The 253878-nt window shown below is 37.1% G+C and overlaps 1 protein-coding gene across 3 annotated transcripts; it reads right to left on the reverse strand.

The window, feature by feature from the left end:
- Positions 1–18220: 18220 nt before the first annotated feature.
- fgf13.S (fibroblast growth factor 13 S homeolog) lies at positions 18221–204788 on the reverse strand. Of its 3 annotated transcripts, XM_018233136.2 has the most exons (8): positions 204565–204788; positions 192787–192836; positions 192283–192468; positions 93252–93419; positions 52750–52860; positions 50124–50227; positions 23706–23904; positions 18221–18709 (listed from the first exon to the last, which is right to left on the reverse strand). In XM_018233136.2, exons 3-8 carry the CDS (start codon positions 192329–192331, stop codon positions 18573–18575), a joined length of 768 nt encoding a protein of 255 aa, XP_018088625.1. In that variant the 5' UTR covers positions 192332–192468; positions 192787–192836; positions 204565–204788; the 3' UTR covers positions 18221–18572. The 3 variants fall into 3 exon arrangements, with proteins under 3 accessions (XP_018088625.1, XP_018088627.1, XP_041431084.1); XM_018233138.2 differs by lacking the exons at positions 93252–93419; positions 204565–204788 and having other exon boundaries at positions 192787–193107; XM_041575150.1 differs by lacking the exons at positions 93252–93419; positions 192283–192468; positions 192787–192836; positions 204565–204788 and adding an exon at positions 54422–55418.
- Positions 204789–253878: the final 49090 nt, after the last annotated feature.

Raw genomic sequence — 253878 nt, forward strand, 5'->3', positions numbered from 1 at the left:
AGAGTCTGAAACAAGGGCTATGTTCTAAGATCAATTATATTGGAAAATTGTTTTTATTTTATGTAAAACTTTGCACTGGTGTGTTTTCTAGGAAATCTTTATTGTATCACTGCCAGAATTTCCCTTAAACAGTGCAATACCCGCCCAAAAAAAATAAAAGAAAAAAATGACACTGACTAAAAGAAGGCTTTTTTTTTCCCACTCGGCCCCTGTTGCTAGGGAAACCACTTTCCTTGTCTAAACGTGTTAAGATCTAACTCATTTGAATTGTGGCTTTCCATCATGTGAGCAGCCCCTTACTTACAGCACGAAACTAATACACGTGCTAAGAAAAATAATAAGAAAGTGGGGTTTTATCTATTATTGCATTTTTCTGTTACTGTTTGCACTACGCAACAAAGATGATATATATACAGTTATAAAGAATAAAACAAATACACAATGAATTGAGACAACTTATTGTGTATTTGTTTTATTCTTTATAACTGTATATATATCATCTTTGTTGCATAAGGATGTGGTACAGTTTTGTCCTAAGAGCTCAATAATTAGTAATAAAAGGAATTCAAATGTTTCCAGTTTGGATTCAGATTGAGTTGGTAAACGCTACATGGTGAGGGTTATTTATTACATATTGGTCATTTAACAGATTTTCTAAATTGTTGCTTGAGTTCTACAATGAAATCACTCAAGGGATCTCAACCCCAGTCTTTGTATAAAATATCTAGAGCCAACACCCTTGAAAATTATCCAGTACTGCATTTATTGATCTGTATGCCAGTTATCCAGCCAGTGATCTGGCTTAAAATCTTGTATTTTAGGCTTACCTTTTAGATATCATTGAAATTCACAAAAATGGTGATATTGAGACAAAATAAAAGTGGGATTTCCTGCCATACTGACAAAAATCTGCACTTCTGTGAATTTGTCTTTTAAAGGAGAAGGAAAGGCATTTTACACTTGGGGGTGCCAAAAGTTAGGCACCCCTAAGTGATTATATTTACTTACCTGACACCCCGGCCCTGGCCCAGGGTTATTCCAGTGAGTACCATGGAGAGATCCTTTTCCTTCTTCTTCATTTTCCAAATTTGCCAGGGCAGATGCATGTGCTGAAGAATGAAATAACTAACTTTTTCATTGAAGCTCAGCTGTTAACTCTACTGCATATGCTCAGCTGCAAGAAGACCAAAGAAGCTGGAAGAGGATTACTCCGTGGTGCTCATTGGAATAACCCTGGGCCAGTGCAGTTTTCTGCTGATAGGAGCACCGGCCCGGGGCATCAGGTAAGTAAATATAATCACTTGGGGGGTGCCTAATTTTTGGCACCCCCAAGTGTAAATTGCCTTTGCCTTTAAACAGACAGTTTAAGCAAAAATGATAAAATAATGCAAATGTGAGGTAAAAACACCAGTTTTAACACCACTTTTTCTCCAAAAAAAATGCTATCTCCCCATAGTGTCAGCCTCATCTTCTACTATTAAGTTCCTTTAAAAGTAGAAATGTATGTCAAGGGAAAAAATTGGTTTAAATCATGTTTTATCTATTAAAAATAACAGTAAATCAGAGCTGCAGAGACATGCTTTGCACTGTGTGTCTAGACTGAAATTAAGGCTGGGCGTGTCTTTTCATTCTCCCACAGGAAATGGTCACAACAACGAGCGCCAAGCAGAACTTGCAGTTGCAACAGCAGCAAAGTCCTGCCCCATCTTCCTGTTTTCCACCCTATCAAACTGTGGTTAGGAGATCTGCAAGTTTCCTTAACTGATATAAAGTAAGTAGAGAGACTGAGAGTTAATCAGGCTGGAAGGGGAGAGAGAGAGAGAGAGAGAGAGAGAGAGAGAGAGACAGAGAGACAGAGAGAGAGAGAGAGTAGGACTCAGGATCAGAGCAGAGAGACAATGTAGGATTTAGTCAGGGTGGGAACAGAAATACATGGGGGAGGGACTTGGGCTGCTATTGCAGAGTTCTACGTTCTAATTATCTAGCGAGTTCTAATTATCTAGCGGGTACACTCAAGCAATTTTATTAATTCAATTTAACTCATTATATTACAATCAAGGGTACAGTTTTTAAATTAATTAATTCATTCATTTTTTTTTTATTGATAGTACTATTTAAGCACTGACTAATGAATTTCTGTACACCAACTCACTAATTACGAATCAACTCCATAATAATTGTGTTCACAAGTTACTAATTTTTTATATTGTATTCAAGAAAGTGGGGGGGGGTTTACCACTTTTTTCTCATAATAAATTAACTAATAGCAGTAAATTATACCTCCCTCTCTCTTAAAGGTGAATTTTCTATAATAATAGGTCTGTCTCTTTTTCTTGTTTTATCACCAGGTTATGCTAATGAGGAAGTGCCGTGGGCTCTCCCAACTCACCAGACAAGGGGAGGTGAGGTGCAAGAGATTTTATTTTTAATGGAGAAACGTTATCTAAAATGTATACTACAATCTGCACTAACTTCAAAATTGTAACCTATAAATTATATTACAAAAATCAGAGTGTATGTTCCTATCTCTCTGGATGCAAGATTTATGTCCAAAGCAAGTAAAAGTGTAACATCGGAACAGTGTAAAGCCTTCAGATCAACATCTGGCCTTGCTTAGACCCTCAGGATATTAACAAGGATTAATGTTGAGCCCCTAATAATACAGGGTATTGAAATACAAAGTATCAAATAATAGGTAATCCGTGAAGAAAGCTTCTTATGATTCTGAGGGAAATCTTCCCAATATTTAAAGGACTAGGAAAGTCTAAAATAGAATAAGGCTAGAAATGCTGTATTTTGTATACTAAACATAAGCATGAACTTACTGCACCACAAAGACTAATCAAACAAATGATTTATGCTTTCAAAGTTGGCCACTGTCCTCTTGTAGCTTTGTTTAAAATCTTTGCCTGACCCTGCACATGCTCAGTGTGGTCTGGGCTGCTTAGGGATCATCATAAACAAAGCTGCTGGAATTCTGCATGGCTGGTAAGTAAGGCAAGGGCTCCCACTGCTGTTCATAAGTATGATTGTTTCCCTGCTCAGCAGTTAGGGACCGCCTGACAATTCCTATCCACAGCAGTAAATGAAGGGAGAATTTCACTGCATACAGTCAGGTTTCTTATAAAAACGGTACACATTTTTTAATTAACGTATATTGGAGATAGGTTTCTTTTTCATTAAAGAAAGTAAAAATGGGATTTTATTTTTTTGCCTTTCCTTGTCCTTTTTTTATTTGGTGAATTTGACGCAGTTTCACAAATTTTCTGCAAAACAAAAGGGGTCAGATTCTCCCAATACTATTTATAAAGAGCTGTACAATCTTACAATATATAAAAGGACAAACAGGAATGACAAGTAACATAATATAGGGAATAAAGTACCCCCTATAGTAAAATATAAGTATATTATAAGTTTCCAAGGCGTTTCATGACCATATAAAAACACGAGGCCGAAGGCCAAGTGTTTTTATACAGGTCATGGAACTCCGAGGTAACTTCTAATATCCTCATATTTTGCAACTGGGGGTACTTTATTTATTATAATACACAAATTTCAGTGAGTCGTGTGACAGAAATGACATCAGAACTCACCGTTTATAAGGATATAATTTACAAGATATTCATGGCTTTTGTGTATTATAAACATATATACACAGAGCTTAAGTGACATGTGGTAAGAGAGACAGTAAGAAGGAAGTCCCACCTTGTAGAGCTTACAGTTTAAGTATAATAATATATATATATCATACTGTACACACATATAATATATAACAAAATAGTAACACCATCTTCATTGGAAGATAAATGACAGCCAGTTCCAGTTATAGCTGTTATCTGCCAGCAAAGCAGTTTATAGCCAAGTTGAAAAAATTGGTTTCTGTGAGCCTCACTGTCTGATCCTGTCCAATGTCAACCAGTTGTTCCAATACATCCCCTAACAGCTTTAGGTTTAAATTGAATAATTACAGTAGGCATCGATAGTAATAGGTATACAGCATGAGTAATGCATAGAGTCAGTAGGAATTGAACTAGAACGTGTATCTCCACAGTAGAGGGAAATAGGTTGTGATGTTGTGAAGGAAGATTCTATTAATGCCTTTAAGAGGGACTTGCGGGATTTCACGGACAAGCATAATATCCAAGGCTATAGTGATATATATATATAATAATTTGGAGGAGTTGATTTTTTTTCCACTCGGATAAGCTATGTAATTGTTTAGCAAAATCAATTTCCAACATAAGTAATTTTCATTTTGGATTTATTAAGAGGCATTGGGTGTACTTTATAAACAGGTGAAGACTAATAAAAGAGCAAAAGCTGGTATATGCATGGGTAAAGATGAAAATAATGTAGTGAAAGTATAAAAACGCATATTTAAGCATTGTGGAGCTAGGAGAAGCAGAAAAGTCATGTTTAAGCTCTAAGTCTGTGGCATTTTGAAATCTCATGATTTGTTAATACTTTTAATTTTTTTACAGTCACAAAAAAATCTGCTTTTGTTTAGAAATGTAACAGTTGGAAACCAGAAGACGGTCCAATTAGTATTCTTTATACAGAATGGTAACTCCTCTTACATAACTGAAATATATTTTGTGCACTCGTTCAATGCAAGAGCAATTCTGAACAGTTTCTCATCATGGTTGTAGAAGTACGCAGCCTAGAAAATGACAAGATATAGCTCTCTCATTCACTAATGAACATTTGGATTCAGGATGGAATTACTGTACGTGACAACTGTAGGAACATCAGGATTCTGCAAAGCTCTAGCTAATAGACATAAGGAAGAAATGCCTGATGAAGTCAACCTTATATCTTAAATGGTCAAAAAGTATTTCAGGGAAGAATGATTAAACACTTGGGGACAGATTTATCAAGGGTCAAAGTGAAAATTCAAATTCTGAATTTAAAAATTTGAATTTTCAAGTTTATTTTAGTGTAATTTGACTGAATTGCTGTTTTTAGCTTATGGGAGGATGTCCTGGAATCATGTTGGGTTGTTTGGAGACATCCTGAAAATCTATTTTATTCTATTTTTTTGTGAAAAAAAACTCAAATCCGATTCGAATTCAATTAAATTTTTTTGAAAAATTTTGATTGGTCGGTTTTTTTTGAATGTCGAGTTCATTGGAGTTTATGGGAATTTTTACAAACTCCCATGAACTAGAAATTGAACCACATTTTTTATATATGCCTGATGTTTGCTAAAATAACACTCTCAATCACATATTTCCATGTAAATAAGTAAAAAGTTATAGGATTTATTATTTGCAATTATTGTAATAAAGTTACTTTAAAGGGATACTATCATGGGAAAATATGTTTTTTTCAAAATGCATCAGTTAATAGTGTTGCTCCAGCAGACTTTTGCATTGAAACCCGTTTTTCAAAAGAGCAAAAGGATTTTTTATATTTAATTTTGAAATCTGACATATTGAAGGTGCCCCCAGTCATGTGACTTGTGCTCTGATAAACTTCAGTCACACTTTACTGGTGCACTGCAAGTTGGAGTCATATTGGCCAGTCTCTCTCTCTCCCTCCCCTCCCCCCTCAGCAGCCCATCAGCAGAACAATGGGAATGTAACCAGATAACAGCTCCCTGGAAGATGTAAGAACAGTGCTCAGTAGTAAAAAATCTATGTCCCACTGTGACTCCTCCTTACATTGACTAGGAGAAACAATAGCCTGCCAGAAAGCAGTTCCATAGAGCAGCACTGGCTCTTTCTGAAAGCACTTGACCAGGCAAAATGACCTAATATAGCTCATTAACCCCAATATTACAACTAATAAAATACACTTGTTGGGTTAGGAATTAAATTTTACATGGTAGAGTGAATTATTATTTAAATCAGATCCATTCAACAAGAAGGGGGAGACAAATCAACAATAACAGATAGGAGTAAAGGCAGGATAACAGGAAACAAAAATAATGTGCATTGCTCAGTAGGGATCTACTGCCTCAGTTCAATTATATGGGTATGAAATCCGTTATCCAGAAAGCTCAGAATTATGGAAAGTCCATCACCCATAGACTTCATTGATATCCATTAGTGATGGGCGAATTTATTCGCCAGGCGCGAATTCGCAGCAAATTTGCACGATTCGCCGCCAGCGAATAAATTCGCGAAGCGCCCGTGAAAATTTTTTTTTTGGAAAAAACGGACGCCAGCGCCGTTTCGCGAAATTCGCAAATTTTTCGGCAAAACGGCACAAATTTGCCCATCACTAATATCCATATAATTCATGCTTTTAAAAGTGATTTATAAATCTCTGTAATAATAAAACAATATTTTGTACTTTATCCAAACAAAGATGTACTTACAACTTATTGGAAGCAAAACCAGCCAGCCTATTGGGGTTATTTAAGGTTTACGTTATTTTCTAGTAGACTTGAGGTATGAAGATGTAAATTACGGAAAGATCCCTTATCCGGAAAACCCCAGGTTGCAAAAATGCTGGTTAACAGGTCCCATGCCTGTACTAACTGGTCAACAGACTTCAATATTAAAAATGATTAAAAATTTGAAACATACAGTACATTGACATACATAAATGTATTTGGAAGTTGAGATTTAAAAAATCCTGCATAGCCTGCTATGATCCAGCTGTAGACTTAAGGGGCTCTTTCAACCTCATCTCATATGCCCTGTGGCTGGATCATTAGTAGGGATGGCAAATTTTCGCCTTGTTTTGCCGCGGAAATGACCCCATAGACTTGTAAGGTGTTGTGCGTCAAAAAAAAAGACGCATGTCAAAAAGATTTTGTCGCAAGGCAAAAACTTTTTGACGCCCATAGACTTTAATGGGCAGCGCCGAATTTTTGGCAAAACGAAAAGCGTCAAATTTGCCCATCCCTAATCATTAGCCTTTCTGCTGAGACCAAACCTTCTGAGTTCCTGTCCTGAGTTCCTGATTTGTCAAATTCACTTTCAAAATTCATTTCAAAATATCCCAATTCCCTGGACGAAAAATCTGCCCTCAATTTTCAATAAATATTCAATACCTAAAAGAATAAATTAATGCATGTGTACTAATTCTTGTCATTATTTGTGATGGCCCACAGAATGATCAGTACTAGTGTACAAATTCATGTTCAGCAATTTTAGCCACTTCAACTATGTAATTTCCATCCATTCACAGTTTTAGGGGAAAAAAAAACTCTTCAAAGCCAAGTATTGTACAAACGTATTAAGATCAAGTGATGTTTGAAAGAGAAATCACTGTCTGGTACAAAGTTCAAACCTTTAAAGGAGTTTTTATGCATAAGTCAAAGTACAGGAAGAAATATTAATCACATTATCACATCCCATTTCCCTTGGTCTTGATACTTCTCCCTCTGCTGCTTTGCTCCAATCGATTCCTTCTATGAATTTTTCCATTTTTCCGTTCTGGTACATCTCTGATCTCTATCTTAAAGGAGCACTTTTCTCGTCATCACTGGTAATTCACTTTATTCCTCTTAATATCACTATGTAATATGTGAAGATAAATTCTGCAAATTCCTATCCGACAAACTAAATCTCTATTTATTAGTTCTTAGACTTTGCCAAGTATGAACATTATCATTATCAAAGTCCACTTTTTGCTGCATTAAAACATTTAAGACCAAACTATTTACATGAGGTTTTTGAAAATCATAAGCAGCAAAAGGCAGTTACTTTTTAACCGGATACTGTCTTATATCATATATTGCATTTTTGCTAATTGTAAAGTGAAAATATCAGGACAAGGACAGTCTAATATAGTTTTTAAACTGCAAAGTCACTGCAGCTGTATGACACTAGAGGAAGGCTACCATAAGTTCTAGGCTTAACATGCACTGCGCAATATATTGGTGCTCTAAAAATACATGTAATTAATAATAATAATTATAATAATGTAATGTTCTGCTAAGCATGATACTTAAAGGGCACCTGTTGGGTAAAAATGTTATCCCCAACCAAAGGTGCGGGCTAATAGAGCCCACATTCTGGTGGGGTATAAAAGTTGTTGTTTTTTTTAAAAGAAATGCCCCCCGCCAGCACTACACTGCCCGTACTGGGAGCTCCCAGTGCAAGCAGCCATGTTGAGTCACTCGCATGTGCATAACGTGCATGTGAAGTCATGTACATGCGCATAATGAGCAATTCGTAGCACATTTTCATTATCCGCATGTGAGTGACCGGAAATGGCTTCTCGCACCGGGAGCTCCCTCCCAGTGCGGGTAGCATATCGCTGGCTACTGTTATCCCCAACCGGAATGTGGGCTCTATTAGTTCCCACTTTTGGTTGAAGATAACATTTTTACCAAACAGGTGCCCTTTAAATGCAATGGGCACTTGTAATGCCCCATTGTACACTAGGGCTCAATAACAATCAGACACAATTCCCCGTTTTTATTGGTTGCAATGGGTTACTGCCCATGGGCAAATGTGCCCAGTGTTGATAAATGACCCCCATTGTGTCCAATTAACCCTCGATATTCGACCATTAGTAAATGTGCCCCTATGTGTTACATGCCCATAAATATATATATATCATCCTTGAAAAAGGTCCAAATGTGGACCGAAACGTCGGTTTGATACCATGACAATAAAAAGTATTACATTTTAAAAGGGAGTGCTGGTCTACTGATAATTGATATACATACAATTACCGTGCACCCCGCCATTAGCAACAGCCTTGGAGTGCGGATACTCATTTGGAAAGAGTATATATATATATATATTTATACTGTATATAAACAGAGTGTTTTCCTGAAACGCTTCATTAGGCACAGATGATTATCAATATACTGTGTATGACATAATAAATCAAAATCTTGCTAAACAGAAGCACAAAAATAGTTACAAATATCACATTATGAACCAGACAGCCTTTGTTGCAAAGTGACGCTGTTATTATTCTGACACCATGTTGTTAAAGGAGAAATCTGACAGTACCAATGTTCCATGCAAACAGCATTTCATTATTTCTGGCCTGTGGATTACACTTGTCAACTGGAGCTTTACAGGAAAAGCATATTGTCACCAAACGGGCTTAGACTTGAGAAATAATAGTGAATATTTTATTTTTTTCTATACTGAATATCAAGACAAATATACTGTAGATCAGAGAAGGTAAAATACATCAGTGCCATTTTGTAAAAGCAAATGTATTGAAGTGTCTTCTTTTGACCATAACATTTACCTTATGTTATTTAAATTTAGTTTAACGGAAATCATTATTATGTCTTACCTATATTTAGTATAACAACAGTACTGTTTTACAGGGATGTGCTACATTTTGCTGTGAAAATAACACTCATACCCCTATATGTAATATAAGGCACTAAGTTTGCCCAGGAGCAGTAACCAATAGCAACCAATGAGATGTTTGCTTTTAAACAGGTGACCAGTAAATATTACCTGCTGATTGGTTGCTATAGGTTACTGTAATTGGGCAAACTTAGTGCCTTTTATTACATAACCCTAATAGACTCTAACTAGTAGTAAAAAAAATGTTGCATGGTTTGAAAAATTTCTTGTGAAAAAACACTCATTAACTTCAATGTGTCTGGCCTGTAGCAATATGATATATTACAACTGGCCACTAGAGGTCTCACTGTTTTAACTTATGCAAGAACTAGCAGGATATACTTGTTGGTAGTTTCAGACCGTGTGGTCAGCAGCTAATGGTCTCTCTTGGGATCAGTTAATAAAGTCTGTGCTACGTGATCCTGAGTGTGTACCTCCTTGATGTAAGTCTCCCTACATAACATGGCCAATTCTTCACAGTTTCACGAATTTTCGGTGAAGCGCAACGGGTTAGATTTGCCATCGATACTGTTTTTCAAAGTTATAGCAGTGATAATTAAACATATACATTACAACAACTTAGATGATATATATTAAGCACTCAGGGGCGGATTTATCAACGGTCGAATTTCGAAGTAATCGAAGTTTTTGTGAACTCCCATAACTTCAAATTCTAGTTAAAATTAGACATTTATCAAAAAATCTACGTTTTTGTTTTTTTGGCCGAATAGGTCAGTTTTTTTGATTGAAGTAACAGTGTATTCGATCCAATTTGATTCAAACTTTTTCCAAAAAAGAACTTTGATTTTTCACTTCGACCTTTGATAAATCTGCCCCTTATTTCCATCACAAGCATTTGTTATCTGCAAATTCAGGAACACTGAGCATCTTTTAAGACAGTGATCCCCAATCAGTGTAGCCAACATATTGCTCAACAACCCCTTGGGTGTTGTGCTCAGTGACCTCAAAGCAGGTGCTTATTTTTTGAATTCCAGGCTTGAAGGCAAGTTTTAGTTGCATAAAAACCATGTGTACTGCCAAACAGAACCTCCTGTAGGCTAAAAGTCCACATAGGGGCTACCAATAGCCAATCACAGCCCTTATTTGGCACCCCAGAAATCTTTTTCATGCTGCTCTCCAACTCTTTTTATATTTGAATGTGGCTTGTTGATAATAAAGGCTATCCGTGAACCAAACGGAATTATTCATAAATGTAATTGTTATTGAGAGCAGTAACCGACTGGCTGTTTGTATTCTCTGAACACCTGGTTAGGACTTGTGAAACATGAAGAAGAACCCAACTCATTAACAGAACTGAAAAAAACCCAAATACATATTTTAAAGAGAAACTAAGAGAAACTAAAACATGAATACTTATTTTAAATACATTTACAAATAACTTTAAAACCACTAAACATTTTTATATAATGTATTCTGGATAGTTGCCTAGAATTGTACATTAGTACATAAAATGTCAACGAAAGCCCTCTCCCCTTGGTTTTTACAGATGTTAATGCAATATATTGTAATAATAAGTTGCCAAGGTTTCCTTGGTTCAAAGTTCAAAGGCCAAATACGATGTCAAAGGCACAGAACTCCTTGGTGACTCATTGGTAATTCATGTTTAGTAGGTGGTATATTATCCTATATATTAAATAATCTCTGGTGCATTAAACCAGGAATGTTGCTCTGACAGTCAGCCATGTAAGTATCTATAACAAAGATCAAAGTTGACAGTGATCATGTACAGTATTAGCCCCTTGACCTTTGCTTTCCCACTTCTGTTTCTTTTTTTTTTAATCCAGAATTGCTTTTCCTTCAGTACCTTATTCGCTCAAAGGCCTTTGATCCTACAAATTTGTAAGATCCTGGCTGGAGTTTAACCAGTGACTCTATATGAGCAAACAGCTCAGGTCCTCGTTCACTGCTATTGCTATCCATGTAATTGCAAGTAAGGCATGGCTTGTTTCACCTGTTGCTAATCTGGTCACGGCTGAACTCCACAATCGATTCTTGTCAGATCGCTGCACTGCGACAAAATGTAGGCGACAAGTCGGAAGATAATGGGAGTGATAGAAAAATAGCAGGTATAAACTACACGACTATCCGAAACTGTTGGGTGTGAACGCCGCACCTTCATCCGACAGTCGTGTTGTGTGTAGTTTGTATCTATCACTCCCATTATATTCCGTGCCTGCTGCTTGTCACCTGCATTTTGTTTCATGGCAATGGATCCAACAAGAATTGTTTGTGGAGTTCAGCCTTAAGATATTAGTCTGGCTATTTAACCCCCTGCATTGGACTGACTCATTGCCCAACATAGTTCTATTCTATTCTGCTGAATCATTGCCTGTACCAACCTTTGCCTGATTACTGACTACTCTCCCAGATTCTGATTCTGTTAGTAAATGACCCGGGTCTGTTCCATGACTACACCTACACTTTCCCATTCCTCCTGACACACATTACAGTTCCGTTGCATGCCCAGAACCCTCACCTTGGTTCTCTCATTTTAAGACCTGGTGACATCTGAGTAGCAAAGTGCTCTTCCCAAAATGAAAGGTGGCTGGAAGCCATAACCAGAGCCTTTGTGTTTGTTCTGGGTTTTGGGATACCGAACATGACAGAATTGTTACTGGGTTAAGTATTGTCTAATGTCCATTGTAGGGATGGTGTCATAAGCACTGCTAATTGCTCTGTGGCGTGGGCTTGGGGATACAAGATGGAGCAACAATGGCCATGACATTATCCTATCATGACCCTTCTGCCTGGGTCTCTGGTGCAGAGATATCAACAGACTGACATACATATAGGGGCACATTTACTTAGCTTGAGTGAAGGATTCGAATGCAAAAAACTTCGAATTTTTAAGTGTTTTTTTGGCTACTACGACTTCGAATTCGTCGAATTCGATAGTCGAAGTACTGTCTCTTTAAAAAAAACTTCGACCCCCTACTTCGCCACCTAAAACCTACCGAGGTGCAATGTTAGCCTATGGGGAAGGTCCCCATAGGCTTTCTAACAAATTTCTGGTCGTAGAAAAATCGTTCGATCGATGGATTAAAATTGAACGATTAAATCCTTCGAATCAAACTATTTGAAGGATTTAATCGTTAGATCAAACTAATTTACTAATTGCGGTAAATCCTTGACTTTGATATTTGAAGTCGAAGGATTTAACTTCGACATTCGAATATCAAGGGTTAATTAACGCTCGATATTCGACCCTATGTAAATCTGCCCCATAATGTATTTGTGCTGTGGGTTGGCACCAAAATTCAAAGTAAAACCATGTCAAAGACATGGGTTCAATGTCTAATTAGTTATAATATATATATTATATTTATACAGTATATGTATAAATAATTGTATTATTATTCTATAGGGAAGGAGACAGATAAGAAACAAGGGAACAAGGAATGCCAAAGAAACTTGAGTTTTGGATTGGAGCAAACTTTTTGAAACAAGTCTTACAAGAGCTGCTTTGGGTTCTGACCTTCTGTGAATGTACAGTATGTTAATGAAACATAATCAATATAAATCAATTAAGTCAGAAGAGCAGTACAGCATGATTTTTTTTAAGCAGAAAGGCCAAAAGGTGAATATTTTTTATAAATGGCATTGTAGGCACAATGAATGACAATTATTCAATAGACTGTCAGTAAGCTAATAAACGTAAGTATAACAAAGCTGAGAGCTGAGAGATCACTCACTTGACCCCCATTTCTTTGTATGCAGAAGACTGAAAGCTCTTGCACACAGGGCCCTCATTACCTAATGTAGCAATCTGTTGGTAAATGGTGTACCCTTTTGTACACAGCTGCAAAAAATGTAGGTGGCTTATACTGTAAATAAATGTTATTATAATAATATAACATTTGCACAATCACTGATATCTGTAGGATTATGCTTATATCAAAATTGGGATGATATGATATTGGTTGGGTTGTGCTATTGCCCTTTCTATTTTTCCTAAGCCATTCAGACGGGTATCATAAAAGTGGGTGTCACCATTAACTAAAATTTAAAATCCTTACTTTGTAGAGGTCTTCTGTCTGGCTGCACCATAACAGTGGAACTTACAAGTTGCCTCTCAACTATGTTTGCTGCTTTTATAAGCAAGTGTGTTGGATTCAGCTGCTGTTTAACTAAAGTTCCCAGAAAGCCTCAATGTAATGTTTTTACAGGGATACTCTCATGGGAAAACATGTCAGTTAATAGCGCTGCTCCAGCAGAATTCTGCACTGATTCCTCAAAAGAGCAAACAGATTTTTTTATATTCAATTTTGAAATCTGACATGGGGCTAGACATATTGTCAGTTTCCCAGCTGCCCCAGTCATGTGACTTGTGCCTGCACTTTAGTATGTAATTACTTTCAAACAGGCTGTTATTTCTCCTACTTAATGTAACTGAATCAGTCTTAGTGGGACTTGTCTTTTACTATTGAGTGCTGTTCTTAGATCTTCCAGGGAGCTGTTATCTTGTGTTAGGGAGCTGCTATCTGGTTACCTTTCCATTGTCCTGTTGTTAGGCTGCTGGGGAGGGGGAGGTGGGTGATATCACTCCAACTTGCAGTACAGCAGTAAAGAGTGACTGAAGTTTGTCAAAGCACAAGTCACATGACTGGGGGCAGCTGGGAAACTGACAATATGTCTAGCCCCATGTCAGATTTCAAAATTGAATATAACAAAATCTGTTTGCTCTTTTGAAAAATGGATTTTAGTGCAGAATTCTGCTGGAGCAGCACTATTAACTGATGTGTTTTGAAAAAAATATGTTTTCCCATGACAGTATCCCTTTAATAATAAATATCACTTCCTTAAGTGGGTTTACTGAAGTGATACATGAGTGTCCCTTTGAAGGGCACCTGTTACAATAAAATATTTTCCTAACCAAAGGTGTGGGCTAATGCACCTGGGATGTAAAAATATCCAAGCCACTTATACCCTTAATGGGACTGCACTAGGCAAATCCATTATGGAAAAGGACCTTGGAGTCTTGTAGATGATAAACTTGGCTGTAACAATCAATGCTAGTCAGCAGCATCAAGGGCAAATAAGGTCTTGAGCTGTATTAAAAGGGGCATTGATTCAAGGGAGGAGGGGGTCATTCTTCCACTGTATAGAGCACTTGTAAGGCCCCTCTACAATATGCCGTACAGTTTTGGTCTCCATCATTCAAAAGGTATGGAAAATCTTAGCTATAAGGAAAGACTGGCCAAATTGGGGATGTTCACGCTGGAGAAAAGACGCTTAAGGGGTGAAATGATAACTATGCATAAATATATAAGGGGATCATATAATAATCTCTCTAATGATTTATTTACCAGTAGGTCTTTCCAGCTGACACAGGGTCACCCATTCCGATTAGAAGAAAAGAGGTTCCACCTAAATATTCGGAAGGGGTTTTGTTACAGTGAGAGCTGTGAAGATGTGGAATTCTCTCCCTGAATCAGTTGTACAGGCTGATACATTAGATAGCTTTAAGAAGGGGTTAGATGGCTTTTTAGCAAGTGAGGGAATACAGGGTTATGGGAGATAGCTCATAGTACAAGTTGATCCAGGGACTAGTCCGATTGCCATTTTGGAGTCAGGAAGGAATTTTTTCCCCCTCTGAGGCAAATTGGAAAGGCTTCAGATGCCTTCCTCTGGATAAACTGGCAGTTAGGCAGGTTAAAAAAGTTAAAAGGTTGAACTTGATGGATGTGTGTCTTTTTTCAACCTAACTTACTATGTTACTATGTAGAGTCTGCTATGTAGGGGGCAACCGTAGTTTTTTTTTTTTTTTAATTGCCCCCCGCAAGCGATAAGACACCCACACTGGGAGGGAGCTCCCAGTCTGAGCAGCAATGTTGAAGCACATGCATGTGCATAATGGACAACGAAAATTTTAAAAAAAAGAAAGAAAACTGCCGTTACCCCCAACCTGGGTGCAGGCTCTATTAGACCACACATTTGGTCTGGGAAAATATTTTAGGGCAACAGGTACCCTTTAAGATGGTATTATGCTCGGCACTCTCAGCGATTGTAGTTTAATAACAGTGTGATCTTCTTTGTAAAGCCAGCATGACTGGTCAACTGTAAGGGATGAAAAATTCAGTCTCAGCTTTAAAGGGGAAGGAAACCCAGTCGGACAAAAACCCTCCCCCCCTCCCGTGCGTTGCCCACCCTCCCTCCTCCCCCCTGGCCTACCCGTCCCGCTGGGCAAATGCCCCTAACTTGTTACTTACCCTTCTGCGCAGGTCCAGTCCAGGGAGTTCACAGACGACATCTTCTTCCACGAGATCTTCTTCCTGCTTTGAACGCCGTTTTGGCGCATGCGCAGTAGGAGCGTTTCGCCAGTACGGATCTACTGAGCATGCGCCAAAAGTCACGAAGTACTTTGGCGCACGCGCAGTAGATCGTAACGGCGAAATGCTCCTACTGCGCATGCGCTGGTCAAAGCATGAAGAAGATCGCGTGGAAGAAGATGTCGTCTGTGAACTCCCTGGACTGGACCTGCGCAGAAGGGTAAGTAACAAGTTAGGGGCATTTGCCCAGTGGGACGGGTAGGCCAGGGGGGAGGAGGGAGGGTGGGCAACACACGGGAGGGGGGGAGGGTTTTTGCGCCGACTGGGTTTCCTTCCCCTTTAAGGCAGGTAAACCTTTCTTGGAGTAGCTGTACCAGCACAATGCAGTGCATATGCGTCTGTACTTCCATCCAGAGATTCCAGATTGTAATTAGGGGCGCACAAAGGTTATTATTAGCAATTGTGTTCCCCTATAACAATGTTACGGTTTCACGGACAACAAAGAAAAAACGAATACAGTTGAAGGAAACATTTTATTTTACAAGTGCACAATCTGCTTCAACGTAAACAGGGTCTTAGTTTCAATTAAAAAAATGAAAGAAAAAGAAAAACGGAGGAGGAAAAGAAACATCTGGATCTGAAGTAAATCAAATTCAGAACAAATTCTCGCGACTTAACAAGTAAACAGTAAAAATGCATAGCCTGCTTATATTCCAGAATACTGAATAGCGTTTGGGTGGTGAGACAAAAGAACAAAAAGAATATAATAGTTTAAAAAATACACATTAAATATAAATTGCTTCTTCAGTGCATTTGGTGTTTACAACAAAGGATGAACATTTTGCACAATACATGAAAATCCTTACCCTTATTACTGTATGTTCTGTATATTTCAGAGGAGCGGAATCCAACATTGATTAATGCACAAAACCAAAACATATCATGCATGTCTAATCCCATTCTCCTGCTTCCTCCCATGCAATAGAGATGATGAACTAAATGGCAAAATCTAACTTAACATTGAGGGCTTTATTTATCAAAGTCTGATTTTTTCTCATTATTTTAATCCAAAAGGTCAGACCAAACTAGAATCCACTTTTGGACCTTATTTATTAATAAAATATCACGATTTAATAGAATACGGGACAAACACGAAAAAGTTGAGTAACAATCCAAATAGTTTTTTCTAGGATTTTTGCCTGAAAAGGCCAAAATACTCGGATTTTTTTTTATCAAAGGCCAAATTTTTTTGATAATTTTACTTTATTTTTTAATAAAAAAAAATCATGATATAATCGGATCGGGGGGTTGAATTGTACAATTTTTTCTGAGTTTTTTTTCCAGAATGGTTTGATTTTTTCTGCCTTTTTCCTGAAAAGCCCACATTTTTCAGATTTTTTTCCTGAAAAGGCCGAAATAGTCGGCTTTTCTGACTAATTCCAGTGTAGACCACAGAAACTTCCAAATAGGAAAGAGTCCTCTCCCATTGACTTATATGCAACCTCGGTAGGTCTGAGATGCCGGATTTTTGGATTCTGACTATTTATAGCCACGAGGTATAATAAATCTCTAAATATTATGGGTTTTTTTCCACCAAAAATTCAGATTTTATAGTAAAACAAATTTGAATTTATCGAGTTTTTGGCCCTTGGACTTTAATAAATAACCCCCTGAGCATTTCATTGGCAGGCGTGGTTACCGTGTCTTGTCTTTGCCTGCCCCTTTCTATATCTCCAGTTTTATCTCCATTTCTACTATACATACGCCATACACTGAAAAACTTTTACAAATAAGACATTTCTTATAAAAATGTTCATCTTAATTTCACCGCTTTTTATTTATTTATTTTTTCTTAGAAAATAAGCCACACAACATTTATGTAACATACACAAAAAAATGGAAATGGATGTATGAGGACAAGAGCATCTGTAAATGTATATTCCATTGTTTTGGATTTGACAATACGATTCTTTGCCTATGGACAGTGATCCCCAACCAGTAGCTCGTGAGCAACATGTTGTTCTCCAACCCCTTGGATGTTGCTCTCAGTGGCCTCAAAGCAGGAGCTTATTTTTGAATTCCAGACTTGGAGGCAAGTTTTGGCTGCATAAAAAACAGATGCACTGCCAAACAGAGCCTCAATGTAGGTTGACAATCCACATTGGGGCTACCCAATGGCCAATCACAGCACTTATTTGGCACCACAAGAACATTTTTCATGCTAATGTTGCGCCTCAACTCCTTTTACTTCTGAATGTTGCTCATGGGTTCAACTGGTTGGGGATCCCTGAGTTAGGGTTTTGCACTATACTGTGAACCAGGACACTCCATATAGAATTGATGGGTTTTTTTTAATGATATATGTCAGTATGGTTGAAATCACAGAATCACTGTTTACTTGAGCATTGCACCTCAGTTTAGACCTGATTTTGATATTAGGACCCAGCTTTAAAGACCTCAGAGAGTTCAAAAAGCTGCATCTGATGAAAATCAAAGTGTTCCAAGTTTTCTAAAACTAATAATATATATATATATATATATATATATATGTAAAACTTCTAGCCAAGAGAACAACAGGTTTTACAATGTATAGGTTCCCCCTTATAAAACATATAAGCAGCAACATTTTCTTTGAAGAGCAAAGGTGGTCTTTTATTCTTGGTTGGAAAGCATTTTGTATTTCTTTAAATCAGCTGTGAGTTCTGTGAAATGTTTCTCTCTTCGTTCTCCTCAAACCATAGGTGATATAAACCGAGAGCAGGGTATGTCCTCTTCGTGACTTATTCCACGTTATGTTTTGCAGTTTTGCCTTCTGAGATGCAAAGAGCACATTCTAATGGGATCCAGTGGAGATCTAACAGCTTAAATGTGAGTGACCTGTGCAAGTTCAGTTCTGTCCTGAATAACTGGGTACTTGAATGAAGGGCTCCTTGTAACAATTCAACAGCATCCAGAGGTAAGTTTCCATTACTGTATATAACGCAGCACCTCACTTGCCTGTAGCTGGCTACGTAGAGTCATTTTGACTCATAGATTTACCCCCATTTAATGCTCCTGAAACACTTCTGCTTTTTGTTGGAGTTCCGCTACCGGATCTGGAGAATTCTGTGAGATCATGAAGTGAAGGTTCTTTGTACATGGCCACTGGGAAAAAAAAATAGAAACAAGTAAATACATTAGACACCTGCCTAATATATAATCTATAAAGTGATATCGTTTTTATATCCTGAAAGTGTAAGCAACCCACTATCATGGACATACTTTATAAATAGGGGAAGGGAGCTGTTGCATAATTTAGGATTTAAGGGAAACTCGGTGTCCTTTCATGTGTATTATAGTAACTGCTGCTTTATTAATAAGTGATTTGTTTTATATAGAGTTTTGCCATATTTGGTATAAAATTAACATTGCAGTTTTATAAGTCCCTGGGTGACGAGTGTAATAGCACCACTAGGGAAGTACATACTGGAGGCCTAACGTAGTCTTTAATATTAATAATTAGCCTTTATTTAAAAAAAACAACTTATTGCTAAGTGCTATAGATATATTATATATAATTTCCAAATATGAAAATGGTGCTGTGGTATAACATGGTCCCTTTGACTCTTAAACAGTAGCTCTATAGCCACAGAAAGACACGTGAACAACAAAAATCAGTTTCCATGGGTGATTAACCATAAGGGAGGAACTTCACGGGCAATTTCAGTGCAATCCGACTTGCTGCGCAAAAACGTAGGTGTCAAGTCGGATGCAATGGAAATAAGGTAAGCAACAGGAACGTCGGATGGTGGCACAGCTTTCATCAGACACGACTGTCGGATGCAGACGCTACACGCTGCGACTTCATCCGATAATTTCCATCTCTTATCTTATTTATATCATATCCGTCTGGACGCCTGCGTTTTTTCGCAGCGCGTCGGATTGCACCGAAATCGCCCGTGGAGTTCCTCCCTAAGGATCAGTGAGACTAATTACCTGCAACTAGATTCTCCTGGAGAGAACTGAACCACGCATCGTAAAGTAACTCAGTCCTCAAAAGCTGAAAACAGTCAAAATGTCTGAATTCTTGTTCTTAGTAAAAGTATTGTATCCAATTTCTAATGCCCCCGACAGGGCTGATCCTATCAAATGTGGGGCCCAATTGGGACCATGTTGGCGGGGAGAGTGGACTGGGCCAATTAGTTTGGGGCAGGCTGGGCCGATTCAGCTTGGGAGCAGGTTTGGTTGGATTGGGGGCAGGCAGGGCCTATCAAGGTTGGAGGAAAGCTGGGCCTATGAGAGTTGGGGGCAGGCTAGACCTATGGAGTTGGGGGATAGGCTGGCTTATCAGAGTTGGGGGTGGGCTGGACCTATGGATTTGGGGATGGGCTGGACTCTCAAAGTTGGGGGCAGGCCAGGCAGCAGCATGTGCTGAGGGAAATATTATCTTTGCTGCCCTGTGGTGCGGGGCCCCCAGAGGTGCGGGGCCCTATTGGGCCCAATTGGTCCAATAGGCCTAAGGCTGGCCCTGCGCCTGAACCCCTACAAACTTCACAGGTGCAAATCAAATGCTTTTCTGAATCACATGCTCAAGTGACTTCAGGGAATAGATTTACTTATTTCAGAACAATATAGTTGCAAGAAAACCAGAAACATTGCTGGAGGGTATAAGATTAGCAAATAGAGATAGGAGTTGGGCATAGTAGGCAATGCATGATCACTAATTCCATTTCATTATCTATATGTCTTCCATTATTTAATTACTAAACACACAGCCCACCTACAATTTTTGGTACACGGGGTCCCTCATTTTTTTTTAATGTATTTGTAATAATGTCATATATGGAATATACACAAGCCTCCAATTGCAAGGGGTGTCTAACAGAATATTCAGCTCAATAAACTGTGTGGTTTCTGTGAGTAGAATAATCCATAACATGTAGGGGGGTTATTTATCTAAGTCTGAGTTTATCTTAATATTTTCTGGAAAAAAAACTACGGCCAAATCCGCACAGGTTTTATTGCCTTATTTTTTCCGAAAATGTTGTTTGTGGTAATAAACCCGAAAAAATATCGAAAATACGAATCGTACAAAACTGCAACTTTTTTGGATTTGACACCCGAAAACTACAACATCTTTTTTTCTGAAAACTACAAAATAATTTTTTCTGAAATCTTCGGGTTATTGCACGAAACTCAGTGTAGATCAAAAGATCTTCTCCCCTTGACTTATATGCAACCTCGACAGGTCTGGCATTCAGACTTTTTCCATCCTCGGGGTATAATAAATCCCGAAAATTTTGGGGGTTTTTTTCCACCAAAAATTTGGATTTTATACTAAAAAAAACACAAATTGTTCAGGTTTTTGGCATTCAGAGTTTAGTAAATAACCACATAAATGTAACTAGGAAACTAGGTGACAATTCCAAACTAAAATCTGTACATATACAGTCAAAACAAAAAGAAATCATTCCTGTTTTTGGCAGTTATATCTGGCACATATTTATTCTGCTGTTACACACACAGCTAGTAATGGGTGAAATGGGTAAATTTGGCTTGCGCTAATCCGCTCCAAATTTCTGCGTTTTGTCAAAAGTTTTTGGACGCGAGTCCGAAAAGTCACTCACGTCAACACTCTTCGGACCCCTATTGACTTACGCCGGCATCAAAATTGATGCTGCCGTCAATGTTCGAGTTTCCTGATTTTTCTGCGGATATTTCACCATTTCGTGGGAAATTCACAAATTTTCCCGCGAATCGAAGTGAAAGAAATACACCCATCACACAGCCCATGCAATTTAAACTCTGTTCCAACATGTGAGATTTCATATAGATATGAGAGGATTTCAGAAAAGGTTCTTTCTCTTTGAAGTCATTTAGATAAGAAACAAAGTTCCAGGTACAGAAAGAGTAAAGTGATTTGAATACCATAAAATAGACCATGATTTATTGCCCAGATTAATTCTAAGACTATACAGGTTCAGTTCTCTATCTGTGTACTAATTTCAGAGCACAGTATTTCAGAACTTTTCCAAAAAAGTGAAGGTTTGGTTTCAAAAACTCCAAAAAACTCCAAAGGGAACAACAGACGGATGCCCATCAGTTCAGTGCATGTGAGGATAGAAGAGAAGCCAACACCACAAACTGTAATGAAAACAACTGCACAGTTGAACTGGAAAGTCTAATAGTAGTTGAACAGAAGCTGCATAAAAAAAATCATGTTTTTTTAATAACAGAAAAGCTTATGTGGAGACGGCTGCTGGGAAGAGGGTTTCCAGTTCCTCCATTCTGCTAATGCCAGCTCTGCTGGGGAAAATCAGTGCAACCAACTGGAAAGTTTACAGATAAGGGAAAGAAAGGCGGCAGGGGTTTCTAGGAAAGGTAGGGCCATTGCTTCAACCAAAATGCTGAACAAGGCTGTTAGGTTAAAGAAGCCAAACTGAGTTTTTGGACTGTGTTTGACCCTTCAGTTGAAACTTGATATAAATATAGTACAGCAGAAGTATTCACAAAGAATTGTTTTAAAGGTTCTAGTAAAGCTGGGGACACTGAGAAGTCATAGGGTGTTAAAGTGGGAAAGCACATTCACTGGCACACAAGGGACAGACAAGTCATTGCAAACGTTATTGTGGAAATGCAACGTTTCATGGTAAAACCCCTTGTTAAACAAAGGGTTTTTACCCCCGAAACGTTGGAATGGCTTGTCCCTGCTTGCCTTGTGTGCCAGTGAATTTTATTTCCATTAAGTATTGTTTGGTTACTAATCCCTCTATTACTCTTTATCACTTTGTTTTCCTACTGACTGGGATAAATACATTTAACCAGTCAGTATTTATAGTTAAAGCAACAATATAAAATATGCAGCATTACTAATAAACATCAGACGAATAACAATAGATTAATGGCACTGAACAAAGATATGGATTTAAGTGCATGTGTAAGTTTGCTGGGGCAGCACTATTAACTGATGTGTTTTTGAAAAAACATGTTTTTCCATGACAGTATCCCTTTAAACAATGAATTAGAGCTACTGTAACTGTCTTTCAATTAACTGTCCGTCAAACTCTGACTACAACTCCTTCCTGAAGAGGCAACGAAAAGCTGAGGGGGAGATACTAAGGATTATCTTGGTTATTTCAGAATGAATATAGAATTTTTTAAATTTACTCCATTTATAAAGTATTGTATTTCCATTAGATAAATGCACATTAAGGAGTTATTTATTAAAGTCCATTTTTTACTGATTGGCGTTTTAAAGGGGAAAACACATTTTTTTCTGAGGAAAAAAACATTTTTTTTGTGATATATATAGGCTGCTAAAAGTCAGAATAAAAAAGTACTACATCTCAAAACTTCCAAGGTCATGGAAATCAATTGCAGACGTCCTGTCAACAAATAGAAGATATCATGATCTGTGCTGGGTTTCGTATAATAAGACAAATAATTTGTGTTTTTCAGGTGATAATCTGTGTCAAATCTGAAAAATGTTTTCACAATTTTATAGATCGAATTTTTGTGAGTTTCGGCGCAAGTGCAGTTGTCGTGAAACCCAACCACGCCTTTAATATATCATTTTAATATATAATTTAATAATTTTAGGTCACTTATGAAGATAAAGAGGTGGAGTAAGTTATCTGGAAACCAGAAAGCCCCAAATTACAGGAAGGCCATCTCCCATAGACTCAATTTTAATCAAATAATTCTAATTTTTAAAAATGATTCTGTTTTCTCTGTAATAATAAAACAATACCTTGCACTTGGTCCCAGCTAAGAGATAATTGATTTTTAATGAAGAAGAAAAAAATCCTATTGGGTTTAAATGATTTTAATACACTTAAAGACCCCTTATACAGAAAACCCCAGGTCCTGAACATTCTGGATAACAGGTCCCATACCTGTATAAATCATCTGTTGGTTGAGTATTCATTATTACAGTTTAGTCAAAATGTTTTTTTTGCATTAGGAAAGTGCAGTGTAATTCTAAATAACTGCATTTACAAATAGCTTTTAAACCATTCATAAAGATACAGTACTAGAAAGTTGCTTAGAATAAAAAAAATACAAAGAAAAAAGCAAAAAACAATGTTGGGGAGGAGATCCCCCTTTAAAATACATGAATTGATATTTGAAAACCTTTCCAAAAATATATTATTCTCCTTACCTTTTAATGGTTTTGGTAGGAAATGGGCAGCTGGCTTATTTTTCTTTACATGATTGCCCTTCATAATTTCTCCCTCCTTGTTGAGACCCAAAAACCAGCTTCTTCCAGAATGTTGTTGTCTGTAGATCATTGAAGAATATGTCACGTAGTAGTTTTCAAATACCGACTCTTTGAATTTGCATTCAGGCGTGAAATGCTCCTGTTGAGAAATGATATGTTCATTATTAAACAACAATTTCTCCTTTCCCTATAAATGGACTGTTTGTTATTATTTCAGCTTTACATAAACAAAAATCAGATCAGTTTATCTTCAAATGTAGATCCATAGATGGGCTTCCATTTAAAATACTACTCACATACAAGGCAGCCAAGAACGAGATGTTGGATGATTCATCAGCATACCAGGGAAACATGAGGAGCAGAAAGATTGTTTGGAGAGTGGGGCTATGGCCTGAAGCTGCTCATAACATCATACACATACATTGTATTTATAGGGCCAAAATATTTGCACTCAGGTAGGGCTATTTATAACCAAACAAGAGGAATTGATTGACAGCTTACTCCCTTTCTGAAAAGTAGGCGTGATAACAGCTTCTGTCATGATAGCTGGGAGAAACATACAGTACATATATAGTGCTGGATTTAAAGGACCTGTAAACTGCCTCCACAAAAATGTAATCAGTGCACAGACTTTTTGAAATCTTCAGATAACTGCCACTCTGGTTGTTAAAAGGTTAACAGTAAGGCTGCTGCATCTCCTAAATCACTCGGAAATCCTTCTTCTCTGCTAACCCACTCGGCCCCCTACCTCCGGAATCTGCTTTGGCTGTTGACTTATGAGCATGCTCAGTTCTTTTCAGTTTAGATCACTAAACACACCCTCCAGCCTAACAGCCAATGAGGAGATAGCATTGCTGCTTCCCATAGAAACTCTGCTCTAGCTGTCTGTCCTATTTTATTCTCCTAACCACCTCTACTGAGCTCAGGTTTACCATTACAGTGCTTTTTATCAAAGTATGTTGTGTCTGTGTAATTCTGCATTGCATGAACTTTACAGCATACAGTACATGTCCTGTTTGTACATGTCAATGTTACTGATGTGTCAGGGGGAAAATAGTCGCTAGGTGAAAGCTGTTATTGGTTTTAGGAAAATGTGGCAAATGGAGGAGGTACATGCAGAACAAATGATGAGTTTAAATGTGTTTTTCTAATTGCACGTTTTTTTCTGTTCCGAACGGAACCCTATATTCTATTGGTAGCTGAACATGCATCAAGCAAATGCAGCATGCTGCGTCTAAAAAAAAATGCACTGAAACACAAATGGAGTTCATGAGAACGCTCATGAATACAGCCAGGCAGAAAATAATGAAATCAATTAGCAAATGCATTTATTTGCACTCAAACCTGCATTTAAATAAGCATTAAACTCAGAAAAAACATCCACGTGTAATAGCTCTAATTTTACCATCCCCCCTTAACTAGAGTGTTGTACTACCTGTAGAAAATGAGATCGTATTCACTTGATTTTTCATAGGCCTATTTATATGAATTTGAGGTTTCGTCTTTTTTTCTTTCAATCAAAACAAACTCAGAAACTCTAAGGTGTGCTTCTTTGTTAAAAAACTAGAAACTCAAAAATAAAAAAGTGAAAAAAAACTCTAATTGCAGTAAAAACTTGCATTAGAAATTCAGTAAGAAATAGTAGTAAGATATTAGTGTTGTAATGTTACTATACAACAAATAACCTTTTTATACCACATATATCTTTACACCTTTTCTAGAAAAAAATACCAGCTGTCCTATATATGTTGTATTCTTCCCTATTTATAAAAATAGGGAAGAATCATCATTTCTACTGGCCAGAAAACTCTACAGATAACTAAAGTGCAATGATTTCTATTTGATATTTATCTGAGCACAATCAGAAATTGCTGAAATGGATATTACATGTATTTGTTGTGTATGTTGTACTTCTTCACTGAAACCAAGTCAAAAAAGTATTCCCTCAGAGAACATTGTTGATAGTGAAAACTGAAACATATAAAACCTTCTGTCTTCATAAAACGGTAACCATTACAGTCAGTAGAAAGGCTACTGGGCAAAATTATGATATCCCCAGAGGAGCCAGCAGTCAAAACTATGGTGGTGGAAATTGAGACGGAAAACCCTTTTGAATATTTATTCGTTGTGGTTTGTGACAACAAGAAGCTCAGAAGAGAGTTCTGTTTAAATCACAGTTATACAAGTGCCCTAATCATGCTACGCAAACCTTTAATCAGACTTTGCTTAAGCATATGCTTTTTATTTCCCTTGGCAGGAAATACTTTACTCTGTGCAGCAAAAGAAATGGAGAAACAACTCTAGACTGCTGTGACTGTTTCCCGATCCTTGTTAAAAGCTGCAGGAGAATAATTAGACATAAATACAACCTTTAACCATGGTTTGCATTAGTAATTCTTTGGTACCATATTCCTCTTTAGCAATGATTCAGTTGTTTCTGCTATGATTAGTATAAGAGGTTTCTGTTTTTATCTTTGGTTGATTTATTATGTTTTGTATTTATTTTGTATTCAGATATTCTAAAAGCCTTCTTTTTGTAAAAAGCTTTCATTACCCTATAATTCAACCAGAAAGAAATCTTTAAAATGTGTGTTCTATGTTTTATAAAGCTCATATACATATTACAAGCAATTTAAAATGCCATATTTTAATGGCTGGAAAGTGAATACTAGTGATGGGCGAATTTGCGCCGTTTCGCTTCACTGAAAAAATCGTGAATTTCCCGCGAAATTCGCTAAACGGCAAAAAATTCGCTGATTCGTTGATTTGTCCCCCACCCTGACCCCTGTTGGGGATGCTGGGATGTCGTTCACAATAGTTGTCCAGCCATGCGTTGACTTGTTAAAGCTGAATGAACACATGAAAACTGTTATATGCATTAAAAACCTGAGATTCTAAAAAGATTATAATCCTACTTTAACATGATAATTTAACTGACATTTCTCCTATTCTCAATTTAATTCCATGTCCTTAGATCTAAAGACAGGCTAATAAAATGGCTTTCTTTTTGCCAGTGGGATTTTGGTCAAATGAGAAGACTGAGACATACAGAGTGCACCACACTAGGGACTTAGACTAGTTCTATCATACAGCAATACCTACTTAAAGCACAAAGAAAGGTTACAAATACTGTAAGTAAGCTTTATCAGAAAGATCTATATAAATACATCAGAAAACCCTCAAAGTAATGCTGCTCTGTCAAAAGAAACACTACATTTCTTTCCTTCTATTGTGTAAACATGAGCTTCTGTATCAGACTTCCTTTTTACCTCCAGGGCTAGGGCTTGATCATGCCCAGTTTGCTCCTCTCTTCCTCCTCCCCTCCCTCATGTAATCTGAGCCCAGAGCTATGAGTGAGCAGGGACAGACTCAGGTAGGAAGTGATGCCACACCAAGCTAATATGGCAGCTGCTATCCTAAACAAACAGAGAGCTTCTAGAACTATTTCCTCAAGTATTGTAAAGCATGCTACAGAATAAATATAGTGTTATAGCTTGCACTACTGTGGCTAATCTACTGTACTGACAATTAACTGCTTCAGTAGCTTTCATTCTCCTTTAAGGTTATACTGGCTAATGGAATAGAAAGACTAGTGAACTAGAAAATAAAAGACTTTAACTTGTTCAAACATATATAATTCACCCTTAAGCAAAAGCAAATATCCATGAAGCTCTGATCTATTGTGCTGACAATTCTTTAATAATATATATATAGAATACTGCTGATATTATAATCTAGTATTTGGGGTATGTTAATTGCTTTAGGACCATATTCTTGCTCAATAAACCATATCCATGATGCAGTTTCTTAGGCATATATATATATATATATATATATATATATATATATATATATATATATATATAGATAGATAGATATATATATATATATATATATATAGAAAGATAGATAGATAGATAGATAGATATATATATATATATATATATATATATATATATAGATATAGATATATATAGATATATATATATAGATATATATATCATATAAAATTGCCAACCCTGTTCCTTATTCATTTTTAAATTATAATTTTAGACATCAAGGTTTACAATGCCTACTCATTGGAAGGATTTCTTTAGCTGAAATTATGTACAAAATCCAGGGCTAATATATAATAGGTATATTGATGATCAGCCATTGTTAGAATATATTAATAACAATATTAATTTATAATACTGTACAACTACTCAATGTGAATATAAAACTAAATAAAGTATCATGCAATAAGTATCATAAAGTATCATAAAATAATAGACACAGTATCAATAAATATATACTTTTCAATAAATACACACTAATATAAAATATAAAAAACATAGTTATGGCTATTACAGGCTATGCCCTTGCCCCTCTACTGCTGTGGATATAAATATGGATGCTGCTTAGAAAATACGGGGGGTGACAGGTCTAATAATAGATCAGTTCGTATTAATGCCAATACCTTGTAATAAGATGAATTATGAAAATGGAGATTTATGAATCCAGATGGAATTGATTAATCAATAAAGTCAATAAAGTCAAGTCCAAGCGAATATAATGAATGGCAGATCATCTCTAGATTTGTCAAGAAAGTTTATTCTGTAAAATGACATGAGCGTGGTAGATGAAAACCCATGCACTGATGGAGTAAGAATCTGCCTAAGCAGTGTAAAATCATCAACAAAGATGAATTACATTTTTGAATAGGCAAAAACCATATTTTATTTTTGTTGATTTTTATTTATCCATGATTCTGTCAGAAATGAAAGTAAGAGTGAGCTAACAGCTCCGGAAGGCTAATTAAATGTCCTGGCTTCACAATTCTGCTCTGATAAAACAAACAAAGGGATGGACTGTCAAGGTTTGATTCACTTAGCTGAACATTTGAAGTCCTTGGGCTAAGAACTTTTTGGCATTTCTGTCATCTCGCTATACAACAAAAAGGAAGTGCAGATACCCGCTAGCTTGAAAATATGGATAATTGTATTTATTGATAAATGTGGTCTGTGGATTTTTTTCAACGGCAAAAAGTACAACAATTGCATATTATTTTTAGTATTGTTTATATGGATTTTACTGGCAATGACTTACCTTAAGCTTAAATGCAATGGCAATGAACCCTAAATACTAATGGCAAGTAGCATGTTATTCACACACACACAAACATGCATCTGAAAAATGTTCAAGTAGGTTGTGACATAGCAAAAGTAGGACTAGTTTGAGGTAAATGGTGCCCTGTGCAAAATATATACTGACTGTACTTTATACAAATTGCATGTGATGTTTCCAGGTGTGGAAACCTTCCCCTTTAATTACTGTTCTTCTAAGAACCCTGACATACTTTTCCTGTCATCCTGTCAAAATTCTGACATTCTTACAAAAGTGTATTTAAATTATCATTATTTATGTTTGTTTCAAAAGATAGAATAATAATCATTACCAAATAGCATCTTTCACGGTTCTTAATTACTCCATGTATTTACTTCCATTTATTTTTCTTAAGGTTTATTTAATTCTTATGTGGGTATAAACATTTGTGAATAGAAGCAGCATCACATTTTTGTATTTGCTGTTTTCCAACACATTAAGGGGCAGATTTATCAAAAGTCGAGGTGAATTTTCGAATGAAAAAAAAATTGAATTTCGAGCAACTAGGGGTTAGTCCAAATTTGAATCGAATTTGAAAAAAATCCAAAAATCTAAATTTATCATGTACTGTCTGTTTAAAAATTCGACTTTGACCATTCGCCATCTAAAACCTGCCGAATTGCTGTTTTAGCCTATGGGGGACCTCCTAGAAACTGTTCTGAGTCAAGTGGTGGACTTTGAAAAATCTAAGTTTTTTTGGGGAAAAACTGCTAATCAAATTCAATTGAATGCGATATATTCCTATTTGACCAAAAAAAACCTTTCACTAAATTTCAGTTGGTCTTTTGAATTCGAATTTCGAAGTTTTTTCAATTCATATTATATCCTCTGTTGTTTATGGTTGAAGACATGGATGCACAATTCTGACAGCCATTAAAATTAGGCATGTTTTGCTATTGATGAATTTTATGACATTGTCTATTAGCGTATATTTGCATAATGCTGTTTGTTCCATGCAGGATGTTGCTGCTTGTGCATTTGAGTAAAAAATAACAAAAGCTAGATGTTAAAAATCCTCTTTAATGGAGATGGATTTGGGGCGGGGTTATGGATACCAGACTGTGCAACTATATGCACAGGCCCGGATTTACAAACTTGCCGCCCCCAGGCCGGCTCTACTCATCGCCCCCGCTCCCCTGCCGGTGCCGTCCCCTTCGCTTCCCCTGTCCAGCACTGTTACCTCCACTTCCAGTTTCCCCCTGTCCAGCGATGTTCCCTTGCCTTCCAGGGCCTTCCGCTTTCTGTGCGTGTGCATGCGCGTAGCTTAACACTCGGGAACAGCACTGTGCCGTCCCCTTCGCTTCCCCCTGTCCAGCACTGTTGCCTCCACTTCTGCTTCCCCCTGTCCAGCGATGTCCCTCCCCTTCCAGGTGGCGTCCTCTTCCCCCTCAGTGTGTGCGCGCGCATATCTTAACACTTGGGAACAGCACTGGAGACTGACGTGAGTCTCTAGTGCAAGTTACTGAAGCGGCTGGGCCGCCCTTGAAATTGCGCCGCCCTAGGCCCGGGCCTATGTGGCCTTGCCTCAAATCTGGGCCTGTATATGCAGTGTGAAAAAGAAACAAAATTTAATATACAGATAGCTGAGAAACTTTTTTTCCCATAGCAAAGTAAAAGAGGCTTTTTGTTGGTTATGGTTCCACCCCATCTCAGTATATTAATTAGGATGACTTCCAGGTTGGCAGCTATTTCACAGAATTGTCTGTAATGGTACCAAGTGTTTTTGACAATGTAATTGCGCTACATTTTAATTTTGAAAATTGAATTGTTTAATCACAGAACCAATTAACACATGGAGGAGATCTGTAAATATTTTCATAAAAATGCCATTTATGAAATCAGCTAAGATTAGAAATGACAGATGTGACCCCCTTATTAAACAAATAAGCAGAATGTTACCTTGAGGCATTTTTACTTAGCAAATCATTAGTTACAGTCACATCTTAATGTTAGGACTCTGATTATTAAAACAGTGTTCAGATACCTTAATTTTGCATCTTTCTTGTTATTTACAAATTTCCTTTCACTATACAGTATATACATATGTAACAGTATATTGGAGAGCAATAAGCACCAACTTTAGCAACTGATTTTAATTTCTGTTCATAAAAGGAAATGCATTACAATAGATGTAGCAGGCACTTCAATAGGAATATTCCAAACCAGGCTTGTAAAATCAAAAGGTATTTCTATTGAAGCACAGACATAGGCTCTCTGCAATTTATTGCACCATACTGTACATTAAATATACCAAAGAATGTATTAATTTAAAAAAGTATTGTTTATAGTTGTAAAATTATTACAAAGAAAAAGCAAAACTGGTAAACAATAAGAATTGCTTATTTAGAGAGGACTCTTTTATTGAATACATGAAAATACTTCGAAATTCCAATTTTTTTTCATTCGAATTCTCCACTCGAGCTTAGTAAATCTGCCCCTAAGTGAAAATTAAATTGTTTTACTTACTTTAGGTAAAATAATGTCTCACAATAAACTTACAGAAGAATCCTGTGCCCCAAAAATATGTGACTTTTTACCTCATGTCACATACTACTACCCAGGATATAACTCATTCATGGGTGAATATCCATAGAATAAATATCACTTTCAATGTTTCTCAGCAAAAAACAAAAAAAAACAAAACTGAAAACATACGGAGAAGAAGGGCAATAGCCAAAAGCCTGGTGACGTTTATTTAATGCTTAGAATGCAGAGCAGATTCTCATTTGCAGGTGTGCCATATTTCTCCAATATTCATGGGAACACTGCTTCTTCCATCACAAAAAGGTTTAAAGAACATACAGTATTTACTAAACCAGTGAACCTTAAGCAAATCGAGACATTCTGCATATCTGCATATGGTAAATGTCTGTGTTTGGTATATGGATTTAGGGACAAACAGTTAAAATAACAAAACCATTTGGGCTCCCTATTATTATTTTTATTTTGTAAAAATGCAACTATATATAACTTACATATATTTCTCACATACTTTCAACATATTCTCACATATTTTTCAAAATCTGACTTGAGAAAGGTCTGCGTGCAGAATGAAAACGTCTGACGACACACATTGGTGTGATGTAATAAATCATGTACGGACATTTGTCCTTTTAATTACATTACCCCAAGAGAAATAAAGAAGCACTCTTGTATCTTTGGAGTTGTGTCTATCCCATGCAATGCTTTTTATCACTGAGAATTGGCAGGAAGGAGCTATTGTGCCCTATATAGAAAACCATAGGGAAGGCACATTACTTGTGGTTGTGGAGATATAGTGTAAGAGACCAATAAATTATCCATCCAAGCTTTTTTTCCATTTTGTAAACAACAAACCACTGCAGGAATCTTAAAAGCCTTGGGAGTGGGGGTGGGTGATCTTAAGCAGTTGGTGATGGAATGTTTTAGAATAAGTTTCTGAAATAATTAGGCATCTTTTTCCAGGGGATATCTGAAAATGAGGGAATTAAAATTCACACCGTGGATGAATGCCAGTGGTAGTCACAGTAATTCAGTAAGCATCTCACATTGATGGGTGTTATGGTTACATAGTGTAGCTACTGCACACAAGACACATACAGCTCTGGGCACATATACTAGAAATAAGCAGTATCAAAGCAATCTACCATGACTAACTTTCTTACATAATTCTTCTTTCTCCACATATTTCATAACACAAGTGGGTGAGACCTAAAGATATTTCTCTAATACATTTTAATGCAATTTATTTCTAATTTCTGTGGGTTAGCATCTAAACAGAATAGGATAGATTACAGCAATCAGTCCTGTAAATCCATGAAAAGTCTTATTAATAACAAGTAGGGAATTCATTTATTGAACTGAAAATAACAGGAGAGAAGTTTAAGAAGAATCTTTGCAACATACAGTATTTACAGCCTAGTTAATTAATTCTCTGTGTTACATTTCAGCATTCAACAGACTGGAAAGCTCAGCTACAGTACAGGCAGATTTATCAAGGGTCGAATTTAGAATAAAAAAACCTCAAAATTCGAAGGAAAAATGCCAACCGAAATTTACTAAAAAAATCCAAGTTTCTTTTTCCGGGTGAATAGGCTGTTTTCGTTCGAATTCGAAACGTAAGAACCGAAGTAACATTGTATTCGATGTTTTTTTTCTAAAAACAATTTTGATTTTTCAAAGTCCACTAATTGACTCCAAATAGGTTCTAGGAGGTTCCCCCATAGGCTAAAACAGCAATTCGGCAGGTTTTAGATGGTGAATGGTCGAAGTCGATGATACATGATAAATTTCGAATTTGGACTATTCCCTAGTGGAAGTACACAAAAAATAGCTTGAATTTAAAAAAAAAATGAAATTCGAATTTTCACTTCGACCCTTGATAAATATATATTCATTTAATAATATTTTGTTATTAAACATTTAATACAAAGAGGGTTTTTTGCTGTTTACAACTTCAAGACAAATTTATTTATAAATATATATATTTTTTAATGTTATGAAGCCGATAAATATATTTTTACCTGTTGCGTTAGTTTAGAATAAATCTATTTCCAGTCTGAGCAGCAGCATGGTAATAGGGCAAATGGAGGGTTATAAACTATCTAACACTATTAAATTACCTATACTGGATACCCACCCATTGATAAATCCATTAAACCAGAATGTACAGAACCTTTTATACATTACCATTAAAGGACACTATCCCAATAGTGTGATTTGGGTTGGTCTGAAGATCATTGGGCCCTATGGTTAAAATGGCCCTGTAGACAGATATTAATTTAGAAAAAAAGATATTTGAAATGGCGTGTTATGTTTCTTGTGGCAAATAAGTTGAATCGCTTTGTGAATGTGGAGTCTGAACATAGTTTTGAGAAGTCAGCTTCTTTTTCTCTGTATATTGCATTAGTTCTTATTTCTAACTAATGCTGCAGTAAATAACTGTTAAAGAGTTTTATTTCAAAATATAATCTATATAGTTCTTTTTTGGCAACTTTCTGCCTATGGTTATCTAGGACTTCTTAATTACAATCCTTGGAGGGAAAGCAAATATATTATAATGAAACTGATTCTAAAGTCTTCTAACAGCCTCACAAAATGTACACATAAATATAAAATATAAGGCCTTAATCTCACAAAACAATGGATGGCTTTACATAAACCCAGAATATAACAATATGTTTCCCCATCAATATTAGATTTGCTCACTCATAGACTTGGAGTATCATGTTAAATAGTTACTTATACCCTTTGGATAGAAAGGATTTGAAAAAAAAAAGTTTTGAGGGATTTGTAGAATAATTTTTTCAGCCTCAACATTTTACTATGTTACCAACATATTATTGCTGCTAGTAAAGAAAGAAATCATCGGAGCAGATACTTGAGCGTGCGTCACTTGTACGCAGCGTTACTGATTAATGACTGTTCTGCCTGACAATATGCTAGTGGCAAGATGCAGACAAATTTATAGCTGAATTGAATCTATGAACAAACACTTACTGCATGCTGAATACCCAATGCTCATTATTTTCCTCTTACACTTTCTCCTAGTCAAGAGCAGACTGAAGACTTCAGATCAAACCTCCTGTCCATTCAAGACTCTCATTTTATTCATTGCGATGTACTGTGTCTTTTGCAATATTTTTGAGAAGTGAAAGTATACATTCTGTGCTGCAGGTTTTCTTCTAGCATTTAATTTTTAATGTAATATCATTTAATGGTGCTAAACTTGAGTGCAGAATAAGTAATATATAACAACTCTTTTTTTAATGTCCCTATTTGTTCAAACATGTGTATAATAGGCACTTTGGGTGGGATGTGACCTCAAGCTTATCTTGTTTTGTCCATGAGTAACTAGGCAAGGCTAGAACCAGCCAGAATCAATCAGCACATTTGAGTATTTACAATTAAAATGGTCTACTTTATGTAAAACTTCCACTAGCTTGTAACAGCAACAGCATGCATAAATATACCTCTCCCTGTACAGGTTTGCTCATGAATTCAACTTATTTCCTCCACGCACAAAACAGTTAAGCATTGACTATCCAGAAACTGTATTTCTCTTCTGAAGCTTAAAGAGTAATTACATTTTAGAAAATCCAATAAATCAAAGATTTTACATAAAAAAATAATTATAAAATGAATTAAAAAATGGAAGATGAAAAACGAATGGAAAAGTTGATAAGAATGGAACAGTTCAACGACAAACTAGAAGTTAACGTAGGGTAGAACACCACAAGCATTTTTCGTTGGATCGATGCCCGGCGACAAAACACACGTGACAAGGCGTCAAGATTCTAATTGGACTGAATGAAAAGTCGCAGATAAAAACTAAATTACATCTGACGCGACACGACTATCGGATGTGGATGCAGAAAGCAGCGTCTTCATCTGACAGTCGGACTGTGTAGTTGTTACCTCTGACTTTTCATTCAGTCCAAGTATATCTTGACGCGTGGTACTCCATCCAACTTGTCGCGTGCGTTTTGTCACCGGGCGACGATCCGACGAGAAAAAGGCTCATGGAGTTCTACATTTAAAGGTAAGCTACCACTATATATATATACGCCATCGTCCAGCTCTTTTTTGTTCCTGAAGACGGCTCCAGCGGTTTGAGCCGAAACGTTGAATAAAAGGTTTTCTATTTTTGTATAAAGACCTGTTGGTGCGGTTTTTCTCTCTTGCCTATATATAATAATATATATATATATATATATATATATATATATATATATATATATATATATATATATATATATATATATATATACATAGATCTATAGTAACTAAATCATCCAAGCCATTCTTAAAGGCATTAACAGAATGAGCTATCACAACATCAACCAGCAGTGCATTCCACAACCTCACTGTCCTCACTGTGAAGAACCCCCTACATTGCTTCAAATGAAAGTTCTTTTCTTCTAGTCTGAAGGGGTGGCCTCTGGTACGGTGATCCACTTTATGGGTAAAAAGGTCCCCTGCCATTTGTCTATAATGTCCTCTAATGTACTTGTAAAGTGTAATCATGTCCCCTCGCAAGCGCCTTTTTTTCAGAGATAACAACCCCAACCTTGACAGTCTACCTTCATAATTTAAGTCTTCCATCCCTCTAACCAAATTGGTTGCACGTCTCTGCACTCTCTCCAGCTCATTTATATCCCTCTTATGGACTGGAGCCCAAAACTGCACTGCATACTGTAGATGAGGCCTTGCCAGGGACTTATAAAGAGGAATAATTAATAGTGATGTGCGAATCTGTCCCGTTACGCTTCGCAAAACAGCAAAAAAACGCAAAATGTCGAAAAATTTGCAAAACGCATTGAAGTCAATGGGCGTCAAAATAATTTTGAAGTGTGACAATTTTTAATATTCGCATGCAGCAAAACGTAGAAGTTTGCCGCAATCCATGGCTGCCGAAAAAATTCACCAATCACTAATAATCATGTTTTCATCCTTTGAGTTTATGCCTTTTTTATTCCAGACAGAATTTTATTTTCTTTAGTGGCCACAGAATGACACTGTCCAGAATTAGACAACTTGTTATCTACAAAAAACCCTAGATCCTTCTTAGTGAAGGAAACTCCCAAAACACTGCCATTTAGTGTATAACTTGCATTTATATCATTTTTGCCAAAGTGCATTTATCAACATTGAACATCATTTTCCAGTTTGCTGTCCAGTTTTCCAACTTAGTCAAATCACATGGCAAAGTGGCAGCATCCTGCACAATTTTGTATCATTAAAAATAGAAACAGTACTTTCAATGCCCACCTCCAGGTCATTAATAAACAAGTTGAAAAGCAAAGGACCAAGTACAGAGCCCTGCGGTACTTCAGTAACAACACTGGTCCAATTAGAAAATGTTCCATTTACCACCACTCTTTGTAGTCTATCTTTTAGCCAGTTCTCTATCCAGGTACAAATACTATGTTCCAGGTCAACATTCCTTAATTTAACAAGTAATCTTCTGTGTGGCTTCAAATGCTTTAGCAAATTCTAAGTAAATCACATCCACTGCTATCCCAGAATCAAGGTCCCTGCTCACCTTCTCATAAAAAGAAATTAAGTCTGGCAAGATCTATTACGCATTAAAACCATGCTGGCACAAACTCACAGTATTATGATTTGCTATGAAGTCCAGTATCTTTAATTTAATTTTAATAACCCTTCAAAAATCTTTCCTACCACTGATGTCAGACTAACTGGCCTATAGTTTTGAGGCTGAGCACAGGATCTCTTTTTGAATAGCGGCACCACATTAGCAATCGACAGTCTCTCTGCACTATGACAGACCTCAATATATCTTGAAAAATGAAGTAAAGAGGTTTGGCAATCACAGAGCTAAGCTCGCTAAGTACCCTGGGATAAATACCATCCGGCCCCAGACCTTTGTTTATCTTAACATGTTCTAGTCTCTTTTGAATTTCCTCATGTGTGAACTATGTATTATTAGTTGTTTTACTAGAATGAGGACTATTAAGAAGGAAACCTTCATTAACTGGTTTCTCGTTTGTGTCGACAGACGAAAAAAAACAGTTCAGAATCTCAGTTTTTTTCTGTTCTCATCAACCAGCTAACCTCCTCTGATATTTAGGGGCCGATTCACTAACTTTGAGTGAAGGATTCGAAGTTAAAAAACTTAGAATTTCCTAGTTTTTTTTGGGCTACTTCGACCATCGAATGGACTACTTCGACCTTCGACTATCGAAAGATTCGATGTAAAAATCGTTCGACTTTTCGACCATTCGATAGTCGAAGTACTGTCTCTTTAAAAAAAACTTCGACCCCCTAGTTCGCCATCTAAAAGCTACCGAAGTCAATGTTAGCCTATGGGGAAGGTCCCCATAGGCTTGGCTAACTTTTTTTGATGGAAGGATATTCCTTTGAATCGTTCGATTCGAAGGATTTAATCGTTCGATCGAAGTAATTATCCTTCGATCGTTCGATCGAACTATCTGCGCTAAATCCTTCGACTTCGATATTTGAAGTCGAAGGATTTTAGTTCCTAGTCAAATATCGAGAGTTAATTAACCCTCGATATTTGACCCTTAGTGAATCGGCCCCTAAGGGTCCCACCCCTTCCTGCTTAATTTTGGATTCTTTTTACTGCAATACCCTTTTCCATATTGATTTAAGCTTGTCTGTTTTGCATGATTTATTAGCCTCCTTGTACCTTCTAAATGTTTCCCAGCTAACTTGAAAGCCTTAAAAGCAAATCTTTTCTTACCCACCTCAACAACAACACTTGTATTGACCAAAAAGGTTTTGCTTTGCTACAACATACAAAAACATAGTGTTCCTGAGCGTCACAGACACTTTCCAAGATTGTGAATGTTGATCCCCTGTGACAGGTTTGAAATCCTGGATCATTGCTGCTATTGAGAAGCTGAAACTGGTGCAATAAGGTCATTATATACAATATGGCATTTTTAGCCATATTCATTTTTAGGGTTTAGTTCTTCTTTAACTTGTACAGTACTTTCAAATGTAGAAAAATATGTATCTTGTACACCTTATGTTAGCAAATGGACATACTTTTTAAAATGTTTGTTTTGCTGTGTTAACATAAGCTTTGTTACAATATTTAGCAAATAATATAAATATAAATAAAATAAAAGATGTGTCCTGCTAAAGAACTAATGTGCAGTGTGTGAGCAAACAGGTGAAGGAAGAAAAGATTGTATTCAAATTATCATTTTGAGCTATTTTATAATCCTAGCATCACATAAACTGACACAAATTAGGCTGAATGCTTGAACTCTTCAGGGCATGGAGCTGAATTTTCAGGCTTGGCTGGACTGTTTTGAGGGCTCAACAGAGGAAAATGATACAATTACACAAATTGGATGCAGTTCTCATCCTTTGCAATCATCTTTTATAGAAGAATAGAAATATAATGTATCCAGAGGGTTCATGCTTGCATTATTAAAATCTTTAAAAAATATATGGTAGCATTCTCCAAGTAAGATGGAAATATTTTATTCTATTTCACACATATCATTCTGCAGTCTCCAAAGTCAATGTTGCAAATCCCTGGCTCTCAAGGGAAAGGGACTCAGTATTTTCAGATGCCCTTGTGAGCACAGATGTGTCAGTCAACTTGGCAGATGCTCTAAGTCAGCTAATAGGGCTCAGTCTTAATGGCCATTAACTGTTGCTTGGTGATTGTTCCCATTTAAGGGTTTTTTTTTTAATAATAAGGGTGAACATTATATGAATCAAATAGTTTCACTATATAATGCCAATAAACCAAAAAATGTCCCACCTTAGCTTTCTGCTTCTGAACGGCATATCTTTTGACAAACACAAATGGATAGTGGGAACTCAAAGATCTGAGTACATGATTAAGTGCCCTGTTGGACATGAAACATGTAAGACTGTAGAGATGATCATATCAATAAATGTTTTACTTTTTGACTTTTTGTGATTTTTGTGGATCTTTTCAGTGCCCATTAGCCACTTATGCTGCGTTTGCCGTATTTCCGCTTCCCTTATCTGAGGCTGGAACACTTGAACCACTATTTTGGATAGGTCTGTTATGTACTTTTGATCGCATGACCATGTTTTGGTGCTATTCTCTCTTTTACTGTTTGCCCTCTTTATAGTATCACCCACTTTTGAGTTAAAACACCCACTTTCATTTTATTTTTATTCTATGTAATAGTTGGTGCTATATAACATTTTAAGCCTATAAAGGTATGGGACCTGTTATCCAGAATGCTCGGGACCTGGTGTTTTCAGATAACATTGTCTACTAGACAATCATGTAAACATTAAATAAACCAAATAGGCTGGTTTTGCTTCCAATAAGGATTTCTTTGGATCAAGTAACTGTATTTATCATTACAGAGAAAAAGAAAATTATTTTTAAAAAATTAGGATTATTAAAATAAAATGGAGTCTATGGGGTATATTTATCAAACAGTGAAGTTAATAGTGAAGTTCCGCCACTAGAGTGAAAATACATAGTCAAGATATATTTAGATTTTTTAAAAAATATTCTATCATAAGGTAAATATTTTACAAACAACAGTTTCTAAAACTTGCATTTTGCTTATTATGTTTTTTTACAATATACATGTGGCTAAATTTAAAATCAAAGACTATTTATAAATGCCCTTTGCTGTAAAACATATTTAGTGGCTTGCTGAGCACATCCCCACCCAGGAGGAGCTTCATAAATTGGCTTATGGACTGGAGATGTAAAGAGATCCCTGCATTTATCTGCAGTTATGTGTTTTTGATCATTTTATGCTGACATCAATAGTTTCCATAAGTGTCAAACCTACTAAACATTAAGGGGCTGATTGACTATGGGTCGAATATCGAAGGTTAATTAACCCTCGATATTCGACTAGGAATTGCAATCCTTCGACTTCGAATATCGAAGTCGAAGGATTTAGCGCAGATAGTTAGATCGAACGATGGAAGGATAATTCCTTTGATCGAACAATAAAATCCTTTGAATCGAACGATTCGAAGGATTTTAATCCAACGATCGAAGGAATATCCTTCGATCAAAAAAAGTTAGGCAAGCCTATGGGGACCTTCCCCATAGGCTAACATTGACTTCGGTAGCATTTATCTGCCGAACTAGGGGGTCGAAGTTTTTTTTAAAGAGACAGTACTTCGACTATCGAATGGTCGAATAGTCGAACGATTTTTAGGTTGAATCGTAGTCGTAGTCGAAGGTCGAAGTAGCCCATTCGAAGTAGCCCAAAAAATCTTCGAAATTCAAAGTTTTTTTACTTCGAATCCTTCACTCGAATTTAGTGAATCAGCCCCTAAATGTGATGTACTGATGTATTCATACACACACTTTGCACACATATACAGATAGATTGATGCATTTGCATGCTTTACCCATAAATCCCATGTGTTCAATAAATGTATATTACTGTTTTTTAATAAAGGTAATGAGATAACTATGTGAGGCATTTTGCACCATGGGCTTTTGAGATATAAGGATTCCGCTATCAGCTGCTTGAGAATAGAACTTATTTAAATCCCTTTGGTGTTGTCAGCTATTGTACTTCATTTCTAGAAAAAGTAAAATACATTACTGATCAAAAGTAGAATGTTTAATAGTGACGGCACTTTTCTAAACAAGTATTATAAGAGCCAACATTATGCTGAATTCTGTATTTGGAAAACATTGATGACTTGATGGTCTGGGTGCTCAGGGAAAGCTGAGTGGGTGGAAGCTGTTTCATGAGTATTCCCAAATCACCAGTCTAAAATCTGTTGAACTGCTGGAGCACAAAATACCTCTGGGACTTAAATCTCTTTTATGAGTATCTGGCTGTCTTAGTTAATGTTTCCTATAACCAGATGGCAAAGTATATGTGATATGCAAAATAAATCTTTTAATATTGTACTATTTTCATTTCTTCTAGTTCTCACAATCTTGGTTGAAAGAGATCTGCCCACTATAACCTTGCTTCAATGAACCCTACAGTCAGAAGCAGCAGTGCAAAAAGTAGCATTAATTTAAGAATAACGTAAAAAATGAATGGACATTTGAAATTAATGTGTATCGGTTTGTTTAATTTTCTTAGGCAAAATTGTAGTTTTGGATGTACAAAATGTGTACTTGTGTAATTATCTACAGTCTCAGTCCTGACTTGAACAAATGCACAATTCTGGTTTAAGAAGATGCACATTAAGGGGATTATTTATCAAAATTCGAATTTATTTCACGATTCAAAGGATTTTACTTTGATCAAAAAAAGCTTAGAAAAGTGATGGGGAAGGTCCCCATAGGCTAACATTGTACCCCGGTAGGTTTAAACTGCCGAAGTATGTCGTTTTTTTAAAGAGACAGTACTTCGACTATCGAATGGTCGAATAGTCGAACAATTTTTATTTCGAATCGCTTGAGTCGAAGTCGAAGGTCGTAGTAGCCTATTCGATGGTCGAAGTACCCAAAAGAAAAAAAAAGTTTTTTTCATTCGAATCCTTCACTTGAGCTTAGTACTGTAAATATGCCCCTAAATGTTGGGTTATTTGATTATAATGGAGTCTATTGGAGACTGTTTTTCCATAATTCTGAGCTTTCTGGATAATGGGTTTCCGGATAATGGGTCCCATACCTGTACTACATCCAAATTCGCCTTGGTAAACAAATTGCATTTTTGACTTTGGCAATGATTCATTGTGTAAGCAGTATTCCAAACAAGTATGCCAGCGCTGAGTGACTGTATGTCAGATACTGTATGCTATAAATGGGTAATGTGCAGAGAGTGAGAGAGGCCATCATCTATAATTAATGCTTTTGGAGGAAAGGAGATGGCTACACCGGGCTGGCTCTCGGCATCAAAGAAACCTAAAAACTATGGAGCTATTAAAAAGCTTTATCTTTGAGAGTTTGAGCTATAGCTATATCAGTCAGCAAATTTTGAAGGCACTGGGGAAATGTGAATGTTTAGCCTAGTGGAATTTAAAATCTGTTTAATCTTCTAACAAGTAAAGTACTACTGTATATACAGTACATTTCAATATGTAATATATTTGGCATATATTGAATTTGTTAAATGCTGCTCTGCTTAAAGGAATAGTTCAGTGTAAAAATAAAAACTGGATAAATAGACAGGATGTGCAAAATAAAAAAATGTCAAAATTATTTTGACAAGCGTCAATTTTGACGCCCGCGACAAATTTTATACGCCCGCCTATTTTGTCCCAATGCATTAAAGTCAATGGGCGTCCGAATAATTTTGATGCACAATTTTATGCACAAATTTTTTTGACATGGCGGGTTTTTCACCGGGGAATTTTCGCCACAGGTTTTCAAATTTATTCGCCAGCACCGAAACATTGAAATCTAGCGCGAATTTACACCTGCCGAATTTATTCGCCCATCATTATTTATAACCCTTAAATACTAAAGCTTATTATGCGAGAAGTAAATGTTTAAAGGATAAATAAACCCTTTTTTAATCTCTGAAATCACTCTTTACAGCCCCCAAAAAACATACCTTCCTCCCTATATTCAGTTTTATTTCAGTTTTATTTTCTTACAAGCACCTCAACCACAGCATTTTTTAAATACTTGTCTATTGTGAAGTCCCAACCCCTTTTGCTTTCTGATTTCAGAGATTAAAAAATGACCTGCAGTTGAGGTGCTTGTAATAGAGAAAATAAATAAAACTAAATGCAAGGAGAAAAGTATGTTATTCTATGGGCTGTTTAGAGTAAATGTAGGGAATTTTAAAATAAATAACGTACTTATTCATTTTAAATAGCTTATTTATCCCTCCTCTCCCAGTGATTTAGACTTTACTTCTCCTTTAAAATGTTTCATTGGAAAATATTTCCATAAATAAACCCCTATTCTATATAGAACCATTGCTGAAATCATGTATCCCAAATTCTTAGAAATAGAGATGCACAAATAAGGTAAGAAGACTTCAACATGGGGAGGCCCATTTATCATAGGTCGAATTTCAAATTCATGAGAATACTTTTAGTATGTTATGGAATGACCAATTTGATTCAACTCTTCAATTGGCCTTCATTATTTATTATTTAGCATTTAATTATTTGCATTCTTCTTCTTCTGACTCTTTCCAGTTTTCAAATGAGGTTACTGACCCCATCTAAAAACAAATGATCTGTAAACCTACAAGTGTATTGTTATTGCTACATTTTATTACTCATCTATCTATTTTGGCCCCATCCTATTCATATTCCAGTCTCTTATTCAAATCGCTGCATGTTGCCTAGCAGCCAGATTGCTGAAATTGTAAACTAGAGATCTGCTGAACATAAAGCTAAATAATGCAAAAAACACAAATAATAAAAAAAATTATCTCAGAATATCATTCTATACATCATACTAAAATGTAATTCAAAGATGAACACCCACTTTAAATGCTCTAAAAATGGTGCAGAGTAGGGATGGGCGAATTTTTTCGCCTCGTTTCGCCGAAAAAATGACGCCCATAGACTCGTATGGCAGCGTGCGTCAAAAAAAAAAGTCGCGCGTCAAAACAGTTTCGCCGCGCGACAAATTTTTTTTTTGACGGGTCAAATTCGCCCATCCCTGGTGCAGAGTAAATTGGTACTCTGGAATACCCATAAACAGTATGTTGGTTACCAAAATCAGTACATAACATTTTTAGATAGAAGTCTTGCAAAACATTTTATTCCTTAAGGGTCTGGAAAGGGTTGGAAGCTGAGGCCTGCTAAACAGGAGTTGCTGTCCCACAGGCCATCCTTCTGAAAAGAAAAGTGTCTTCCCTCCACCATCTTCAAAACAAGAAATAAATGAAAAACTGGAAGCTGGAGGGGGCTTTGCAGGGGGGGCCCAGTTCAATGCTGAACCTACACAAACTAAGGGGCGAATTTCGAGTTCATGGGAGTTATTTAAAACTCCCATAAACTCCCATGAACTTGAAATTCAACCAATCAGAATTTATTATAAAATTTGAATTTTTCAAACTCGGGTGAATAGAATCGACCCAAAATTTTAATTGAATTCAAATTGAATTCAAATCAAATTCGATTCAAGTTTTTCTCCGAAAGGCTGCAAACAACTCCAAATTGATCCCAGGACATCTTCCATAGGCTAAAACAGCAATTCGGCAGGTTTTAATTGGCGAATAGTCGAATTTGAGTTCTTAAAGGGCCAGTGTAGGATAAATCTCAAAAATTCTAAAAAAAACTCAAAAATTCTAATTTTCACTTCGACCCTTGATAAATCTGCCCCTAAAACGAATGCATCATCAAGGCCCTAAAGGCACAAAATACTTAAGGATCCCTATACTTACCACCCAGTAGTTGAGTATAAGGACTGCACCTGCTGTCTCATGCTATTATATCTCTTTGCATTTAGCATCTGCACCTAGTTATTGTACAGCCTTATAAGTCTATACTACAGCTTTACAACTTTTTATTCTACAGAGTTTGTAGCAGAAAATATTGAGATAAATAACCCCCTTAATGTGAAGACGACAAATCGAAGGTCACAGAGAAATTGATACTTTCGCTGTAGCATATTTGCACTTGGCTGTTGTCTGAAACATACAGTATTTAGTGCTACCCTATGCAACCTGCATATTTTAAAATAGAAATGTCATAGCTACAGTATAATTCCAAGCTATATTGACTACTTAAAACATTTTCCACATTTTTCTAAGTTTTTGATGTGCTTGTTAGGTAAATCGTTTATTAGGTAGCTCCATCAACCCAACATTTTTGCAAAAAAAAACAACGCAATTCTTCTACCTGCAGCTGTCTGAACAAGTTTATCACTGAACGGATGTTATGATCTATTGCCCAAGTTTAAATTCACTCAGTGATAATAAATGACGCACCTGACCCATCCTGAAAACAATTTATTAGGTAATTGTTGGTTTGGCTGCAGTAGGAAGGGAAATCTTGGGTCCAATCACCTGTTAAGAATTATTGGTTGCTATATGTTACTGCTCCTGGGCAAACGTAGTGCATTTTATTACATATCGGGGTTTGTTGTGCACTGTAACTTGTAGAAATTAGAGATAAGCATTTTTCAGCATGTGTTTTGGATTACAATGGCGCACTGAAAAAATTCAGCTCTCCCTCATCTATCGAAGGATCTCTCCAGGCACCATGTTTGGAAGAAACATGGCAGACTTTTTTATGTTGTATGAAAAACATAGAAAGCTTGCATAGTAAGCTTCTCTAACAAGGTATACAAGATCAATAACAAGATATAAATATATGCATATGCTATTGCCTCAACCGCAATCTAATTTCGCCATTTACTTGCATTACTGCAAAATGTACCGTTTTGCAGTTTCCATGGTTCCACAAATTTTCAGTGAAGCAAAATGGGCCAGTTGCACACATCACTAGTGAAAATATTATTAATAAAAATACAACTACTGTGTTTAATCAAATTTTAACCTATAAAAAAAGTTTTCCTTTGATAAATGCCTACTTAAGGCAAATTATTGCCACTCCTGGTTTCATCCTGTAGTGAATTGAACCTTTTTGTGAAAATATCAGTTTGTACAAATGTAACCCTAACTTATATATATAAGTAATCCTTACTGGAGGCAAAACAAGCAAATTGGTTATATTTAATGTTTAAATTATTTTTTAGTAGGCTTAAAGGATGGTGACCCCAGGTCCCAAGCATTCTGGATATCAGGTCCCATACCTGTACAAAAAATAGAATTTTGTTGGAGGGATAGAATACACTTTGAGGCAATTTCATACATCTAAATATCTTCTAAAAAACTATTAATGGATTGCTATAATCTTATATATACCGTATATATGCGAGTATAAGCCGTCCCGAGTATAAGCCGAGGTACCTAATTTTACCTCCAAAAACTGGGAAAGCTTATTGACTCGAGTATAAGCCTAGGGTGAGAAATGCAGCAGCTTCTGGTAAGTTTCAATCAAAAAATTGAGGGTTTCTGCTCCCACTGGAGGTGCCGGCGTCTCGTTTATGGATGCCGGCGACCACTCTTGGACGCCAGCGAATATTGTTGGCGACTATTCTTAGGCGCCGGCGACCGTTTTTGCGCTTGACCCGAGTATAAGCCGAGGTAGAGTTTTTCAGCATATTTTGGGGGCTGAAAAACTCGGCTTATACTCGAGTATATACGGTAGGTGTATGTAGAAAGGGATTGAAATACAATATATTTCCAGTTCAGAGATACTAATCCATTACCATTTGGGAAGTAACAGTTGCCACAAAATCGTGAAGAAGCAATTCATTATTAATGTTCTATTCTTTATGTCTGTCGTTTTCTCTGAATCAAAATAATAGAATTGCTCTTTAGAACAGCCGACATAAATCACATTGCTATAGCTAAATCAGGACGGAGGACCTTGTAATAAACTGTCATATGCTGTGGAACACTCACAGCACAGCTATCGATTTAGCCAGCATCCTTCAAAACGCTGGGCAGGTATTGCTCCAAGATTACTGGGAATGGGTGTGCTGCTATTTCTGATGAGTGGCAACAAAAGATTAGCAGAATATAATCAGCACAGCAAACCTGGACAGAAAATGAAACCCCTAAGGAAAAAGTAGCCAATAAATCAGATTCCTAATTACCCAATTTATATTCTAACTATAATGATTATAGCATGCACAAATAGTGCAGATATGTATCTCTGCTAGAATGGTCAGGCTACCTCTCTCTTCCATTCTTTATGCCTGGATATGTCACTGATTGCTTTCTTGGATTCGTCTGAGCTGAAATCAAATCATATTCAAGCACTCTTAGCCTCTAATTTACAATAATATTAGTTTCCATCAGGGCAGAATAAGGCAAGGCTATTTAATGCAATTCTGCTTGAGTAAGCTGCCAGCATAATGTCAGTGTTTTAGGATCAGCCTTTATAAACTGGTTATACATGCCATACTACTACCTTATATCTATATGCTAGTTGTCATACCCTTACCCCTACAACTATAGGTCCTGCACTCAAGACTCAACTAAAATTCTTAAAATCATAGGTCATGTTTAAAAAAAATAGAGTTGTACATAAATATGTGTAATGTTAACTTCAGCCTAGTAAGTAGCCTAGTGTTAACCTTTCCTATTGTGCAGAATGAATAATGAAGGCAAATATCTGATTGGGTAGCTATGACTTACCAACCACCATCTTGTTTTATAATGCAGTTTTAAACTGATCAAAAGATCATGTTACAATAGGTCTAACTAAAACCGTTATCCAAGAGAACAAAATTGGCATTATTTCCTAAAGATACGCAGTGAGATAATATTGGTAAACTTTGGCAGTCTGTTTAGTCAAGATATTTTTCGAAGGCAAACATGCAGTTAAGAGAAAACATATTCACAACGACAGATTTGGAGTAAGAAGTATAAGGAGTAAATTTATTAAAAATCCTTATGGATAGATCATTTCCAATTGATCCATAATTATTTGAGGCTTCATTAATGACAATAACAATTTAACAGTTGAACCAGAACAATTCTCAATTAATCTAATTTAGGTCTAGTCCCTATTGAAACATGTCTACAATTCATATGCAGCTGATATCAATCAATGTTAATGGTAATCAAACGAACAGCGACAAAAAAATCTAGAAACGTTGCCCATAACCTACTACGGATGCATTAGAGCAGATCAGTTGTTCTTTTGGGGGTCTGAGATACTAAATCCCTAAAAGCTACAGACAATGACAAGTAATGGTTTTGATTGGCTAGGAACCCTGTAAGATTTTCCATTTAATCTAGGATATATTAGATACTAAAATTTTTCTCTGGTTAAACCACACCTTTTAAGATAAAGGAGGTGCAACAATATATCAGATGCTCTTCCCTGGGAGTCCTCTACAATACATTTTAGAAAGTAGTTGTGGATAACAATTCAATTGCCAAATAAAGAGGATGTGGTTAGAGAACACAGAGTAAAACTACTGCAAAAATGTGGCTTCTCAGGATACAAGCAATTCACTCAAAAAATTAGAATAAGAATTTTAATATGTCTATCGTGTTTTTCAACAGAGACAAATCTGGTAAAAGAGGGAGGAAAATTATTGAATCTATAAATTAATAACATGGCAGATATTCTTCTGTTTTGGGGTTTTATTTTTCATTTGTTTTATTTTCCTTTGTATATGCAGGTGTAGGACCAACTTTGCAGAACGCTTGGGACCTGAGGTTTTCCAGATAAGGGTACTTTCAGTATTTTAGATCTCCATGGCTTAAGTTAATTAAATTATTCAATTATTTATTTAAGCCCAGTAGGATTGTTTTGCCTCCAATAAGGATTTGTTATTTCTTAGTTGGGCTCTAGTAAAATGTACTGTTTAATTATTAGAGAAAAAATAAGGCATTTTTTAAAATGTGAAATGTTTGATTAAAAGTTAGAGTATGGGAGATGGGCTACCCATAATTCAGAACTTTCTGGATAACAGGCTTCCGGATAATGGATCCCATACCTGTTTACATACTTTTATTTCTTTAATTGAATGCATCCTTTTCAGTTACACCATTATCCATTTATATCCAATTTGTGGTTCTATTTTTAATTCAGTTTATGTTTCTAAAAATGATCTTTCATCATAGAGGTCACTTCGCCTGATTATATTCTTTCCAATAGTGCTATTGTGTGTATTTAATAAACATAATTCTAATATGCTAATTCTAATAATGCTTTTAATACACACTCTCATAAGCTAGATTTGTTTTAGTAACGTGTGGTGGGTGTTTCCCTTCTGTGTGTTGCAATGGTTTGGCCATAGCTGTGCAAGCAAGTGATTCATGACGTGCAAGTAACATAGGTGCAACACACACATGGGGGCACATTTACTAAAGGGCAAAGTGACTAATGCTGATGATGATTCGCCAGCGTGACGTCATTTCGGCGATTTACTAATGGGTGCAGGCGTCACTTGGCTAGCGAAGGAGATAGGCGCTAGCGCTGCTTCGCACTCGAACGCCAGATGAATTTTCGCTGTGGCGAATGGATGTAACTAAGATGCGGATTTTACTGAATGTTACCTCTTTCGCCAGACTTGCCTTCGCCAGCTCAGACCAGGTGAAGTGCAATGGAGTGCATAGGACTTCCTCAATTTTTAGTGGAATCATTTTCCAAAAAACCACTGGCGTCTTTTCCTTTTTTCAGAGTGATAGCCTGCAAAAGTGCTTAAAATTTTTTTGGGGTAACTGGGTTCCCCCATACATTTTCTAACATATGGAACACAAACTATGCAGTGGGCTCATGTGTAGGGCATTATAACAACTCTATTTTCTTTATTTTCCCTGGACTTGTGTAATGTAATGTATTTGCTGCAACATATATGTCCATTAAACGTTATAATTTCCTGCCGTATGCAAATTAGCCTGAGCGAAGACCTCTAACGAAGTTGTGCTAGGCATAATTGAACGCTAGCACATCTTCGAATTGATTGCCAATGTAACACTAGCAAAAATTCGCCAGCGTTCGGGGCCCTGGACGCAAGTTTGCATTTTAGTAAAATAGCATTGTCTGAGCAAATTTTCGCAAGGTTAGTTAGTTTCCCCAATGGAGTCTGAAAATATCACAGAAGGCAGTTTTTAATGCCATAGTACTTTGCACCTTGCACCTAATACAGCAAAGCAAGCTCAACCAACAGTGTAGTGCAAGGCACAGGGTTAGAAGACGGTATACACAAGTAATTCTGTGAATAGAGTTTTAATGGATGCCCCTAAGTCTGTACTTTGAACTTCACCTTTGGATCCTCAATAAGCCCTAATGTAGTTACAAGAAAAAACAAGTACTTACTGATGTGTACAAATATCCTTCACTGTTCATGGCCAAGTATAGTTTCGTTTGAACACCTTGAATAGCCACCACTCGTAAACCAACTGGTATAAGGTTGAACATAGCTAAAGAAAAGGAAAAAAACTAGTTACAGTAAGAACATTGCAACAATCCCACAAATCCTCCTTCTATCGGCAAATTATTTACAAGGATTATAGATGGCATAGAAATATACAGTACTGGTGCATCTACAATAATGAATTATTTAATTAATTAATTTAACACTCTCCAACCATACATTAAACTCACTAGATAATGTACATTTTGTAAAAACTAAAGATATTCTTAAATCCAGACAAGCATTTGTACAGCATTATGCTGTTATTTTCAAATGTTTATGGTCTGCCAGCTATTGCTTACAAGATGCTGGAGGGTTATATTATGAAAGCTCAATGATGCTTTTCTTTTCTACATACGCCTTTTGGCCCCCAATGGTCTATTTACTCCAGGGGTCCGTTTACTTAACCTCTGCTTACTTCACCACATTCTCTAGTAAAGGTGCCTTGATGTTCCCTGCAAGTAGCAGCAAGTTGGAAGGATAATGTAGGGGCACAAATGGGTTTTGTGAAGAGCATCAGTGCAGGCTCAGTTTTGCATCCAAACTAGTACTCTTCCAAACTAGTGCTCTTCCAAACTAGTACTCTTCCAAACTAGTGCTCTTCCAAACTAGTGCTCTTCCATACATTTAAATGTACTGCAGGATTATATAGTATTGCTAGTAATATAATTTTAGATGCACAGTGGATCCTCATGACCTAAGTTAGAAAATAGAGACTGCGGCTGACTGAACTGAAACCAGTAGCAATGACATAACAAATTCTAATATCGCTAGTAGGGTAGAGTGGAGGCCCTCCCATTGGGGCTGTAGAAAGTGTTAGAAGTTGTTTAGCACAGTTTGACTGTATTTCACTTTGCTACAGCAAAGTTGTATCTGTAACACTGATTATGAATTTTGCACCATTAAGGGGGGAGTGGAAGCCTAAAACCTATATGCTAGGGGTCTAATCAATGAAATATGCTTGCAAGTAAGAAACTGAAATGCATTTCAAATGGAGAGAAGCTCCTATGGGTTAAAAAGTGTAATTATTCATGACTCTTGATGAATGTTTCTAGAATTGTTGTTGTAACTACTGAGCACATGCTTTCTGGTCTCTGGTTGTTGAAAGTGGTTACTGTGCTAACAATTAGAAAGGAATTTGTTTGCATTGCTAAAAGGATGTATATACTTTTGTTGCATACCACAAACTGTTCTACAAAGAGTGAAGGGAAACTGTTCATTTTGTATAAATGGTGATTTATTTATATTATTCCTACAGAGGAAAAGTGCTACTTGTTAAGCTAAATGTACAGGTAGCTCGGGCTAAATCAGTGTGTGTTTGTGTCGCTCCTTTGTGTGTTCCCTGCTCTGATACTGCAGTGCAAACACACATTTGCTTACACACATATGAAGTGCTATGCTTAGTACAGCAGGGAATGGCTTCCCCAGTGACTACTCAAAAGAGACTATTGCTTGGAGTTGGAGATAGCACCTTGATGGATGCAGCCACTTCAGAGCTTTGTAACACGTTTTGACCACAATTACTTTAATAAAACCCCGTCCCACATTGATGGATTATCTCCTTTGCTACTCCATGAGAGACTAATAGGCAATTATCTCTAAAACGAGAACATAGTACTTTTGCTGAGAGTGGTATTACAGAGAAAAAAAGTCTATGGAGTTGCAATTTCATTAGAAACATCTTCACTTCCAAAAAGACATGTAAACAGTGGACACTATGGGGTTTTTTTTTTATCAAAGTCCAAATTTATCCCAGTATTTTCTGAAAAAAGCTCCGACCAAATCTGCACAGGGTTTTTGAGCTTTTTTATTAATACACTTTCCTGAAAAAATGTTTGTGGGAAAAAATCATGAAAAATCCAATTTTCACGTTTTTTTTTTTCATCCAATTTTCACAATTTTTTTCAGGTTTTTCACCCAAAAACCCCAAAAACTTTGGGGTATTGCACGAAACCCAGCGCACATTAAAAAATCATTGGGACTTCTCCCATTGACTTACATGCAACCTCGACAGGTCTGAGATGTGGAATTTTCTGATTCTGACTTTTTCATCCTTTGGGTTTAATAAATTGCTAACAATTTGTGATTATTTTAAAAGTCCGATTATATATATATATATATATATATATATATATATATATATATATATATATATATATATATATATATAAAAATCACTAACTTTTCGTGATTTTTGCATTCGTAGTTTAGTAAATAACCCCCTATGTGTGGGTGAAGACATGCTCTTTGATATATTGCAATATAATCAAGTGTACATCTGTGGATCTCCATGGAAATAACTTTTGATTTGTTAGCTAACAATGTCCTCCGCTTGCCTTCATGATCTCTACCATTTAGCCCACAACACAGACTGTTTGTTATGAATTTATGGCTTAAATATTGATAATTTGTTCTGATTTCATACCCCTGAAGCTGGTACAGATATCTGCAGAGGTGGTCAAGAAAACAGACACCAAGACCAACAAATACACTGATCTCCCATAATTGAGAAGCTTGAGCACTACTTACTGGCACTGCTTTCCTCCTCCTTTGCTCCATCGATTGTGCCATCTGGTTGCAACTGCAAGTGGTACCCTTGCCTGCTGTAGAGTTTAGTTACTATTCCTTTGAGTTGAGGTTCTGCAAGGAAACAGATAACAGATACATACATGAGACCTTTCTTATTTCTTGTCCTTTTGTGATTCAAATGCATTCCAAAACATGGAAAGTAAGATTTTTTTTCATTAATTATGACTTATCTTCATATTTGTGTCAACACAAAAATCATATACATGCATGTCATATTAATAGGGAAATGAAAGCCAAATGAACATTGGTTAAAGCACATGGCTGGTTTATCATTGGTCACATTCAGTTGGCCAGTGCAGTTTAAGTTACACAGATCTTAACGCTCAAGCCGCTAACTTTTTAAGGAGCTATGCCTTCTCCAAGTCCTCCCTGATATAGCAGGTGGTTACCCAAAGCAACACATACATATAGAGCAACTGGAAATTCAGTACACTATATGGCATTACACTGTTACTTTGCCGTGATCAAAGGGAAGGGGGGAGGTAGAGGGTTGAAGTAATTTGAAGGTGCAAATTGAATTATTTATGTGTTCTTTATGTCAAACAGTACAACATACCTACCAAAACCAATAATCATTTATGATCAGGGGTTAGTTCCCCATTACAACTGAATTTGTGGTGGCCACCACTAAATGCAACTTAAAAAAAAATCAAAAAGGTAATATACCAATTTGAAAAAATATTTTTGCACTGAAATTCAAGGGACTTTTCTTTTGGGGATGCCAAACTGCTGGCTTATTTAAACATTTAGAGAACCTCATGGTTGTGAAACTGAAAGCTACTGAGATAAAAGCTCTCCGTGTAACATACACAGAATATCTCTGCTTTACAAACCCTTCAATATGTAACCTGGCCATGGCACACGTCCAGAGTTTACTACAGTACACTACAGTACTATATGTGTGTGTGTAAAAATCATTAAACCAAAATTGTTACTTTCACTTAGATATCCCAATAATTCAATATGTTAATTATTAACCCCTATGCTGTTTAGTCAAGTCCCTAAGAAAAAGAAGTTTTCATACATGGCATTATCAAATAAAATAAATTAATTAAATTTTATATATATTTTATATATATCAAGATAAATATGGGTCTTTATGGAAGAGATATGGAAGACGGACACAAGGGACTTTACTGTACATGAAAAAGGTCTGTATGCATGTACTGTATATAGACTATATGAATGAGACTTTTTATTCCCATATAAAAATGTATTTTCTTTCTGCAACATGCATCAAGGCAGTCACTGCATACAGTATATGTATTATTGACCGACACAAATTGCAGGGCATCTGCTATAAAACATGTCTTTTTTTCATGTATATGCAGTAAAATGTTCTAAGTTATGTCATGATTATATTTCTCCATTTCTGTTTCTCAATTTCTTAACATCCCCGTCCATATGAGCCAGCAGATAATTTATTGATGCACAGTTTCAGACAAGTCTCCACACATTTCTCAGTAACATTCTCTCAGGTATTAAGGTAAGCATGCTGGGAATTATTAATCAGCTATTGGTATAACACTATTCTTGGACAAGAGACATGATAAAATATGACATGATCAATGAATCGCACAGACAACAAATGACTATAAATACACCATCGAACCTGGTCGTCTTCGCCTTCTCTTCTTTGAGCCAAATAGTTTGACCCGAGAAAAGAGGTTGAGTTTGTTTTTCTCGCAGTTTCCTTTGCTCTTGCTGGGGCTGCTTACGCATTTGCATGCATTGGATTTTTCCCTTTCCCGGGCTTGTCTCTTCTGCCTAATCAGAGAGCTGGCAATGGCCGCAGCCATGGCTACTGTTTTATTTTCCAAAAAAAAAATCCAAGTGAGCTTGTCAGTTAATATTCTGTAGGTTCAGGTATTTAGATTTAATCACAACTTTCCCTTCTGGTTGGAAAGAAGCGGACATGCAGGCAACCAGTATTGTTCTGTTGTCAGTAGAAGTAAATCATGAATCCCTCTTGAGTAATCCCAATTGCCTTATAGTAAGGTGGATTGCTACAGTCACATCCAAGTCACTTCTTGTCTTCATAAATATTTAAAACTTTTCCCATTCCTGCCTTCGTGCTTACCCGTCAAGATGCCTTTATATTGACTAATACACTGGTCCTTTCTTCTTCCAATTAATAGCTGCTCCAAGTCTTAAAGGAAAAACACAGAACACCTTTGCAGTATGGATTTAACCTCAGTAAAATAATGCAGTGTTTTTTTCCTCTTGTAAGCCCTCATCACTGATACAGCTCACGTCTGGCTTTCTCAAGTGATGCATCTTAGTTTTCTTAGCCACGCTGCTTGCATTTGATAGAAAATTCCCCCTTTCAGGATTCCAAGAAAATAGTGTGCAATGCAGTAAGCGAGGCAGTCTTCCCAGACACTTGTAACTGTGTGTGTGTGAGAGAGAAATGCAGATGGCTTGATCCCCTCCTTTTCCAATGAGAAACAGAAAAAGCTCTGACCAGTCTGCTATTGTGTGTCATCTGAAAACATCTGGTTACTTTTAGAGAGAGAGCAACAAAAGCGTTTGCAGATCAGTCCTTTCAATTGTTGATTGGAGCCTTCTATGGATTTATATTGCAGCCATTCTTATCTATGCAGAGGTTTGGCATAGCAGGTCCGGATGAGCTGCGTGTTGATAAAGGGAACTTGCTCTGAAGAGCCATCTCCCGGAGAGAGAAAGGTAGTTTGAATTAATTACTCAATCACTCTTTCCTTGCCAGGACAACATAAAGAGAGGCAGATAACTTTGGCATGTGATCTGATCCATAACTGCCAATTTGGATACATTTTCACATTCTAGAAATTTAATCTCAGTTGGCCTTTGCCTTTTCTATAACCAATCATTTAGAGGCAGAGTTGGCACAGGTTAGTGATGGGCGAATCTGACCCATTTTGCTTCGCCAAAAATTTGTGAAACTGTGAAAGTTTGCCAAAATGCATTGAAGTCACTTGCACGTCCCTCTATACTTTCTTATATATATATATATATATATATATATATATATATATATATATATATATATATATATATATATATATATATATATATATATCAGTACTTTGTACTTGAACCTAACTAAGATATAATGAATCCTTATTGGAGGTAAAAAAAAAAATCCTATTGAGTTTCTTTAATGCTAAAATGATTTTCTTAGTTGACCATTATGGAGATCCAAATTATAGAAAGACCAAAAAAGAGAGAACCCCAGGTCCCAAGCATTCTGGATTCCATTTTCCATTCCTGCATATGTTTAACCTCCTGAAACTTCTGTATTCTGTAAAGAGCAATCACTTAGGAAATAGGTGATTAAACTGTTTGTCAAAAATATTTCATGCCTTAATAATACACAGTAAAAATATTTTCCATTCCTCCACTATACCCAGTTTTCTAAATGGACATCTGCATTTTATTATATGTCATTTGCATTCGATGTTCACTCTTTAAAAAACTCAAAAGTCCAAACTATTCCCGAATTAAATATCTTTGAAGGCAAAAGGGAAAAAGACTAAAAGACAGTAGGGGCAGTAGGGATAGGCAAATTTTTTCGCCTTGTTTTGCAGTGGAAATGACGCCCATAGACTTTTATGGTGTCTTAAGTCAAAAATATTTTGCCGCACATCAGAACATTTTTGACGCCCATAGACTTTAATGTGCGTCGGCGACATTTCGGCAAAATTAAATGGTTCCATCCCTAACTGGGGTAGATTTATCAAAAATCAAATGTGATTTTTTTTTTCATGTTTCAAATTTTTTTGCACCCAAACTCACACATTTGAGTTATATTTTTCGAAACTCAAACATTTGAGTTAATAAGCAAGTTAATAAAAATTAGTTTTATCCCCAAACTTGATCAATTTAAGTTTTCGAAACATAAATTTGATCAGTTTGAGTTTTTTTGGGACATGAACTCTATAATTAAAGTTTATTCCCTGTCATTTTTCATTCAAGTTTTTGATGTTTGTATTTTTCCATAAACACGCATACATTAGAAATTCGAGTTTATCCGAGGAAGAACCCTCACACAACTCACAAATTTGATTCTTGATAAATATGCCCCTAAAAGCATTATATCCCCCATTCTTCTACATACAACTGCAGTACTGTGGGCCCCCTATTATTTCAAGGTCCAGGGCAATTTATACTATTTGTACACCTCTGATCTGTTACCAGTTAATTTGTTTGCCTCTATAGACCTATATAGTCATATTTTCAAGCAACTTCACAGCAGTTTGAGGCATTGTTCCAGCTATATCATTGTTTGGACACAGCACTGGGTATATAATCATTTTGGGTGAAACTGAACATATTATTAATCAGCGTATATGGTGATGATGAATCCAATGAGCGGCTTGGGCTACATGAGTACACATTGAAAGGAAGCTGAGCAATTCTGGAGCCCTGCAAATGAATTAATTGTACAGGGAAGAAACACGTGCCAGTGCAAAAAGAGCATTTAAGAGTTTGTCAACCATTTCTATGGCAGCTCAGTAACACGGGCAAAGCTATTTGGAGTTTCAAAGCAATTGCGACCACCTCCCAACACTGTTTGGACCAAATGAGCTAAAGGAAGAGGCAGCCACGCTGCTATCATAAGTCAAATATTACAGTGAAAATAACCTGCATGCAGATGGGTATGATGGGATGTATCATAGATTCCGTCTCAGATAAGTATGTGAACATTTCATTGGCTTTACAGATGTCAGGTTTGACATAGTCTACGTTGATTTCTATCAAGTAAAAGGGACATGTTTCACCAAACTGTCTTTTTCTTACCTGTATATTCATTTTAATTCTATCAGCCCTGTCAGAAAATATTACATTGTATATATGTTCTGGCATGCTCTGTCAAATAAGAGAAAGTTGCAAGATTTGCAGGAACAGTATATCAAGCTATGTGTCAGTGACATGATGAACAGGAGGATCCAACACTGGAGACCACAACACACGAAGACATAAACGTCACTACAACAATGTCCAACACACATCATTTTGGAGTTGTGATCTAAAATGTAGGATTATACTGTATAGGAAATAATTTAATGATGTAATATAATAGTACAGGCATGGGATCCGTTATCCGGAATACCGTTATCCAGAAAGTTCAGAATTATGGTAAGCTTGTTACCCATAGACTCCATTATAATAAAATAATCTAAATTTTTAAAAATGATTTCCTTTTTCTCTGAAATAATAAAACAGTAGCTTGTACTTGAGCTTTGAGAGCTCAGTGTATAAACCCCTTGGGGCCTGGCTCACTCTCATTTGTGTAAGAAGCTAATGAAAACATTATAACATAATGTAATGTAATTAGGGATGCACCAAACCCACTATTTTGGATTAGGCCGAACCCCCGAATCCTTTGTCGAAAGATTTGGCCGAATACAGAACCGAATCCTAATTTACATATGCAAATTAGGGGTGGGAAGGGGAAAACATTTTTTACTTCCTTGTTTTGAGACAAAAAGTAACGTGGTTTCCCTTCCTGCCACTAATTTGCATATGCGAATTAGGATTCGGATTCATTTCGGCCGGACAGAAGGATTCGGCCGAATCCTGCTGAAAAAGGCTGAATCCTGGCCAAATCCTGAACCAAATTCGGTGCATTCCTAAATGTAATAGTACAGGTATGGGATCCGTTATGCGGAATACCGTTATCCAGAAAGTTCCGAATTATGGTAAGCTGTTACCCATAGACTCCATTATAATCAAATAATACTTTGTCTCTGAAATAATAAAACAGTAACTTGTACTTCATCCAAACTAAGATATAGTTAATCCTTATTGGAAGCAAAACCAACCTATTGGGTTTATTTAATGTTTACATGATTTTCTAGTAGACCTAAGGTATGAAGATCCAAATTATGAAAAGCCCCGTTATCCGGAAAGCCCCAGGTCCTGACCATTCTGGATAATAGGTCCCATACCTCTATATATATTTCTTGATACACTGTATATAATATAAGCAGTCAACCAGGGTAAAGGTAGACCTACAAGACTGGAGCAATTAAAAATAAAAACAGGCTAGTCTTTTAAAGAACGCTTGAACAATCGACTGAAAAATATTAAGTAAGGACAAAACTCTTCTTATAGGTCACTGGGAGAGAATGCAGTGGTTCTCAATGAGCGGAATGTAATTGGTATCCATACTGGAAACTCTTGCTTTGCTCCTTATTTGGTAATTGTCTGTGCTTAATAAATCAATCGGGATGTCTGTCTTTCTGACATACAAGTTTCATTTTCTACACATTTCCTTCTTCTGCAGCTGGAGCACAGACCGATCGGTATCCTGATTAGTTTAATAGGATCTTTTAAAATAAGGGGTTCCTTTTTACGCAATAAGTTATTAATGTATGTATGAGTGGAGCTAGTATGCATCACCTTAAATATGTAAAGGGCTTTATTACTGAACAATTATGGACTATGGAAACAATTGATGCTAGGGTAAGGGTTTCATTGCTGAATAAACCATAATTGCCTACTAGAAAGAAACATACTTCTAGGTTTCAAGATAATTTGATCACTGGTTAGGCATTCCAACTGACTCTCCAAGAACCTGAATCATCAGGCATGGTGCAAGTGCAGGACAAGAGGCACAGGCATAGGGAAAGGTAATAATAAAATAACTATTCTGAGGGGCTCAAAAATAAAAGTTGACAGTGGTCACTGTCCAGTATATGTCAAATGAGCAAGTGAGCTTGGCATGATATATTGGGGTAATCAATTTTTTTCATTGCTCTTCAATATACTGTAGCTGTTGTTTTCAATAATATAACTTTAATAGGAATGCCCTTTGTACATTTCCATGGTCGGTGTTTGTTTCTGACTTTACAGGTAGCATTAAACCTGCTCAGAGCTACATTTATGGAAGACACTTTCTTGGAAATGGCATGTTGGATTACTTGGAAACAAACATTCAGCAGCACTATTCTGTTCCATTCAGCTTTATCACTTGGCCCTAGAGGCTAATAATACTCTTAAAATGAATTTTACATATTTTTCTGAATAGAATATAGCAATTTCTTAAAGGGATACTGTCATGGGAAAAACATTTTTTTTTCAAAATGAATCAGTTAATAGTGCTGCTCCAGCAGAATTCTGCACTGAAATCCATTTCTCAAAAGAGCAAACTGATTTTTTTATATTCAATTTTGAAATCTGACATGGGGCTAGACATTTTGTCAATTTCCCAGCTGCCCCAAGGCATGTGACTTGTGCTCTGATAAACTTCAATCACTCTTTACTGCTGTACTGCAAATTGGAGTGATATCACCCCCTCCCTTTTCCCCCCCAGCAGCCAAACAAAAGAACAATGGGAAGGTAACCAGATAACAGCTCCCTAACACAAGATAACAGCTGCCTGGTAGATCTAAGAACAACACTCAATAGTAAAAACCCATGTCCCACTGAGACACATTCAGTTACATTGAGAAGGAAAAACAGCAGCCTGCCAGAAAGCATTTCTCTCCTAAAGTGCAGGCACAAGTCACATGACCAGGGGCAGCTGGGAAACTGACAATATGTCTAGCCCCATGTCAGATTTCAAAATTGAATATAAAAAAATCTGTTTGCTCTTTTGAGAAATAGATTTCAGTGCCGAATTCTGCTGGAGCAGCACTATTAACTTATGCGTTTTGAAAAAAACATGTTTTCCAATGACAGGATCCCTTTAACTGGTTAATACCACAAACTGCCCAACATTATTCACTTGTCAAGCAGGTGTCCTCGTTTCATGACATGGCTGCTTTGCCATACTCACAGTATTGACACGATTGATTATTTTCTAGGAGAGCGCAGTTTGCTTAACACAGTGTCCCAGCAATGTCTTATCGATAAATAACTGGATGGCGTAAGAAAAAAAAAAAGCAGAGGAAGAAGCCTGACGTTTTGCAAAGATAAGAAAGAAGTGGCATGTGTGGGCACTCTAGTCTTTATTACTGGGACCCATGCAAATGTCAGTTCTCTAAATCCCCATAACATTAAAGAGATACTGACACCAGAAATTAAACCTTTTTTACATCTATCATAACAATGTCTTTGCATGCTCTCTATAATTTTGCCATAAAAGTATTTGCAGATGCTTTTACATTGCGCATCTGATCCTCCATATGAAGGGGCTGCCATATTTGTGCAGCTGTAGTCCGATAGCATTAGAAACTCTGACATGTTGAGAAGGGACAGTCAGGTTGGCAAAACAGGTTTAGAAACTTCAAGTAGAAATTACTTACAAAAACAGATCTATCAGTGAAAAATGATCAACATGACCTATAGGTAACTTTTAATGTACATTGATAATTTGAAGTATAATTTGAAGTATAATGGGACCCGTTATCCAGATAACAGATCTTTATGTAATGTGGATCTACATACCTTAAGTCTGCAAGAAAATCTTGTAAACATTAAATAAACCCAAGAAGCTGGTCTGGCTTCTAATAAGGATTAATTATATCTTAGTTTTGGTCAAGTACAAAGTATTGTTTTATTATTACAGAGAAAAAGGAATTCATTTTTATAAATTTGAATTATTTGATTATAATGGAGTCTATAGGAGATGGCCATTCGGAGCTTTCTGGATAACAGGTTTCTGGATACCGGATCCCATAACTGTATTTTCAAACTCCAAATAATGCTTAGATTAGATTCAGTATGATCAACTAGGAAAGCAAATCCATGCTTTAAATAGATGAGTATCAATCAATATCATTGCTGATCAGATTAAATGGAAATGACAGTCACTTATATCTTACTGTGTGGAATCTCAAATTCTACAGGAAGCCCATAAGATTCCCAGTCTGATCCTTAATAAATATACCCTTATATTTAACTTAAAGGAAAACGATATCCCCTGAACAATGTAGGTCTCTATAAAAATATAGTGAATATAACAGCTCATGTGAAAAACCCTGTTTCATGTAAATAAAACTTTATCATAATAATATAATTTTCTAGTAGTATGTGCCATTGGGTAATCATAAATAGGAAATTGCCATTTTAAAAAATAAGGACCACCCCTTGGGATCCAAGGATTCACGGTGCACACAAACAAACCATACATGTTAGGTCACATGAGCCAATTAACAGACAGAGTTGTGTCTTTTGCTTCCACACTTCTTCCTGTTACAGTTAGAGTTGTAATATTTCTGGTCAGGTGATCTCTGAGGCAGCACACAGACCATCACAAAATGGTGGCTCAAGGCAAGAGATGTCAAGGGCAATATTTACTTGAACATATATTCCAGTTTGGTAAGATTCTTTAATATGCCACATAGGGGTCCGTTTACTAAAGTGCGGTAAATCTGACTTTAAGTTTCCGCATGTTATCGCTGAGAATATTTTTACGCCAGAATATTCGCAGCGACTAAGTTTACTAAACAGCGATGCGCTCAGAAGTCATTGCGATCACTTGCGGTAACTACGTTAAGGAACCAGCTTACGTTAGCGGTAATTTTAGCGAGTTGCGAATTTTCTGGCGAAAAATTACGTTTTTGCGAATATTTATGCTATAAAATAGTCTTGTTTTATGGCGGTTATTATGGCAATTTTTACTGTGACATTTATGGCCAGAAATGCATCTTCAAAACTTATAAACTTTATTGACTGATGATTATACCATACAACAACATCACCAGAGTAATACCAATCAAACATGTCTGCATCATATAAACTCTTCTGCCAATAGAATCATAGGAAATGATACCAGTCAATCTCTTTGCTTCATAGAAATGCACAGTTTAATGTAGCCAATCCCAATGAAACCAAAAAGTGTAGAGGCTGACGAATCCTTGGACTGTGATGCCACTGCCAATAATACGACTCTGAGCTGAAACTGCTGCTGTTGCACCAGATAGAAGCAGAAGCCAAAACATCCTGTCAGCAATAGCTACAGATCTCTCTCCTGTCAGCAAAGAATGATGGGTAAAAAAAAACATTATTATGGGATATTTCCTGCCCCTTGAGAATTTTCTGGCAGAAAAAATACTTTTACGCCACTTCATATGTGGCGGTAAAAGTTTGCGAATATTCTGGCGTTAATTTTGTCTTTAGCACATTTCGCTGTTTAGTAAACCATGCGTTAATGTGTACGTAGCGTTATTTTCAGCAAATGCGATAACTGGCGAACAATTATTCTTGCGCAAGAAAATTCGCAAATTTATATTTACCGCAGGTTAGTAAACTGGCGATAACATATTTGGCGAAAATTCTGTCTATATATTGTGCGAATATTTTTAACGCACTTTAGTAAACGGACCCCTTAATTTGATATAAACTATCTATTGTTCAAGTATTCATTTTGGGGGTATAGTTTTACTTTAACCATCAAAGCAACCCCATATATATTCCTCTGAGGAGATGATGTACCTGGTGCACAGAATAAGAACACAGGCCTGGAACAAAAGGCTCTAGCAGCAGGATTTAGTTAGTATGTAGGTGTTTAAAGAAGAGTGGATTCACGAGTCAAGTCCGGACAGTGCTATTCATTAGCAGAGTGAGAATGTCAGCGAGACAGTGCCAGTCATTTTCTTCAATGCAGATTTCAACTGTCATTTTTACCTTCATCTAAAACACAGCTCTGTGTGATAAACGAGTAAATAATGCAAGTAGCTGAAAGAGCAAAATAACGGAAGGCTTTCTACAAAAACACTATTTGTAGCCTCTGATTTCATTCTGTATGGATAATGCACTTTCAAACACTTTCCCTTTACAAGCTAAGTCCAAATACTGTTGTTTTGTTTTAGATAAATTTGCATGAAAGCTCCTCTGAGAGCCGAAAATTTAGGAATTCCTTTAGTCTGCATTTCATCGGTCCTGGGAGCATTAGCCGAATTTTTTAATGCACTAAACTTACCTGGGCAGTTGTGTTTTGTGCAATGGTTTTAGAATGGTAACTATCCAATAAATTCAAGTCACCAGTAACAGCCAGAGGAGTCAGATATTCAGTGCACAGTAATTGCATTTTTAGCAAGGCAGAAGTCAGGGAGCAGTTATCTTCCCATTGTTCTGCTAATAGGCTACTGGGAGAAGAGAGGGGGGTGATATCCCCAAGTGCAGGAGTAAAAACTGAAGTTTATCAGAGCACAAGACACATGCCTGGGGACACATAGGAAACTAACAGCATGTCAAGATTTCAAAATTAAATATTACTCTTTTGAAAAATATTTACTCTTTTGAAAAATGGATTTCAGTGCAGAATTCTGCTGGAGCAGCACTATTAACTGATACATTTTGTAGAAAGCATACAGTATTTTCCTACCCTCTCATTATTATCTAAATAATAATAATAATAATAATAATAATAATAATACTGGAGCCACAAGCATGTGTTATGCTCCATTCCAATGTAAGTAGTCTGCCTGACCTATGCTGCCTGGGCCTGCCCTACTCTGTATCCTGTAGGGTTTGTCATGGGGGTTCTTAGCATTGTTCTTGTTGGAAATTGTTGTTAGGGGCCCCTAAGGTGTTTAATCATGTGCTGGGGGTGCTGTGTTATCCAGAGGGGAGGAAGCGGCATGGATTTAAGGGTATGTTTATGGTATATTTAAGGGTATGAGTGATGAGTGATATCCCTGCAGTGTTCTCAAAACATTTGGGTTTTTTGTGTATTACCACCATTAATGTGGACATGGCCTTAAACATTCTTGTGATTACATGGGTGTGGTTTAAAAGGGGGAGTGGTCAATACTGGCTTCCATTATCGGCCACCACGTGGCCAGAAAAATTCCGGCCTTCAGTAACACCGAAGTTGGACAGCACTGCCCTATAGGAGTCCAACACAAGCTCCATATGTTAAAAGCAAGGGGTATATTTATCAAAAAGTGAAATAAGAGATCGCCACAGTCCTCTAGAGTGAAATTCCGCCACTCTCCATTCATTTCTATGGGATTTTTAAAAGTGTATTTATCAATGGGTGAAAGTGAAAGTTTATCCTTTGATAACTGCGCCTTTCAAAATCCCATAGAAATGAATGGAGAGTGGCGAAATTTCACTCTAGAGGTTTGTGGCGATATCTAACTTCATTTTTTTACGGGGTTTCCTTCTCCTTTAATGCCCCTCCACATCCCATAAATAAGCAAATAAGAAACAGGTACCTTATATTGAGGGAAGGTAGAACATTTTGTACACGCAGATATAATGTGATTGTTCTGTTCTCATTAGCCACAGACCAATATACCTATAAATCCAATATTTTGTAAGAAATACAGTGTAGCAAGAAGTACCGGTTATTGTGCTAAAGCACAGCTTTTGCAATATTCAGTGAAGTTGTGAGAGCAGTGGCACCTAGTGGACAGTATAGAAAATGCAACATGTTATTCTCAGCCTCTTAGCCCCAATATGTTAATCTTAGTTTGGCTCAAGTACAAGGTACGGTTTTATTACTACTGAGAAAAAAGAAATCATTTTTTAAAAATTTGGAGTATTTGGATTATTGTATATAAATGGCTTTCTGGGTTTCTGGATAATGGATCCTAAACCTGTAATATAATATATAGCATGCCTTGGTTGGCAGAGTGATCCATTTACTCTTATTACACAATTGTTACTTATACCCATAAATGTGTTTACATTTGGCCTTGTTTCTGCAATACATAATGCATTCCGTCTAATCGCTTTTAGCCTCCAATCAAAACCAAATGTATTCATTATGACCCTTTCTACCCTGGCAAATGTATTTCAAATGAATTCTCCATATACTGTATACATGTGGATTCCTGCCTACCCTTAGAACAGGTTAAATGTATAAATTATTGTAAATTTTTGTTTAAAATCTCCCCAGTATGCAGCATTAAAACATTTATGAACCACTTATAATGTAAATATATAGTCTTGTATATATGAATGATCATGTGTTATAATTAGAATCTAATTAGAATCTAGTCTATAATGTAATATAATCTTAATTAACAAGCCTACTATCAATTTAAAGTGGACCTGTCACCCAGACACAAAAATCTGTATAATAAAAGTCCTTTTTAAATGAAACATCAAAATCCAATTTCTATTTTCCATTAAAGCATTCATAGCTGTTGTAAACTCATTTAAAAATCTCAGCTGTCAATCAAATATTGTCTGCGCCTCTATGCCTTTTTCTGAGAAAAAAACTCGAATCGAGTTTGTTAAAATTTGAGTTTTCGGGTCGATTCCATTAATCCGAGTTTAAAAAATTAGATTTTTTTTTTTTAATACATTTCGATTGGTCAAATTTATGGGAGTTTAGGGTTTTTTTTTAAAAAAAACTCACATAAATTCGAAAGTCGACCTTTGATAAATGTGCCTCTAATTGTTGTTTCTTAGTTCAGTAGTCAGGGTGGTTTTATTTCAGTGCACTTTAACATGGAGATCAGTTAGAGAGACATTTCATTTCAAAGGAAAATCTAAAGTCTCTTGTGCTACATTATTCATTGTCTTTTCAGAAAATTGCCCTTTTGGAAGGCTGCCTTCAGCGCCACCTTTGTAAGACAAGCGATGCAGAGCAGAAGCTCTCATTAAATGAAAGGTATTAAGTGGATGAAAGCCAGGTGATAACTTTATTAGCCAATATCACTTGTTATACCACTTATAAAGAGAAGATGAAAGTAGATTTGAAAGCTGGCAGTCCATACTCACAGTACTCAGTGGCAATCAATGTTTCAGTTACTTCCTGCTCTATTCAATATTGGCAAAGCATTTAATAGGGCATTATACAGACCATAAAAACGTTTGTATTGCTCTTCTTGTTTAGTAAAAAGAGAATAGTCCTCTGATTAAAGACTAATTTGTTCAAAGGATATTGTTTAGTGAACTCCAGTAAGTAGTGAAGCCACTGGGGGCGTTATCACATCACTATGTTTCTTGTTTTCTTGTCAAACCAACCAAGACAGAGGGACAGTATTACTAAAGAGCTAAGTGAACGCTGGTGGCGATTCGCCAGAGTTACCGTTTTTAGGCACTTTGCTGATTTACTAATGGGTGCAGGCTTAACTTCGCAAGCGAAAGAGACAGACGCTAGCGCTCATTCAAACTCTATTGCCAGGCGAATTTTTGCTCTGGCGAATGGACGTTACTCCGCAAATTCACTAAGATGCAGAGTACCAGGAGAAGTACATTGTAGTGCATAGATCCTCAATATTTTAGTGGAAAAAGTTTCTAAGTCCCAAAAAACGTTGGCATCTTTTGCTTTTTCAGAGTGATAACCTGCAAAAGTGCTTAACCAGCTTCCCCCCTACATTTTCTAACATATGGCACATAAACTATACAGTGGGCTCATGTGTAGGGCAATATAACAACTCTATTTTCTTTATTAAGGTTCCCTGGACTTGTGTAATGTAATGTATTTGTTGCAACATATACGTCCATTAAACGTTATAATTTCCCGCTGTATGCAAATGAGCCTGAGCGAAGACCTCTAACGAAGTTACGCTAGGCATAATTGAACACTAGCGCATCTTCGCTTTCATTTCCGACGTTACGCTAGGGAAAAATTTGCCAGCATTGGGCACCCTGGACGCAACTTCACATTTTAGTAAAATAGCGTTGTCTGAGCAAATTTTCGCCTGGTGAAGTGTAGCGATGGGTGCGAAGCCGTCGCTGGCGAATTTTCGCAGGTTAGTAAATTTCCCCCATAGTCTTCATACTGAATAACATGCAGACAAATAATGTCATCTATGCAGGAAAATTAATGGATTTTACTAAAAAATTATTAAAATGTACATAGTATCGATTCTGCTTTAAAAAGCATCACACCTATTAATTGCAGAGCATTAAGGTACATAAGGATTATTTACAGGACACTGTATGTCCTTTCAGTATAAAAGAAGGATGTGTTCAGAATAAAGGAAGAAAAGAAAACTCTAGTTAAAAAATGGTCATAATAAATAACTGAGATCACCTGTTCTGCCTCTGTGAAAGGAAAGATACAGTTAAAGGAAAACTATACCCCCAAAATGAACACTTAACCAACAGATATTTTACATCATATTAAGTGGCATATTAAAGAATCTTACCAAACTGGTCTATATATTTAATTAAATATTGCCCTTTTACATCTCTTGCCTTGAGCCACCATTTCGTGATGGTCTGTGTGCTGCCTCAGAGATCACCTGACCAGAAATACTACAACTCTAACTGTAACAGGAAGAAGTGTGGAAGCAAAAGACACAACTCTGTCTGTTAATTGGCTCATGTGACCTAACAAGTATGTTTTGTTGGTATGTTTGTGTGCACAGTGAATCATACGATCCCAGGGGGCGGCCCTTATTTTTTAAAATGGCAATTTTCTATTTAGGATTACCCAATGGCACATACTACTAGAAACGTATATTATTATGAAAATGGTTTATTTACATGAAGCAGGGTTTTATATATGAGCTGTTTTATGCAATATCTTTTTATAGAGACCTACATTGTTTGGGGTGTATAGTTTTCCTTAAAGACACCACGCCATGATCTATTTTCGGTTTAAGGCTGATGTAGAGGGATATATTGTTCAGAGATCCATACTGCTGCTTTTTCTACATTTCCCTGCTGGCAATATCATATTTGTGCCATGCACACTGAAGGCAGTTACAGTGGTTAGAACCCATGTCAATCAAAAGTACTCAACTTGAAAAATGAAGGGCTAAACCCTGTTTGCACTCTTTCAGGGGAATGTAATAAAACTATTCAGAAAAACTATTCGCAATGCGAAAAGTTATGCCTTAGCGCAAACATTTTTTTGCTTTGCGCGGATTTAATATAGCTTTTGCGAACCCACAAACTGTTTAGCGTCTGCTTCCAACAGTGGAAGACCGTTTGCGAATTTAATAATTTGTGCCAATGCGCAGTCAATGCAATAAAACTTCTTACTGAAAAAGTCGTTATGTTTGCTCCAAAAAGTCGGTAATGGAGAAAATATCCATAATGCGAAAAGTTATGCCTTTGTGCGAACAAATTTGCCTTTGCGCGAATTTAATATAGCTTTTGCGAACCCGGAAACTGTTTAGCAACCACTTCCGACAGTGGAAGAAGGTTTACGAATTTTATAGTTTGCGACAGTGCGCAGTGTATTTAATAAAACTTCTTACTGGAAAAGTTATGTTGGCTCCAAAAGATTACGACACCTCCAAGCTCTTCTTAAAAGTGGACAATGCGCAATTAAAATTCGCAGTGCAATAACAGTTTAAAGAAGAATATTACGTTGTCGAAATGCAAATTTTTATTCTTATTTGTACAAACTGTTTTGCTCTTTACTACTTTTATTACATTCCCCAGACACCTTCAAGCACTTCTTAAGAGTGCGCAATTAAAATTTGCAATGTTAAGGAACAATATTACATTGCGAGATATGGATTTTTATTCTTAATGGTGCGAATTGTTTTTGCATTTTTTAATTCTTTTATTTCCCCGATAGGAGCCTTTTTAAGTTATTGGCAGTCTAAAAGTTGCATTATTGCTGCTCTCCTATCCCTTTATCTTCAGTGCTGTACCAATATAGATACAAAATCTTGCATTATTGAGCTTAACAGGTTAAAAAATAATGCTGAGGAAGTAAGTTGCCTGTACGATTTTTTATCAGCATCTCTGCCGAACATAATCAGTTGTCCTATACGCTTAAGTATCAGGTACCTGTAACAAACAAGTATATTTTGAGTCTAAAAGAATACACCTGCTTGATCATAGCGCGAGAAAGAAAACATCAAGAATGATGTATTGCCATTAACTTGGACCGTTGCTTTACTCCACCTGCTTTTAAAGATGCTGATGTTCACTATATAAACACAGAGTGAAATAATAGGTCTTCTTGTTATTATACTACAGTCCATTTTCCGACCGCATACGGTATATAAGTCAGTATTTCTATTTAATGTTGCATATTATATGAAAATATTAAAATAAACATGTAAACCCTCAGCAGATCAGTCTTGCTATATTACATGTCTCAATACAAATGTTTCAGTAAATGCATCACCACAGTCTCCTCATTGGGGGGGACAATATATTTTTCCCGTAAAGGTGGCCAGTATTATACAATGAGATTAGTTCATCTAGAAAGGAGGATAAACCAAGCCAGTCTTCATTTTAGGGCGTTCGTTCACAAACCTGTTAAATGTTTACACTGTAATGTTCATAAACTGTGACAAAAAGCAACACACTAAAATATATAAATAGAGTGCACAGATATTCCACTGCGACTTATTTCTGTTTGTATCCATATGTACCCCTTCAGCAGAAATCAGCTCAAAATCCATCTAGAATTAACAGTGAAAACGTGTTTCTTCTCTTTAGTTATAAGAGTGTATTCTGTTGTATTCGGTAACACAAATCCAAGGAAACAAGGAATATCTAAATGAGTTTACTCATCCCCAAAGCACATCGTTGGCATTTATTCCTATAAAATACATAAGCAATGATTTTGTGCTTTGTTTCTAAAGTGCTGATTAAAAGCAATGTCTTACCTGAATATGACTTTCTTAAGCCCAAAGCCATCTTTCTTTTCAGAGGAAGCTCCCAGACACAACTGCACTCGTTTGCAGCAGGCAGATAGACAGGGAAAGTTTAAGGCATATTTAAAGTATTCTCTAAGGTACTGGCCAGAACCATCAAGCTCACAGTAGTGGTAAACAGAGATCATTAATGGGCATTAATGACAGACCATTATGACTTTCAGAGATCATTAATGATTCATCACGTAGCTGAATTGTTCTGGCAATAGCTAACAATTTCTTGGATCTGAATGTCGCCCCGTCCTTTTATTCAGAGCTAAACACATTAGTTTTTAGCACAGAATTTATTCTCTGGCTTCTAGAATTACGAAAAAAGGGCTTGTAACCGGACACCGGCACACATCAGCTCTCCCAGTGTGATGGCCTTGTTTGCTGCTCCATTCGGCTGCATTTTACTGATACAGTAGAAACAGAAGGAGGCTGGGAAATGCATGGAACATTATTTTATGTGTTTTTCCGTTTTTACTATTTTGTAGGGTTCAATTATTTAGAACCATTAAAAACCACAAGCAGAGGAAGCATTTAAAATAACACATTTTTTTTAGAGGAGACAAATGTTTTCAGCGATACTTTATTTATATTATGCTTTTCCATTTGAAAATGCTAATTGATCATGACAGGGGACTGGGCTTCCTCTTACAGGAAAATACTTCACCATTTCCAGCCTTACTGATAACTTTGTCAGTTCACAGAATAACAACTGTGATGGGGAAGTGGAATATGTAAGACATTAGTGATGACCCAATCAGTCCAATTTAGCTTTGGCAAAATATATGTGTAACTGTGGAAAAATTTGCTAACGGAGACAATTTGTGAAACGCATTAAAGGGGTGGTTCACCTTTAAAGGGATACTGTCATGGGAAAAAAAATTTTTTTTCAAGATAAATCAGTTAATAGTGCTGCTCCAGCAGAATTCTGCACTGAAATCCATTTCTTAAAAGAGCAAACAGATTTTTTTTATATTCAATTTTGAAATCTGACATGGGGCTAGACATATTGTCAATTCCTCAGCTGCCCCAAGTCATGTGACTTGTGCTCTGATAAACTTCAATCACTCTTTACTGCTGTACTGCAAGTTGGAGTGATATCAACCCCCCCTCCCTTTTCCCCCCCAGCAGCCAAACAAAAGAACAATGGGAAGGTAACCAGATAGCAGCTCCCTAACACACGATAACAGCTGCCTGGTAGATCTAAGAACAACACTCAATAGTAAAAACCCATGTCCCACTGAGACACATTCAGTTACATTTAGAAGGAAAAACAGCAGCCTGCCAGAAAGCATTTCTCTCCTAAGGGTAGGGACACACTGGGCGATTTGGGGAGATTTAGTCGCCTGGCGACTAATCGCCGCGACTTTCCACGACCAATCTTCCCCGAATGCCTCCCCTCACTCTGCGCCTGGATAAAATGAAAAATCGCCTGCGCTAATCACACGCGGCGATTTGTTTTCCGAAGTCGCCCGAAGTTTCCTCGTGAGGCAACTTCGGGCGATTTCGGAAAACGAATCGCCATGTGTGATTAGCGCCGGCGACTTTTCATTTTATCCAGGCGCAGAGTGAGGGGAGGCATTCGGGGAGAAAAGTCGCTGCGATTAGTCGCCAGGCGACTAAATCTCCCCAAATTTGCCCAGTGTGTCCCTACCCTAAAGTGCAGGCACAAGTCACATGACCAGGGGCAGCTGGGAAATTGACAAAATGTCTAGCCCCATGTTTTCAAAATTTCTGATTTCAAAATTTAATATAAAAAAATCTGTTGACTCTTTTGAGAAATGGATTTCAGTGCAGAATTCTGCTGAAGTAGCACTGTTAACTAAACATGTTTTCCGATGACCAGGATCCCTTTAAGTTAACTTTTGGAATGTTATAGTATTGCCAATTCTAAGCAACTTTTTAATTGGTCTTCATTGTTTATTTTTTATAGTTTTTGAATTATTTCTTCTTTTTCTGGCAAGTTATGAAGAAACAGGGAATATTAGGGGTTTCTGTGTTATGTGGGCCTTTTTATCAAATTGTGGTGTCGAAGCCGGAGTTCCCCTTTAAGGATTACAAGAAAGTAGAAATTTCCAGTTTACCTTCATGAATTATATGCTATTCCTGAGTATTTCCTTAAATGACATAGAAACGTTAATACATTGGGGGGGGTTCCAATATTTTAGGCACCCTATTCATTTGCTAAATGTTTTCCCTGGCCCAGTGCTCGTGTTCAGCAAAAACTGGACCTGTTCAGGGATCTTTTAGTAACATTCACCAAAGTGCCCTTGCAGCAGTATAGATTTTCATTGTAGGAAACTCAACTGAGTACATACCAAAATACTGCAATGGAGCCTTGGGAAATACAACCAAACTAGCAGTGTGGCTCTTAGTGTGAAGGATTTCCAGACTGGTGCAATTTTTACTTTAAAAAACGATGCAAATGTAATAGCCATGGGCGTAACTACAGAGGAAGCAGACCCATGAGTAGGGTTGCCACCTTTATGTCTGGCTGAGACCGGGTGGGGGGCGGGTCCGTGACGTCAGTGGGCGTCTGTGATGTCAATGGGTGGACCCGTGATGTCAGTGGGTGGGGCTATGACATCAGTGGGTGGACCCATGACGTCAGTGGGCGGGCTATGACGCGGCGATCCGCGATTGGCTGATCGTCGTGTCAATCAAGGGAATCCCCTCCAGTTTTCCTTATTTGAAAAACCGGGCAGGAAGTATAGACCCGGGCAGGGGGGCCCGGCAGTGCTGCATTTTTGAAAGAGCTGGGCCCCCCATACGAGTGCCTGAGCCATGCGGCCATTTCGCAATTTGCCAAAAAGCCGAACAGCCGAAGCCGAAGTCCCGAAGCGGCAAAAAGACCCAGAGTCACGAAAACAGACAAAATTACAGTCCTGAAGTGGCGAAAAGACCCGAAGTCACGAAAACAGCCGAAATTAAAGTCCTGAAGCGGCAAAAAGCCCCGAAGTCACGAAAGGAGGCGAAGTTGAAGTCCTGAAGCTGTGAGTTCAATTCTACTGGCCACCAATGTTTTTTTGGGGCCCCAATTTTTTTTAACTTGTAAGGGGCCCCTGCCACCAATGTTTTTTTTTTTTTTTTTAAATTTTAAAAAATAAAATAAAATTTTTATTTGGTGCCCCAATTTTTTTTAACTTGTAAGGGGGCCCCTGCCACCAATGTTTTTTTTTTTTTTAAATTTAAAAAAAAAAATGTAAATTTTTTTGGGGGGCCCCAATTTTTTTTAACTTATAAATAGCTTTTTAGCTTTTTATAACTTGTGTGGGGGGGGTTTACTTTTTTAGCTCTGATGTCTGTGTGGTTTTTTAACTGTGATGTGGAGTGGGCAGGATCCAAAAATGTTGTTGTACGGGGCCCCATGATTTCTAATAGCGGCCCTGAATGCAGGCATAGTGTAAAAATTGTATCTAATACTTCAGGAAGGTGGGCCTTTACATAGAGCACAAGGAAGTGATGGAAAGCCAATGAGCCCTGAAGTTTGAAGCACTACATTAAATAAGATTTTTTTTAACAAATAATGCAAACCTGTTGAATTGGGAAATCAACTGATTGAGGTAAAGGAATTCCTTGCTGTTTTTGCCTGCCACAAAAAAAAGCATTATGGTTGTTGTCAGCCCATGTGAATGCATTTGTGTAGTGTATGTTTCCTCCCTCATTACATAAGCATCATGATTTATAAGTGCATGAATCATTCTGCCTGCATGGTTTTCCAATATAAAACCAGTAAAACTGGGGAGAATTCCCCTAGATTGATGGGACTAATAGCAAATCACGATCATTACGTCATCACCCCTTCCAGTGATGTCATCACCCGCCCTGCAACATTATCACCCCACCCCTGATGTCCCAGCCACTCCCCTATAATGCTGTCCATGATTGTATACTAGGAGGGAACCAGATTCAAGCCTTTATCTTTATATAACACCAGGCCATACAAAGATCTGCTTGTTTGGTGAAGCTACTGAACTTTTTTCTTATTTGATGACTAGGTTTGCCACCTTGCCAGTATTTTATTTACCCGACTAATAAACAAATTAAAACCAGTAAAACCAGGTTAATTGCTCTAGATTAATGGGGCAAATTACCGATCGTTACGTCATCACCCTTTCCAGTGATGTCATCACCTGCCCTGCAACATTATCATCCTACCCCTGATGTCACAGCCACTCCCCTACTTAAAGGGGTTGTTCATCTTTTAATAAACTTCTAGTACACTGTAGAGAGTGATATTCTGAGACAATTTGCAATTGGTTTTAATTTTTTATTATCTGTGGTTTTTGAGTTATTTAGCTTTTTCTCCTGCAGCTCTCCAGTTTGCGTTTTCAGCAATCCAGTTATCAGGGTCCTTATTACCCTAGCAACTAAGCATTGATTTAAATAAGAGACTGGAATATGAATAGGAGAGGCCCTGAATAGAAGAGCAAGTGATAAAAAGTAGCAATTACAATACATCTGCAGCCTTTACAGAGCATTTATTTTTAGATGGGGGTCAGTGACCCACATTTGAAAGTGGGAACGAGTCAGAACAAATAATTAAAAAACTATAAAAAATAAATAATGAAGACCAATTGAAAAGTTGCTTAAAATGAGCCATTCTATAACATACTAAAAGTTAACTTAAAGGTGAACCACCCCTTTAATGCTAATGTTAATAGTTGGGAAGAGAGATAAAAGTAAAAGGAGGAAGGCTAGAGTTTGTTAGAAAAGGTGGCAACCCTATTGATCACCCTAGACTGAGGAGGGCAAAGTTTGGGTGCAAGAACCCAGCTTGATGCCAATGTCTGTCAAGGTATGGAAATCAGCATCAATCTATATAATAAGTAGGTACTACCACTTTACATTCAGCACCGTATTCAGGTCCATTGCTGCGCTAGGTACCGGACATGTAAGTGTGACATAATCAGATGTGAACTGGCAGATAGGTAGTTAATTAAAAAAAAAAAAAAAAAAAAAAGGTTGAACTCGATGGACATGTGTCTTTTTTCAACATTACTTACTATGTTACTATGTTACTATGTTACATCATGACACATTGCACGTGGGTGTGACGTCACTTCCGTTGTGTCCAACTTCTAACCACTACCCCCCCCCCCCACACCTCTGCTGCCGGATTTCATAGGAAATTTTTTTTTAGGCAACCGAAAGCCACCCCTTAAAGCTGCCACCCTAGGCACAGGCCTTTGAGTACCTATATGGTAAATATATTATTAATTGCAAGGATATGTGCATGTGTGCCATGCAGTTTACTCTACATTTGCTGAAACAAGAAACATACTGCCTTGGCCTTGATTCTTTATTATATATCGACAACAATGGTATGCAGTGGGTGAAAATCTTGTTAAAGTAGCAGCACAGAAGTGATTATAGGATTCACATTAAAGTACAAGGGCTCATGCCTTCCTTTACATTTTTTTCTTTTTTGTACTGCATGAATCTCACTTGTATTTTCTATATACAATTCATATTATACAGTAAAATAAAGCCACTGCACTATACACAATCGCAGTACACACTCTGTGACAAATTACATGTATTACTGCAAAAGCCCTTCTTACATTGTACTCTGTTGCCATCTACTGGACACAATCAACAGTGTTCCATGTCTACTGAATAAAACAGAACCACAATTAACTTGCTCGACATTTGCTGCAGGACAACGTGGCAACTTTAATAGTGAAATGTGAATATTTACACTGTTATAAAAGCCCCTTCATAGTCCAGAAAGCACAATCAATTTAACAATTAACATTCTCCTGGCCCACATATAATGTGCTTAAATACACACAAGGATTTTCAATAGATTTATTAATGTAAAGTAACCCAGTGACTTATAAAACCTGTCTCATGTTATTTTAGGTTAACACTTATTTTATTTATACAGGTATGGGATCTGGTATCTGGAAACCATTTTTTATGTGCTGGGAAGGCCCTTTTATCGACTATTTTTATCAAATAATTTACATTTTCCCTGTAAAAATTAAACAGTAGCTTGTATGTAGATATAATTAATCCATAATGGAAGCAAAACAATCCTCTTGAGTTTAATATTTAAATTACGTTTTAGTAGACTTTTAAGGAACGGAGATCCAAATAACAGAAAGATCCCTTATCCCCAGGTCCCAAGCATTCTGAATAACAGGTCCTACACCTGTATTTTAATGCTAAAACTCTGTAAAAGGTTGACTTTTTTGATTCTTAAAAAGATGTATGGCTCTGAATCATTAGGCTGTATCTGTGCTATAAAACCAGTGGTTCTGCGTGCATAGTTGGCCACATGGACATAAAGGAGTGATTTGCATGTCTCCGCACACAATACCTTAATTATTTTATTATAATATATTATAATTATATATATATTAATATATTATTTATTAATATGGTATTAAGGCGGTGCTGTGTGTATAGCATATAAACAAGTTAATACTTCTGTTTTCAGAAGGTGATGAAACATTGTCATCCAGTCTCTACAACTGCAGTGCCCTCTAGTGGCGCATATATAAAATGTCACTGCACAAATCTACATTAAAAACACAACTAGAGGTATGGGACCTGTTATCCAAATTGTTGAAACCTGGTGCTTTCTGGATAATGGATCTTTCCATAATTTGGATCTTCATACCTTAAGTCTACTAGAAAATGATGTAAACGTTAAATAAACCCAATAGGCTGGTTTTGCGTCCAATAAGGATTAAGTATATTTTAGATTGGGTCAAGTACAACGTACTGTTTTATTATTACCATTTTTAAAAATTTGGATTATTTGGATAAAATGGTGTCTATGGGAGACAACCTTTCTGTAATTTGGAGCTTTCTGGATAACGGGTTTCTGGATAACAGATCCCATTCCTGTACAGGTATGGGACCTGTTATCCAGAATGCTCAGGACCTGGCGTTTTCCGGATAACGGATCTTTCCGTAATTTTGGTCTTCATGCCTTAAGTCTACTAGAAATTCATTTAAACATTAAATAAACCAAATAGGCTGGTTTTGCTTCCAATAAGGATTAATATATCTTAGTTGGGATCAAGTACAAGCTACTGTTTTATTATTACAGAGAAACAGGAAATCATTTTTAAAAATTTGGATTATTTGGATAAAATGGAGTCTATGGGTGACAGCCATTCCGTAATTCGGAGCTTTCTGGATATCGGGTTTCCGGATAAGGGATCCTATACCTGTATATGAATTCAGTGGTGTAAGTATTTCAATGGAAAGGGAATCAGCAACATTTAGTTAGTTGCATTTGTATAAAAGAAAAGAGAGAGTGCTAGTTCCCAATATTTTACCTACACTGATTCAAATAAGTCCTTTAAAAATCAAAGTTTCTGGTTGAAAGTTATAAAAGCAGTGCTGTTGGTAAGAATGAAGGAAACCCTTCTAATACTGCAAATGAAATACCATGCTATATTTGGTTAAAGTGCAGGGGATTTACAGAAGATTATCACAAGTGATGGGCGAATTTCTTGCGTTTCGGTTCGCCGAAAAATTTGGGCATTTCCCATGAAATTGCGAAGTGAAGTGCGAATTTCGGTTTCGATTATGGGCGCCTAGAATTGTCACCGGCATCAGAATTGTCACCGGCGTCAAATAATATATTTTGACACCATTGAATTTTTGCCGGCCAATTTTTGCGGCAATTTCGCAAATGTATTCGCCGGCGGCAAAACGCAGAAATTCGCCGCAAATTTGCGTCTGGCAAATGTATTCGCCCATCACTAATTATCACACTCTATTTATAAAACTCCCTTTCTGCAACTATGTAGAAGAGACATATCCCTGCTCAAAGATAAAGACAAACTGATTTTCTGGTGCTGCCCCAGCACATACTGTGCCTGCACTATCCTCTGATATAAGAACCCTGTGCTTAAGAGTCAGTTTTGTTTGTAGGTAGATATAAAAGTTTGGTCCAACCTGTGGCACTTTAATTACAGCAGAGTTGCAATAACAAGCATTCTCTGACTCACACTTGAAAAGATGGAAATGATCAAAAGAAGAAGGCAAATGAAAAAAACTAAAAATATGAAGACTAATTGAAAAGTAGCTTAGAAGTAGCCATTCGATAACATGCTAAAAGTTAACTTAAAGGAGAATTCAACCCTTAACTAAAAAAAAACTTACCCCCTACCCTATACCCCCTCCATCCTCTCCTCCCGCCTAGCTGCCCCCCCCCTCTCCTGCCCTAACAGATAATAGTATCCTATCATCTTGGCTTGGAAGGGGTTTGGCAAACGTATGATTAGCAGGAGCGTAGCAAGAGTTAAACTCTACCTTGGAATGTTTGCTAACTAAGACAAATGCCAATGGAACTAAGAACATTATTTATGTGAAAGTGGCACGTCTGATCCTTACAGGAAATATCAGGTACCGTCAATAATAGTGGCCTAATGAGTTCACCGTATGACTTGCATGTTGCAGCCAAGTCTTTTTGTAGTAACAGATGAAGTTACATCAGCTGCCTTTCCATCTTATTCAGTTGATTGTGGACGAACCACAAGTGAAATTTCAATGTTGCTGAGAAAACCTAGTTTGTGTGCTAGAGAAAAGCACCAGGCTCCCTGGGTCCTGTGACACAGAACCCTACACAGTGTCTTTCAGAACTGCATCACCCAGTACCCTCTGCCAGTCTTTATCTGTAATAATCCATGTAAAACTTTAAGGGCCGCCCCCTGGGATCATATGATTCACGGTGCACATAAACCAACCGAACTTGTTAGGTCACATGAGCCAATTAACAGACAGAGTTCTGTCTTTTGCTTTCACAATTCTTTCTGTTACTGTTAGAGTTGCATTATTTCTGGTCAGGTGATCTCTGATGCAGCTTGAAATGGTGGTTTAGAGATGTAAAAGGGCAATACTTACTTAAATATATATTCCAGTTTGGTAAGATACTTTAATATGCCACTTAATATGATATAATATGATATCTGTTGCTTAAAGGACATGTAAATCCATTCTACAAAAACAGCCTCTTTGAAATCTTTAGATAACTGCCACTCAGGTTATTAAAAGGTTAACAGTAAGGCTGCAGCATTCCCTTAATCACTTAGAAATCCTTCTACTCCTCTAACCCACTCTGCCCTCTCCCTCAGGAATTTGCTTTTGCTGTTGACTTATGAGCATGCTCAGTTCTTCTCAGCTCAGATTACTAAACACACCCTCCAGTGTAACAGCCAATGACTAGATTGCATTGCTGGTTCCCATAGAAATGCTGCTCTGGCTGTCTGATCCTATTTTTTTTCTCGTAAGCTCAGCCTAACCATAACAGTGTTCAACCCCAGCAGAACTTGGTGTGACATCACTTTCTGACTGAGTGTCTACCTGCTCGCTCATAGCTCTGGTCTTAGATTATAGCAGGGAGAAGAGGAGGGGGGGAGGAGCAAACTGAGCATGCTCTTGCCCGGGGCAAGGAGGTTTAAGCTGAAACTAGGAAGTCTGATACAGAAGCCCATGAGTACACAACAGAAGGAAAGAATGTGGTGTTTTTTTTGACAGAGGACTCAGAGCAGCATTACTTTGAGGGTTTACTAGAATAGTTATATAGACCAGGGGTGTCCAACCTTTTGGCTTCCCTGGGCCACACTGGAAAAAGAAAAATTGTCTGGGGCCACACATGAAATACACAATCACTTTTGATTTGTAAAAGTAAAGAAAATACACAGAAAAGAACTACAATACCAATTAGATAACCCAATGGAGCTATAAACTAGATAATGGGACACCTGGATAATAAATAGACTTATTATTATTCCTAACTTGGCAATGGGCAGAGTCCCCCCAACTCCATAGGTCACCGAATTATTACAACCTGGAATAGTAAGCCTGTTCCTAACAAGACAACAGACTGAGGTGGTTAATGTGTCTGGAGAGCACAAAGGGTTATTTCATTTCTTGTTTTCTCCTATTTCCATATCTTTATTTCTTAATTTCTTTCTTTTTTTCCCCTTCTCTTCCTTCACTGGCACCCTCCCCCCCCCCAGATTGGATGGAAGTCTATCAAAAATAATTAAGTCCCACAAACCTGCTCAACACCACTGCCCCCCCCCCCACTTGTTGGTTTGCTCACCGAAGTAGTGGAGGAGCCCGGCAGATCTAATGTTAAGTTTTGCAGCAGCTTAGGAGAATACACTGCCCCAACTCAGTGAAGTGCTCAGCGCAAGCAGCCAGACACCGCACTGATTTTGTTCCACAGCTGCTCCCTCCACCAATGCGCCTCTCTCTCTCTCTGATTCTCCCGCATGTGAAGAACGAGAGTCAGACATATGTGCACAACCAGAGCTCAGCAGTAACAACAAGCTGAATTGCCAATGCCAGGCACCAAGTAGTGGCAGCCTGCAGGCGTATTAGGTCCGGGGGGGGGGCATATCCTTTGCGACGGGAACCAAGCATTTCAAACTGGGCCGCATTCATATCCATCCTGGGCCGCATTCATATCCATCCTGGACCGCGTGCAGCCCTTGGGCCGCAGGTTGGACACCCTTGATATAGACCTTTCTGCTAAAGCTTACTTAATATTAGCCTTTCCTTCTCCTTTAAATATTCATTTTGGGGGTAAAGTTTTCCTTTAATCATGTGAAAATGTTAATGGTTTCTTGGTTACCATGTGCTAAGATAAACAGCTGCGCAGAAAGGACCTAACAGCTGTCAAATGTGAATCGTAGTTTTCACTTCTAGATATTAACACGCTGATCCCCCCATGGCTGATACATTTACAGTGGAAGGTTTTGAATTCCTTGAATTGCATTTGGAAGTGTCTGAACCAAGAAATACAGTAAAAACAATACACACAATAAAATGACTAGGAAGCATGGCAGGTTGCTTATTTCCTAAAGAATATTCTCATGTTGTCATGTGTAAAATGCTCAGTAGCCTGGAAATACACTTCAGACTCTTCACAGAGTAGTGAAAGTCAGGTTGGTCCCATACAGGGCATGAGGGCAATGCTGCCCCCCACTCGCCCGCTGACCTTTCCTGAGCAGGGGTCTGGGGAGAGGCCGCAACACTAGTGCGGAGACCACAATTGCTCTCTCTCACACTAGTAAAGCACTAGTAAAACCATAAATTTGTCTCTTAAAGGTATCAGGAGAGGCTTTTTTTTTGCATTGGAGCAGTGCCACTGGTCCCTAGGGATTAAAGATTCCTCCACTTCCGGTGCTCAGTGAAGAGTTAGGTCTGAAATTTCAGGCTGCTGCAGTTCTGCAAACACAGCAATTACAATATGGTTCCATTCTGCTACTGCAGAAGTACATATAATTGTCCTGCAGAGAAATTATCACCAGGAAATGAAAATGCCCTTTGGGTATATATATATATATATATATATATATATATATATATATATATATATATATATATATATATATATATATATATATATATATATATATATATAACATGCTCCCTTTGGCTGCATGTTTCAAAATTCTGCATTATTTCTATAAATCACAAAGAATTTGTGTTTGGGGTTGCCAACTTTTCAAAGGAAATTTACCAGCCAGCAGGGGGCAGTGACAATGGGGGACGGTCCATGACATCAGATGGGAGTGACAATGGTGAAAGTGGATGGAGCCATCACGGTAGCCTCCAGGAGAATCGGGAAAGAAAAAAAGGAAGCCAGAGGGTACGTTTCAATAGATTCTGGGCAGATCGGGAGCAGGCATGGGGCTGAACATTAGTGTATTACGAATTTAGCAGCTACTACATTGTCGGTATATTTGTAATACTGGCTAAGCTGGTAAAATAAATATCCACGTGGTAACCCTATTTGTGTTGAAAATACCTGTAGGGCTTTAAGAGGGTGAGGGCCAGCAGTTTATAAATATGAATTATCCTAGACTTTATTAAACACATTAGAACAATAGAGCTGATAACAAACATGCTGCAATAAAACAGGAATATAGCTTCAAAGGGGACAGGATAGGAACAGTGTCATAGGTGAAATGATTTGACTTTTTGGTCTCATTGTTGGAGCTAGGGATTTTTAAGAGATGACCACTTTTATTTTCTCCTGAAATGTGAAAATATCAGATCTGAGCCCCACATACAGATGGGCACACACTTATCCATTAATCTAGGGCAGAAAAAAAGTGATCTATTGAATTAGTTCAATGTACCTTGAGTTAGAATTCTCCAGGGAAGCCTCACAGGCACAATTGCCTTTCAGAAGAGATTTATTGATAACATTGGAAATAATGGTGAGGATACGATTCTCTTGGGAATGTCGCACAGTGCACATAATATCCAATTAAGGTGCAGAAAATCTATGTATCCGTCTGAACTAAAAATAGCACAAGACAATATCAGGAATACAAAGGTGGGCTTGCAATAAGCGTAGTTAGGTTTTGTAGCATTACTCATGCAGGAAGGACCCGGAAGGTGGAAATATATCTGATAAAGTTAAAGACATGGATCAATTCAGCCATTATGAGATCTATTTTCTATAGATCAGAGGGAATTTTTTTTTTTTTAAAGGGGACCCGTCACCCACAAAAATTGTTCATAATCCTATTTTATCCCATCAGTCAAGTAAAATGAACTTTAATTGCACAATATAAAATATTTGAATCTTGTTTCCTTCAGTCTGGGAATTCATAATTATAACAAGCAGACAGGAGCCATTCTGTGGACACTGTTATTAAGACAAGCCTTGTATCATCTCAGAATCTTGTTTGTGCACCAGAATAGGGGACCCGATGTCCATCCCCATGTACTGGCTACACAATTAAATGGTGAAGAGAACGAGGGAATGTGGGGAGAGTAGCAATTTCTAGGAAGTGCTGAATGGAGAGCCCAGGGCATAGAGGAGGGGCAGACAATATTTGATTGACAGCTGAGATGTTTAAATGAGTTTACAACAGCTATGAATGCTTTAATAAAAAATAGAAATTGGATTTTATGTTTAATTGGAAAAGGACTTTTATTATACAGCTTTTTGTGTCTGGGTGACAGGTCCACTTTAAAAAAGCTCGAGTGAAGCAAAAAATGCCATAAATGTTCATTTCTACAAATCCACAACACAGAATGCTTTCATTCTCTTTATATGAGGGATTGAGCCAGGAGCCCGGTATCATTACATGGAACAAGCGTGACATCACTCAAGATGGCGTTTCACAACTCGGCAACATTGATCTGCTGCTCAAACACTGAACTCAGCACAAAGGATCTGACACTGATTAAACTGAACACTCTACTTAGCTCCAATTTTCTCTCACTCACCCCCTTTCACACATATTTCACCTGGTACAATAATGCTGAGCTTCAAAAGACATAATGGGAAAACGTACAGATAAGCAAAATAGAAATAACTCTTATCTTCTGTATTGTCCAACTATGTACAAAAACACAGTACCCAGGAAAAATACCAAGTTTCATGGTTACAGATTAGAAATTCTTTATTTATGAAACAGCAGAGAGTAATCTTTGCAAATCCCTGATGTATTATGAGAAATATTTTTTTATAGAGGACCAGACATTAATGGGAGGTCAACATGAAATGCTCCCCCTTTCCTGTTGGAACTTTTTTATGTTCCATGACCAACACATTGATGCCATCATCTTGCATTCCCCTTTACTGAGGCACTTTGCCTAGGAGACCTCCCTTACTTTATTAACATTACTAAAAAGATCACAAATATCCCTTTCTGCCCCCCCCCCCCACTGGCTATACTGATCTAATCAGTTCTCTAAACAGCATTTTAAAACATATTCACTATTTTATAAAAGGGTATATATATTTAAACCGCTCACATATTTACTTTTAAATTTGTACCTGATCAAATAATATTATTATTGTTATGGGTTACTATACTGGTGCAAAATGGCCTGGCATTATGAAACAAGCCCCATCAGGCCTAATTTCTGAAGAAAAGCTTGCAGTGTTTCAGTAGTGATTGGACACATTCCCTGATGATGCTGTAGATACTTTTAGAATAGAGTAGACAACTTTTCAGGATAAGAAAGACATCCTAATGTATTGCTATTTAATGAAACCTTGGAGGGATATTGATCCAGGGACAGGATCGTTTTGCCATTTTTCCTTTAGACAAGCAGGCATTCACTGAAGCCAAACTAGAAACGTCTTCAGCTATTGTTTCCTCTGCCTTTATCGGGACAAACAATCGAATAATAATTTAGTTTCATCAAATAACATCCAAAAGGAACAGACACCTGAACTAAGTAGGCTATACCTCTAGAGGCACTGCTAAGTGCCAGTAATTTATTTACTACATTAGAGCTCCTTTTAAGCTAGAGTATTATGGCAGTAATAACAGCTTTTTTTCTAGTAGTTACAGGATTCCAAACTTGTAGAAGCCTATGTGTTATTGGTACAACTCCCGCAACTCATGTCTGGAATTAGAGATGAATGAGAAGGCCCCTGGTAATGCAGGAACATTGGGCCCCTATCAAAGTGTCCAGCCAAAAGCCTTCCAGTTCTCCCCAACATCTTGTGTAAAGATGAAAATATCAATTGGTATATAAAATAATATAAGCGTGTTGTCTCTCAGCCAATAAATCCTTTTTTTGTTTACCCTAAAACTATTTTTCCCAGGACCCACTGACAACCAGAATCTCTTATTTTTCATTCTAGGGTAGGACTCCATGAGCGATTTTGTCGTGATCCGACGTGTTGCGACAAAACGCATGTGACTTGTTGCATGCAACAAAAATAAGGTAAGAGATAGTATTGTCGCATGGTGTGGCAGCGTTGATCCGACATGATCCGACGCAACACAACTGTCAGATGCAGATGCTGCGTGCTGAGTCTGTTTCCAACAGTCGTGTCGCATCGGATCAACGCTGCGACACCATATCTATCTCTTGCCTTATTTTTGTTCAAAATCGCTCGTGAAGTCCTACCCTTAAGGTCACGTCTTTCACTCACTTTCTGGGTACCTCTCTTGTGTAACTGCCAACACGACCCCTAACAACATCAAACTGCAAATCTTTTCCTATCAAGACACAGAGCAAACCAGTTCAGCCATTGCAGGCAAAGATGAAAACTTGAGCAAACTTTTATATTTTTATTTCCTGAATCAATCCCAGTAATTGTATTTCGCTAATGAGAAACAGAAACAAATAAGGCTTTATTCCCCTGTCCCACTATGAAGTGTGCTTGTTTTTCATGCGTCCACACTCTTAAAAGGATGTAGGAACACAGCAGTATGACCTCCATTTATTTTTAAACATAAGATAACCTTGATTTGTAGGACATTGTCTGTATTTTCTCCCAAATACTTGTATGTATGAATGTGATGACAATTAGACATACGAGATATTATGTTGGCAACATCAAAGGGTGATAATATTGCCTGGCCTTCCTCTACATTCATGCAGCAAGTGTGGAGCAGTAAGTGTGTAAGGTTCACAGTGACAGGCACAATGGACTTTAAACCGGCCCATAGAATGTTACTTTCTGTACTTGCAAACAGCACAAAGAATTATGGACTTTGAATGAATTTTCCAGAATGTGCCATTTCTACACCTGCAACCTCATACTCCCCCAAACTGCATTTAGTGGGAACCTTTTATTAAAAAACAATTACAATGGCTGTAGACCCAAAAAAGAAATCATGCAATACACATAATACTATAAAAGCCTATATGATGGCCCTGGAGAAACACAGCAATGCACACAATCAATGCAAATCATTTGCTAAAGGCCTGTTTGGCTATGTATTATATTTTGCTCTCTGAACAGATTCCACAAGGTTCATAATATCCATCTGATTTGTGCTGCCAGGCCTTGCTGCCACACAATAAAAATAATAGTAATAATAGTAGTATCCTACGCGTAGCAACTTTTAAGCCTTTTTCAAATGGGGATCACTGACTCGGGCAGCCGAAAACTATTGATATGTAAGGCTACAGTTCTATTATTATTATTACGTTTTATTCATTATCTTTCTATTCAGTCCCTCTCCTATTAATATTCCAGTCTCTCATTCATACAACTGGCTGGTTGCTAGGGTAAACAAGGCCCTATTAAATAGATAGCTGCTGAAATTGCAAACTGGAGAGCTGCTGAACATAAAGCTAAATCACTGAAAAACCACAAAAGATGCAAACCAGTTACAAATAGCCTCAGAATATCAACATCTACATCATACTAAAAGTCAATTAAAAGGGGAACAACCCCTTTAGGAGGTTATAAGGGGGTTATAATGTCTGACTGAGTGGACTCATAATATCATGATGGGCGAATGCATGATAGATGCAAATAAACATAATAAACAATGCTAAACAACCCGCAACTACTATAGATACGTTTACATATACATATTTCCTGGAACAAAACTCAGGACCATTAACTAGGTAACTACCAACAAATCACCTTAATCTAGATCTTCATTCCTTGCTTGGAAATAGAAATCAATTTCCTAATCAATATTTGGCTGATTTATGATGACTTGGCCATGACAGAGGAAAGCTGCGCAATGTGCAAAAAATGCACTTGGCTGATTAAAACTGAATGAGTGTGGAAAGCGGTGGTGCTTTAAATAATATCTAGCATGTCTGCCCCTTTCATCTACTTCATAACAGCATCAACAAGCCATAAAGTCTAATCCATAAATAAAGTCAGAGTTGTACCTGTGATTACCAGCACTATGGGACAGATTTATTGATTATTAAACAATGTAATCCTACAAAAATTCCAGCAGTTTGATATTTTCCCCATTTATCAACATTTCATGACTGTCAGGAAAAAAGAACAAATGAACACATAAAAAAATACATTTGTCAGTTAAGGATTATAAATGTTACAATTCGTCATCTTTCTTCTCTGTGGAGTGTTTAAACAGCAGCCCTGAGCTCCAACACCCCACTGAAACATTAATCCCTGAAAATTAAAAGGACCTAGTCTAATTATTGTTCATTATTAAATCTGAAGTGCCCAATATATTTTTAAAAAATAGATAGGGGATTGATAATCTGCCCCGGAGCATTCAAGCACTGTACACATTTCACCATTAAAAAGTGTTATACTTGCCCTTATATCCTCAAGCAAAATAAAAGAATGAGCTGATATGTGAGAAGTTTTTCTGAAGCGCAAAAAAAAGAAAACAATAACTTGTTAGAAAGAGGAAGAAAAATCACCATCTTTGAAGGTTTCCAAGTACATTTTTCAATTTTGATATGAAAAAGTGAGACTCTGACTTTATGTTTTCACTGCTGGCAATACCAACCTGAACGCCTTTTATGCGATGTTTTATTACATTCTTAAAAATTTGATAACAGACAAAATACATTTCTAGTTTTAAAAATGATTACAGTAGAGTGGGACTGTGCCCAAAGAAAGTTTTTGGCTCAACGTATATTTATATATATATATGAGGTATACCTATTGTTTCTTTTCTGATTATCTTTTCCTTAAGGGCAATCTAAAATATCGCTTTCATAAGCAATTCAGTTTATGAAATATGTTTTTGCCCATGTTCTCAGGGCTCTTTCTACTAACCTATTTTATTTCTTAGCAAATAAATCTCTCATTGAACTCTGACTTCCTCTTCCTATAAGGCTGTAAAATTGTAGAACAAGTAGAAGTTGTGTCTGCGGAGATATCTATGGATGTCATAAGGTGACACCTCTTAGGACATCACTAGGCTCCAGGGGAGCCTTGTATGTCATAACACTTTGTGCTACTTCCCTCCATCCTTACATAACTTATAGTACAGGTATGAGAACTATTATCCAGAATGCTAAGGACCTGGGGTTTTCCCCGTATAATGGTCTTTGTGTAACTTGGATCTCCATACCTTCAGTCTACTAAAAAATCCTTTGCTGTTTTTCAATTTCTGCCATTGCTCCACAGCAGCTTGTTTATATGAACTATAGTAGTGGTTCTGGAGCAAACAGATCAGTTTTACCAGTGCAGGGAAACATTACATGATATTTTCATTACTTTAAAGCACTTTCATTTTTTGGCGTTACTGTTCCTTTAAACATTAAGTAAACCCAATAGGTTTGCTCTGTCTCCAATAAGGATGTATTATATCTTAGTCTGGATCAAGTACAAGGTACTGTTTTATTACTACTACAGAGACAAAGGAAATTATTTTTAAAAATGTAAATTATTTGATTAAAATAGAGTCTATGAGAGATGGTTTTACCCCTAATTTGGAGCATTCTGGATAATGGGTTTCCAGATAATGGATTCCCTACCTGTAGCACTAATGAGTTTTTTAAGTCATAACTATGTGTTTTGTGTTCACGACTGACAGGTAACACAAGTAATTTGGGATGTAAACTAGAACTGGTTATCCAGCAAACCTTAAAGGGATCCTGTCATCGGAAAATAAGTGTTTTTAAAAATGCACCAGTTAATAGTGCTACTCCAGCAGAATTCTGCACTGAAATCCATTTCTCAAAAGAGCAAACAGATTTTTTTATATTCAATTTTGAAATCTGACATGGGGCTAGACATTTTGTCAATTTCCCAGCTGCCCCTGGTCATGTGACTTGTGCCTGCACTTTAGGAGAGAAATGCTTTCTGGCAGGCTGCTGTTTTTTCTTCTCAATGTAAATGAATGTGTCTCAGTGAGACATGGGATTTTACTATTGAGTGTTGTTCTTAGATCTACCAGGCAGCTGTTATCTTGTGTTAGGGAGCTGTTATCTGGTTACCTTCCCATTGTTCTTTTGTTTGGCTGCTGGGGGGGAAAAGGGAGGGGGTGATATCACTTCAATTTGCAGTAATGCAGTAAAGAGTGATTGAAGTTTATCAGAGCACAAGTCACATGACTTGGGGCAGCTGGGAAATTGACAATATGTCTAGCCCCATGTCAGATTTCAAAACTGAATACAAAAAAATCTGTTTGCTCTTTTGAGAAATGGATTTCAGTGCAGAATTCTGCTGGAGCAGCACTATTAACTGATTCATTTTGAGAAAAAAATTTTTCCCATGACAGTATCCCTTTAAATCAGAAGCAATTACAAATATGATTTTTGGTTGTAATTTTTAACATGAGCTAGGAGTTAAAAATAATACACTTATAAGCCAGAAATCCACTTTATTTGATTTAATAATATTGTTGCTATGGATGGGTGAATTTGACCGTTTCGTCAAAAATTCACCGCTGGCGAAATGTTGCCGACACCTATTAAAGTCTATGGGCATCAAAAAAATTGTCGCGTGGCAAATTTTTTTTGATGCATGTCTTTTTTTTTTGTCACACGACGCCATACAAATCTATGGGCGTCAATTCCAAAATATTTTGTAACATATTACAAGCTGCTGCCTTATTTATAACTTATAACAAAGCAAGCTGCCTTGGAAGCATTCAATTTCACTGTAAAAGAAACTAGAACATAGATATTGTTCTATAACAGATATTTTCTTATGTAAAAATAAAATATTACTTCTATTTCCTATAATGTTAGGATTACCTATGATTTAATTTGACATTTAGCTGAACTTCCAACAAGCACAAATATTGGGATTCAAGTGGCTTGAAAATCTAGTTTGAAATGTGTTTATGAAGAGTGAATGCAGTTTCTATAGTGATCAAATGCAATTGCACAAATTTTAGTCATTTAATCCTACTGCAGAAAAGCAACTGTAAGGTAATACATCTTTAAACAAATGTTACTGTTGCAATAACAGAAATAACTGGGGTTACATGTGTTAGTTGTCGTCAGTGTAAGTGTGCAAGAAGACAAGGGCTAGATATGGCCTGTGAGAAGAGAGTGTGTGATTGGCCCTCAGTATGTCAGGCATCAGTCACACTATCAGCAGATTTGAAGGCAGAACACAATCAAAATATTTTTATTAAAGTGGATGCATTAACTAGTGCATTGTAAATACCCCTAGGTACCCAGTTTTATAGTTCCATACTGTAAGTCTCATATTCTGAGAATTTAATATAGGTATGGAAATGGCAAATTGTTTTAAGATTCTTTGGAGGTGTGTGTTTCAGTTTATTTTTGGATCTTACTGATCCAAAATATCCATTTGAACATTTGTTTATTCTTACAAACCAGGTTCCAACCAACTTATCCATCATGCTTTTTTTTTCTTTAAGTGATATAGATGAGAAGAGGAGCAGATTGCCATCCTCATAGAGGATTTTTTTTAATCAGAATAAAAGTTTAATTTTGCTCATTTACGCTTGTTTATTTAACACGGCCTAAAGTGCTACAATATTTTGTTGGAGGATGCTGTATATTTTACTTTAGTATCAGCCAGGAATAACGTTATGCAGATACAGCTCCTGCACTACGATCTAAAAAATAGGGATGCACAAAATCCAGGATTCGGTTCGGGATTTGGCCTTTTTCAGCAGGATTCGTATTCAGACGAATCCTTCTGCCCGGCCAAACCGAATTGCATATGCAAATTAGGGGCAGGGAGGGAAATCGGATGACGTTTTGTCACAAAACAAGGAAGAAAAAAATGTTTTCCCCTTCCCACCCCTAATTTGCAAATGCAAATTAGGATTCGGATACAGTTTGTTATTTGGCCAAGTCTTTCGTGAAGGATTCAGCCGAATTCAAAATAATGTATTCGGTGCATCCCTAATAAAAACCAAAGCTAAACGTTCTGCACTAAAGGATAATTAAACCTTTAAAACAAGAATTTAAAATTAATGAGGGTGATATTCTAAGTACTTTTGTCATTTACATTCATTATGTATTTATTTTTCATTCCAAGATATTAAGGGATACAGGTACTGTTAATATGAATGAATTTTGTGCCAACAGCGCCACCAACTAGTCATTTTCCCACCAGTCTGACCACCAAGTAGTCAAGAAAATTGTCAGGAGAAAGAAAGAGGCTGCTCTGATGTTCTTCTGCTTAGGAAAAATTTGAGAAAGGTTTCTAATTTTTTTCCTAACCAGAAGAACATCAGAGCAGCCTCTTTCTTTCTCCTGACAATTTTCTTGACTACTTGGTGGTCAGACTGGTGGGAAACTGACCAGCAGGTGGCGCTGTTGGCACAAAAGTCATTCTTATTAACAGTACAGATTTCCCTTAATATCTTGGAATGAAAAAAGAATAAATAATGAATGTAAATGACAAAAGTGCTTATAATAGCACCCTCATCAATTTTACATTTACTTAATTTAAAGGTTTACTTATCCTTTAACTATCCATTCCCACCCCTTCTTCTCACTACACTCCACATTACAGATATCTGTTGGAATGTAACAATTACTTCTACAATAACAAATGATATATATTTGCTACTTTGTTGCTATTTTTCTGTTAAATAGTTACAAGTAGTGCTTTCTGATTAAGTGCTACATTGAGACATAATTCTAACTATGCACTGTGAAGGTTTTCTACACATGAAACAATGTTGTGTCATATTTTGTTTAAATCGGTTCACTCCAGGGACGTGTGATAATGTCATTTTAGCACCTTTCCCCGCTACTACATAGATACATATACAAATTGTTTCACCTTAAGTCCTGAGAGTGTGGATTCCTTCTCTGCTGTAGATCTATGGATTTATCCCTATCCCAGTGGCATGAGTGCCTGCATTGTGAACTCTAAAAATATATATGGGGATGCGTGTGTGTGTGTGAACAGACACAATAAACAATAGTATTATTTACAATAAAGAAAAGTGTGGGCTTAAGAAGCCTTGCAAACTCTGTTAATGTATGCTAAAGCAGTAATCTTGCAGTCTTTCAATTTTATGAACAGACAAAGTGGTTTTACATTCTCTTAACTCAAGTCAGATATTGATTTTTCACTGCAGTAATTATTGCCAATTAATATAAGTTGAGACAAGACTGCTCTGACATTCCACCTCATAACTGCAACTGCCCTAATGAATCAATTTATGACCAAGAAAGAATCCATTTAACAAGACGATTCAGAATAACTTTACTATTTATAATGTGATATAAGGTGAAAATGCCTAGTAAGTGTGATTATAAGAAAATCCCTCCAATTTAAAAAATAAAACTAAAATGCATTCAGATATTTTGTAGAGATAAAACCCAATATTATACACAAAATGTATATTTGTATACTTTGCTAATTAATTCGAACCTTCCAGTGCCTGGAGAGAAAAAAAAACACTCCTTTATGATGCACTATAGTTCCGCATGCATTTTATTCATGTCCATTCTAGCTGAGCGTGCATAACAAACACATTCATATTTCAATTCTCTGAAGTTAGCGCAGATCAGTTAATATCGTAGCGAGTGCAGAAGCTTTATGATGGAGGGTAGAATCATTCCTTTCTTTAAGTGCCATTCCTCAAAAATGTGCATTATTTTGAATATTGGGAGACAGAAACATGAGGATAAATGCTGTTTAAGAGTAGCAAGCAACTTTAGCAGCCAAAAGGGGCAGTGTAATGATGCAAACGGAATAAAGAAAAATATTTTATTTGGAAAAAGCAAAGTCAGATTTTGTTTGTTTTTAATTTTTTCCGTTCAGTACTTTAACATGCTTGTTATCATATACCAGGGTGGGGAGATTGCAGCCCTGTTGGTGCTGAACTAGAGATTCCAACTTCCTTAGATACTGACTATGAAAGTCAGGGTGCAACTTAGCCACTGTGTAGCCTGGGAAGTTGCAGTGGGACCTATGTGGAGCCAAGGGAGGGGGAATTACCCTATTTTGGAACTATTAAGGGTGAAACAAAATTCTTGTGCCAGAACTATCTAATGTCAAGTTTTGCCCCAGGGATGATGGGAGTAGTATAAGACCTACTCTGGATTATGAGGGATGCAATTAAAAGGGAAGAGGAAGATGGAATCTGTAGTTTTGCCAGAGGACAGCAATGTATGTACTTGTAGCGGCAGATTATGTTAGTTCTATTTCAGCAGCAGCTGAAGGATTGCAGGTTCTCCACCCTTTGTTACTGAGTCCCTTGATAGGTTGTTTAAAACATTACAGGCAAGCAGGGGATATGGTATGAAGCGCATTGCGTTCCCCATGTCGTTCTCCAAACAGGCCGGGAACAAACAGCACGAAATAGGGACACGGACATTAAAAAGGAAACGAACAAAACATGGATTCCATGGTGCACAAACCTTCCGGCTCTGTGTGTTCTTTAAGGTGCACTTGCTTCAGAGGGCAGCAGAAGATTTCGTGACATTTAGTACGAAAAGGGGACTCTTTTTTCGTTAAATCCGCTGACTGGATGGAATCTTGCCGTAACATAATGTACTCCTGTGTGCCAGGGGGTGCGTCATCCAGAACTGCGGTTACCATATAACAAAATGAACTGGAGTTAGAGCTGTATACTAGAATCTAATGATTTCTTATAAACACGTGCTATTGTTATTAAGCATATAGATCCGGGTAAATTGCCCAGAACTCATATCTCGGTGAGTTACTCCTGGAGGATTAAAAAACACAAACCGGACTGTATAAAACACTTTACTATTACCGGCAAATATTGTTAAATGAGAGATTTTCGAAGCAAATCACATAAAACAGTCGCTCATTACAAGCGAGCTCAAACTCTTAGTGCAAAGGGATTATTATATTTCATTATACTGTGTCGTATTATCAATGCTAAAGGGCAGAAAAAGATTGAGATATCAATTATTTTCAAGTAAAAAAAGTTGGATTTTCTTCATACAAAGACTTGGCAGACATAAACATGCATTGAAACAAGAAACAAAGCAAAAATAACAATACTATGAAGCAAAGAAAATACATAACCAACATAAAGGTATATTGACCTGCTGCAGTCTAAATACGAATATGCCCACAGTTTGTACATATCCAATATACCAATAACTAATTATGGTAATTCACTGCAAATGTATTTTGGTTCTTTATCCCAGTACAGAAAACAGGCTGAATAAACTGTCTGTCATTAAGATCTACAATATGAGGGGTATATTTATCAAAGAGTGAATTCAGAGACTACCACAGTCCTCTAGAGTGAAATTCTGCTACTCTCCATTCATTTCTATGGGATTTTTAAAATAGTATTTATCAATGGGTGAAAGTTCATCCATTTAAAATACGCCTTTCAAAATCCCATGGAAATGAATGAAAAGTGACAAAATTTCACTCTAGCAGACTGTGGCGATTTCTTACTTCACTCTTTGATAAATATACCCTTAAGTCGTTGTATCATGGGAAATGATTACACTTTAACCTAGGGATGCACCGAATCCACTATTTTGGATTTGGCCGAACCCCCGAATCCTTTGCGAAAGATTCGGCCAAATACCGAACCGAATCCTAATTTGCATATGCAAATTTGGGGTGGGAAGGGGAAACACATTTTACTTCCTTGTTTAGTGACAATAAGTCACTCAATTAGGATTCGGTTCGGCCAGGCAGAAGGATTCCAAATCCTGCTGAAAAAGCCAGAATCCTGGCTGAATCCCGAACCGAATCCTGGATTCGGTGCATCCATACTTTAACCATATCTATAAGAGCTATCAATGTTTTTCTATCTCCATGAAAGGATTATATGCAGTTGTAGTTCTTATGAGTAAATATATCTGGAGTGTCCATCCTGCAGCCCTCCAGCTGTTTTTAAGACTGTTGTGGGTTGGCCACCACTAATTCATAGAATGTTCCCCTCCACTTGCAGGTAGTTCTGTCCCCTCTCCCTCATAAAAAAGATAGTCTAGACCACTACAGGAACCTGGCTCAGATGTAGTCATTCATGCTAATCATGTGAAATGCTTCCTAGAGCCTCATAAATGGGTTGAACTTACTAGACCTGCAACTATTTTAGTCCGAAGAAATGTAAGTAAATCCCAGCCATGTTTACTTGAAGGTGACGTTACAGAGGCATAAACATGTACCACATATATCTTTATGGGATAATGTTCTTTTACCAACATTTAGAACGGACAATACATACAAACAAGGAACCACAAAACGAAAAGATGATGATTTAATGACTCAGTTCTTGAATAGAATAGCGGTCATTATTAAAGGGTACCAAAAAAATCCAGAAACCTTTAGAATATTTTGTGGGGATTTTCCTCTACAAATTAATGAAAAATATCAAACCTTCCATCACTGGGCTAGCCCTGTGAACCACAGTAAACCCCACATCAGGGCTGCACCCTCCAGTTTTGCAAAATAACTCTCCACAGAGGATGTTTGGGGGATTAGAGATCTTCCAAAAGAAACATTGTAAATTACTTGTCTAGTTCATGCTTTGACTGTATGTGCACATGTTTGTTATCACTTGCCTTGATGGAACAAATTATTTGAATTCACCATTATTTAAATCTTACCAATAATAGTGTGCTAAATTCTGGTTAAAGAACTACATGAGACATTTTGTTTACAGTAATCAAATATAAAATCCCAAGCATCTCAATAATATTAAGTCAACAAAAACTTGCACAGTGGATGTGAACAATATAAAAGTACACACAGAAATACAACAATTATATATACATTATCATATTTTATAAATATTATATATATTCTATTATACATCAGCATAAGATTGGTATTGATGTATACTGCTGAGGTATTTGTCCATGATGGAATCCCACTGTGCCCTCTTTAAATGATACACAGAGCAATTAAATACTATCTGAAATATTTACACCCCATGTAATGATACAGTATATTAGCAATGGCTGTCACAAATGAGTATTTATTTTCATCCACAGAGTATACAAGAGTTTGGGGTTTTGGCTGGAAAACATGGGTGTCCGTTTTTCTCATTGTTCTATATACATATATCTATATATATTTTACATCATTTTTCATCTTCATGCAACAGCAATTGTAATGCACATCTGTAAATGAGTATCTTTAAAATAAAAATTCAGCAAAGCAATAAACATATATCTTGGTTGAACTGAGGTAAAATTAATTTCAAAATAATCTACACAGTCATGACAATTTTTCAATTATTTTTCACAATTTTATTGAATTTCTTTTTTCAAGAGCAAAAGTTCATTCTGCCAGTTACTTCTCCTTAACTAATATGAACAAAATCAACAACAACAACAAAGTTTTTCATTTATATATATGACTGTTACTACTGGATTTATAATACTGTTTATTGGATCTATTTTATTATATACTATTAGTATATGAGCTAATGCACACATCTTTGTACATATATATAATAATTCGTTGTGCCTTTGAGGGCATTGTTAATAAAATTTGTTTGTTCCTGCTAAGACCTGTGAGTGCAACTTCTACTTAAAGATATTACTTTAATATTTTGTGGTCGGAACCCAGCGCTGGATTCGCGGGACGGGCGCCCCTAGGCCGTGCGCTCCGCAAAAGCACCATCATGCGAGCGCCGAAGCACTGGGGAGCACAGGCGGCTGGGCAGCATGCCGCCCCCAAAAATGTGCCGCCTGTCGGCACCCAGGCAGAATATGCTGAACTATCGTGAGTGCCGTTAAGCTGTCTTCTTTTTATATATATATATATAAAACTATAAAACTAGTGGTGTTCCTATGCTTTTAAAATTGGGCGTTTGTTTTGGGAATATCTCTCCTTTAAAAGCCTGATTGCTGGCTGGGGAGGACTTAGCCCTCAGTGAAAAAACAGCGTTCAACGGACATTGATTACAGGTAATGCTAAAATGCACATAAAATATAAAACAAGTTAGGGACCGCCATTCGGGGTTTACCTTGACGTGGTATGGTGGCTTATCAATTTTATGATCATAACTTTGTAACAAAATAACCCCTATTTGGGTACATATGCAATAGCATTTATTATACTTATATATATACTTTAAAGCCTTTAGAGTGCTCCCACAACCCCCCTGTTTTGATATATATATATATATATATATATATATATATATATATATATATATATATATATATATATATATATATATATATATATATATATATAGTCCACAAGGTAGCCAGCACTCTCGATAAATTTGTTTGAATTGCCTGGGTACCGTATCAATAATTTCAATTTAAATCCACAAAGACAGATCCGCACTCTCAGGTATTATGAATAGCGATGGGCGAATCTCTCCCATTTCACCGGAAAATTAGCGAATTTCCCCGCATAATTCGTGAAACAGCGAAAAATTCGCAAAAAAAACGATGAAATGGAAAGTTCGCAAAAAATTTGTGAAATTCGGAAGTTTTCACGCAAAATCTAGCAATTCAAACCTTTTCAAACGAAAAAATCATGCATTTCGAACATTTTCCAGGAAAAGTCGTGAAAAGCGGAAATTGCTGCAGGCGAATTTTTAACGGAGAATTTTCAAGAGAGATTTGCAAATTTATTCACTGGCAAATTTGTGCCTGTCGAATTTATTTATTATTTAAATGCAATACTTTGCAGATATATATATATATAAACTTAAAGGGATTCTGTCATGATTTTTATGATGTAGTTTTTATTTGTAAATTACACTGTTTAAACTGCAAATAACTCACTCTACAATATAAAATGTAATTCCTGAACCAGCAAGTGTATTTTTTTAGTTGTAATATTGGTGTGTAGGCAGCCATCTTAGGTCATTTTGCCTGGTCATGTGCTTTCAGAAAGAGCCAGCACTTTAGGATGGAACTGGTTTCTGGCAGGCTGTTGTTTCTCCTACTCAATGTAACTGAATGTATTGCAGTGGGACCTGGATTTTACTATTAAATGCTGTTCTTAGATCTACCAGGCAGCTGTTATCTTGTGTTAGGGAGCTGCTATCTGGTTACCTTACTGTTGTTCTGTTGTTAGGCTACTGGGGGGGGGGATGATATCACTCCAACTTGCAGTACAGAGTGACTGAAGTTTATCAGAGCATAAGTCACATGTCTGGGGGCAGCTGGGAAACTGACAATATATCAAGCCCCATGTCAGATTTCAAAATTAAATGTAAACAAATCTGTGTGCTCTTTTGAGAAACAGATTTTGTTGCAGAATTCTGCTGGATGTGTTTTGAGAAAAAAAAATTCCCATGACAGTAACTTTTAAGGTACGTAAATCCAAACTACAGAAAGATCCATTATCCGGAAAACCCCAAGTCCTGAACATTCTGGATAACAGGTCCCATATCTGTATCTAAAAGAGAGCAATCTATGGCACCTCACCTCTTACTAAACAAGAACAGAATGGAATGGCTGTGCCCTCTGGTTGTTGCCTGGGACTGTTATTTCAACATAACCTGAAACGCTTTGAAGAACAGGTTTAATGTTATTGGCAAAACTAACAGACACAAGTGATGGTGGAGTGAAAAAATATACAGTATTATAGAGGCATAAAAGAACAGCCACAGAAGCACTGGGTTCTTGTTATATTCCTCATTGTCTTTCTACTTCCAAAGCATAGAGGGCACCAACACATCATTTATTCTAAATGTCAAGGTATCATTTTACATAATACTGCTGATAATTTATGGAGGCTTCAGTATGACCAGCTACACAGAGTACAGACTGCCCCTACCTATTCCTTCACTTCATTACTTAAGAATAGTTCCCCATTGTCGCAAAAGCTTATTTGTTTTGTGTCAGGTCTATTTCAGTGCTCTATTATATTTTTTTTACAGGACTGTGTGTGACACTCACAAAACTGTACAAAAATGTTTTTTAGTTTGTTTTAATGCTGAATTAAAAATACATGTGAAATGTGTTCCAGACTTTCTATTTATAGAAATTTATATTTGTCTGTTATGTGTCTATTTGAAAAGACAATGACAGGTACAGGAAAAAATCACTTGCACAAATAGGGTCAATTATTTATTTATTTATTTTTTGTTTAAATATTTTATTTGGTTTTCACAAATAAAATCAACATGACAACAAATATTATGCAGATGAAGAAAATATGTTACATTTGATACGATGGCATGTTATTATCAAAAATGTATACCCATCAAAAAAATGAACAAGAACAAAAGAGAATTAACTAAGCCAGTGGATGTAAATGAAATAAAATAAAGAAAGGAAAAGCCCATTCATCCTCTGGAATGTCGGATAGATGTTCTTACATTTGAAGAAACCGCATTATTTGATCACCAGTTTTGGAGTTACAGATTTCAAAATAAGGAGACCAAATCAGCCTAAAAGAATCTCTGGAGTTACCACCTTTAGTTTTAGCTATTAAGGCCTCTTGCCAACTAAGCTGGTTCATATAAGATATGGTGTCCGATAATGAGGGGAAGGGTCAATTATTATACAAGTGCAATGTGCAATTTTGTTTACAATTTTAGGCAATGGTCACGATTGTGCTCAATTTGTAACAGGAGGGAGGCAAATACTTTGGTGCTAGATCGTCTTTGACAGCAAATAGCTTTAATGAGTGCCATCAATCGGCACAAAGACTGCGTACATTTCTGTCTAGCCACAGCTGTAACCTATGTCATAAATTATCCCCAAAGACTAGAGAACACTACTAACAGAGCAGAGAACACTAAGGGGCCGATTCACTAACTTAGAGTGAAAAGTAAAAAAACTTCGAATTTCGAAGTGTTTTTTGGGCTACTACGACCTTCGACTACGACTTTGAATCGAAGGATTTGAACTTAAAATCGTTCGACTATTCGACCATTCGATAGTCGAAGTACTGTCTCTTTAAGAAAAAACTTCGACCCCCTAGTTCGCCATCTAAAATCTAAGGATATTCCTTCAATTGTTGGATTTAAATCCTTCGAAGGATTTTATCGTTCGATCGAAGGAATAATCCTTCGATCATTCGATCGCACTATTTGCGCTAAAATCCTTCGACTTCGATATTCGAAGTTGAAGGATTTTAATTCCCAGTCGAATATCGAGGGTTAATTAACCCTCGATATTCGACCCTTTGTGAATCGGCCCCCAAGCAAAGAAATGGTCACATAATGGAACATTCCCTTAGGTAAGTATATAGTACCACTGTAACATTTGTGTCTGCATTAGCACATTAAAGGGGAACTATGAAAATGTAATATAAGCTTCAGCATACTGAAATAAGAAACTTTCTAAATACAATCATTTAAATATTCTGTACTGTTTCTGAAATAATCAAGTTTATCTTCACTATCTCTCTTTCAGCATCTGTTTCTCTTCATTCTCGCTTCATGCAGCAGTTGGGTGTGCTCTGGCACAAGGGATGCCTGTATTTACCACCAGCCACAAGCACTGGTCTCTCTTTGCACATTACACCTATTTACTAAACTCAGAATTCAAAAATCACGAAGAATTCTGGATTTTTTTTTTATAAATCGGACTTTTAAAAAATCACTAATTTTTCGGAATTTATTAAACCCCGAGGATGGAAAAGTTTGAAAATCCGGCATCTCAGACCTGTCGAGGTTGCATATAAGTCAATGGGAGATGTCCTAATGATATTTTGATGTGCGCTGGGTTTTGTGCAATACCCCGGCGTTTTCAGAGGTTTTGGGTGAAAAATCCGAAAAAATTTTGAAAATCAGATTTTTTACCGCAAATCAAATTTTCGGGAAACTGTAATAATAAATAAGCGTAAAAAACCCAAGCGGAGTTTGCAGCAGAAAATATTGAGATAAATTCAGACTTTGATAAATAACCCCCTTAAAGTAACTTACATAGTGGCAAGTAGCACAAATATGAACAACAGAAAGTAGATGTAGCGGGAGCAACCCATCTCCTCTAAATGCTTTCCCTCCAGCAATAATATAAGTCACTGGTGGGAAAACATACAACTCGCTTCAGCTTTCACAAGTCACCCAAAGTTGCCTTGAAATGAAACTTTGGCCAACTTCAGAAAGCAGAAGTGACTCACATCTTTTCCCACAGGCAAGTCACTTTACTGCCGGTGGGAAAGCATTCAAAGGAGATTAGTCACCCACACTACAGGAGATAAATCGAGGAGTGACTAATCTCTTCATCTATTAGTGGCCTTATATGACAGATACAACTTGCACTAGTCCTTGTGCCTCCAGCATAGGACACAATATGCACAGTTAAGGGGAAAGTCAACCCCAAAATAAAACATTGTCTAATAAAAAAAAAACATAATTCTAAGCAACTTTCCAATATATATATATATATATATATATATATATATATATATATATTTATTAAAAATGTTCAGTCCTTTTAAAGTTATTTGTAAAAACAATTGCTATTAAAAGCAGCATTTGCTTAACTTCTGGTTGCTACTTTCTAAACAATGTTGCAAACGTCTGTGTTCCCCAGCAAAGACAGGTCTGCTAATTGTCTGCCTTGTCTTACATTGTTTTAAAAGTCTGAGCCATCAGGGCAGAGAAGGGAAAGACAAATGTTGTTTCCAATAGAAATACAGGTGAGAATAACTTAAAAACCGTAGAAAATTTGAATTGAATGTATATTGCAAAGTTGCTTAAAATTATATTAGGCATAACATTATTTTTTGGGTTGACATTCTAGTTAAGCTGGTATTCTGGAAAGAATTGTGCAGTTTCAGTAAAAACCTTTACCCTTTTCAATTTACGCCATGCACATCCTTTTTAAATACGCCCTTATTTTTTAAATTAGCATATTTCTATAATGCATGCTTCAGCAACAGTACTCCAAAATGTAAAATCTAAACTTTGCCTGATTCATATCTATTATTATTATTCCTACAGTCAGTAGCGATCCTGCCCAATTTGCCGCCCGAGGCGGCCTTAGTTTTTGCTGCCCCCTGCCTCCCCACGGCGCTTACCTTCAGCGCCGGACGGGGTTAGGGGGATCCACGTCGATAGTGCAGTGATCGCGATTGCGCTCTCTGCAATAGAAGAGCCGAATTTCCAAGTTGAAAACCAGAAATTCGGCTCTTAATTACCAGGAGCACCATTTTTGCCGCCCCTGGCAACCAGGCCTACAATAACTATACCCCATCTGTGTTTAAGCTTTATTTAGATGTGGTCTAAATATTATTAAATCACTTGCCACTTATGCAATTATCTATAGCAAGGATGTAAGTCCCAATGATGTAAATCACAGTATCCATAAGGATGATGGGAGTTGTTGTCCACAGCACAATCCAATACAGTGGCCTATCTGCTTCATCAAATTTCTTCCAAAATTCTTTCTGCATTTATTTCACTTGATAAAGCACCTCAAACGTCTAATAGATAATGTTGTAACTCCCTTTTGTATTTGCAATGCACCTAATAGAATGATGTAAAGTTACATTTAACTCTCTCTGTAAATAAGTTTGCTGTGAAGTTGTGTTATCACACTGAAGGAGCACAAACCAATAAAATCAACAGTAGAAGGACCAATTGGTAATTTTTTTGGGGTACTCGATAGTTTCTTCACTGCCAGGTGCATAAACACAATGTAAGAATCCAGATAATCCTAAGGAAGAGTTTAAAAACTAGGGGGGGCAGAGCATAAATAGCAGAAGAGATGCCTCTTGAGTCAAATATTTGGAAACCCTAATCTAGAAAGCACTGAAATGGTTTTAAAGATTTTTTCTCTATAGTAATTAAACAGTGATTTGTACGTGATGGTAACTAAGATGGTACGGTAAGATTCCATACCTTTAATCACAATATAAAAGGAAAAAAATGTTCATGGCTCTTCGGGTGCAGAACTATAACGGCATAATGGCATTTTTTTGTGTAAATATTATAGAAATCACATTGAAAAGTTGAATTAATCCTATTTGCTTCTTGCATTTTACCTCCAGCAATGCTACTCATTTTTAAACCATTCATTGGGACACACTTAAAAAAAAAAACCTTAATTTCAGCCTTTCAAAACATTTGCCTCCTGTTGTCCCATTTGTCACTGTACTCCATTTGCTCTGCTGGTTTCAGAAATAAATCTGTTTTGCTGTGGCATGAGAAAATTAAGTCACTAGCAGGTTTTTGGGTTGTAATATGGGGGCTGAATATACCTAACCTGCCTGTTAGAGCAATGGTCAGTGTGAAAATAACCATCTTTATACACTAATTTCAGATGTTCTGAAAATATTGTTGTACTGAATCCTGAACAGATTTACACCATTATTCAGTATGTGTCAGTAGGTGGGGGAAGCAACTAGTTAAATGCCCATGTCTCTTAAATTCAACAAAAAAACGAGCTGTTTTCAGCACTGGAAAGACTGAAATATACTGCAATGCAGTATACAGAAGAATACTTATTTGAAAGCAGAGCATAGTAGTACTTCTATAAAAGATGAGATAATCAGCTATTCATGTTTTAAAACAATATTTCCCTCTTATGCGATTTCATATCAATGTTAAAGCATTCATATGAATTATTTGATAATTGTTAAGTTAAGAGATGATTTTATCACATGAGAAGCAGGGATAAAATGTGAGCTATTTTCAGGCAACCCTCCAGGTTTATTTACCAATACAGGTATGGGACCTGTTATCCAGAATGTTTGGACCTGAGGTTTTCCGGATAACGGATCTTTCTGTAATTAGGATCTTCATACCTTAAGTCTACTAGAAAAGTATATAAACATTACATAAACCCTATAAGATGGTTTTGCATCCAATAAGGATTAATTATATCTTATTTTTGGATCAAGTACAAAGTACTGTTTTATTAATACAGAGAAAAAGGAAAAATATGGATTATTTGATTATAATGTCTATGGGAGAAAGCCCTTCTGTAATTCGGAGCTTTATGGATAACAGGTTTCCGGATAATGGATCCCATACCTGTATTTATCCCCAGGATATCATGTACTGTTGCAATCAGTCATTGCCGTTGCAGTCCCTACATTCACTTGACCTTCGTGACACGGCCATGTCCTGGTTCTCTTCTTATCTCACTATTCATTCCTTCAGTGTCTCCTACAATGGATTAGCATTTCTCCTCTTCCTCTTTCTGTTGGGGTTCCTCAAGGCTCTGTCCTGGGCCCCTTATTATTCTCCCTCTATACTTCCTCCCTCTGCAAACTAATCAACTTGTATGGTTTCCACTACCACCTCTATGCTGATGACACTCAGATCTATCTCTGTTCTCCTGATCTCAACTCAGAACTGTCTGTCTGCTATCTCTACCTGGGTGTCGCAACGCTTCCTTAAATTAAACCTCTCTTAAACGGAAATGGTTCTCTTCCCTCCTACTAACACCAGTAACATTCCGGAAGTATCCATCATAGCTAACAATTCCACTATCACCTCCTCTCCCCAGGCCCGGTGCCTTGGGGTTATCCTAGATTTTGCTCTGTCCTTCACTCCTCATATCAATTCACTTATTAAATCATGTCACTTCCACCTAAGGAACATATCCAAAATACGATCATTTATCACCCAAGATGCTGCCAAAATTCTTATTCACTCTCTCGTCATATCACGTCTAGACTACTGTAACTCTCTTTTAATTGGCCTTCCCCTCCAGAGACTGTCATCTTTCCAGTCCATAATGAACCCACCGCTTACTACTCTCCTCTACTGACCTGCTCCTCAACTATTCTCTCATTACCTCCTCACATGCTCACATTCAAGACTATGCAAGGGCTGCACCACTTCTCTGGAATTCTTTCCCACGGTCTGTCCGACTTTCTCCCAAACTTTCTGCTTTCAAAAGATCTTTTAAAACGCACTTCTTTAGAGAAGCCTACCCTCACTCTGCTTAACTACCAAATGCAATACCACATACAGTACTACATCTCTCACTCACTTAATTCTGATTCTGCCCACTCCCACACCTTGTGTTTTATCCCCTTGCCTTTAGATTGTAAGCTCCTTTGCACAGGGCCTTCCTCACCTTTGTACCAGTATTGGTTGGGATGTATGTAACTCCATATGTTCTATGTATGTAATTAATGTGATTTAGTTATATAAACACATCTACTTTACATTGCTGCAAAATATGCTGCTGCTATATAAATAAATGTTAATAATAATTAATAATAATAATCAGACACAAAAATAGACTTGTTACACCACTCAGCAGACAATAAGAGCATAGGGTCTAAGAAGGCAGTTTGGTAGCACATGCTTCCCCAGAACTTGGCCCATGGAGGATACAGTGCCCTAATCCATCTGCTCAACTGATGAACAATAACAGCACAGATTACAATGAGTAGATTATAGCACCCTAAATAAATAGCAACCATCACACAGTCTATATTTTTTCATTGATATAAAAGCTGAGTATTAAGTGTACAGATTATAGAGTATTTCTTAAATTGCTTTTACTTTGTCTATATTTTTTGCTCTTATCTTTCTTTCACTGTATCCATATCAACCATTCTTGCGGAGAATTACTCCTCTTATGTATCTCGCTAGAGTATAACTGCACATGGCATAGCTGGGAAGAAATACTGTATGTATCTTCTGCAATCTAAAAACATGTAACAAAACCATATGTTGTGGTGAAAATATGGAGCACCTTTACACTGCTCTGGAATTTTTTGGAAAACACCAGCAAAGCAAAATGTAATTTTTTTCTTTTGTGAACAACAACCCTCCTGCATCATTTCACTCATCCCCGACAATACCGAAGAGCAAAAGATGAATTCCTTTTCTGTATTGTCAACATTTGTGCATGTGTGTGTTATCATACTTTTATCAGGATTTATGTAAGTACTGATGAGGCATGAAAAAATACATTACGCCCTTTTATGTCATCCTCACCATGACCTGCTAAATCATGTACTGTATGTATGTATGAAAACTGCAGCAAAATGCTAAAAACTGTGAATGTGAATTTTATTTGCCTGGTCTCTATTCTACCTAAAGGCAGTGTTAGAAAACATGAAAAGCAAATGATTTTAACACTGATTTACACTACTTCATACATGACGGCCAGATATTTACTAGAGTAAATAATATGCCACATTCTTTGTTAATGCTGTATTCCATTCATTAGATACACTATGGGGCACATTTACTTAGCTCGAGTGAAGGATTAGAATACAAAATACTTTGAATTTCGAAGTATTTTGTTGGCTACTTTGACCATCCAATTGGCTACTTCGACCTTCGACTGCGACTTCGAATTGAACGATTCGAACTAAAAATCGTTTGACTATTCGACCATTCGATAGTCGAAGTACTGTTTCTTTAAAAAAAACTTCGACCACCTACTTCGCCACCTAAAACCTACCGAGCACCAATGTTAGCCTATGGGGAAGGTCCCCATAGGCTTTCCTAGCTTTTTATGATCAAAGGAAAATCGTTCGATCGATGGATTAAAATCCTTCAAATAGTTCGATTCGAAGGATTTAATCGTTCGATCGAACGATTTTTCTTTTGACCGTACGAATGAAGGAAATGCAGTAAATCCTTCGACATCGATATTCGAAGTCGAAGGATTTTACTTCGATGGTCGAATATCGAGGGTTAATTAACCCTGGCTATTCGACCAATAGTAAATGTGCCCCTAAGCATATGATTGAAATGTTCTCCAACTACCACCTAATAATAAATAAGAGATAAGATAAGATCATTTTGGCAAATGTATGTTCTTGTTAAATTGAAAATAATATTGAAGCAGAGAGGCAGGTGATAAAGGTAATCCATTAAGCATTCTTATTGGGTACCGGTTTTACCCTTCTGCAAATGAAATAACTAGATTGGTGTCTTTCTACAGGGTTGTAATTGTGAACACATGAATCAAGCTTTGTACTTGAGATATGTCCAGCTCCTATTTGGTCTTAATCCCTGTATGAGCTGCGTCACACCTAAAAAGATATTCATGCATTCAGAGCATTAAGAAACTACAAGTTACTAGCGACTTATTTCTAATTATTTTTTTTTTCTTACCCAAATTATTCTCTTGTGTTTTATTCTTAAAGTCTGCATATAACAAATGTAACCATTTATGGGCACATATTCGTGCTTCAGGTATTAAACCCAGCTTCATATCACAGCACACTGTATAAAAAGCACAGCTGAAACTACTTGGGGAAAACATACCAACCTCGTAATAAAATAAATTGGTTTTGAAAATGAAATTTAGATGGGGCGAGAAGGGGAAATTTAAAAGTGTAATACAATATGACCCAGTGAAGTGATTGCACATTTGGAATGTCTTTTTCATTCAAACTCAAATTCCAATGATATATAATATTTTGCCATTCTAAGAAAATAAAACACAGCAATAAAACTGTAGCTAAACTAAGCCAAGAGATTTTATCCAGTATGAACTTTAATCTGGTCATTAAAGATGAGAGTATAGCTGATTGTGATTGAGAGATAGAGATACTATTTTACAAACATAGTCAGGACAGTTTTCTTTTTCAGAGATGCCATAAAGTTTGGGTTAGGTAACTTTAGGAGAAGCCATATCGTAGCCTTATCAAATAGCTCTGCATGTAAGTTACATGACATTTCTTCTAGACCATTTTGCCATCAGCCTGTAACAAATAATTACTGATTCCAGTTAGAGGAGATTTTAAGATAAACCCTCTCTAGGGGAAGGATGTGAGTTAAGCATCACATATCAAAACACAACAATAAATAGACTACATGGCAACATTTGCCCTAGGTCTAGCAACCTAAAACAAATAATTAGAGGTTAGCTTTCAAACAGATCAGTGAATCGTAGCTACTGAGTGGTTGCCATGGATTATTAGAAATACAGGAAACTTTGCAGCTGTTGTGACAAATACAGCGTACCTTCCTTATTTTATGGTCACCCATTCACTTGGCATCATGTTCCAAGAAAAGGAAAATATATTCATATTTGAATATGTAAATTAGATATCGGAAACAGTTTGATATTTAGCCAAATCTAGACGGAGGATTATTTGGTTGAATTTAAAAATTATAGATTTGGTGCATACAGTACGTACTCCAGGTGATAATTAACCTTCCTTATATTTATGGAGTGTAAAAATGCTGTATATGTTGCAAAGATGGTTTAATGGATAGAAATGAAGTTAAATGTAAAATAATATAATATTGCAATTAACACAAAGCAGTACAAAAAGCATTAGCTCTCCAGAGCAGAGACTGTTACTTTAGAATGCAAATTTGTAATATTCCAGTATGCTGAAGTAGGCAAGAGATGAGGACAGTATGGGAAGCAGAAGCTAAGAAATTAAAGACATGCAACAGGTAGGGTTATTGGATACAGAAGGGGATAGTGTTTGAGGTGATAGGAATAAATGATCTCGGTTAGTGATGGGCGAATAAATTCGCCTGGCACGAATTTGCGTCGAATTTCAGCATTTCGCCGCCAGCGAATAAATTTGCGAATCTCCCGTGAAAATTAGCCGGCATAAATATTCAGTTTTTCATGATTATTCAGTGAAAACCTTAAAATTTCACAATTTTTGAGTGAAATCCTTCAAATTTCATGATTTTTGAGTGGAATCCTAATTTCACGATTTTTGAGTGAAATGTCCGATTTTCAAGATTTCTTTTGTGAAAACCTTCAAATTTCACGATTTTTAAATGAAATCCCTCAAATTTCCCGATTTTTGAGTGGAATCCTAATTTCACGTTTTTTGAGTGAAAACTTCCAATTTGCACGATTTCTTCGTGAAAACTTTCTGATTTTCGCCGTTTCGTGAATTTTTTGGCGAAACAGGAGAAATTCGCCCATCACTAATCCCGGTGGCACTAGGAAAAAAGTTGTCAAGCAAAAACTTAGCTTGAAATTTTCTGAAAATTTCGTTGTTCACAATCCATCACATGGTCTCTTCAAACATGGATGCTGAAATATTTGGCTTGATTCACTTACAGAATGCAGTCAGCACAAAATGATGTTCATTTGCTTGCCGACCACGTTGAGCGCAGTGAACTATGATAATACATGCATTCATCTTCACAAAATTGCCCAGACACTATTTGCTTTGGGAATTGCTTCATACAGAATAGGAGTCACTTACAGCTTTGTTGATGCGAAAAAACTCATTGCAAATAAACACTCTCCAGAGCATCATTTCAGCACATGCCTTGCTGTTATATTGTATACGCTTAACAAAAGACTCGTACAAAGTAACAGCTACTTCTCTTACATGTACCTGGTAACTCTTTATAACCACATATTTTTAGAAGAGAAAAGATAATAGTTGATTGACACGGTTGTATTTTTCTAATGGGATTGATTTTTGTTCTATATATTACAGTACAGATCCAAGAGGTGGCATTCAGCCCTAGTGCTTTCAGTATCACCACATCCAGTTTTGTACAGAAAATTCGATTTTATTACAGGGGATTTATACAGTAGCATAACTACCATACATCAAATCCTGCAGCTGCAGAGGGGGGTCCAGACTGTAGGATCTGCTGTATGACAGTCCTAAATCTTCTCTTGTAACTTGGGCACCCATTGAAAACAAGCATTTGGGTGACCAAGGGGTATATTTATCAAAGAGTAAAGTTAGAGATCACCACAGTACTCTAGAGTAAAATTCCACCACTCTCCATTCATTTCTATGGGGTTTTTAAAAGTGTATTTATCAGTGGGTGAAAGTGAAAGTTCACCTTTTGATAAATATGGATTTAATTCTACTGGACTGTGGTGATCTCTAACTTCACTCTTTGATAAATATACCCTTTAAGTTGCAGGGAGCAGTGGCTGCAAGAACATTTTTTTTGGGGGGGGGACCTGGTGCCTTCATGTTATGCCACTGGATGCACTTTTAGTATAATATAGATAGTTGTATTATAAAGTAATTTACAATTGACCTTTATTTGATGTGAATCGTGTATAACCTCTATGAAGTTCTGAACAATATTTTGGAACTATATAAATATAGGATAGTTATGTCTTTTCATGGTGTGTTTTTCAAATGTCTATTCTTTAGCTCTTCAGATGGAATTAGGGGTCATTTAGTTATTAGGGTCCCACTGATTCAAGAATGAAAGGTAATTAATTAAAAAACTAACAATGACAACAACAAACTAAGACTGGATGTCAAGCCTCAAGACCCAGGCAACCACATAGATCTTTCCACTTCAAGAGTAAGAACAGAAAATTAAATCTAAATTAAAACAAACAGAGTTTGCAAAGTGTCTCAGAATTTCAATGTCTTCATAACACGCAACCACTAACTTTCCCTTTAATAAAGTGTAAGCTGATCACTATTATTTAAGAAAAGAAGTAATGTTATGTGGGGATACTTTACACTAGTAGAACAATTTGTCTATAGAAATGGAGACACAAACCAGAAGAAATGAATATAGGTCGGTCAAACTTAAAGGGGACCTGTCGCCCTAAGAAATAATTCCAAATGATTTTTTATCATGTTAGTTGAGCAAAATAAAACTTACCCACATTACTGGGCACATTTACTTAGCTCAAGTGAAGGATTCGAAGTAAAAAAAACTTTGAATTTCGAAGGTTTTTTTTGGGTACTTCGACCATCGAATAGGCTACTTCGACCTTCGACTACGACTTCGAATCGAACGATTCGAACTAAAAATCGTTTGACTATTCGACCATTCGATAGTCGAAGTACTGTCTCTTTAAAAAAAACTTTGACTACCTACTTCGGCACTTTAAACCTACCGAGCATCAATGTAAGCCTATGGGGACCTTCCCCATAAGCTTTCTAAGCTTTTTTTGATCGAAGGAAAATCCTTCGATCGATGGATTAAAGTCCTTCGAATTTTTCCTTCGATCGTTCGATCGAAGTACTTGCGGTAAATCCTTCGAAGGATTTTACTTCGATGGTCGAATATCAAGGGTTAATTAACCCTAGATATTCAACCCTTAGTAAATGTGCCCCTACATTTATTATTTAAATTTTGTTTCCTTCAGTCTTGGAATTACACAATCACGAAGGCAGGAGCCATTTTGTGGACACTGTTATTAAAGGAAAACTATACCCCCCAAACAATGTAGGTCACTATAAAACAGCTCATGTGTAAAACCCTGCTTCATGTAAATGAACCATTATCATAATAATATACTTTTTTAGTAGTATGTGCCATTGGGTAACCTTAAATAGAAAATTGCCATTTTAAAAAATAAGGGCCGCCCCCTGAGATTGTACGATTCACTGTGCACACATACAAACCACATGTAAGGTCACATGAGCCAATTAACAGACAGAGTTCTGCCTTTTGCTTCCTCACTTCTTCCTGTTACAGTTAGGGGCTGATTCACTAAGGGTCGAATATCGAGGGTTAATTAACCCTCGATATTCGACTAGGAACTAAAATCCTTCGACTTTGAATATCGAAGTCGAAGGATTTAGCGCAGATAGTACGATCGAACGATCGAAGGATTATTCCTTTGATCGAACGATTAAATCCTTCGAATCGAACGATTCGAAGGATTTTAATCAAACGATCGAAGGAATATCCTTCGATCAAAAAAAGTTAGCCAAGCCTATGGGGACCTTCCCCATAGGCTAACATTGACTTCGGTAGCTTTTAGATGGCGAACTAGGGGGTCGAAGTTTTTTTTAAAGAGACAGTACTTCGACTATCGAATGGTCGAATATTCAAATGATTTTTAGTTCGAATCCTTCGATTCGAAGTCGTAGTCGTAGTCGAAGGTCGAAGGTGCCCATTCGATGGTCGAAGTAGCCCAAAAAATACTTCGAAATTCGAAGTTTTTTTTACTTCGAATCCTTCACTCAAAGTTAGTAAATCGGCCCCTTATTGGTGTAGTATTTCTGGTCAGGTTATCTCTGAGGCAGCACAGTCACGAAATGGTGGTTCAAGGCAAGAGATGTAGAAGGGCAATATTTATGTAAATATATATTCCAGTTTGGTAAGATTCTTTAATATGTCATTCAATTTGATATAAACTATCTGTTGCTTAAGTATTCATTTTGGGGGTATAGTTTTCCTTTAAGACAAGTTGCATATCACCCCAGAATCTTGTGTATGTGCCCGAATGGGGTGCCTAATGCCCATACACATTGGCCTACACAATTATAGAGTGTGAGGAGGGAGGGAGAATGTGGGGAGAGCAGTGACATCTAGGAAGTGCTGAATGGAAAGTGAAAGTAATTGACTGCCCCACGCGGGGCAGGTAATATTTGATTGACAGCTTAGATATTTAAACTCCTTTATAAAATGTATGGATGCTTTAATGAAAAAAACATTTTGGGTACCATGTTTCATTTGCAAATTACTTTTGTTCTACAGCTTTTTATGTGTAGGTGACAGGTCCACTTTAACTAATAAAAAAAATCTCTGATTGTACCAATAACAATAGAACAGGCTATAGCCCTTGTCACTGAGGGATAGCTGGACCCCATCCTCAGTGGAAAAAAGGCATGTCATTCATGAATGACCAACTATATATGCCAGCATCTTACTAAAAGCTTAACAATCCAACTTGTATCATACAGTTAACAAAATAAAGCTTTGTGATATTTTCCTAAAGTGGCCACTCATGATGGGCACCCCAAACACGCCCTTTCAACACTACCCTAACATTAATAATGATAAAGCAAGAGGAACACTCACTGGCCAGCAATAAACTTAAAAAAAAATCACTGCCAGAAATGTTCTAATCGCAATTCCTGCTGTAAGTAACTATTGACAACATTCAATGATCCATGGATTTCTGTAAATACAATTATAATGTTGTAGACACATGAGCTATGATTACCTTTTTCTACTTACTGTGAAAGGGAACATTAAAGGAGAAGGAAAGCTACGGAGGCATTTTATTGCCAATAGATTAGCTGCAGTAGTGCAAGCTAGAATGCTATATTTATTTTGAAGAATATTTTACCATACCTGAGTAAAAAGCTATAGAAGCTCTCTATTTATTTAGGATAGCAGCTGCAGTATTAGCTTGGTGTGACATCACTTCCTGCCTGAGTCTCTGTTCACTTATAGCTCTGGGCTCAGATTACAGCATAGAAGGAAGAGGAGCAAACTGAGCATGCTCATGCTCAGGGCAAGGAGGTTTAAGCTGAAGGCAGGAAGTCTGATACAGAAGCCCATGTGTACACAATAGAAGGAAAGAAATGCTGTGTTTATTTTGACAGGGGACTCAGAGCAGCATTACTTTGAGGGTTTACTTGTATATTTAGGTGGACCTTTCTAATAAGGCTTACTTAGTTAAATTGAACCTTTCCTTCTCCTTTAACATACTGTACATACTGCATTACACAGCATACACTAATATCAAAGTCAAATGATTTTTATGTTACTGTGAAATGAGATTGTGGAATGCGCTACGGGTTGCACCGGATATCCCACTGTTATCCCTCCTGGCACTGACATTTGCCAACATATTTGTATTTGAATACTAGGGTAGGACAGCAGTTCTAAAAACAGAAGTTGCTGAAAGATTTGTGGACAGAATAGGGAACTATCTATCTATCATTACTTAGGCAAAAGCAATATTCTGAATATATAGAATATAAATGTCACAATACAAGGCTGATTAATAATTAATTCACATTTACATTACATGAGATTATAGAATCAGCCCTCTAGCATAAGCTTCTATTACAGATGTGACTTCATGCAACAAACCCTTTACCAAAATAAAACCCTACCCCCACCCCACGGAGACGCCCCCCCCTCTTTCGAGCTACAGGCAAAAACACCTTAACAAATATACACAACTTTACAAACATGCAGGCTTTTACATGGCTAACTGCACTACTAATGGAAACATTTAAGTTAAAAGTTTAGGGGGTTATTTATCTCAATATTTTCTGCTACAAACGCCAGTCAAATCCGCTCAGGTTTTTATGCTTATTTATTATTATATTTTACCAAAAATTTGCTTAGCAGGAAAAATTCTGATTTTCAAGTTTTTTTTGGATTTTTCACCCAATTTTCACAAATTTTTTGGAATTTCAAAATTTGGGGAATTTTTTTGATTTTTGCCTGAAAACTCAGAAAATTTCAGGGTATTGCATGAAATCCAGCGCACATCAAAAAATCATTGGGACTTCTCCCATTGACTTATACGCAACCTCGACAGGTCTGAGATGCCGGATTTTCAGATTCTGACATTTCCATCCTTGGGGTTTAATAAATTCCAAAAAATGTGTGATTGTTTAAAAAGTCTGCTTTTATGAAAAAAAAATCATGAATTTTTCGTGATTTTTGTATTCGGAGTTTAGTAAATAACCCCCTTAATGTTCCTGTATCTAGTTTCTCAGTCTGGTAGCTCAATGACCTGAAAAATTACAATTGGCTTCATTTATTTACAATTTGCTACATTTAGTTGATACACTTAATTGATACATTTCTCATCAGTATCTATGGAATATATAACTATTGTATCAATTCTAACAGCTGCCTCGGAAATTCTGCTCATCAGGGACAAAGATAACAAATGTATCCAACTAAATATATCAATTTACAACAGTAAAGACTCTGCGACCCCCCCCCCAGCTGCTTTACAAGTTTAAAAATGAAAATTTACACTTCAAAATTAGAAAAACGATCACAAATAAATATATTTAAAAAAAACAGAAAATAATTGGAAAAAGTCTTTATTTCTGGTGAACAATCTGAAACCAACTGAACTAAAAAAAAGTATTTAAAGGTGAACAGCACCTTCAACAGTAAGTATAAACAATGAATGAGTTTCTCACATTAAGGAAAAGATTTACAAATATTCAAAACACTTTTATGTTTGTCAGGATGATTTTTCCCACACTCAGGAAAGTTTTGAATGAATTGGCACATTCATCAAAGCAAATCAATGTGTCAATTTGCCGGAATAGAATCGACCACTTTGAGTAGTCAAGTACAATTTAAAGACTCTACCAGAAAAAAAAAGTTTTTGTACTTTTATGGGCATTTTTCAAATTGGTAAAAATAATTTTTCATGTTCATACAATTTGGTATCAATGCAGAAATGTATTAGTGGCCCCATTTTAAATGAGCGTTTTTTCTTTCTCTTCATAAAAGGCGATGACATCTACCCAATGTGTAAATGTTACTTTTATTATTTTATTTTCTCCAATATCTGCTTCTATGTGATAAGAATCCTGTTGCAAGCAAAACATATATAACAAAAAGAAGGTCAAATAATGAATCTTGTTTTACAGCAACCTGTCTTTTATATCTATCTATCTGGGAAGACACTACTTGATGACAATGCCTGCTCACACAATAGCTTGATATTTGCTGTCAATGAGTCAGAGTTACTCAACTGATTTGCCTTGCATTTCCAGATAAGTATGTATTAGTCATTAGGATCTTCACATCTCTACTCTGCAACAATGGCAGTCAAGAAAAAGTAAAGCTGGACCACTAACCATTTGCCATTTTTTATACACAAATTGCTTACCACTTACAGTACCATTTATATGGACAGACTTAATAAATAAATAATCCCACCAGCATTTGGTAAAAGTAATGCCTAAAGCCTAAATCAGTGCTTTCTAGCTCCAGTCATCTAAGACATGAACAGGGCAATATGACTAGCCCCATGTCAGATTTCAAAATTAAATATAAAAAAATCTGTTTGCTCTTTTGAGATACGGATTTCAGTGCAGAATTCTGCTGCAGCAGCACTATTAACTGATTCATTTTGAAAAAAAACCCATTATTTCCCATGACAGTATCCCAGTCAAATTTCAAGATATAAAACTGGAAAGTCGGCTTTTCTAATGCAGGGAGCGTGATTTTACCTGCTGCAGTTATACAGCAGATTACCTGACTAAAATAGAAAATTATTGTCTGCTGTCTCAGATACAGTAACAAGTAGATTTTTCTGCATAAGAGTCAATATTTTCTGGTAGATCTGGCAGTTCTTTAAATATATTTTTGGTGCATTATAGGAAAGATCCTGCTACACCTACACTGGGCACAGTATCAACTTTGGCTGAACTTTTTGATGCAAAGTAAAATAAAATCAATTAAATTCCAAGTTCTTTCCAATTAGTGTCACCTTAAGTCTTCAGAAAGTTTAAGATGTCTTCTAATTTTTCTTGTTCTTTTCTAATTGGTTCTGTTCAAGCTACACATATATATAGAAAGACAATTTTTCATTTTGTCTCTGCTTGGCTGCATTATATGTCATTCCTGTGACAACAGTTTAGCAGTTGGCTTGAAGTTTTGTACATATCTTGTAGCTTTCATGCCTGACCTTTCCATATCTCCACCCCTCTTATACATTATCTTTACACCCACACATGGAGCTAGTCATCTACAGCACGATCAAGCTGCTAATTTATGGTCATCTCCTGCTGAAATATCCTACCAACATAGAATATGATAATTATACATGATCACATCTGCCCAGGATTTTGCAGTGAAAAATATAACCATCTATTTTGCTTAGTTACTGTATATATGTGTTTACTATGTAATTAATGCATCTCACTTCAGTGATGCAATGACAAAAATAAGTTAGGTTGTTATTCAACAATTCAAATTTTTAGCTTATTTAGAAAAGGTGCTTAAACACTATCTGAACTTCCAAAAATAAACTCTTTTTGTTACACACATACCTGCTTCCACTGATGTAAAAGAAAACCAACCCCCTCCCTTGTTCCTTTGTGAAATTATAGATTTTAGAACTTTCCAGAGTGTCCATGAACCACCCACTATGAAAAGCAGAGGGATTTCAAGCCCCATCTCTTGACAATAGAACAAGATGAGGGAGGGGTGGCACGACACTGAGAACCTAGGGGGATTTTAAAAAATAGTCAAAATGTCATGGCTTTTTTTCAGTCTGTAAAAATAAATATGTCTGATTGTATTTATATTTATTTCTGGTAGTGTTTATGCTCCATTTTTACATATGCTTAACTAAATAAGCTCATGTCATAATGGGTTATATATTACCTTTTGTTGTTTGTCTCATGAGCAGATGCAGTGGGGCTGGTTACATATTTAATTTGGGCTAAAAAAAACAGACAGCAGTTCAAGTTGAACCCCTGCAAATAAACCCACACTCATACTGTATATAAAGAAAACTCGAGAATCCAGACATATATTACCACTGAATTTTACAAATAATATTTTAATCATGGCCAACGTTTCAAGGCTCACATGCATTTTTCAAGCATACCGTACTTTTTAAATACATGATGGGGGAACTTAATGTGGATACAACTTATGCGATTTTAGCAGCCTTAGATGTGCATAGCTTGTACACTTCCACTCCCACAATAAGGGAGTCTTCTCTTCTGGTAAGTAAAGCAGCAAGAGTTAATAAGGCATTTTTTGGTTTGAGCTAAGTCTATATTACCACTTGAGTACATGACATGTAAAATATGTTTTTGATAGAGATAATTCATTGAATGCCAGGCTATGTTTCTACAATGACAGTGTTGTGTTCAGCAGGCTTATTTAGATTACAACACAAGGCTGGACAATAGCCTTGTTGCTTGTTTATAATTAACAAGGACAATTGACTACACCCTTAATAAAAAAAAATATATAAAATATTATCGGACGACAGAGCAATAAAGTCTCGTTTAGGTGCAGAAACTTGGAAAAGTGAATTTTTAGAAGTGATTAGACTAGTCTACTGCTACATAAATATTCTGCTTTTTTTGTTATATTTGATTTTATAAAAATAAATGTGGCTTTGTGAAGTGCAACACTACCAGATATCACCTCACTTGCCCTCTATGATCTCCCAACTGTACTTTCTCAGCAGCAACATAGCCTCTTATTTCTTCGATGGAGTTGCCTGCAGCCATTTTTACCCATACTAACTATATATATATATATATATATATATATATATATATATATATATATATATATATATATATATATATATATATATTTGTTTAGATAAAGTGCTGCTTTTCATATCTAACATAAACCCTTCTTGCACAAAGTCCCTGTCAGGAGTAATAGATGGTGCTCTGAATTACAGATATGCTATTCTGAAATCTTGAACTATTGAAGCATTTACCACTTAGTGTAATCCCCCTAGGCACTTTATGCTTGGTCAGATACCAAGGTTGAATTTTTAAAAATGTTTATCAAAAGCAAACCCTATTTTTCAATGAAACTTAGATTAAACTCCCTTACATAAAATGGCAAAAGAATAGTAAGATGCTGTTTACGAAGTTTATCTGAAGTTTGGAAGGTTTGAACATTAAGGGGCCCATTTACTAAGGGTCGAAGTGAGTTCAAAGTGAATTTTCGATTTCAAAAACTTCGAATTTCTAAGTAATTTTTGGGTACTTTGACCATCGAAAAGGCCAAAATTCGATTTGAATTGAAAAAACTTTATCCGACCATTCGAAAATCGAAGTACTGTCTCTTTAAAAAACTTTGACTTCGACACTTCGCCACCTTAAACCTGCCGAATTGCTATGTTAACCTATGGGGACCTCCTAGAATCTATAGCCAGTATTAATCTAAGCTTTTAGAGGTCAAAGTTTTTTTTTTGAAAATCGCTCCATCGATTGATTAAATCTTTTCTACGCTTGATCGAACGATTTGAATTCGATCGAAAATGGCTACATTCAATCAAAAAAAAACGTTGACTATCGAATTTCTACAATTCAATGGTCGAATTTCGAAGTTTTATCATTTCGAAATTCGACCCTTAGTAAATGTGCCCCTAAAATAGTGGAAAAATCCCTAAGGGGCAAATTTACTAAGCTCGAGTGAAGGATTCAAAGTATTTTTTGGGGTACTTTGACCATCGAATAGGCTACTACGACCTTCGACTACAACTTCGATTCAAACTATTCGAACTAAAAATCGTTCGACCATTCGATAGTCGAAGTACTGTCTCTTTGAAAAATACTTTGACTACATACTTCGCCAGTTTAAACCTACCGAGGTACAATGTTAGCCTATGGGGACCTTCCCCATCATTTTTTAAAGGTTTTTTTGATCGAAGAAATTTTACGTATTTAAAGTGACAGTTTCTTTTTCTCAGTGCCCGTTATAGGTTTTAGTTACCTTGTGGTGTTTGAAGCCCTGTGCTATCTGTATCCTGTGTTTGACCCCTGCCTGGCTATTGACTATCCTGAATTCTGTAACCTGACTCTTGCCTGTTATCTGACTCCGATTCTGCCAAGTCCCTTCTGACTGATTACTCGGTTTGACCCTTGCCTGCCTGACTTTGTTTGTACTCTGCACACAGGAACATATGCAATATGGGGTAAACCCCTATGTTTTTACTGCGTCAAATGATGCACAATATTTAAATATATATAAATGTATTTATTTTTTATATAACTATAAAAACATGATAAAATCAGTTGTTCAGAATTTCAAATGAAGTTCTTTAACTGTAACTGGAACAGACTTCTGTTTGTTAGATATATATATATATATATATATATATATATATATATATATATATATATATATATAAAAATATATTTTTATATTTATATATATATATTTATATATTTATAAATGTATTTATTTTTTATATAACTATAAAAACATGATATAAAACCAGTTGTTCAGAATTCCAAATGAAGATCTTTAGTTAGAAGTCAGGAAAACTATCCTCATTTCATGTTTCCCAGAGGTTATACAGTCTTAAATGTGAGCACCGGAAATAAATATGATATTCCAGTCAAGTGCACAAAATACTAGCAATACTTATCGTGGAACTTGATAAAGTAGCAACCAATATCCGACGGTAACAAAAACAACAGTATGTGGAGCCATTCATTCAGCAACAAATATGCTTTCCACTATATGAAGAAGAATGTTCCTTCATGTTATTAAACATAAACCTTCTTACAGTATAACACTAAATAAAATTGCCTTTTTATTTGAAGTTTTGATTCTGCAATGTACATTTCATTTACACCATACCTGTCAGGAAATTAGAATTAAAGCAATTAAAGACACCCAATATGTTCTGAGTTACATGACTATAGTCTAAAAATATTGACTTGGTGACAGGTCTTCTTTAAACTTCAAGCAGGGTCTGCTGTTGGTCTGCGCTATGTAAGAACCAAACGCCTTCTTGTTTTAGTAAGACATATTTAAGTCACGCTGTCCATGTAAATAATGCCCGAAGATATTATTCTCAAGAAAGAAATACGTGTGCAGTTTCAGCAGGTATCTCTGACAGCTTTCCTGTCAAATTACACAAAGACACTAAAGAATTATTAAGACTTATTTCCCATTAAACCAAAGTCGTACTATTGTACTTCGAATCGTACTATCGTACTTTGATCGTACGTTGATTTGAAGTTTTTTACTGTAATCACTAGACAACAAAAAACCCCACCGGTCCTCTTAACTCGGTAGAAAGAGAGACAGTGAGCAGCATGGGGCCACCCTATCAAGTTCTGAACTTTAGACATCAGTGTCCCTTACTGCTGTATGAATTGCTGTCTGTGTAAAATGTGAGCAACTCTGAAACAGTGCAATTCCTGAATAAGTTTGTCATGGTCATCACGCTGAAAAGTCTTCATGTTTATACAAGTAAATAGGGGTTTACGTTCTATCGTGTTAATAAATACAGGACATACATACATACATACATACTTAATGGTGCAGCATAATTAAATGTAATAAAAGGATCTTAACTCTTTATAAATGCCTTAATAATTGTTACTGTTTCTTTAGTTTTTAAGCTGTGCATCAGAATAAGTAATAGATACACACATCTTCTGAAAGAAATAGCAGAACTCAGCAAATTTATTTACCTAACAATACTATAATTAAATTGGATATTTGACCTTAAGCTCTAGAAGCCACGAAAAAACAGAGACTTGGCGCAAAACACTGAAATAAAGTTAAGTGCATACGTAGTCACTAAAATGGCAGGGGAATCAGTATCTGCCAATTCAATCAATAAAGATAGAACAGTTTATACCGCATAAGAAGAAGGCACCAAGGTAATAGGTTTCACTACACGAAGGCTGGGAGCCAAGTGGATTGTGTATATTATTGCATTGTCAGGGAAGCCTTCTGTGGCTCACCACAGCTTGTGAGAAAAAGACTACGTTGATTGAAAAAGAAAAATTAGCAAAACTGTCATTACACAATTTGTTCTTAAAGGGAAATCTACATGACATTTATTTGATTTGGTAGCATATGAAAATATGTTACCTTATACATGGAAAAATTACCGTATATACCCGAGTAGAAGCCGAGTTTTTCAGCATCCAAAATGTGCTGAAAAAGTCTACCTCGGCTTATACTCGGGTCAGCGGGCAGTAGCTGAGATTGCAGTCACTTTTAATCATTCCTATACCAACAGTTCACTTGGGGAGAGACTGCAATATCCCACAATGCCCTCTGTTGGTTATATGAAAGAATAACAGTGCGCCCTCTGTTGGTTATATGAAAGAATAACAGTGACTGCAATATCACACAGCACCCTCTGTTGGTTATATGAAAGAATAACAGTGCGCCCTCTGTTGGATTTATGAAAGAATAACAGTGACTGCAAAATCACACAGCGCCCTCTGTTGGTTATATGAAAGATTAACAGTGACTGCAATATCACACAGCGCCCTCTGTTGGTTATATGAAAGAATAACAGTGCGCCCTCTGTTGGTTGTATGAAAGATTAACAGTGACTGCAATATCACACAGCGCCCTCTGTTGGTTATATGAAAGAATAACAGTGACTGCAATATCACACAGCGCCATCTGTTGGTTATATGGAAGAATAACAGTGACTGCAATATCACACAGTGCCCTCTGTTGGTTATATGAAAGAATAACAGTGACTGCAATATCACACAGCGCCATCTGTTGGTTATATGGAAGAATAACAGTGACTGCAATATCACACAGCGCCCTCTGTTGGTTATATGAAAGAATAACAGTGACTGCAATATCACACAGCGCCCTCTGTTGGTTATATGAAAGAATAACAGTGACTGCAATATCACACAGCGCCCTCTGTTGGTTGTATGAAAGATTAACAGTGACTGCAATATCACACAGCGCCCTCTGTTGGTTATATGAAAGAATAACAGTGACTGCAATATCACACAGCGCCATCTGTTGGTTATATGGAAGAATAACAGTGACTGCAATATCACACAGTGCCCTCTGTTGGTTATATGAAAGAATAACAGTGACTGCAATATCACACAGCGCCATCTGTTGGTTATATGGAAGAATAACAGTGACTGCAATATCACACAGCGCCCTCTGTTGGTTATATGAAAGAATAACAGTGACTGCAATATCACACAGCGCCCTCTGTTGGTTATATGAAAGAATAACAGTGACTGCAATATCACACAGCGCCCTCTGTTGGTTATATGAAAGAATAACAGTGACTGCAATATCACACAGCGCCCTCTGTTGGTTATATGAAGGATTAACAGTGATGGCAATATCACACAGCGCTCTCTGTTGGTTATATGAAGGATTAACAGTGATAGCAATATCACACAGCGCCCTCTGTTGGTTATATGAAGGATTAACAGTGATGGCAATATCACACAGCACCCCTCTGCACATGGTAGTGGGACAGTGGGACAATGCACACAGTAATCCGTTTGGCAATTCTCTGTCACCATCAACTTTGCAAAGAAGTCCGGTTGATCGCTGGGGGGGTCGCTTTGGCAGAATGTGTGCTGCTGGGAGACAGGGCTGTAGTTGTGTCTAGGCTTATACTAGAGTCAATAAGTTTTCCCAGTTTTCGTAGGTAAAATGAGGTACCTCGGCTTATACTCGGGTCGGCTTATACTCGAGTATATACGGTATAGAAATGACAAAATCTGAATGATGATTTACTGTTTCTCAGGAAACAGTATATTTGCAAAGTGTTTTACAACATTATTTGCAAACATTATTTGTCTGTCTATGAAGTATCTGGAATATCCTTGCTCTGTTTGTTCTACTTAGTCTGCTAAGGGAGTAAATGAAAATATTAAGGATCGCTTACAGTGTAAAGTTGTACCCATGAAATTAGTCAGAGTGTTAGATCATTCCTTTACATTGTTAGCTAATGCGATTTGCAACTAAACTAGACTCGCCAGCACATTTTTTAAAATAATAATATATTGAAAATATACCTTCTTAACCAATAACTATATAGATAATATACCTGCTTAATAACAACTATATAGATAATATGTAATCTAAGGGGCAGATTTATCAAGGGTCGAATTTCGAAGTTGAAAATACTTCGAAATTCGACCATGAAATTTAAATACTTCAAATTGGAATATCAAATTCGAAGTATTTTCAGCAAATTTGGCCATGGTTCGATCAAATTAAAATCGAACGATTCAAAGGATTTCATCGATCGATCGAAGGATTTTAATTCGATTTGTAACATAGGCTAACATAGCACTTCATCAGGTTTAATTTGGCGAACTATTGAAGTCGAAGTTTTTTTAAAGAGACAGTATTTCGATTATCGAATATTCAAACTATTTTACTTCGAATTGAATTCGAAGTTGTAGTATCCTATTCGATGTTCGAAGTATCCAAAAAATTACTTAGAATTTCGAATTTTTTTTTCTTCGAAAATTCCCTCTAATTCACTTCGACCCTTGATAAATCTGCCCCTAAGTATTGACCTATAAAAGAATCCCTTTAACCATTTGAAGATCTTTTTAACCTACATGAATTTTGGGAGTTTTGGTTTGTTTGACGTTGGTTTTTGCTCAAAAACTCTATAAATTCTAGGTATTCGAGGTTTTTATGCCTATAAACTTGGAAAATTTAAGATATTTAAGCGTATAAACTCAAATATTTGTGATATTCATAAAAATTAGATTTTTTTTTAATCCAATTTTTTCTAAGGGGACAATCCTGATGTGTCCCCTTAATGTGGGGAGTGCCCCCCCCCCCAGTTTTAACTATGCTTTCCATATTTAAGAAGTCACTTTTTTGTCCATCCTGAGATATTTGAGATATTTAAGCGTATAAACTCAAATATTTGTGATATTCATAAAAAAATTTTTTTTTTTAATCCAATTTTTTCTAAGGGGACAATCCTGATGTGTCCCCTTAATGTGGGAAGTGCCCCCCCCCCCAGTTTTAACTATGCTTTCCATATTTAAGAAGTCACTTTTTTGACCATCCTTTAAACTTTTGCTTAAGTGAACCAGACCAGTATCCTTAAAGGACCCGGAAGATGGCTGCTGTAAACTCTGATCCCTGAATCTGCACCAAGGGCTAAGTAAAAAGTTAGGGGCATTTGCTCGGGATAGGCTGGGGGGGAGATCTATGTGGGGTGGGGGGTAGGGTTTTTTTAATAAGGGGTTTGTTTCTCCTTTAAGGCTGCCTTAAGTACAAAATTAAGAGCAGACTAATAATGCTAACGAGATCTCACCGCTGAAGTTTTAACGACATAATAAAAAAAAACAATGACTACGACAAACAAAATTTCAGGGAGTAAGAAGTTGAATCAACAAAAGCATAGTTGAACGAACAAAGATGTACTGTACATTCCAATACTCCTTTTCAACAGTAACTTTAACTAGTTTTAGCACATTGGAAGCCTCCATTGATAGGCATCTAAACAATTAGAGTTGAAAAGAGTTTTAATGGACTGGGCAATAAAAAACTGACCTGCAGTGCAGCACTTTGGGTACATTCTGTAAAATGTGCAAAATGGTAAAAATAGAAATTAGAACACTTATCTCCTGGAAAGATCAATGAAACTGGAGCTTTTGGTTATTTCAAAAATTTTTCATATTCTTCTATATTTGTTGTATATTTGTTGTATATTTGTTCAATATTTGTTCCACATTTATTGCAGTCTTCATATATAAAGTTCAATAGTTATTATATGTAGAGGCCTATTTAGCAACAGTCTCATTTTAGTGGTTTCTCTAAAACCACAAATGTCATGAAACGTATTAAAGCACAAATGGGAAAAGTGACAGATGTCGTGAAAACCATGACTTTTTTCTTATTGTCACACAAAAGCCAGTGACTATAACACCAGAAAACCTCTAAAACCACAAATCAAAGAAAGATCTTCAAGTTGTAAAAGGAACATTTGCCATTGACTTCTACATGATGTCAACAGGTTTTAGCTGAAGTATTTTCAGATTCGGAATTGTCGCAGTTTTGTCACATAAATCCTGGAAAAGTCATGCTTTTTTTCAGCAACTTCAGATTTTTTGCATCAAAAAGCCTGACCTAAAAGAGTTTCAGTTTAATAAATTGGTCCCTTAGAGTTTAATATATAACTTTATAAGTAAAGTTATACATACAAGTACATAAACAAATACAAATTTGTCGCTGAAATCTGTGACTTTTTTTGGATTTGACGCCTTAAAACCACAAAATATTCAGGTTATTGAACGAAACGCAACACAGATCAGGATATCAGCAGGACATCTGCCATTGACTCAGCAGGATTTGGTGTGCTTTTTTATTCTGACTTTTAACACCAACTGACTTTAATAAATCCCGAAAAATGTTAGTTTTTTCTCTACAAAAAAATGGTGGTTTTCCACTTTAAAAGGCGACCAAAAAAAATCAGACTTTGATAAATAACCCTCATAAATTGCAGTCCACATTGCCATGCTAATTGTATCCATGGTGAAATTCTCTAGTGAAAAGTCTCTAGAGAAACTCTCTAGACAATTTTCACTACTACTATTGTAAGTTACGGCAGAACAAAATTTGCCACATTTCTCTTGAAAAAAATTTCAGTTTGATCCCTGTGGTTCTATAGGGGTTATGGTGTTCTAAAGTGGGGTAAGCCTTTGTCTATCAGAAGACTCTGGGTAAGCACTACGTTTCCCTTCTGGAAATTTTTTTTAACTGAGCAAGCTACAATGTTCATATAAATATATGCTAACTTTGAAGTTCTAATTGTTCTGAAAGGATATGCTTGGAATTCTTCCTGCACTGAAAGAATGTTTTAAACCCACTGGCTAATTTTCCAATAAAAATTAAAAAAGGATAAGCTATCACAGTTTTACGCCAAGCCCAAACCAGAGCCTACACGGCACCTTGTGGCTTTGCCCAAACACTGCTGTATAACTGCATACCTCCCAACTGTCCCTTTTTCAGAGGGACAGTCCCTCTTTTGACAGCTCAACCCGCAGTCCCTCATTTGTACTGGAAAGTCCCTATTTTCTCTGCACTGAACAGCCAGAAAAAAAACAAAGTTTCTCACTTAATTGGCTTTTGGCAGAGAGCACAGAACAGCTAACAGGTGCAAATAAGATACTTTGTAACAATTTTGAGACACAAAAAACAGTTGAAATAAGGAGAAATATTTTCAAACTTTCATAACTTGCCAAATTTTGGAAAGTGAACGTGTTAATTAGGGGGTGTGGCCACAGAAAGGGGCGTGGTCAAGAAAATTTGCTGTTCTACTTGCGAAAAACATTTTTGTCCCTCTTTTTACTTCCAAAATGTTGGCAGGTATGTAGCTGTCATTCCTCTGCAGTTTTAATATTACATCCCTAAGGTTTTCTGGCTTTGTTTCTGACATAACACAGTTTTCTGCTATAAGCCCTTTGGGTAAGAGACAGCTCTATTACAAGCTTCAGTTCCACCAGTAAGCTTAGCATTAAAGCTGAGCACAACATCAAAGAACAGCAACACCATTATTAATGTAACTAATAAGCTCATCATTGATTTCCATCCTTTAGCAAAGTGGAACACAAGCTGAAATTACATTTGTAGGGTTTTTCCCACTTTGTGTAAGGCACAGCAATTTGCTTCTGACCAAATACTGACAGTTCTCACACATGAAGATCAGTAGGTATAAAGTACCGTATATACTCGAGTATAAGCCGAGTTTTTCAGCATCAAAAATGTGCTGAAAAAGTCTACCTCGGCTTATACTCGGGTCAGCGGGCAGTAGTCGAGATTGCAGTCACTTTTAATCATTCCTATACCAACAGTTCACTTGGGGAGAGACTGCAATATCCCGCAATGCCCTCTGTTGGTTTTATGAAAGAATAACAGTGCGCCCTCTGTTAGTTATATCAAAGAATAACAGTGACTGCAATATCACACAGCGCCATCTGTTGGTTGTATCAAAGAATAACAGTGACTGCAATATCACACAGCGCCATCTGTTGGTTGTATCAAAGAATAACAGTGACTGCAATATCACACAGCGCCATCTGTTGGTTATATCAAAGAATAACAGTGACTGCAATATCACACAGCGCCATCTGTTGGTTGTATCAAAGAATAACAGTGACTGCAATATCACACAGCGCCATCTGTTGGTTGTATCAAAGAATAACAGTGACTGCAATATCACACAGCGCCATCTGTTGGTTATATCAAAGAATAACAGTAACTGCAATATCACACAGCACCATCTGTTGGTTATATCAAAGAATAACAGTAACTGCAATATCACACAGCGCCATCTGTTGGTTGAATAAAGGATTAACAGTGATGGCAATATCACACAGCGCCATCTGTTGGTTATACGAAAGATAAGTGATGGTTTTATGACACACAGCACTCTCTGCACAATTCTCTGTCACCATCAACTTTGCAAAGAAGTCCGGTCGATCGCTGGGGGAGTCTCTTCGGCGGAAGGTGCGCTGCTGGGAGACAGGGCTGTAGTTGTGTCTAGGCTTATACTAGAGTCAATAAGTTTTCCCAGTTTTCGTAGGTAAAATTAGGTACCTCGGCTTTTACTCGGATCGGCTTATACTCGAGTATATACGGTAGATGTGACCATCATATGTTAACTATCAAATTGCCATGATTTCTATGTGTCTCTTTTTCATCTGACTTACATCTTATGTGTTACTGGGCAATGTTGAACAATGCAAAATATAATTTATTGGCACATATAAAGAAGGAAAGATTTATGTCAAGATCTATTAAAAAGCATTACTGCAAAATTAAAATGAATACCTATTCAAGTAATTAGATTGTTTAAAGTGTAATTGAACAAGAATAGGCATTTATGAGTGCCTTAGTCTTAATTTTCATGAACCTACAGAAGATGACTCTTGGGGCATATTTATCAAAGGTGGAGTTTTTTTTTACCTCGAATGACCTTGAAACTCAAATAGTAATTTATTTAAGAAAAAATTTGAACGTCTAAAACTCGAACAGATAGTTCATATCATATTAAGTGGCATATTAAAGAATCTTACCAAACTGGAATATATATTTAAGTAAATATTGCCCTTTTACATCTCTTGCCTTGAGCCACCATTTCGTGATGGTCTGTGTGCTGTCTCAGAGATCACCTGACCAGAAATACTTCAACTCTAAGGGGCCGATTCACTAAGGGTCGAATATCGAGGGTTAATTAACCCTCGATATTCGACTGGGAATTAAAATCCTTCGACTTCGAATATCGAAGTCGAAGGATTTAGCGCAGATAGTACGATCGAACGATCGAAGGATTATTCCTTGGATCGAACGATTAAATCCTTCGAATCGTTCAATTCGAAGGATTTTAATCCAACGATCGAAGGAATATCCTTCGATCAAAAAAACTTAGGAAAGCCTATGGGGACCTTCCCCATAGGCTAACATTGAGTTCGGTAGGTTTTAGATGGCGAACTAGGGGGTCGAAGTTTTTTTTAAAGAGACAGTACTTCGACTATCGAATGGTCGAATAGTCGAACGATTTTTAGTTCGAATCCTTCGATTAGAAGGCGTAGTCATGGTCGAAGTAGCCCATTCGATGGTCGAAGTAGCCCAAAAAAACACTTCGAAATTCGAAGTTTTTTTACTTCGAATCCTTCACTCGAAGTTAGTGAATCGGCCTCTTACTGTAACAGGAAGAAGTGTAGAAGCAAAAGAAACAACTATGTCTGTTAATTGGCTCATGTGACCTAACATGTATGGTTTGTTGGTATGTTTGTGAGTACAGTGAATCCTACGATCCCAGGGGGCGGCCCTTAGTTTTTTAAAATGGCAATTTTCTATTTATGATTACCCATTGGCACATACTACTAGAAAAGTATATTATTATGAAAATGATTTATTTACATGAAGCAGGATTTTACATATGAGCTGTTTTATGCAATATCTTTTTATAGAGACCTACATTGTTTGGGGGGTATAGTTTTCCTTTAACAGAAAACTCTACCCCGCCGAACTGCAACTAGCAGTTAAGTATGTTTCAAAAGGCTGAGCTCAATAGACATGTAAGGGTAAAATTAAAATTTCTTTATGCAGTTTTAAACCCTATCCAAGGTATATACTTTATAGTTTTATTAAATGAAGGATTACACTGCAAAAAAGTTACGCTATATTGTAAGCTTTTTGATACCTCTCCCATTAATCCAGGTGGAAGGTGCTTTTGACTCTGATTGAGATAAACCAGCATCTTTCTTTTGCTTTAAAATAAAAACGCCAATTTAAAAGCCACCACTGTTACATTTATGTGTTTTTTCCCCTCACAGATCTGTAACGAGGTATTTGGTCTAAATTGGCAAAGTACACAGAGGAATTATATTATCCACCCGGGTAAACTTAAAGGAAAACGAAAGCTTGTCCGACATAGTTTGCTGGAATCTAAAACCTCCTGATAGTGTCCTGAATAGCTAGGTTTTTATTGCTGTAAAGGCATTCAGCTACCCATGAATCATGACTCTAGCTGTCCAAACTGCAGACCCTTTTGTGCATGCGCTAAAGCCCCTTCTACAGAAGGAGCATGAAGGATCAAAAGGAGCATGCGCCATTATGAGAGACAACGGAGATACTGCCCGTGGCAGTGGGTGAAATGCTAGCAATGACGTCACTGTACTTCTACGGAGAGCTTTGGAAGACTGGAATGTGCAGAGAGAAAGGAAGCAAAGTAAGGGAAAACAGTGAGTGCTTAGAACACTGTTTGAAAATCATGTTAAAATAAAACAGACTTAATTTTAACCTTTCCTTGTCCTTTAAGAGGATTTTCAGGCCCCCAAAACAGCTTTTTCCATTTAATGTGTTACCGGTAATACGCATGAAGAATTCAGGCCTTAAGGCTGTCCTATATAACAGCAGGTTTCAGGCTTCCACGTAATGACAGCTTGTATTTTTAGCATGAAACCATTATGAACAGGTAAAAATAGCAAGGTCAGGCTGCTTTTTATTGTGGAACTTTAAGGGACTGAATAAATGTCTGAAAATCATTTACATATAATGTTCACCTAAGTCTGTACTTTTAAAAAGTGTCACTGTTTCTAGAAAGCATCATATTTTAATGTGAGAACCTTTGACTCTTTTGGTTGTATTTTTGGAGGGAGGATCGTGAATATGTACAGTATTATCACGTCCCCTACCCATTTTTATGCAACTCAACTGATTGCAGGCATTGCCAAATATCAATGTATTGAAACAAGTATTTAACATATTGAATTCCCTAAACTTAATTCAACTTCACCTGGTAGCCTTAATAATATTTAGTTTGGTATTTGTGGTAAATTTATCACATCTCCTTACAGCATCTACTGAAAGCAGAAGAGGAAGAGGAAGAGCTCTTGACTAACATCTGAAGAATAACACTCACTTTTATTTGAAAAGGTTAATATTTTACTCTGCTTGCACTACACTTAAATCACTGCAAGATGTTAAACCCATTTATGCAGCTCAGTCACTGCTAGTAGATCTGAATTTGACATCCTTGATATACACTGTTTACAGTAAAATATGCCACCTTAAAGTTATAACCATGGTTAGAGGGAAGTAGAATTTATGCAAGGAAAAATGTGTATGTGTCACTGGTTGCATAAGCTCCCCTTGTCTATACAGTGTTTATTTAGGTGTTACCTTCCAGTCCTAAACCCTTTAATGCCTTAAATCAAATAATAAATTGCAAGGGTAATTTTAAACAAATCAATAATATTGTATAGGATCATAACTTATATTCTGCATAGGGCATTACTCCTCTGCATATTATCATTCATGAGTGTGACTGGAATTGTTATATTGCTGCTATATTTCAATCAGGAGAATAACCCCATCATAGATCATAAACAGTTGGAGAAGCTCCCAGTTATAGGCATCTTAACATTCCAAGCAAAGTAACAAGTGTCTCCAATCTTAGACACCAAATAAAAGGACAGCTTTCAAAATGTATTGTTTATTTAACACAAGGCAAGAATTAAAAGAATATATATTGTATACAAACTTTGCCAACAACCCTTAAATAAAATTCTAGAGTTCTAGAAAATGACAGGGTATCATTGTTTCACTTACAGCTAAACTGTTGACTTGGACGGCAAAGAACTTCAATTTATTAATCTACAACTGTTCTGTTCGTGCTAAGGCCATGGAAGTCCTAGGGGGTTATTTACTAAACTACTAATGCAGAAATCACGAAAAATCTGCGATTTTCTTTTTTATAAAATCTGACTTTTAAAAAATCACGATTTTTTTTGGAATTTATTAAACCCTGAGGATGGAAAAGTCAGACTCTAAAAATCTGGCATCTCAAACCTGTCGAGGTTGCATAAAAGTCAATGGGAGAAGTCCCAATGATTTTTTGATGTGTGCTGGGTTTTTGTGCAATACCCTGAAGTTTTTGGGGTTTTCGGGTGAAAATTCCAAAAAAATTGTGAAATGTGTGAAAATCGGATGAGAAAATCTGGAAATTTTGTGAAAATCTGATTTTTTTACCAAATTTTCAGGAAAATGTAATAGTAAATAAGCATAAAAAACCTGAGTGGATATGATTGGAGTTTGTAGCAGAAAATATTGAGACAAATTCGGACTTTGATAAATAACCCCCAAGAGTTACTTTTTTTCTCATGTTATGCAGTAGGGGCAGAGATGTCAAAATCCCGGAGGTGATTTCTAGTAGGGTTTTTGCTACACCCTTGAAATAACTGAGCACATCCTGTTATACCCTGGACATGTCATATTAAAACACCTGCCACATCATTTACACTATAACATCATTAACACGATTTATAAGAATAAATAGAATAGATATTATGTCACCAAGGAGTTCCAGACCATATAGAAGAACAAGTTTGAAGGCTTTTATACAGGTCATGGTCTGTGCTGGGTTTTGTGCAATAACCCAAAGATTTTGCGGTTTTCAGACAAAAATCTGAAAAATTAATTTGTCTTTTCGCGTGGAAATTCTGAAAAATTTGTACGATTGGGGGGTTATTTATCAAAAGTCCAAATTTATCTCAATATTTTCTGCTACAAACTCCGATCAAATCCGCTCGGGTGTTTTACACTTATTTATTATTAAATTTTCCCGAAAATTTGCTTTGTGGGGAAAAAAAAATCAGATTTTCAAGTTTTTTTGGACTTTTCATCCAATTTTCAAGTTTTTTTTAGAATTTTCACCCGAAAACTCCAAAAACGTCGGGGTATTGCACGAAACCCAGTGCACTTTAAAAAATCATTGGGACTTCTCCCATTGACTTATATGCAACCTCGACAGGTCTGACATGCCGGATTTTCAGATTCAAACTTTTCCATCCTCAGGGTTTAATAAATTGGTCTATTAATAAATAAGACAAAAAACTCGTTCGGATTTGGTCGTAGTTTTTTCAGAAAAAATTTAGATACATTCGGACTTTGATAAATAACCCTCCCAACAGTTCATTTTACACACAGACACAGATACACACACAAAAACTGGCATTCACACTCTAAGCTTAACACAACAGATTCACACTCATCTGCCATGAGAAAGAAGTTGCTTCATTAGGACAAAATTCTCTACTCTTTTCTAGGGATGCACTGAATCCAGGATTCGGTTCGGGATTCGGCCTTTTTCAGCAGGTTTCGCCAAATCCTTCTGCCCGGCCGAACGGAATCCGATTCCTAATTTGCATATGCAAATTAGGGGCGGAGAGGGAAACTGCGTGACTTTTTGTCACAAAAAAAGTTGTCCCCTCCCGCCCCTAATTTGCGTATGCAAATTAGGATTCGGATTCCGTTCGGTATTCGGCCGAATCCTTCGTGAAGGATTCGGGAGTTCGGCCAAATCCAAAATAGTGGATTCGGTGCATCCCTTCTCTTTTCACATTCCACACACAGTTGAGGAGCAGGAATCGTCTCACAGAGGGAAGGGGCGGAGCTAAATCTGGACTGCTGCTCTGAGCAGTAGAATATGCATTGGGATGAGCCATTATTTGAAGGGGTGCTGACAATAAGATCTAAGACTTTTATAAGCTTATTGCAGGTTCTTAATGGTCATTTTAAGAAATGTGTTATATAAAAATGAACAAAACGCTATATGTATACATATGGCAAGAGAATATCCTTTATTATAAAGTACAAGTCCAGGGGGGACTTCAGTCTGGTTCGGTTTCAGTCTATTACCCAGTCTAGATACTCATCTTTCAACTTCTGTAGACAATTCAAGCAACCATTTTCTAGTGCTACCCAGCAAGCTGCCTCTAGCCTAGTTATACTTAATTTGATATTACTGACAGTATGAGAAACCAGGGAAATATTTCCACAAGCAGCGCCTTGGATTGAGATGAATGTCTGGGTTTTTTTTAGATTGATGGATGCTGAGCATTTTGATTCACAACTGGCTCTCTGGTGTACATTAACTATTAAAAGAATCAGTAAATAGAATACTTTTAAATGTACCTACTATTTACTGTTCCTTGTAGCCACATTGCTTTCACCATGAACGATGGAAGCGCTAACTACTGCTGCAGCAAATGGGTGCGATGTGCGCAGCATCAAGTGCATTTTCTACAAGATAAATAATGCACTCACAATCAAATGGCTTTTATCTCTGCAGCCAATTAATTAGCATCCAAATATACCCTTTATTTTGAATCATATTTACTTGGTTGAATATTATCTACTTGCTCTAAGCAACACCAAGGAATTAACACAGTGCTAACTACCCAAACGACCTTTTAAATAATTGGCACCACTTAAAAGAGAATTTATGAGTTACAGAATGTGGAAAATGTGATTTCTACATTTCTACAAAGGCACAGCATTAACAAACATCTGCTTTTTTTTTCTTGTTTAAAGGGGCAGTAACCCCATTTTCAACAAAAATGCATAGGACTTGTGATGAACACATGTCTATGTTTTAATCACAAAAAAGATCTGTGGTTTTTGTTATATGCCTTGACTTGATACAAATCAAGGTAAATAGAAGCTTCAATCTTTGAATATATATATATATATATATTAGGGATGCACCGAATCCAGGATGCGGTTCGGGATTTGGCCAGGATTCGGCCTTTTTCAGCAGGATTCGGATTCTATTTTGCATATGCAAATTAGGGCGGGAGGGAAATCACGTGACTTTTTGTCACAAAACAAGGAAGTAAAAAGTATTTTCCCTTTCCCACCCCTAATTTACATATGCAAATTAGGATTCAGTTCGTTATTCAGCCGAATTTTTCGCGAAGGATTTGGGGGTTCAGCTGAATCCAAAATAGTGGATTTGGTGCATCCCTAATATATATATATAATATAATATATATATATATATATATGTGATGTGAAAAATAAAAGCTATCACTTTGAAATGAAAATGAGAGTGCGGCTCCTCTATTACTGCACATTAATGGGGAAACCTGAAACATATTACATGTGCTTGGTACAGAGAACTAAAAGGGTTTGTGATAGCAGCCCTCAGTATTTGTATTGTAACTTGGAGATAACCAATATGTGTTGAGTACCAGGTACCTTTGTAGCTCTGGAGAAAATTAAGCTTTCAAATATGACATGAAAATATTCAGTTCACCTATTTTCATCTAACTGTGATAATTATTAGAAGACTCATATTCACACTGTCATATGACTTCAGAGATAATACTATTACAGGGCGTTTTTGTAAATCAGTTAAATTTTCAAGCATTTTGGTGTGAAAAAGGAGACACTGTATAATACACAAACAATAGAGAAATATTCTGCATTTTTATCTGAAGATATTTATATCAACCATATGCATTTTATTCGCAATTTACAAAAATGAATTTATCATATTTGTAAATCACCGTACCAGAGGCCACCCCTTTAGACTAGAAGAAAAGAACTTTCATTTGAAGCAACGTAGGGGGTTCTTCACAGTCAGGACAGTGAGGTTGTGGAATGCACTGCCGGGTGATGTTGTGATGGCTGATTCAGTTAATGCCTTTAAGAATGGCTTGGATGATTTTTTGGATAGACGTAATATCAAAGGCTATTGTGATACTAAACTCTATAGTTAGTATAGGTATGGGTATATAGAATTTTAATTAAAAGTAGGGAGGGGTGTGTGTATGGATGCTGGGTTTTCATTTGGAGGGGTTGAACTTGATGGACTTTGTCTTTTTTCAACCCAATTTAACTATGTAACTATGTAACTATATTGCTTTTTCCTTTCCTTAATTTATATGTCCTGTTCCCTGAAAATCCTTAGAACCCATTCTTTTTAACGGTCTGTTGCATTTGGTTTGTCTTGTCCCCAGAATTAATGAGGCAGCCAGAAACGTCAGTTTGTTGATAAATCGGGAATGAAAACCTGCCATAAATCTTCATCTCCACTTAACAGGTCATCAAACCAGATTAGAAAATGTGTCTTGTTATACTGTAGTTCTAAAAGCTTAAAGGTTAGCACAAATTAGAAATGGCCACTGTTCTTAAGTAATAACTACTAAACAAGTGCCATTCCAATGTACTGTATATTATATTCCCACTTAATATAATGTGGCATGGAAAGTGTTCCTGGAAGCTACTGAGATTTGACCTAAATATCAGGGTCTAAACATCACGCAACCCAGAATTATATAAACATATCTACACAAATTTATCAAAGGGAAAAATGTTCAAATTCCTAGGATATTAGCAAAAAAAAAAGACCATACAAATGAATGTACCTCCTCTCTGTTCAAAAGAACTCCCAGAATTAAACTGCTGCATGCTGAAGCGATGCAAAGTCATTAGAAATTTGGTTGACATCTACAATAGGGTGTTTGAATGCATTTTGAGGAAAGGTGATGTTTTAACTGCCGTTTGAATGCAAGGGATTCATTTTGTAGAACAACAAGCTCATAAGGAAGCCAGAACTATTTGTTTGACTTCTTAATATAGCGATGTGAAATCAGATGTTGTTGCGCAGTACAGATGTATTCCTAGGGGGTAACTTAATTCAAAGCACTAAAGATAATAAAACTATTCCTTTAGGATATTTATGCTAAAAGAACTCAACATAATTGAAACCATTTAAGTTAACACCTAGGAACCATCTTAGATTTAGTTATCTGCCATATCCGGAAAAATCATCTGGGACTGCTAGCACTACATCTGTACTTTCCTGAAGTAAATTCTCTTTTACATTTAAATAGTGAATTGCCTAAACACAAATTCACCCAAGATAATTACCCTCTCTGTTCTAAATTTAGACACACAAATAGCACACTTGAAACGTGGCTGTGGCCCTTAATATAATGTTCATGTGATGATATGAGCGCCTTCAATGTATGTGTGTGTATATACTGTATATATATATATATATATACACTCACGTTACAAAAAAATCCAAGTGCCTGGGTGCAGTCATAAAATATAGAATAATCGAACAACAATGTCCGCACTCTCAGGTCTTTCAAAATTGAAAAGGTTATTTATTGAAAAGAACTGACATTTCGGCAAGCACTCTACACTCTAGCCTTTATCAAAGACCTTTGATAAAGGCTAGAGTGCATGCCGAAATGCCAGTTCTTTTCAATAAATAACCTTTTCAACTTTTAAGACCTGAGAGTGCGGACATTGTTGTTCGATTATATATATATATACAGCAGTGGCGTAACTAGATGTTGCTGGGCCCCACAGCATATTAATTTTAGGGCCCCCAACATATCCAGTGTTTGTCCTGTTTTACCAATATACCTGTACCTCCTGGGCCCCCCTGCAGCCGCAGGGTCTGCTTCCTCTGTAGTTACGCCCCTGATATACAGTATATATAATATAACTTACATAGTACTTTCCGTTCCAGCCTTTATCTTTAACATTCCCTTTCAAACTAAAAATTAATAATGTATTGCTACACTAGAAATTATTCTCTGTGAGTAGGAAAATTCAACTGATATTTTGGAGAAAATATGGCCTAAAATCAATGCAATGGGGTGATAAGCATTTTACTTTTGTTATATAATGTCCTCTTTTCTGCAAAAAGAAAAAAACTCCCTTTGTGTAGCTTCTATCTATAGTATTTTCTGATTCTCTTTTTAACTCGTCTTCTGATATCCCAGGGAAAACCTTCTACTCGATTGCCAGTCCAAGGCAACACAACCAAAAGCACTTGATCCATGTAATGGCATATTTATAACAGGTTTTATATTGAGTAGAAAAATCCACAATTTCATTGCAGAAAAGCAGCTAAGGAAGCTGTACAAAAACATCTTAATAGTAATAATCAGAAGTGTGGTCTGGATTTATAGAACACAAAAAAAAACTCCACAGCATGTCTGCACTAATCTTATGACACTTGTTTATTTTTGTTTGTCATGGGATTCTAAAAAAGAACAACCAACAATAATTAGATTTATGAGGCTCATCAACTGTTTTGACTAACATTAGAATAAAAACATTTAGACCTGTGATGAAGCATTGCTTGAGATGTGGATATTGGTAATCAGGCAGGATTAAATTAGACACAAGCATATGGTCATAGTGTAACGGCAAGCAAAAGGTCTCCCAGGGGAAAACAAACTATTAACCAGAAGGCAAGAAGATACACAGTTTATGCATTTAAAATTAGACTGTTGCATTATATCCAAATAATGCTACAGTTGCACTCTGTACTACCTCACATATTAAAATACAGTGGAAATTAAAATTCACCAGTTGGCTACAGGTAAAAGGGTGTATCATATATGAATAGACATCTAACTGAAATTAATAATTACCATCATTACCATCATCATGAAGAGACCCTATCATATAATAACAACATATAAATAAAATCCCCTTTGTCTTTATACATTTATATGAAATCCTCAATTAGGATTAGTATTCTGAGTATTATTAAGATTTAAGTATTTCTAAAGCTCATTCATATTCCGCAGAGCTGTAAAGGGACTTTTTAGCGCTAAATAACTTGCATGTGAAGAATGGTTTTCAAAGAAAACTATACCCCCAAAATGAACACTTAAGCAACAGATAGTTTATATCATATTAAGTGGCACATTAAAAAAATCTTACCAAACTGGAATATATATTTAAGTAAATATTGCCCTTATATCTCTGTTTTATACAATATCTTTTTATAGAAAGCTACAAATGTTCCTTTAAAACAGTAAATTTTTGCTATTTATCAAGGGACAGATTTATTAAGGGTCGAAGTAAAAAAAAATTCTGGTCAAAACTCTCAAATTTGAATTGTGAATTATCCAAACTTGATTCGAGTTTTATTTTGAATTTCAAGATTTATCATATTCTAGCCCTTTAGAACTCGAATTCGACTATTTGCCACCTAAACCCTGCTATATAAGTCAATGGGAGAGGTCCAGTTATCAATTTGGTGATGTTAGCAGCCCTCCTGAAAGTTTTTATAATTTGAATCGAATTTGATTTTATCAATAAATTTCGATTGGTCGAATTTTCTGTGTTTCTATTTGTTTATGCTTTTTATGTTTAGATCTTTTAATATATTAGTAGATAGTCATGTTTTTTAAAATGTGAATTTAGTCTTGATAAAAAAAAAAACACAAATACAAATTTTGATAAATGGGCCTCCCATAACAGTGTATATATGTGAACACAAACAGATACAGATCACATACAGACTGAAACAGAAGGTAGAATGCCCATACAATCAGAATTTACAATCTAAAAGGATAAAGTGAAATGAGATATTTGAATTGTGTTGTATGTGGCGCTGGCAAAATATAGTACAAGCACAATGATAGATGTGGCATTGAAAATTTTTCTTTAGGAGGTGAAATTGGCTTTTACTTTATCATGGAAACAAAGGTAAGTAAAATGAGGACTTGAATTTGAATACTGGAGAATTATGGAACACGGTAGGACAAGAGAAATATTTGATTTGCATGAAGTTGCAATGAGAGAGGCACAATATTATAACGTAGAGTTTTTTTTAGTTATTGATTAGTTGCAGTCATAGATATCAATGAACCCCATGTCATAAGAGTAATGATGATACAGTCCTGGGGGCATTAATTACCACTACGTTAATTCACAAATATGCAAAGTTGCATCATGGGCACCGAACGCTGGCAACATTTCATAGCGAAGATGCACTAGCAATGCGAGCATTTCATAGCGAAGATGTGCTAGCGTTTGTTTGTGCCAGCAAAAATTTGCATATGGTGGGTAATTTAAAGTTGTATGGAGGTCTTTATTATAAATGTTATTGCAAGTGCTTGAAGTTACCACTTTTTCTTACAAATGTTCAAAGAACCTAAATAAAGACAAGAGAGTTAATATAATGCACTAAACAAAGAGGTAATGTTCAGTTAAATCCGCACTTTACTGAATTTGCGGAGTAACAAGCTTTCGCCAGAGCGAAAATTCGACTGGCGATAGAGTGCGAATGAACGTCAGTGACTTGGTGCCTGCGCCTGTTAGTGAATAGGAGATGTCGCTGCGGATAGTAACGCTGGCGAAAAGTCATTAACGCTAGCCACTTCACCCTTTAGTGAATCTGCCCCCTGGACTTTTTAAAACTCTAAATTGCAACATGTAGCATGAAATAGCATTGCAAAAATATCCAGAGCATATCGTTATTGCACTTATGAAAAGAGATTAGCACTACAATGTAGATAGATAAGGCTAGAGGTGCATGCTGGATCCATACAGGGATCCTGTCATCGGAAAACATGTTTTTTTTCAAAACGTATTAGTTAATAGTGCTACTCCAGCAGAATTCTGCACTGAAATCCATTTCTCAAAAGAGCAAAAAGATTTTTTTATATTCAATTTTGAAATCTGACATGGGGCTAGACATTTTGTCAATTTCCCAGCTGCCCCTGGTCATGTGACTTGTGCCTGCACTTAAGGAGAGAAATGTTTTCTGTCAGGCTGCTGTTTTTCCTTCTCAATGTAACTGAATGAGTCTCAGTGGGACATGGGTTTTTACTATTGAGTGTTGTTCTTAGATTTACCAGGCAGCTGTTATCTTGTGTTAGGGAGATGCTATCTGGTTACCTTCCCATTGTTCTTTTGTTTGGCTGCTGGGGGGGAAAAGGGAGGGGGTGATATCACTCCAAATTGCAGTACAGCAGTAAAGAGTGATTGAAGTTTATCAGAGCACAAGTCACATGACTTGGGGCAGCTGGGAAATTGAAAATATGTCTAGCCCCATGTCAGATTTCAAAATTGAATATAAAAAAATCTGTTTGCTCTTTTGAGAAATGAATTTCAGTGCAGAATTCTGCTGGAGCAGCACTATTAACGGATTCATTTTGAAAAAAAAAAAATTCCCATGACAGTATCCCTTTAAGATTTCCAATGGTTTATTTAATATCTTTTCTAAATACTTGAAAAACCTCCTATATATTGAGAGGTGTGAATTCTGTTGGAGCTAAAAGAGCAAACAGTGATGCCCTGGACTGCAGTACAAATCAATGATTATAAAGTATACAGTCTCCTAGGCTTGTCAATACACATTCGTTTTGAAAACCATATGTCATACAAGGTAATAGCAGTTCTACCATGATAGCCTGAAGGACCTCAGGTGACTCTCTGTTCAGAACATGGCTAAAAACAGTACCAGAAACAAATCTGCACTGAACTCTTGAAAGACAATTTTCTGATAGGAATAGCAAATTGGTTCTGTTCCTGTATCACAAGATATTTATGAGGACAGCACGCTGTTTACATGTCATTTTTATTGTAACATGGCACTCAATGCATTTGTTTGCAATATAATTAAATTGCTCTTCAGAGAAAAAGAAAAATGAGAACCAATTTTCCATGAATTGCATCTGGTATGTAGGCCTGGCATGGTCGCCTACTTTAGTATAAAGTGCTCCAACCAAGAAGCTGAAAGGAAACTATAATTATATATGTGGTCTGAGGAACTGCACTTCTTGGTTTTATATGCAAAATATGTTTCTACATTCTGCTTTCCTTCATTAAGAAACAATTTGAAGAACCAAGCCCAGGCTCTCAGGAGGTAGATGCACTAATTATACAGTAAGTAAGAAAATCTAAATAAAGAATTCATAGTTGCAAATGTAAGTATAGTACATTGTGTTCCCTTCTGAAGTTTCTCTAATGTAAGCATTTAGTCCTCCATGCTGTAAAAGTTCACAGAGGCCAAAAATCCTCTAATATAACAGTATGTGTAAAAGCATTAGCAATGTATTACTTGGCACCGTTTTACCATTTGGTTGATTTATTAACAGCTTTGAGAGTAAGGTCCTTATTTCATATTTCTGAATTTTTTAATGTTTTTATTCTACTTCGAAAAACTTGACTGTTAGCGTGTTAAAAGCCAAATAAAAGAAGAGAGAAGAAGTAGTGATGGGCGAATTTGTCCAGAGAAATTCGCAAATTTCCAGCGCAATACGGGAAACAGCGAAATATTGGTGAAACGAGAATTCTGACGCCCGTGGCAATTTTGACACCCGTATCAATTCTGATGCTCGCGTCAGTTTTGATGCTGGTGTTAAAGTCAATGGATGTATGAAAAATGTTGATGCGTGCCGGTTTTTACGAGAGCGATTTTTCTGATGCGCGTCCAAAATCTTTTGACGCCAGCGAATTTTATCGGCAGTTTCGCAAATTCATTCACTGGTGGCGAAACATGGAAATTCAATGCAAATTTGCACCTGTCGAATTTATTCGCCCATCACTAAGAAGAAGTCATCAATATAGTACTACCTGTCAAAATATTTCTACTAGTGGAAGTTTAGTAACATATTACTATTCTGACTAAATTTCCCCCGTTATTGTGCCAATAATTTGAACACCTCTCTGACTTCTCTAAAGTACTTTTATAAGAAAACATTTTCAACTTCAATGGAAATTGCACATCTAAATAATTAATGTTACTACTCCCATGTTTTATAAATGTAGTTCACAATTATCTAACATTTACCTCTGATTATTTGGCTAATTTAGCTAATTAACTGCTGATCAGGCCAGTTATAAGTATACAGACAGTTATATGACTGCATATCGAGCATATTTATAGTCTCACCTTTTAATGGTTTTGAAGTTAGACAGCAATAAGTTAATTTTTATTTGCAAAAAGTGGTATAAATGTATGCTAGCCAGCGTGGTAAACTTTCCCATCTAGGAGAATGAAGACTATGAGCCCCTATAGGGCTAGACAGATTAGAGGGTGTTAGTTGAAACACTTACTCATAAGGCTCTGTAAAACCAGCTATACATACCTCACATACTATCCATGGAACACCCAGAATGTTTGTATTATACAGCTATTCATGATCATTATATACTAAGTTAATTATCTCTATCTCTGTTAATGTTTTAGCCTTGGCTTGGCCAAGAGTGTGGCTAAATCTGCCAGATAACTTCTCATTTGGATTCAAAGCTGTTGTAAGTGGTCAGTTATCTTAATTTTAACCATTTTTACATTTTAAAATAATTTTCTGCTATATTTTGTTTTGCAGTAGCATTAGGCTAGCTATGCATTATTTAGTAAAAATACAAAGGTCTCAGTTCCCCATTAGGAAACATCCATATTGTTGCTTTCATGTCTTTACACAAGTCTGGAATGTTATCCATAATTGCTAAATTGGAACTCTGCTCCTTGTTTCACATTAAGTAGTTCAAACAGTCATTTGATTCTTCAATGAAATGCAGAAATAATCAGGCCTTCTTCGTGTATTGCAACATATTATTTTTCATCTCGTATACCAGTGAGAATTCTCTGCAATGAGCTTTTTCCCTTATGGTTTGCCATTTATTGAGATAGAAAGTGTCACTCGTGTCTGGTTACCTTGGAGGTATAATTGCTTGTAGAGTAGGTAACCTTCACATTTATTCAAGGAGCACTAAAGGAGTACTAAAAGTTAAATGCAAGTTGCTTTTAAATGGAATCATTATTCAGAGGTGCATTTATTTGAACGATTGTATAATTTCATAGAACTCAAGCATATAAATATATAATATTTAATGTTTTATGTTTCACAGATTTTTTAAAGCACGAAATACAAGTAAGTTCTATTGGGTTTTTAATTAATTCTAATGAAATTAATTGAACAATGTTTTTTTCAACAGACTTTTCGCATAAGTTAAAAAAAAGTTCATTTTGGTTTTTAGTTTATAAGAACTTTCTGAACAGATAAAGTTTTAACAAATTTACATAATTATGATATTTTTACCTTGAATTTTTTGTCAAATCAGAAGAAAATGTTTGAGAGTCTCTATGGTGAAAGCAGAACTGAGTATTGTTAATTGTCTGGATCCTAACTTAACTCCAGTGATTATCACATGTGGGGGGAAAGGAATCAAACTTTCATTTTCCGTTCTAGCATAATTTATTAAATTTATTAAATGATAAACTATTGTTAACTCTTTAAAAAGTATTTTAATTAAGGGGAACTCCGGCTTCCAAACCGTCATTTGATAAAGAGGTCCACATAACACAGAAACCTCTAATATATCCATCACAGGCTCTTCAAAAAGTATGATGGCTGTTGATACAAAGTAACAGTAGTCAGCCAGCTCAGCAAAGTAGTGAGAAAGATCAACAGAACAGGGGACTAAGCTTAGGGAGCTGTCAGAACCCATTAAAAATCATAAAAAGTTTGCATATTTTTTAATTGATGTATATTTTAAAGTTGCTTGAAATTATGTTTACTTTTCAAAAAGCTTAAGTTATGTTTTTGGGGAGTTCCCCTTTAAAGGACACTTTAGAAATTTGAGGTTGATTTACCAACAAATATGGTAATATGCACCAGTGCTTGCTATTGGTAACTGCAATCAACAACCTGTATCAACAAATTAGCAGATAATTTTATAAAAGATCCATAACCGTGACTGGCAGCATGCTGATTGGAGGAGATTCAATCAGCAGACCACTGGAAATGAATTACACATTTCCAAATGGCATAGGGACAGCTCACTATAGAGAACATGGGTCAGGAGAACTGCATTCAAGAGCTGGTGCCAGAAAATGGGGGGGACATGTTTCACAGATGCAGGGAAAGTCATATCAATAAAAAAAACTTCAAGCTGAATAGCTGAATATGCCACCATAAAAAGCATCACTAGAACATGTATTTTTTTTATAAATAAGTGTTGGTTGGTGACCATGTACAACTTTCTGGAAGCAATATGATTTTTAACTTTTTTGTCCAGAAAAACTGTGCTATCAGCTATCAATAAAATGTTCAATAAGGTTGAATTTTTTCTCAACAGAGGCTTTGAGAAAAAATGAACAGCAGCACAAAAATGCATAGTAATCGTATTTACATTAGCAATTCAGTATACAGTAAAGGGAATAGTGATGCCTTCCTTTGCATTCATGAATAAAGGAGACATCTACACTAGAATGTAAAATTGAAGTTATACAGCAAAGTAGGAAGGTAAGCTTTATGTGTCTAGACATGGCTGGCCATGGCACATAGGTAATAAACATACTATATTAGTTATGACTACACAGCTATTTCACATGTGCTTACAAAACTTTTTTTAATGAGACATAGATATAGACTAAAAATATTCCCCTGCTAGACAAAATAAACCAGCTCATTAAAATATTTTCAAAAACCACATCAACAGACATTGGCAGTAAATATGATGTTCTAGACTTCAGATTTCTTCACTCCAATTACACTGACTTCAAAAAAGGAACTAAATTAAAAATGTATTCAGAACTGGTGTCTTCAAAATTTCTTAACTTCCAAAGAAAAACCTATCCACCGTCACATAAATAAATAAAAAGATGCGCAAAGAGTGAAATTCTCTGAAATTGCTTTGAAGTTTCTTACTCAAGCCATGAAACCAGACTTTCTGACTTATTTCAATTCTCGTTTTATCAACAATAAGAAACTTCTCAATGTAGCACAGATAGGAGTTACATACTTGCAGTGTGACATTCGTGTAAATAAGGAAAAGATAGGCAAACAAAGAAAGACAACAGAAAATAGATAGATAGATTGATAGATAGATAGATAGATAGATAGATAGATAGATAGATAGATAGATAGATAGATAGATAGATAGATAGATGGATAGATAGACAATGCGAGTATACATAATGCAGTGCATTAAATATTTGGCCAAATATTCAGGGAGTTACAGTTGGACAGAATTAGGCAATGCTCTTTGGACTTTCAGTACTTGTCTAGAAGAACAAAATCCCTATGGCATACATGTTCCAAGCTCCCAAAGTTGTCCAGAGAACCTCAGTAGCTTTTTCAGTCCATTGACTCTCTGTTTTCTTAAGGACACTTCTTGTTCAATGTGCTTTATGGGGTTTTATTTGTAAACCTTAGAGATCATATCACAAATAATGAAAGGCCCAATATACATCCTATTGCATAGTGCAGTAAGATCATCTAATTCTCATGTGATAGAAGCAACTGTGATACAACAATCTGGCTTGGTCCAAGATGAATTAACTGACAATTTAATCTTAGTGTGAAGGGGGCTTTAATTTAACTTTCAATTAAGATTAATTGTGGATTAATATTAAGACTTTTCTTATTTGAAATAAGGGCCACATACTTGAATTTGATAGACTTTTGTCTTTTTTCAACTTAACTTAATTATGTATTCTAAGTATGTAAGTATAGGGAAAAGGGAATGTTCTGAAACATAAAAGAGGGCTTTTGTAATACAGGTTTTGAAAGCCAGACATATACAAGTTAGAGAAAACAATGAATAAGATTATTATACACTGAAATGGAAATGCAAATTAAAACAGGTTTCGATTTCTGTTAAACCTAATTAACCATCAAAGTATTGTCATAAAACAGAAATGAATTGCTGAACAAGGAGATAATTTAATTTGTCTAAACAAAACGAAATTTCACTAACAATCCCTGGATTCCTTTCCTAAGACATAACATAATTACCTAGTAAACAACGTTCCCTCTAATTCCTTCTCGGCTATGTGCACAAAAAAAACTTTTATGTGCGCACATTTTAAACTTGTATGTGCAGTTTTTAAAAACGGTGTGCTCAGGTTAGAATGGATACAACATTTTGTGTTTTCACACAACATTCTTGATGTGCACCACATAGAGGGAACATTGCTAGCAAACTGTAATCCAAATAATACAACTGCCTTTGCAAATTAAAGCAATCTTATGTCACAAAATCACTGACAAACTAAGCATAATTTGCAAAACGGACATTCGCAGTATACAATTTAAGGAAAACTATACAACCAGTATACAAAGAATGTAGGTCTCTATAAAAATATATTGAATAACACAACTCATATGTAAAACCTGGTTTCATGTAAATAAACCATTTTCATAATAATATACTTTTTTAGTAGTATGTGCCATTGGGTAATCCTAAATAGAAAATTGCCATTTATAAAAATAAGGGCCACCCCCTGGGATCCTATGATTCACGGTGCACACAAACAAACCAAACAAACCATACATGTTACAGTAGGTCACATGAGCCAAAGACAGAGTTCTGTCTTTTGCTTCCACACTTCTTCCTGTTAAAGTTAAGGTGGCCATAGACGCAAAGATCCTATCGTACGAATCGAGGATTTGTACGATTTTCGGACCGTGTGTAGAGAGTCCCGACATTTTGGCCGATCGGACAGGTCTGATTTTGTCCCAACCGATCCCGCCGGAGCCCATTGCGCTCTCATCATAATCTGATCGTTCGGCAGTAAAGCTACCCCCGATATAGCCATGCCCGTTAGTGGCATATCGGGGAAAGATCGACTCGTTTGGTGATGTCGCTAAATGAGCGGATCTTTTCGTCTATGGCCACCTTTAGAGCTGCAATATTTCTGGTCAGGTGATCTCTGAGACCATCACAAAATGGTGGTTCAAGGCAAGAGATGAAAAAGGGCAATATTTACAACAGCTATGAATGCTTCAATAAAAAATAGAAAATGGATTTCATGTTTAATATGAAAAGAACTTTTATTATACAGATTTTTGTGTCGGGGTGACAGGTCCACTTTAAAAAGATCTATGAAACCACAAGATTCTAACTTTCTTCCATAATAAATTTAATTGTAGTCTTGACTATAAATGCGGGGCACGATGACTATTGAACATTCTAAATAAACATCAAGTCTGAACTATTATATTTGTTAAGAGTAGTGTTCCTGACTAGTATTACTTCCTTGGCAAATTTTACCTTAATTGTTGTGCTTCTGTAGAACAGACTGATGCAGGCTATTGCAGTTCAGCCAACCTGTGTTCTAATATCTTTTAATGGCCCATTAATAATGAAATCTTTAGAACACGTTGCCCTCAATCCTAATTCACAGTTGCCCAACATGTGCATAATATAGTGGGTTTTTTTCCTCATTTCTCCTGAACATTCATAAATCTTTCCTGAAAGCTCAGAGAATTTCCACTTAGTAATTATTTTGTACAGAAAAATAGTTTATTTATAGCTTCTGTATAATAGTAAAAGATTAAATAATTAAGTATTGGTGTGTGTAAGGAGCATTGGATATCCTATTAAGTGTCTAAGCATTTAAATCTTAATGTAGAATAGCTGAAGTGCAAAAATATGAAAGGAAAATAAATATTAATGCAAATAGATTTAATTGCATATCACAGTTTATTTAAAGCAAAGTCTGGTAGACCACCAGAATCCATCAGATTCAAAAGTACTGACATTCTATTTTCATTTTAGATTTATAATTGCAGATATGCAACATACTTTTGTTCAGCTACTTTAGTTATGTATACGATTTCAACAAGGGTGATAATAAAGGAAACGTATATCTCATCCATAGTATCAGCATCATTACCTTCATTTATTTATATACTGCCAGCAAGTTATGCAGAATTTTTAAATAATTATAATGTACAGTACAAGTTCACATCATTAGCTTATTTAACATCAAACACAGCCTACTTTTTTAGTACAGGTATTACAGAGAAAAATGAAATAATTCATTTATACATTACAATTATTTGCTTAACATAAATTCTATGGGATATGGTTATCTGAATATTGAATTCTGGATAATGGAACATATGCTCTAGACTCTAGACCAGTGATCCCCAACCAGTGGCTCGTGAGGAACATTGGATGTCTCTCCCAGTGGCCTCAAAGACAGGGCTTATTTTTGAATTCCAGACTTAGAAGCAAGTTATTGTTGGCTACAAACCAGGTGTACTGCCAAACAGAGCCTCCTGTAGGCTGCCAGTCCACATAGGGGCTACCAACTAGCCAATCAAAGCCCTTATTTGGCACCCCAGGTGCTTTTTTTTCAATACTTGTGTTGCTCCCTAACTCTTTTTAAATCTGAATGTGGCTCACGGCTAAAAAAGGTTGGGGACCCCTTATCTAGACCATATTAGTTTGCAATGTCCATGTGCCTGCTCGGTGATCAACAACCGGGTGCTGGATGTAACACAACAGATGTGGTGGTTGCTAGACTCATGGCCCTGATCTGCATTTACAGATCAGACTTGAGGGAAGGTGGCAGACTCTGAACTCCCTGCTATAACTCAAATTAGCTATAGAGATAAAAAGGCTATACTCCCATCAAGACAGAAAAAAAGGGAGCTGTTTTGCAATTGCTTGCATACTTGTTTTTAATGTAAGGGCTAATCAGTTATAAATTACTATTTAATTAAATATATTTTTATACTATTATTATGGTTGTTTCAGTCAATATTAATGATTACCTCTAGCATTCTTGTTAAATAAAACAAAAAAAGTATAGTTTTGAGGGGAAAAACTTTCAAATCTTCTAATGATTGACTTTAGATTTCCTGCCACAAAGAACATGTTATTATTATGATTTTTGCTAAATCCAACAATTGTGCCCAAAGTTTGGAAATGGAGAACAGAGACCTGTGGCTACTCATCTAGCATGGAAGGCAAGGTGTAAATTGCAAAAAGATGGTAGATTGTGCCTGTTCATTGTAATTTGCACCTTGTTATGTTGTAAATGACTCCATATATATCATTTATTATGCAAAAAACATGTTTTATGCCTTAAAGCAGCAGCCATTTGCTTAAGGGAAGCAAGTGCTTGCATTTTATAGAGATTTTACGACAATGCAAAATATCCCTTGTAATTAGAGCTTCAGTTTTTAATACAAACATTGCATTTAATTTTACTAGTTTGAACAGTAGCTCCAAAAAACTGACGTGCATTTAAAATAAATAAATACAGCATGACTATTAGGGGCCTATTTATCAAGCCTCAATTTCTTTTGGTCTAATATTAAAGGGCAAAAAATCCAAATTTCTATAGGGAGAAAACTTGCAATTTTTTTCTAGATTTATTTGCTCCAAAGCTGCAAAAAATCAGAAAATACTCGAGTAGAAGTCAATGGCAGATTGTCCCTTTAACAATTGGAACATGTTTTTTACCATCAGGATTCTCAAACTTTTCGGGTTGTTTACACTGGTTTCTCTCAGATCGATTTGAGTTTTTCGTGACAATTCAAACAATAGAACTGACACTCAATTTTGTCTCAACTTTTTCTTGCACCGATTTTATCAAGAATAATTATTGGTAAATTAAGGGCATTCAAGTTTGGGAGTTTGGTTGATTTCTTTTTTTTTTAATAAGTGAGAAAACGTCAAGTTTTAGTAATTATGCCCCTTAGTATGTATTTCAGAGTGAAAATCTAACCATTGTATCTTGATAAATAGTGCAATAACCAAGGACACATGAACCAAAAATTGTATTCAGAGAACTGTAACAGCATCTGGACATATTTGCTGTCTCAAAGATTTACTGTCTCGAAAAAATTCTCATTCCAAAAAGATGTCCAAGGCTTTCAGAATGGCCAAACACTATCCCACAACACCACAGTCACTGGCCCATAATTCTATATTCTATAAATATTCTTTTATTTTACTGACATTGAAATCTCCTACCTTCTAATTTCAGGGGATGTCCTCTAATGTTTTCTAATATCCTTGAGATAAGATTATACACTAGAAATACTTGAATAGCTATGTTACAGTATCACTCCTATCTACAACTCCTATCTGCAACCTAAGAAACACCCAATGTAAAATCATGTCTTCACTTCTGTCAAGCTGGTAAGACATTCTTTCAATATATGTGTATATTCGACAAGTATAAAGCTTGTAGAATATAAGGTACTACAAGTTTTTGGGCTGGGGCTGTTAATTTTCATATGGTCAAATGAAAATTGCATATGACTGCTGTTCCTTAATATGCAAGAAGTGCAATAATATTCCCTAACCATAAACCTCCTCTAGAAACAAATTTAAATGTGTCTGTATGATGAGGTATAGCCACTGATATTATATAATCTCAGTATGCAAACTGTAAGCAAGTAGCTAAATCAACTAAGAAACAAAAATGTAAATAACTTGCACAATTAAAGTGCCCACTAGGTTCTATAATTGTTAGTTTTTGCACTGGAACTAAAGACCTTTACTGCTGATATCAAGCAGGTGTCTTATATAAATATATACATATACTTGGTTAGAGCCCAATCCAAATTGTATGGTATGGTTTGGTATATGGGTTACTGCTCCTGGGCAAACTTAGTGCCTTTTATTACATTATCCAGATTGCTCCGTGGTGCTCACTCGTACAACCCTGGGCCGGTGCAGTTTTCTGGTGATAGGAGCACCGGCCCAGGGTTTCAGGTAAGTCAATACAATTACTTGGGGGTGCCTAACATTTGGCACCCCCAAGTGCACAAATCCTTTCCTATGGGGTTGCTGTTAAACTATTAAAACACTAGTACAGGTACTTATGCTCTTATCATACAGTGTCAAAAAGCAGAGGGGCAGGGGAAAAAAGTGATTGTTAATATTCAGGAGAGGGAAGTATATTTATAGAATGTTTTAATCCGTGTCACTCAACACTTTATAGCAATTGAGGCAGCAATGAAAGGGGCTCAAAGTATGCTGGGACAACAGGAAGTTAAGACAGATCTCCAGGGTTACAAGTAGTTGATATAGAGAATTAAACTTGAATTTTTTTGTTTATGTAAATAAATATAAACCCAAATGAAGCAAAAATGTTTTTGTATGCAAAAATAGATTTTTTAAAGGTTCAAATGTGAGCTCATTGGTCTAGTCTGTATGTAACTTTACACTAGAAAGCATGTTGGAACATGGACTTGATATATCCTTGATATATCCCTCCCCTCCCCCCAGAGGCATAGAAGGTAGAGTAATTAATACACAATGCACAATTAATTTACATTTAACATTAAAAGTGTACATGTTAGCTACGTTACGTATAAAAAATTTCTTTGTGACTTATTAAACCCCAAATGCTGTTAAAGCATGAATGAAAAAGTACTCCATCTCAAACCTGCCGAGATCAATGGCAGATGTCTCATTTGCAATTGGAAGATATCATGATCTGCGCTGGGTTTGGGTACAATAATCAGAATAAGTACGTTTTTTTGGGGCATTTAATCCAAAAAATTCACACAATTCAGATTTTTTTTCAAGATTTTATCGAGTCTTTTCCCCCACCAGATTTTTTTGAGTAAATATATTAAAAAAATGCACAGAAGTTAGGTAGAAGTGGTTTTCAGAAAATAGTGAGAAATATTTTGTTTTTATTAATTAAATCCCGAAGTGTTGCTAGTTGATTTGAATTATTTTAATACCAGTTATACAGCCAACTCTAATTTGTCAATGACAATTATTTTCTGTAGTCCTGAATATATTTTGAAAGAACTTTGGCACAGAACTTGGCATATAAGGTAAAATGCAATAGAAGTGCCAACCTATGTAGGTTTTGATACCTCAATAAGTCTGTGGCTGCACAGCTGTGGGAGCTGCTAAGCGAGTGTGACATGTGATCTTTAAACATGCATGTGAATTAAAGCGATACTGACACGTTCCTATAAAAATCATAGGAAAGTGTCAGTATAAAGTAGTTGCTGCACCCGGAGTATTTTCTCTGAAAGCCTCCCTCAAAGCTGCCCCCAGCCCTGCGAACTTTGCGCAGCCGAATGTTGATAAACGTAAAGTCATGCACCTGGGATGTAAAAATTTGCAAGCCACTTATACCCTTAATGGGACTGCACTAGGCAAATCCATAATGAAGATAGATAATAAACTTGGTTGTAGCAAGCAATACCAGTCAGCAGCATCAAGAAAACGCATACAGTTTTGGTCTCCAGGGTTTAAACAGGACATTATTGAATTAGAGAGTATGCAGAGAAGGGCAACTAAGCTTGTGAAAATGGAAAAACCTAGCTATAAGGAAAGACTGGCCAAGTTGGGGATGTTTACACTGGAGAAGAGGCACTTAAGGGGTGATACGATAACAATATATAAATATATAAGGGGATCATACAATTGTCTCTAATGCTTTATTTACCAGTAGGTCTTTCCAGCTGACACAAGGTCACCCATTCCGATTAGAAGAAAAGAGGTTCCCCCTAAATATTCAGAAGGGATTTTTTACAGTGAGAGCTGTGAAGATGTGGAATTCTCTCCCTGACTCAGTAGTACAGGCTGATACATTAGATAGCTTTAAGAAGGGGTTGGATGGTGTTTAGCAAGTGAAGGAATACAGGGTTATGGAAGATAGCTCATAGTACAAGTTGATCCAGGGACTAGTCCCATTGCCATCTTGGAGTCAGGAAGGAATTTTTTCCCCCTCTGAGGCAAATTGGAAAGGCTTCAAATGGTTTTTTTTGCCTTACTCTGGATCAACTGGCAGGCAGGTTATATAAAAATGTAAAAGTTCGATCGACGTGTGTCTTTTTTCAACCTATTTTCCTATGTTACTATGCATCATGTTATGGCAGTAGCAAGTCTATAGTACACCAGATATGGGCAAACTTGTACCTCAGTAACAAATGTATCTCTCCTCATTATCAATCTTCTTATAAGAAACCCATAATTATTTTTCATCTTTCACCACAGTGGTGGCATCAGTTAAGAATGATGCAGTGAGCCAAATGCTTCCCTACTAAACAAAGCATTTTTGCAGAATGTATTGTGTATTGTTTTACCTTCTGAAGAGGAAGGTGATCCAGTGCATCGTTATAGTGACTGATACAGTTGGATGTACTGCAAGCAAACAGGAGCTTTGGTAGTAAAAATGAGAACTAGTTTATCATCCATTAATAAACTATAAATATATTATTTATCATCACAGAACTGCCATTACAATAGCTGATATTCCAGGTCAAGGCTACAAAAAGGAGGATATTAATGTAATCGTATGCTTTGAGTTTCTCTAGTAACTAAACAACGGAATATGAGGGGGGGCAACCAATGCAATATGCACAATCATGAAGCATCTGGGAAATCGTGCTTTTTTTTATCAATTATGTTCTAAAATTATCTTTTCAATTTTAACTACATTGAATTGATCTAAACACGACAATGCTTTTATATAAATGTGCAGTGCTGATAAAAAGATGGGTTGACAAAATTATTACTATGCTATCAAACAAGTTTGATGGGTTAAATGGTCTCACTACAGCATTCATATCTGTTAACTGACGCTTTTACCATGAATGGAAGAGGAGCAAAGGTTGTATAAAATGTAGCGGGGATCAAAACTCACCATGTGCCATAGATCTGACTGCTGTTTTTTGAGGAATAAGTGAGCACACTGTAACATAGGGGCAGATTTATGAAAGGTCTCATCCAGAACGATTCCCGGTTCAATCTGTTTTGGATTTTACTTTCTTTTTTTAAGAAAATTCTGGATTTTTTTCTGTGCAAACTCAATATACATAGCATCAGTCATACTCCTTGTCTCATCAGAGAGTTTTTATTTATGATGGTCTAGACAATGATCAAATTATCATATTATATGACATGTTAGCTAATGTACATAGTAAGTGACTTTAATAATGTTACAAGAAATAAAAATCAGTGTTTAGATTAGGGATGCACCGAATCCACTATTTTGGATTCGGCCGAACCCCCGAATCCTTTGTGAAAGATCTGGCCGAATGCCGAACCGAATCCAAACCCTAATTTGCATATGCAAATTAGGAGTTGGAAGGGGAAAACATTTTTTACTTCCTTGTTTTGTGACAAAAAGTCACGCGATTTCCCTCCCCGCCCCTAGTTTTCATATGCAAATTAGGATTCGGATTCAATTCGGCATGGCAGAAGGATTCGGCCGAATCCGAATCCTGCTGAAAAAGGCCCAATCCTGGCCGAATCCCGAACCTGGATTCGGTGCATCCCTATTTAGAATACACCTGTGAACTATTCACTACTTAGACAGTCAAGAGCTAGATAAATATTTAAAGCTAAATAACTTAAAAGGTATATTTTAGAATTAGCATTAAAAGCTGTACAATCCAAATAACAATAGAGGACAGCATAAGGCATAAAGGCTAAGGAATTTGGTGGTATATTAAGTTCCTCTATACCAAATTCATGATTAATTCCATAATCAATAATGTACACATCCAAATTAACTCTTCCCTATTGACAGTAATCATTGATTGATTAATTGAACAAAATACTGTTGTAACCACAAACTCGTTTAGTTCTTTACTATTGCACACCTCATTCACATTAAACCATAACGCCAATAGTAAAGTATGTTGCTCTTGAGAACAAATTCACATTTGAGTAAACCTCTTTTCATAACAAAATGATTATGTAAAAGAAAAAGTGAAAGGTATCTTTTCTCAATAAAGAGAGATTTTAGTTTCTACTAATCAATCCGCCATTAAAAAAACTGTACAACAGTTGAGCATTCCTGTATATCACATCTTCCCTTTCTAAGTTAAAAGTGAGACCTTTAAATACCTGAAATGTTGCCGGGGGGGCCTTGTTTTTTAAAATGGCAGTTTTCTATTTAGAATTACCCAATGGCACATACTACTAAAAAAGTATATTATTATGAAAATGGTTTATTTACATGAAGCAGGGTTTTACACATGATCTGTTTTATGCAATATATTTTTATAGAGATCTACATTGTTCGGGAGTATAATTTTTCTTTAATACTTGTAGATATCATTAATGCCCTGTTCCACTAACAGATCATTGAAATCCACCATAAAACGGCATTGATCGAAACTTTCGTTGTTCCACAGCAATTCTACCTGTTTCAGATACAGGGCTTTTATCTGCTTCATTGATAATGACATAACAAAGGAATTGGCCACACCTGCCCATGAAATAGCCTTTGAGTCAATTGTCCAATTACTTTTGAGCCCCTGAAATGAAGTGATTGTTTTAAAAAAAAAGGCACATTTTTATGCAATCTTTTTGTTCAACCCACTGAATTAAATCTGAAAGTCTGCAATTCAACTGCATCTGACTTGTTTCATTTAAAATTCATTGTGGTAATGTGTGGGTTCTGGCAAATGCCAGAGGGGCTGCTATAAGGTCCCATAGAAAGTCAGTATTTAGTGGGCTGTGTACCTCAAATGCAAGGGCCTATTTTAATTCTCAGTCCGGATCTGTGTCCAATTATTAATGGACCTAACTGTATGTCACCCATGGATTAAGCAGCCCTTAGTAAGCAAGGCAAACACACAATACGACACTTGTTTATTGCATCATCCATTCTTCCTGTTTCTATTTTCTTTATTCTCTAGCTATTACAAGAATCAACTCTGTACAACTCAACTCAGTGTGTTGAATTCATTGGACCAGATTTAAAACACAGCTGTATTTTGGTCAGGAGTTGCTTTTGTAACAGCTCAATTAAACATTCTGCATCCCTATCTCTTATTGACTCTGACAACGACTAACATATTTTTATCATTCATTATATTAATGTTTTCAGCTTCACAAAAGCAGAAGATGAGACTGAGCGTGTGCAAGAGAGAATATTTAGCTTTAAAAAGAAGTTAAGGAAAGCTGCAACACTGGTTTTAGTGAGTTAGTTAGTTCAAAAGTAATTTAGAGGAATATATATTACTTTAAGTATGTTAATTAAAACTGTTGCAACCTAATACAATGTTATTATTTCCTTTGTTGAAAAATATTACAAATTATTCATGAATTTCTGATCATTTGTGGACAAGATTTAAAGTAGCTACAGTCAGCTACGCACTCAGTCGCAGGCTACAACCTATTACTCCATTCAAGCGAGTGTATGTCATCACACCCAAACCATGATTAAGTCACTAACTGATCCGTCAGATTCTTATCCCATAGCCTTATACCCTGGGGCATTTCTGTTTATACTATTTTAAATCCACAAAACAGCACATACCAAATTAAGCCATGCAAAGGACCTGTACCATATATTAGATAGTAAAGAGCCATAGCCTGTCAAAATACAGATTACAAGTAAGTGGTGAAGTTTATATATATGTTATTTCTAACTAAGAAGGGACGTTTTGAATAGAGATTATTCATCCACATAGTTGTAACCCTCCGATCAAAATTATTAATATGCGGTAAAAACAATCATAAATGCATGATGATGCTATAAAATGAGATGGGATACTTGTTTTTTTAAAAATGTATAGCCATTTTTTTTATTAACAGTTTGTAGGTCACCTTGCAAAGATTACATATTTCAATGAAAAACCCTAGTAATTTGCTACATTTTAAAAACAAAAGTAATTTGCTACATTTTAATAATGATCTGAGGTCAGCAGCTATAGAGGAGCTAGTTCTTTCAAAGTTTGATTTCAACACTGTTAATGGGGTGCAGGTATAGGATAAAGCAGAACTACTGTTCAGAAGATAAAGATACCTAAACCTGCATCAATGGCATTACTAATACTAAAAGCTCAGGTATATGTCCCAGGTCAGTGGTGAATCAGCTGCATGACCCTGCATTGGGTCTTGCATACATTTATGGATGGGATAAAATGAATATGGACAATAGTGATATTTAACATGCATATCAATGGTGTTCACACTGTGAACTGTGTTGCTCATTGTACTTGCATTTATCACCAAATTGTTTTGCAGTCATTATATTCCATTTCACAAACAAATTTGTTACTTTTAAATTTCTTTTCTTGGCAACTTTGTCATGTGTTCCTCCACTATATCTCCCACTATTTAAAATATTGCCAAGGTTTCTACTTACAGGTAGGGATGTAGCGAACGTCGGAAAAAAAGTTCGCGAACATATTCGCGAACTTGCGCAAAAATGCGAGCGGTTCGCGAACGGTTCGCGAACCCCATAGACTTCAATGGGAAGGCGAACTTTAACATCTAGAAAAGACATTTCTGGCCAGAAAAATGATTTTAAAGTTGTTTAAAGGGTGCAACGACCTGGACAGTGGCATGCCAGAGGGGGATCAAGGGCAAAAATGTATCTGAAAAATCTGCCTGTTATTGCAGCAGTCAGCAGATGAGATCAGAAGCAGGACAGCTGCCCACTGCAGCTACATACAGAGCACTGCAGTAGAAGGTAGATTACTAGCCAGCAAAGCTACCTAAGCTTAAATGTCCCTCAAACCCCTGCAGACTTCTGTCCCTCCAATAACAGAGCAGTATCAAAACGATTACTAGCCAGCAAACTTTCAACTGTCCCTGAAATCACTAACAGGCAGCAGCTCTCTCCCTACACTATCTCTTCAGCACACACAGGCAGAGTGAAAAAACGCTGCAGGGCTTCGGTTTTTATAGGGAAGGGGAGTGGTCCAGGGGAGAGCTTCCTGATTGGCTGCCATGTACCTGCTGGTCTGGGGTGAGAGGGCAAAAAAAAGCGCCAACAATGGCGAACCCAAAATGGCGAACGTCGCGCGACGTTCGCGAACTTCCGGCGAGCGCGAACACCCGATGTTCGCGCGAACAAGTTCGCCGGCGAACAGTTCGCGACATCTCTACTTACAGGATCATTGACGTCTTTTGTTAATAAACATAAAATACTTTTTTTTTTCCTGAGGCAATAGATATGTAACAGGATTATGTAAATTTGTTACACTTCCATTGTGCCAATTGATACTGTAGTTATGCAGAACAGTTCTGTAGATAAAATGCTCAGAAAAGTACAAAACTTTAAATGGCACACAAACACTTACTTTATAAGTAAGATGAGTTCACCTACTGACTGCTTAAAAATGCATCCTTTGTGGCGGCAATGGTTTTAATGCATTTGTACCTCCCATGTTTTATAAGCATTTCTGTTCAAGAGCTGATCTGGGGTATGCTTTTAGTTAACAGTACAGTCAACATAAATATAATTTTCCCATATTGCCATTTATGCAACCTTTTATAGGCAGCCACAGCAATAAAAAGAGATGCTTGCCTACAAATTCTCAGCAGCTGCAGGTGACATAAATCCGTGTTATGGAAGCAGAGTTATAGGGTCATTCAGAAGATGAATATAACTGCACTAAACAACACATGCTCTCTTCTCTATTACACTTAATACAATGAACTCCAGTGAATTATGGCAAGTCATAGGATAGGGGAGTACTACACAAACTTTGCATTGTTTTGGACAGTAGTACAAAATCAAATCACAATATTTTTTACCAATATTAACACCATTTTAAGGAATTACCACTTCCATCGACCCCACCGCACAATTACCTAGCAGTGCAAATCACATTCTGCCCTTTTAAGCTTTCCATTCTGAGGTGTCTCTTTGCATTACCTTCAATTCCAAAGAAAAGCTACAGAACATAAAAGCCTTAGGCCAGTGCTGTAACTATCGCGCAGCAACTATCTTGCCCTGTGCAACAAACCAAGGAGGATACCTATACAATAATTGCCCACTGCTATCCCGTGACCCATTCTAAAAGGCATATTAATAATGGGCATAACCAGAGAAGGGTCTCGTGTAAATACAGAAGCTACTAGAGATGCACCGAATCCACTATGGCCGAATCCCCAATCCTTGGTAAAAGATTTGGCCGAATACCGAACCGAATCCGAATCCTAATTTGCATATGCAAATTAGGGTCAGGAAAGGAAAAAGTGGAAAAAAATCCTTCTTTTGTGACGAAAAGTCACGTGATTTCCCTTACCCGCCCCTAATGTAGATAATTAGGATTTGGATTCGGTTCGGCCAGGCACAAGGATTCGGCCGAATCCTGCCGAAAAAGTCCGAATCCCGAACCGAATCCTGGATTCGGTGCATCCCTAGAAGCTACTTTTATAGATTTATATTTCTCCTCATAATATTTAAGATACTGGGGCAGTTGTATGGCATTGCAAAAATATATGGAGGTTATGGCATGCTGTGAAGAAAAAGAGATTAGGAAGAACATATATGGTATCTTCCTATTTTAGTTATTTAATAAGAATAGCTTGCCGTGCTGATTTATGTATACAAGCTTCTGATTGCAGTATGGCTTGGCAGTGCCTGAAAAATAAAATCACCTATTACTGTTCATTTAGGGTTGCTTGTTAGATGGATTGCTTGTTTACCCAAAAAATTCAGTTTTTTATACTGGTTAATAAAATGCAATACATCTATGCTAATTTGCAAAGGATTGACCCTTACTAATGCTCTAGTAAATTTCATTTAATCTGCCCATATTTCACTCGCTGAATTGTAGCCAGCAAACTTAAAATATATATATTTCATCACTTTGAAGTAGTGTCATATATAGAGTTGGCATTCTGCACCATTCACCATGGCTCAGAATCACAAGACATGTATTTAATCAGCTTGGCCTGCATAGGACTTTCTCTTTCTTGTTCATATGTCTTTCCATTATTATCTTCTTAAGTATTCTACTTTGTCAAACTAGGGTTTGAAAAAGTGAGCTTAAACTATTTTAATCAATGGAACTAGTAATGGAATATAGTTTATTAATGGAAAATTTTGAAAAGATCTATAAATGTATACAGTAATTATACACTCAGAACTTTGCAATTATAAGATGCTGTAGGGCGCTGACTCATTCATTCTCATTTCATTCTCATGAAACAAAAAGGACTACAGTGATCATTTATCAAGGGGGTTCAAGTCAATTTTGTGCATTCTACCAGGTTGCACCCTGCAACTTGCCATTATAAGTAGTACATACTATCAAGGATCGACCATGTCAAATAAATGTGCTTACTTTTAATGATGGAAGTTGGATAGTGTTGTTGGATTAGTAGATGCACGGGCAGCCACATAGTCAGCAGGTTGCCCCGGAGTTGCTGTGGCACCAGCATGCACAGTAAGTTCACTAAAGTGCGCCCCTCGGTAGTGCTTGCCATCCAACCCACAGCTGGCACGTAGAACTGCCACTTACGCCTCTTCTCTTGTTGTGTGCAGGGGCAAAAGCCCTCGTCCACCCCCAACCCGATCAAAATGTACTTTTTTTTGCTGTCTTCTAGCCAATCGCGTGTTTAGGCCCGCCCTTTTATGCCACAACATGCCCCTTTTTGCATCACAACCCGCCCCCTTTTACGTCACGACTCTATAGCTGAATCTATGCTAAATAATGTATTATGTATTTCTTTACAATTTTTCTTGGTACTGTTTAAAGTGGCTTGAGCTCAAGGTATTCCTAGTATAGATATTGATTTGTCTGTTACAAAATAGATAATAATACTTAGCCAATTGTCATTTAATAATAATCACCCAAGATTTACAGTACATTATAAGTAATGGTGGCAGATTTTAATTATTCTTCTGTTTGCCATTATAAACTAGTCAATAATAGGCAGAGAGGATGCTAAATGAACATTTACAAATAGCAGTAGAAAAGATTTCGCACATCAGGCCTGATAAAACTTTCATTTAGAAGACTCGACTTATAAATAAAATGGGATTATGAACACTACTGGAATCCTCTTGCAGGTAATAAGGAGCTAAAATCTGTCGAAAGAATTTCTAACAAAAGTGTAATATAAACAGAAGAGTTATTTATCAAGTTAAATCCCAAAACTAGTTGGGGATCACTAGAAAGATTAGTATATCAGTTTGCTACAGCAATACCACATACACTGTCTACTTTATGTCATCTTATACAGAGAGTAAAGGCATTTATTGGTAGAGGAGGAATTCTAATTTATTACATCATAATTACATTGAGTAGTGTTTTTCAAAAAAATAAAGGGCATATTAAATGCCTAAACCCAGTTAAACCCAAAAAAGCGCCATTGAAACCATACATTCCTTAACAAATAATGAACAGTTCCATTCACATATTTCTGCTTACATGTGGAGTATTCTTCATTTGCTTTCAAAAATAGCATTGCTGTACTGTTTATGACTAAGACTTTTTGATCTCAATATAATATTTCATATGTATTTCCATGCAGTAAACATTGTGTATCAACATGAATTTATGAATCATATTTCTATTATCTGACATCACAACTTGAGATAAATAAGCCAACAATTTGTTACAGCCCTTAAGAAGCCCACAAACTTTAGGGCATCGTTAAATCAATTTCTTGTTTACTAAAAAATGGTGAAAACTATAATATCCTGGGGAAAAAACAATCCAGGTGTGTGGTTGTATATGAAGGAATGCACAAGTAAAGTATAATTTTTAACAAATATTGGTTTCCACTCCCAGTCTGTTTTGCGTTGAATCACTTGCCTCTCCTGTTATAACTTGTCTCTTTGCACTAAATTATGCAGTCATTTCCATGGCTAAAACCTAAGATTATGATTATCCAGAGGAAAAAACAATGAAAAAAGTCTTTGCACAAAATTTTCTGTACTTGAAAAGCTGTGATTTCCATCATTTTCTATCATTGGCAGTTACAGTCATATATAGAATCACATTGTATTTTGCAGAAAACATTTTGTACCCAGTACTGCCAGAAAAAGAACACAAAGTACATGAAAGTTTTTATGAAAACAAGAGAGTAGCTAAATGTCTTGGAGCTTTGAGGTCATAGATTCATTCACTCTCCAAAGCTCACACCATCAGGCAAACCACAAAGCTAGCGAAATATAATTGATAATGTCATGAATGTCAGTTATCCATTCCGCCACAATCCAAATACATTTACTTGGAAATTTAGTTCAGAATTTAAAGTGTATCTAGAACTAAATTGTATGTCCTACCGAGAAAATCTGCACAGCTAGAATTACAGCCAAAGTGAGCAAGCAACTGCAACAAAGGCTTAATGATGTGGTGGGGGATTAATTTATCAACCTAGCGACTATCATATGTTGATAGAGCAAAATCCTACTATGGGAGGTTTATAATTTATACTTTCCTGAAATTGAAAATGTATCATCAATTTGAAATACAGGTATAGGATTCCTTATACGGAAACCAGATATCCAGAAAGCTCTGAATTACGGAATGGTCTCCCATAGGGGCAAATTCACTAAGCGCCGAACACTAGCGTTACTTCGCTAGCGTTTGTCATTTTCGTTACTGCGCAAATTCACTAACGAACGCTGGCGTAGTTTCGCTAGTGTTACTTCGCACCCTTATGCCTGGCGAAGTTTCGCTAGCGACGTAACTACGCAAATTCACTAACGCGCGCAGTGTACTGAACGCTACCTTTTACGCTAGTCTTCCTTCGCCACCTCAGACCTGGCGAAGCGCAATAGAGTAGATAGGGATTGTTTCAAAAAAAGGCAAAAATTTTTCTAAGTCCCAAAACACGCTGGCGTGTTTTCTACATTATGGGTGATAGGCTGAAAAAGATCGAAAAATTTTTTGGGGCTCCCCTCCTTCCCCCCTACATTTCCTGACACATGGCAACTTACCTAGACAGTGGGCACATGTGTAGGGCAAAATAAAATTTTTATTTGATGAATTGAAGGTTTTCTAGGTATTTGTAGTGCTGATACGTATTCCTCCATTGAAATTTGAATTTGGCGCCCTATGCAAATTAGCCTTCGCTAGCGTAACTTCGCTTTACTTAGCGAATCAACGCTAGCGCAACTTCGCAACCTTACGCTACCCCTGTGCGCAACTTCGGATTTTAGTGAATTTGCGAAGCGCTGACGAAACTACGCCTGGCGAAGTGCGGCGAAGCGCGGCGAAGTTGCGCCTGGCGAAACTACGATTGTTAGTGAATTTGCCCCATAGACTCCATTTTATCCAAATTATCCAAATTTTTAAAAATGATTTCCTTTTTCTCTGTAATAATAAAACAGTAGCTTGTACTTAATCCCAACAAGGATATAATAAATCCTTATTGTAAGCAAAACCAGTCTATTGGGTTTATTTAATGTTTAAATGAATTTCTAATAGACTTAAGGCATGAAGACCTAAATTACGGAAAGATCCGTTATCCGGAAAACCCCAGGTCCCGAGCATTCTGGATAATTTACCATTAATGGGTGTAGCAAAATCATACACAAAATTGCATATTCTGAAGTTTTAAATACAAAGCACCTGCGCGTGCTTTCTTGCAAGTAGTGCCAACGCATCTCAGTCACAGCACATAAAGGTGCATTGAAGACATGTAATTTACATCTGCCAGGTAATAAGTACAATAATTACTTTGTGCATTGCACCCATGCTCATGTCTCTGCCTGCATTATATTGAAAACAATCTAAACATAAACCCATTATCTTCCCAAAGACATAGAGTGACAGTTTAAATCGCTCAACATTTACTACTGGCTCCAAGTTTCACCCCATACTGCAGTATAATTTATGCAATGATTGCAATTACACTGGAATTTATGGGGGGAAACTGCTATATAGGCAATAAAGCTTGGTGAAATATTTTTTGTGTCTTTCATAAATAAGAATATATTGTATTATATAGTGTATTTATTAAATAGCTTATTTATTTTCATGCCCGGTAACTTGTTTTGTCCATTTTGTCCAACTTTTAAAAACTGTAATTTAAAAATGTTGGGAATTAAAAAAAAAAATAAGCTTACAAGTTTTATGTGAACATTGGCTTTGTTCTAGTTAAAACCTCATCATATCCGAGGGGCAAGAAATTCACACAATAAATTAAGGTATTGCTGTTTGGCTAAAAATAGATCCTCAATGCGTTACACAACCTTGGCTAGCTAAGGGCATGTCATGATGTGTAATGTACAGCAGAGGAGCTAATTAAAATCTTTGGAAATCAACAATAATGTTCAAGAATCCAATTTACCCTCTCATGGAAACATCTATTAATGTATTTTACACACACTCTCTGCTAACTGGAAACCGTTCATCATTATGTTTAAGTGTAACAATCCTTCTTTGTGTATCTCCCAAGGGATCTCTCCCTGTTAACCTCAGCTTTAAATTATAAAGATACAATCATCAGATGTGCACCAGGGAATCATTTATCACCCAATATAAATCCCTAAATTCTGTGTACTCTGAGATCACGTACATGCCGCTTGCATTCATTTAAAAGTGCACTAGCAAAGCATAACTGTTGCCTAAAAGAACTCGACCATCCAAACATTTCCTTTAAGCAAATTATCATTTTCATTGTTGCACTTTTACTTAGTTCTGGGAGGCTTTTTTGCAAATAGTATGTTTTAAATATTCCTTATTTCCTGTTATTTTTTATCTTAACAATTTAGCTAATAAATATTTTTTACAGACTCAAAGTCCTGCAGTAGCATAAGAAGTGGATTTCAGGAAGGATTTTAGACCATTGGTCAGAATGAACCAAAGCCTGAAAACTGAATTAATAAAAGCCAACTTGTTTAATTACTAGAGCATACAATACTCAAGGGAATATGGCCAGTCCATAAGGTTTCTGGTTGTATACCAAAATGGCCACCAATTTATTCATGGTTATAGTATAGAATGATATAATTCTGATACAACCAGACCAGAGGTGGTTGTTGTAGTCAGGTAATCCACTATTTTATATTCCCTGCCAAGAATCCATGTAAGCATGTGAGCCCCTTTCTGGTGTCTAGCTGTTGTATGAGGCTTGTCAATGAGTATTGCAATGAGTAATCACGAAGCATAAAGCTTTATTATTCTTGCACATTACAGGCCATTTGATTTGTATAACATCTGACAATAGATAACCTTTAAGATATGTGAATGTTCCTTGCAAAGAAGCAAACAAATAAAAGAAAAAGAGAATATTTGCCTAATATTTGTCATTAAGCAAACACTGCTCCCTTTCTTTGGCAGTCTACAGCCAGATCAGGTTGCAGAGGATTTGAAATGACCATGTTGACCTCCAGAAAGAATAACTACTGAGGGATAGTTATTTGGAAATCACTGGTGAATTGCCACTGAGGTAACCAGATTCTGTATTTCCATTTCAATACCAAATGGCTTCAGAGTTGGACTTACACAAATGTTACGCACAAACTATGGCTTCTATTTGCATATGTAATCCTGCACATTCCCTCAGACTAGTATTTAACAACAGTTTTGTTCATTTAGGATCTAAATTTTAAACTGTACATATCCTCAAGAGAAGCTGCTTAACAAACATTTTTAATTATATTTCCTCTTCTTGAGTCTTGATAAGTCAAATAGCTGAAGGGAGATTTAATTTTCAAATTTTTAAATGACTTTAATTCATGTTTACATTGAATTTCACAAGCTATATGCTATGCAAGAGATAAAGGCAATAAAAGAATTCTGAACAGGACGACATGAGACAATAAAGCTTGCTATGGCTACTTATTAATTGCAGTTCATTTCTTGCATGTAAAATCTGATGGAAAGCAAGACAGCTATACTTGTGTTAATATATTCTGGAAAAAGCTTAAATTGTCAAGAATTAAAAAATCCAAAATGCTTTCAGATGTGGACATGGTAGCAGCAGGATCTCTCATTTACTCTATGCAGTATTCAGTCTCTGCAGTGGTAAATAAAATTGCCATGGTGATGAGTGACTCTCAGTATCTCACATATCAGTTTACCTACAAGTTTCATTAACATCAGCTCAATCGTGAAAGTGAAAGCACATGAACATATGCAGTATATTGTTTCTTTTACTTTTTCTAGTATTACCAATTGAAAAGTACAAACAAATGCCTGTAACAGTTTTGATATATTATCAGAATACCATTGTGAGTTGCGCATAACAGTTTTTTCTAAATGATTAAACAATCAACCCACAGTTCTATACAACCAATTACACAGCTGCATCTTTTCACTGCTAAACACACCTTCACCATCTGTAACTGCAAGAGATAACTGTGCTCTGCCTTCTGCTTTCCTAATGAAACCAGATGGGCAGCTGAACAGTCCACCATTTTACATGATACCAGTAAGGTGGTATGCCCTGAAGCTCTTTGATCTAATATTTTCTAATTTGACCACTTATAAGCATGAGTCATTTTATATGGCAGCCAAAGACAGTTTTACCTCTTGTTTCCTGATAGTCCCAGATGTTTATAAAGATTACATGGATTTTTTTTACACCTCCTAATATGTATCACCATGTCTTTCATTCCTACTGTGTTACATAATACATTCAGAATCAAAACACAACTGTTCTACTCTAGTAGACGAATGCAATGTGTATTAAATATGCATTTTTGGTGCTTTACAGAAGTTCCAACTTCATTCCATTGGTAGTCTATTCAAATAACACTAACCCCTTCAAGTGGCAATATTACCTGCTTAATGTGCTTCAACATAAGAAGATTAATGGCTTATTTCCATAATAATACACTTTCATTGGTCATGTGCTAACAAAAAAGGATGTAATCAATTCCACAGAGATCTGCCTGCATAAATTGATACATTTTTACACAGCTCTTTAAAGTTGTTTTGATGTATATGATACCGATTAGCTACTTAATTATATTCATTTGTATCCAGACTACAATGCTTCCAACTGCAAACTTCAGATATAGCATTCGTCAGTCCTGTGCCCTGATTCTTGTTCTTTCCAAACAGTATGTAAAATTCCTGGCATTTTTTATTTTATTTTGAGGATAGTGTCCTTACAAGAGGGATCTGTTCTGGTCTGTTTTCATTGCCTGTTACCCTTTATAATACATTTAGTAAAATATTAATGATGCACATACATTGAGTAAAATAATAATGATGCACAAACATTTTCTGTAAGTACAAACTACACACTAGAGAAGTGTTATGCTTTTGGCCCTTTTTTCCATAGAAAATAATCACAGAGTTTTGCTGGCATCAAAATGGGCATAGCTCAGCCAAGTAATGCCAACCTTTGTTTGTTTGGCATAGATATCATATTATGTATATATCATACTGTATGTGTAAACTAGATATTGAGCTAGTGTAAAAATGGTCACTGTTTTTAAAATATGTACAGTATGTGTAATTTAGTTCATAGTTTAATAAACAAACAAATACTATTCTACCAACCTTACAGTCCCCCTTGATAAACACACTGTTGTTGGCTAGGGGATGATTGTCCTTATCTGTTTTAAAGTACTAAAAGGATATACTGTGCTGGAACACAACTATTAAATGTATGTTACTACAAATCCTCACAATGTCTGTTACTCACAATGTCTGTAAATGTATGTTACTACAAATCCTCACAATGTCTAATTACTGAAAAATCTTTTTTAGTAATGTTATCTAATAGGGTTATAAAGGAGAAATTATTTCATCTGAGACAAATCCTGAGATAATCTTCAGTTATGAATGTTGGAATAGGTTGAGAAATGACTTAATTGAATGCATAATAAATAATTTATTATTTCCGCATGATTTAGTTAATGGTAGACATGACAAGTCAATTAGGCTGTTTTTTTCTGACATTTTTAATGAGAAGAGTTTCTTGTCAGCCTGTTGTATTACCAGAATGTGGCATTTATATCAGGAAAAAAAACATTTAAAAATAATCTTCAAGTGTTTAACTTGACACAATTATCTTGGAATATAGCTGTGAGTGCAGCAAGGTTTTTTAAATCTAAAATTATATTTGAAATGTCATATGTCAAAAATTTTCTTTTATGGTTTTCTTAGCACATTTGTCCACTAAAGTCTTTCATACCAAGACACCTTTATTGGTTGGTAAGTTACAAATCTCTTAATTTACATCCATGGCAATATACATTTGTGGTACCTAGAAGCATTACATCCTTCACAGTGAATAAAGCAAGAAGTCAATTGAGAATTCTCTGCTCTACAGAAATGGCACTAATCAGTATACTAATCACTGTACTTTTACCTGCAGTGAATATCCTTGTAAGGCATCTAATGATAATTCAGAAAATTGCCCAAAATTTCAGTCCTAGTCATTATGTTGCTTTACATTTCCAAAAGTACAGCAGCTCTATGGGATCATTTCCCCACTAACCTGCCTATGCACTTCCATAATCTCCCGCTTGCCTCTATACCCTTTCTGGTAATGGCACACTTGAACACAGTTCCCCGATCATCAGTTCCCCCTGAATTTATTATACAGGCTTCCCACACTTTGTCGTTCCCATCTGTACTCTTATGTGTAAGACTTAAAAATACCTTCAGCCTTCTAAAATAGAGCACATGCAGTGTTCTTGCAAATTTCATACTTGTCTACAACAGATAGGAATATCATATTTTTACATCAAGTGTTAAACTTGTACCTTCTATTGTAATTTTAGAACAATATATACTCTGCACCATTGGAACGATCAGCAAACAGACCTGTCACATATCTAGCATTGACTAAAAGAAATGTTTTGTGGTTTTTATTGTTTTATTGGTTTTCGGTTTCTGTAAAGCTTCAAAGTACAAAAAGGGGTTTCTTACAGAATGTAAAAAATTGAAATAACACGGTACCCGATGAAGTAGACAAAAAATACTACTCAGAGTATTGTTGCATACCAGTTAAGGTACATCCTTGGGAGTTTACTCTAAAGGTGGCCTACACTGGCTTATCTTATAGTACAATTATCTGACCAATTAGTCCATAGTCCACATCGTAGGATCTGACAGCAGTCAGGAGGAGCCATGAGTTCTCTATCTTTGTCCCATTCTCCCAGTAAAGTGAGAACTTTTCTTGACAGACTTAAAAGAATTGTTCAGTGTAAAAATAAAAACTAGGTAAATAGATAGGCTGTGCAAAAAATAAAATGTTTCTAATATAGTTAGTTAGCCAAAAATGTAATCTAGAAAGGAGAAGGAAAGCTCCAAGACGGTTTATTGCCAACAGATTAGCCACAATAGTGCAAGCTAGACAGCTATATTTATTCTGCAGAATGCTTTACCATACCTGAGTAAACCGCTCTAGACACTGTCTCTGTTTAGAATAGACACTGCCATATAAGCTTGGTGTGACATCACTTCCTGCCTGAGTCTCTCTCTGCTCACTTACAGCTCTGAGCTCAGATTACAGCAGGGATGGGAGGAGGGAGGGAGAGAGGAGCAAACTGAGCATGCTCAAACCCTGCCCTGGAGGTTTAAGCTGAAACAGGGAAGTCTGATACAGAAGCCCATGTGTACACAATAGAAGGAAAGAATTGCTGTGTTTCTTTTGACAGAGGACTCAGAGCAACATTACTTTGAGGGTTTACTGGTGTATTTATATAGACCTTTCTGATGAAGCTTACTTAATTTTAGCCTTTCCTTCTCTTTTAAAGGCTAGAGTGACTGGTTGTGTAACATAACAGCCAGCACACTACTTCCTGCTTGCTTTTCAGCTCTCTTGGTTTCCACTGATTGGTTACCACGCAGTAACCAATCAGTGACTTGAGGGGGGCCACATGGGTCATAACTGTTTGCTTTTGAACCTAACCTGCATACTAAGGATTAATTGCAAACTCACTGAACAGTTATGTTCCATGTGGCCCCCCTTATATGCAATAACTAACTCAGAGTTAGAGAGCTGAAAAGCAGGTAGTGTTCTGGCTATTATGTTACACATCCAGTCACTCCAGCCTTTATATATAACATTTTTGGCTAACTAACTATTAGAAACATTTTTTATTTTGCACACCTATCTACCTATCTACAGTATTTGCCCAGTTTTTAATTTACACTGAACTGTTCCTTTCAATCATGTCTGCTCCTGAGGTACCATATAAACTGCGAAGGATGAAGAAATACCAAGACATTTGGACAACATTTTAAAGAACGTCATCATTCATATCTTTAATGTGTCTTTAAAAAATGCAAGACTGGGGGAATTATCCAATACAACCTAGGAGATTTGGAAAATTCCTATTACTGAGACTTTAAGTGCCCACCTACCTGAATCCTTTAAAAAAAATGTATTTATATTGTTATATGCTGGGTTCCTGGCCGGTCATGTTTTAAATGAAATTTTTTTTAAAGCAAAATAAATGTATTAATTTTATCTCCAAATACACCTTTAATTAATTTACTACTGTTTTGTTATCCTCAAAAGGTCTTTGGAGATTTAAGGTATGTTCCAGACCAATTAAAGAGACTTTTCCTTAATGCCACATTACCTTTATTAATTCTTTGAAAAATAGACATTTAAAAAAGCAGACAATTTAAGAAAGATATATGCACAGAAAAGCCATTGCAAACATGTAACTTATGAATATATTACTAATGTCTTAATGGTTACTTTCTGCTGAAATTGCTAAGTTTTTAATTATGTAGCAGGATAAAAATGTGTTTTGCCAGCTCATTCTCTGCATATGCAGAATCCGGAAGATTTAATTCACTAGCAAAGACTTAAGGGAAAATATCCTTACAAAACTAGATTCTTAAAAAAAAATACAAGTAAAAATGCAAATATCTGAAGGAGAGGCAGGCCTTGACAAGACAGTGTTATGCCTATTTCTAAATCATGCAAGAGCTGAATTCTTATTGGACACCTGCTGTATATAGCTAGCAATGTACCAACCATATCCAGATACTGCAAACAAGCATACAAGACATTCTCTATTTCTCTGTCACAGATAATAAAGACTTGTTATATGATCATTGTCATCTGAGAAATAATCAGTGCTGTCCCTTATTTTCATACTAAATGGAACTTGTTTATTTGATGCCTAAGCCTTGTTTACATAAAAAGTGCAAAATAACAAAATATTGGCATAATTTCTCGGGTTTTTTTTACCCACAATTCAATGTCTTTCTTAGAACTCCAGCATAATTTTACTTGGCATAGTCAAACACAGGGTAGTAAATTGCTGCCTCTTCGTGTTCCATTTTGAGCAACTTACGAACCAGTGCCAGCTCCCCTGGTATCTGCCACAAAAGTTTGTACCTGACAGAGTAGAAAACTGGAATGTTGATTTGTGGGTAAAAAACATGGCTATTGCAATTTCGTACCCCTTTTGTAAATAAGCCCTCTTATCTTAAATTCCAATTTAAAACTATATTTCAGACCTTATTTGTTTAATCTACTATCTGGTTGGCCTTTCCGTTTTATGATGCATAAACCCTATTGTATTATCTGGCCCCATACCTACAGAGAAGCAGAGCAAGCAGTCTGTTAGAGAAAGAGAGAAATACAATACACCCAGAGTATATGCATACCAAGGGATTAACTTGACATTTTCATTGCTCTAATTTGTGGGAATCTGTACAAGGTTTAGTTAACAGAAGTTATATAGCATATATAGAAAAATGGGTCATAAAATCATTCTACTACACTATAATATACCACTGTGATATTCAGCCTGTGACTTTTAGCTGTTTCTGAACTATTGCCCTTCATGATCCCTGAGCAGCGAGATCTGTTGAGTCTTTGTTAACTACATACTCAGCTTATTCTAGGCATTCCTTGAGTAAAAACAGTAAGGGCAGAGACACACGCTGCTATTTCACTAGATTAGTTGCCCAGCGACAAATCGATTCTTCTTCGGGCGATTAATCTCCCCGAACTGCCTTCCCGCCAGCTAGAATGGAAATCGTCGGTGGGATGGCACTCGGAACTCTTTGTTTTCCGAAGTTGCCTCACAAGGAAACTTCAGCCGACTTCGGAAAGCCGAAGCTATACAAGTGCTATCCCGCCAGCAATTTAAATTCTAGCCGGCAGGGAGGCAGTTCAGGGATATTAGTCACCCGAAGAAGAAGCGATTTGTCGCTGGGCGACTAATCTCCCGAAATAGCAGCGTGCGTCTCTGCCCTTTAGAATGAGCCTAGAAAAATGGGGATGTTTTTTATTCAATTCTTTGACATATTTTGGCTAAGGGATATTCATTTCAGAGCATTGCTCCATGTATATGCATTGTCACTAAGTTTGCCCGGGGCAGTAACCCATAGCAACCAATTAGTTGGTAGTATTAACTAGTCACCTGTTTAAAAGCAAACTTTTTATTGGTTTCTGTGGGTTGCTACACCAGAATCTAACGCAGAGGTAAGATATTTGGTTCCCTTTGTGTGATTTTGCAGATTTCCTGTAGATTTTACTCAATTGTTCTAGAATCGATGTATGTGCTTGGATGTGCAGGATCCTAGGATTAGAGATGTCGCGAACTGTTCGCCGGCGAACTTGTTCGCGCGAACATCGGGTGTTCGCGCTCGCCGGAAGTTCGCGAACGTCGCGCGACGTTCGCCATTTTGGGTTCGCCATTGTTGGCGCTTTTTTTTGCCCTCTCACCCCAGACCAGCAGGTACATGGCAGCCAATCAGGAAGCTCTCCCCTGGACCACTCCCCTTCCCTATAAAAACCGAAGCCCTGCAGCGTTTTTTCACTCTGCCTGTGTGTGCTGAAGAGATAGTGTAGGGAGAGAGCTGCTGCCTGTTAGTGATTTCAGGGACAGTTGAAAGTTTGCTGGCTAGTAATCGTTTTGATACTGCTCTGTTATTGGAGGGACAGAAGTCTGCAGGGGTTTGAGGGACATTTAAGCTTAGGTAGCTTTGCTGGCTAGTAATCTACCTTCTACTGCAGTGCTCTGTATGTAGCTGCAGTGGGCAGCTGTCCTGCTTCTGATCTCATCTGCTGACTGCTGCAATAACAGTAGTCCTTGTAAGGACTGCTTTTATTTATTTTTTTGTTGTTTTACTACTACTACTACTACTACTACTACTATAAGAGCCCAGTGCTATTAGTCTAGCAGTGTTGGGGAGTGGGACTGGTGTGCTAATCTGCTGCTCCTAGTAGTTCAGCAGCACCAACTTTAATTTTTTTTTTTTAATATTCATTTTTTTTTTATTTTACTTTTTTTATTTTACTACCGCTGTAGTAGTGTATAAGTTGACCTTTTAGGCATTATTTGCCCTGTAGGCATTATTTGCACACTGTTTTCTTCAACCCGCCATCGAGCTGTGTGACCTTGTTCACATTCTGTCTAAATATCCATAATATTACCGTCTCCAGAAAAAACACCGGAGTCACTTTTTTCAAGCAGCCATAATATATTTTACGTAATCCGTATCCACCGCTGTAGTAGTGTATACGTTGGCCTTGTAGGCATTATTTGCACACTGTTTTCTTCAACCCGCCATCGAGCTGTGTGACCTTGTTCCCATTCTGTCTAAATATCCATAATATTACCGTCTCCAGAAAAAACACCGGAGTCACTTTTTTCAAGCAGCATTCATATATTTTACGTAATCCGTATCCACCGCTGTAGTAGTGTATACGTTGGCCTTGTAGGCATTATTTGCACACTGTTTTCTTCAACCCGCCATCGAGCTGTGTGACCTTGTTCCCATTCTGTCTAAATATCCATAATATTACCGTCTCCAGAAAAAACACCGGAGTCACTTTTTTCAAGCAGCATTCATATATTTTACGTAATCCGTATCCACCGCTGTAGTAGTGTATACGTTGGCCTTGTAGGCATTATTTGCACACTGTTTTCTTCAACCCGCCATCGAGCTGTGTGACCTTGTTCCCATTCTGTCTAAATATCCATAATATTACCGTCTCCAGAAAAAACACCGGAGTCACTTTTTTCAAGCAGCATTCATATATTTTACGTAATCCGTATCCACCGCTGTAGTAGTGTATACGTTGGCCTTGTAGGCATTATTTGCACAGTGTTTTCTTCAACCCGCCATCGAGCTGTGTGAGCTTGTTCACATTTTGTCTAAATATTGATAATATTATCGTCTCTAGAAAAACCACTTGAGTTACTTTTTTTCAAGCAGCATTCATATATTTTACGTAATCCGTATCCACCGCTGTAGTAGTGTATACGTTGACCTTGTAGGCATTATTTGCACACTGTTTTCTTCAACCCGCCATCGAGCTGTGTGAGCTTGTTCACATTTTGTCTAAATATTGATAATATTATCGTCTCTAGAAAAACCACTTGAGTTACTTTTTTTCAAGCAGCATTCATATATTTTACGTAATCCGTATCCACCGCTGTAGTAGTGTATACGTTGACCTTGTAGGCATTATTTGCACACTGTTTTCTTCAACCCGCCATCGAGCTGTGTGAGCTTGTTCACATTTTGTCTAAATATTGATAATATTATCGTCTCTAGAAAAACCACTTGAGTTACTTTTTTTCAAGCAGCATTCATATATTTTACGTAATCCGTATCCACCGCTGTAGTAGTGTATACGTTGACCTTGTAGGCATTATTTGCACACTGTTTTCTTCAACCCGCCATCGAGCTGTGTGAGCTTGTTCACATTTGTCTAAATATTGATAATATTATTGTCTCTAGAAAAACCACTTGAGTTACTTTTTTTCAAGCAGCATTCATATATTTTACGTAATCCGTATCCACCGCTGTAGTAGTGTATACGTTGACCTTGTAGGCATTATTTGCACACTGTTTTCTTCAACCCGCCATCGAGCTGTGTGAGCTTGTTCACATTTTGTCTAAATATTGATAATATTATCGTCTCTAGAAAAACCACTTGAGTTACTTTTTTTCAAGCAGCATTCATATATTTTACGTAATCCGTATCCACCGCTGTAGTAGTGTATACGTTGACCTTGTAGGCATTATTTGCACACTGTTTTCTTCAACCCGCCATCGAGCTGTGTGAGCTTGTTCACATTTTGTCTAAATATTGATAATATTATCGTCTCTAGAAAAACCACTTGAGTTACTTTTTTTCAAGCAGCATTCATATATTTTACGTAATCCGTATCCACCGCTGTAGTAGTGTATACGTTGACTTTGTAGGCATTATTTGCACAGTGTTTTCTTCAACCCGCCATCTAGCTGTGTGTATTATCGTTTCCAGAAAAACCAACTGAGTTTTTGTTGTTGTTGTTGTTTTTTTAAAAATAATGCCAGGCAAAGGCAGGCCGCCACGCAGAGGCCGTGCTAGGGGCCGTGCTGCTATGCAATCCTGTGGCCCTAGCAAATTTCCCAGTTTTAAAAAGCCAATGACCCTGAACTCCCAAAATGCTGAAGAGGTAGTTGACTGGCTTACACAGCACACCCCATCCTCTACCGTTTCTAACTTTACCACAACATCCTCCTCATCCTCCACTGCTATGGCCACCCCACGTAACACTTCCTCCACCACCGGTGCCCCTTCTTCACTGGGGTCAGAGGAGTTATTTTCCAATGAGTTTCTTGAACTGAGTAATGCGCAACCATTATTGCCAGAAGAAGATGAAGGAGATGAGGACCTTACACCAGATTTAATTCTGGCAGAGAACACGATAGAGATGGACATAATGAGTGATGAGGAGGAGGTCCCCGCTGCTGCTTCCTTCTGTGATGTGTCAGAAGAAATTGATGCATCTGAGGAGAATGATGATGAGGAGATTGATGTTTTGTGGGTGCCTAGTAGAAGAGAGCAAGAGGAGGGTAGTTCAGATGGAGAGACGGAGAGTCAGAGAGGCAGTAGGAGAATAAGACTTAGAAGAAGCAGGGAGGACAGCCCGCAGGGATCAGCAGGGCAACAACATGTATCGGCACCTGTGTTCAGCCGGCCAACGCACCCGCCATTGCCGCCAATACCGCCAACTCCGCCAACTTCTACTGTTACCGCCAGATCGCACACTTCCAAAAAGTCAGCAGTGTGGGATTTTTTTAATGTGTGTGCCTCTGACAAAAGCATTGTAATTTGCAATGAGTGCAGTCAGAAACTGAGCCTTGGTAAGCCCAACAGCCACATAGGTACAACTTCTATGCGAAGGCACATGAGCGGCAAGCACAAAGCACTTTGGGAGCAACACCTCAAAGGCAACAGGCAAACTAAAAGCCACACTCCTTCTGGTCCAGCATCTTACTGCTCTACCTCTGCTCTCCTTGACCCGTCTGAACCACCCTCCACTCCGCCTTCCACCTTGACCACCTGTTCCCATTCCCAGTCATCTGCCACCAGCCAAGTTTCTGTGAAGGCCATGTTTGAGCGTAAGAAGCCAATGTCTGACTGTCACCCCCTTGCCCGGCGTCTGACAGCTGGCTTGTCTGCACTCTTAGCCCGCCAGCTTTTACCATACCAGCTGGTGGACTCTGAGGCCTTCCGCAAATTTGTAGCAATTGGGACACCGCAGTGGAAGGTACCCAGCCGCAATTTTTTTTCTAAAAAGGGAATACCACACCTGTACCAACATGTGCAGAGCCAAGTTACCGCATCTCTGTCACTTAGTGTTGGGCCAAAGGTCCATATGACTACTGACGCATGGTCCTCCAAGCATGGTCAGGGCAGGTATGTCACCTACACTGCCCACTGGGTGAACTTGGTAATGGCTGGGAAGCAGGGAATGGGTAGCTCAACAACAACAGTGGAGTTGGTGTCACCGCCACGGATTGCACGCGGTTCTGCCACCACCTCTACTCCTCCATCGCTCTCTACCTCGTCTTCTTCTTCTTCTTACTCTGCTGCTGGGTCCTCCTTCTCCTCCTCCACACCTGTGCACCCCCAGCTCCCCCTAGGCTATTCGACGTGCCAGGTACGCCGTTGTCACGCTGTCTTGGGGATGACGTGCCTGGAAAGCAAAAACCATACCGGATCTGTACTCCTGTCATCTCTGCAGTCACAGGCCGATCGGTGGCTGACCCCACACCAACTGCAGATCGGAAAAGTGGTGTGTGACAATGGAAGCAATCTGTTGGCAGCGTTGAGACTAGGCAATTTAACACATGTGCCCTGCATGGCACATGTGTTAAATTTAATAGTCCAACGTTTTGTCTCCAAGTACCCAGGATTCCAGGACGTTCTCACCCAGTCCAGAAAGGTGTCGGCCCATTTCAGACGTTCCTACACAGCCATGGCACGCCTTGCTGACATTCAGCAGCGCTACAACATGCCAGTCAGGCGTTTGATTTCTGACAGCCAGACTCGCTGGAATTCAACGCTCCTTATGTTGGAACGTCTGCTGCAACAACAAAGGGCCGTCAACGAGTACCTTTTTGAACTGGGTGGTAGGACTGGATCTGCACAGCTGGGGATTTTTTTCCCCCGTTACTGGGTGCTTATGCGCGATGCCTGCAGGCTCATGCGACCTTTTGAAGAGGTGACAAATATGGTCAGTCGCACCGAAGGCACCATCAGCGACCTAATACCCTTCGCTTTCTTCCTGGAGCGTGCCGTGCGACGAGTGACAGATGAGGCTGTAGACCAGCGTGACGAGGAGCTGGAAGCGCACGATTTCTGGTCGGAATCACCAGAACGAACCCAGGCACCTGCTGCAACGCAGGGAGAGGTGCCAGAAGTGGAGTCAGAGGAGGAAGGTGGCTTTGTGGAGGAGGAGGAGGAGGACCAACAGGAGCAGGCTTCCCAGGGGGCTAGTGGTGACCTTTTGGGGACCCCTGGTCTTGTACGTGGCTGGGGGAGGAGACCGTGGATGATGCAGTCCTTGATAATGAGGAAGCGGAGATGGATAGCTCTGCATCCAACCTTGTGAGAATGGGGTCTTTCATGCTGTCATGCCTGTTGAAGGACCCCCGTATCAAGAGGCTTAAGGAGAAGGACCTGTACTGGGTCGCAACGCTACTAGACCCTCGGTACAAGCATAAAGTGTCAGAAATGTTACCAACATACCACAAGTCCGAAAAGATGCGGCATTTACAAACCAGCCTGCAAAACATGTTGTACAATGCTTTTAAGGGTGATGTCACTTCAGGAACTCATCAACATTCCAGGGGCAGAGGTGCCAGTAATCCTGCCACGAGCACACCTGCAAGGACAAAGCCCTTTGGCCAGTCTGTAACGTCAGACATGCAAATGTTTTTCTGTCCAAGGCAGCGCCACAACCCTTCTGGATCCACCCTCAAAGAACGCCTCGACCGGCAGGTAGCGGACTACCTGGCATTAACTGCAGATATCGACACTCTGAGGAGCGATGAACCCCTGGACTACTGGGTGCGCAGGCTTGATCTGTGGCCAGAGCTGTCACAATTTGCCATGAACCTCTTGTCTTGCCCAGCCTCAAGTGTGCTCTCAGAAAGGACCTTCAGTGCAGCAGGAGGGATTGTAACTGAGAAGAGAACTCGCCTAGGTCACAAAAGTGTCGATTACCTGACCTTTATTAAAATGAATGAGGGGTGGATCTCGGAGGGTTACTGCACGCCGGAAGACTTGTTCTGACTTCTATGCAGCTGTCCTTCTCTTCAAGCCTCATGACTCCACACACAGCTGTCCTTTAGCGTCCTCCTCCTCCCTCCGCCACCGTTACAAACTAGGGTGCAAACCCTACTGGTTTAATTTTTTCTGGCCTCTGTGCTTCAGTGGCTGCAACCAAAAAAACTGGGCAAACAATGTCTACAAGGTCAACGTATGGCAAAAAATGACTATTTTCAGCATTTATATGGCATATTTTTTCTGGCAACTGTGCTTCAGTGGCTGCGTCCAAAAAAATGCATATTTTCTGCATTTATATGGCATAATTTTTCTGGCAACTGTGCTTCAGTGGCTGCGACCAAAAAAATGCATATTTTCTGCATTTATATGGCATAATTTTTCTGGCCTCTGTGCTTCAGTGGCTGCAACCAAAAAAATTTATATTTTCAGCATTTATATGGCATAATTTTTCTGGCCTCTGTGCTTCAGTGGCTGCAACCAAAAAAATTTATATTTTCAGCATTTATATGGCATAATTTTTCTGGCAACTGTGCTTCAGTGGCTGCGTCCAAAAAAACTGGGCAAACAATGTCTACAAGGTCAACGTATGGCGAAAAATTACTATTTTCAGCATTTATATGGCATATTTTTTCTGGCAACTGTGCTTCAGTGGCTGCGTCCAAAAAAACTGGGCAAACAATGCCTACAAGGTCAACGTATGGCAGTTGTTTAAAGAGAACAGTAGATTACTAGCCAGCAAAGCTACCTAAGCTAAAATGTCCCTCAAATCCCTGCAGACTTCTGTCCCTCCAATACAGAGCAGTATCAAGCAGATTACTAGCCAGCAAGCTTACTATCATCTGTCCCTGAAATCACTAACAGCTCTCCCCCTACACTATCTCTTCCAAGCACACACAGGCAGATTTTTCAGATACATTTTTGCCCTTGATCCCCCTCTGGCATGCCACTGTCCAGGTCGTTGCACCCTTTAAACAACTTTAAAATCATTTTTCTGGCCAGAAATGTCTTTTCTAGATGTTAAAGTTCGCCTTCCCATTGAAGTCTATGGGGTTCGCGAACCGTTCGCGAACCGCTCGCATTTTTGCGCAAGTTCGCGAATATGTTCGCGAACTTTTTTTCCGACGTTCGCTACATCCCTACCTAGGATACCAGTGTTAATACCCCTCCAATTTTTTCTTAATAAGCCTAATATGACACCCTCCCCATTGATTTGCTATCCCCATGTCATGCATCAGTGGTTCATACATGTTCCTTCTGCTGTAGACCAATAGAAAAGCTCAGTGATAGCACTCTGTACATGGTTAAGAAAATGAGGCTGCCAAAATTCATCAGTGTGAAAGAAGTACCAGGCATTAGTGTCAATGAGCTGCACAACTTTATAACATGCACAGCAACTATATAACAAGGGTTGAAGCTACTGCCAGTTTTTAATTCTGGGCTGTCTGATTGCCCTTTAATCCTATCACACATACCGTTCAGCAGGAAGTGCACTTCATGCCCTTATCAGACATGGTGACCTTCCATTGTAATCACATTCCCATATGTTTATGACATTTTTTAGAAAAAACTACTGTAAATGGCAACAGTAATTTGGGACCTATTCATAAAGTGGAAAGTGGAGATGAATACTATAAATAATGTATTTAGGAAGCTGAGTATTTCTACTTAGACATGATTTTATGCCATAAATTTCACACCATTATGAATCATACCACACTTTCATCAGCTCACTTGCCTATATGCTTTTTTATATAATGCCAATAGATAATGCAGCTATTTACAAGATCAGCCCCTGCCCCAGTGGAGCTTACAGTCAAAGTCTTTATCACATTCACATACTATGTTTTGTTTTTTGTTTTTGGCACCTTAACTGGAATGAATTAAAAAGAGTATTTACCGGCTGAAATCATTAACAATTTGCCTGAAAAGAATGCAACGGGCAAGTTTTTCTTTTTTTAAACACATTTTAAATAAAGAGGAATCCTGACCTAACTGCAGATTATTCCATTTAATAACACATTTATATTTGGCAGTTACCAAGCTTTTCATTTTTTATTGGGTCACAGCACAGTAAAACCTTAAACTACTACGGTCTTACATTTCATGTATAAATTATATCCACTCATTTTATAAGATATTTAAACACCGAATCAATTTAATAGTGATTAAAATATAAGAGGTTGAGGTGAAGACAAGTGAGTCTGATTTAACTGCATATAAGTAATTTAAAGAAAACACAGAATTTGAATTTTACAGCAAAAAAAAAAAGCAATTATTATGGAAGATTTCAAGAGGTAGAGAAAATGGTTTCATCCAGATTGGGGCATCTGCCATACTGAGTGTACAGTTAAAAAAATCAGTAAACATGGGACTGCATTTTGCTTTGTTTTACGACATCTTCAGTGTCATGTGCTATTTTTGTGTAGATCAAAAATCATATCTAATTAAATATATTTTAATAAAACATCTCCAGCTATGGACTATGGCACACAGCAATTAGTTGCTGAAGAAGCAACTGGAACTGCGGCTGCTCTGATCATTCCAACTAAAGGCAAGATCTAGTTTTAAATGCATTATTCCTAGCTTCACTGTTCCAGCAAAGTTTAACTGCACCTTTAATTCAGTTGCTTTTTTGCTGGGAAGGAAAGAAATTACTTCTCCAATTTTTTTCCCAATACAATTAAAGTATGACCTTTTCTGAAAGAGGTGCTTTAATATATATTGTGTTGCTGTAGGTAATAGTAATACATGCTGCCAAGCATATCACAGTGATAGGCAGTGATGGGCGAATAAATTTGCCAGACACTAATTTGCGGCAAATTTCACCGCAAGCAAATTGATTTGAGAAACTGCAGCGACAATTCGCCGGTGAAAAATCCACTGCAGCAAATAAAAAAATTGTGCGTCAAAGTTATTTGGACGCCCATTGACTTTAATGCATTTGGACCAAATAGTCACGCATGTAAAAATTGTCGCGCCTGTCAAAATTTTGACGCCCGTTGACTTCAATGTGTTTCACAAATTTTTTCGAAAGTTTTGTGAATTTCACTGTAAATTTGCAAATTTTTCAGTAAAGCGAAATCGCACAGATTCGCCCACAACAAGTTAGTAGGTACGGGCACCCCAAGAAATTACAGAGAGGGCAGTGGTGTACAAACAATATTGAAATGGCTTATCAGTCAGCGACCTTCTGGCCCCTAAACTTCCTGGGGCCTCCAAAAGGTTCAGGGTCTTCTTTCTCTATATTCAAACAAAGGGTAAGGCTGTGGCAAATTGTAATTTTTCAGTGAGAGACAGAGGTTACTGGCATCTCAAGAACATTAAATTTAGTGAGAACCAGTAGTTAACCTGCACCTTAAACATTGGTCCCCCCTTCCCCAAAAGCCAAGTAAATTAGGCTACAACACAGTAATTATCTGGTAAGCAGTGCAATGATAATGCTGAAAATTCAAGTTCTCACTATGAGGATTTTCGTCCTGCCAGTTAAAAGAACAATGCTGTTAGATTATAATTTGTCTACCACTGAGCTTCTGCTGAACCAGTAAAAAGCTAACTCAGCACAAGCCCACCGTCACCAACACTAAGGGGCACATTTACAAAGCTCGAGTGAAGGATTCGAATAAAAAAAACTTCGAATTTCGAAGTGTTTTTTTGGCTACTTCGACCATCGAATGGGCTAGTTCGACCTTCGACTACGACTTCGACTTCGAATCGAACGATTCGAACTAAAAATCGTTCGACTGTTCGATAATTGAAGTACTGTCTCTTTAAGAAAAACTTCGACCCCCTAGTTCGGCAGCTAAAAGCTACCGAACTCAATGTTAGCCTATGGGGAAGGTCCCCATAGGCTTGCCTATGTTTTTTGGATCGAAGGATATTCGTTCAATCGATGAATTAAAATCCTTCGAATCGTTCGATTCGAAGGATTTAATCGTTCGATCGTTCGATCGAAGTATTAGCGCTAAATCGTTCGACTTCGATATTCGAAGTCGAACGATTTTAGTTCCTGGTCGAATATCGAGGGTTAATTAACCCTCGATATTCGACCCTTAGTAAATGTGCCCCTAAGTCCATGTGTAATACTGCTGTACTCCATAGAAAACAGGTGACACAAGTAAATTCTACCTACCTCATTTATTACTTAACCCAATAAATGTTCCGACTCACTTTAGGGCAGGGGCACACGGGAAGATTCAGGGAGATTTAGTCACCTGGCGACTAATAGCCTCTTCTGCGGGGCGACAATCTCCTCGAATTTTTGCCATGAGGCAAAGCACTTTTACTAAGGCCTGCTGGTTATTTGGTCATGTATTTAATTTACTTTTTCAAATGAAATCTTTTAATATTACTTCTGGTTAAACATGTTTGGATAGTTTACTCATTTCTAATAATCTGGTGAATTTGATCCATACTGCATTTATCAGTGCTTCTAGCAACACCGCAAAAAACGTTTTTTTTCTAAAAAACTAAGGGGCAGATTTATTAAAGTTCAAATTGTTGTTCACATATTCAATATTTATGAAAACTGAACTCGACAAATTTAAGTACTTGTATATGTCTTGCGAATAACGGCAAACTAGAAACTCGAATGTTTATTCTCGAAAGTCGACTGGTTATACGCAAACTCTAATATTTGTGATTTAACAAAATTCTATCGAGTTTTCCAATCAACCTTTTTCTTTGCCTGTTTTGACCTGTCGAGTTCCCTGAGAGACTACGAAAACTCAATATTATAGTTTTAAAACTCGAAATCTCGATTTAGGCTATCTGTCCTTATGGTTCAGGAAATGGCTTTAACCATTTCCAGAACCATAATGACAGATAGCCTAAATTGAGATTTTGAGTTTTAAAACTCTAATATGGAATCCTGGGAAACACTGGGTAACCAATAAAACCCCTCACCTGATGCAAATTTAGTTTGAAAGAGAGTGTTTGGAGGTAAAGACTGCTTTTGGTAGGCACCCCAATCTACAGCCTATCATTGCTCTAGCAACAATTGCTTGGCAAGAAAAGCAGCAACAGCCAAATGAGGAGCAGCAGCACCTGGAGCAAAATTCCCCTTTGATTCCTGCCAGGATCAGGCAGCCTCTTCACTTTTAGGAGACCCATACTTTCTCTTGACCAGTTGCCTGATGAGATTGTGTAATGTTTCCAAAAACACTCCCATTGCATCAATGTGCAGGTGGTGTGTAATTCCCACATGCGGATTATGAGTATGAGATCTGGTTTTCCTGGAAGTGTCCACAATGCCACTATCCTGTGACCCTCCATGACCTCTTTGCTCAATGAGAAATTCCAGAGGCTGACTTGTGGCTAAGTTATATATTTCCTTGTCAGTGATCGCTTTAAAAAGTTCCATTAAAGAGATATGCATTTATTTAAGCAATATTTGTGACTAGATACAGTCTTGCTAGAGTCTATTTTGAATCATGTGGCTCCTCAATTCTTTGTACTGTACTGTTGCTCCAATTTTTTACAATTTGTACAAATGGACATTATTTAAATAGTGTCTGGAACATGTAAGTAACTGGAACATTACTAACATCAAAATGTGGACAGTATGTTTTTTACCCTTGTGTTAGATACATTTGTCATTTATTTGATTTTACTGAAAAGCTTAGTAATTAGTTTTCATGTCTTGAGTGTTTGGCACCGATTTTTGTGGCATATGAAGTATAGTATAGGAACTGGAGTGAGACTCTCCATCCTCCTCCTCTAGTCTCCTGCGCCTGGCCATTGTCACAAATTTGCAAGATATTTGGACAGCTCTCTAACACGTTCTCGACCTAGCGTATCCAACTAGCAAGTGATGATTTAATGTGAAAATGCACCTAAAATGGCAGCTAGAGGACTTCCTGTGTGAAAAAATGTCAAGAAAGGAAGTCCATTTTAAAAACTGGATTCCATATAAAGTGGGGAAAAAGAAAACTTGAATAAGCTCTCAAAGCTTGCAGCCAAAAACTCAATCATTTTGCGTCGTCGAGAGGATTTGAGGGAAAGCTGTTTCAGTCTACTGATTATTAATAAGTATGGTAATAGTCAAGTTTTTAACACAGCCAAAAATCAAGTTTTAAGAGTTTCAATAAACGCTAAAATTCACAATATAATAAATTTGCCCCTAAATGTAATAAAACAAGATTAAATGTAGCAAAACTACATTTCTGGGATAAGACACCAATGAAAGAGTAATCATAAGAACAGTGTCTGTAATTCAGTGTCATGAGCTAATTAACTTCAAATACTTTTCAATAAATAATTAAGGGCCTACTCAATAGGTTTCTTTAAAATAAAAATCCATCAATTACGATGAAGATAAAAGCAAAAGACACTTAATAGCCAGAAGCATTCAATGTGAAACCTTTGTACCTTTGCATTTTATAATAGCAAATTAGAATTTAAAAAAGATCTGGTAAAGATTCAGCAAATTATATTATGTCATTATCATCATGGGATGAGGAATGCAAAGAACAGAATAAAATGTTGATTGTAGGTCCTAATTAGAATGCTGTTTAACTTCGTTTTAATACATTTTGAGGCTTGCTGATGCAACTAGAGGGATCTTTAATAACTATTATGGAGATAAAAAAAAAGATTGTTTTTTTTTCTGAACGTTACCTTCGTTAGAGTTTACTTCGCCAGGTCAGAGTAGGCGAAGTTCAATAAAGTAGATAGGAGTTAATAAAAAAAATTTTGAACATTTTTCTAAGTCCTGGCGTTTTTTAGGGTGCCCACCTTCCCCCCTACATTTGTTAACATATGGCACCTTAAATATACTTTGGGCACATGTGTAGGGCATTAGAACACCTATATAAACTTTTATTAACTTTCCCTGGGCTTGTGTAGTGTTCTGTATGAGCTGCTGCATATACGTCCATTCGAATTTAAATTTGGCGCGGTATGCAAATTAGCCTTCAATAACGCAACTTCACTTACCCTGACGAATTAACGCTAGCGCAACTTCGGTACCTTTCGACTCCTGAGCGCAACTTCGGATTTTAGTGAATTAGCGGCAGCCTTGGCGAAAATTCGCCTGGCGAAGTGCGGCGAAGGCTGCGCTAGTGAATTTCCGGACTTTAGTGAATTTGCCCCCATATGAGAGGTTTTTGACCTCAGCTAAATTGCTCCAGTTTAGTGAGATGCTCCAGTTTAGCTGGGGCTTCATGAGGGCTTTTGGGCAGTCACAGGCCCTGAACATCATGTAGTAAATAACTGACCATCTTGCAGTAGTACACAAGTTAGATGTAAGACTGAACTGCAGCTACAGTGGGGAAAATACAGTAAGTATTTAACATGTCAATAGAAATATATTTCTGCAACAATAAAGTTGTGAAGGTCTTGACAGAGCTCTTTGCTTTTAACCCTCATGAGATGCTAATCTTGTGAGATACCTTGATAATGAGAAACCTTTTAATAGGCCAGCTGATATGAATTTGCACAATACTGCTTTCAGTCAGATTTCAGCAGGGTTATTGGCTTTCCATGCCTTTTTGCACCTCCTTTTTTTCATGTGTTCAATACTTATTCCCTGTGTCATTCCACTTTATTGCACATAACTTAATTTATGGACTTGTTTGTTTTGAGTTCTTTGTATGTATGGAGTACTTGGGTTGTTACGCCGACATCTGGTGTAACTTTCATTTCAATAGCCCCATTAGAAATATATTTACTGAGAAAAATGTTAATGTGTTCAATACTTATTTCTTCCCCCTGTATTACATTAAAGTGATACGGACACTAAAAAACGACTTTTTTAAAATATGAATGTACATTAAAAGTTACCTATAGGTCATGGTGATCGTTTTTTGCTATGAGGTTTGTTTTTTAAAGTAATTGTTAGTTGAAGTACCTGAGTTTCTAATGCTAACGGACTCCTGCTGCATAAATATGGCAGCCCCATCAAAGAGGAACATGGGGCATCAGACAGGTAATGTAAAAGCATCGTGCAAATACTTTATGGCAAAGTTAAAAGTACGGTAGCTTTCAAAGGCAATATTATGATACATGTAAAAGAGTATAATTCCTGGTGTCAGTTTCTCTTTCATTCTAGAAGAAATTAAATGGAAATAAAAAGACAATGCTTTATGTCCATTAAGCAGCTGACAATGCAAAAATGTCACCCACTGACTCAAAGTTCAATCCTCAACAAATAGATCTTTTAACAAGTTTGCACCTCTACAGTAAGTGACAAATTACATGCTACTCAGTACAATATAAATAAAGGGGACATACTTTCATTGCTTATGAAAACATGGAAACTTGTACAAGGGGTCAAACAAAACTACCAAAGAATTTTAACATAGGGCAGAAAACATGAAGCTGAGTTTTATGAAAAGGCAGGTGGCAAAAAAATCCTGCAGTGTTGCAACGTTTCCAGCTAGAAGAGCTAATGGGACACATGGGAATTAAGTAAGTTTAAAAAGTATGTTTTAAACAAGCATTTCTCATTTTCAGTATCTAAATCATTGACCTCACAAAAATCACATAACAGAAGATAAGTTCCCTTCTCATAACACGTTTTAATATTTAAGGGGAAAACAAAACAGGAGATGAACAAGAGACTCCTTCCAGATTTCTAGGCCTCTGCAACACTAACATTTTCCACCATACAAAATTGTCAGGGCTCAATAAGTAAAGGGGCCCCTGGGAACAGAGGGTGTGAAGCAGTGTAGCACCTTTCAAGTTGAGCTGCATAATCTGCTGATCAAAAGATTTTACATAAATCACAGCACCAAGTAACACTGTCTAAAATTTATAGATTGTAAAAAACAGACATAGTAATTGCCTTGGGCCCCAGCCTTAGAGGGGCACTTTTGGCTAGAAAATGTCCATAGTAAAATTACACATTATTAGCATACTGTATAATCATTTTGAGATAATTTATTTATCAAGAAGGCCAAACTCTCAGTGTGCGCCAACAGTGTTCAGTTGATCCTGAGAGCTGGGGAAAGAAGATCAGCCTCTTTCTAGAGCAACCCTGTTTGGAAAACCTTTATACAGCCCAAGTATTCACTAATTATCCTGCTCCCCTATTCTCTGCAGGCCTAAACACTTTTTATATTTTATCTTATAGTGTGAATATTTTATATTTGGCTGTCTGCTTGGATGTAAACAGAGTGATACATAAAAGTGGCATATATTCATGAGAGCTTATTTTTTTCTTCTTGCTGTGGCAGTAAGTAGTGCAGCCAGGAGTTTAAAGATGATAAAACAAATTCCAGTGTTCTCATTGGATGGGTTACATGCCATTCCAGCATTTACACAATGTTATATTGGCTCATAAGGAATAACTATGGGTTTGATATTTGTTTCAAATAGAAGCAATATATTACTGTTATTGGACTGAGTTACAGCACTCAGTAACATTCCAACAAAATACAGAAACAGATTTATGTATGAGATAGGTAAACCCCTCTTACAGGAAAGATGTATTGAACCCACTGGTACAAGTTGAGCCGATGGGCATTTGTTAACTTTTGACAGAATACAATGTGTTCTGTTCAGTTCACGGTAGTTTGAAAAAATGCCTACTGCTCTTCTTTAAAAAATCATGCATGAATATCATGCTTTTACCAGAATAATTAGACCTAACCATCACTATATATGATATGAGGGGGAGGCACTTGCTTTTACCAGAATAATTAGACCTAACCATCACTATATATGATATGAGGGGGAGGCACTTGTTTGATATATAATTAACATTTTTTTGAAAATGTGATCTCTGCCATCTAAATATACTCTGCACAGGATAGTCAAGGGTTCAATATACTCGAAGTTCAAAAAATGTCAACTTATTAGAGGAATTGCACTGTATACAGAGCTCTGACTAAGACCTGCTGTTCAATACATTACATGCGCGTTGTGTGCCACAATAAAGACAATTATTTAGTTTAAATGCTACAGAAAATGATTGAACTTGTTGGAAAGAGCATGGTGCAGCTTTTATATTTTTTTTATCCTTTCTGAATGAATATTAACCTGCATTTGTACATAAAGCTACAGAAAATTATCAACAGTCATACACTATAACATGCCTTTTCATGCAAGAACGAATATATTAAACTATTGTTGTAAAAGACAAAAGCTTCAGTATGGGTCAATATAACATTATTTCACAATGAATAATCTTTAACGAAGACTTTAGCCCTTGAGTACAGGAGAGAAGCACCAAGCGAATCACTCTGCAAGTAAAATAAGTAACAGGTGAGCCCTTTAAATGGAGTAAACAATTTGATCTTGGAACCAAAATAATTTCAACTTCAGTATTTGTATATGCAGCTAACTAAAGTGACTGTGGCTATATCTCTTCTTTTCTCCCGGGATGACTTCAACATTGCATATAATAATTTATGTTTTCTCTAGATATCAATTCCATAAATCTAAACTAGTGGAGTGTGGAAAACATATTCTGCTCTCCGGAAAGCCAAGCTATCCAGCAATTTGTAACAGCCGTTTTGTGAAGCAGGAAATTTCCATGAGCCGCTATTATACAGACAAAACGTAGATCTGCTGACGTGGTAACACTGTCACACAGAAACGGGGCTAGCCAACGGCAAGACATGTATTGATGGATCATTTTACAGGGGCAAGCTACTAAAAATATCCATAGATCATGCAATGCTAATATGGGTTGAGACACAAAATAAACAAAAAAAATACAAAAGCCTTGAGCTCATGCTGAAAAAAACCTGGATCAGCAAGTGTGTGCCCTTATTTTTCATGTGGCTTGTTAAATTTAACACTGTTTTCCCTCCTTTTGTACAGCGCTATGGAAATGGATCTTTACAATTAAACAATGATAGAAGTACACTATATATAGCTCAAGCTGTGTTGTTTTTGAACTACAGTACAATTTCCAATATCTCCTGGAGCTGGATAACCATAGCATAATAGCATGTTCAGCATATAACCTCCTGGTGGAAAGTTGTAGTTCAGCAGCAGCAGCAGCTTGAGACCCATGGCATTCTGGATTCATGATGCCTGCTATAAGTAACCATGATTTTAATCTCATTAACATATTAAGAATATACACATATCCTTGCAAATGCAAAAGCTTCTGTTGTTTGTTGCCCACGGGGGTGACCAGGCACCTGTAGTACTGTACATAAGGACACCAAAAAATGTTTGGCACACCATACTGCATAACACATTTCTAAATTTTAAGATGTCAATTTAAAGAAAAACTATACCCCCTGAACAATGTAGGTCTCTTTGAAAATATATATATTGCATAAAACAGCTCATTTGTAAAACCCTGCTTCATGTAAATAAACCATTTTCATAATAATATACTTTTAGTAGTATAAGCCACTTGGTAATCATAAATAGAAAATTGCCATTTTAAAAAATATGGGCCGCCCCTGGGATACTACGATTCACGGTGCACACAAACATATATGTTAGGTCACATGAGCCAATTAACAGACAGAGGTCTGTCTTTTACTTCCACACTTCTTCCTGTTACAGTTTGAGTTGTAGTATTTCTGGTCAGGTGATCTCTGAGGCAGCACACAGACCATCACGAAATGGTGGTTCAAGGCAAGAGATGTAAAAGGGCAATATTTACTTAATATACTGTATATACCAGTTTGGTAAGATTTCTTAATATGTCACTTAATATGATATAAACTATCTGTTGCTTAAGTAGTAATTTTGGGGGTATGGTTTTCCTTTAATATTACATTTTTTGTGTTTTCCCTGCTGTCCACTTTACAGCTGAAAACATACATTACTGCATGCTAACTTGTGTCTAAGTCTGATACAGAAGGGTCTTTAAAGTACATCATCTGCCCTGTTTTCCAAGATTTCCAGATGTACGTCTTTTGCAAACCTCATCCCTATGTGAATGGTTGAAAACTAGTGGCCTAAAACTGTGTATATAAATATATATATATATATATATATATATATATATATATATATATATATTTTATAATAAACTGTCCACACTAAAAAAACTAAAATAAATGCACAAATGCATAAAAGCACTTTTTATAAACAGAAGAACATTTAACCTTCTATATGCCAGAGAAGTCATAGATTTCTCAAGTTTATGAATCTATAACAGTAACAAAGATGACTGGAAACCAGTTTTTGATCTCCACATGGAGGCTGTCTCATCAAATGCTGTTTCCACACAAATGCCCAATCTGTTGCAGGCTGCCTGGGATTCATTCATTTTCTGCTGTACAGTACAGATGAACCTGTTCCAGTGCCACATCTAGCATCAACCACCTCATTATGAAAATAAGCCTTTTGTCAATAAAGCTTTCAGATGAGGCACATGTTAAACTGTTAAGTCCTACACACTCTCTTTTTATCTAAGATGGCTGTTTTCAAGATATTTATTCTGATGGACCTAGAATGCGCCAGTCTGTTGATTTTTTAGCATTCTGGCTGGTTATACTATCTTTAAAGCACTTGTTATATTGGCATAATTACATACAGAATACTCAAGGTAGCAATTCGGCTGCTAAGCCACTCCCGTGAGAACTTTTATTTACCGTGGCACAAACTGGAGTTCAAAAGAAAGGGTTGTGAATGGACGTACAGACAGAGGAACAACATGGGGTAGACCAGCTATAGGCTTATGGCATCTGTCAATGTAGTTAAAATGAAGGCCATTGCACTCATATATGTTTTTACTTACTTTGTGTGTGTATTTCACACAGCAAAGTACAGTTTTTTTTCCAGAACCATTTGCCTTTCTTGCAGAGCTTACAATCTATTGTTTACTGGGTTAATGGAAGTGTCTTTATGGGCATAAGGACATGGCACATACATAAGGGGCTATCCTTAGGGAAAAGTTTAGGAAGTGGTGTGAGTAATGGGGGTAAGGCCCTGCCCACGCAAAATGCAATCACAACCCAGGACAGGGTGCTGCTTCTCATTCCCCAGTCCTGCATCAGTGCACCCACCACCAGCAGAAACTTGCCCAGGCCCCTGCTCTACCCCACTGTCTTGTGCTGGAGGAGATGTAAATGAAAGTAATGTCGGCAGTGTAGCACACCTCTCCTCCCCCACCCTCCTGCCCTCCCTGTCTCCATGGCAATTGTCTCCTAGTTTACATCCAGCAGTAAAGGCAGTCAATGGCTCAGATACATACAGGGAAATACATCATATAACAACCCCCCGGTTCTTGCAGAAGCCATGGCTCTTTCCCTAGGAGCAAAGGACTCCATAAATGTGTCACTGGGAGATTAGCATTATCGACCCTGCATAAAGACAGCTGATTGTTTGAGAGCTCAGGTCTAGCAAAGTACAGCTGCCACGGTTCCTTCACCTTTGCTGTTACTACATCACCTATAACCTGTTTGCAGACTTAGGAGGAGATGAAATGGTTAAATGTGACCGTTGTGGCCGTTCTGTTAATTAAATAGCCAATGAGAATAGAGAACGGGCAGCAAATAACTTGTAATTAGCAGGTCAGCCAGATGATGGGTAAAGCTGGCCATAGACGCAAAGATTTGATTGTACTAATCTCTGTTTCGTATGATTTTTGGGCTGTGTGTGGAGTGTCCTGACATTTTTTATGAGATGGCGATTGGTCATCCGGTCGATCGGACAAGTTAGAAAATTAGTCGGCTACGGATAATATCTCTGCATGCATTGCCGATCTGACGATTTTCAGAGGGAGACTGTCACCAGCTTTGGTCGGACATAACTTTCGTACGATTGCTGTCAGGCAGAACATCGTTTGTTGAAGTCTGATCTGTTCTTTTACTACTTTATTTGATCTGAATGGTTAGTGGTAGGTCATTCGTCCGATCTGAAGGTAAATGTGCACATCTATGGCCACCTCAAGGGACGTGCATATTGCCAGTCTGGTGGTGGTATGTACACAAGGCAAGTGGTGTGCGTTTAAAGGAGAAACAAACCCTTTAACAAAAAAAACCCACCCCGCGTAGACCCCCCCTTCCTTCTCCCCCCAGCCCAGTTGCCCCCGGGGGAAATGCCCTAACTTTGTTAATTACCCCTCTGTGCAGCTTCAGGGATCACAGTTCAAGGCAGCCAGATTCTGGGTCTTTGGTAAACCGAGACGGAGACCGGCGAAGCGGCGCATGCGCAGTTGGAGCGACAACTGTGCATGCGCCAAAATGGATGGAAATTGTTGGAAAAAGACCCGGAAGATGGATGCGGTGAACTGCGACCCCTGAATTTGCAGTGAGGGGTAAATAAAAAGTTAGGGGCATGGGCGAGAGGAAGGAGGGGGGTCTACGTGGGGTGGGGTGGTAGGTTTTTTTGGTAAAGGGTTTGTTTCTCCTTTGAGGCACTGAATGCCACCTGCAGTAGCAGCAGTCATTAGCAACACCCTATCGCACTCTATCGAAATTCCAATCAACAAGAGGTCACCACCTGTTCCAATGTGACTTTCCATTAACCCCCTGAGAGTCAGGGGCAGTACCCACCAATGGACAATGCTGATGTAACCCCTCCAACCCCCCCCCCCCAGCCACTGAAAAGGTTAAGCTCATTGTGAGCAGCAGGCTTACCCTTAGATGCATCCTTTTCCTCTTTGGGCTTGATCACCTTTCCACTCATAGATCCCAGTTTGCTTGTAAAAATTCCCAAATGCGATCGAATTCTTCCTCGAGTGTGGAATTGTAGGGCTGAAAATCCTCCTCGGTCCCCCCCCCCCTGGAATGGTATGTGCGGGTGCCTGGCTTCCCCCCCGAGAGCTGCAGTAAGAGAAAGAGCAAGAGAGGGGAGACTGAGACTCACTCACTACTACTGGACTGGCCAGGGGAACGCAAGCCACACACAAAGCGACGTTTGTCACCTTTTAATGTCCCAGCCAAGCATCGCTCCCCACCCTTTGTTTAATGTCAGCGCCAATTAAAGTCATTCCCATGCACAGAAATAGACAATGGCAGGGAAGCCCAATGCTCATTAGTCAGGCTCAGCAATGCAGATTTAGGCTGTCCTGGGGAGAAAGGGGTTAATGGCGTGCGCTTATAAAGCAGAATGACGGCTGCTACATGAAGTGTCGCTCTTACCTTTCGGCGTCTCTCCCTCTCAGGCAGGTGAATAGAACTGACAGGAGATGCTGTGAAAGGAGAAGGAGAATAAGTGGAGAGGAGCGCACAGGCTGTTGTAGTAAAAAGCGCTCAGGAGCTCGCGCACGTCACATCAGACAGCTGAGGCTGGAAATAAGCTGCAAATAAGCGCTTCACATACACACCTCCTCCTCCTTCTAGAAACACAGGCAACTACAGGTCCGCCTCCTACTCCTCTCATAGAGGCCACTCTCGCTAGGACCGGCCTGCGAAGATGTGGGTCCCACCAGGAGTAACTCCACCCCCATGACTGACTGACTCTCTCACACACGCCAGGTAGCAATGGCATGGATAAGCTGTTATGGTGCTTTTGAGGATCTTACAGGGTTAATTTAGGTCTTTTACTTAGGTACTTGATCTGTCAACCACAAATATGACATTATTCCTTAAATAAACATTTTTTTTTTCAAAATGTATCAATTAATAGTGCTGCTCCAGCAGAAATCTGCACTGAAATCTGTTTCTCAAAAGAAAAACAGACATGGGCTAGACATATTGTCAGTTTCCCAGCTGCACCCCGGTCATGTGGCTTGTGCTCTGATAAACTTCAGTCACTCTTTACTGCTGTACTGCAAGTTGGAGTGATATCACCCCTAGGGATGTGCGGATCCGGATTTCCCTGACCCTAACCGGCCCTCACCCGACTTCCAGGTTGCTTTTATAGACCGGCACCGCCCCGCTGATGATGTCACAAAAGGGACGGGGCAAGCAAGCACAGCGTCTATAAAAGAATAACCATTTGACAGTGGCGGGAGAGCAGGAGAAGAGCTCAACACGCACCTGCCCACCACCCGCGAAGAAGAGTGCGAGGTCGGCCTGAAACCCACCCGACCAGCAGGTAAACCCATGGTTCCCACGGGTATCGGCCCAGCCTGCACATCACTGCGACACATTCAGTTACATTAAGTAGGAGAAACAACAGCCTGCCAGAAAGCAGTTCCATCCTAAAGTGCTGGCTCTTTCTGAAAGCAAATGACCAAACAAAATGACTGAGATGGCTGCCTACACACCATATTACAGCTAAAAAATACACTTGCTGGATCAGGAATGAAATTTTATATAGTATTGTGAATAATTTGCAGTGTAAACAGTGTAATTAAGAAATGGGACAATTAAGACGTCTCCAGTCCACCCAGACAAGCCCCATTCTATTTAAACCCACCCTGCTGCTATGGGACAATGACACAGAACCAGAAACCTTTGGAAAATAAGTAAGTACCTTGTCCATCCCTATAGCCTCTTAGGGAAAATAAGGGAGACACAGCAGGCGTAACTACAGAGGTAGCCCAATGAGCCCCTAATTTGTGTACAATTTCAATAAATATTGGTAACAGAGGTGAACCTCTAAACATATTTCGGGGTTGTCCTATTCTGAGCACCTTTGCAATTGTTTATTTTTTATATAGTTTTCTCTTCTGCATCTTTCCAGCTTTTGAATGGTGGGGGGGGAGTTCACTGACTCCGACAGCCAAAAAACTATTGTTCTGTAAGACTGCAATTTTATTATTATTGTTACTTGTTATAAATTATCTTCTTTGATTCATATTCCAGTCTCTTATTCAAACCACTGCCTGGTTGCTAAGGTAAACAAGACCCTAACAACCATATAGTTGATGATATTGAAAACTGGAGAGCTGCTAAACAAAAAGCTTAATAGCTGAAAAAACACAAACAAATAAAAAATGAAAAACAGTTGCAAATTGTCTCAATGTCTTATGTATAATCAGGGATTTTCTTATTCTTCTGCTGTGAGTAGAGGTGAAAACATTTACTTGCAGAAACAAAATTCTAACCACTGAAATTTTAAGAGCTGTGTTTCCATTTAGGGGAGAGAATTGCTCTCTCTGCACTAGCAATGAGTAGGGGACAGCATCGCCACATGTTTCTTCAATAAAGCAATAATAATCAGTCTTCATGTCTATGCTCATGTCTATGCAGTATGTGAGAAGTATGTGAGAAGGATTTCTCACATACTGGGAAGAGAATACATCTGCACTGTAGACAAACAAGCATGTCTACATACACTATTTAAGTTATGGACTATCCGTTATTTCATATGTACTTGGATATCACCTGCTCTCAAAAAACGAATCTTGCCAAGATTTGATAGATCAGAATGTTTGGTCAGTAATAATAATGTTCTGACTGCTGTCTACCTGTGATAATTCAGAATCATGGCATCCATTGATTGCAGTTCACAGTTTAGATGCCATGGTCACTAACGTTAAATACAGTATATATTTTCACTATGGTGGGCATCTCCTTATGAAGGACCCAGCAAAGAGATAAAGAGCTGAGTCAATAAAACCACCAATAGACCTAATGGATGCTTGTGATTTTCTCTCTATAGATAGTGCTTATTGGACTTAAAACCCAGACATTGTGGCATTGATATTTGTAATTGGACTGCACCTTTACATGGTCAACTAAAATAAAGATAGACAGTGTCGGACTGGGATGCCAGGGGCCCACCAGAAAACCTTAGACCGTGGGCCCACTTTCCAAACTAAATATTCCTCCTCTCCTCACTCACTCACTTTATATTTTTTTAGTCTATTCTTCCATTATTAAACATTTTTTCACAAAAAGAAATAAGGAATGACCATGAAATTGGCCACATAGTTAGAAGCTAAAGGGCCCACTGACACCTGGGCCCACCGGGAGTTTTCCTGGTATCCCGGTGGGCCAGTCCGACACTGAAGATTGATGTTTTCACTGAGGGGCGCATTATATATACCACCAATAGCCGCACACCCTGTACTTTGGAAGCCTGCAACATTTGACAAACGTAACCACAAACCAAATGCAATATGTGTTTCTAACCAGAAACATACACCTAAAAACAACCTTTTATAGAGCAATGTTTAAGATATGTTCCACTAGCACAGTGAGACATTATTTCCTTGATTGTGTTGAGCTTATGGGGGAAGAGTTATAGTTTTACCATTCCTAGGAATTGAAATCTCTACCTTCCAAAAGCATAACAATGTGGATTGTCCTACAGCTTCAATATATAAAGTATGTGTGCACTACAGATCATCTGGAGTTTTGGAGGAAAAAACTTTGCTCAATAACTTGTAGCTACACCACTGAACCGTTAGTGTGACTGCTATTTTGCTTTTCTTGTGTTCTTTGATAGGTAGTGTTTCTCAGGCTGAGACCAGGCTCACATACCATTCTAGTGAGGTCTGAGTACACCCTTGCTCTTTCATTGAACCTAAATCTAGTGCAGTCATATGCACTAGCACACTGAAATGGCTTCAGACCCTGAATATAAATGGGGGCTCATTTTTATTGCTAAGGTGTTCTGGCATGGCTATTTCTGTGGAAGCCATCTATAAAATATATAACAGCGATGTAGGAAACAGCTGCACCTGTCATTTCAACAGTGATGTTCCAACTGGTCGATGCCTTGGTACTGCCTATGCAGGTGAGACCTGGGTGAAATAAGACTAGAAATTACTTCTGGCTTGTGTTTAACACTAATCCATTGAGGGTTACAAGATAAGTGGGTGGTATAATTAAAATAGATTAGAAGAAGCCTTTGCGCTGTTCTGGTTGGCTGCCTAAGGTGTTTAATATATTTCTCTACCTAAATAAAGTTTTGGTGAGCAGAAAAGCTAGAATCAATCTCAGCAGCGCTTTGCAATCCAAAAATTCCAGCCTGCATTCTAAAAGGATAATTGTTCTGCTGTTGACACTGAACCTCTAGCATGTCAGCCCACACTGTTAAAACATTTATGTCCAGTGCAGAAAGCTTCCATGTGATTTTGGTTAACTCTTACTGTGCTGGCCTTGATGCACCTGCCTAAAAACAACATCAAAGAATCACTGTTCAAAGGACCAGCACCACTTTTTAAAATCATACAATCTACCTTTCTGCATCTATATTAAAATGTATAGCATACCCCTACATCCCCTTAACAACCATTTCTTTTGCAAAATAAGTCTGCAACCTTTCTAAGATGTACCAAAACAAAAGAAGTGAACTGAACTACAGGATTTGGGGGTAAAGCACTACTGTACATTCAATAATATGGGTCATATAAACGATTGTCATGGGTATATTGTTATGTGTATGGATTAAACCATATAGGTTCTATGTAAAGTTTGTTAATGGAGAAAGCTTCCATTGCACCCTGTTATTATAAACTCACAGCAACTCTACTGCTCCCACATGCTTCAGAGTGGAATTTTTTTTAGAGCTGTGTATGTCAAACAGCATTCTGAGGAACTGTTTTTTTTTTTATTTCTATTCCCCTCGCTGGCATTAATGGAAAACTATACCCCCCCCAAACAATGTAGGTCTCCATAAAAAGATATTGCATAAAACAGCTCATATGTAAAACCCTGCTTCATGTAAATAAACCAGTTTTATAATAATATACTTTTCTATTAGTATGTGCCATTGGGTAATCATAAATATAAAAATGCCATTTTAAAAAATAAGGGCCACCCCCTGGAATCATACGATTCACTGTGCACACAAACATACCAACAAACCATACATGTTAGGTCACATGAGCCAATTAACAGACAGAGTTGTGTCTTTTGCTTCCACACTTCTTCCTGTTACAGTTAGAGTTGTAGTATTTCTGGTCAGGTGATCTCCGAGGCAGCACAGAGACCATCACTAAAAGACTGCCCACGCATGTTCAGAGAGCCGGAGGGAGAGCTAGAGTGAGCGTCGGATGGAAGGGGGAGAGAACATCAGAAGGGAGGGAAGAGCAGCTAGGGGTAGGCAGAAGACAGGTAACTGCCCAGCGCCCCCCCCCCTTTCGTTGCGCCTTAGGCAGATGCCTCTTCTGCCTACCCTTAGTTCAGGCCCTGGCTGGGGGACCTGATTTTAACTGCACTACAAACTTAGAATGCTAATAGATAGTGTAGAACTCACGTATGCTCAGGGGCTTTGGCCAAAGTGTGGTATTAACACCTGATTTTTTGTACTAATTATTTTACAGGCAAACTGTGCACTGGCATTTTTGCCATATTCCAAGTAGTCTTCACTGATAGCATCATCTCAGCTAGGTTAGGCCTTTTCCAGACAGAGGGTTCTTTCCCCTACCCGGTGAGTTTAGAGAGCCTCACAAACTATTGTTTGCAGGTTCAACTCCAAACATCGTAGCAACCCATTACATTTCTGCTTTTCCACCAGACAACACACTATAGGCCCTATCACATGACAGAAAGTCACATATTTAATACAATTTTTTGTTACTATTTATAAACATTTTGTACTCACAAAAAATGGGTATCCAAATAAATTCCTTACCCAGGCTAATCCAAGGCTATTGTGTGATCTGGCTCTTTACATGAATGGTCAAATAGACCTTGACCATTGGTTCAACCTATAGGCCAATTGTGGAAGAAATGGCCCTCTCATTTCTGTCCAAAGTGTCTCTTGAGTTGACCAGCCATAGACTGAAGGCTGGTCAATAAGGCTGAATTCTGGTAAACTTTTAACTTAGGTATTTTTGTATTTGCAATGAGCAATTTCTAGTTCATATTGTAAGACTTTCATTATAGCAAATGACAGGCAAGGTTTGGGCTTTTTTTGCCAGCTATACTTAAAGGGGACCTGTCACCCTAGTAACTAATTCCAAATCTAATTTTATCATGTTAGTCATGCAAAATAAACTTTAACTACACTATATAAATTATTTTAATATTGTTTCCTTCCTTCTGAGAATTCATAACTATAGCAAGCAGGCAGCCATTTGTGGACCCTGTTATTAAGACAAGCCTTGAATCATCTCAAAATTTTGTTTGTGCACCAGATATGAGGGGGAGCTCTTATCCATCCCCATGCACTGGCTACACAATTAAATGGTGAACAGAGAGGGGGAATGTGGGGAGTGCGGGGACATCTATGAAGTGCTGAATGGAAAGTGAAAGTAATTGTCTGCCCCGCCTCTATGACTAAGGTATAGAGGAGGGGCAGACAATATTTGATTGACAGCTGAGATTTTTAAATGCGTTTACAACAGCTTTAATAAAAAAAGAATTTGGATTTCATGTTTAACACATGTGCCATAAGCCCTGAAGTGTGCATGCCTTCCTCTCTTCAGTCACAGCATTGTGTGATACATGGCTGCACACATCAGGCATGCAATTGATTTCCTTCTCTTTCCATGAAATAGAGGTTAGTTTAGGTGTCCTCAGCAGGGATGTTTGTATGGAGGAAGAGAGAGAGCAACAGTACAATATATTTTTATATATGTTATTATAGGACATCACAGAGGGGAAAATACAATTATATATTCCACTATATATTTGATGTTTTTGTCTATATAGCTGGTATTTAGGTGCAGAATTATTTATTTTGTGTTTATCTGCAAAATGAATGACCAAATGGAAAATGATAAGCCTGTTAACAAATAGAATGCCTTCACTCTGTCTCGGGAATGGAAGCCTTCAATATTGCTCCAAACATCAACTTTGCAGATCGCAATACAAGGACAATTCAGAAATGTTACTTTATACCGTACCCCCTGCAGGGTTGTGTGAATATCTAAAATGTGAACAGTGAATTATGTGATTTCTCCATGGCTAAATACACAGCTGAAGTGACAAATGCTGTTTTGGTTATTGGATTAGAGTAAAACTCAGATTTCATAACACTGGTGTCATCTGACCCTACTACACAATGTAAAGGGCAGCACCGTCTATTTTAATAAGCACTGGCTGAACCGTTTGGAATGGGACATATACGCCAGAGATTTTTACACACACTTTAGCTTGATGAGCGGTTTAAATACCAAATGTAAACAAAGGTATGGCATTTAAGGGATGTGCTTACGTTTGTGAAAGTGTAAAGTAAGCCTACGAGCACACTGTATCTTTCATCACGAGGGACAGGAGACAGGCTTAATTGTTTTCATCTTTCAGAAGCCATGTACTATGAACTGAAACCAGTAACCTCGCCACCAGTCTAAAACAATTGTTTGTACTATTATTGCCTGCAGGAGAAGTGTTAAGTTTAAATACTTTTTAAAACGTTACAAAATGGACATTAAATGGGTGTTTGTGAGTACATTGAGTATTGATGGATGATAAAAAAAGCATTGCACTTTAAAGGGGAACTTTTGTGAAAAAGAAAATGTTATATAAGCTTCATCATAGCAAAATAAGAAACTAGTCATTGACAGTTACATCCAATATCTCTTATAGGGGGCTTCCTTTCCTAGCAGATTTATTAGAGCTCACTCAAATAACTGGTTCCAGTACAAACAAATCTAACAAAATAATTGCCTTCTGCACAAATTCTGCATGTAGAAAGACATGATGTCTGGTGATTTTAATAGAGTGATCTCTAATACATCTTCTAGGCACAAGGAGCCCCCCTATAAGATTTATTGGATGTAACTGTCAATGAATATTTGGCACCCAACTCCTGAATGAAGACAGAATGAGGAGAAACAGATGCTGAGAGAGGAATAGTGAAGATAAAGTTGATTTTCTTTCAGAAACGGTACAGAATTTTCTATTGATTGTATTTAGAAAGTTTTTTATTTCAGTATGATGAAGCTTAATTACAGGCTTGCTGAGATATTTAGTTAGTCTCTATATGATTCTCATTCACTCTTTTTGGCCGTGAGCACATAGAAAACAAATGTAACCAGGCAGGCAGCTAATAGGAGAGAAAGGCACAATTTGATTCTTGAGTAGAGGATTCATTATGCATGATAATTATGGTCACAAATAATCAAAAACGGATGAAGCAAAGAGTTCGGTGAAATCTAACTTCAATGGCATGCAACCAAAACATAGGGGCACATTTACTTAGCTCCAGTGAAGGATCAGAATAAAAAATACTTCGAATTTCAAAGCATTTTTTTGGCTACTTCGGCCATCGAATTGGCTACTTCGACCTTCGACTACAACTTCGAATCAAACGATTCGAACTAAAAATCGTTCGACTAATCGACCATTTAATAGTCAAAGTACTGTCTCTTTAAAAAAAAAATTCTTGTGTAAGTATCACCCTATTTTTATGAACTAAAATTAAATAGTAGTTACATGGTTGTTTTTTTAAAAATACACATGTATTATATTTTTTACTTCTGATGCTTAAAGGATAAGTAAACCTTTAAAATAAGTGAATGTAAAATTGATGAAGGTGCTATTCTAAGCACTTTTGTAACTTACATTCATTATTTATTTTCTTTTAATCCCAAGATATTGAGGGATACATGTACTGTTAATATGAATGAATTTTGTTTGTCATGAATGTTTGCTGGTCATTTTCCCACCAGTCTGACCACCAAGTAAGTCAAGTAAGTCAAGGAAGTTGTCAGGAGAAAGAAAGAGCCTGATGTGTGAGAAAGGTTTCTAAATTTTATTCCTAAACAGAAGAACATCAGAGCAGACTTTTTCTTTCTCCTGACAACTTCCTTGACTACTTGGTGGTCAGACTGGTTGGAAACTGACCAGCAGGTAGTGCTGATGTAACAAAATTCATTCATATTAACATTACATGTATCCTGTATCTTGAAATTACAAATAAATAATTAATGAATGTAATTTTATTTTAAAGGTTTACTTATCCTTTAAACATGTTGTTTGCTTAAATTTCATATCTAGTCCTCGGGAAAAAAAATTAAATACAAATAAATACTTTCTACATTAAAATACACTAATGAACAGAAAAATATTCAATAACTTTGTAAACCTTTTCCCAAATTTGAGGCAGACATTTTCTCTTGCACTTCCTACTTTCTGTTCTTTGTGTTAAATCACATCACGCATGGTTTTGAGGAAATAAAATTGCATGCGTCATGCACCATCATAAATCTGATGTCCTGATAATGTTGAACCATAAATCTTGTACAACATGCCCTTTAATATATCTAGTGGGTAAGATTTAATCAAACCACTGGAGGGGAAATGTTTATGTGACCCCCTATGAGTGCCAGAGACCAGTATGATGTGCAATTTGTGAAGTTAAATATTCCATAAAATGGCTGATTGGGGATATGCTGATATTCAGCTGTGGTATAACATATATACTGTACATATTTATAATTGTTAGTTTGTCATATGTTTTTTTACAAAGGGATCCTTCTATTCAACAGAAGGAGCTTGCAAAAACAGTCCTATCATGTGGCATGCAATTAGTGTGACTGCCATGCTTATAGAGCTGCCCTACTGCTCTTGCAGAGGGAACAAGGCCAAGTACATTCCAAACTGTGCTGTAATATTCTCCACCCTTGATAGTTATCAAAGGGGCATCAGTTACTACCTTTCAGTATGTTGCAGGGCTTGAAATGTTATAAAGAGAACTAAAGACAAAGGCAAAGTTTGTGCTTGCCCAGAAATCTACAGCAGTCATTCAGCCAATTAATTTCATCCTTATAATTTCAGTATAGACTAAAGCTATGCTGAGTGGCTGCTAACTGATACTATAATAGCTATCAAAAACTGTTAAATCACCAAACACTAAAGCATTTTGTCTTTTTTACCTTACAGGGTCTCCGTATGTAACAATACACAACGGAATAGTCACCAAACTGTTGGCAATTAATAGCATACTTGCTTCTGTGGTTTGGCAGCGACAACTACATGGAATTATATATGTACAAAGCAGCGGCAGGGGCAAAGCATCATGTTTTCTGTGATGGTTTACTCTTACTTTTACAATATAACAAGAGCTATCTGTTGGACAGTACAGGAAACTGAATGTGTACAGCTACATTATTAGGTTGGTGGGATATCTATTGGCCATATAATAGGTTAGCAGTAAAATCAGCCAACATCACACTTGAATACTTACACTATTGCCACTCACAGTACAAGTCAGCAGATGCCAGTTGCAGACTATTTTTCATAGACATATTTGAGCCAGTCTGTGTAGTGTCCCCTAGGCATTCTATCTTAAAGGATAAGTAAACCTTTAAAACAAGTGAATGTAAAATTGATGAGGGTGCTATTCTAAGCACTTTTGTCATTTACATTCATTATGTATTTATTTTTCATTCCAAAATATTAAGGGATAAAGGTACTGTTAATATGAATGCATTTTGTGCCAACAGCACCACCTGCTGGCCAGATTCCCACCAGTGTGACCACCAAGTAGTCAAGGAAATTGTCAGGAGAAAGAAAGAGGCTGCTCTGATGTTCATCTGCTTAGGAAAGATTTGAGAAAGGTTTCTAATTTTTTTCCTAACCAGAAGAACATCAGAGCAGCCTCTTTCTTTCTCCAGACAATTTTCTTGACTACTTGGTGGTCAGACTGGTGGGAAACTGATCAGCAGGTGGCACTGTTGGCACAAAAGTCATTCATATTAACAGTACAGATTTCCCTTAATATCTTGGAATGAAAAAAGAATAAATAATGAATTTAAATGACAAAAGTGCTTATAATAGCACCCTCATCAATTTTACATTTACTTATTTTAAAGGTTTACTTATCCTTTAACCATTTCTCGTTTTCTCTCTGCCCCTCCCTTTCCACTACAGTCCATGCTTTATAAATTATTTTTCTCCTGTCTAATATAAAGTGTTCATTAAAAGACAAGTTGGTTTGCCATGTAGAATGCGCATCTAATGTAGCACGGAATCTAACTGTAAAGCTTGAAACCGGGTAATACTGTATTTTTTCTCTGTAATCGGGAACATTGATACTACACCTTGCGTGCTCCTACAACACACCAAGACACTAATACTTAAAAACCGTGGGTCACACATTGTATAGGTTAATATATTTTCTTCCCATGGCACATTATAGATTGAGATATAAGGGACTTTATGTTATGTTTCAGAATGTAGAAAAACTAATCCTCATTTGCTACTTTCTTTCTCTGTTTAACAATGCAGAATTACCTACAAGGGAAAAGAACAAAAGTTTGTTGTTCTCCCAATTTACTGAGAAACACCATTGGCAATTCTTAAAAGCTTAAAGTGTTTTGATCTACAACATTGTATAGGATTTATTAAGGTCAATTCTTTTTTTCTAATTTAGTTTTTTTCATTTCTTTTTAAACCCTACAAGAGTTTATAAAATAGAACTTACAAAGTAGTGAGGCCAGCAAGTCAGCTGTGGGAGGTACCTGCAGGCCGTGTAGTCTATTTACAGTAATCATTTCAAGGGTGATATTCAGTGTTACCATAGAGAGATAGAGAGAGCTGCCTGTAAATTTGTTGTGCAGAACAGGGTCACATTTATCCCCCTACATTCTAAAATAACAACATATTCAAAAGGAAGTTACGGAAATATTGCCATGAAGACTTATGTAATTTCAGTCAAATTAAAACTGAAGTGTTTTGCATTTCTCGCTGTTTTTTACTATTAACATATCAATAACAAGTAAGAACAATACATTTTGGACAACACTAATAGGAACTAGGTAATGAAAATTCATTTTAGCCAAATACGCTTTAATTGAAATAGCAAGATCTTAAAAAAAAAAAAGCTCTCTCTGGGGTTTTCTATCAATTTTGGCATAAATGATGTCAATTAAAGAATTGCATGTATGAAATAATACCCTACAGCACCTGCCACCTTGTCATTCCCAAAGGATTGTAAACCCAAAAATTGCTGATTCTGCATTCTCACATCTCTGAATCATTTTAATGCTGGATAAAAACAAAGATCAAACTGCAAGTGTATAGTTAGTTCTTTTATAAGTAAACAGTTTTATGACTATGACAGTTTATGACTAAGGCAACAGACAATAAATAACTGTATACAGATAAAGTGACAAATTGTGAAGAACTCACCTTGTGCTTATAGACTTGGGAAAAATGGATGAGTCCTTTTTTTTGTCAATATATAACAAACTTTTTGAGAGTTTCAAACTCAAACTGTTAACGAGGCAAATTCTTGATCACATATTTTGTCCAGAAGATATAGTTCCTTTACTATCAATGTTTTTGGCAAAAATACTTAACGTTTATGGATTATGGGATGAATGTCAGCAGCAATTACAGGGGTCATCAGCTGAATGCAGTTCACACAAGAGTAATCTAAAAAGTGGCAAGTCACTGGCTGTATATTGCTGCTATTTTTAGGGAAACTGAATTCCTCTGGCCGTTTTTTTTTCTTTCCAAGTTGCTCTAACTAAGCGCAGTAGACAGCTGTGTCTAGATCAACTTACAGAGCTAAAACTCCACTTGGTTAAGGAAATAAACAGAAAATAAGGCTTGCCTTTTTAAATTTGGGCTTTTATTTATAACCTGGCGTTAAGAGGACCTAAAGACCTTTTATTGCTCTATACAGTTCCCATTTAATTAAAACATTTATTACCTGTGACAGTTGGGGAAAGATGAGGGACTTAAAAGAGCAACTTAGTCAGGAATACACACTGCCAGGACAGGTCCTAAGTGTTCTGGGTATTGAAGAATCCAGAGACAAGACAGAGTGGCCAACAGATCCTGAATTTGGAGTTGTTTGAGGATGGTTACAAATTGGAGTAATCCTATACTAGGAGAATTCTCCAGCACGTGCTGTAGTGTAAACTTAGGTCATGCAGCTTTTGCATTATAAATAAATGATGCTGTATCAGCCTATTGTGACACATCAACACAATAAAAATATAATTTAAAATAATAATACATGTGCCAGATGGAGACAGTGGTCACTTCATTTATCTACAATACTATGTGCAGGTTGCAGCATACAAAACCAGGCGCAATCCATAATGGTTCTTCCATCTTGCACCCTGCCCCATAAGAAAGCTTGAGTTTATAAAAATGTTTCATTAATGTAGCACTTTATGCGGCTGATTTATGAACATAGGTGTTAAATTGCACAAGGGGGTTTGCTAATAGCAGCCAACTAAATGTATGTTTTCATTTGCCAGATTGTAATACACTGGTTTGAAGCTAATTGTAGATTGTTTACTCTTTCCAGTGCAGTTTCGCACCTATGTTCAGAAATCAGTGCCACTGTGTTTCTCAAACCAGTCTAGATGTAGCTGCTTTCTATTTCGGTGTTAGATACATTGAAAAAGATGAATTTTAAGAGGGTAGGAATGAAGGAAAAGTTCCTAAAGGTGGCACCAAGTGGGCCGATGCCCACCCTAATACTCCAGTCCAAACAATCTGATGATAGGACCAATACTTCTTTGCCTATTAGTTTGAACAACTGCAAAATATCTGTGAAGCAATGCTGGCTTCTAACACTTCCAGGTTTTCCAATGTGTTTGTAATCTTTACAAAGTGGTTCATTTTTGAAAAAGAATATTTATCGGGATAAAAGTCTGATAATTCCAGCTGCATAGTAATCACCCGTGATCAGACCACATAAGTGACTTTGCGCACAAGTTATTTCTATCCTGTACGTCTAGAACAGCGACCCCCAACCAGTGGCTCATAAGCAACATGTTGCTCGCCAACCCCTTGGATGTTGCTCTCAGTGGCCTCAAACAGATGCTAATTTTTTAAATCCTGGTTTGCAGGCACGTTTTGGTGTACTGCCAAATAGAACCTCCTGTAGACTGCCAGTTCACATAGGGGCTACCAAATAGCCAATCACAGCACTTGTTTGGAACTTTATCATGCCTTTGTTGCTCCACAATTCTTTTTTTATATTTGAATGAAGCTCATGGTAAAAAATAAGTTTGGGAACCCTTGATCTAGAACATTTCATCCAGTTCTATATTCCAACCCAAAGAGAACTATGACTTCTGTAGATACCAAGCTAACAGATCCTTTACAATGTCAAAATTGAAAGCAAGGTTTTGAAATTTTTGAATTGCATATTAAAGTGAAGTAGCGTGATATCGCATTACAGATAATGGCCATCTGGTGTCTGTTTTATAAGCAAACACGCAGAAATATTGATATCCTGCTGGACTGCTGCACTGATTACACAATGCACTGGTAGAGATCAGAAGTGCAGCTGCCGGCACATCATTTCAGGTTCAGAGAAGAGAAAGCAAAGACGTCATTGCTTGTATTCAGCTAAATGATAGCGCTGCTCTCAAGCATGCGGCACAGAACCCAGTAACACGTTACACACACTCATCTCCAGATTAAAAAGACAAATGCTATTAGTTTCAGGGGAACACTGACAGGTAAAACAAAAAAGCCCTTCATAATAGATGAAGGTAATAGGGTTTCTGGAAAATAAAAATCTGCACTATATCAGGGGATAACGAAAGAATCAAACTTGCAAAAGATCTCCTTCTAAATTTCACCTTTCAATAGCTGCAATGTCAGTGCCAGGCAGGAACCTGCAAGCTGTAGGTGTTTCTGTACTACAATTATCAATACAATCATATCACGTGTATATGGTGCAAAATTTGTACCGGGCCCCCCCTTAAACCACAACACAACTGATAAGTAGCCTCCATGCAGCATACAACTGTGCTGACAGTGTCTCGGCTGGGTCTACCCCCCTCACCCACAGCTCTCGGCTTCCCCTATGCACAAAATATTGCTCAGGGTAAGCATCTCATGTTGGAAAGTTTGTTTTGATAAGTACTGGGGCTGGTTCATGCTACTGTAGCATCATTAACCCTATTTGTATCGTATCCTCTGCCCATTTCATATTAAGTATTAAAGGATAAGTAAACCTTTAAAATAAGTACATGTAAAATTGATGAGGGTGCTATTATAAGCACTTTTGTCATTTACATTCATTATATTCTTTTTTCATTCCAAGATATTAAGGGAAATCTGTACTGTTGATATGAATGACTTTTGTGCCAACAGCGCCACCTGCTGGTCAGTTTCCCACCAGTCTGACCACCAAGTAGTCAAGAAAATTATCTGTAGAAAGAAGAGATTGCTCTGATGTTCTTCTGGTTAGGAAAAAAATTAGAAACCTTTCTCAATGTACTATTTTCTATTTCAGTAAAATATTATTTATGAGACCTGTGCTATCATTTCTGTCTTTAGGCAAGTCAGAAAACATTTTTTTGTCAGAGTGGGAGTTTATTTTATAAAGCTCAATAGGCAGTCAAAATTAACTGCAGAATCAAATAATACTGGATCAGACTGGCCTCTCTGGCTCTTTTCAACAAAATTGTACATGATTGCCATAATTAAATTAATTGGTTTAATGGTGTGTGATCCACATTCATTTTTATTTTTGGTTGATGATCATAGTGTAGAAAAACATTTACCAATACATCTATACGTCTATAGAAATATGATTCAACATTGTGTATTGGATCTAATTTGCTAAAACACCATCATTTGGGTATATCTAGTTTTTTTTCTGTTCACGATGGACTGTATGTTATGTTACTCTTTTTTGCTAGTTATTTCGCTTACAAAAAAAGCTGTGTGTCTCTTATGCTATTGTTAAATAGATGCAGTTTGTACATTCTGACACAGTAACTGCAAAAGAAACCAGGAGTGTAGGAACACTATGCTGCATCTATAACAGAAATTACTGAAATGTAAAAGAGCAATTTAGTGAGTAGGAAAAACATTCTGTTTTCATTAAAGTATGGAGAAAGCCAACTGGTACAACAAAACTGCAGCAAAAAATGACATCTGTATCAAAAGCTTTGCATATACCATAGGAAAATACAATGCGATGGTTTTAATTGCTATGGATATTCATGAAATTGAAAAAGGCAAAATGTCAGAACGACAATGACGCAAATGAACCAAGGCTGGGCAGTTTTAAGGCCCCCTAAACCATTTGCAAATATTTTGGCACAAGTAGTTTCATCATGAAACATTTTAATCCACAAGGGGTTATGGGGTTTTTTATTGCTTGTTTTTACTGCTTACAGACCAGCCCTCCCCTGAAAGCTCATCTTACTTCACCCCAGTCCCAAATGACATTGGCAATAGCACATAGACACCAGGGCCGGGCTTGGATAAAAAGGCAGCCTTGGCAAAATAATCAGAGCAGCCCATATGCGATATAAATGTGCAACATTGCAGCCATTTGGCTTTTTGGCTTTGGGCCCCATTTAGATTTTCGGCTTCGGCTCTCATTTGGCAGCTCCACTTCCCCGGCCCACTGAACCCTAGATTGACTTGCTCACCGGGTATTTTCCTGAACTGCCATATAGCCAGTCTTGGCCTGGATCTCTGCATGTTAGAGAAACCTGGTTCATGTTTGATTAACAGGACTGGGAGCCATGGAAGTGTTACAGAAGCCCTAAGACATGACACAAATATAAAAAGGAGAAGTTTACATAGGGTTGGTACTTTATAGAAAAGAGGATAAACATTTATTATACCACTCTCAAATGTGATAACGTGGGCATCATATTGGTTAGCATTGATTTCTTGTACTGCTTTGTTCAACTCCAGCACTATTTATACACAGTTTATATATTCTTCCTGTGTTCCAGTAGTTTCCTCCCACATACTGGTAGGTTAATTGATCACTGGTGAAACTGACTCTAGTGTGTATGTGTGTGCGAGAGTGAGTGAAAAATTAGATTATGGCATGCACTGAGAGTATGACTGACGGGAATGTTTGAAATGCTGCAGAATATGACAATATATAAATAAAATATAATTTTACACTTTACAATTTGTAAACTATTGCTTTGATATAAATCATTCAACCATTGCTGCAGATATGTAATTTATTTGTCCTTCTTCTGGCTGCTGTTTGATATTTCACAGATATGACCAAAGTTTATATAGGAGCATGATAACGCTTTGAAAACAAAATAGGAGAAAATTAGAAAAGTGAATTGTTTATTAGGATGCTAACTATATAAATATATATGTAATAATACATATGTTTGAAGGGGTTATAAGCTCATAGGATCCATAACAGATACTTTCTCTTTAAAGGGGACCTGTCACCTTAAAGTCAGAGGTCCCCAACCTTTTCCACTCGTGAGCAACATTCAGATGTAAAAAGAGTTGGGGAGCAACACAAGCATGAAAAATGTTCCCGGCATGCCAAATAAGGGCTGTGATTGGCTATTGTTAGCCCCTATGTGGACTGACAGCCTACAGTATGATCTGTTTGGCAGTACATCTGGATTTTATGCAACCAAAACTTGCCTCCAAGCCTGGAATTCAAAAAGAAGTACCTGCTTTGAGACCACAGGTAACAACATCCAAGGGCTTGGAGAGCAACATGTTGCGCAAAAGCTACTGGTTCGGGATCACTGCCTTAAAGTGATACTGACATGTTCCTATAAAAGTAGGAACATGTCGATATCAGTCAAAAGAAGCTGCACGAGAAATACAAGCAGCCCCCCAAAGCCTCCCCCAGACTGGCGAACTTTAGTAAAGGCGACCCTCCAACACCATTAAATCATCTTCGTGAGTTGTTTCAGTCATGCCGGACTTGGGTCGGTGTTGTCCGTCCATAGGCTGGAGCCTGGAGTCCTGTTTTCATTCATAATTAGCCTATGGAGGGATTGTGCCACCCACAGCCCCGAGTGACTGAAACACTTTCCTATTTTTATAGGAAAGTGTCAGTATCACTTTAGGAAATTATTCCAAAATCCTATTTTTTTATGTTTGCCAAATAAAATAAACTTCAATCACACTTCAGTCTTGGAATTCACAATCACAGCAAGCATGGAGGCACCATTTTGTGGACACTGTTATTAAGATAAGTTTTGCATCTTCCTAAAATGATGTCTATGTGCCAGAATAGGGGACCTGGTGCCTATGCAGTCATAGAGGAGGGACAGGCAATATATGATTGACAGCTGAGAATTTTAATCAAGTTTATAACAGATATTGATGTTTTAATTTAAAAAAAAGAATTTGGGTTTCACGTTTAATTTGAAAAGGACTTTTATTATACAACTTTTTGGGGCAAATTCACTAAGATTCGTAGTTGCGCCAGTGTCCACTTCGCTGCACTTCGCCAGGCGAATTTTCGCCAGCGCTACGCAAATTCACTAAAATCCGAAGTTGCACTAGCGTTAATTCGCCAGGCAAAGTGAAGTTACGCTAGTGATGCTTAATTTGCATACGGCGCCAAATTGAATTTACAATGGAAGTATACGTAGCAGCACTACACAAGCCTGGGAAACCTTCAAAACATCAAATAAAATTTTTATTTTGCCCTACACATGTGCCCACTGTAGTTAAGGTGCCATGAGTTAGGAAATGTAGGGGGGAAGGAGGGTAGCCCCAAAAATTTTTTCGATCTTTTTCAAAAAGAAAAAAGAAAAAACGCCAGCGTTTTTTGGGACTTTGAAAAAATTTTAACTATTTTTGAAGCAATCCCTATCTACTCTATTGCACTTCGCCTGGTCTGAGGTGGCGAAGGTAGTCTGGTGTAAAAGGTAGTTTTCTAGTGTGCTCCCCCAGAGATCACCTAACCAGAAATACTGCAGCTCTAACTTCAACAGGGACAAGTGTGGACGCAAATGACCAAGAACTTTGTCCATTAATTGGCTAATATGACCTAACATGGTTTGTTTGTGTGCACCATGTATCCTAGGTTTCCAGAGGGCAGTTTTCTATTTATGATTACTAGGGATGCACCAAATCCACTATTTTGGATTAGACCGAACCTCCGAATCCTTCACGAAGGATTCGGGCGAATACCGAACCGAATCCGAACCCTAATTTGCATATGGTGGGAATGGGAAAACATTTTTTACTTCCTTGTTTTGTGACAAAAAGTCACGCAATTTCCCACTGTGCCCCTATTTTGCATATGCAAAATAGGATTCGGATTTGGTTCGGCTGGACAGAAGGATTTGGCCGAATCCTGCTGAAAAAGGCCAAATCCCGAACCGAATCCTGGATTCAGTGCATCCCTAATGATTACCCAATGGCATATGCTACTTATTATGAAAATGGTTAATTTACATGAATCAGGGTTTTACATATGAGCTGTTTTATGCAACATGTTTTTATAGAGACCTACATTGTATGGGGACATAGTTTCCTAAGACCTTGATAAGGAATTATTTTTATGTTTAGGGTTCTCACTTGTGTCCATTTTGACTATAGATGGTCCGATTCCATGGGCAGTCAAGAAAGAATGAATTCATTTGGCTCTGTAGAATTTAAAAAAAAGCTAATGCTTCTAGTCTTTTTTGTTACACTTTCTGCAAATGTGCATAATATGATTTATATTATCCATTATGTATATATCACCTACATAGAACATACAGAAATGTTAATTATTTGCATCAGACCCTGCCTGAGTGGAGCTTACGTTCTACTCTTCCAGTTTTATTCATCCGTCATGTTCAGTATAAGGGATCCAACATGCTTATTTACTGAAGAAGCCAAGACATGTTTTTGTCTCTAATTTTCAGTGATTTTTTTACATTTAAAAAAAGTTCATTTTGTGATGTGACCTTATCCTAAATTTAAGTACTGTGTTCACTAATTATTCATAAGAGCCTTATTAATTACCTTTCTTTAACTTGTCTAAAGCATTATGTACGAGGTCTTGATCCCTTTATTGACTACTGGCTTTTATCTGAGATGACCAGCTTTAACCATTGATTCATTCTCATGCCCACAGGAAAATACTTCTGCTTTTTGTGTGTAGCCACGAGGAAACTCCCAGCTACATTAGGGGGGGGTCATTCATTAAAGTCTGATTTATTCTGGTCGGACTTTTAAAGGGAAAAAACTATTATTTTTGATTTATTAAACTACAATGGTGTTAAAAGTCTGAATAAAAGTATTCTATCTCAGACCTGCTGAGTTCATGTAGAAGTCAATGGCCCATCTACAGATGAAAGATCTGCGCACAAATATTTTGTGGTTTTTAGTGGATAATCCAAAAAAGTCGCAGTTTGTAGGCATCAAATCCAAAAAAGTCACAGTTTTCAGTGACAAATCTAGAAAAATCGTATGATTCGGCTTTTATAAAGTCTTTTCCCGCTCATGAATGTATTGTGGAAATTTATTGATAAATGAAGGGAGAGGGGAGTCCGTGCAGATTAGGTTGAAGTGGTTTTTAGTGATGGGCGAATTCGCGAAACGGTGCCGGTGTCTCGTTTTTGATGCTGGCGCCCGTTTTTCGCTAATTTATTCACTAGTTTTATTTATTTGATAAGTAACCCCCTAAATGTCATTTACATCTGGGAAAGCAGTGCACATTGCATTCCTGCATTGTTATCGTCATAATTTATTTAGATAGCACCACATTAATTTATAACAAACTTGTTATAATAAACAAGGGTTACGGAGTAAAATAGGATCAAACGTCCCTACTAGAACGAACTTACTATGAATACATTGTTGCCTACGTTTAGCAGGAGGGGAAGGCACTTGGGTATCCCCTACCACTAGCAATGCCTTTATGTGCATGTAACTTAGAGCTGTAAGTTAGAAAGCACTATGACATGATGTAAGAACAGAGTTGACTGGTGCCCTGTTTGTGTACATATTTTCAGTACCTGTATTTAAGCATAATTCACTTATCCCGTGGTTTAATAGCCTGCATTGCGGGCAAGATTACAAGTAATGCAATCATCAAGTACTATATAAATAGTAACATCACTGAACTTATTTATTCCCTTCTGGAAGACATAAACAAAATTTGGTATAAGTGCACTTTCTTTATATGTTACTAAGCACTCTGCTTAATATGTGAATATCATAGATGGGTACTGTGAGCATATGTATTATAGATTATTTTTTACCTCTGATTGAAAATGTTCAAATTAAGCAATTATTATTTTATCATCAAACCACTAATGCATTGCCCAGCGGGCTATATTATGCCAAACAAATGTTGGAATCATACCAGCTTTTGCATTGTAGCAAGAATAATGTACAGTTATATAATTAGGAAGGATGACACAAATATTTAAGCTACCCTGCTATTGTAAACAATATCAGTTAAAATGCCAAGCAGAAGTGATTTCCTGTAAGTTATTTTCAATCAGAAACTTTTGCAGTTTCTGTTAAATACCAGCAATTTGATCCTATTTGTATTGTATTAAATCCAACATCCAGCTGTTAAAGAATGAAAGAGAAGAGCTGAGAAATTGTTCTTTTCTCTTCTTGTATATGTTCTGCATTTATCTTAAAGCCATACTCAGTAAACATACTGAAAGTCAAACTGGATACTGCCTTTTATACACAATTTAGTGTTACAGATATAGGATCGTTATAGGAACAGTAACATCAGAAAATCAAAGTGGATTCATTTCGGGGCACATTTACTAAGGGTCGAATTTCGAAGTGAAAAAACTTTGAAAATCGACCATCGAATTGCAGTAGTTCAATATTCGAAGTCAAAGTTTTTTTTTATCGAATATGGCCATATTCGATCGAAGTAAAATCATTCAATCGAACGATTAAAAACGAAAAAAAACTTTGACTTCTAGAAACTTAGCCAAATGTTGGCTAAAGTTCTTTGAAGTGTTGCTTTGTGGTGAAATTTTATACACTGGCTGTGTGGCAGGCACTGGTGCTGTAGTAATGAAACCATCAACTAATTGTAGGTTTAATGCAGCAAAGCGATCCCTTCCAAGTATAGCAGTACCCTTATTCACAATGTAAAGGTCACATTTTGCAGTATTTGATTTAAATTGTACAGTCACTGGCAAGCAACCAAGCACAGGGATTGGATCCTTTAAGTAATTGACCAGCAGCTGCAACAAGTGGATCTTTTGCAAAGTATTTCACGAAAATATCCTTTGGTAGTATAGAAACAGCTGAACCTGTATCAAGCATCAGGTTAATGGAGTGTCCCTTGTCAGTAGAAGCAGTCTGACACTGACAGTGCATATAAACTTGTCTGGAATAAATGTACCAGCTTTATCCACACTTAATACTGTGACATTTGTAGTAGTGACTTCATGAACACCTTTAGCAGAACTACGGCAGATGTTAGCAAAATGTCCTACTTTTGTGCAGTTGCGGCACCATACAGCTTTTGCAGGACATGTAACATGATTTGCAGTGTGTTATGTTGAACCACAGCAAAAGCAGTATTTTCTATTCCCTTTCCTTAGCACTGTATTTTGCCTGTGACTGTGCATTATTAGGCCACAGTGTTGAATTCACAGTCTGTACATTCCCAGCAGTTCCCTGACTGAGAGTTTTAGCCTCTGCCACTGCTGTTTCAATTTGGCTAGAAACTGTAATAGCCTTTGCAAGGGTTAAATCCTGCTCTAGGAGTAGTCTCTCTCTAATGAGAGGTGAGTTTGTTTTTTCCACTATTTGGTCTCTTAGCATTTCATCTGTTAGATTCCCAATCTCACAGATAACAACCAGCTCTCTCAAAACTGCTACACATTGTTCTGTGGATTCGCCATTACGTTGTCCACGGTGGCAGAATTTATCTCTTTCAGCCAACCACATTTACTCTCGGCACAAAAAAGTTCTTTATAGCAGCAAGAGCAGTTTTATAAGTATCATCAGGTAATGGTAATGTATAGAATATACGCTGTCCCTCTGCTTCCAGGCAGTGAATAAGTAAATCACGCTTTCTAGCAGCAGAAATCCCCCTCTTGGTCAGCAGCAATAATGTAATTTTCAAACATACAAATCCAAGCAGTAAAAGGTAAGGTTGGCTCACCAGGGTTTGTAAGAAAAGGTGCAGGCTGCTGCAGAGGTAGAAGAGCCATCACGTCGCCAATTTGTTATGTTTTGGGTAGCTGAGGAAGAGTAGAGTATAACAGTGCTTTATAAGCAGACTCATGCAGGCATTACACAACAGTAACTTTTACTTTCACTTTTAAGCTGTCCAGGAAGTATGCACAGTATAAGTGTGAGCACAGTGACATCTACAGGCCATTTGTATAAACACCACAGGTAGCATCCCATTGAAGATGAACCTATTCATGACAATATAGAAGATAACCTGATTAAGGCTTGCCTTGGGGTGGGAAACATAAAAAAACATTTTGTTGTTGAGAAATAAATTTACAAACAATTTCTTGGAACTAGCTGGAGAAGTCAGGGTGGGGCAACTTCCCCCTCATACCCCCTTCTGTGGACACCCATGAGAGTGGAATATTTATTTAACAGAATACAACATTTTGAAGCACAGGCAGAAAAAATTTACATTTGTAAAATCTATATTAAAATCTATAGCAAGTATGTACAGAGCTCAGTTGGCAAGCTTACTTTATTGCCACCAATATTTTGGAAGTACTTTTGTTTTACTTACATATTTGTTGCTTGGAATCACTTTGTATGCAGCCATATTGGAAAGTACCAATGTTATACTTGTTATACTCATATTATATTATTATTTACTCATAATTTGTGATAATATAATCTGTATTGATTAGGACAATATACTGGATGGTGGGTAAACCAAGCTATTTGTAGTAATTAGGATTTCCTGTTACATCACAATGCTGAGATCCTTATTGCACACGGAGTTAAAAGTTTGATACAGTGCATATCAAATTATGTCCCTTTATTAGTATTATCCTGATGTATTGCATGACTCATATTTTCCTGTTTATACATCTTCATAAGCTGCTCCGGGCTGTTTTTACAGTAATAAAGGTTTATTTATCCAATAAGTTCAGTGCAAATGCAACTCCAGGAAATATAATTATTATTATTAGTTATCAATCACATTTTCCAAAAGCACAAGTACTATAGGTAGGAGACATCTTAATTTGGCAGACAATATTTAGTAGCAGCAAAATGTACCTGGCAAATACAACTTCTTGTTCATCAGCAAAATACTTGTATACTCTAGTATGTAAGGCTGTAAGAACCTTCTATTAGAAGGACAAAAATGTAAATGTTAGGCACCCCTAGTGAATGTATTTACTTACCTGAAACCCCAGGCTGGTGCTCCTATCAGCAGAAAAATTCACCGGCCTGGGGTTCTTCCAATGAGCACCACGGAACGATCCCCTTCTGTCTTCCTCTTTCTTCGTGCGGCTGCGCATGCACAGTAGAGCGAAAAGCCGAACTTTAACTAAAAAGTCGGCTATTTCATTCTACTGAACATGCATTTGTCCCGGGAAATTTGAAGAAAGAAGAAGCCGGAACAGGATCGCTCCGTGGTGCTCGATGGAATAACCCCAGGCCAGTGCAGTTTTTTGCTGATACAACACAATCATTTGGGGGTACCTAACATTTGGCAACCCCAAGTGCAAGATGAATTTCCTTCTCCTTTAAAAAAAGTATAAAAGGAGGGCATGCGTGTTCTGAAGGCTCTTTTCCTAGATCCCACCTTGCAGGGAGGTGGGTACAGGACGTGGTCTGACAGGCCCCAAAGTAGGGACAGTTTATTTAGTGTCAGAAGTTTATGCAATAGTTGCTCTAGGAGCAAAAGTTAGAACCATCGTATTTAGCGAGCCACTTTCTGGCTCCAGCAAGTAGAGTAGTTTGAGTTTGCACCCTTGCCAGACAGGGACATGAGTGGGTGAGCTCAGGGGCAGGGACAGTGCCATGGAGTAAGATACCCTGTGGGATCCCTAGTGCTCTGTAAAATCACCAAGACCAGTTGCACTACCCCCTGAGAGAGATCTACTTGCAGTATCCTTAAAGGGATCCTGTCATCAGAAAACATGTTTTTTTCAAAACTCTCAGATGAATAACTGAATCCCCTGTGTCAGTTTGTATTAATGTAATGATCTTTCAGTTGAATTGTACTATACCATACTTAAAGGGATCCTGTCATTGGAAAACATGTTTCTTTCAAAACGCATCAGTTAATAGTGCTACTCCAGCAGACTTCTGCACTCATATCCATTTCTCAAAAGAGCAAACAGATTTTTTTATATTCAATTTTGAAATCTGACATGGGGCTAGACATTTTGTCAATTTCCCAGCTGCCCCTGGTCATGTGACTTGTGCGGATTTATTTTGAAAAAAAAATGTTTTCCCATGACAGTATCCCTTTAAGTGTTAAGGTTTTCCACTGATTGCTGTGAGTGTACTGAAGATTTTTGTTGCCTGATTGCTGTGACAAGATCCACTGTCTGATTATTCAATAAAGAAGTTCACTTGTTTGAAACAACCCCCTTTATTTCCAAATGTGCTTAAAGAGGCCAACACACAAACTGCTGGGAGTTGCAGGGAGTTGCCAGCAGCCTAAGGGTACCCGGGGGCACTGTCAGCCAGTCACACTATTCACACACTTCTCAGGCCCACCCATGGGTGTGTTACACCAATAAACTATTTTTATATAGTATGGTATATACACATATATACAGTTTCTGAGAGTAGTACCACAGTTTCGATCATTACGCATGCATGTGACATCTCACGCACACATCACACAAATACACATAATCCGTGCGCCAAGCAAACCATTCATTTTGTGTATATGCAGCCTTTACCATGGCTGCCAAAACAGGAGCTCTCAGGCAAGGGTCATTTTTTTTAAAAAAAAACAACAAAACTATTGCTTCCCCCAACCCGCGTGCGGGATCTATTTACCAGCACCTGCAGTGGGGAAAACATTTTTTGGGTGTCAGGTGCCCTTTAATGTTCTCAATCTCTAATCAGCAAAAAGAATTGGTGTACAGAAGTGTTAAAGGAATTAAAGTTCAGAACAGGTTCAAAATTTCAAATGTATCTCTTTAACAGTGCAAATCTAAATGAAGCCCACTGGGTTTATCACTACTCTGTTCTGTACTGGATTATCTGCTAATCACTAAGTCTGATTATATACAAGCAATACCTTGTCAGTGTGCACACGAAAACATATTTATGCAAGTGATACTAATGTCATGGAAAAATCAATTTATAGATGAAAAGATGTCAGATAAAGGCCGCAGTGTAGAGAGGTCACGGCCTCTATGAATTACTTCCTGTATAAAGTGCCTAAGCCTTGGTGCTCTTCCAAATAATAGACCACATGAGTATTTTTAATATTTTACAGGGGAAACTATATCCTTTAATATTGCTGGTGTTTAAAAAGCATAGCACATAAAACAATTCATAGTTAAAGCATAGCTTCTTATAAATAAAACCTTTTGATCAAAAACTTACTTATGCCATTAAATAATCCCTTATGGAAACACTGCAGGTATGGGACCTGTTATCCAGAATGCTCGGGACCTGGTGTTTCCCAGATAATGGGTCTTTCTATAACCTGGATCTCGATACCGTAAGTCTAAAAAAATCATTTAAACATTAATTAAACCCAATAGGATTATTAATAATTATTCATATCTTAGTTTGATTAAAGTACAAGGCACTGTTTTGTTACTACACAGAATTTTTTTTTTAATACATAAACTGTTTGGTTAAAATGGAGTCTATGGGAGATAGTCTTCCCATAATGCAGAGCTTATTGGATAACTGCTTTCTGGATAATTTATCCCATACCTGTACTACAGTATATCCTCCTGGCTAGTACAATGCAATGTGCTTGCACATATATCAAGTGCAATCATAGATTAGCTCAGCCAGTTAATGGCCATTACCTGGGGATGTACAGTATATGCTGATTTCATCACATTCTTAGATATGTCACTTATTAGGATATACATTCAGCTCTCCATTATTCTGCATGGACTTTTTGTGTTAGCTGGGATTTTGTCTATTTAAAGGACAAGGAAGTCTAAAATAGAATAAGGCTAGAAATGCTGTATTTTGTATACTAAATATAAACATGAACTTACTACACCACAAAGCCTAATCAAACAAATTATTTATGCTTTCAAAGTTGGCCACAGGGGGCTGTCATCTTGTAACTTTGTTAAACATCTTTGCCTGACCCTGACCCTGCACATGCTCAGTGTGGTCTGGGCTGCTTAGGGATCATCATAAACAAAGCTGCTGGAATTCTGCATGGCTGGTAAGTAAGGCGAGGGCTCCCCCTGCTGTTCATAAGTATGATCGTTTCCCTGCTCAGCAGTTAGGGACCATCAGACAATTCCTATCCACAGCAGTAAATGAAGGGAGAATTTCACTGCATACAGTCAGGTTTCTTATAAAAACGGTACACATTTTTTAATTAAAGTATATTGGAGATAGGTTTCTTTTTCATTAAAGAAAGTAAAAATTAGATTATTATTAATTAGATTAGATTTATTTTTTTGCCTTTCCTTGTCCTTTAATTTTTTTTTAACTTTTGTCTTCTACTCTTACATTGAACTATATTTTTTTTAAGTCTTGCTAAACATATTTACATCTGATGGTGCTTTCTTTAGTTGCAATAGGTCATAGGGCATAATGAACGTTTCCCATTTTACATATGTGTATGTATTTATGTATATGGAGGACATAGACTAATTAATATTGAAATTTCAAATGTTGAGAAATATGCAACCTGCAACTACTGTTCTTGACCAACTCTTCGCTCCCCTCTGTTCGCTCCCCTTGATGCCCGTGGCCCCAGCAATACTGAGAAATATATATATCGTGGTATAAAGTGGAATTTAATATTCTACAGGATGTGCTAAAAAACAAAAGCTTAATAACTCACTCTCTGCACTTAAACAAAAACCAAGAGAAAAAGCATTGGGATGGAAAAGAGCTTCATATTTTTTGTGGGACAGAAAGTAAAGTAAGACATTTTAGATTTAATGCTGACCAGACTGTATGAAAATTGACTCGGTAATAACTCTTTACAGACTTACAGTAATTACTTTCTGGAAATTAATAGAAAGCATTCCATGGGGACATTTTTAATGATGAAATATAATTGTTGTGAAAAAAATCAATATTGCAAGAAAGAGGTTGTATTCTATTTAGATATTTTATTCAAAGGTATAAGAAGTCAATATGGCAGAAAAATGTACAGCTATAAAGGGGCAAATTCACTAAGATTCGTAGATGCGCCAGGCGCAACTTCGCCGCGCTTCGCTGCACTTCGCTGCACTTCGCTGCACTTCGCCAGGCGTAGTTTTGCCAGCGCTCCGCAAATTCACTAAAATCCGAAGTTGCGCACAGGGGTATCGTAAGGTTGCGAAGTTGCGCTAGCGTTGATTTGCTAACTGACGAAGGTTATTTTGCATACGGCGCCAAATTCAAATTTCAATGGAGGAATACGTAGAATCACTACAAATGCCTGGGAAACCTTCAAAACATCAAATAAATTTTTTTTTTTTGCCCTACACATGTGCCCACTGTATAGTTAAGTTGCCATGAGTTAGGAAATGTAGGGGGGAAGGAGGGGAGCCCCAAAAAAATTCTCGATCTTTTTCAGCCTATCACCCATAATATAGAAAACACGCCAGCGTTTTTTGGGACTTAGAAAAAATTTGAACTTTTTTGGAAGCAATCCCTATCTACTGCGCTTCCCCTGGTCTGAGGTGGCGAAGGAAGTCTAGCGTAAAAGGTAGCGTTCAGTACACTGCGCGCGTTAGTGAATTTGCGTAGTTACGTCCGTAGCGAAAATTCGCCAGGCGTAAGGGTGCGAAGTAACACTAGCGAATCTACGCCAGCGTTCGTTAGTGAATTTGCGAAGTAACGAAAATGCCCAACGCTAGCGAATTGACGCTAGCGTTCGGCGCTTCTGCGCTTAGTGAATTTGCCCCAAAACGTTCCTTGTTTCTAAGCAACTTTACATGGGGAGGCACATTTATCAAGGGTTGGATTTCCAATTCATGTGAGTTTTTAAAAACTCCCATAAAATCCCAAGAACTCAAAATGCAACCAATCAAGACTTATTAAAAAAATCTAATTTGTAAAACAGGATTGACCCGAAATGAATGTCAGGAAGGGTGCAAACAAATCCAAGTTGATCCCAGGATGTCTCCCATTGACTAAAACAGCAATTCGGCAGGTTTTAGGTGGCGAATAATTCGAGTTCTTAAAGCGCCAGAGTATGATAAATCTCGAAAATCTAATTCAAATTTTATAAAAATTTATAACAATTCCCTAGTCGAATATGACAGTTTTGGCCATAAAAAACTCGAAAATTCTAATTCGAAATTTTAATTTTCAATTTGACCCTTAATAAATCTGCCCCTTAAAATGAGAGAGTACCTAGCTGTAAGATTACTGTATATGGAAATCTGACAAACTGTGGCATCAGAGGCAAAGGGGAGCACAAATTGCCATGTGTTTTGCCCACAGTGCACCTTGCCTCCCTCCTACCATCTTTTTAAGTGCATTGAGTTATCAGGTGCATCTATTTGCACTTCCCAAATGGAGATCAAAGAATTCCACCTGTTATTTAAGGTTTACATGGACCTTTATAAGTCCCCATGCACGCCCCACACTTTGCATCATGCATAGTAAAGGCAGGCATTAAATATAGGGCTCTTTTGTGCTGATGAGTTCTGTGCAGGAAAACTCTTGGGGGCCGATTCACTAAGCTCGAGTGAAGGATTCGAATGAAAAATACTTCGAATTTCGAAGTATTTTTTGGGTACTTCGACCATCGAATGGGCTACTTCGACCTTCGACTACGACCTTCGACTTCGATTCGAACGTTTCGAACGAAAAATCGTTCGACTATTCGACCATTCGATAGTCTAAGTACTTTCCCTTTAAAAAAAACTTCGACCCCCTACTTCGGCAGATAAAACCTACCGAAGTCAATGTTAGCCTATGGGGAAGGTCCCCATAGGCTTGCTAAACTTTTTTTGATTGAAGGATTTTCCTTCGATCGTTGGATTAAAATCCTTCGAATCGTTCGATTCGAAGGATTTAATCGTTCGATCGAAAGAAAAATCCTTCAATCGATCGAACGAACGTTTAGCGCTAAATCCTTTGACTTCGATATTCGAAGTCGAAGGATTTCAATTCGAGGGTCGAATTTCGAAGTATTTTTTACTTCGAAATTCGACCCTTAGTGAATCTGCCCCCTAGTATTCCCTGGTGTCAGTGGATCCTTATGCTGCTAAACATTTGGCCTATTTAATGGCCATTCCCTATTTCTATGAGAACAAAAAGGCTAAATAGATTGAATAATAGATTATAGTATGTAAACAAAAGAGACTAGGAGAATAGAGGTAGAGTAAGGAGAGGAGGAATAATAGTGGGCCCCTGGTCTACAGTTTTTGGGTCGGCCCCTGGTGTCCCAGTCCAACACTGGTTCTGGGTCTACAGCAGTAGAAGCACAAGTAATCTGTGTATAGGCTGTAAGGTATGTGATTTTGCACTTGTTCCTTTGCCCTAAGTAATGTGCCCTGTGGTATAAGGTTTCTAGATCATTTTTTAAAAATCTTAAGACACTTGATAATTGCAATTCTCTGGGCTGTATGGTGCAAACAGACTGTATTTAAATGAATCCCCAGCAGGCCAGCTGCCAATTCAGCCACACATTTCCTTTGCTAAGCCTACTTATATCACAATCTTTTCTTTATTAATATAGTAAAAGGTACATTTTATCTTAAAATTAGCTTAATATGATGTAAATAGTAGAAACCAGAGGCTTCTCTCTCTCTCTCTCTCTCTCTCTCTCTCTCTCTCTCTCTCTCTTTCATGAAATGCTAAGTACTTTCTGGTTACTGAGAATAAATTACCCTTTTAAGTATAAGCACTTGTTCAACATGAGCTCAAAGCAACAATAACCCCCTGCTGGATGGACTCCTCCTAACAGTCACCTTGCAAGGACCAAATATCGAGTAGTTCTCAATTTCCTTATTTTTCTCAAGAAATAACAAAAAACTGTTTGTTTTTTTATGATTAAAAGAACAGACAAAAGTTATCTTTAGTGCAAGCCCCATTCGTTGCACTCACACTAAATAGGGGTACGGACCCTTAAGGAGAACTAAACTATGCTGAAAAATGTCATATTTTATTATTAAATTCTGATGCTAATTGCACTGGTTTCTGTGCTGCCATGTGGTAATTATCTGTATTCATTACTAATCAGCCTTATATTGGGACATTTCTATTCTATGTGTACTGTATATTGTGAGTGGGTCCCTAAGCTCAGTAAGTGACAGCAGCACAGAGCATGTGCAGTGAATCAGCAGAAAAGAAGATGGGGAGCTACTGGGACATCTTTGGAGACACAGATCTTCCCTGTTAAAGGGCTGTGTTTGCCTTGGGCTGGTATAGAAGCCCCAAACATAATGTACAACATTTCTAGCTAATTCCTTAGTTAAACTTTAGTTCTCCTTTAAACACCAACGCTTACATCATAATAAAGTAAAAACCCTTGGGCTTTAGCAACATTTAGGAATTGTTTCAACATTAGGTTTAATCTTATCCATAGAGTCTAGTGACACAGTGGCCTCTGGTTGCCAAGGGACCAATTGCGTTGTTAGCTTTGGCAATGAGCAGATTTATTATACCGTATATACCCGAGTATAAGCCGAAAAAGTCTACCTCGGCTTATACTCAGGTCAGCGGTACCCCACCCGAGTAGCTGAGATTGCAGTCACTTTTAATCATTCCTATACCAACAGTACACTTGAGGAGAGACTGCAATATACCACAATGCCCTCTGTTGGTTATATGAAAGAATAACAGTGCGCCCTCTGTTGGTTATATGAAAGAATAACAGTGACTGCAATATCACACAGCGCCATCTGTTGGTTGTATGAAAGAATAACAGTGACTGCAATATCACACAGCACCCTCTGTTGGTTATATGAAAGAATAACAGTGACTGCAATATCACACAGCACCCTCTGTTGGTTATATTAAAGAATAACAGTGACTGCAATATCACACAGCGCCATCTGTTGGTTATATGGAAGAATAACAGTGACTGCAATATCACACAGTGCCCTCTGTTGGTTATATGAAAGATTAACAGTGACTGCAATATCACACAGCACCCTCTGTTGGTTATATGAAAGAATAACAGTGACTGCAATATCACACAGCACCCTCTGTTGGTTATATGAAAGATTAACAGTGATGGCAATATCACACAGCGCCCTCTGCACATGGAAGTGGGACAGTGGGACAATGCACACAGTAATCTGTTTGGCAATCAACTTTGCAAAGAAGTCCGGTTGATCGCTGGGGGGGTTGCTTTGGCAGAATGTGCGCTGCTGGGAGACAGGGCTGTAGTTGTATCTAGGCTTATACTAGAGTCAATAAGTTTTCCCAGTTTTCGTAGGTAAAATTAGGTACCTCGGCTTATACTCGAGTATATACGGTAGATCAAATGGGGAACTCCAGCAGGTTCCTTTGTTTTGTATGATTTATTGACATTTTTATCAAAAACTGTAATTTGTTAATGTAATTGCAATTTGTCTCCTACAAGTCTCTCCTTTGCTTTCCCTGACTACACGTAACATTGTAACAAATTTTCCCCCAAATGGATGTTATAGGATTTATCATGTCTGGTTAAAATAATGACTTCCATAAAATAATCTTTTAAACCATCCACGGGTGTAATGCATTAGTGTACATCTAAAACTGGCTCGGTATTATAGGACCTCCACAGTATTCACAGGCAGTTAATGTAACAGTAATTCTACTGGGATGTTTCTGTATTAGTCACAAATAAAAAACGAGATCAGGAGTCAAAGTAAATGAGTACCATTGTCTGTTGCCATGGAAACAGAGCCGTCACTTATCCCAATCTTTTCTATGTTAGTAAACTGCTATCCAGGTAGCATTTATTGTCTAATTGTTACTATTAATGTTCTGTTATTTTTCCTAATGTAATAAAGCATTAATTGCTTCCTGGTTTGACTTTCAGGAGGGTAGCCTGGGGTTTAACAACGTTCTGCTGCAATTTTATTTTATTTTGTATAGAAAAACAAAACTTTTTTACATTGCTGCACATTTATGAGTGCTCTGCATCTCAGCATAAGGTGTTTTTAATATCATTTCTAAAAGCTCTTTCCCTACTTCAATAGTTGCCAGTGTGCTGAGGTGCCAACAAGTTGTGCTCACTAAGGGGGTGATTTCTCAGTGTTAGAATTCAATTATTTTTTCAACAAAGGTCATGCTCTGAAAGTCGTATGTTCAAAATTTATTATGTGCAAAAAGCTCAACATAAAACGTGGCCATCAAAAAACCAAGTTCATTTAGAAGTCAATGGGAGTGGTCTGTGGCACTTATAAGGTGTTTTTTTCTTCAAATGCAAGTTTTTCTTTAAATCTTCTACCCATTGATAAATAGAATAAAAATGTGAGAGATTCAGGTTTTCCCCACATTTTTCTATCAATTGTTTTTATATTCAGAAGCTAGCATTTGTTTTGTTTTTTTTTAAATTATCATCATCATCATCATCATCATTTATTTATATAGCGCTGTCAAGATACGCAGTGCTTTAGAGTGTACTTGAAGTAGAAAAACCTCTAGATGTTTAACAGTATGGCAAGGCCTTTCTGCGAACTAACTTATGTGCACCCTATCTGGGGAGGTTTGCTCTAGAAGTGTGGTGTGTGCATTTGTCCTTTTTTCAGTGGTCAGTTTTTCTGAGTAGTTTAGGGAGTTCCAAAGTGTGAAACATGGTTAGGCCTTTGTCTGTGTTGCATAGATTTAGAAGGTCAACCCTCTGTTTCTGTGTGGTTATACTTTATGGTACCTATATTTTTAGTTCCAGTAATGGCTATCAACAGTTGTGGGAAATTGCTTAACATCTAGACTGGAGGAGTGGTGACAAGTTTACTTTAGTCACTGTTATCCCCTTATTGCCTTTTTGTTGTATTATCTTGGCATTATGTGTCAAGTTCCAGCTATTTTATGTTCAAAAACTGCTAGATGGGTAAGGTTTAGTGATGAGCGAATCTGTCCCGTTTTGCGAAAAATTTGCGAAATTGCTGAAAAATATGCAAAACGGCATCATTTTGCGAAATCAATTGAAGTCAATAGGCTTTTTTATGCACGACAATTTTTACGTGCGCGACAATTTTTACGTGCGCGACAATTCTTTTTGTCCGAATCCATTAAAGTCAATGGGCGTATTTTCTTATGGGGACTTTTTTGTGCTAATGCATTAAGTCATTGGGCATTTTTTATTACGGCGACTTTTTTCTCAAATGCATTAAAGTCAATGGGCGCTTTTTCCTAATGGCAACTTTTTTTGTCCTAATGCATTAGGGGCCGATTCACTAAGGGTCGAATATCGAGGGTTAATTAACCCTCGATATTCAACTAGGAATTAAAATCCTTCGACTTCGAATATCGAAGTCGAAGGATTTAGCGCAGATAGTCCGTTCGAAGGATAATTCCTTCGATCGAACGATAAAATCCTTCGAATCGAACGATTCGAAGGATTTAAATCCAACGATCGAAGGAATATCCTTTGATCAAAAAAAGTTAGCCAAGCCTATGGGGACCGTACGATTTTTACATTGAAACCTTCGATTCGAAGTCGTAGTCGTAGTCGAAGGTCGAAGTAGCCCATTCGATGGTCGAAGTAGCCCAAAAAAACATCAAAATTCGAAGTTTTTTAACTTCGAATCCTTCACTCGAAGTTAGTGAATCGGCCCCTTAAAGTCAACTGCATATGAAGCTGGGTATGTGGGCAGAATTGAATGAGCAGTCAATTTACTGTTTAATCCATGTACACTATAATCCCTGGGTATAATAAACAGGAATTCTAGAAATGTACAAGAATTCGTCTGAACCATGAAGCACTGATCTATGTGGGAGGTTAAAGCTCCCTGCAATTAACAGTAAAAGAATCATCTCTTGGCAGACCTAAGCATAAGTAAGACGTTCACTTCTTGGTCTACAGAAGTTTAATAATATTTTACAAAAGTGTTTGCCAAAGAACTTCTGTTATTTTCCATTTATTCCACTCATCCTCACACACAAAAGCAATGATGCGACCTCTTACTCATTTTCTTTGAAACAAAATAACATATTGTCAGAATATGCTCTATATTCATATATTACTAATCATTTGAGACAATGCTCGTGCTGACACCTGCAGTGTTCCTGAGCTTGGAAATATTCATTAAGCTTCCCTATATTTCCCTACGCCAGATGTGATGTCTGGGATACTTGTACTAGGTATGTGCCACAGGTGGAAAGTGCTGACAGCAATATTGGCAGACTGAAAGCTTTGTCACTATGCTAATGAATTTTATCCCTAACAAGCAATAAGTACTACTGCAAGCTGTCTGTATGGTGCCACACTGTGGGACACATCGTTCTGTGCAGTACAGTCACAAACCACTATTGAGGAGAAAGGAGTTAGCACAAGCATAATAGGCTGTGCACAATAAATTGAGTATGTTGACTTTAGATCCACTGCACATGTTGACCATTTTTCAATAGGTTCTATGATGATTATTAATGCTGCTTTTTCCTTTATAACGTTTGTGTTCTGTGTGATTATTATATGTTAGCTGAAAACTAAGCCATAGTAGGAGGGATTTTTTTTTTTTATTACAACCAATGTCATGCAAATACAAAACCACAAAGACAGTCAGAACATTAAAACCCCAGAATGAAAAATCAGAAAGCAAATATTAATATTGTCCAATAACCTAAGATTTTTATTAGAGATTTTGAAATCCTCTGCCTTTATAAAGAGCATTTCCCCTTATCACAACATTGATAATATGTTCAGTAGAATCTATATCACATACTGTTGATTTTTACAATGTAAATGCCAAAAATAATACCTGATTGTTGCAATTACAGTGTAGAGTGTCTCCTTATTACACAAGCAGTCCCTTTTCAGTATCGCATATGCAGCTTCAGAAAAACATAAATTACTCAGAAAAAACAGATCCAGTTTCCTACTAACTTGCTTATGTTGGGGATTAAACTAAAAAATGTTCCTGATTTTTGCCCCCCCCCCTGCAGTTTCATGGGCAGTTCCTATCCACCACATCAGAAATATCCAGAGGCCCAAACAGTTCCCATCAGCTCCTCTGCATTTGCCAGAACCCACAGATTGCCAGTTCAGGCTGTACTAAGATTATCCTTAACAAAAAGCTTGTCCTGAAAAGACCAACAAGAAATATCAACAAATTGTTTAATCAGCATTTTAATATTCAAATACTTTATACTTTCCTCTTTGGTGGCACTGGGGCAATCTCTCAGCACAACAGGGGGACAGAAATCAGTCCTAAGAACTTCATTATGAATGGTCTTCTAGATTTAACATACTAGGGGAAATGTCCCACTTCCTCATCATTTTAAATGCCAAAGTCAAATATGATCCCTCTCCCTCCCTGTAAACATTTCTTAATAAAGGGTGGCACCTAAGACTTCTCTTGACAGAGAATTACTATTTCGGGCTTAAATCCCCAAATTAGACTTCAGAAAAATTATACCAAAAAACAACCTGGAACATATAATAACCAGGCCCCATCATCCCACAGTAGGAATGTTATCCCCTCTTTACAGGATTCAGTCTGCTCCCCCAAAGCATTTGGAAGAAGAGATTGCACATTTGAGCATACAAGGCTTCTGGTAAAGGAAACACACACAAAATATAAATAAAGATTGGAATCAAGAAAGTCTTAAATTATTCTTTTCTAGAAAAATGTTTTTTTTCTAGAAGTCAGTCTCCACCATTTCCATCTATGAACCTGTGCGTTATCACTCCACCCAAATTTGATACCCAAAATATTAACCTGAGAATGGGCAGGAGTAGCAGGAGGAACCTGTTAGGCAGCAGTATTCCGTTCCAACATTAGTGGAGAGTATTCATCCTGTAAAGAGGACCAGGACCCACAATTGCACAGATCTTCAGCAGAGAGGTACTAAATGTCAGTGGCCAGATATTAAGGTCTACATTGAGAATATAGAGGTCCACTTGAGAATATAGAGCTCCAAGAGGTACAAGATACAACTAAAAGACATATTTGTACATTTCAGTTGAAATCCTTATTCATGAATTATTGCCATTCATCATAATTTGGGATATAATCCATTACAAGTGTTTCTCAATTTAATACTACTTTTTACACCAGAATTTTGGAATCTGGTATACATTTGCATACATATTTATAAATCTCCATGATTTTATACAGTTTAATGTGGAATTAAAATGCCAATATTTGGTGGACAGCGACATTATTTGTTTACACAGTTTTATAAATAAGCCCCGTAATATCCGAGTCTGTGTCAAAACAGGCATGTGTGCAAAAATAAAAGTATGTGAAAAAATGAAGCAGAACATTTTCTCTTATACCTTGTATTTAAAATAAATATGAGTGCAATATTGGGGTAAAAATGTTGTTTTCCACTCCTTTTTTGCATATGCCACTTGCTGCATCCACCCATGCACCATGTAAGAATGGTGTTTGGTATAGACAGAATATGTATATTAACTCTTCTGCTTATCAAACTGAGTTTAACAGATGGTGTGAACAGATGATGTGATGTAATACAGTAACTGATTAAATTTTGTGTGGCAGAGTACTTGTAAAATTAATGGATAAAACTTGTTAAATGAAAAGGAAAAATCCAGAAAACGTATCTTTCTGATGTTCTTCTAAAGTTGTCTGAATCAGTCCCAATAGGAGGCAATTGTTTCCAGGTGAAAACAATATTGCTTCTTACTAATACGGTAAAAAAAATCTTTTTATTATAATGTATGATGTATGATTGTAATGATGATGTCCAAATGGATTTAGAGTTACAGTGCTTACAAAAGAGTCACAGCAACACATTTTCAAGAGATTACTGTAAATCTCTACATTTTGGCTCATAGTTCCAACCTAGAGCCAAAGCTCTCTTTTTTGTAAAGCCTTCTCTACCTCAATGGAGTTCACTCTACCACAAACTAAGGTGGTTATTTATTAAAGTCAGATTTTTTCTGGTCAGACAAACACCATTTTTTTTCGTGGAAAAAAAAACTAACATTTTTTGAGATTTCTTAAACCCTGAGGCAGTTAAAAGTCAGAATAAAAAAGTACTCCTTCTCAAACCTGCCGAGATCATGTAGAAGTTAATGGTAGATGTCCTGTTTACAACTGGAAGATATCATGACCTGCACTGGGTTATGTACAATGATCTGAACAATTTATGGTGTGCAGGTGATAATCTGAAAAATTGGAGATTCGGGCAACAAATCTGATTTTTTTTACGATTTTATCGAGTCTTTCCCCACACTGGATTTTTTTGAGTAAATTTATTAATAAATACGGTAAAAATGTGCATGTGAGTTTAGTCTAAGTGGTTTTAAGAAAAAAATGAGAAATCTTGGAATATCAGTAAATAACCCCCTAGCGAGAATCCAACAAATTTCAACTTCAGCACATTAAGGGGCATATTTATCAAAGAGTGAAGTTGGAGATCACCACAGTCTTCTAGAGTGAAATTCCACCACTCTCCATTCATTTCTATGGCATTTTTAAAAGAGTGTTTATCAATGGGTGAAAGTGAAAGTTCATCCTTTGACAAATACACCTCTAACTTCACTCTTTGATAAATATACCCCTAAATGTCTGGATGGCTACACCAATAGGAGTCTGACACATCTCTTGGTGGGACTCTACCACCCACTCACACAAAGTAAAACTTACTATTCACCAAGTGGTGCAAACACTATGTTAGTGGGTGAGTGTATATGCCAAAAATGCCTGTTCATATAAAAACTTCTTATTCTTAAGATTTCTGACTTGCTTACTGACTTAAAGTCCAATCATTTAGGCAATAACATAATAACTTTATGAATATTTATAACTATCAGTATGATTTATTTTTAGATAACTCGATCATTTGTTGACGTTAGTGAACTACAATCTGTAAAATGTTAATGTACCTAGGACAGCTTTCGTTCTATGGATTACATATTTTGCCCCCTAAAGGTTTAATCTTGTACTGGGAATTTGACCTGGAAGCCATATTGATTCCTGTATGCATGACTGCTTGTTCTTGCATAATAACCTAAGATAACAGTCAATGTACAGTAGAATTTTTACACTATTTCCCCATTAACACTAGTATTAAGCATACTGGAAAGAGCATTTTGATTTAGTAATCAAGATTTATATAGTATGGTTAGTCTTTGCTAGTGATGGGCGAATGGATCCATGGCGAATTTCCACATTTTGACGCCTGTGAATAAATTTGCAAAACTGTGGCGAAAAAATCTGGCGCAACAAAAAAGTTGTGCGCTTGAAAATTTTCGCACATTGTTCGGATGCCCAATGGATTTGGACAAAAAAGTCACGGGTATAAAAATTGTCGCTCGCTTCAAAATTGTCGTGTGTCAATTTTTGCAAATTTTTCGATGTTTCGCAAATTTTATAGTAGATTTGAAAATTTTCTGCTAAAATTTTTCCTCTAAATATATTTTGTTTACTGAGACAAGACCTAAGTTGTTTTGCTAATCTTCTGTTGATTGTGTGTAATTTTTATTAATCATGGAATAATGGCTAAGATCCTCCAATGATGCCATTATGTTGTAGGTTAATGGGTGAACCATTGTATGCCATGTGTGGTTAACTGGGGTTCATTTAAATGTACTAATCTTTTCCTCTACAGTTGACGTTTGATTTTAGCTTAGAGTATATTGATTCGCCATACTTCTATAGGATTTCCCGGATGTTTTTCTGAATGATTATATGAAGGCTGTAAATGAATTTGAATAGATCTTAAAATGAAATAAGGCTCAACTGCTGCTTGTTAATTAAATACTAAGCTTACAAATGTCCTCTTGGAAATTAAAACTTATTTATATTAAGCTAGGGCAGTGTATTAGAAAAGTGATGGCTGTTTTATTTTATCTCTTATCTTAAAAAAAAAAAAAAGAGTACTCTATTTCACAGATAACAGTAGGTGATGATGAAATGTTAAAGGGATACTGTCATGGGAAGAAAATTTTTTCTAAATCAATCAATTAATAGTGGTGCTCCAGCAGAATTCTGCACTGAAATCTATTTCTCAAAAGAGCAAACAGATTTTTTTTATATTCAATTTTGAAATCTGACATGGGGCTAGACATTTTGTCAATTTCCCAGCTGCCCCAAGTCAGCTGGTTGCTCTTTTGAGAAATGGATTTCAGTGCAGAATTCTGCTGGAGCAGCACTATTAACTTATGCATTTTGAAAAAAACATGTTTTCCCATGACAGGATCCCTTTAAAGTGATGCTGACAATTAAACCCATACTGTCCTCGTAAAGCATTAGGTCCCTTCACTTAAGTTGTTAGATCTTTTTAATATCACTAGTATCCTAAGGTTGCCTCCATGGATTGTTGGTGTTGGGTAGAAGGTAAGACCTTATAATCTTACTATAGGTATTACAGTTCAATGAAGAATATAAACCTACTCTGTTTGCAAATTCATGCTAGGCAGTTATAATAATAATAGAATAAGTAGTATTGAACCCTATCCAAATACCAGGCCTTCTATAAAAAATATGCATTAGTGATGGGCGAATTTATTTGCCAGGCGCAAATTCGTGGCAAATTTGCGCGATTCGCTGCCGGTGAATAAATTGCCGTGAAAATTCGCTGATGAAAGTTCGCCTGCGTCAAAAAAAAATTGTCGCCGGCGTCCAAAAAAAAACAGTTAAAAATGGCGTAGACGTCAAAAACGGGCGTCAGTGTCAAAAAAACGGATGCCGGCATCAAAAATGAGACGCCGACGCAGTTTCGCAAATTTTTCCCCGTTTCGCAAATTTCACGGGAAATTTGCAAATTTTCCGGCGAAGTGAAACACCACAAATTCGCCCATCACTAATAATATCAATCTCCCTTGCTTTCAAGCAACTGTTAATAGTTAAATATTAATCAGATGTAGATGCCATCTGTGCAGAATTCTGCTGCAAACAGATATTTATTAACATTTCAAGCAAACGGATCTTTGTCAAGTGACATATTTATCTATTACTGACACATGGTGGGATGAAACTTAACTGCACTGCAAATTTCGATGGCTATACCCTTTTTTAGGATGAACAACTAGATGAAAAAGGTGAAGGCGTTTATCTCCCAGTATTATAAATGCCAGTATTGTGGAAGGGTGAAGGGTGGAGATTTCAGTCCAGATACTGGTGGTGAGAAGAGTGGAATTAGACAGCTTTTTGGAGGGCTGTAGAAGGCACCTGTGCTGTGTGTGTAACAAAATGTTACATCAACTCCACTGATAGCACAATTCAGGCCACATCATTGTAATTTCAGATACAACCATTGCTACAATTGTGGGGTCCCTGTGGCACCGGAAAGGTCAGAACAGAGATATTTAATAGTGTTAGTCCCTTTTAACACAAATACAGTTATATCCCATGCATTCAACATAAAATTTTCAAAACACAGACATTTTAATAGAGTGCATACATTATGGGGCAGATTTATCAAAGGTCAAATTTCGAAGGGAAATATACTTCGAAATTCGACCATCGAATGGCTATACTTGCGAACGATTTCATCGATTGAACGATTTTACTTTGACTACAAAAACATAGAAAAATGCATTTGAAGGTCCCCATAGGCTAACATAGCACTTCGGCAGGTTTAATTTGGCGAACTATCGAAGTCGAAGTTTTTTTAAAGAGACAGTACTTCGATTATCGAATGGTCAAGTATTCGAATGATTTTACTTTGAATCGAAGTCGAAGTCGTAGTAGCCTATTAGATGGTCGAAGTACCCAAAAATTTACTTCGAAATTCAAACTTTTTGAACTTCGAAAATTCACTCGAATCCACTTCGACCCTTGATAAATCTACCCCATATATGTAAAGAACAATTCACACAGATTTCACTTTTCAGTTTATATTCAGTATTTATCTATAGTTTGTAGAGGGATATGTGCGGGGTTTATACAAATGGCCTGTAGGTGTCACTGTGCACAAGAGTTATACTGTGTATACATAGTACTTTCTATACTGCTAAACATGTTTGAGTTGAAGTTCCTGTTGAAGTGTAATGGCTGCGTGAACCTGCTAATAAAGCACTGTTTCAACCTCGGCTACCAAAACATAACAATATGTAGTCACGGCCAGAATACACCCAACGTGGTAAAAGTTTTTGGACCCAAGTTTGAATGTACCAATTTCACATGGCAATAATTATTTCATATATTATTAAACAAGGTGGATGTTTGTGGCAGTGAATCTCATCCGTGCTGAATTTAAACGATATAAAATTGGATTCCCTTTCATCTACAGATTTGCACTTGAACAAACGTGACTGTTACAAGAGCAAAATTCTTACCTGTTTATAGCAACCAGTTTATATGTGTCTTTGTGGGTTATTTTGATGGAATACTGTAACTGAAATGAACAGCACTGTTGTCTTGCAGTCATGTAGTCCTATGTTTAATTCTGGCATGAGCAATACTTTGAGTTTGTATGTTCTCCTGTGTCTGTGTTCCGCAGTTTCCCCCAACATTTCAGAAACATAAAGGCAGCTTATTTGGCTTATTGACAGCAACTGATTTTAGTAACGCACTATTACTCTATTATCACTGAATAATATGTGCTATATAAAAAAAAGAACTTGTTTTTCGCTGAATGAACTTAATTCTTCATTCATTTGCCATCCTACCTGCAGGTGTTGCAGTTCCTCTTTATAAAAAATAACCCAGTCGTGGGTAGGGGAGGAATTAGTGCCTACAGAAAATGTACAAGGGAGATTAAAGAGACACTGACACCAGAAATTAAACCTTTATTTACATCTATCATGACATTGTCTTTGCATGCTAACTATAATTTTGCCATGAAAGTATTTGCCCAATGCTTTGACATTACCCATCTGATCCCCCATGTTCCTGTATGAGGGTGCTGCCATATTTGAGCTTCAGTAGTCTGTTAGCATTAGAAACTCTAACTGACAAGTTGAGATGGGACAGTCAGGTTAAGGAACTTCAAGTAACCATTACTTACAGGCCAATCAGGGAAAAACATGAGCTTTAGGCAACTTTTAATGTACATTAATATTAGAGCATTGTGATTTGGGACCCATACCTAACCAATGGTAGGATTCAATGGTAAAAATGCAAAAATAGAAAGAAAAATGTACGCAAAGATAAAAATCTTCTGCATTTCCCTTAATGTTTTTGAACCAAATTTTGTTTTTATATTGAAATAACCCTACTAGATCAGACAGTAAATATTTGTAAATCTTCTAATGTTCTGGGAAAGGGTCTGTAATAGGTGCAATTATCACAGGTACAGGTATCTGTTTCATTAACAGTATGATCAAAACAAGGGCGTTTATAATATATATAGTGCAAGCAAACTATGTCAGATAAAAAACCTTTCAAAAGGTAACACACACTATATAATTCTAATGCCCTTGTAACCTTCAATATAGAGGACATACATCTAGAGAGCTCACAAATTAGGGTAATGAACACTTGAAGCCGAAAAAATGTATGTCTCCAGACACTTTAGTGAATGGCAGAATGATGAGACTCTAAATGAAGGTAGCATCTTCCAACTGTTTCAGAAACGAATGCATAGAAATGTAAATGTAATAAATTAAAATGCAATAAATCAAATGTAATAAATGAAATACCAACAGTATTTTTCCCTTTTTATTGTTCACCTTTGAATTACCTGTTAGCATGAAAGTAGAGAGTGATATCCAGAGACAATATGCAATTGGTTTTAGTTTTTTTATTGTTTCTGTTTTTTTTTTATTATTTCTCTTTTTATTCAGCAGCTCTCCAATTTGCAATTTTAGCAATCTGGTTGCTAGGGTCCAAATTACCCTAGCAGCCATGCACTCATTTGATTAAGAGAATAGACTATGAATAGGAGAGTGCCTGGATAGAAATATGAGTAATAAAAAATAGCAATAACAATACATTTGTAACCTTACAGTGCATTCATTTTTTTTAGATGAGGTCAGTGACCCCCATTTTGAGCTTGGGAAGAGTTAGAAAAAGAAGGCAAAAAAACTATTAAAAAAATGCAGACCAATTGAAAAGTTGTCTAGAATTAGCAATTCTATAACATACTAGTCCAACATATAGGACAGAACTAAATTACCTGCACAAGTTGGTACATTACTTTAAATTCCCCAGAGCACAAATTAGGGCTGTGAATGGGGAAAGACATGGCTTTGGGTGCAAACCGTAAAATATATTTTTTTTTATTTTAATTTGAGTCTAGCCCTTAATGTGACAAAGTTAGATAATTTTTTCTTATCGAATTGCATCTGGCTCTATGGGACAGTCTGGGATTGAAACAGTAGATAAGTCTTTCTCATCTTTGGATCAATATTTGTGAGTGATACATTTTTATTGTAATGGATTGGAACCCCTGTCAAAACTCAGCTATGTAGACTCCCAAGGTACCCTCCCATAATACATATCTGGTAGTAGGAATGGTTGTGCCTATACCAGGAGCCCACGGTACTGAAAATTGAGAGCAGAGCTGGTACAAGTAATATGAGACCTTCCAGTGAAGGAACAACTCCCACATGGGTTCTGTAAGGTTCTGAAATGTACTGTTAACATCACTGTATAGATCTACTTGTGGGATAGTACAGTAATGCACCCTAACTAAACTGTCCTGTACTTGGCCACTTTGACAGTCTTTCAATCCGTTTCCCTAGTGTCCACCTACATTTCCAAATGTGCATATCCTTGGGGACAGGTAACATATCTGCCCAGGGTAGTTAAAGGCTTATTTTTAAAAAGTACTATAACAATGCATTGCTTTTACATGTTTATCCTACTTATGGTTGTAAGCTCAACTTTGGTAGGGACCGGTGTGTGTGATGTATATTAACTGTGCTGTGTTAAAGTGTAGGCACTAAATGACAGATAATGATTAATAAGTGACATGTTTCACTAACTCTTGTTCCCCAGCAGTGTTTCATATATATGTGTTGTCATAAATTATGTTACGGTAAGGACATTACTATACTAAAGTCAAGGAAGGTATTAGGGAATATGCATAAACGATGCGCAGCACTGCCCACCCTGAGCCATATTTAGGTAAATTAGTGAGTGAGCAGGCTGCTCAGTATAATAAATGTAGATATGAAATAAAGTCAACCCCCTACAGAAGGTGAGATTATTTGGCAACATACACCGCACCACTCATAAATACCATATACGGTTATGTGAAGAGTCATGAGGTCCGAAAACATATGATGTAAATGGAGGGTTTTACTGTAGGACAGGGGCGTTATGCTGGTCAAAAGGCAGGACAAATATTATCTACTAGGTTGTAGCTTCCATAGGATTGTCCTGTTATACCAGCTACTTTACTTTTTGCAGGGAAACTTCTTACTTTACTGTCTGCATATGGGTGTTTATTTTTTATCCTGATTGATTGATAGTGGGCTCTCTTATTTAATTTGCAGAGTGAGGTCCTGCTGAGGGCATTGTATTGAAGGAAAGGCAGGATAATTATAGAGATGCATTATTCACACCATCAGCTCAGTCATCATCTCCTGTGCAGACTGACTTCAAATCAAATGACTGAGTCTCATGCAACCTACCTTCTTTCAGTTTGAATTCTATGTAAGTGTTGAGTTTCTATACAGTACTCTTTGCCCCTCATATGTTTTCAGTCTTTAAACTATACTCTTCACATTATCTCCTATGTGATTTATGTGAGTGGTGCTGCTTTTATTTAATCTTTCTAATGGGGGTTTTTTTTTTTCATTTCTGTTAGTATCGGGGGGCGTTAGCTGCACATAATTAATATTTGTGACCACCAGAGTGCAGTGTGGTAAAGAGAATCCCCAATTTATAGGAGGATTGGCCCATAAAAGTGAGATGACTAAAGATCTTTTTGGAGCCTGATGCAGTAGACTATACAGTAGACTTTGGAGAGTGGGAGCCAATGACTAAGAAATATGTTGTCTAAAAACGCACTGTCAGCCCGGTTCGGGATAAGAGTGAAACTTTCCTCAATCAGGTCACCAGTATCCTGATATATATAAATCAAATTGTTGGGAAATGAGGAGAGCACTCAGCAAGCATTTCAATGCTGTGGTTTTCCTTTTATTAGCCGACTACTCGTACACAACGGGGCAAATTTACTTATGGTTGAATATCGAGGGTTAATTAACCCTCGATATTTGACTGTCGAAGTTAAATCCTTCGACTCTTGAATATCGAAGTCGAAGGAATTACCGCAAAAAGTTTGATCGAATCGTTCGATTTGAAGGATTTTAATCCATCGTTCGAACGATTTTTCTTCGACCAAAAAAGATTGCAAAGCCTATGGGGACCTTCCCCATTTGGGAATAGTCCAAATTCGACTTGAATTTGAAAAAAGTTTGAATATCAAAATTTATCATGTACTGTCTCTTTAAAAATTCGACTTCAAACATTGGACATCTAAAACCTGCTGAATTTTAGCCTATGGGGGACCTCCTAGAACTTATTTGGAGTCAATTGGTGGACTTTGAAAAATCGAAGGTTTTTTTGGGACAAACTTCGAATCAAATTAGATCGATTGCATATTAATTCGATCGAAAACTGACCTATTTGACCAAAAAAACTTTGACTTCATTTCGTTGGTCTTTTTGAATTTGAATTTCGAAGTTTTTTCTATTCGAAATTCGACACTTGATAAATATGACCCTATGTGTTGTGATTTATGTTTTAGTTTCCAAGCATATATGATTTTTTTTCTACAGCTACTACGTTTGTATGTATTTTATTAATTGTGGTGTCATTCTTTTTATATATGTGCCTTTATTTCAGTTGATGTGAACTGTCCATGGTGCTGGGCTATGGTCATTTGCAGTGAACAAATTGGCACAATGTAGTTCATTCCTCTTTGGCAGGGGAAAAAGCCGTACATTTTTCCTTAGGGAAAACTTGGCTCATCCATTATTTACCCACTGTTCCTGGGACAGTTATGTTGTTTTTTAGATCAATCACCATAAATTATGTTATGGACAAATATTAGAGCTATCCATCTCAAGTAAATGAAGGTTAGACAGACTTATGGTCACTTATAGTATTTATAGTAATTGATCTTTTCCTGGTCATTACAATAGAGTACATTGCATGTAGTTTATTGTTGAATGGAGAATAGCAAAATAGTATGAGAAGTAAATGTGAATGTGCAAATATCTATTTATATTCTGTACTACTTCTGGCAAAGACTTTGAATGAACAGTCTTTCTTTGTCCCATAGAGCTAACATTTTGGTCTATCATGTCCTTAAGCAGAGGTTCTCCCTGCACTGCTCCCTACAAGAATGGACAAAGTCTCTAGTCCTAGCTTAGGGTTGCCACCTGTCCGGTTTTGACCTGGACAGCCTGGTATTTTGAGGGGCTGCTCGGGTCTATACTTCCTGCCCGGTCTTCCAAATAAGGAAAACTGGACGGGATTCCCTTGATTGACACGGCGATCGGCCAATCGCTAATAGCTGCTTCGTAGCCCCGCCCACTGACGTTTCCTTTATAATTCTCTGGTGTAGTTCAAAATGAATTTAGAATTGTTCGCAGTAACAGTGGGCCAGTCTGACCCTAATTGCAGTACTCTCTTACCACCACATATATCATTCCCATGGCTTCCTGGAACAATAGTACTTCTCTGGCACAATAGTACTTCAAAGAAGTTACAGAAAAACAAAGCAATGTGGTATACGCAGTCCAGTGTAGTCAGGAGTGCACTGATCTATACATTGGGGAGACAAAACAACTGTTCACCAAGTGAATGGTTTAACATAGGAGGGCAAACTCTACAGGGCAAGACTCTGTCTTTTTACACCTAAGGGACACAAATGTCCAAATCTTGGATAAAGAAGACCGCTGGTTTGAACGAGCCGTGAAAGAGGCAATTGAAAAGTTACAATGTGTCATTGTGATTGGATTAGTGGAGGAGTCTATATGCCAAGAACTTCCCAGTTGAACTGAAGAAGCTGCTCGGACGAGTAGTGAAACATCTTCAATAATTTCTCAGCAAGTCCAGTTGTTTTTTGAATTACTTATATCAGATACTCCCATGTGTGTTTATTCAGAGTAGGCTTTTGAGTAGACATTTACGTTGTCCAATTGTTGCATTATATAACTTCAAAGCCCGCAAATCACTTGCCGTAACACTCACAGCAAGTAGAAAATCTGAGCGGATGAAATAGTTTTCCCTAATTTACTAAGGTATTGATTTTCTGGCAAATTTACAATCCAATGGGATGAATTCATATAGAGCAAAATACATTTCAAATCCATTGCACACATCAGAAACACGCTCACCAGCACCATCTTAGCCATTGTTAATTTTGTATTTATGGATATTTCCATATCTATTTTTCAGCTTGTAGAAATAGTAAATTGTTAGTTGTCATTGTTATCAATAGCTCTGCATCACAAAAATACCCAATATCATACCACAACACTCCCTGCCTTCACAAACATCTTGTTTTGATAGTTTAAACATTTTATTTTCTCAATGTTTAAATGGAGTTCTTTTACTGAGATGGAATATTCGGCATTGTAAGATATAAATCACATGATTAAGATGTCCATAGCTGGTCTATTTATCATTCTAACCTTGTCCTTAATCATCTTTCTTGTTTGCCTGCCTAGCGTGGCATCTGCGTTCAGATGAAAATGAGATCCCTTTGGAAGTATTGGCAGGTACTGTGTTTTTGTTGAACATAATGCTTTGTTGATGGCACAATCATCACTCCAGCGAAAACACAGGCTTCATCCAAAAACAGCATTAGTAGACTGTATAGAATTTAATATTATATGAATTATATACTTTTTATTTTCTAGGTAACTCATGTACAATGAATTTTAATTGCTTTTTGTCTTGTACTTCATAAAGGCAAGCTATCATTTTCACATCACTTTTGGTAAAAGACTTTGATATTTGAATACCAATTGCTACTAATGGAATTTCTGTTCAACATAATGATAATTAAGGAACATCATAATTACTGTCATTTTATTACATGAACAATTAAATGTTATTTTTCTACTTTACTAGAAGTACATAAATATTGCTGATTCCTATTGGAAGTGGTGCTTTAGAATGTCTAGCTTTGGCTTGAATACTTGGCACTAAGTCGTTCAGATCTAATATTCTAGGAACGCAGGACTAGAGGATGCCAAAATAGCAAATCATTTTTACAAGATGTAATTTATGAAAAGGAATATACAGATTAAAATGTAACTATCTCCTCTCTGGTCATTTTTTGCACCTCAACAGTAATCATTCACAAATATATTGATATATGGCATTCAAAACCCAGATATGCTGTTTTAGCTTGTCAGTTTTCTATTTTGCAGTTGTCCTTTTTAAATCTGATATTCTAAGCAGCACATCCCATTAAAATGCCCCCAGTATAATTTCCCTTTGAAAGCCCATGGGGCAGATTTCCTAAATGGAGAAGTGACTAACGCTAGCGAAAATTCGCCAGCGTGACGTCATTCAGGTGCTTCGCAGATTTCCTATGGGCGCATGCGTAACTTTGCTAGTGAAAGAGACAGACGCTATCGCTCATTCGCATTCTATCAAATGAACGTAACTTTGCAAATTCAGTAAAATGCAGATATTACTGAACGTTGGGGCAGATTCCCTAAAGGGCAAAGTGGCTAATGCTAACGTCAATTCGCTAGCGTTACCGCCGACAGGGACTTTGCTGATTTCCTAACGGGCGCAGGCGTCACTTCGCTAGTGAAGGAGATAGACACTAGCGTTGCTTCGCACTCTGACGCCAGATGAATTTTCGCTCTGGCGAATGGACGTAACGCGAATTCTCTAAGATGCGGATTTTACTGAACGTTACCTCATTCGCCAGACTTGCCTTCGCCCACTCAGACCAGGCAAAGTGCAATGGAGTGCATAGGACTTCCTAAATTTTTAGTGCAAAATTTTTCTAAGTCAGAAAAAACGCTGGCGTCTTTTCCTTTTTTTCTGAGTGATAGCCGGCAAAGGTCCGTAAATTTTTTTTTGGGTAACCGGTTTCCCCCCTCCATTTTCTAACATATGGAACATAAACTATACAGTGGGCTCATGTGTAGGGCAATATAACAACTCTATTTTATTTATTAAGGTTCCCTGGAGGGGAAGAGCTGGCAACCCTATACAAGTTGGGGGTCAAAGATGTTCAGCTTGTGACAATCCTCTAGTCATGACCTTCTAGTCAGGGCAACTACTGTGGGGCATTTCATTAGTAAGACAGACAGCAACACATGCCCATTGAAGGAGTGTCTCCATGTTTAGATGCCCACTCCATTTTTTTGTTTCTTGTTGCAAAATTATTTCCTTTAGGGATTCCCTAAGATATGTGAATAGATGCCCAATAGGTGGAGACTGTGCTGTAAAATCCTATTTTCCCCATTTCAATTCCCAGGGAAAGTTGCACATTTGCTTGACTACCAGCAGATGAGCACCCTATATATGCTGGGTGTGATCGTATTTTAAGGTAGTGCACTAAGTAAAGCTGGCCATAGACGCAAAGATCTGATCGTACGAATCGAGGATTCGTACTATTTTCGAACCGTGTGTGGAGAGTCCAGACATTTTTCGTCCGGCGGAGATCGGTCGTTTGGTCGATCGGACAGGTTTGAAAATTTCTGTCGGCTGCCGATAATATCTCTGCATGTATTGCCGATATCGTACGATTGCTGTCAGGGGCAGAAAATTGCTGATCTGTTCTTTAACTAATCTGACTGGTAAGACTTTGATCTGAATGGTTAGTGGCGGGTCGGGAGATGGGAAAGTCAGATCGTACGATGATTCGTATGATTGGATCTTTGCATCTATGGCCAACTTAAGGGTTACAATACCTACAGTGCAGGTAACTGCTGGTTGCAAGCAAGATAGACTTCTTTCATTCTCACTATGCTCGGGGCAGTATGACCCTTGTGTAGGCTAAAGTACAAATTTAAACAATACTCAATCTTGAAGGATTGCACTGCTCCCAGCTCAGCATAGAACCCCAAAGAATTGACTATCCCTAAACCTATCGCTTGATGATGATAAAATTAATGGTAGAGGATTAAAGTTTCAGAGGTCACATGGTAATTGTTAAACAAGCATTTTATTATAGGAATCAGTAAGGGGAGAGGGATAGAATCAGAGAGATTTTTCTGTTAGAAACTTCTTTCTGGTTTTCTTTGTTGGGGTAGCGGTAAATACTTTACTATACTTTACTTTACTATATGCAATCCTTTGCTGTATGTTTAAAGCTTCCACGTGAGCAGCAAAACATAAAGACATAATCTAAAGAGCAATGTAAATTGCCAGAGGTCTTTGCTCTGAATAGCCATTGATCAAACAGTTATGTCCAACACACATTTTAGTGTCCCACAGTAGTCACAGTATCTGAAATTGAATTATTATTGACTAACCATGCAGAAAGTTCAGTTAACACTATTAGATTATACAGTGTTTCATTCATCTATGCTGTGTACGGATCGACAAGGCAGAAAACAAGTGGTTTTCACTAGAAAATGAAGAGCCATTTGGGGACACATCAATCAAGGTAATTTATTTTAAACCCAGTGCTTTTTGATAGCACACATGGATGATTACCTGTAAAAGAAACACGCTCTAATGTCAGTGCAAGTTTCCACAGTTATAGATTAACAGAAGGTTTCATCAGTTCTGCACTAATGTACAAGAATCCGGAATTAATGTCCACAATGAAACAGAACTGCACTGGCTTGATAAATGTACTAGAATTCCTGATCACTTTAAACAATGGACCCAATCTCACTCTTTTCTTCCTTTTGTACAAGGTAATACTAGCAGAATTGTATAGTATCTATTTATTCATATGTAGGGTCCCAGCCAGCAATCATTGTGGCAGTGGGGGCAACTAGCGTCAAAGTTACTGGCCTCCTTGGACAGTTCCCAATAACAATGCGCATAATATGGCACCCCCACCCGCTAATCCTTTAATTTTTCCAATAGGTACTGGCCCAAATATACTGTTTTGTAATGTCTATGGCCAGGGGGTCTCTGACTGAAAATGAGGTGGTACCAGATCCTCCAATCCATCCCAACCAGCATCCACCATTATGGGAAGGGAATGTGTGGATGGTTGAAGTATGCTAAACCCTGCAGCATTGACGGGTTATGGGCTAGCTTGGATTGGAACTGTCTCTACGCAGGTTTATCTTGCAGGTTTATCAAGGAACTCTTGCGCTCTTTGGTTATAGACAACACTGGCCAATAGGAACAGTCAGGAAACAAACCTCCAAGCCCAACCCACAGCCTAATGTATGTTTGTTATAATACATACAAACTGTCAATAGTGAGTGCTAGTATTGTGCATATGTTATAGAGGTCGTAAACCCATAGTCATTAATTACTCATGGGCCATCAGACATCAGAAGTGTGTTTGTGTTATAGATTGTGGCAGTACAAAGTGTAAAATGATTTTTTTACGATTTTGGCTTAACAAACTGCTATTTAGGAGAATTTTAAGGGGCCAATTCATTAACTTCGAGTGAAGGATTCGAAGTAATAAAACTTCGAATTTCTAAGCGTTTTTTGGGCTACTTCGACCATCGAATGTGCTACTTCGACCTTCGACTACGACTCCGACTTCAAATCGAAGGATTCGAACTAAAAATCATTTGACTATTCGACCATTCGATAGTCGAAGTACTGTCTCTTTAAGAAAAGACTTCGACCCCCTAGTTCGCCATCTAAAACCTACCGAACCCAATGTTAGCCTATGGGGAAGGCCCCCATAGGCTTGCCTAACTTTTTTTGGTCGAAGGATAATCCTTCGATCATTGGATTAAAATCCTTCGAATCGTTCGATTCTAAGGATTTAATCGTTCGATTCTAAGGATTTAATCGTTCGATCGAACGATTATTCCTTCGATCGTTCGATCGCAGTTTTTACGCTAAAATCCTTCGACTTCGATATTCGAAGGATTTTAATTCCCAGTCGAATATCGAGGGTTAATTTACCCTCGGTATTCGACCCTTGGTGAATTTGCCCCCAAGTATATGAAGCAGCACTGATATCTAATTGAACCCGCAAATTGATCCGCTGAAAAAGGTACCAAAACACTGAAGCATCTACCACTGTATTTTTTGACAAGGAATATTGCAATATGAATAATGAATATTGTAATATAAATAATGTGGCTAAGCATCAGGCTGCACTATCACCTATGTCATGAATTAATACCTTTGCCTTCATGATGTGGATCCATTTCATGGAGTGAGAGGGATTGCTGATCCTGGATGCCAGCTCTCTCCATTGCCTTATGATCTGCAGCCAACAAGGGGTAATTAAAGGGAAGCTCCATACCTGTATTTCTGAGCAATATGCGCCTTAGGCCAGGAAAGTACTTGAATCTGTTCACAGTTGCAAGACTAAGTCGGTTATTTATTAAAGTCTGAATGCCAAAAACCCGAAAAATTTGTGTTTTTCAGGATTTATTATACCCCGAGGATGAAAAAAGTCCGAATCCGAAAATCCGGCATCTCAGACCTGCCGAGGTTGCATATAAGTCAATGGGAGAAGTCCCGAAGATATGTTGATCTTCACTTAGTTTCATGCAATAATCCAAAGATTTTGTGGTTTTCAGCAAAAATCTGAAAAAATCAGAGTTTTCAGATGGAAAATTAGAAAACATTTTTCACAATTTTACCGTTTTTTTTTCCGCAACAGGAAATTTTCGGGAAAATGTATTGATAAATAAGGGGAAAAAACCTTTGCGGATTTGATATTTTCCAGAAAAAAATGAGATAAATTTGGACTTTGATAAATGGGCCTCCCCAAGTGCTCTTATTTGCAGTTGGTAGAAAGCCGAGCCTTCTGTCAAATTGGACATTGTTTATATTACATTTTGCTAAGAGTGGCACAGTATGCTAAGCTGGCTTCTTTTCACCGCGTTCCAAAAAAACTGGCAGCCCTTTGTGCTGCCGTAGAGATTTTTTTATTTACCTGCCAGAAATAAGACTGTGCTTGATCTTGCAGTGTAGTTTGTTATAATACATACAAACTGTCAATAGTGAGTGCTAGTATTGTGCATATGTTATAGAGGTCGTAAACCCATAGTCATTTATTACTCATGGGCCATCAGACATCAGAAGTGTGTTTGTGTTATAGATTGTGGCAGTACAAAGTGTAAAATCATTTTTTTACGATTTTGGCTTGACAAACTGCTATTTAGGAGAATTTTAAGGGGCCAATTCATTAACTTCGAGTGAAGGATTCGAAGTTAAAAAACTTCGAATTTCTAAGTGTTTTTTGGGCTACTTCGACCATCGAATGGGCTACTTCGACCTTCGACTACGACTCCGACTTCAAATCGAAGGATTCGAACTAAAAATCATTTGACTATTCGACCATTCGATAGTCGAAGTACTGTCTCTTTCAGAAAAAACTTCGACCCCCTAGTTCGCCATCTAAAACCTACCGAACCCAATGTTAGCCTATGGGGAAGGTCCCCATAGGCTTGCCTAACTTTTTTTGGTCGAAGGATAATCCTTCGATCATTGGATTAAAATCCTTCGAATCCTTCGATTCAAAGGATTTAATCGTTCGATGGAACGATTATTCCTTCGATCGTTCGATCGCAGTTTTTGCACTAAAATCCTTCGACTTCGATATTCGAAGGATTTTAATTCCCAGTCGAATATCGAGGGTTAATTTACCCTCGATATTCGACCCTTGGTGAATTTGCCCCCAAGTATATGAAGCAGCACTGATATCTAATTGAACCCACAAATTGATCCATTAAACAAAGGTTTAAACCCCGAGTATTTACCTCAGTTTGCTATGGCTTTCATATTTTTTATTTTCTGTTCTTTTATCCTATGTTTAAAGTATAGACATGTTATAAACATTGTCACCACAAATAGTGACTATAAAAGATATGCAATATACAAGATTTAATGCATCTTTTCATAAATTGGAGAAAAACGCAGGCTTCACAAGAACTTGAGAACTGCCATGCTTTTGTGATTCTTTTGGATTTTACTTATTTCAAGCATATTTTTGTTTTATTCGTGAAGTGCAGAAATGGGATTGTTCCAGTAATGTGTGGACAGTTGGATACATACATCAATCACCAATAAAAAATGAAAACACTGGCATAACCAGCAATATCCAACAGTGAAATAAATGCCGGTAACAGCAACTAATGGTGTGTTCTACACTGCCTTACATTGGCACAATAGTTGCAGATCCCAAATTTACAGGCACAAAGGCCAGTATTAAAAACATACTTCATTCCCATAATCTTTACAATGATGATATCCTACCAACAGCTGCAATAATCTCTTTGGGCTGTAGATAGTGGAACTGTGGCTGCTGACAATGACTGTGAATTGGAAAGGGGGTGTCAACCTATAAAGAGCGGCCACTTTTCAATTAGTATTGGTAATAGTAATAGTAATGCTTATTTTTAATTAGCAAGACAAACTTAGCAGGCATTGAAAGTAAAATAATATAGTACGTCATTCCCAAAACCATCTTTGCATTATATTGGGGGAATGTAATAAAAGTTGCAAAGAGCAAAACAATTTGCACAAATAAGAATACAAATTAACATTATTCCTTAAACTGTAATTGCATTGCAAATTTTCATTGCAAATTTTTATTGCGTGTTGTCCACTTTTAAGAAGTGCTTAAAGGTGCCGTAATCTTTTGAAGCAAACGTAACAACTTTTTCATTAAGAAGTTTTATTACATTCACTGCGCACTATAAAATTTGCAAACCTTCTTCCAGTAGACAGTTTTGGGGTTCGCAGAAGCTATATTAAATTCGAGGCATAACTTTTCGCATTGTGAATATTTTTCCCGTTACAGACTTTTATTACATTCCCCCCCATATTCTTTATTCTTCATTATGGGGCACATTTACTAAGCTCGAGTGAAGGATTAGAATGAAAAAAACTTTGAATTTCGAAGTTTTTTTTTGGGTACTTCGACCATCGAATAGGCTGCTTCGACCTTCGACTACAACTTCGACTTTGAATCGAATGATTCGAACTAAATATCTTTGACTATTCGACTATTCGATAGTCGAAGTACTGTCTCTTTAAAAAAAACTTTGACTACCTACTTTGCCACTTTAAACCTACCGAGCATCAATGTTGTCCTATGGGGACCTTCCCCATAAGCTTTCTAAGCTTTTTTTGATCAGCGGAAAATACTTCGATCGATGGATTAAAATCCTTTGAATCGTTTGATTCAAAGGATTTAATCGTTCAATCGAACGATTTTTCCTTTGATCGTTTGATCGAAGCATTTGCGGTAAATCCTTCGACTTCGATTTTACTTTGAGGGTAGAATATCGAGGGTATTCGACCCTTAGTAAATGTGCCCCTATATGTTCTGGCTTATATGAATGTTTTTGAGGATTCATAAACACTTTCTCCATATAATAATAATAGGAAACCAAGCTGATGCTTGTTCTTGTTTAATTATTTGCAGAGAATTGCAGCCCATAACATAATTTTATTTCTCAAGTTGGCTTTACGCTGGATGCTTTAAAGACTTGAGAATTGAGAACAATGAAAACATATAATTGAAGTCATTTCATCCAAGAAACAAATAATATGCATATATAGCAACCAATTCATCATGGATGTCATGCTTTCAATAGACAATACGTATTGAAGGGAACTAACATAATGTTGTGAAATTAGTATGAAAAATAACTTATTCTCGTCCTAACATGATGATTAGCATGTGATAATTAAAAATAAGGAAGGCCAAACGTTGATACATGTTTGGTTATGGATGAGCTCAGAATACAAAGGCTTGTCTGGGTCCCATTTATAAACTATGATTATGGCCATGCAGTCATTAAACTACAACTCACAGTAACTCCTGTACACTATGTGCAGGGTCCAGCACAGTTGTACATATTCGAAACCCCCTCAAGATAAACTGTAAGGAATATAAATAAGCTGATGCTACTTTTCACAACACGTAGGGGGTAATGTAATAACACTTTCAAAGTATTTATAGTAAAAAGGAAGTCCTTTATTAATTACTCTCAAGGTCAGGGTACCCTTATGGCCACTGCGCCTTGTTTCTCAATGTGCGATACTTGTGAACATAGGCAAGGGTCAATAATAAATAGATCCTAATACTACACTTGACTAAATAGTCAATAAGCTTTATGGTTGGTTGCTATGAGTTACAGTCTCTTTGACTTTTATTATACTATAATAAATTATCCTAATGGCTACTTTTTCCACAATAAAACTGATATAGGGAGATTTTAAAAGTTGAAAATGCTTTGTAAATTTTTCCACAATTAGATTTAAGGCTTTTGGTTTATTCCAGTGAGCTGCTTAATAGTGTTTTAAAATAATGTTCTGCATTATCTTACATTTTAATCTTCATAATTCCTGCCCCAAGCAACTCTGTGAGAAACGCTCCGACTTTTATTTGGTGGGTTAAATGAATGTTTCTTCCAAATTTACAAAATTATATAAAAGAGTGAGGCTGAGCTAAGACATAGAGCTGGGATAAAGTTATCAAGACCTATGGGCAGTTTCACTGTTTGTCAATAACTTGTTACTGTGCCTCGAGTGCCATCATTAGACTTTAAAGGATAACTAAACCCTAAAAAGGAATGTGGCTAAAAATGCCATATTTTATATAGTGAATTTATTGCACAGCCTAAAGTTTCAACTTCTGAACAGCAGCAATGATCCAGGACTTCAAACTTGTCACATGGGGTCACCATCTTGGAAAGTGTCTGTGACACTCACATGCTCAGTGGGCTTTGAGCAGCTGTTGAGAAGCTAAGCTTAGGGTTCGTCACAAATTATCAAACAGAAAATGAGGTTGGCCTGTAATATAAGCTGATGCTACAGGGCTGATTATTAAATTCTGATGCTAATTGCACTGGTTTGTGTGCTGCCATGTAGTAATTATCTGTATTAATTATTAATCAGCCTTTTATTGTGACATTTCTATTCTATGTGTAGTGTATATTGTGAGTGGGTCCCTAAGCTCAGTAAGTGACAGCAGCACAGAGCATGTGCAGTGAATCAGCAGAAAAGAAAATGGGGAGCTACTGAGGCATCTTTGGAGATACAGATCTTTACTGCTAAAGGTCTGTGGCTGCCTTGGGCTGGTACAGAAGCTCAAAACATAATGTACAACATTTCTTTAGTTAAGTTTTAATTCTTCTTTAAGGGGATAATGTAATTGTGCAAATGATGCTACTGGTCTAGATTCCATACACGTCTTCTGTCATATAGAATCATTCTTCACTCTCTTCTAAACTAAAGTTAAAAGCCAATACATCTGGCCCTTATAGTACTTTAAACATACTTACTCCTATTTGAGTTAGTAAATGGTTAGGTTGTTAACTGTATGGGACAGGGAACTCCTTCCTCTTTTGTCTTAACATGGAGTATCTAATCTTGAATGTAAGTGTATTTTTGTATTCATTTATGTTTTAAATGACAGCGCTACATATAAAAGTATCAATTTATAAATAGAAATATACCTGCATATAGCCACCAATCAGCATGTAGCATTTACTGGTCAACTGTTTAAGAACAAACAGCCTGTTGGTTGCTATGGGTTACTAGACTAGGCAACGTTTCATCCCATTTTCAGCAATTTTTTGAAAATAGTAATCCCACTGGTTTTATTATTCTTATAATAGAAAATATACCTGTGCAGGCAAAACCCAGCAAGCATTCTCTGTTGGGTTTATTGCTTAGCAGAGCATTTCTGATACGGTTTGCATATAAACCCCTCTGCTTTGGAGAGGAGCTAACCAACCCTTATATGGTTGACCTCAGATAGTTAGCATACATTTTGATTCTAATAGACAAAAAATTACTTCTAAAGGTTCCTAATTATTGGTTGATGGTAACCAGCATACCGTTTGAGAGCCAGGCCCCCATGCCACAAATCCTCTTCAAGCCACTATCCAACTTGCATTTCCCACAAAGTAGGTGGGCTTGTGGTTGGCAGCAGCAGCATATGGACTTTCAGTGGGCAGCAATAGTGGGTGGACAGGCTTAGCCTGCTACCGCCTGTCCCCCTTCTTCCATGTATGTTAACTACAACACTGTCGATGATATAAGATAAATAAATTACTGCAATCGTTTGTCTTCAATAAGCAGACATTTTAGGCTTTGATAGACTTGCTATAATGTACTTCAGTAGCCTTGATAGGGGGAAGAGACTGCTGTGAATGAGAATAATGGTCAAGTAAATTTAGCCATAAAAGGCTTTAAAAAAACAATTAGGGGGTTATTTATCAAAGTCCAAAAAAAACTCTGACCAAATCCGCATGGGTTTTTTTTCATCTTATTTATTAATACACTTTCCCGGAAAAATTTTGTTTGCGGGAAAAAAATCTGATTTTCACAATTTTTTCGGATTTCTTATGTTTTTTGCCTGAAAACTTTGGGGTATCACACGAAACCCAGCGCACATAAAAAAATCATTAGGACTTCTCCGATTGACTTATAGGCAACCTCAACAGGTCTGAGCTGGATTTTCTGATTCAGACTTTTCCATCCTCGAGGTAATAAATTCCGGGAAAATTTTTTTTTTTTAAAAGTCCGATTTTATATAAAATAAATTACAAATTTTTTGTGATTTTTGCATTCCGAGTTTAGTAAATAACCCCCTAGTGTTAAAATTGTTTATTCTGATTCCATCTGATTTGGGGTGCCAAGTTGTTATAAGGAACCATTCTTTGCAGTTAAATTATACACAAACAGTACATACAGTCGTATGGTAGAACATACAGCTACATTACAACAAAAAGTATTATGTGGGTGGTTTTGCAAATAATCTTTATTAAAATCACAAATAAACCAGCACCATGAAGCCTTTAATCTGAAGACCTAAAATGTCCTATAATGATCTTATGAATATCAGCAATTTTTTAAAGAATGGTAATCCTACTGATTTCATTATTCCAAATACCGAAACCATTATGTACAGTATTTAAATCAAGTTACCAGCAATGTTTTCTTTACAATTTAGCCAACTCATTTTCCAGAATCCGGGAACATGCCTAATAAACATTTATAGAGACGTCTGACAGAGTAAGCAATTACACCTCCGAAAAAACTCCAGTTTCACATGTAATGTCACCTGCAGGTTGTATTTCTCTACAAGTGCTTGAATCAGCTTCACCCTACTGAGCTGTAATAGTTCAAAATATTAAATCCATTTGCTCGGAATAAATCCTTGAATGAGTCACTTTGTGCCCGGAGCTGTGATCTTTGCGCAGTGAAAGTGATTTTCAATATCAAGACTTTTCCAGTAATCTTTTTGTATTATGAACTTGTAATTTCCTAGTCCATAAGAGTGCGCAGGATTTAATTTGGTGCAAATATAACTAACACAGAAAATACTTTGCCATATGTCTATGCTATCCAGGGCAGCCTTCAGAAAAGGAGAGCTTCCATTATTTAAAGCCATGAATGGTTTGAGAATTTGTTTAATATATCTTTGTTCTTCATTTTGTTTTGACATCTTATGCATTATAATGTTTCTATATTTTATTTGTTTTCTTAACCATCCATCCATAAATCCTCACCCCTTTTAGATTCAATTCTCTGTATATAACAATGATTAGCAGAGATGTGTCTGGGAAATTCTTCAACCAGCCATAGTTATGAAGTTGAAAAAACCCAGTTAATAATTAAGCAACACCCATATCTTTGTGAAAAAGAAACATTTCACATTAACAGAACATCAAATAATTGCAAAAGATTAGGTTGAACATTTTTTTAGTTTCCAATCTGTGAGCAAACGGCATGTTCTGCCACATCATGAAAGAGAAGGAAAATGAAAACTTTACTCATTTAGATGCTCCTTGATATCATTAAAAGAATAACCTGGGCACAAATGGGGTAATGACATAAGTTTTGTTAGTGTGATTTCACACCTCAACAAATGCAAATAAATGGCTTTTGCAAACATGAGTAGTGTATGTCGCGATTTTGACGAATTTGCACCAAAATATTTTACTAAACTCCAGGGGGACTATTTACTAAACTCCGAATGCAGATGTATAAAATATTAATGTTAAAAGAAACACAAATTTTTCATAATTTATTAAACCCAGAGGATGGAAAAAGTCTGAATCTAAAAATCCAGCATCTCAGACCTGTCGAGGTTGCATATAAGTCAATGGGGCAAATTTACTAAAGGGTGAAGTGGCCAATGCTGGCGAAAATTCGACAGCATGACGTCATTTCGGTACTTCACCGATTTACTAATGGGCGCTGGCGTAATTACGCTAGCGAAGGAGATAGACTCTGGCGCAACTTTGCACTCTAACGCCAGGCGTATTTTCGCTCTGACAAAAGAGCGTTACTACGCGAATTCACTAAGTTTTTGTTTTTGCTGAACGTTACCTCTATCTCAGACCAGGCGAAGTGCAATAGAGTATATAGGTCCAAAAAAAGTTGAAATTTTTTCTAAGTCCCCAAAAACGCTGGTGTCTTTTCCTTTCTACAGGGTGATAGGCTGAAAAAGAGAGTAAATTTTTTTGGGGTACCCTCCTTCCCCCCTACATTTCCTTACATATGGCACATAAACTATACACTGGGCTCATGTGTAGGGCAATATAACAACTCTATTTTATTTTATTAAGGTTCCCTCAGCTTGTGTATTGTAATG

This window comes from Xenopus laevis, chromosome 8S, assembly GCF_017654675.1.
Source record: "Xenopus laevis strain J_2021 chromosome 8S, Xenopus_laevis_v10.1, whole genome shotgun sequence".
Lineage (NCBI taxonomy): Eukaryota > Metazoa > Chordata > Amphibia > Anura > Pipidae > Xenopus > Xenopus laevis.

Coding starts and splice junctions, on each gene's coding strand:
- fgf13.S (XM_018233136.2), bottom strand. CDS start 192,331: ATGAGTGGAAAGGTGATCAAGCCCAAAGAGGAAAAGGATGCATCTAAG. Junction 50,228..52,749: donor GGAGGAGGAAAGCAGTGCCA/GTAAGTAGTGCT, acceptor CCTTTTCTTTAG/CTATGTTCAACCTTATACCA. Junction 18,710..23,705: donor CCTACCAAAACCATTAAAAG/GTAAGGAGAATA, acceptor TTTTTTTCCCAG/TGGCCATGTACAAAGAACCT.